This window comes from Taudactylus pleione, unplaced genomic scaffold, assembly GCF_031769625.1.
Source record: "Taudactylus pleione unplaced genomic scaffold, aTauple2 ptg000774l, whole genome shotgun sequence".
Lineage (NCBI taxonomy): Eukaryota > Metazoa > Chordata > Amphibia > Anura > Myobatrachidae > Taudactylus > Taudactylus pleione.
The window spans coordinates 3,012,656-3,301,013 of NW_028285176.1; the positions used below are offsets into that span (position 1 = coordinate 3,012,656).

The 288,358-nt window shown below is 43.8% G+C and overlaps 1 protein-coding gene across 1 annotated transcript; it reads left to right on the top strand.

Annotated features, from left to right (window-relative positions):
* Positions 1 to 101,434: 101,434 nt before the first annotated feature.
* UBTD2 (ubiquitin domain containing 2) lies at positions 101,435 to 233,422 on the top strand. Its single transcript, XM_088457635.1, has 3 exons — positions 101,435 to 101,649; positions 171,330 to 171,566; positions 232,590 to 233,422. Exons 1-3 carry the CDS (start codon positions 101,580 to 101,582, stop codon positions 232,985 to 232,987), a joined length of 705 nt encoding a protein of 234 aa, XP_088313761.1. The 5' UTR covers positions 101,435 to 101,579; the 3' UTR covers positions 232,988 to 233,422.
* Positions 233,423 to 288,358: the final 54,936 nt, after the last annotated feature.

The window sequence follows — 288,358 nt, forward strand, 5'->3', positions numbered from 1 at the left end:
GGAAGGCAGTATGGCTGGCTAACCTGGGGGGGAGGGCCTGGACTGGGGGGGCAGTGCAGGGAAGGCTATCAGACCTCGAGTGGGGGCACAAGACAGGGTCAACAGAAGTACCTGAGAAAGGGGACAGGGTGGCAGCGGCGATTAGTGCACCGGGCCGCAGGCGTAGAAAAAGAGCATCTTCGTTGAGGCATTTGAACTATGGAGCCGGTCCTGAGCCAATCACATCTCACGGAACAGCAGTCAATCAGGACCAGCCGCTCCTGATTGGCTGCTGTTTCGTGACCTATGATTGGCTTGCGGCCAGCTCAATACTACTATTGAGCTGGCCACGAGCCAATCACAGCTCACGGAACAGCAGCCAATCAGGGGTGGCTGTTTCTGATTGGCAGCCATTCCACGAGCTGTTATTGGATCGCAGGCGGCTCCATATAAGTGCCGCAGCACCACCAATTGCTCTTCCTCCCTCGCGAGTCACCGCTGCCACTCGGGCCCCCTTTCTCTCCGGGCCCTGCATAACAATATGTATTTGTTTTACTTATTCAAGTAATGCATTTCTTTAAGCAATTTGTTAAAATATTCTGAACCTATCCAAAATCTAAATTAATAAAAAGAACAAAGTGCAGCCACTGGTGCAATCTTTATTATATATGTAAAATATAATACAGATAATAAATGTTTATAATTTTAGACACAATAATCATAATTCTATATAGCGCTCACCCAATTGCTGAGCAAGAAAGAGAGCATCAGCACTACCTCCTCCCCATATTGACACTATTTTAAAATAAATATTAATGAGAGCCTCCTTTCTTAAACTGCCTCTTGCTAGCGACCATTATAATGGGATGTAGTTATGTGACCGGCGGGCGCAAGGCCGTTCATAATCCCGACTGCTGAATGCCGGCAAAGGAGAGGTGTCGAAATACCGATGCCTATCATAATCCCGATACTGGAATCCTAGAAGACGTTTGCCCAAATGAGGTAAGTATGGGCCGAGATAGCGGGGTTAGTGTTAGGTTTTAGGGGGGAGGTTAGTATTAGGCACCCCTAGAGGGAGGGTTAGGGTTAGGTACCCCCAGGGAAAGGTTAGGGCTAGGCAACCCCTCCGGGAGGGTTAGGTTTGGGGAGCAGTAAGGGTGGGTTAGGGTTAGGCACCTCCGGGGGAGGTTAGGGTTAGGCACTAGGGGGGGAGGTAAAGGTTAGGCACCACTAAGGGAGTGTTAGGGTTGGGGGGGCAGGGGAGGTTAGGGTACTTACCTGCCTCTGTCGGGATCTTCATCCTGTTGGGCAGCCGCTGTCGTGATTTGAACCGGCAGCTAAACAGCCACTGGCATTTCAATCCCATTCCCATAGAACAACAGGCAATGTTCCAATAGAGGAAAAAATAATCATACGATTACAGTAAAAAGAGGTTCACAGCAGTAGTAAGATCAAAAAGCAGTCGCCGGCATTTCAATCCCATTCCATTATAATCATCTGCTGCATTTGCATCTGCCCTCAGGCATTCCCTATTCATATGGCTTTGCCATGTATATATGCATTTCTCTGCGGGTCTACTTCTTTTCACAATTATAGAAACATGTCCTTGCTATACTTGGCCTATATAGACCATTCCTTCCCTCTCCTGTCCTGCTTCTCCAGGCGTTGGCGCAAGCATCAGATTTGGCAAATCTGCATATGTATGCAACATGTTTATGTGCATATGCAGAACCATTTTGCATGTTTTACACAAACTGTTATAAGTTCAATTATGCATGAGCGCTAATATATATAGTTTAGGTACCAAATATACATTGAACCTCAGCAACCAATTGTCAATCAGTTTTTATGTATACAGTACTTCAAGTAAAAAAATGAAAGCAAATGAAATTAACATATAAGAATAAAACAACAGAAAAATATTACAATCAGTATCAGATAAACAACAAGTAGGATACATACTGTAGGTATATATTTATGTAGAGCTAGCTAGGTATACACACTAAAAAAATTTCGGGATGACCTGTCAGATATTGGGTCGCTGGCCTGAGAATTGTTTAGTGTGTACACAGCACCAGGTCAGTTCATATCCCATACGTTCAGCTCCCAATATAGTGTATGCTGCACACGCTATGTCAGTCCCGTTGTAAACCCGTTATGGTATTGTTCAGAAAGAGCTGTGTGTACGAACCTCACCTGATGTCTACTGTATAGTATATGGAGACACCATATCGCCAAGACATTTTGGAATAGAAAGGATTGTTTGGAGCAAAACGATTATTGGCCGATTTCCGGACCGTTTTCAATCATTCATCGGTCTAGTGGTAGCAAATTCTTATAGTGTTTACCCAGCTTAACACTGAAAGGCAAATCATTATTATAAGGATAGGAACACTTTAAGAAGTGTTAATTCTGTATAACAAAAGTATTAGAGGCTAATGTTAATTCCCCCTTTATATAGAACATTTGGTAATATGGTGTCCTATCCCTAGGACCTATTGGGTCCATACAGTTGATTCAGACCCGCCCCCACTCCCCCTCCTCCATCCCTTTTTCAGCAAGACAGCCCCGATTTGATGGGACTTTCCCACTGCACAGTGACTGTGAATGATGATTTTTGTTGGCAACAAAACCACCAACAACACAATGATTCCCATTCACTAGTGTATACTAAAATGACACATGGGACATAGGAGATGGAGGAATCAGTAAAATCTGAGACTGCTATGAATCTATTCTGATTGATGGTTTTTTGTTTCATTTTTCAAACTCTTCTAGCTTTATATTTGGGAAATATTTAAATGACATCAATTATCTTTGCAGGTCTGTAACAAAGATAACAAATGCACAATAATTGTGTGTGCACTCTTTTCTTTTTGCTGGGACTTCTGCAATCCCATTTACAGGTGAATATCCTTGCAGCTTTTCAGTATCATTCTTGGTGAGTGGAAAGCAGCTTTGTTTGTAATGAAAATGGGAACACAATAACTACAGCAGTACTAAGTGGTATATTTATCAAGGGAGAAATCATGCAGAAATGGCAGATCCCTCCCCGACAGGCTCTATACTGCTCCCCAACCAGTTATTGCAAAGTAATATTGCTCATGCACGGCTTTATGGCCACACATGCACTGTGCTAAAAAGGCAGTAAAGTGATAGCAATACCTATAAGTTTAATGCCATCTAGAGACAGGCTCCTATGACAGCCTCGTCTCTGTAATGGTTTTCTGTTAAATGGCCTTGGAAAAAATTGTTCCATTTGAGGTGATATGGAAAAATACTTTTTGGGACAACACTGCCATCAATGTTAAATCGGCCACTCGTAGTATCTGAAACGTGATCAGGGTGGAGCTGCGCCCTGTGCCAGTAATGGTTGGTGCCCCTTTCCCCCCCTGCGCATGGCAAAGCCGTGTGCTCCCGAAAAGGGTGTGTGACCTAATTTGCATAGACCACACCCCCTATATGATGTCATGTGGGGATGTGCTCGTATGCACGGCCTCCCGTTTTACGTCATGCTGGGGGCGACTCCAGCACTCCGTCAGCACCTGAGCTGCCCCATCCGTCTCCCTGCACTGAATTGACGCTGTGCGGCATCAATTCAGCTTTATCGACACCGCCGCTCTCTGCTTAACAAAGCAGTGTTGCGGAGGTGCATGTCCCCAACCTCCCGACCGCCCGTGGGACACTTCGACCCGTGCCCTGAAAAACGGGACTGTCCCGCTGAAATCGGGTTGGTAGTGAGGAATGAGCCCTCTATGCGGTGGCGCCTCTGTTCGACCACACTGGTCGAATGCCCCGAGAACCAGCCCTGCATGTGATCCTAGTCCCAGGCTACAGGATGTCTGCTTGAGCAGCTACAGTTTGTTTGAAACCTGATAGTTGCAGAGAAGGAACAGAGGCCAGTGAAGTGTGAAGTGAAAGGGAATAGGCCATACAATTCCATCCTTGCATAGCAGGTGTCTGTCACAGAGGGCAACCAAACAAAACAGGATTACTCGACAGGCAGCTAGGCAATGCTATAAGCATAATAAAAAGCACATTTATCATGCTGCATTGGTATAAAGCTTGTGCTTTACGGTCAGTTTGTGGATATTATTACAATGTAAAGCTAAAGGATCCAGCTATTAGACATTTTTACTGATTTAATTACACTCTTCACAGGTCATTGTATAAGCCCACAAGCACACACCTTTGTTTTGTCTGTTTTCTGCAGTTCTCTTTTTAAGATGTCTCATTAACAAGTTACTAGTTTCTGTTAAGGAGACAAGCCAGACAGGCAGATAGAGACCTCGCCTGGGAACATAAATAAATTAACTTTGTAGAAATAATTACTTAATACATGTATTGCTTTCTATCTGGCATAGACTCATGACAAAACACAATTATTGTTATTTTTAACATTGTTCTGTGTTATGCCAACTGTTTTCACAGAGGAGACTTGTCTTGATGGAGATGCCCCCAAATAGTACACTGTAGAAACAAATCTTTTGACTTCTGCTTTTATGGAAACCAAGCACCTACTTAACAGCAAGGGCGTAATTACCCATTGGCCTGGATGGCACTCGCCAGGGGCGTCAGCCAAAGGGGGCGCCATCCAGCAGTGCCACCAGCAGCCAAGGGGTGGACTACACCAGGGGCCAAACTAGCGGCGTTGCGCCCACCGCTAGTCCCCCGAGCCCCACCAGTATAGGGCAGACCACAATGAGAGTGGTCTACCCTACACAGTTTACAAACAGACAGCTGCCAGCGGCGGCTGGGTGTTTGTTATAGCAGCCAGCTAATGAGAGTCAGACAGACTCTCATTGGCTGCTGCATCAAAGGAGGGAGCCAGCTGGAGCTCACTCATGAGCTCCATCTTCCGGCTCCCCCCACAGCGAGTGATATGAGAGACATCATGACGTCTCTCCCATAGTGCACTGCAGAGCGGGCAGGGAGGAGCAGACAGCGGCGGTCGCGTCAGGAACGGGGATCAGGTAAGTTGTGTATTTTTTTTATCTTCTGTGTGTGTGTGAGCCTGGCATGGGGGTGCTACTAGGGGGCACTGTATAGCTGGCAGCCGCTACTGGGGGCACTTTATGGGGGGTTGCCACTACTGGGGGTACCAAATAGGGGCCACCGCTACTGGGGGAACTGTATAGCTGGTGGCCACTACTGGGGGCACTTTATGGGGGGGTGTGGCCACTACTGGGGGCACCAAATAGGGGGGGCTGCTACTGGGGGCACTGTATAGCTGATGGCCGCTACTGGGGGCACTTTATGGGGGGTGGCCACTACTTGGGGTACTTTATGGGGGGGTGGCCACTACGAGGGGCACCAAATAGGGGGGACTACTACTGGGGGCAATGCAGCATAGGGGGACTACTACTGGGGGCAATGCATAGGGGGGACTACTACTGGGGGTACTGTATAGGGGGACTACTACTGGGGACAATGCAGCAAAGGGGGGCTACTGCTGGAGTACTGTATAGGGGACTACTACTGGGGGCATTGCAGCATAGGGGGACTACTACTGGGGGCACTGTATAGGGAGGACTACTACTGGGGGTACTGCATGGGGGGGGCGCTACTAGGGGCACTGCATAGTGGGGACTACTACTGGGGGCACTGCATAGGGGGGTAGCTGGGGAATCATTTTAAGTACTTATTTAATGTATAGTATAATTATTCAGAAATTATGGGGGGAGGGGGCACAATCCATTAGTTTTCCAGGGGCACTCGGATCCCTAGATACACCCCTGCTTAACAGTGCTGCAAACATAAAATATGCTAATATATTATAACAACTAAATCTGCATTTTGCCTAAACACTCACATGTGAAGAAGGGCGGTACTATACCACGTAGAGTCCAGAGCAAAAAGTCCCTTTGGCGCCAACCTAAATTTAAAAAAAAAAACTGTATGTATAAAATAGTAGTAGGCCCGTACTTGCTGCAGCAGGTTCTCAGTACTGGGGTACTCCTCAGATTAGCAGTGAAGTCTTCAGTGCTTACTCAAATATTATTTGTAGATAGGTGAAACTTTCCCTTTTTTCATCAGATGCAAAGACGAGTTTTATTTACATACTGTACCACCAGTGTCATTACAAAGTCGATGTAGTGACAATACTGTTTGTTCCACTGATGTGACATTTGTGGTGCTGCTGTACCTTGATAAAGGTCCAGAATGGGACCGAAATGTCGGCTTTGTAATTACACTGGTGGTATGTAAATAAAATGCTTCTTTGCATCCGATTAAAATAGACAGTTCCCTCTTCCTTATACTATCTATATAAAAATATATATATGTAAGATAAATATATATAGACACGCACACACACACACATATCTATATATATATATAAATATATATATATATATATAGCATTGTAGAGAACAGCACTCCATGGATTTGCACATAAAGTAATACGTCACCAGACCTCTGTCTTTACTTTGTATGCAGATCATGGAGTGCTATTCACTGCAATGCTTTAATTGCGCAATGCCTGCTGGTTACCTTTGACGTGCACCCTGGTGTCTGAAAAAAAAATTGCGGAGTGCCGGGCGATTTCTGCATTATATATATATATATATATATATATATATATTATATTATATATATATATATATTATATTATATATATATATATATATTATATATATATATATATATATAGATATATATATATATATATATACAAACAATATATGGTGCGGCGCCAGTCCAGAGGAGACCCCTGCTTAATTAAAAAAATGCACTCTCTCATGCTTGAGAGTGTCAGCTGAACCAATATAATTATAGCATAGGGATGTATGCCACAATAATGAAACAATAAAATGGAACTAGTTCAAGCGACTGGAGTGTTTACTATATTATGCTCTGTGTTCATCCTATAGGTGTGGTATAAAGTGCAATAGTGAATAGGTTTAAAAAATATAGAATAACTTCAATCCTACGTTAACTACAAGTTTATGTACATAAATCATATATAAAAGTGCAATGTATTCAAAAAGTACTTCAAAAAGTGCTAACATAAATAAGCAATCAAGAATGCTGATGCCACCATCAATTAGGATAAAGATAGTAACAATTTATTTCTATATATAACATACAATGATCTGGAAAACAACCTGAAACAATCACAGTGTCTGGTTAACCCCTAACAGGTAACCACCTAATCTATAAATAAATATATAGAAAGTGCAAGGTGCTGCGCAATAAACACATATTGTAATTTATCAACTATATGGTAACCATTACACTTAATGGAGCATTAATAAATAGCATTCAATTTATAATACAGACCAAATAAATACACTAAGATTTTTTTAAAGTTTTAAACAATTCAAACAGGATTCTTAAAAAGGTCAATGCTAATCTGAGCAAAGTGCAAGATAGTTCATGAGGCAAGAGGTGCAGCTCCCAATGTGTTTCATCCATCTAGGACTCCATCAAGAGGAACTGCTGCTGTGGGGTATCACTATATTTATACCCCAATGGATAGGGACTATATATATATATATTTATATATATATATATAAAGTTCAAAGAAGGTGCGGCACTCGCAGATAGAATATGTAGGCAATAATAGTCTTTAACGTTTCAGTTTTTTATAACTGTCTTCAGAATAAAAATCAGTACAAAACACATACCTTTTTATATCCCATCACCAACACCATGTGACTGTCCTGGACGCAACAAGACCGGCGTTCACACGCTCCATCCTCGGCTGTTAGCGATGACATCATCAGGATCCCACAAGCGGCGCACACCACGTGACATACCTAATTACCCATCACCAAGACAACAAGTCAACAAAACATCTTAAAGTATCAATTACACAGAATGATATGAAGAACTAGCTCCAATGCATAACCTACTTATAATGCAAGGTATCACACATTTTAAAAGTTAGCAGGCAAAGCGATCACTCCATTCGGTATACAAAATATTCAAATAGCGAGTGTTAAACAAAATAATCTCCCACTTCAAAAATTATATATCAAAATAAATATCAAAATATCAATCACCCCATGCGGGCACTATTTTAGATGCATAAATACATAATAATATAGCCTAAGTAATATATTAAGAGCCCAGAACAGTATTGATACATCATCCACAAACATCAACAGTGATGATTAACCGTATCACAAAAGGATAGATGCTAGCGATAGAGATACTAATAGATGCTACTATGTACTATGCAATTGTCATGAGTGTATTTGTGAGTTTTTTAGTGAACGTCTTATATGAGTATAATTTTTTCTCTTGAATGTAGTGGTGAATAAAGTGCAAATTAATAGGCCATTCTGGTTGATTGATAGTAGAATTACTGTCTGTAGCATCTATGCTCACAGCATAAAGTTTCTCGCAAAAAAAGTGCAGGTCTTCTACGCCCGTTACCCGTTCCTACTATTCCTTGGACCCATATATCCATGGATTTTATCTCTGAGCTTCCACGCTCCAAAGGACATAACACCATATGGGTAGTGGTGGATCGTTTTTCAAAAATGGCGCATTTTATACCATTAGTAGGTCTGCCATCTGCTCCCCATTTGGCAAAAATTTTTGTTAAAGAGATTTTTAGATTACATGGTCTTCCAAGAGAGATTGTTTCCGACCGTGGAGTCCAATTCATAGCCAAGTTTTGGAGAGCCTTATGCAGCACTTGTGGAACCAAATTAAAATTTTCATCAGCTTACCACCCACAAACTAACGGGCAAACCGAGAGGATTAATCAAGAACTGGAGACCTTTATAAGACTTTTTGTGTCCTCTTCACAGGATGATTGGGTGGACTTACTACCTTGGGCCGAGTTTTCACAGAACTTCAAGTACCACACTTCCTCCAATTCCACACCTTTTTATACTGTTTTTGGTAAACATCCCCGGATTCCAGATTTCCAACATTTACCTTTGGTGGAGGTCCCTGCAGTTACTGACGTTTTAGAATCTTTTTCAACCATTTGGGAGAAGATCCATGCCTCGTTGAAACAATCATCCAAGCATTATAAAAGATTCGCTGACAGACGACGGGTCGTGCTTCCTCTGCTGAGAGTTGGAGATAAAGTCTGGGTATCTACTAGGAACATCCGACTGAAAGTTCCCAGTATGAAGCTGGCCCAACGCTTCATTGGTCCGTACCGCATTCACAAAGTGATCAACCCTGTTGCGTATAAATTGGAACTCAAACCTCAATTGAAGATATCTAATACCTTTCATATTTCTCTATTGCGACCTTTGGTGTTAAATCGGTTCCAAACCACCTCTCCTAATTTACCTCAAGTACAAACTTCTCACGGTACAGAATTCGAAGTTGGGAAGATTCTGGATTCTCGGTTTAGATCCAACATTCTCCAATACTTCATTGATTGGAAGGGTTATGGTCCTGAGGAGAGGCCCTGGATCAGAGCCACAGATGTTCATGCAACTCAATTAATTCTAGCCTTCCACATCAAATTTCCTGGCAAGCCTGGTGGGTGTCCGGTGTCCACCCTGAAAGGGGGGGGTACTGTCAGAGTTCAGCCGGGGATCGGCCGTCCCTTACCATCCCGCCAGCTTCCTCTGACTTCCCGGGCAGTCAGGCGGCTGGCGCGGCAACATGGAAGGAGCTGCGTATTCATCCTGTAGCTGTGGTGTCAGGTGACCCGGTGAGCGGGGAACGCAGTTTCCATCATGGGCGCCGCCGTGACACTTTCCGTATGTCAGTACTTCCTTCCCTGAGTGGCCCGGCTGGTCATCTGATGCTGTGGGTGTATCAGGAGGCTTCCAGGGGTATATATCCGGCTCCTGTGCTCCAGGTAGTTGCCTGAACAATCATTGTCGCTGCTAGTGTACTAGAGGAGTCTCGTTCCAGGTCCCTGTGCTTCCAGTGTGTTTTTTCCAGAGCTTGTAAGCTATCTCACCACAGTGCCTTTACTATCAACAGCCTGTGTGCAAGTTTAACCTCCATCTCTCCACAGTGCCTTTACTATCAACAGCCTGTGTGAAAGCTAACCTCCATCTCTCCACAGTGCCTTTACTAAGCAACAGCCTGTGTGCAAGTTAACCCTTCATCTCACCACAGTGCTTTACCACCATAGCCTGTGTGCAAGTTAACCCTTCATCTCATCACAGTGCTTTTACCATCACAGTCTGTGTGCAAGTTAACCCTTCATCTCTCCACAGTGCTTTTACCATCACAGCCTGTTTTCAAGTTAACCCTTCATCTCACCTCAGTGCTATTACCATCACAGCCTGTTTGCAAGTTAACCCTCCATCTCACCTCAGTGCTTTTACCATCACAGCCTGTGTGCAAGTTAACCCTTCATCTCATCACAGTGCTTTTACCATCACAGTCTGTTTTCAAGTTAACCCTTCATCTCACCTCAGTGCTATTACCATCACAGCCTGTTTGCAAGTTAACCCTCCTTCTCACCTCAGTGCTATTACCATCACAGCCTGTGTGCAAGTTAACCCTTCATCTCATCGCAGAGCTTTTACCATCACAGCCTGTTTGCAAGTTAGCCCTTCATCTCATCGCAGTGCTTTCACCATCACAGCCTGTGTGCCGGTTAACCCTTCATCTCATTGCACCCTAGTGCATGATCTCCGGCCGGCAATCCGGTATATACTTCGTGGGATATCCAGCTGTTACCTCAGCCTACCAATAAATCTCCACACCTCTCTAGCCAGCACCTCAAGTGCCTTTCTCCAGCCAGGAGTTCTATCCCACTCCACACGTGCCTATTCCAGGCATTACCCTTGGGCCACGGGTGTTTTGATTCTCTTTTTCCCTGCAGGCCCTGGTCACCAAGTCAAAGGACCGCGACCTGCTTACGGGGAGCCGCACAAGCCCATATCCCGCTTGGAGGGGTCACTGGTGAACACCTCCTTGTGAGTTAGACTCTGCACCATTGACTAGGTCTAGCCAACGACCAAGACTTGTGGATGCGGAGATCATACGTCCAGGCCCCTCACCTTCGCCTCCTCCCACAGCCTCAGACCTCGGCTTTCCAAAACCCACCGCCCAGCATGACAATTCTCTTGCTGCCACTCCCCATTACCTCCCCTGACTGTCAATCACAATGCAAGTAAAACGTTGCTGCAAGCGACTACTGTAATGTACCATGCGCAGTTTACCGATAATCGGCATTGTGTACCTCTCTTATTAATTCCCTAAGGTCACTGTTCCTGATTGGGTATAGCTTTCTCTCTCTATTGACCCACAGACAGGTCTTTCCATAAACGTTAGAAAATTGGTCACTGCTCTAAGAAAACAGCTGTAGATCCGGGACCTTCAAGACGAGCTTTTAAGAGACAAACTGTAATGTGAATCTGATGTTTATGGTTTATGTACTTTAAGTTGTTAATGGGTACATTACATTAAGACAATATTTTCTCTATAGAGTCTTTCATGTAAAGTTTTTGTTTCTTTGAGTTGATACATTTTTTTCTATCGAAACAATTTAAGAAAGCCTGATTATAAATTTCAAAATCAATATTATTTTGATCCATTTGTGAAACCCAGTACCCACTATACCAGGTAGCTTAACAGGTTCATTATTTTTATAAAGGTGTGGATGTACAGAGATTTCCTCCAACAACCTTCCTCATTTACCCAAGCCCTTCAGAGAGGCAAGTACCCCTACTGTTCTTAGATCCTAGGAATATAACAACACGGATAATACTTACAAGCATTACATACAGTTTTGCTTTATTTCACTGGAACAGGATGAAGGAGGCCTTCTTGCAACAATACATTCTGGCAAAGAATAGTAAATTCATGCACTATACTGTACATTTACGAATTTAACATACACCAATCATCAAATAGCATATAACATTGCATACATAACAGTACTCTTTAAGAAAATTCTACATTGAACAATATTAGGTATGTTTACAGGAACTAAATGATAAATACTTTTATCCTGCAGTATAAATTACTCAGTTAACGTCTCTGGAGCTAATGCTCCAAATGTGAGCTCGATTGTGCACAAGGACTCTTTGGTTATCTACATATGGTTTCCAGAATGGATATTGACTGACGTCAGCGTTTTTAGTTAGTTTCAGTTTTTGTTCTAGTTAAGAGAGTTTCCTGTTCACACTAAGGTATTGCTGTGGCTTCTCCCAATAGGAGAGAGAAACATTTCCTTTTTGTCTAGCTGTAACTGTTGCTAATGGGGTAAAGTTTGTTGCGAAGCAATGGTTACAAGGTGGCTGCAAGTTATCAGGTCTGGGCAAAGAAGCAAGCAATAGTTACTGTATGCTATTTACTTAATCTCTTTCTAGGCACAGAAACAGACAAATCTCAGGTGCACAACTCCAAATTATTAATTATATATAAATGCAATAAAATTTTGCAATCAATAGGTTTTTAGCATAATCATGGCCAAGGTTTTGGGCCTACCCACCATATCCAGGTAACCTCTTTCAGGTAGGTCCCTAATATACTAGGGTTCAAATCCAGAGCACAGGACCCCCCGAAACCGATGTAATTGCTCTCTCTGAATGAGGGCAGTCGCTTCTATTTTTTAGTGCGGCATCCTGGTTGCTAGCTAAGCTGTGGGTTCCACTGACAGCAGTGGATTCAAAGCAGTATGACCTGTGCAGGCTTTGGTGTGTTAAAGAGTAACAAAAGGGTTAATATTAAAAAAAAAAAAAAAATTTGCATGTGGTCTCCCCCCTCCCCAAAAGCATAACCAGTCCGGGCCTCTGAGCCTGGTCTGGTACTGGAATATTGGGGGGAAAACCAGCCTGGGGTCCCCCTGTTTTTCCAGTAACCAACAACTGGGATGAACCAGCTGGGGTCTTACCAGTGGCGTAACTAGGGTCTTCGGAGCCATGGGCAAATTTAAGATTGGAGCCCCCCACCAAGTTTAGCGCACCTTCGGCGTGCGGCAAAAATGGGCGTGGTCAAATGCCAAAAGGGGCGTGGCTATTGAAAATGGGGCGGGCCAACATGACATGCCACCAATTTCTTGTCAGTCTGGCAACATTCCAGACTCCTTCCCCCTGTGTAACTTACTTCCCTCTGCGTCTCTCAGCCACACCATCATCTCATTGCATCATCTCAGCCAAACCATCATCTCCCTCTGTCTCATCTTTTCTTAGCCACACCATCGCCTCCCCCCCCCCTGTGTCATCTCTCAGCAGACCATCATCTCCCCTCCTGCATCAACTCTCAGCACACCATCACATCCCCCTCGCGTTGTCTCTCAACACACAGACACACAGACATATACACACACACTGACACATATACACACACTGCCATAGATACACACTGACACAGATCCACACAGACATACACACACACTACCACAGAAGGGTCCCAAAACACAATGGCACAACCCTGGCACTGCACAGAAGGGTCCCACCACACACTGGTACTACACTGGCTGCACCCTGTTTCCAAACAGTAGGGTCCCAACACATAGTGGCATCGCAAAGAAGGCTCACAGGGGAAGCACCCTGGCACCACACAGAAAGTTCCCACCACACACACTTGCAACTCGCGGAAGACTTCAAGCTCATAAGCACCTGGCAGCCTGTTCTTGGGGCCCATGAACTCGGCAGACAATATTGGACACAGCTGGGGTCTGAGGATCGGCCCAGGAGGAGAAGGGGGGATCCGGAGTCACCTAGCCAGTAGCCGCACAGTGTCACAAGCCAGCCAGTGTTGCATGTCAGTGCTGCCCGCCGTATGCGCGCAGGGTGTCCGATAACAGGAGGCAGGATTCGGTGCTGCAGAGATCTTGAGTAGAGAAAGCCTGGCAGCGTCACGTGACCGGGAGGCGGAGACTCAGATGCCGATTGGAGGAGAAGACGCTGCCGCCCATGGTGATTGGTGGGGTAGCTGCTGAGGATGCAATTGGCCCGGCTGCTGCGGCGGCAGGCACACAGCGCGTTCCTACAGGACCCGTTCATTTAAAAAACGGAGTCCTTCATCATCTGTAACGCGTATTTTGCGAACACTGCATACACACAAACACTGACACACATATATACACACACACTGACAAATATACACATACACCATGACACATATACACATACACAAAGCCTATACAGATACACACACAAAGCCTATACAGAGACACTTACACACACACACACACAGCCTATACAGAGACACTTATACACACAGCCTATACAGAGACACTTACACACACAGCCTATACAGAGACACTTACACACACAGCCTATACAGAGACACTTATACACACAGCCTATACAGAGACACTTACACACACAGCCTATATAGAGCCACTTACACACACACAAAGCTTATACAGACACACACAGCCTATACAGAGACACTTACACACATAAAGCTTATACAGACACACACACACAGCCTATACAGAGACACTTATACACACACACACACAGCCTATACAGAGCCACTTACACACACAGCCTATACAGAGCCACTTACACACACAGCCTATACAGAGACACTTACACACACACACAGCCTATATAGAGCCACTTACACACACACAAAGCTTATACAGACACACACACACAGCCTATACAGAGACACTTACACACACACACACACACACAAACACAGCCTATACAGAGCCACTTACACACACACACACACACACACACACACAGCCTATACAGAGCCACTTACACACACACACACAGCCTATACAGAGCCACTTACACACACAGCCTATACAGAGCCACTTACACACACAGCCTATACAGAGACACTTACACACACAGCCTATACAGAGACACTTACACACACAGCCTATACAGAGACACTTACACACACAGCCTATACAGAGACACTTACACACACACACACAGCCTATATAGAGCCACTTACACACACACAGCCAATACAGAGACACTTACACACACAGCCTATACAGAGACACTTACATACAGACACACACATAAAGCTTATACAGAGACACTTACAGACAAATGCAGCCAGCAGCCCCCCACATAAAAAATGAACACCCCCCTCCCCTCCAGCGGCAGTTTAGACATCCAATACAGCCTCCCCCTTCACCCCAGAAGCAGTTTATCCATTAGCCACCCTCCCCACTTCTCCCAAGACCTTACCTGTAGTTAGTGAGAGCGGGCAGCGGAGATGGAGAGCGCCGGGGAGCGAAGAATCACTCCTCACCCAGCGCAGACGGCAGCTCTAGTCCAGGACTCCAGCAGATCAGGAGGAGGGGAGGATAGAGCTGTAGGAAGGCTGCCTAGGAGAGGCTGCGAGCCTCCACTGCAGCTCCCCCTACAGGCAGCCAAGCCAACAGCAGGCTAGCAGGCACGCTTGCCTGCTCGTTAAAAACCAAACTGAGGACACAATGGTGGTGCGGGGGAGGGCGTGCGGGTACGATGCCCTGGCCGGCGGCGCCCCCCTCTGCAGGGCTTGCCATGGCGCCCAGGGCACATACCCCGCTCGCCCTGCCCTAGTTACGCCATTGGGTCTTACACTATAGCAGGGACAGGGCTGGATTAAGGCTTATGGGGGCCTCAGGACAACTAAATTGTGGGGGCCGCATCAATAAAATTGCCACGGCCTCACGTAGCGACTACTACAGATATGTCCACTTGCATCTTTGCCGCTTGTGCGGCAGTCGCTCCACATATGGTGCGAGTCGTGGACCCGCTAACGGATACGCATTTGTACCCACGATCCATAGGATTGCATGGTGCGAACACAGCCATGGCATGATGTACCATGGCGCATGCAGCCAGGGAAAATTGCATGACGCGATGCTTGCGCATGTTTGCCATGCAAGTGGCAAGAATGTAAAAGGACACATCTGTATGTCTCTGGACTCTCCATTGACCAGCAAGGTCGCAGCATACTACTTCATGTTCGCAACACTGCTGGGAATCAACTCCTGGCAGCAGAGAGGACATGGGCCTGATTCAGCACAGGACGGAATTGCAAAGCTGCACGCAAAAAGCTTTGCAAGTCCGTCCTTGCAATTATGGTAATGCAGTATGAGGCATCTTGCCTCCAAGGACACAGCATCAGATAATCTGCAACAACATTGGCTGGCTGAGTGACCCATGGGGTCAATCAGGCTGGCCACCACAGATACAAAAAAGAGGCCAGGAAATCTTCCTCAGCCGATGGAGATCTTTACCTCCTCCCTTCCCCCCAACAGCAGCAACACGGAGGGACAGGGAGGGAGACAGAGAGGGAGAGAGGTGGAAGGGAAAGAGAGACAGAGAGGGAGGAGGGGACAGAGGGAAAGAAAAAAGGAGAGAGGGGAGTGAGAAAGGGAGAGAAAAAGAGGAAGAGGAAGGAAGGAACAGGGAGACGGAGAGAGGGAGAAAGAGAGGGGGAAAGGGAGAGAGACAGAAAGGGTGATAGAGGGATGGGGAAGAGAGGGAGAGCAGGAGGAGGGGACAAAGAGACGGGGAGGAAGAGAGAGAGATAATGGGAGGAAGACACTAAGAAAGCCTGCACACACTACCTGACAATTATAGCAGCAGCAGCAGCAGCTTTCTATTGGGAGCAGGCACTTCACAACATTAGGCTCCACCCCCTGCCCCGCGCACCCTAGAATCACGGCATTATTTTGGCAAAGGGGGTGGGGTTTCCAATTCATTGTCAGCCACGGTCAGGCAGGAGTCAGAACCTTGAGTGAGTGAGTGTGCACTGCTATGTGATGCTGCCGGGAGGTGGGAGAGTCTAGGGATGGGCGGCCAGGTTCCGGCCAATGTTTGCAGCAGTGTCGGAGGCCCCTGGATGACCACCCGCCCCACCTATAATCCGGTACTGAGCAGGGAGACACACCATGTGGGGTCCCCCTGCCATAATGTAAAAGCAGCCCAAAACTGGCCAGCCCAGGGCCGGAAATTTCATTTTATTTTATTTTATAAAATAGGTCCACCCCCTCCTGAGGATCAACCTGATTTATTTTACTATATCAACCTTTTATTTACTCTTTAACACACCAAAGCCTGCACAGACCATATTGATCTGTGCAGTGCTTTGGTCAAACCAGCAGCTCACAGGCAGCTCTATTTAATACTTCTATTCAGATCGGATTTAGATTTTTTAACAACATGATTTTTAGTAAATCTGTGATTTCTATTGTGGTCTATGGTAAGCATACAATGTATTGACGGATGATCTAATGCTGTCTATTGCTGTCTAAAGTCGTGTTTGACATGCAATTTCTCTACGGTTTTGCCTTTAGTACATTTCCGATTTGAAAGACCAATGGGAAATCACAGAAAAATATAAAATCTTTTTTAAATTTACTTCTTTGAGTCTTATCAGTCACACCTCCCTTGGTCCTATCCTTATAGAGCTGATTCAAATTTAGAAAAGTTTTGCCCTAAATAATTTATATTTTATATCTATATTATGATTTTTGTTTTATCCCAAATATTGTTTTTTGCATGTGATAGTTAAACTTCAGCAGGCTGAATAACACAACATTGCTGAATGTTAATGTTAAAGCACCATCTTGTGGCCAAGGTTGATATACACAAATTAAGTTCAGAAATAATTAAGTTAATCAATTAATTTTTTATTGCATATGCAAATTCTTTGCGGAAAATAAAATAAACAGACAGTTATTGTTAAAGTCTGGAAAGTAGACGGTCATTACTTTATGTTCTCTGATATATGATTATTTTCATTGCAAAGTTGGTCTATTGTTTCATCCAGATATGTTAATCTTTAAAATGTTAAAACCGTTAGAGGTGCAACCTCTAAACTCATCAATAAATTGTAGGGGGAGAGGGAGGGGAGAAGGGGAGGGAGAAAGAAGGTGTGTTTCTTCAATGGTGTACTTGAAGCCAAATATTGTAAACAATGTAACCTATTAAATCACTGATCCTCTCCTGACAGGGGCATATCTATAATGGATGCAGGGTGTGCGGGGCACACGGGCCCCTGAGTCCAGGGGGGCCCCGCACCGCACACCCTGCACCGGATTTCGGAGTGGGGGTCCGGCGCTGTAAAAACAACTGGAAAATTTTACCATCGTTTGCGCATGTGCAGTACAGGGAAAATGGCCACCGTGGCCATTTTCCTGGTGACCAGCGCATACTCTATAGACTCTGGCTGCACTCTAGTGCCCAGAGTCTCTAACTCTCACTCTCAGCTCAGTGCGCTGCCAGCCGCCAAACAGAGAGGAGGGGGCCCATGTCGGAGACTGCACATGGGCCCCCTCCTCTCTAGAAAAGCCCCTGTCTCCTAATAGCTAGTTTATAACCCTCTCTCCCCGCAGCCTAAACCTAACCTCCCCGGCCCGCAGCCTAAACCTAACCCTTTCCCTCGTGCACAGAAACAGACATATCTCAGGTGCACAGCTCCAAATTATTGATAAAATATAAATGCAATTACATTTTGCAATCAATAGAGGTTTTTAGCATAATCATGGCCAAAGTTATGGGCCTACCCACCATATCCAGGTAACCTCTTTAGGGTAGGTCCCTAACATACTAGGGTTCAAATCCAGAGCACAGGACCCCCCGAAACCGGCCCAGCTAAGTTGCCCCAGGGCACCACCATAGTAAGAAAAGTACAGTGTAAAAAAGATAGTTAAGAGCAGACACAGCTGCATATAAAGAATGAAAATAAAAAAGTGAAATACATGCATAATAAACAAACAGTGAAGGGTTAAAATGTGTTATAAAAGAATAATGTGTTATAATGTGGTTCCCTGAAACAGATCAACCAAAGCAATCCAGGGGGACCCACGCCCCAAAAATGAACTAAGTTGCACTACAGTATATAACTTGTAGGAATTACCTAGAATTGTGCCTAATACCAGTGTGCATATACTATACCAGTCTCCATGCTTTTAAACCAATAAGGAAGGTTGCTAATCCAGACTGAGGGTGTCTCCTTTCCCTCAAGTGTTCAATAAAGCACATTAAATGGAGTATATGGGAAAGATTCCTGGACTGCACAACCTGAATATATATAATGGGAGGTGCTACCTGATGAGACTAATTGCAGGCACAGAAACAGACAAATCTCAGGTGCACAACTCCAAATTATTGATAATATATAAATGCAATAAAATTTTGCAATCCATAGAGGTTTTTAGCATAATCATTGCCAAGGTTATGGGCCTACCCACCATATCCAGGGTTCATTTATGGGGAGTGGGTCCCCCTGGATTGCTTTGGTTGATCTACTTCAAGGCACCGCATTATAACACATTATTCTTTTATAACACATTTTAACCCTTCACTGTTTGTTTATTATACATGTATTTCTCTTTTTTATTTTTACTCTTTATATGCAGCTGTGGCTGCTCTTAACTATCTCTTTTACACTGCACTTTTCTTACTATGGCGGTGCCCTGGGGCAACTTAGCTGGGCCGGTTAGGGGGGTCCTGCACTCTGGAATTGAACCCTAGTATATTAGGAACCTACCCTAAAGAAGTTACCTGGATATGGTGGGTAGGCCCATAACCTTGGCCATGATTATGCCAAACACCTCTATTGATTGCAAAATTTTATTGCATTTATATATTTTCAATAATTTGGAGTTGTGCACCTGAGATTTGTCTGTTTCTGTGCCTAGGAATGATTAATAACAGATTTTTGTCCCAGATCATTTCTATTCATTTTCGCAATATACGATACATACTTTCTGGAAAGAATGAAGCAGACTTATGCAAATAGTAGTAATACTTTGGTTAAGAATATCTGATTTATTTTATTTATTTATTCATATTTTCTTATATAGCACAACATATTCAGTTGCGCTTCACAGTTGTACACACTAATAGAACAAAACTAGGTAATAACAGATAGACATAGAGGTAGGAAGGCACTGCTCGCAAGCTTACAATCTATAGGGAAATAGACATTGATACATAAGGATAGGTGCTATATTGCATTTTGGTCCAGCCAGATAGCAGATGTTGGCCAAAGGTCAGAGGATGTGAAAGAAAGAATATGGGGTCAATCCTATTCCGTGCGAAGGGTGCGATGTGCCATAGTTGGCAACGGACCGACACATCACACCCTTCACAGACTGACTCGGCCCCAAATTCACCAAACTTTGCTCGCTGCCCAATGGAGCTGCAAGCAAAATTTGGCGAATCCGAGCGGCCGCAAAGTGCGACCACTGCCGCAATGACTTGCACTGGTGAGATCATCACACAGAATAGGATTGACCCCTAAGTGTGAGGTTATGTGTGGACTGTGAGAGGGGATGTAATTAGATATGGAAGCTATGAAGGTTATATGGGTGGTTCTGGAATCTGATAAGCTTGTCTGAAGAGGTGTGCTTTCAGGGAACTCTTAAAGGTTTGGAGACTAGAGGAAAGTCTTATTGTGCATGGGAGGGCATTCCACAGAGTGGGTGCAGCCCAAAAAAAGGGACAAAGAGGTGCACCACAATGACAGAAGATTAGCGGGACGCAGCTCCAGAGGAGAAGCCAAGATACCCATAGAGACTACAACAAAATAAGGATGACTGTATTGACAGTGGTCCGCCAAAAGGAAGACATTTACACATGGTATATCCTATTGTACAAGGTAGAGGCATGACTGCATGAGAACATAGTGTCCAATTTTCTATACTGAGAATCAATATTAAAATTGGTAATTATAATTGCATGAATAAATTCACGTTAACCTAGACACATTTTCCAATCATCTTTACCCATTCACACAACATACATTTGCTGGTGAAGGGTAGAGCGCAGTTAGAAACTACTGGTATCCTATAATTCTGGGTCAGGGCGACCTACTCCAACAGCAGCACACCCCAGACATAGTCATAGATCCAGTGTGCAGGACTCCACAATATAGCTATATGGTTTGGTTAATAGCCTTATGTGTAAGTAAAAGTATTTTGTATTGAATAAAGTAGAAAACCGGTAACCAATGGAGGGACTGACAGAGTGGAGCAGCAGACGATGAACATTTGGTGAGCAAGGTCAGCCTCGTAGCTACATTCATAATGGATTGTAGTGGTGAGAGCCTGTTTTGGGGAAGACCAGTAAGGAGACTATTGCAATAGTCAATGTGGGAAATTATGATTGCATGTATTAGAGTTTTTGCAGTGTCTTGTGTAAGATATGGTCAAGTTTGGGATATGTTTTTAGCTTTATGTACTGTAACATGAGTTTGAGACAGATTGAATGTGGGGAACAAAGGACAGTTCAGGGTCCAGGATGACACCTAGGCAATGAGCTTGTGGGGAAGGATGGATTGTCAAGTTATCAATAGTGAACGAGAGATCAGGTTGGTAACTACTATTGGCCGGTGAAAATATAATCAATTATATTTTGGAAATATTAAGTTTGAGGTGGTGAGATGACAAAATGAAATAGCAGATAGACATTCAGTGACGTGGACTAATACAGATGGTGACAAATCTGGGGAGGATAGGTAGATTTGAGTATCATCCACGTACAGATGGCAAGCTAATCAGCGCTTTTGAATTTCCGTACCAAGAGAGGTGGTATAGATTATGTCACAATTGGTGTCTGCGAGTTACCTGTCTCAGGTGGTGATCGGGTTTCAATGGAGGCCGGCATGACTGTCACCACAGATGATGTAGATAGCTCTATTTACAAGACTTGTGTAGCAGTGAAAACTGCCTTTGATGATAAATGACAGAAACTGGAGGGACCGGACTGGGACCGGCAGGAAGACTTGTTGAATTGAACTGATGAACTAAGAACTTGACTCTGGACTGGAACAACGTGGACTGAACTGATGAGCTTGGAACTTGACTCTGGACTGGAACAACGTGGACTGAACTGATGAGCTTGGAACTTGAATCTGGACTGGAACAATGTGGACTGAACTGATGAGCTTGAAACTTGACTCTGGACTGGAACAACGTGAACTGAACTGATGAGCTTGGAACTTGACTCTGGACTGGAGCAACGTGACAATGGCTGAAGGGAAATCAGGTAATGCTGAGATGAGGGTTAAACAGGGTGATCCGGAAATGCTGTGACAAGGTTGGAACTCAGGTGCAGGCTGGATAGGATAATTGGGAATAACAGGTTTCAAGAAGGAATGGGTAGGTTTGGGAATTTTAGGTTCAGGGAGGGAGTAGGTAGGTAAAAGGATCAGGAGTTGATCCACAGCAGGAAGCAAGGCAGGGTGACACGATGCAGGTTTACAGAGTGCCAGGGACCAACCAGGAGTAGGACTAGCAGCAGAGCACTGGCCAGGTATTGCCGTAACAGGACAACTGGATGCCAGGTATTACTGTAGCAGGTTTTCGGGATGCACCAGGGGTTGCTGTCAGCAGGTTTACTGGATTGCCAGGTTTAGCTGTAGCAGGTTTTCTGGAAGCACCGGGGGTTGCTGCCAGCAGGTTTACTGGGTTGCCAGGTATAGCTGTAACAGGTTTTCTGGATTGCACCAGGGGTTGCTGTAGCAGGTTTCAGGGATACACTTGAATGCAGAAATAGCATGAACCATACACCACAGGAAGACGAGATGTTCAGAATGCTATCAGGGGAGGAAAAGCAAGACACCTTAGACTGAGCCTTGCGATACTCCAACTGATAGAGGTAGCGAAGAGGAGGCAGAATCAATAAAATGAACAGTGAAAGAGCGATTAGATAGGAAGGATGAGAACCAAGAAAGGGCTGTGTCCTTAAGACCTAGTTATTGTAGTGTTTGTATGAGGAGAGAGTGGACAGCAGTGTCAAAAGCAGCAGAGAGATCTAGAATAATTAGAAGCAAGTAATCGCCTGTAGCCTTGGCAGTAACCAGATCATTCACTACCTTAGTCAGTGCTGTCTTTGTGGAGTGTTGGGAATGAAAGCCTGACTGAAGTGGGTCCATTAAGTTCTGTGAGTTGAGGAAGTGTGTGAGGTGGGGATAGACAAGTCTCTCAAGTAGCTTGGAGGGGTATGGGAGATGGGATGGTAATTTGAAATTGTTAGGGTCAGAATTTTGTTTTTTCAGAATGGGAGTAATCACTGCATGCTTGAACAGTGATGGAAAGATACCAGTAGATAGAGAAAGACTACAGATTTTAGTTAAGGTTGGGATGAGCACAGGAGACAGAGCTTTACTGATTTGTAAGGGTATAGAATCAAGAGGAGAGGTAGTAGAGTAGGAGGATGAGAAGAATGTAGATACTTCATCTTCATTTGTGGAGTCAAATGAAGTGAATGTGCCAGTGGGTTCAGGTAGGGAATTAAGCAGGTCACTGGCTGGAGTAGAGCAAACCATTTAATTTTGGATCTTATCAATCTTGTCCTTAAAATAGGAAGCAAGATTTTGTGCATGGATAGTAGCAGGTAGGTTGGGTGAGGGAGGGGTAAGAAGTGATTTAAATGTATTAAAAAGTTGCTTGGGGTTAGAGGCTTGAGAAGAGATGAGATATTGGAAATATGTTTGTTTGGCAGTGTCCAGAGCATTATGGTAAGAGTGGTAGATAGTCTTATATGTGAGGAAGTCACATAGAGTACGAGATTTACGCCACTGATGTTGAGAGTTTTTGTAAGTGCCTTGTTAATTTAGAATGCCATGGTTGACGTCCAAGTCTACGTGTAGTGTGATGGGTAGCTGGAGCCACTTCATCAAGGGCTATTTCTAGGGTCTGGCTCAGGTGTGATACCGCAGTCTAAGGAGAAGTGAATGTAGAAATTGGTGAGAGTAGTTGTCGTAGAGAGGTGGATAGATGTTGAAGATTATTAGCATTAATATTTCTGAGGAGGCTTGGTTGATTTCAGTTACACTGAAGTTGACATAATGGAAGAGAGTGTGCAGGTGATAAGGTTGTGATCTGAGAGAATGGAGCATTAGTGAAATCAGAATCTGAGCATGGTCTGGTGAAAGCAGTGGCCCTCCTGATGAGTAGAGGAGTGATTCCATTGGGAGAGGCCTAGAGAGGAGGTTAGAGAGAGCAGCTTGGAGGTATGAGGAAATTGTGGACTGTCAATAGGGATATTGAAATCACCCATGATGATGGTGGAGATGTCAGAGGATAGAAAGGGAGTCAGGCTGAAAAATGTTACAAAAATTGTTGGGGTGGCCCAGGTGGGTGATAGACAGCAGCAATGTGCAGAGAGAAAGGGGTGACAGTCCTGATAGAATGTACTTCAAATGATGTAAATGTGAGTGATGGTACCTGTGGGAGAACTGTGTATGTGAAAGAATCGGACAGTATTATTCCAACCCCACCTCCTTTACAATTACCAGACCTGGAGATATGTGTGAAGTGTAGGCCACCATTTGACAGTGTTGCAGGGGAGGCATGTCAGGTGTCTGATTATGTGAGCCATGTTTCTGTTATCACCAGAAGGTTGAGGTTAGTTGAAATAAAGAGGTCATGGATAGATGTTATTTGTTGCAGACAGAGCGTGCATTCCATAAGGCATATTTTAGTGATTTGGAGGGTGATAGGAAGCACGTAATGTGTCTGAGGTTTGCTGGATTTATATTTCGTTGTGAGTGGGGTATTTGGATGGGGCCTGGATTTTGTGATGTTACCAGCTAAATGCGTATAGATAAGTAAAAAGCTCATGTGTGTTGATAAGAGGGAAGTAGTTTATTGAGGCGGCAATGTGTACAGAGGGATGAGCTACAGGCAGAGTAGAGATGATACCATGGAGTGAAATTATAAAAATAAGTTTTTGGTACATTGTGATTTTTAAGTTATTTTGTATTTTTGGTGAATACATAAACAATTTTAAAGAATAATGTTGTAATTACCCGGTCTTAGATGTTGTTCAATATTTTTCCAATTGTTTTTTTAGCTGTTCAGAAAGCACACTTAGGGCCTGATTCAGACCCGCTTGCGAGCGCATAGCAATCTCAATCTGGTCGATGGTTGGCCAGTGCGAATGCGTGGTGTGCTCAATGCGTGTGCAATGCGCGTACGCGAGCCTCGCTCTAGGGCGTGCTACAGGACGGGGCGGCTGTCGATGTTGAACGATAGCTTGCCCCATTTTGTAGGCGGGGAGGGGGGGTGGCTGGACAAATGGAGGCGTTCCCAAAGGAACGCCTGCCATTTGTGGGCGGCCCTACTGACATCATTCGTGATGTCAGTAGTGAACTTCCTGCTCTATTAGCTTGAGGGAACCGAGACCCTACCACAAGGGTCTCGTCAAAAGCACGATGGTCGTGATAACCGTGACCATCGCCAGGCCACTTGAAAAAGCTGTGGGTGGTTACCCACAGCTATGCGAGCTGCCTGGAGGCAGATTTTTTGCAAATAGCGAGCGCATCTGAATCAGGCCCTTAGTTAATCCACACTTAATGCATATCCACATCAAGCTGCACCATTCATCAAGCTGCCCCTAAGACTTAATGTTAATAGTATGCCTGATTAAGACACTGGCCTACATCTAAGCCAAATGGTCAGCTGATTGAAATGCAGATTGATCAAAGGACATACATTGCACTGTGAGTTTGAGTAAACAGGCAGTATGCCACTATAAACTATGCTTCAGTGAACCCCATCACAAACACAGGTAATGACTATTAGCAAGTCATAAAAAGATGCTTAGACATTTAAAACAGATGAGCAGCATAAGTTGGAAATGTATAGGTTGGAAGATGCACATACTGTATGTTTAAAATAGATGAATAGCATAGGTTGGAAATTCTGGTTGGAAGATGCACATATGTTTAAAACAGATGAATCGCATAGGTTGGAAATGCATAGGTTGGAAATGCTGGTTGGAAGATGCACATACGTTTAAAATGGGTTGGGTATTATATGCCGGTGGCTGAAAAGCCGCCGGTTAGAATCCTGATGCTAGAAGCCCGCTGTTCTTATGGCTGGTAAGTACACTAGCCCTCCTCCTCTCTCCACCCTAACCATAACCCTACTTTGGGGTGCCTAACCCTGACCTACCCAGGGAGTGCCTAACCCTATCCTCCCCCCCAATGGTGCCTAACCCTAATCCCCCCTGTCTGTAGACTAACCCTAACCTCCCCCATCCCGCAGCCTAAACCTAAGTCCTCCACGGGGCACCGAAACCTAACACTCCCCGCATGTCCAAAAACAGCTATCCAGCCCCACTGTACTTACGTTCGGGATGCCAGCTGTCAGTATTCCGGCGTCGGCATCTCCAGCTGATCGGGATTCCGGTGCTGAGATCCCGGCAGTCGGCATCCCGGCCATCAGATAAATTGACTGCATCCCATTTAAAATAGCTGAATAGCATAGGTTGGAAATGCATAGGTTGGAAATGTTGGCTGGAAGATGCACATATCTGAGAGATGAAAAGAGAAGAGATATGATTAGTACAGTTTCATGCTGGATAAAACTTTTTTCTTTAACTGTTCAGAAGGCATACTTAGTTAATCCACACTTCAAGGATATCCACATCCAGCTATACCCCTCATCAGGCTGCCCCTAAGACTGATTTGATCGATATCTAACAAGAGTCCTATTGTACATCTATTGTGAATTGAACATAATTCTCAGCCTTCTCAGTGCTTGATAGTGATTGTATTTGGACAGCAAGCTTTTTATTTTTAAATATGTATTACCTTGTATTTTAGCATAGGAGCTGCAGTAGTACACCAGATCTATAGAGAGTCATCTTGCTACACACATTAGATCAGTAATCTAAATGACATAAAGATAACTTTATGTATTTGTGATTGCCTTTCATGTATTGTTTGTTATGATTTGATTAGCGCTGTGGGCATAATCAATATGCCTCTTAAGTGGTCCGATATACTAGTATCTGACTCGCTGTGAGTTGCAGAGGAAGATACAATATCACAGGAGCAATTCAAGATTACTCCGGGGTGGAGACAGCTGCTCTAAAAAAATATGTTAGGCAACACAATGTGTATGCAGTGCCGTACAAGTGGTAGACATCAGTGGCATCATTCGGGGGCTGCGTACCACAACGGATGTCACTCATTGGCCAGGAGACAGTGCTGCACTGTGATTTATTATGTAGTGCCCGGCTCCCGGCCACTGAGGAGGAGCCAGCAGTGCGGGGAGAGTCTCTGAGGCAGCTCTGCATCTCTGGGAGTTTATGAAGCTGTCATCTGTATCTGATTTACCAAGCTCTGGAAGTGTTTTGTCCTGATAGGTAACGCTATCTTCAGATGGCATTATTCATGAGTAGCCTATGGGCTACTTTTTCACATAAATTACTGGAAGAGCAAAAATTACCAGGAGATGGCTGCTGCACTTTCGTGGTCTGCTGACATTCTGCCCTCACACACCTGAGCTGAAGGGAATAATTATTAAAAAAAATATTGTATAATATCTCTTTTACACCTAAGTCCCGGGCCTGACACAGGATTTGGAATATGTTTCCAACCTGGATCAGACCTGGGATAGACTTCTTTCACACTGCAGTGCCAAACCAGATTGTGCCCGGGTCAGCACCGTTCACACCATACCCAAGTTTGCAGTCACCCTGGTCTTCCAGTGTTGCAGTGAATGCTTGGAGATGATGTAATCTCCAAGAGCCACTGAAGCTGGCCAATCAGGTAGGCACGACTCGGGTCATCGTAACCCGGGTCGCGGCATTTACACTGCAGGGTGACACAGGTATGACCCGTGCCCAGCCCTGCAAGCTACCCGTGGTGGATGCCCCGGGTCACTGGACCCGGGTTGATCCTTTTCCACTGATGAAAATCCCAGGATGATGCGTGATCATGTGCAAAAACCTGGGATTTTCATGTCGGTGTAAAAGGGGCATAAATGACTAGAAGCCACTACAGTATTTAAGCAACTAAAGACTATAGTTCCCTCAGGAAAGCCCTTGCAAGTAATAACCATTGTAAACCTCAGATAGGCAGAGACTATCAGGCAAGGCTCTCATTACTGCAGTCAGCAAGGCACAGTCACTCAGTGTGAAAAACTGCACAAATTTCCACAGTACGTAAGGCGCATCTGTAGATAAATATTTGCAAGGGAGAGAGAAAAGAAGGCATAGCTATGTCTAACAATTGAACTCTTAAGTTTCAAAAGCCATCTTGTTGCCAACTTTATTACACTTCTAAAGGCCAGTACACACTAGATGATGTCTAGTGTGTACCGTCACACTGTCACAGACAAAGGGATTTGAGGCTGTGTTACCGGGCTGGGTCTGATTCTTTAGAGACAGCTGTATGCTGGAAACAACTAGGTTTAATGTAGTTCCTGCGCATAGAGTAGAATAACAGGTGATGATGCGGTGAGGAGACGTAGCACCAGCAGGTAGTTTGTGAAACTATATTCATACACTAGAAGACGGCTGGACTCCGGGTTGGTATCGGAGGATAACTGGATTCCAAGGTATATTTGGAGAACAGCTGGACTCTGGGTTGGAACCGGAGGGAAACTGGACTCCAAGGTATTATTTGGAAGACAGCTGGACTCCAGTTTGTAACCGGAGGGTAACTGGACTCCAAGGTATTATTTGGAGGATGGCTGGACTCCGGGCTGTTACTGGAGGATGGGCTGAATCTCGCAGAGACAACACACAGAAGTCACAGAATGCACTCTAAGGAGCACAGTAAGGAAGCTCACTGACAAGGCTATGAGTCTTGTTGCACTGGCAACTTAATATTGTTGCAGGAAGTATCAGCCTTCTGCGGGAAGCTGCAGAAGGCTAATTGGCTGAGCACTGAGGAGAACCTACTCCATTGGTAGAAATAGCGTCACGTGGACCTGTCCAAGACGGCTACACCCATCTCTCATGGAGATCGGGCCCAACACAGCAGAGAGACCGCAGGTGCCCGTGAGGAGAGAATACACTAGCAGGACCTACCAGAGAGGATGGAGCCACTGCAGCAAAGCACGGGAGCCAGAAGATGTCATGGGTCAGCACCCACAAAGGTAAGTGGCGGGGTCTGCTTCTGGGATCTCTATGGAGGGCTGTGACAATACCTCCTTTTCCATGAGTGGCCACTGGACACTTTTTTTGTTTATGAGGAAACTTAACATGAAATGCCTCGATCAGAAGAGGTGCATGAACATCAGAAGAGTTTATCCAGATCCTCTCCTCCAGACCATAACCTTTCCAGTCAATGAGATATGAAAGACGGTTATATCGACAATGGGAGTCTAGGATTCTTTCAACTTCGAATTCTTCACCTTGTTGGGTTTGGAATTTATTCAAAATCAGTGGTTTTAAGAGGGAGATATGAAACAAGTTTGGGATGTGAGGAAATGGAGGTAATTTCAACCTGTAAGCTACTGGATTCAAGACTCTAATTATCGGGAATGGGGAGGATACTTGAAGTCTGAGATTTCAAGTGGAGAGCCAAACCATATCTCCTGGTTGAAAACTTGGAACCGCCCATCATTTACGATCAGCAAACTTCTTGTATCGGGCTAAGAATTTGGTTAGAGCGGCATGAACCCTTTTCCAGATGTCGGTGAACTGCTGAAGAGATATTTTGGCAGTGTGCGCATCTAGTACAGGAAGTAAAGGAAATTCTGGAATCCGAGGTTGTTGGCCAAATACAGTGAGAAAAGGGGTAGAACTCGTGGAAGTATGGTAATGATTGTTATAAGCGAATTTGGCCCAGGGCAGAAGCTCAACCCAGTCATCTTGAGAAGAGGAGATGAAGGAACAGAGAAGTTCTAAATCTTGGTTGACTCTCAGTTTGCCCATTGATCTGGGGATGGTAGGCAATAGCATATTGCAACTTCACTGGAAGGGCTGAACACAGAGATTTCCAGAATTTTGCCACAAACTGCAACCCTCTGTTAGAAATGATTTCTTGGAGTAATCCATGTAATCTGAAAACTTCTTGAATGAAGTTCTGAGTAAGAAGTGGAGCAGAAGGTAGTCCAGAAAGAGGTACAAAATGGGCCATTTTGGAAAATCTGTCCATGATAACCCAAATCGTATTATGACCTCGGGATGGTGGAAGGTCTGTGATGAAATCCATTAACAGGTGAGTCCATGGTTGCAAGGGAATGGCTAATGGTTGGAGTTAACCAGGAAAAGCTTGTCAAGGCACTTTGTGTTTAACACAAGAAGAAACATAAGACCTAATGTCCACTTTCATTGAGGGCCACCAATAGGATCACTGGACAAACTTAAGGGTCTTGTCCATACCGAAGTGTCCCGAGAAGTAGGAAGCATGAGCCCACTGTAGTGATTTCTTACGGAGATTAGGAGCAATGAAAGTTTTCCCAACAGGAGGCACAGTAGACAGATTAGTGGTAGCGAAAGATGTTGGATCTAAGATTGGATGAGACTGCTCCATGGTTATATCAGAGTCACACACTATTGAACGAGAAAGGGTGTCAGCTTTTCCATTTTGTGATCCAGGACAATAGGAGAGTTTAAAGTTGAATCTAGAAAAGGACATCGCCCATCTGTCTTTCCGGAGATTCAAACAATTTGCTGACTTTAAATATAATAAATTTTTGTGGTCTGTGTAAATGGTTATTGGATATTGAGCCCCTTCTAAGAGATACCTCCATTCTTCAAGTGCAAGTTTAATGGCAAGCAGTTCCTAGTCACCAATAGAATAGTTCCTCTCTGCAGGCAGAAATGTCCAAAAATAAAACTCACAAGAATGAAGTCTCTCATCTTCAAAACGTTGGGAGAGAACAGCTCCAACACCCTCTGAAGAGGCGTTCACTTCCAGGATGAATGGTCAATTAAATCAGGCTGTTTTAAGACAGGTGCAGAGATGAATGCCTGTTTAAGAAGTTGGAAGACAGAAGTGGCTTCTACGGTCCATTTGGTTGGGTCTGCTCATTTGCAAATAAGAGCTGTAATAGGTGCTACCAGCATGGAAAATCCTTTGACGAACTTGCGGTAACAGTTGGCGAATCCTAAGAACTGCTGTATCAATTTCAAAGACATGGGAGGAGACCAGTCAAGAATGGCTTGTAACTTTAGCAGATCCATTTGAAGACCTGTTCCAGAGATTATGTACCCTAGAAACGGAACACTTGGAACCTCAAAAATAAATGTTTCCAGTTTACAAAAAAGCTGATTGGAGAGTAATCTCAGAAGGACTTCTTTTACTTGAATTCGATGACTTTCCAGATCCTGAGAAAAAAATCAAGAAGTCGTCCAATTAGACCACCACACTGCTGTAAAGAAGATCTCAAAAATGTTGTTTACAAAGAATTGGAATACAGCTGTGGCATTGCAAAGCCCGAAGAGCATAACAAAATACTTGTAATGCCCATCCCTGGTGTTGAAGGCCATCTTCCATTCGTCTCCAGTATGTATACAGATCAAATTATAGGCTCCCCTTAAGTCGAGTTTGGTGAAAATGGAAGCTCCTTTGACTCTATCAACAATTTGGTTATGAGAGGAAGGGGATAACGATTCTTAATTGTTATATCATTAAGTCCTCTATAATTGACACATGGTCGTAGGCCACCATCTTTTTTTTCACAAAGAAAAATCCAGCTCCAGCTGGGGATGTAGAAGGTTGAATGAAGCCTTTGCTCAAGTTTTCTCTAATGTATTCTGACATGGCTTGGGTCTCAGGTAAGGATAATGTGTATGTAAGTCCCCTAGGTGGAGTTTTCCCAGGGATCAGGTCTATGGGACAGTCCCAATCTCAATGAGGATGCAAGGTATCGGCCTTCTGTTTACTGAATACATCTTGAAAATCCAAATAGGATTTGGGCAGATCCCCTGGAGGCTGGACGGCAGAGGAAAGCGCAGAATCTACACGATGAAGGCAACTCTTAAAGCAAAAGGAACTCCAGAAAGTTATCTGCACGGTTGACCAATCGATTTGTGGAGAATGTTTTTGTAGCCAGGGTAGACCAAGGATCAGAGCATGAGAGGCTTTAGGAATCACCAGGAAGGAAAATTTCTCAAAGTGAAGCACCCCAATAGTAAGTTTAAGTGGTGCAGTATGGTGAGTGATTGTTCCACCTGAAATGCGACTTCCATTGATGGTGGTTAAGGTGATGGTTCGAGGCAGTGCTTTGGCGGGAATTTGATGTTTTAGGACAAAGTCTGCAGTCACAAAATTTTCCACAGCACCAGAACCAACATCATTGGGGCCTCAAGGACGCTCTAACTGAGTATGAATGGTAGAATCAGACTTCCTAGGTGAATCAATGGCAACTCTTAACTTAACCTCTCTGTCAAAAGTTAGGAGGAGGCATTTCCCGGACGAATGGGACAGGATCTGACTAACTGTTGGACCGACCCACAATACATGCACAGATTTTCTTTATGTCTTTTTTGCCATTCTTCAGCAAACAAGCGAGAGCGATTGACTTGTATGGGCTCTTCGCCCATAGAAGGAGAGGGTATACGCCGTGGGTCAGTGCCCGCAAAGGTAAGTGACGGGGTCTAATTTTGGGGTTTCTATGGAGGGCTGTGACACACACTTGCTGATGCCAGCAGCGATGGTGGAGGCCATGCTGCATTCGGCATCAATGCCCTCGCTAACAATGTTGCCCATCAGACCTGCATGCAGGTCCAATGGGCAATGTCACTGACGATGCGTGGGAGTGCGCATCGTCAGTGACATTGAAGGTACACACTAGACGATGTGCCCGATATGTCGTCCGATCATCTAGTGCACAGGTTCTCAAAGTCGATCCTCAGGACCACACAGTGCATGTTTTCCATGTCTCTTCACAGAATCAAAAGTTAAATAATTATAACCACCTGTGGATCTTTTAAAATGTGTCAGTGAGTAATGAATACACTTGTACACCTGCTGGGTGACCTGGAAAACATGACCTACGTGGGGTCCTGAGGACCGAGTTTGAGAACTACTGATCTAGTGTGTACCCAGCATTACAATGCTCATTTTTGTAACCAAATGAAAAGTGTTATACAACCTGTAAAGAGCGCAACTGGCCAGTGTAAAAACTGTCATTGACATGTATGCAGCTAAAACCTTGGGGAATTCATCAAAAGTGAATTGAGTTTAATCTCAATTTGGTAAATAGTTTAATGTATTTATTTGTAAAATATTGCTGTTGTACTTACGTTGCTGAATTCTAATGCCTGTTAGGTGAAATGACTGTAGTTTAATTGTAAACTGTCTAATTCATCTAACCTAGTGGTTCTCAAACTGGGTCTTCAGGATCCCACACAGTTATTGTTTTGTAGGTCACCCAGCAGGTGCACAGGTTTAATCATTACTTACTGATACATTTTAAAAGATCCACAGGAGAAGCTAATTATTTCCCTTGTGATTGTGTGAGGAGACCTGGAAAATATGCACTGTTTGGGGTCCTGAGGACCGAGTTTGAGAAGCTGTGATCTAACCAATTTATCCATAGCTTATCGAGGATCTACAACTGTTCCAGTGATCCTGGATAATAAAATATTTTGTCCAGTTAAAGTGTGTTTCATTAGCTTTAAATCGGAAAATGTATTGTATTCTCATGTATTGATAGAAGATTGAAGCAGAAACAGTTTCATTGACGGAAAGTTACTTCCAATAAATTCATAATTATTATTTGAAGCAATTCTGTCGACAATCTTTTTCCTGCATCTACTTCCTTACCTCTCCGAAACATACAGAAGGACCAAGGTAAGACAGAAATTCACTACACCACATCCGATCTTATTAGATTGTCTGGGTGCCATATCAGCTCCGATATAGAAGAGAAATGATTGCTTTTGCAATCATTTTACATTTGTACCTATTGCAGGGTTGGGCCCTCTCCCTGTATGTGATGTTTAGCAAATCCAGCAATAAGAAATTATAATTATCCGGTCTGAAACCCGATAATTAGTAAATATGCCCCTAGGTGTGATAGGTGATAAATCATTTTTTTTTTAATGGTAAATTAAAGTATATAGCTAGAATGTGACTTGGTTTTTCACTGTTTCATTCAAGTTCTACTACAGGTAGCTGCATTAGTTTAACAAGATAGTGCCACAAATATTTTTGATCAATAAATATGTGATCAATGTATCCGTAGTTGTGTCACAACGTAGCAAACATTACGGATTACTGGAGTGGAGAAATTTGCACATTAAAATTATCCTATTAATAAAGTTTTCAAAGTAAAAAGATAAAAAAAAACAAAGATTATATTTTAATAAAGCAATAAGACTAGGGGCTAAATGTAATAGGGTGAGAGTTTAGAAAATGTGAGAGAAAACTCTTACATTTTTAAACTCAACCAATGTAATAAAGTAACAGAACATGCAAACTTGCATGTTTTTCAGACTCAAAAAACTCTCAAGATTTAAACTCTCATCCAGGTGTTTCCTGCATTGAAAATACAACTCGATCAATGTATTAGTGTGAGGGTTTTACTGCTAAACTCCTACATTTTCTAAATTCTCACCCTATTACATTTGGCCCCATGTCTATAAGATGTGAGATGTAACAGAGGTAGTGGTTACCGAAGCAGGACACTCTAGACAAGATTGCATCTAAAAGATCTTCAAATGCTGTCTTTCAAAAAACATGGGTCCCAAATATGTGAGCACTATCAGAGATTGATAAAGAAGGGTAGATGATGAGTACAAGTAAAGGCATTATCCCTGCATAACCCCCATCTCTTACTTGCCCTCCTTATCATACTATGGGCCTGATTCTGTAAGGATTGTAATTGCAAAGCTGCATGCAGCCTATAGATATAAGATGTATGCACGCAGGCAGCTTTGCAATTGCGATCCTTGCAGATATGGTAATGCAGCAGGAGGCATCACGCCTCCTGTGCATTACTTATACAAGCTGCGTTATCCAACAAAGCATCGGTTAATCTGCATACCATTGGCCGGCTGCAGTGACCCATGGGGTCCCGCAGCCGGCCGTTGCAGTTTAGGGAAAGAGGCCAGGAAATCTCCGTCAGCCGGCGGAGATCCTGGCTTCCTCCCTCCCCTGCAAAGGCAGCGACATACCCAAAAATGGCAACAGACTGTCAATCACTGACAGTCAGCTTATTTGCGGCCTCGCAGACCCGTTCTGCACATGCGCAGAATGGGTCTGGCACCTGCGCAGATTCCCAAACATTGAGAATCTGCGTTCAGCAGTGCACGCTGAATCAGGCCCTATATCCATTCATTATGACTTTAAAATATTTTAGGTGTAGAATAAGGTTCGGCTACATCATGGGTATATCAATTTATTGGAAATTATGGTCATAAAGATGGTTACCAAATGAACATATTTACAATAAAAAGTATTCCTACATAAATTATTAGTATAATATATATCAAATGTATTCTTATTGTTATTTCACAAACCTTTCACTAGAGGTCAGTGTTTCCCTATTGTGTTATACATATGATATGACAATGAAACTTAATTTCATTTGTGAATGGTTATTGGGGTTGGTTTTACATATGTATTGTATTAGTGTGTATCCAAGGGTGTCACCACACATGACACTGAACTTCAATTTGCAAACTGTCTCTTATGAAAGAATTATGGTGACTGAAGGTTTTACTGTACGTTTAAAGGCATACCAATGGTTTGAGCTACCATGAATTTTCACAGCAAAAACTACTTTAAAATAACGAATAATGTTAGGCAATATAATACACCATTAATGCCAAGACCCAAAAATACCAGATATCACTTGAGAAGATTACAGACATCCTCTAAGAAAGTAAAGCTGCCAAAAGCGGCATGTGACTGGAAACATACTCACCTGCTCCCCCGAAAGATCACAATTTTTCCAGTAGTCCGCCGCACCCCCAAAAGAGTGTCCGATGTCTCGCCTCCCAGCCACTTCCTAGGGAAGTGGACAGAACTGGGGAGATAAAGTGAGAATCGTGGTCCACAGGGCCGAATTAAGGCTTGTGGGGGCCCTGGGGCACTTAAGTTGTGGAGGCCCCCACCAAGCCACATGGAGCCTCGGTAAGGTCACACCAACCCTATGTGGGCAGGGGTAAATACAGGATTTTCTGGAAGGTTGTATATATATATATATATATTTACAGTTCCTCTGGCAGCGGCACTCCACATGAAGGATAACAGTAGACAGGAATTATTGCATCAACATTTTGATGCCCTTTAATGCATCGTTCTCAATATACAAACAGTAAAAAAACATGGTACTTACATACCCTTCACCACACCACGTGAAACCGCCGCGGCATCCGGGTCCAGCACAGAGACGCCCACTGATGACCTCACAGGCGCGACCCATTGCCATGGCAACAGTAGTGAAACTAAAAACAAGTTAAAAGAACCTTCTTCATAAAGGCACGATGCTGTAAACGCACATACAATAATCCTATATGATAATGTACTGGCATCAATTCACTAATAACACCATAACATGAACCCCATGTCTTTACCAACGAACCAGCTAATCGATATCGAGCACATAGATGGTAATTAAATTGCACCAATCATTGATCACCAAAACACATTAATCAGATATAGAGTCAAAAACCCATCATAGATAATTACACCTGTCAGTTATATTAAAAATGTACTCAAACCATGGAATTAGTAATATGTGTAACCCATCTTATTCAGCTATCCCACATTCTTATACAAATTAATCCAAGGCACTCATAAGATACATATCTAGGTGAGGCCAATAAACCTGGACCGATGTCCGTAGTTATGACATCCCACCCATGATATAAATAACCCACTGCAGTATGCATGTCAGCACATCAGACCCATGAACATGCACTTCATGAAATAAAAAGCATCTCATCTATAAATATGATCACTACAGCCCTATAGGAAGCAATGTAATCCTAAATTTTCATTAAGTCATTTTGGATAAATAGTCCCCAGTCTGTGAATTCAACGGGATTCACACTGGAGTAGTTTCAATGATCTATTGTCACCCCGTGCCCAAGCTGGTACATGATCTATGATGATATATCTTAATGTGGCTAAATTATGTTGTGCTTCATAGAAATGCTTGGCCACTGGTTGATCACTTGTACCAGATTTACTAGCGGCCCTAATGGCCGATCGGTGTAAAGCCATCCTTTCACTTAAAGTACGATCCGTCTTACCAATATAACTAAGACCACAGTGATCATGTATATTATGAATTTGGTCGTACATGTCACCCTGTGTCTGATGCTATATTTCTTCCCACTATGTGGGTGATAAAAAGAATCCCCAGTGGTCATATACCTGCAAGTGTGGCAATTAAGGCATTTGATACATCCCGTTTTCAATTTCAGGAAGCCCTCACCTTCCTTCTTATCAAAACCAGTGATATCTGCTTTCACTACCAAATCCCGGATATTTTTCCCGCGTGTGTAGCACGGCATTAGTGTAGTGTCCCTCAGATTCAAATCAACATCCTTTTGTAAGAGAGACCAGCGTTTCTTGGACACAGAGTTAATTCTGTCACTTAAGGTATTAAAGTGTTAAACCCAAGGGAAATGATTTTTAGTCTGTTTATGTTCATATGTACATAATAACTCATCACAGGATTTAGATAAAGCACGTTCTTTAGCCACAAGCAACATCTGTATGTCATATCCTCTAGAGACAAAACCCTGTATCATCTCATCAATCTTAAGGACTGCAGTCATCCGATCACTGCAAATCCTTAAAACACGTATAAATTGAGAGAAAGGTAACCCAAACTTAGAGGATTTAGGATGAAAACTTCTTGCATGTAATAGGGAATTACGATCTGTGGGTTTTTTATACAATGAGGTACTAATTATACCATTCCAATTACAAATTTCTATGTCCAAAAATGTTACACAGACCTTATCAACAGTGTAAGTCAGTTTGATGGGACTAGCTAAAGAATTATGACCCTCAATCAACTCCACAAATTTCTCACGTGTACCAGACCAAATGATAAAAATATCGTCAATATATCGGGTGTAAAATAAAATACACTCAGATATCTCTGGTGCACAAAAGAAAATATCTCTCTCAACCGAAAACATAAATGCATTGGCATACGATGGGGCCACATTCGACCCCATCGCACACCCGCTGCATTGAAGACATATCCTCCCATCAAATAGGAAAAAGTTGTGGGTCAAAATCATCTCTAATAGCTTAATAACCAGTCTATGATCTGGTCCTTTGTACAGTGGATTCCCATTTATGAGACGCAAAACAGCCTCTAATCCGGCAGTATTAGGGATCACAGTGTATAAATTCGATACATCGATACTGCATAATAAACTATCACTCGGTATATCGCCCAACTGTATCAGCTTGTTCGAAAAGGATGTTGTGTCCTACAGATAATCCGGATGACCCATTACACATGGTTGCAAGAGGGAGTCAAGATACACAGAAAGAGGCTGAAACAACGACCCCCGTGCCGAAATAATCGGCGTCCAGGGGGGTTGTTCAGCCCCTTGTGGATCTTGGGGAGCGTATATAGTACAGGGATAATCGGATGCTCAGGTAGTAATACTTTACATAAATCATCTGTAATTATACCCTCCATAACAGCTCCCTCCAACAGTCCTGCAACTCAGCTATAAACCGTGTAGTTGGGTCATGTTGCAATGGAATGTATACATTGAAGTCACCAAGTTGTCTCATTATTTCAGCTTTATAACTGTTGAGATCTTGGATCACAATCAACCCGCCCTTATCCGCGGGTCTTATTACAACCTCACTGTATGACGATAGTGACTTCAATGCTTTAAATTCCACCAGTGACAAATTATTTCTATGCATCATCCTGGATTTTAAAATATCATGAACATCGCTATCAACCACATTGATAAAGGTCTTAATAGAATGGTTGTTGGAAACAGGATCATAGACAGATTTAGCAGTTAATTTAGCTACTGCCGAAGGGATATCAGACCTTTGTTTAGGTAAATTAGATTTAGCCTTAGTACCATTCAATTTTTCATGCAGTTTGAGTTTCCTATTAAGGTTATACTTCTTGATTTCCCAGTTCATCTCATCAAAAGCAACTGTAGGGACAAACGACAATCCCTTCGAAAATACCTGTACTTCCGGCTCAGTCAATGTTCTTTTAGACAAATTGAATATTAGCGTCTCCTCTGCAACGGTGGTCTCCCTGGTTGTCTTTTTCCGCATCCATTGGCCTCCATGCCTTGTATATCGTCTCCTGGTCCTGGGACTTGACTTCGGGTGCGTGTTCCTAAAGGGACCTGAGATGAAACAACCCGAGGATTATCAACATTATCAGAGCACACTTATAGTAACAATATCGGAGTCGCCATAGGGTCTGCGATAACCCCTATGTTGCACTTTCTGATGATCAGATTGGCCACCACTTATCCATCTGTATACATTATTATGATCATAATCATTGATAACTTTAGTAAGTTTCGCTTTCTTGAATTGAATCAGATCTCATTTGTAATTTGCCAATTGCAGGCCCAGTTTCTCAAGCCAATCGGTCTGAGTGTCCGCAGTGAGAGTCTCCTTGTGTGCCACTTCAAATGCACCAATTTTCTCCTTAATAATTTTTAACTCTCGGGATGCTTGCTCTATAACGAGGAGCATAAGATCATAACTGCATTTATTTAAGATACAGATCCATCTTTTACAGAATGAAACATTATGGCGGCCAATAGTAGGGCAATTACGCACACGAAAACCACGAGGTATGCGTTTCTCCATGTAATAATCACTCAAAGTCACACAATGGTAATAAAAATCCAATTCCCTCTGTCGTAATTTCAATAGGTCACGATATAATTGTTCAGTAGGTTTAATGTTGGTGTCACTGAATGGCTCCTTAAATAAGATATCATGAGCCTCTGATTCAGAGAAAGATAAGGTCATGCCTTTAGTCTGTAAAGAAATGTTAATGGCATCAAACATGTCAGCGCCAGCCTCCACACATCCTTCAGCCATAATATCAAAAAACACAAAAATGTGGCAAAAAGATATCAAACAATCAGCTGGGTGCCTATTTCAAGCAAACACTGGGTCCTGCAACCAGTGTTCCTAGTATATATACATCCAGAAAAGATGGCATTCCCAGTCAGCAATAAATAAGGGTGCCCTCCGCATGTAACCAACAATGGTCCCAAATACAGTTCTCTGGCAGCGGCACTCCACATGAAGGATAACAGTAGGCAGGAATTATTGCATCAACGTTTCGATACCCTTTAATGCATTGTTCTCAAGATACAAACAGTACAAAAACATGGTACTTACATACAATTCACCACACCACGTGAAACCACCGTGGCATCCGGGTCCAGCATAGAGACGCCCACTGATGACCTCACAGGCGCGACCCGTTGCCATGGCAACAGTAATGAAACTAAAAACAAGTTAAAGGAACCTTATTCATAGAGGCACGGTGCTGTAAACGTACATACAATAATCCTATATGATAATGTACTGGCATCAATTCACTAATAACACCATAACATGAACCCCATCTCTTTGCCAACAAACCAGCTAATCTATATCGAGCACATAGATGGTAATTAAATTGCACCAATCATTGATCACCAAAACACATTAATCAGACATAGAGTCAAAAACCCATCATAGATAATTACACCTGTCAGTTATATTACAAATCTACTGAAACCATGGAATTAGTAATATGTGTAACCCATCTAATTCAGCTATCCCACATTCTTATACAAATTAATCCAAGGCGCTCGTAAGCTACATATCTAGGTGAGGCCAATAAACCCGGACCGACGTCCGTAGTTATGACATCCAACCCATGATATAAATAACCCACTGCAGTATGTGTGTCAGCACATCAGACCCATGATCATGCACTTCATGAAATTAAGACCTTTATCAATGTGGTTGATAGCGATGTTCATGATATTTTAAAATCCAGGATGATGGTTAGAAATAATTTGTCACTGGTGGAATTTAAAGCATTGAAGTCACTATCGTCATACAGTGACGTTGTAATAAGAACCGTGGATAAGGGCGGGTCGATTGTGATCCAAGATCTCAACAGTTATAAAGCTGAAATAATGAGACAACTTGGTGACTTCAATGTATACATTCCATTGCAACATGACCCAACTACACGGTTTATAGCTGAGTTGCAGGACTGTTTGGAGGGAGCTGTTATGGAGGGTATGATTACAGATGATTTATGTAAAGCATTACTACCTGAGCATCCGATTATCACTGTACTATATACGCTCCCCAAGATCCACAAGGGGCTGAACAACCCCCCTGGACGCCTGATTATTTCGGCACGGGGGTCGTTGTTTCAGCCTCTTTCTGTGTATCTTGACTCCCTCTTGCAACAATGTGTAATGGGTCATCCGGATTATCTGTTGGACACATCATCTTTTTTGAACAAGCTGATACAGTTGGGCGATATACCGAGTGATAGTTTATTATGCAGTATCGATGTATCAAATGTATACACTGTGGGCCTGATTCAGAGCCGCTCGTAAGCGGCTGCTCGTTCGCTCCGAGCGCTGTTTGCACAACTGCGCATGCATATGGGTTGTAATACGCATGTGCGAACCAGTCATTGCGGTCGGAAATTGTGTGCTCGCAAAATAGCGAATGCCTGCTAATTTGAGTGACAGGATGAGGCGTTAGTGGGTGGTAACAGGGGAAGGTGCTTGAAAACGGGGAGTGGATATCCGAACGCAGGCGTGCCAAACGGTCAAAACGGGCGTTTTAAGGGTGTGCATAATTAACAAAGCAGCGTGAAAATCCAACCACAAGCACTGCGAGCAGTTCATATGCCTTTCGATGTACTCGATTAATCTAATAAACAGCGGAGATGACGTAGGATGCGAGCGGCCAGGGGGCGTTTTTTTCGTTCGCTCGTTCAGACATAGAGGCGTCAACAGACCACAAAGAGCGAGTGCTCAATTTAAATATCCGGCCCCTTTTTCTGAACGAGCGAGCGCAAATAGCTTCCGGCTCTGAATCGGGCCCTGTGATCCCTAATACTGCCGGATTAGAGGCTGTTTTGCGTCTCATAAATGGGAATCCACTGTACAAAGGACCAGATCATAGACTGGTTATTAAGCTATTAGAGATGATTTTGACCCACAACTTTTTCCTATATATATGTATATATATATATATATATATATATATATATACTAGGGGTGTGCACCGGCCACTTTTCGTGTTTTGTGTTTTGGTTTTGGATCTGGATCTTTCTTCGTGTTTTGGATCTGGATTGGTTTTGCCAAAACCACCCTTCCGTGTTTTGGGTTCTGGGTTTTGTGTTTTGGATCTGTATTTTTTTTTTAAAAAGCATAAAAACAGCTAAAATCACAGAATTTGTTGGTTTCTCTGCTCCTATGCTATTATTAACCTCAATAACCTTAATTTCCACTCATTTCCAGTCTATTCTGAACACCTCACACCTCACAATAGTGTTTTCATGTCCAAAAGGTTGCACCGAGGTAGCTGGATGACTATGCTAAGCGACACGAGTGGGCGGCACAAACACGTGACCCATCTAGGAGTGACACTGCAGTGGCAGACAGGATGGCAGTTAGAAAAACTAGGCCCCAAACTGTACATAATGCAAAGAAAAAAAAGAAGTGCAAGATGGAATTGTCCTTGGGCCCTCCCACCCACCCTTATGTTGTATAAACAGGACATGCACACTTTAACAAATCAATCATTTCAGCGCCAGGGTCTGCCACACAACTGTGGCTGAAATGATTGGTTCGTTTGGGCCCCCACAAAACAAGCTGGCAATTAATGTGTCCCTGCACAAACTGGCTCTACGGAGGAAAGATGTCATCCTCATCCTCCTCATCCACCGATTCCTCACCCTCTTCAGTGTGTACATCCTCATCCTCACAAAGTATTAACTCGTCCCCACTTGAATCCACCACCACAGGTCCCTCTGTACCTTCTGGAGGCTGGTCTGTCTGGAAGAGCTGATAATTCATTTTGATGAACATCATCTTCTCCACATTCTGTGGAAGCAACCTCCTACGCCTTTCGCTGACAAGGTTCCCGGCTGCACTAAACACTCTTTCGGAGTACACACTGGAGGGGGGGCAACTCAGGTAAAATAGAGCCAGCTTGTACAGGGGCCTCCAAATTGCCTCTTTTTCCTGCCAGTACAGGTACGGACTGTCTGACATGCCTACTTGGATGCTGTCACCGATGTAATCCTCCACCATTCTGTCAATGGTGACAGTATCATATGCAGTGACAGTAGACATGTCAGAAATTGTTGCCAGGTCCTTCAGTCCGGACCAGATGTCCAAACTTGGTCCTGCCTGCCCTGCATCACCGCCAGCGGGTTGCTTAGGATACCTAAGTTTTTTCCTGGCAGCCCCAGTTGCGGGAGAAAATGAAGAAGGAGCCGTTGACGTGTCACGTTCCGCTTCAGCTGACAGTGTGTTCACCAGCAGGTCTTTGCACCTCTGCAGGCTTGTGTCGGCCGGAAAGAGAGACACCACATAGGCTTTAAACCTAGGATCAAGCACGGTGGCCAAAATGTAGTGGTCTGATTTCAACAGATTGACCACCCTGGAATCCTGGCAAAGCGAATGAAGGGCTTCATCCACAAGTCCCACATGCCGAGCGGAATCGCTCCGTCTTAGCTCCTCCTTCACTTTCTCCAGCTGCTTCTGCAAAAGCCTGATGAGGGGAATGACCTGACTCAAGCTGGCTGTGTCTGAACTGACTTCACGTGTGGCAAGTTCGAAGGGCTGGAGAACCTTGCACAACACGGAAATCATTCTCCACTGCGCTTGAGTCAGGTGCATACCCCCTCCTTTGCCTATGTCATAGGTGGATGTATAGGCTTGTATGGCCTTTTGCTGCTCCTCCATCCTCTGAAGCATATAGAGGGTTGAGTTCCACCGCGTCACAACCTCTTGCTTCAGGTGATGGCGGGGCAGGTTCAAGAGTGTTTGCTGGCGCTCCAGTCTTCGGCACGCAGTCGCTGAATGGCGAAAGTGGCCAGAAATTTTTCGGGCCACCCAAAGCGTCTCCTGCACGCCCCTGTCGCTTTTCAGAAAATTCTGCACCACCAAGTTTATTGTGTGAGCAAAACATGGGACGTGCTGGAATTTGCCCAGATGTAATGCCCGCACAATATTGGTGGCGTTGTCAGATATCACAAATCCCCAGGAGAGTCTAAGTGGGGTAAGCCACTGGGCGATGATTTCCCTCAGTTTCTCTAAGAGGTTGTCGGCGGTGTGCCTCTTACTGAAACCGGTGATACACAGCGTAGCCTGCCTTGTAACGAGCTGGCGTTTCTGAGATGCTGCTACTGGTGACGCTGCTGCTGTTGCTGCGTAAGGTGATACATCTACCCAGTGGGCTGTCACAGTCATATAGTCCTTAGTCTGCCCTGTTCCACTTGTCCACATGTCCGTGGTTAAGTGGACATTGTGTACAACGGCATTTTTCAGGACACTGAGGACACTTTTTCTGACGTTTCTGTACAGTCTCGGTATCGCCTGCCTAGTGAAGTGGAATCTAGATGGGATTTGGAACCGGGGACACACTACCTCCATCAATTGTCTAAATCCCACTGCACTAATGGCGGATACCGGACGCACGTCTAACACCAACATAGCAGTCAAGGCCTCAGTTATACGTTTTGCTTCAGGATGACTGCTGTCGTACTTCATCCTCCTCGCTAAGGACTGTTGGAGGGTCAATTGTTTAGTAAAAGTAGTGGTGTTCCTACTTCCTCTCTGGGATGATGAACGACTCCCAGCAGCAGCAACAGCAGCAGCGGCAGCAGTAGGCGTAGCAATGCAGGATCCTCCAGAGGAATCCCGGATAGGAGAGTCAGTCATGCCAGTGACATGGCCTGCAGGACTACTTCCGATCCTGACTAAGGAGGAAATTGACGAGGAGGGAGTTGACGGTGTGGTTTGCAGGCGCTTGGATACAACAGGACAACGGGATTTAGGTGTCCCTGGACTGCTTACGGTCTTAGCCAAAGTTTCTGAACTTGACAGTAACTTTTTATGAACGCGCTGCAGGTGCCGTATAAGGGAGGATGTTCCTAGGTGGTTGACGTCCCTACCCCTACTTATTTCACCTTTACATATGGTACATATGGCAAGACAGTTGTTGTCCGGATTTGGATAGAAATATTGCCAGACCAAAGAGGTGGAATGTTTGGTCTTCTGCCCAGGCATGACCGTGATGGGCTTTTTCATCCCACGGACAACAACTGTCTCCCCCGGAGCCTGATTTAAACAAACCACATCACCATCAGAATCCTCCTCGCCAACTTCCTCCTCAGCGCCAGCTACACCAGTATCCTCATCCTGTTGTACTTCAACAGTGACATCTTCAATTTGCATATCAGCAAGTGGACTGTGGGTGCTCCTTTCAGCACTTGCAGGGGGCGTGCAAATGGTGGAAAGAGCCACCTCTTCACGTCCAGTGCTGGGAAGGTCAGGCATCGCAACCACCACCACACTTGGACTCTCCTTGGGGATTTGTGATATCTTCTTAGAAAGCACAGTTCTTCGCTGTGCTTTTGCCAGCTTAACTCTTTTGATTTTTTTAGTGGGAGGAGGGCTTCCATCGTCATGTGAAGCTGAACCACTAGTCATGAACATACTAGGGATCGACCTTAGCCGTTCCTTGCCACTCCGTGTCGTAAATGGCATATTGGCAAGTTTACGTTTCTCTTCAGCTGATTTAAATGTCTTTTTCAAGGTCATTTTCCTGAACTTTGCCATTTGGGATTGTATGTGCCCTCTACTATGACATTGGGCATCGGCCTTGGCAGACGACGTTGATGGCATGTTATCGTCTATGTCATGACTAGTGGCAGCAGCTTCAGCACTAGGAAGAAGTGGTTCTTGATCTTTCTCTATTTTATTTTTATCGGAGAAAGTTTGGTCCTCCATTTATGTTATATCGATTTGATATATACGTGCGGCTAAACACAGAAAATAATTTTTTTTTTGGTTTGGACTGGAGTGTACTTTGTGGGTTACAGCACCCTTTAACGGTCAAGCCAGCCGGCCCTTTACTTATGACACAGGCGCACTCTTGGCACTACTTTGTTGATGCACGTGCGGCTACTGCGCACACAATTCACAAACACAGAAAATAATTTTTTTTTGGTTTGGACTGGAGTGTACTTTCGGGGGTTACAGCACCCTTAACGGTCAAGCCAGCCGGCCCTTTACTTATGACACAGGCGCACGCTTGGCACTACTTTGTTGATGCACGTGCGGCTACTGCGCACACAATTCACAAACACAGAAAATAATTTTTTTTTGGTTTGGACTGGAGTGTACTTTCGGGGGTTACAGCACCCTTTAACGGTCAAGCCATCCGGCCCTTTACTTATGACACAGGCGCACGCTTGGCACTACTTTGTTGATGCACGTGCGGCTACTGCGCACACAATTCACAAACACAGAAAATAATTTTTTTTTGGTTTGGACTGGAGTGTACTTTCGGGGGTTACAGCACCCTTTAACGGTCAAGCCAGCCGGCCCTTTACTTATGACACAGGCGCACGCTTGGCACTTCTTTGTTGATGCACGTGCGGCTACTGCGCACACAATTCACAAACACAGAAAATAATTTTTTTTTTGGTTTGGACTGGAGTGTACTTTCGGGGGTTACAGCACCCTTAACGGTCAAGCCAGCCGGCCCTTTACTTATGACACAGGCGCACACTTGGCACTACTTTGTTGATGCACGTGCGGCTACTGCGCACACAATTCACAAACACAGAAAATAATTTTTTTTTGGTTTGGACTGGAGTGTACTTTCGGGGGTTACAGCACCCTTTAACGGTCAAGCCAGCCGGCCCTTTACTTATGACACAGGCGCACGCTTGGCACTACTTTGTTGATGCACGTGCGGCTACTGCGCACACAATTCACAAACACAGAAAATAAATTTTTTTTGGTTTGGACTGGAGTGTACTTTCGGGGGTTACAGCACCCTTTAACGGTCAAGCCAGCCGGCCCTTTACTTATGACACAGGCGCACGCTTGGCACTACTTTGTTGATGCACGTGCGGCTACTGCGCACACAATTCACAAACACAGAAAATAATTTTTTTTTTGGTTTGGACTGGAGTGTACTTTGGGGGTTACAGCACCCTTTAACGGTCAAGCCAGCCGGCCCTTTACTTATGACACAGGCGCACGCTTGGCACTACTTTGTTGATGCACGTGCGGCTACTGCGCACACAATTCACAAACACAGAAAATAATTTTTTTTTTGGTTTGGACTGGAGTGTACTTTGGGGGTTACAGCACCCTTTAACGGTCAAGCCAGCCGGCCCTTTACTTATGACACAGGCGCACACTTGGCACTACTTTGTTGATGCACGTGCGGCTACTGCGCACACAATTCACAAACACAGAAAATAATATTTTTTTTGGTTTGGACTGGAGTGTACTTTGGGGGTTACAGCACCCTTTAACGGTCAAGCCAGCCGGCCCTTTACTTATGACACAGGCGCACGCTTGGCACTACTTTGTTGATGCACGTGCGGCTACTGCGCACACAATTCACAAACACAGAAAATAATATTTTTTTTGGTTTGGACTGGAGTGTACTTTGGGGGTTACAGCACCCTTTAACGGTAAAGCCAGCCGGCCCTTTACTTATGACACAGGCGCACGCTTGGCACTACTTTGTTGATGCACGTGCGGCTACTGCGCACACAATTCACAAACACAGAAAATAATTTTTTTTTTGGTTTGGACTGGAGTGTACTTTGTGGGTTACAGCACCCTTTAACGGTCAAGCCAGCCGGCCCTTTACTTATGACACAGGCGCACTCTTGGCACTACTTTGTTGATGCACGTGCGGCTACTGCGCACACAATTCACAAACACAGAAAATAATTTTTTTTTGGTTTGGACTGGAGTGTACTTTCGGGGGTTACAGCACCCTTAACGGTCAAGCCAGCCGGCCCTTTACTTATGACACAGGCGCACGCTTGGCACTACTTTGTTGATGCACGTGCGGCTACTGCGCACACAATTCACAAACACAGAAAATAATTTTTTTTGGGTTTGGACTGGAGTGTACTTTCGGGGGTTACAGCACCCTTTAACGGTCAAGCCATCCGGCCCTTTACTTATGACACAGGCGCACGCTTGGCTCTACTTTGTTGATGCACGTGCGGCTACTGCGCACACAATTCACAAACACAGAAAATAATTTTTTTTTTGGTTTGGACTGGAGTGTACTTTCGGGGGTTACAGCACCCTTAACGGTCAAGCCAGCCGGCCCTTTACTTATGACACAGGTGCATGCTTGGCACTACTTTGTTGATGCACGTGCGGCTACTGCGCACACAATTCACAAACACAGAAAATAATTTTTTTTTTGGTTTGGACTGGAGTGTACTTTCGGGGGTTACAGCACCCTTAACGGTCAAGCCAGCCGGCCCTTTACTTATGACACAGGCGCACGCTTGGCACTACTTTGTTGATGCACGTGCGGCTACTGCGCACACAATTCACAAACACAGAAAATAATTTTTTTTTTGGTTTGGACTGGAGTGTACTTTCGGGGGTTACAGCACCCTTAACGGTCAAGCCAGCCGGCCCTTTACTTATGACACAGGCGCACGCTTGGCACTACTTTGTTGATGCACGTGCGGCTACTGCGCACACAATTCACAAACACAGAAAATAATTTTTTTTTTGGTTTGGACTGGAGTGTACTTTCGGGGGTTACAGCACCCTTAACGGTCAAGCCAGCCGGCCCTTTACTTATGACACAGGCGCACGCTTGGCACTACTTTGTTGATGCACGTGCGGCTACTGCGCACACAATTCACAAACACAGAAAATAATTTTTTTTTTGGTTTGGACTGGAGTGTACTTTCGGGGGTTACAGCACCCTTAACGGTCAAGCCAGCCGGCCCTTTACTTATGACACAGGCGCACGCTTGGCACTACTTTGTTGATGCACGTGCGGCTACTGCGCACACAATTCACAAACACAGAAAATAATTTTTTTTTGGTTTGGACTGGAGTGTACTTTCGGGGGTTACAGCACCCTTAACGGTCAAGCCAGCCGGCCCTTTACTTATGACACAGGCGCACGCTTGGCACTACTTTGTTGATGCACGTGCGGCTACTGCGCACACAATTCACAAACACAGAAAATAATTTTTTTTTTGGTTTGGACTGGAGTGTACTTTCGGGGGTTACAGCACCCTTTAACGGTCAAGCCAGCCGGCCCTTTACTTATGACACAGGCGCACGCTTGGCACTACTTTGTTGATGCACGTGCGGCTACTGCGCACACAATTCACAAACACAGAAAATATATTATTTTTTTAGCACTTGGGGGGAGCGCCCCTGATGGACAGAGCACCCCCTGGACAACACTACAGCTCTCCTTTAGGACTGGGACACTGCACAGGACTTTGGAGTGGACACAGCCCCTATGGAGAACTGACTGCACAACACAGTCCAGCCAGCCCCTATGGACTTTGAAGTAGTGGACACAGCCCCTATTAACAACAGCAGCACAGCACAACACAGCCAGCCCCTATGGACTTTGAAGTAGTGGACAACAGCAGCACTACACTACACTACACTACACAGCCCTAACTCCCACCCTCCCTCTTCACTGTCCACAGCCGAGTGAGAAAATGGCGCCGACGCGGGTACCTTATATAGGATCCAAAACCCGCGAGACTCGGAAGGCGGGATGATGACGTTTTGCCTCTATTTCAGATCCGAGTCAGGCGGGAAAAGTCGAGCCTGACTCGGATCGGACTCGGATCGGGGGGGCTCGGGGGGGTTCGGATTTTAGAAATCCGAACCCGCTCACCCCTAATATATACACATATATATATATGTGTGTATATATATATGTATATATATATATATATATATAAATATACACACATACGTGTGTGTTAAACATGCATACACACATATATATGTAGCAAACGTATACATTACATACACACACGTATACAGTATACAAACATAAACACATACATACATACTAACACTTATACATACACAGTCAGAGCCGGATTTAGACCTCATGAGACCCTAGGCAAGATACCAGTTTTGGGGTCCCCTCCCTCAAACAATCCATCACACTATATTTACATTTCTGATTCATGTCCCTGTACAACACCCTGAAGGAAAGGTCTGCTGCGACCTTGAAATGTCGGCTATGTATGTATGGGTTGGGTACAGGATGCCTGCGCTCAGAATCCCGACACTGGCATTCCGACAAGGTTCCAATACCGATACTTACCGGTAAGTATCCTAACCCTCCCCCCTAACCCGTAGCCTAAAAATAACCCTCCCCCTCACAGCCTTACCCTAACCTTCCACCCCCAGTAGCCTAACCCTAACCACTCTCACCACATAACCTCCCCTCCCCTCACAGCCCCCCTCTTTCCTCACATCACTGACCCCTCTCAGCACAGACCCGCTCTTTCACTGATCCCTCTCAGCACAGACCCCCAATTTCCACACATCACTGACCCCTTAGCACAGTACCCCCTCCCCTCACAACACAGACCCCCTCTTTCCTCACATCACTGACCTCTCTCCCCTCTCAGCACAGACTACCCTCCCCTCACAGCACCAAGCCCCTCTTTCCCTACATTACTGACCCCACTAAGCACAGACCCCCCTCCTCTCATAGCACAGACCCCCTCTCATCTCACATCACTGACCCCTCAGCACAGATACTCTCTTTACTCACATCACTGACCTATTTCCCCTCAGCACAGACCCCTCACAGTGCAGACCCCCTCTTTCCTTGCATCACTGACCCCTCTCAGCACAGACCCCCTATTTCCTTGCATCAATGACCCCACAGCACAGTACCTCCTCCCCTCACAACACAGACCTCCTCTTTCCCTACACCACTGACCCCTCTAAGCACAGACCCCCCTCTCCTCTCACATCACTGACGCCTCAGCACAGATACCCTCTTTACTCACAACACTGACCTTTCTCCCCTCAGCACAGACCCCTCCCATCCCTCACAGCGTAGACCCCCTATTTCCTCACATTACTGAACCCCCTCCACTCACATCACTGATCCCTCTTTCCACACATCAATGATCCCCTCCTCCCTTTCAGCACAGACCCCTCACAGCCCAGACCACTCTCCCCTCCCCTTCCCTCACCTCTCACAGCACAGCACATTTCTCCCTTCCCCGCTCGCTCCATCAAACTTACCTGCTGGCCGGGGTCCGGGAACATTATTTGCGCCGCAGACCTGTCCTGCATGGGTCCTTGTGCTCCGGCTCCCAGTAAGTATAACTGCAACGTCACGTCACCCTCACAGAGCAGTGCTCCTGAATAGGGATGGGGATGTTCTCAGCCAGCCGAATACCCTGTGGGCCGTCCCTGTCCTGAAACTCCGCCTCCTCCCCCCACCTGGTAGGGGCAGGCTCTCGATGTGCATCCTCTCGCTGGCCAGTGCCAGCAACAGCAGCTGAAAATGCAGGTTCTTTCCAGGGCTGGATTCCGGGGGGCCCAGTGGCCAGGCCCCATAGGACCTGCCGGGCCCTAGGCATCCGCCTAGTTTCCCTAGCGGTAAATCCGGCCCTGTACACGGTATACACACACTAGCACATATATACAAATTAACACACATATATATACTAACACATCCACAGTATACACACAATAACACGTACTGTATATACAATAACACATACAGTATATACACACAAACACATACATGCACATATATACACATTAAAACACTACACATACACTAACACATTTTTATGCAGCAGCTGCAGGTTGCTGGTGGGCACCTCACATCATTAGGCCCCTCCATAATGCCGCGATTCGTGGGTACTATGAGGCGGGGCTTGCCATGTTGGCTTCGCCCACACTTTGGTCGCTGTAGAGGGGTATTTGTCTGTCGGAGGAGTACTAAGTGCTCAGATACCCCCCTGCATGAGCAAGTGGTGGGGGCCCCTCTGTGTGTGGGGGCCTTGGGATGACCTGTCCCTGTCGCCGCCCCCCCCCTCCCTTAATCTGGCTCTGGTGGTCCATATGGATGGGTAATAAAAATGCAAATGCCTAATGATGTGAGGGCCTGGCCCCACACCAGAAGTAACCAGCTACATCTCCTCCCTGGTACGAAAAAAGTACAGCAAGTATTGACTGGAACCCAGACAACCTCCAGAAATCTCTTAGCAGACCTAAGAGCATAATGTAGATGAAATTTCTCTAGAAAAAGTATTGCATGCACATCAGGATATTTAACACAGGAAATCTTTCTGAGCAATACTCTTTTCAGTTCATGAGGTAAGATATGTATCCTCAGGAAATTCAGAAATATTCAGAAATTAAGGATTGGGTTTCCTCAAAATACTTTTCATGGTTTTCAACCAGAAGTGGAATATGAAGATAACAGGCATGTGGGCCACTCTTAGCCAGCCAAAAGTTTGGGTCCACTTTAAAGTACTCATCAATCTGGAGTTTTGCTAGTCTGCTGAATGTCATTATTTCATTATATGTGTGTTTTCTGAAGGTTTTTTTGTGTTTAGGATCAAGTGTATTGAAGCAAGTTATAGCCAAAGAGGTGCTGCGGCAGTTAAGTTAAAGAAATCCATTTTTTTATTAGAGAGATTTATTAACATTGCCCGGGGAGGAAGCGGGTGGGGGGCACACACTGTGGTACAGATGTGGCATAATCAAAACACTGCAAAGGCATTAGAAAAAGAAATAGAAATTACAGGAGAAAGAGAGAGGGGGCTGATATAGGAAAAATATGGGAAAAGAAAAAGAGATCAGAAAGAGAAATAGACAGAAGCAAAAATGGGGAGAGAGAACAGACAGGAGGAGTAAGAAGAGAGGCAAAGAAAATAATATTGAATATTTGTAAGCAATATATATCCACCTTCCTGGAAAAATGTATTCCGGAAAAAGGCCCAAAGCCTGCAATCAAGGGCATAAATAAACTTCCTAAATACCACACCGCTGATGCCTAATAGGTAAAAACAGTGTATATGATCACCACTCAAGCCAGCCTACCAGCCTCCTGGTTTTAGTCAGTCGAGGCTCATCCGAGCCTTATGTTATTCAACTCACCAGTGCACAGGGGCGTATTTATAATGGGTGCAGGGTGTGCGGTGCACACAGGCCTGCTGGGTCCATGGGAGCCCACACTGCACACCCTGCACCCATCCTTATTTTTTTTCATACTTACCTTTCTAAAGTCCCACAGAGTAGCAGAGTTAATACTCCCCTGCTTGTGCATATTTAAAGAAATCCATAAAACATGACCTGTTGGTGGTACTTTAGGAGTGCAGTTGAGAACCCCTGTTTTAGTAGAGCTTGCTGTTAAAGATAACTGCAAAATATATTTTGATCTATTGATATCAATATTGATTGTTGAATGTCACGTTTGGGGTTTTTAGATCAGAGTCTGGACCCATGGACTGGTCTTACAGGTCATAGCAGAATAATAGTGGTGAATAAGAGGTCTGCTTATGGGTGAGACCCATGTGGTAAATGGCTGGTCCCTTCAGAGAGGTCAGTGACATCTGGAAAGCTCCCAGCCTGTCCCTGGAGCCTTTTGAGTAGAACTTAACCCCTTACCCTGAATAAAGGGATAAGGGGCTGGAACCAGAGTTTGAGAAATCAGGGAACAGAGCAGTAAGTAATACAGAAAATCGGTAGCCCACTTGGAATCTGCTAACAGATGCTGCAAACCAATTACAAGAGCTGGTTCACTAGAGCCTAGTCCCCCAAGGAGGAATCTAGACCCAGTACCCAGCAACCAAAGTGAATGTTGGAGCAGAGGGCCTGATTCAGAGCCGGACGCTATTTGCGCTCGCTCGTTCTGGAAAAGGGGCCGGCTATTTAAATTGAGCGCTCACTCTTTGCGGTCTTTTGATGCCTCTATGTCTGAGCAAGCGAACGAAACAGGCGCTCGCTATTTTGAAAAGACGCCCCCTGGCCGCTCGCATCATACGTCATCTCCGCTATTTATTAGATTAATCGAGTACATCGAAAGGCGTCTGAACTGCTCGCAGTGCTTGTGGTTGGATTTTCCTACCGCAATCATGCGAACAGTTCAGGCTAAGAGACAACCAAGTGACGTGGTCGATGACGCTGCTCTGTTAATTATGCACACCCTTAAAATGCCCGTTTTGACCGTTTGGCATGCCTGTGTTCGGATCTCCACTCCCCGTTTTCAAGCACCTTCCCCTGTTACCACCCACAAATGCCTCATCCTGTCACTCAAATTAGCAGGCACTCGCAATTTTGTGAACACACGTTTTCCGACTGCACTGACTGGTTGGCGCATGCGCATTACGACCCATACGCATGCGCAGATTGCGAACATCGCTCGGAGTGAACGAGCGGCCACTTACGAGCGGCTCTGAATCAGGCCCAGAGACCCAACACTCTGAGAGAACCCTCAGGGCAACAACCACCATTGATAATGGTACCAATGGTATTCTGAGTAGGTAGTCTAAAAGTAGGTCAGGAGCTGTGATGCTGAGTATAAACAATATAATCACAGAGCAGAAAGTTAATCTGTAGTACAGTGAAAGTATAGTCCACTTGAACCTGCTATGAGCAGGAGAGTTGTACTTATGGGACTTGCTTGTAGAAATTAACCAGATTGAGACCTAAGGTAATAGCCACTGAGCCGGGGTGGAACTGGGAGCTTGAACTGGTTTGGGACTGGAGACTTGAACCAGAATGGAATCGGAGAGAACAGCAGCTGAGCTTGAGTGGAACCATAGGCTTAACCTGAATGGGACCAGAGAGAACAACAGCTGAGCCAGAGTGGAACCGAACTGAGACTGGTGCTTGAACACAGTCTGATTAGGTGCAGATTGGAAACTGGACACAGCACAAAGCTGCAGAGTGGATGGAGTAGATTCAGAGGCAACAGCTTGTAGGAATTCAGTAGTCAGCAGCGCAGGTCAAGGCAGTGGATTGGACGTAGTACTTACTAGTGTGTGAGATCACAGGGTATGTAAAAAACCTCACTGTTCCATCACTGTGCTAGTGTCATGTACGGGCTTAAATAGGGAACTCTTATCAAGGATAGGAGGTGATCATGTGACTGCAGGAGACAGGTAGAGACTGGATACTAGTGCTCACTTGATCAGAGTCAACATGGCTTCGGCCATGAACCTCACGAATAAAGTGACAGTGCTCTGGCACCCACCTTAATAAAGTACCTCCTCCTATGGGTGCCCACCGGACACATTGATCAGGTCTTAGTTGGGAACTTAGCATGAAATTTCTTGGCTAATGCTGTTATATGTGAATATCAGCTGCATTGATCCAGGATCTTTCTTCAGGACCATATACAAGTACCAGGCAAAAGTTTGGACACACCTTCTCATTCAATGGTTTTTGTTTATTTAAATTATTTTCAACATAGTAGATTAATACTGAAGACATCAAAACTATGAAAGAACACATATGGAATTAAGTTGTAAACAAAAAAGTGTTAAACAAATCAAAATAGGTTATATATTTTAGATTCCTCAAAGTAGCCCCCTTTTGCTTGGATGACAGCTTTGCACACTCTTGGCATTCTCTCAATCAGCTTCATGAGGTAGTCTCCTGGAATGGTTTTCCAACAGTCTTGAATGAGTTCCCAGAGGTGCTGAGCACTTGTTGACTGCTTTTCCTTCACTCTGCAGTTCAACTCATCCCAAACCAGCTCAATTGGGTTTAGGTTGGGTGATTGTGGAGGCCAGGTCATCTGATGCAGCACTTCATCACTTTACTTATTGGTCAAGTAGCCCTTACATAACCTGGAGATGTGTTTGGGGTCATTGTCTTGTTGAAAAACAAATGATGGTCCCAGTAAGTGCAATCCAGATGAGATAGCATGGTGCTGCAGAATGATGTGGTAGCCATGCTGGTTAAGTGTGCCTTGAATTTTTAATAAATCACCAATAGTGTCACCAGCAAAACACCCACACACCATCACACCTCCTACATTCTTCACAGTGGGAACCACACATGCAGAAACCATCGTCTCACCTCAAATTTGGACTCATCAGACCAAAGTACAGATTTCCACTGGTCTAATGTACATTCCTTGTGTTTCTTGGCCTAAACAATTCTCTTCTTCTTGTTGTTCATCCTCAGTAGTGACTTCTTCGCAGCAATATTACCATGAAGGCCTGATTCACGCAGTCTCCTCTCAACAGTTGATGTTGAGATTTGTCTGCTACTTGAACTCTGTGAAGACTTTATGTGGTCTCTAATCTGAGGTGCTGTTAAGTAGTGATTTCTGAGGCTGGTAACTCTAATGAGCTTATCCTCTGCAGCAGAGGTAACTCTTGGTCTTCCTTTCCTGGGGCGGTCCTCATGAGAGCCAGTTTCATCATAGCGTTTGATGGTTTTTGCAACTGCACTTGAGGATACATGCAAAGTTCTTGAAATTTTCCATATTGACTGACCTTCATGTCTTAAAGTAATGATTGACTGTCGTTTCTCTTTACTGAGTTGAGTGGTTGGTGCCATAATATGGATTACAACAGTAGTCAAATAGTGGTGTCCACTGTGTATTAACCCTACCTCTGCACAACACAACTGATGGTCTCAAACACATTAAGAAGGCAAGTAATTCTGCAGATTGACTCTTGACAAGACACACCTGTTAATTCAAACCATTCCAGGAGACTCCTCATGAAGCTGATTGAGAGAATGCCAAGAGAGTGCAGAGCTGTCATCCAAGCAAAAGGGGGTTACTTTGAGGAATCTAAAATATAAAACATATTTTGATTTGTTTAACACTTTTTTTGTTACAACATAATTCTATGTGTTCTTTCATAGTTTTGATGTGTTCAGTATTAATCTACTATGTTGAAAATAATTTAAATAAACAAAAACCACTGAATGAGAAGGTGTGTCCAAACTTTTGACTGGTACTGTACTTTCCAATCTACAAGGTACTGTAGTTGATTGTACATTATTTGAGAGTCCAAAATTTATTTTACCTCATATGCTTCGCCCTTGTCAGTCAGTACTGGAGGATATCAATGCAAAGAAGTACTATTACAAATGGCGCGCAAAACCTGCTGCCTCCGGTATAACACAAAAAAATGGAAACTCACTATATTCCACTGTACAATAGTAACAAGAAAGGTTATTGTGTTGCCAGATGGTGCTGGATATACAAACAAGTGTAGAGCAAAAGAAAGAAAAGATACTCAATCTGTTTCAAGAGATGAAAGGGTCCTTGCACAAATCACTTTCTGTGGGAAATCCTTAGAATCTCCAGGAATTGGTCCAGTTGGCACATATAGAGAAAAAAATACAAAAACGGAAAAGACCGTCTTAATGGTCTAATATAGTGTCCCAGATGATAATTGTGCATCAAACATAGGGGCAGCATGGTATAACTCTGTCAGTTGATTGAATCTAATCAGTGCGTACCCCAACTCACATCAGGACATATAGTGGGACTCCCAAAAAGGTTTCTTTATATTTCCTGCCCACTCAGTGATTCCAAACAAGTCTCCTATAATCACACGTCATAGATGAAGGTAGTAGAATAGTGCATACCCTACTTACGTATTACAGACGTAATGTTCTGCATATAAGGGTTTCTTTCAATGGTCCCCCGAGAAATTCTTGGGATTTAGGGCCTCATTCAGAGGCGGTTGGAGGATGCAAGTGGTCGCTCAGAAACTGGGCGGCCGCTTGCATCATGACCGCCCGCCTCTGTTTCAGTCGTTAGTCTGTGGGTTTACACCCACAGCTCTAATGACCGCTAGGGTGATGGTCGCGATGGTCAGAGACTTATTGGATTCGGGAAAGAAATGTGAAAAGGATTTGGAATCTTTAAGTAGGATGGCAACTGCAGTTTATAAGATACTGGATTGATGGCCTGAGACACTGGGAAAAGTCCAATTAAATAAGGGATAGGCAATCATAGGTTTTTAAGTGGATAGCCATACTTAGTTTCCAGGTTTCAATGCTGGGATTACTCAATGTTTTCTATCAGCATTGCGGAATGTCAATGGCACATGTCAACCATATACCATGAAGAATGGTGTAGAGGAGGAAGATTCGTGGAAATATGATATGTACAGATGGATGAATGACTCCAAATTCTGGTTAACCCTTTTCGTTATGGTCATTGAAATGGGGATGAGAAGAGAAATTCAACTTAATCTGGAGAGCCTGGCTGAGAGATCTCCAAAATCTTCCCACAAACTGTATTCCTGATACAATATAAACGATTTTGGAAAAAAGACACCCAATCTGTTTTACGATCTCACATTCTATCGGATAGTATGCATCGTGAGATTGTCCATAACAAATCGTGAGTTAAAAAAAAACAGGCTCTTGACTATTGGTGGGAAATTTAAATAGCCATAACAATGGGAGGGGCTATCTAGGGAGTATAAAAAGCAGGCACCCTTTAAAATCTGTGTACATTCTGCTCTGCTACTAGATGAGGCTAGGTGTATTCCTGCCGAATCCTGTACATTGCTACTGTGCTCTTTGTATTTGACTTGCCTTTTACAAAGGTTATTCTACCTGCAAGTGTGTGCTGCCTACCTGCATTCTATCCTGTTCCTGAATTCTGTACTGATGCATCCCTATCGGTATAGAGTATTGGTCGCTGAAGCTGGGGTCCGGGAGATTAGAAAGAGGGCCCAGCGAAGAAGGACGAGAGCATGCTGGACCAAGGAGTGGCTTCTACAAAGGGATACCAGCTCTCACATGTCCCTGCTGATGGAGATCAAGGAGAACAACCCGGATGACTATCGGAACTACCTGCGCATGGATGATGCCACCTTCCAGGAATTGCTGCATCTGGTGACCCCCCACATCCAGAGACAGGACACAAGGTGGCGGTGGGCAATCCCTGCTGAAGAGAGACTGGTGGCTTCCCTGAGATACCTGGCTACAGGAAGGTCATTTGAAGACCTGAAGTTTGGGGCACTCATCTCACCTCAGTTCTTGGGCGTCATCATTCTGGAGACCTGCAAAGCCATCATTAAACTGCTACAGTACCACTATTGCAAGGTAAGTAAAAAAACACCACACATTGGTTTCTTGTGTAAAGAAATATATATATTTTTTTAATCAACATAAAGCAAAAAATAGCCTTCTTTTAGTACAATGTGCACTGACCTGCAGGCAACTGAAAGTGTGCATTAAACTGTGTGCAATATACTTTTTTTATAACAATTTTACAAAAGACATTATCACCAAATTTTATGAATCCCCATAGGTAGCCGGCTGTATGTGATAGGTGGGTTAGACGCCAGTTTGAACATGGCACAAGTATACATTGTGGCCCTGGCTTCCAGCAATGTATACTTTTGCCATGTGCATAGTGACCTTGTCCAAATGGCGTCATCACCACCCTATCCCATGCAGCAAGCACCTATTAGAATTCATAAAATTTGGTGATATTAAAAGCAAGACAAAAAAACAACAAAATTAAATATCACCAAATTTTATGAATCCCAATAGGTAGCCAGCTGGTATGTGATAGGGTGGGTCAGACGCAAGTTTGAACAGGCCAATACACACATGGCACAAGTATACATTGTGGCCCGGCTGCCAGCAATGTGTACTTGTGCCATGTGCGTAGGGACCTTGTCCAAACAGCATCATCACCACCCTATCCCATGCAGCGAGCACCTATTAGAATTCATAAAATTTGGTGATATTAAAAGCAAGAAAAAATGTACATCTCTGTATATTGCCGCGACTCATCCGCTGCATCCAGCAGAGCATTATACAAGGTCGTGCTGGTGCTTGGGGTGCTTGGTGGGGGAGTAATATCTAACTGGGCAGGGGGGGACGGACATACCTATTTGGGGCACGGAAAATGGCATTGGGTCTGCTATGTATGTAGAATTGGAGATATTTTTGCTCATACAGCCACTCAATAGGTCGTAGTTTAACCTTAGAAAATTTCTTTGGATATCTGTATCCATATTTCTCAACGTGCTGTTCACATGAGCTGTGAAATCATCTATTGCATGAGGGGGTTTCTATACGGCGGGTGGTGGCTGGGTCATGCATTTATTACCTGGGGGCACACATTGTGGGCAGTGGGGGAGCACATATTGGTGGTCAGTGTGGTTGCATTTAAACTGTACAAATACTCACCAAACTTCCAATAAAACAAGACTTCCAGTGTGCAGGCTCCCAAACTGCATCTATCATCCTCCATACACGATGCTGCACAAGATGGCGATGGGGCATGCACAGGAAGCTGACTCGTCGAGAGGGAAAAAAAACGTCACGATCAGCATCCATTGTGTTCCAGGTTGGCTAATCTGCCCTACAGCACAGCAGATCAGAGGATGCGAGGAACGACGAGCGGGGAAGCGCATCGGCATCGTGATCGTGAGTATTAACTCACGATTTGTACTTTTATTACCTGATTCGTCGTCACGATTCGTCGAAATCGGCCAAATTGGATGAAAAGTTGGTAGGTGTGTGGGCACCTTTAGAATTATGGGTCTATAGTTTGGTAGGAATTGGGAGAGGAATGAGTTGCACAGCAGGGGATTGATGAGGATTTTTGTGCTGTGCACATTTGTCACAGGCTACGATAAACTGTTGGACATCCTGCGACATGGTTGGCTACAAGTAGTCATGGGAGATAGAGTCTTATGAGTACCCGCATGACCTGCAAACTTTGAGCAGTGAGCCCACTGAAGACGCTTCTTCCGAAGATTGCTACTGTTAGGATTTGCGGTTAGCAAGTTGGTGGCAGTCCCAGTCATAGTTGTTACTGGGATACTGCATCATGTCCTGTCCTTGTTCTGGCTTTTTGCAGGAAGCTGGAAATCCTGTCTTGTCTGTGTTTATATCATAGCCTGTCATTCATGTCTGTCTGTGTGTTTTGTATCATGTGCTTCACTAATTACTAGCTGGATGTGTTCAGAGTTCAGGTGTACACATGCCTTTGATTAGGAAGTGCTCTCTCCAGGAATTGGTTCTGATTGGACCCTGCTTCCTTTAAGTTTCAGCCAGCCTTGCACTCTATGCTGGTTACACTGTCTGACAACCAGTGTATGCCTGTCTCTCTGAAGTCTGAACTTTTGCCGGTCTCCCCAAGTTCCACAGTTCCAGTGTCCTGCACCTGTCTGTCTGTTTAGTATTAGCCTGTGATATATACTCTGCTGCTGCCTGTGGCACTGTCATTCCAGAGGCCAGCCAAGCCGTGTCAGTCTGCTTCCTGCCTGTGTTCCTATCGTGCCTGAGTTCACCTGTCTGCCATATTGCTCCAGTCACACCTCAGCCTGCATTTCATCTCGTCACTCAAGCCACATCTCTGCTGTCATAGCTGCACCACAGCCTGCAAGGCCGCATAATAGCCTGCATCTCACTCGGCTGTCATAGCCGCACCATGGCCTGCAAGGCCACATCATAGCCTGCATCTCAACTCGACTGTTATAGCTGCACCACAGCCCGCAAGGTCGCATCATAGCCTGCATTTCATCTCAGCTGTCATAGCCGCACCACGGTCTGCAAGGCTGCATCGTTTAGGTTCCACTTGCACCCCAGCCCTCAAGGCCGCACCTTGAACTTTGTTACTTCAGCCACTAGTCCTTTGCTGCATTTTGTCTGTCTAGTTTTTGTTTGTCTAGTTCTTGTATGTATCTTGCCTGTCCAGTCCTTGTTTGTTTCTCTGTCAGTCTTGTCATAGTCCAGTCTTGTCTAGTCTAGTTCTGTCTTGTAATCCTGCAATACTCACTACAGTCCTGGTCATTCCTGCCCTAGTCCCAACACATTCATCAGACTATAGTATCTGCTGCTGCTGGTGCCATCTCTCTGCAGCGACACTCCACAAGTCCTCATAGCGATCCCATCATCATGTGGGAATCATAACATTTACTAACAAAAGTATTTCACTTAGGAGGAACCTTGTTGGTTTTGGTAATGGAGATATACTCACTGGGTCAATGATAGCCCAGGATTCAGGCAAATCTTGATCCTCTTGTATGGAGCAAGATAAAGCATCAGCATTTTGATTCTAAGGGGTATATTTATTAAAGTGCAAGTTTTTTGAAGTGAAGATGTTGCCCATAGCAACTAATCAGATTCTACTTAACATTTAACTAGCACCTTCTAGAAGATAATAGCTAGAATCTGTTTGGTCACTATGGGCAACATCTCCACTTCTAAAAATTTACCCCTTAGAACCTGGATGAAATGTAACATTTAAATTACAACAAGAGAAAACAATGCCCACTGAGCTTGACAAGGACTCAAGGACAAAGCATGTTAAAGATACAATACATTTTTCTGGTCAGTGTAAATGAAGACAGGAAACTGAGCACCCTCCAGTAGATATCGTCATTCCTCCAAGGCAAGTTTCATGGTGAGTAACTCTTTGTCACCTCTAGTGTAGTTTTTCTTAGAAGGAAGGAATTTCCTTAAAAGGAATCCACATGGATGGCACTGACTCCTACAATGGATACATCCACTTCTAGGAAGAATGGTGCTGCCAAATCAGGCTGATGTAGAATTTAAGTGAAGGCTTTTTTTGAGACTTTGGAAAGCTGAAAAGCCTTGCTCAGATCATTTGCGAGGATTAGCACCTTTCTTTGTGAGGGCATTGAGAGGTGCAACAATAGTTGAATTGTTTTGGATAAACGTTCTGTAATAATTAGTAAACCGTAGGAAGTGTTGTACTGATTTCAAAGTGTTGGGTTGAGACCAATCGACAATTGACTGGACTTTAACAAAATCCATGCACAAGACTGTACCGGAAATTATGTAGCCCGGGAATGGAATAGTGGAGACCTCAAAAGTAAATTTTACAAATTTACAGAAGAGTTTATTTTTTCTTAGACATAGTAGAACCTCTTTTATGTGTTTCTGATGGGAAGTCAGGTCAGCTGAGAAGATGAGGATATCATTCTGGTTACCACCACCAAATGGTACAGTAGGTCCCAAAATATTTAATTCATAAAATTTTGAAACACTTCAGGAGTATTACTGAGATTGAAGGGCATAACCAGATACTCTTTGGGGTAATTCAATTACTGTAGGTGCAAGTTTTTTTCCGCAAGGTGAAAATTCAGCTTGCGAATTACTTTAGCAATTCAATTCCAAACTCGCATGACTTTTTCAGAGTAAATTTGCCTGTTTTTGTTCGTACCCCCCTGTGCAGGAGAAAAGGTAGGGAAACTGTATTTTAATATAAAAATGTTGGGACTTGCTTCAGAACCCAATGGACATCCCCCCTAATGACTATTTAGGCATTTGGAATGTTTCAATTAGCTTAATTGGGCCAATAATTACATGTCATTTGTGCGGTGAAAAAAAAAAAATGGCCTCAAATTACCCCATTTTTTAGCTAAATAATGCACCCTAAATTTAATGAAAGTATTTATTTCAATGAATAATAATTACTTTCTATCATTTTTTTTACATTTCATAAAGTTGCCTCAAATTACCCCAAAAGCATCTTTTTTTTTACTCTTTTTGCATTTTCCATTTAATTCCTTTGTAATTAAACAAAATTGTACAGCTTTTTACATTTATTTAGCTTTTTTTTAAAAATGCACAAATCAGCCATTTGACAACTTTTGAAAGCATACAATACTTTCCTTATGGCCGCTAACAGGTCTTTTAAATAATTCTGCTAACAAAGTTTTCACGTTTTTGTGATCCAGGAAGGTCTCCCCATTTTTTCATGCTATTTTCGCTGTTCACTTTTTGTACAAAATTTGCACACTCTTACTGTGAGTAGTGCGAATTTGCATCTCTTATTGAATTGTGCATATCTCAGGTACACACATGAAGGCGACGTGAGCAAATTATAAGGCGAAGTTTAAGAGTGTTTCGCCTTTTGAAAACTCTCACTTAATTGAATTCCCCCAAATATGTCCATCTCATGTGTTAAAAGCAGTTTTCCACTCATCGCCCTGTCTGATGCGAATTAGGTTGTAAGCTCCCCAGAGATGGTAGCTCCTTTTACGCGATCAAACAGTTTTGTAATCAAAGAGAGTGGATAACATTTCTTGAATGTGATCTCAGTAAGGCTGCAGTAATCAATACACGGGCGTAAGCCTCCATCTTTCTTTTTGACAAAGAAGAAGCCTGCTTTGGCTGTGTCACACCGGAGGGTTGGTTGGGAGGCTGAAGGGGAGGTCAGAGATGAGTGAAGGAACTTGGGTGGCTTGAGCCAGGACTTCCTCATGTAATGATGTGAGAAGATAGAGATATGGCAGTGGATGTTGGGCCCAAAGGCGAGAACAGGAATAGAATGTCTTTATTGAACAGCAGGTTGGAATGGGACTGGACATAAAATACTGATTGGGCAGAATCGAATTGGGACCGATGATGCTGGATTGAGAGCTGGATCAGTTTGAGACTGATGTTGATGAATTGCAGAACTTGATGGATTTGAATCTGATGTTGATGAATTGAAGAACTTGATGGATTTGAATCTGATGTTGATGAATTGATGAACTTGATTGGTTGGGACCGAAGTTGACAAATTCAAGAACTTAATTGATAAGAGTCAAATGTTGGAGGCATCAGATGGACCAGGGGCCTGATTCAGCAGTGCACGCAATCTGTGCATGCGCAGTACCCATTCAGCGAGTGTGCAGAATGGATCCTGTATAGTCATACGCAGACCCTTCTATGCCTCTGCCTGATTGACAGGCAGAGGCATTTAAGGGGCAGTGCGGGAGCGGCCAGTGTTCCCAGAAATGGGGGCGTGTTCGCCCCATTTTCCAGGACTGGCGAGCCTAGGGACTGCGTCGATGCAGTGTCCTGGGCTCGCAAGCTAGCCAACCTGAGTAAGCTGTGGCTTACTCAGCTGGCTGGTGGCCTGGCGCCAGCCACCATCATGACCACCGATGGTCGCGATGGTAATCCCAACCTGCTACCTCCATCGCAGTGCCTGCATGCAGCTTTGCAATTGCGATTCTTGCTAAATCACTTACTAGGACTGTTCAGATACAGAGTACATGGGGGAGCGCAGCACAGAGCTGTAACTACAGCAAGAAGCAATATTGTACTGGCAACAGAGGTCAGTCTGGAAATGGAAGTCATCAGGGAGGATCCCCAGGGATTGGATGTTGCATTCAACTGGTCTGGGAGCAGCGTTCTGAGTGGAGGAAGAGCGTCATGTGACAGATTCCTACATGGCTGTGCCCATACTGTGGGTTAGGACTGAACTCTGGTGTGCAGCCTGTGTGCCACCATGCTAGGAAGACACACTGATAGGACACTGAGCGGATAGGGCGGAGCAGCACAGACAGACCTCAGCACAAGCCCGGAGTGATGTGCAGCATGAGCGGACTCTTGTGCTATCCTGGAGTGATGCAAAGTTCAAGCGGACCTCAGCGCTTGTCTGGACAGACACCAGAGAGGTAAGAAAGTGGTTTTTAAGGGCCGGAGTGTGATAGGCTGGTGATGAGGAGGGACTAATGATGCCATGCTCCAAATTCTCATGGATAGAGACATGGCTTGAGTTTCTGGGATAGAGAGAGAGTACACTCTCCCACAAGGATGTACCTTTCCTTCGAGAAAGTCAATGGGACAGTTCCATTAATGGTGGGGTGGTAAAGTTTTAGTTGATACTTTATTTTGAAACTGCCATTAAGGCAGTGGGAGAAGGAAATCTTCTTTGGAGGCAACAAAATGAGGAACCACAGATTGCACTGGGAACCCCAAGACAGGACTTGGGGCATAGATCAGTCTATATGTGAATTACGATGCTATAGCTATGGAAAGCCTAAAACAATTGGATTGGACACCTCGGGAATTATATAAAAGATAGGTGAGGACTTCTTCTTCATAGGAATGGCCAGTTTATGGGCCAAATTAGTGATGAGAAAGTTGCCAGCAGCTCCAGAGTCAATTAAGGCAGAGACAAATACAAAACCCTGTCCAAATTTCAGCTTCACAGGAAATATACAGTCTTTTATTCATGGAGAGCGCAAAACTACTCCTAATCCAACCTCTCCATTATTGGTTAGAAGGCGGCATTTTTCAGCTTGTGAGAGCAAATTTGAATCAAATGCTCAGGGGCAGCATAATGCAGGTAAAGCTTGGAGCTGATTCTGGGAATCCTTTCTCTTGGGGAAAGACGGGATCTACCCAATTGTATTGATTCATATTTAGGAGATTTTAAACAAGAAGAAGGAACATGATGAACTTTTGAACTTTTAGGTTTACTTTTTTCCAATGCCCTTTTTCTATATCTAAGATCTAAGATGGAAATGAGTTCATCCAAAGTTTTAGGTAATTCGCGAGTGGCTAACTCATCCTTGATATTTTTGGCAAAACCTTGCCAAAACACAGATTTGAGAGCTCCTTCATCCCAGGATTCTCCAGATGCTAAAGTCTGGAAGTTTACAACATACTGTCTCATCTTCTGGTAACCTTAGCATAGACAAAGAATATCTGCAGCATCAGAAGTTGATCTCATTGGTTCATACAAAAAAAAATTGAACATGAAAAGGAACTCTACCATGTCAAATAGAATAGAATTAGAGTCATCCCATAAAGGTGAATCCCAAGCTAAAGCTTGTCCTGCTAATAAGGAAACAATATATGCAGTCTTAGGGCCTGATTCAGAGATCAATGGAATTGGAGAACTGCACACAAGCGGCTGTACAATTGTCCATCTAAAATGCTAATGCAGCAGAAGGCATCTGTAGGAAACAGACACCTCTTTGCTGCATCCCTTTTGGTCGGTCGCCATGGTTGCTCCTTTGGCCAGGCTGGGGAAGCTGAAGCTTACCACAGCCTGACCAGGTCCTGGTCACTTGTGAGGCCAGGAAAACTGGGTCCATCGATGTAGACCCTGGCCTCGTCCCTCCCAGAAAATGTGGGTGTCATGCTCCGTTTCCGGGAACAGTGGCCAGCTACGCCCCCACTCCACCTCCCAAATACCACAGCATGTTAATCATGCTGCTGCTTAGGGGGGTCTGCTAGCAAGATCGTAGGACCCATTCTGCACATGTGCAGAATGGGTCCTGCACATGCACAGACCTCAAAACATCAGAGATGTGCACTAACCATCGGGTTAGCTTACATCTCAGAATCAGGCCTTTAGTGTGTGTAGAAGGGAAATGCTGAGTTGTAACTCGGAATGTATTGTGCATTGGTTCAGAAATCCTCTGCATTATTTTGTACTACCAACAATTTTGTGGGAGTGGGCAATCTGAGCCCAGGAGAAGGTGGTAATAAGTCAGTACACACAGATGCCGTAGAAGGCACATTATGTGTATTTGAAGGTCTTGTAGATATCTGAGCATTTTCTTATGGTCAAATTCCTGCTGTTTGACCTGTTCTGCCAATTTCTGGAGAAAATCCACCCCTTGGGCCTGTTCCCTGCTCAGATCCATATGGTCAGAACAAACTGATTTGAGTCAGGACCCGTGGACTGAGCTTACAGGTCATAGGAGAATACTGGTAGTTGACCCATGTGGTGAATGCCTGTGCCTACAGAGAAATCAGTGACACCTGGAAGGCTTCCAGTCTGTCCCTGGAGCCAATTGAGTGGAACTCAACCCCTTACAATGAATAAAGGGATAAGGGGCTGGATATAGTGTTTTAGAACTCAGGGAACATAGCAGTGATTAATACAGGTAATTGGAAACCTGTCTGTATTTTCTAACAGATGCTGCAAACCAATTACCAGCGCTGGATCAATGGAGTTTAAGCCCTCATGGAGGAATCTAGATTCAGTACCCAGTCCCCAGCACCGAATTGAATGCTGGAGCAGAGACTCAGCACGAACCCCAACACTCTAATACCCCTTTTACACCGGAGCTAAAACCCGGGTTTTTGAAGGGTTAACCCGGGCAGCTCCCATGTGTAAAAGGGGAGAGAGTTGGATCGCCGGGTTGAGTGACCCGGCAATCCAACCCAGGTAACTAGCAGGGTTTAACACGGGCCATTGTTAATGGTACCGATGGTATAGTGAGTAGGGAGTCTAAAGGTAGGTCAAGAACTGTGATGCTGAGTATAAGCAATATAATTGCAGAGCAGAAAGGTAATCTGAAGTACAGTGAAGGTATAGTCCACTTGAACCTGTAATGAGCAGGAGAGTTGTACCACGGGGCTTGCTTGTAGTCAGGATCACTGTAGGCAGAAGATAAGCACTAGGATAGTCTATGTGATGCCCAGGACACTTCAGACTGCTATGCAGGCCTTAAACAGGGAAAAGTCACAGGCTTGGAAAAAATGTAAACTGGATAGGAACTGGGCATTTTAGACATAGAACTAGATTTGAACCAGAATGTCACTGCAGACTTGAATCGGAATGTAACTAGAGACTTGAACCGGACTGGGACTGGAGGTAATAGTGACTGAGCTGGAGTGGAACTGGAGGTTTGAACCAGAATGGGACCAGAGAGAACAGCAGCTGAGCTGGAGTGGAACCACAGGCTTGAACCGGAATGGGACCCAAGAGAACAGCAGCTTAGCCAGAGTGGAACTGCAGGCTTGAACTGGAATGGGACCGGAGAGAACAGCAGCTGAGCCAGAGTGGAACCACAGGCTTGAACTGGAGTGGTACCGAAGATAACAACAGCTGAGCCAGAGTGGAACCATGGTCTCTGGGAAAATGGTGCCCATGCCATTTTCCTGGTAACAGAAGCACTGCACATGCGCACGTCACAGGGAAAATGGCCACTGTCTTTTTCCCAATGATTTTTGCTGCTCTGTAGCGCTGGCTCGGTCTGGAGACTACGGACTATAAGTCTATATGGGTGCAGGGTGTGCGGTGTGGGCTCCCCTGGACCCATGGGCCTGGGTTCCCCACACACCCTGCACCCATTATAGATACGCCCATGGATAGCGCTCTGGGACAGAGTGACCCACTTTAATAAAGTACTGCTGGACAGAGTAAGCATGAGTAGCTCCAAGTTTGTGACATTGAATTGTGGATTTGTACAAGATAACAACTCTCTCATTTCCTATTAATCATAAATATTCTATTCTTACTCCTGAAGAGACTCCAGTTGTTTGGATATTAGATGGTATGGTTCAAAAAGACACCCCATTTGTCATTATTCACTTTGTATTCTTAAAGATTGTTTGTGACAATGCCCTGAGAGTTCATAGCTGTCACACCACAATAAATAATAATCATAAGCATTTCATTGCATCTTAACACTGTACAGTCTAACCCCCACATGTGAGTTGCTGTTTCCGCTTGCAGGGCATCATTACTGTCACTAGACAGTTGAATTTGTTGGTGTGTTACTGTGCCTTAGTGAAGGAGTTCACAATGACCTATCCTCTCCAGGTGGGTGTATATTGATGAATCATCTGAGGAAAGCATTTGCTGCAGCATTAGAACCTAAACCAACAGCTCAGCTGTATCAAGTAGGAGATAAAGACAGATGATGCAGAGAAGGGCAAATTAAAAGCATTTCATACATGAAAAGTAAATTTAGATGACTGAAAGGAGGACAATGCGTTATTTAGACATGAATCATTTTCATGCCAGCTTCCCTAACCTTGATGTAGTAAGCGGAATAAATTCCTTCTTACTTTTTTTGAAGGTGTGAGTTGGTGCCGTCGTAGCAAATGTAATAGCCTGTGAACTTTTGAGTTTGAGGCTAATACACTATGCAAATCAGTGCGAGGAGTTCCGTATGGAAGCTGTGACCTTTAAATGCGAGTAGCACTACTCGCATTAAAAGGTTGGAGTTATAGAGAAGCTTTCGCAGATCAGTGAGATCTGTGAAGGCTTCTGTGTGTATATAATATAAAAAAAAAACAGTTTAAAAAAAATTTCGTGCACCCCCTTCCCACAAGCATAACCAGCCCCTGATTCTGTAGTACCTGAGCTGGTGTTTAAAATACAGGGGACAAAATGTGTAGGGGTCCCCTGTATTTTAAGTACCAGTACAGGGCTTTGCTAAGGCGGTCCTGGTTGCGGAAATACAGGGGACAAAATGATTATACAAAAAGACCTATATTTTTCATAACCAGCACTGGACTCTTTCTAGCGGATGTATAATGCCACAGCCAGGGGAACCCTTTTACCAGGTCCCCTGTCCAAATCATTAAACCTGACTGCTAGTGATCCCAGGCCGAGGATCCCTGGGGAGGTGGGAACCCCCCAATAAAGGGGGCCCCCTCTCCAGGGCACCCCAGGCCTAGGATGATAGCCTGGGGCTATCTCTGGCACCCCTGGCCGGTAGGTGCTGGGTTGATTATGTTTTGGCTGGGGGACCCAATGAAAGGGTTCCCCTGGCTCTGGCATTATATCTCCACTAGAAAGAGTCCAGTGCTGGTTATGGAAATAAAGGGGATCCCTACTCGTTTTGTCCCCTGTATTTCCACAACCTGTGGAAGTCCTGTGCTGGTACTTAAAATACAGGGAACCCTTATGCATTTTGTCCCCTGTATTTAAAAACCAGCACAGGCACTACATAGCCTGGGGTTGGTTATGCTTGAGGGGTTGCACATAATTTTTTTATTTTTAATGTTAATTTTTATATGTGCACACAGAAACATGCACGTAGCAGCAGTCTCCTATGCCTGTGGGGGGGAACTTATCACACTGATCGTGGCCCCCTGGCTTTTCGCTGGGCTGAGGGGCTCACCGAGCCCCCCCTCCTCAGCACACAGCGAGATACGCAGCACTGCAAAAAAAAATTTTATTAAATCCTAAGGGGGCATAGCTACACCTCCCATGATTAGGCCACACCCCCTTCCCCAGGCTCGGCTCTCAGCACTCCTGGATGGTATAATACGTTTCACAAAATGTATTTACAGAACACCACAAAAGATAAAAACATATGAATTCAAGTTATGATTTCTGTCCCAAAGCTAAAAAATAAAGGCTTTGCCAGATGTTTGTGACACAGAAGCATGTAGATTAAAGATGGAGGCTCTGGAAACCTCTTATCCTGGCTTCCACTTCAACAAAGATCTGAATCAGAATACACTGGTAGATACCAGTGCCATCAATTGCCGACATGTTTCGAGTCTACTCTCTTTGTCAAGGCAGTATCAGGTATCAGTCCCTTTTAGGTGTATTGGGGACTGTGGTCTGCAGTATTTGTTAGCCTAATGCAAGAAATAGCTCTGAATTTTCTTCTATAGGATGGATTATACAGTTTGTGGGGTGCTCGCTGAGAGTTGACAGGGGGTCACACTGAGAACACACTGCACAGCTGATCGGGAGAGCTTAACCCGATCAGCAGCTGATAGAAAAGGTGTGTACCCAGAAGAGAGGGCTGATTCTGAGTCATTTACAGTAGCAATTTATTGCATCTGTGCATGCGTCTAAATCTCTAAAAAGTTGCACTCACGGTGTGTATGTACAGAGTCGCAGGACCAATTGAGTCGACTTTACTCTGGAATGTGTTGAGCATTCCTGGGCAGTGACTGAGAGGTGGCTAAACAGATGCACAATGATATTCCGTCTGATAGGTTTGTTATGGGAGTGTTGCAGGGGTGTCACAGGAGTTAATCGTATACTTCTGAGGCCATTCTGCACCTAGCATGGGGTAGTGGAAGTCCAATGGTGCTTCCAATGGTTACATGCAAGCACACAAAGGGCGTCCCAGCCTTCGCACATTCAGATGCACACTTGTACACTTGTACACCAGGGGAAGGGCAGCATAAAGTGGCAGACGCGACTGTGGAAAACGATGCAAAAGCAGTCACTGCAGCATACGACTCAGAATCAGCCCCTTAAAGTGTAGTTTCTGGTAGCAATTACATCTGCTTGCCAAATGAGAGACCTACATGCTATATGATGTAAAGATACTTTCCTTAACATATATATGTATAAAGTGATATTGGGAACTAATCTGACTTTTCTACCTTAGGTAGTTCCTTTTCATGTCATCAGAAAATTATACTTTGTCTGATGACTAACTAACAGATTCAGAAAGCCTGCTTATGTACTCTTACAGAGATAGGCAATACAATAGATCAAGTTGACATAATCCCATTGGTTCTTCTTCCTGGTTCTTCTGTTACGATGCAGTTCATAGGTCAGTTTATACTGTAATAGTTCAGCCTCCAACAGCTTCTTTGTGTCCGTTTTCCCGCCGAAGAACAAGTCTAAACTGGCTAATTACATTACATTTACAGAGTACATTGCAATGCCTATCTCTCTACGATCCATAATTTGCAGATGCATGTTGCGATTTCCTCACCGATGGAACCGGAAATCTGCAAATAAACAGTGGTTCAGAATGGCACCAAACACGGTCTGCTTATCATGTACTAAATCTGAGATCTTAAATACAGTCACTTTATTACATAATTAATAATGAATAAAACCTTGGATATTAACCTTAATGCTGGGGAACCTGTCTATGTAAGTGTGCAATGTGTAAGTATAAGGATATTAAGAAAAGATGCTAGTTAGTGTTGTGTGACTACGTATTTGTGGAGTACACCGTGGTACGTGTTTTGCAGGGTTGTTCATATTATATGTTATAGTAAATGTATGTATTTATATAATGAGGACTTTTAACATTGTTTTATTGTGTGGGAATCGCATGACGCTAAATAATAGCATCGCAGTATGTACTGATATTGTAGGATTCGCTAAAAATGGTGTTGTGCGGCCATTCGCAAAAAAATGGCGTCTTGTTGCCATTCGCAAAATGGCATTGTGCAGATTTTAATTCTAACAGATTCTGTCTCAGCCAATTATCCGGCTTCGACAGTCCACCCTTTGATAGCAAACAACATGCTATCACACTCTGATTTTAAAATTAATTTAGGCTTACACTTTGACATATTATTTAATGTTCTATTATGGGATGGCAACTATCAATAATGTGTCTCTGGGAGGAACATAAAACTACCCTTATTCGCACACCCGAGATCTTGGGAGATCATGAGAAAGATGTGAGGATGCATCTAACCTATAAAGGAAGTCTTGAAGGGGATATGGACTTACATTATTTAAGATGTTTAAAATAACATTTCATAATACATTTCATGCATGTCTAAATCTGTACATCATCTGATGGTGCATTCTAGTTCAGGGTTGTAATGCAGTCCTTCATTTACCTCAGTATTCATATTGCTACTACTGACCACCATCATAATTTCATTCCTTCGATCTACCTTATCTTTACATTTTCCACATTTCAACACAGTAGGAACACATTTGACACATAAGCCAATTACTATGATGACAATCACTATGAGGATCAGGAGTTTACCTATACTAGCAACTATTTCCTGGACCCACTCTTCTATACCGGATAACCATCTCACTGGGTTCAACCATGAAACCCATTCTTCTACCTTCTCCTCTACTTCAGCCACTGAAGCATTATGGTTCTTCCTAAAATTCCATTTCAGCTGCAGAATTTCATCCATCTTCCGGTCTATCACCTCCTTGGGGTCAGTAGTATCATTTGTAATATATGTGCAACACTTTAAACCAAATTAGGTGGCCAAAGATACACAATACCCTCCAGTGACAGCTGTTAAATAATTTAACACTAGCGTATGTTGCACAAGTTCTTTCTTATAAGCTTGCAACTCCCTACCTGTATACCTAAACATGCCATCATACATCTCAGTGGTATTATCTATTAATTTAGCAAGATTTTGGATATATCTAAAATTTAGTGTACCCCAAGCGATCCTGGTGGGATCCAATGCGACTAAAACTTGAAAGCCAGTTGTTTCACTAATCAATTGTGTGGCTTTATGTACATCACCAGGTATCATATTTCTTTTGTCTCTATGTTCATACTGTGTGTGAAGATATGGTGATGGTGTGTTTTTATGAATACCAAGCATTTCACCATGTGTAAGGGTCATAACCTCTGGGAGTACTCTTCCCAGATAACAGAAACCTTCAGAACTTGGAGAGAGCCACTTATACCCTTTTCTACCACATATAAAATATACATCACCGGGGAGAACATAAGGAATAGTAAACATCATCATTGTCACACACATTTCCCTTGCCAGTGATCCTATTTCAGGTTCTCCCATTTGAATCATACAAGTTTCTGATTGTAATACCTTGGCACAATACCCTTCTGGTACCCTACCAACCATTTCTTTGGTGGAACTTAGTGTATATTTATACCGGAAGTGTCTTCCACCTAGTCTAATTGTGCGTAAAAGTTCAAGATTTATAGGTTCACTATCAGCTCTTAGTGAGAAGGTCATCGTCTGATTATTCCCCGTCACCTCCCAACTTCCTGGTTTATTAAGGTTGGTGATGTTCAAACATAAAAGTGATTTATCTACTTGGTACTGGTGGAGTTTAAAATGAGGTGGTTTGGACTTAAGAAATTTCCCATCCAGTGCATCCCCTCTTTGCAGTTCTAAGACCTCAGAGACATTTAATGGGAATGGCACTAACCCTACATTATGCTGTCCTTGAGGCACGTGAGAACACACCCAACAGTTGGTTTGGTTTAAAATTTTGCCCACCATAGTATGATAATCCCCTAAAGGATACCCACCCCAATACTGGTTATACAAAGGCTGGCACCGTTGGATGCATCTCTCATCGACTATGGACCCACAAAACTCACACATAAAATAATCCTCAGACGATAGACCTTCACACTGTCTCCGAGTTTCCAGAATAACAGATCTCTTAACAATTACTGTACTGGGTTTGGTCAGATACTCCCCCGATTGGTTTAGCACTCCTTCTCCCAACTCCACTCCATCCATATCACCATCAGCTCCCCTCTCCGTCCTCTGTTCTCCATCAGAGAAACTAGAGATCCCGAAACAACTCAGGATAATGAGAACTCTGGGAGAAAACACAAAGATAACCACAGCAGACCACTCCATTGATGAAAACAATGATCTACAAATTTCTTTAGCTCAGGTATCTCACTGTAACCTTTAACCCTCCCGGAACAGACTCGCAATTGACAGGTCTACGTTATCTTCCTTGAATCCGCCTTGTCTCTCCATCGGTTGGTTGACCTTCTTACAGTGAGTGGAATGAACCCAGGTATCTCTCTATGCCACTTTCAAGGAGGTTGTACTTGTCAGCAAAACCTGATACGGACTTTCCCACCGATCTGTCAAACAACCTGAAAGCAAGAAATTTCTGATCATACCACATTCTCCAGGTTCAACATCATGACAGTTTGTTTCTGGCATATCATGTGACAACAATTTCAGTTTCTGCTGTTGCTGCTTTAACTGTTTACTCATTGTTATAAGATACCTTACAGTAACCTCATTGTTACTTTTCAAATCTTCCTGCGGACTTATAATGAAATGAGGTTGTCTACCAAACAGATTGAGAGGGGGTCTAGGAGTTGTCCTGATACTATGAAGGACAAGTGGTAGTGCTTCTGGCCACCCCAGTCCAGTTTCTGTCATGATCTTACTTAATTTATTTTTAATAGTACCGTTCATCCTCTCCACCTTGGTGCTGGCCTGCGGTCAGTAGGGGTTGTGAAGTCTATTATTAATACCCATCAACTTACACATGTTTTGGAAGACATGTGAAATGAGTACCCATATCACTTTCAATAATTCTAGGGATACAGTATCTGCATACAAACTCCTGAACTATTTTCTTAGCAGTAAACGCAGCAGTATTAGTGGCAGCTGGGTATGCCTACACCCAATTAGAAAACACATCAGTGCACACTAATACATACTTGAGATTCCTGCAGGGTGGTAATTGGATTAAATAAATTTGCATTACCTGAAAAGGTCCATCGGTCGGAGGAATGTGGGATGGCTTGGTGGGGATTGTTTTCCCAATGTTTGTCCTCAAGCAGGTCAAACAGGACATTGCTCTCTTTTCCGCTTGAGAAGAAAAACCCGGTGCACACCAGTATGCTCTCACCAACTTGCACTTACCTTGCTTTCCCAAGTGAGTCACACCCTGCGCTGCCTCAGCCAGGCTTGGGTAGTACATCTTGGGAGCCAGTGGCTTACCTTGTCCATCTCTCCAGAGCCCAAAGGACTCCTGCCCACATCCCTTAGACCTCCAGACTGCCTTTTCCTGAATGGAACACAAAATTTGCATCTCAATTAATTTCTGCATATCGTTTGAAACATCATTTGGTTAATTGGCATGTTCACTTTTAACCCTGCTGCCCATTTGGCAGCTTTATCTACCCTGTTACTGCCCATTGACACCGGGTCATCTTCACATGTATGGGCTTTACACTTAATTACGGCCACTGCCTTAGGCAATTGGATCGCTGTCAGTAGTCCTTTTATATGTCTGGAATGTGCGACTGGTGTGCCTGCTGCTGTCATAAAATTTCTCAGACGCCATAGAGCACCAAAATCATGTACTACCCCGAAGGCGTACCTAGAGTCAGTGTAGATATTAGCAGATTTGCCTTATGCTAATTCACACGCTCTTCTTAGTGCCACCAGCTCTGCCACTTGGGCCGAGTGAAGTGGATCAAGAGGTTCAGCTTCTATGATGTCTTCATCATTTACCACAGCATAACCTGTACATAACTCTCCAGTGTCAGTCTGTCTATGACAACTACCATCCATGTAAAATGTCACATCTACATTTTCTAAAGGTGTATCCCGTATGTCAGTTCTTGCAGTAAAGGTCTGATTCAGATATTCCATACAATCATGTGCATCAATATACCTGCAGAACTCACCTTCCACCAGCGACTCACCTCTCTCCACCCTTTGTGCATCCTGTGGCACATATGGTAAATACATTGCTGGGTTTAACATACTGCACTGCTTAACGGTAATGTTTGCAGATGCTATTAGGGCTAGTTCCCATTTTGTGAACCTAGCTGAGGAGACATGTCTGGTTTGGGCAGAATTTAGCAAAGCAGATACAGCATAGGGAGTATAGACAATCATATCATGGCCTAATACTACATCCTCACTCTTACTGACCAATAGAGCAGTTGCTGCTACACTTCTTAAACACGTTGGGAGTGATCTTGCCACAGTGTCCAATTGTGCACTGTAGTATGCTATGGGACACCTGCTGCACAACCATTAGCTTCCGTACAGTACAATTCAAAAGGTTTTTCATAATAAGGTATTCCCAAGATATCCAGGTGCTCTTGTCAGACTATCCTTAAGGTTAAGGAAAGCCTGCTCTGTTTCCTCTGTGTGTACGACATGATCGGGCTTTGAGGAAGAGACTAAGGACCTCATTCAGAGTCGGTCGTAAGCAGCCGCTCGGTTGTACACCTAACGATTGAGAAACTGAAAAAGGAAGCAATTGCATGGCCGGTCGGTCACAACCAAAGTGACGCCCATACGTGAACAATGCACCTCCTCTAGCTAGCGAGTGATAGCAGCTAGCGATCGAGTCAATCGTTGTCAGTCATTGTCAGTCGCTGTATGTTAATTTTCTTCTGATGGTTGCAGCCGCTTGTGTTGTGTTGATGCCCACATGTCATGTTTCCATGCTCTATCGATCAGCTTGTTACTAGCTTGTTGACAATTATTTACTTACTGTTCTAAAGTGTTGCTGCATTTTTTTTCCTCCCTTTCAATTGGTCTAAAAACTTTATTGTTCCAAAGTCATTTAGTTCATGCTGATGTTTTACTGGTATTGCGTTTGTTAGTCCAAAAGAATTTAAACCTGGATGTTGGAATACTATTGTTTTGTTGTTGTTAAATGCATGTTTAAAATAACATTATGAATGTAAGTTTATGTTTTTTTAATTTTCATTTAATTTTTGGATGTAGTAATGTTTCAAATTAGGCTGCTTATTTTTTATTTTAGAAATCTTTTGTTGGTATGTTTGCACTGTGCACAGTTGTGTTTTTTTTCTGGGTTTTTTTTGGCCTTGTTGCCTGTAGAGTTAATTTTTTCCAGTTTTGTTTTGTGGTGTCTAATCTAGGTAACATTTCTAGTTAAAAAATGTTGACACAGTCGGCTTTAAGGCTACTTAACCGTTAACCCTTTGTTGTCTTTTTTGATAAAAAAATTTAGTCAAAAATTTTAAGCAACACCAACATCACATGTTCAACAATATTCCCTGTGGTATCCTCTAAATAGTAGTCTGTACTTTATGTCGTACAATGTTTAGGGGCCCTAAAATGTCTTAGTAAAAATAATGTTTAGAAATGAATAAGTGACATACCTTGTGTGTTTAGGCAATGTTTGTTTGTTCACACAAACACACTTTTTTTGTTTTTTTGCTAAATTTTTGATAATGATGAGAAATTTAAAAAAAAAATAAACATGCCACAGGACAACACAGGATTTTGAAAACTTATAGTGTTCGAAACATTAGCAAATATTACCAGATTAATAAGTATTATTGTTAAACAACATAGATTGGTGTTGCCTCAGTTATGTGCTCCTTGAAGTAGAGGCCTTCGTTTTTGATTTGTTGTTATTTGTATTTTTAAACTTTTTTGGTGTTTACATCTTTTTTTTGTGGGGGAGGGACAAAAAAACAAACATGAATTCAGTTTAAAATAATACATGGCCTGATTTAGATCATTTGATAGGCCTACAAATGTCCCTGCCTTTTTTACTTTGAAATTTTTGGATGTACCCATCAACTTCATTGTGTCCCACACACTTTGTAGGGCATATAATAAACTTTAACTTATCAATATTTGACACTCATATTATTTGGTTTACTAAACATTTTTTAATTTCTTCTCTACAGATCCCCAGATGCTGTTTAGGTTCCTCAGGGAGGAGCTGGTTGAGCTCCAGGCTAACTTGGCCAATGTCCAAACCAGCATAGCCAACATTATTGGAGCATTGGACCTTGCTGGAGTTTAATTTTTTTTGTTTCTGTGGTATTTCTATTAAATTTTGAAATTCAAATTCTTTTGTCGTCATTTTTTTAAAAAAATATTAACTGTCTAATCCTGGCGTAGAAATAATTTTTTTTAACAAACCAACAACTTCACGTAGTTTTGCAAATTCAGTATTACACATATTTTTATTTTTTCCATTAGTTTGGTCTGTATTTTTGGGACTAAAAAAGTGATGGAGCTATTTAATTTTATCCATATTTTAGACAACATTGCAATCCAACCACAATAATAGTGCATAATAAATATTGAAATATGTGACCACACAAAAACATCAGGGTATTATTTGGAAATTCAGTTACATAATTTTTAAAACTTTGTTTCATGTTGTGGAAGTTTTTAGATTATGGTTAATACATTTGTGTAAAGTAAACTGTAGCAGAAAATACATTAGGGTCCTAAAAAGCAAACATTTCACATGCCACACAAATGTTTCCCTAACATGGTTAATGTGTAGAGCATAATATTGCCTTTTTAAAATAACAATAACTTGAATTTGGTTTATTAAAAAGTGTATTTATTATTTCTCAAAACAGCAAGAAACAACATTAAAAGGTTACAAAAAAACACAAACACTAGGTCTAAAAATGCAAAAGTTTTAGCTCTACATAATCAAGAACTGTTCCAAATGGAGAAACACAATGTGGTACAATCGAGCAAAAGGGTTGTTGTTTATCCAAACACAGACAAGGGAATTCCCAATGTGTTGTGTTTGTTTCTTCGTTGTTTTAATTGAGGTAGGGTGTAGGGAAAAAAAAATTAGAAACATGTATAAAACTACAAACTCCAAAAGTCTAAACAGAAAAACAATGAAGCTTAGGAATGATTTTTTTTAAATTAAAAAAAAAAAAATAGCAAAACATACCTGAAAAAGCGAGCTACAACATCATTGCATCTGGCCCCCCCGGACAGTCTAACACCACCTACCTCCTGGGGGCCATCCTCAGGCAAGGCATCCTCTGGCTGCATGGTTACTTCTCCTTATGGCAATGTTATGAAATATTCCACACAGGACCATGATATGGGAAACCATAACTGGTGAATACATTAGGTTGCCACCAGAGTGGTGGAGACATCTGAAGCGACCCTTCAAAAGACCAATACAGCGTTCCACCACCTGCCTGGTGGCAGTAAAAGCTGCCTTAAATTGGGTTTGTGGCCCTGGTGTGGGGGCCAAAAAAGGAGTCAGCAGCCAGGGCGTGCAAGGATATCCACTGTCACCTGTAGGGAAGGAGATAACTTTAGAAAAGTCTAAATATAACACTTACATTCACTTTTAACTATAAACACATACTGAAGTTTCACTTACCCAGAAGCCACGCATCACCAGCTTGCAGTGTGGCTAATTTATGCCAAATCCCTGAATGTTGAATCACATATGCATCATGTGAGCTGCCTGAAAATTTGGAATTCAGGGAGAGGATCTGGAGGGAGGCATCACATAGAACCATCACATTCATGGAATGGAAATGTTTCCAGTTGTGATATATATGTTCATTTCATGCTGGAGGCTGAAGTGCTATGTGAGTGCCATCCAGTACCCATATGACGTGTGGAAGGCCAGCAATCTCCAAAAACTGCTGCTTTACCACAACAAGGGCTTCCTGATACAAATGCATACTAATAAATTGAGCAATATGCTTAAAAAATGCATCCATCACACGCCTCAGGATCCTGGAATGATGGCTGGGAGATGCCAGCCACCAGACCCACAGTGGTCTGGAAGGACCCTGAGACACAGAAATGTAACACCGCCAGCAACTGTATTAGTGGTGATATTGATATAGGAATGTGAATTTGACTTTCTAGATCACTCTTTATTATTGAAAGAGTGTCTAGGATAATGGCGGGTGGAAGGTGGTAAGTCGTTAACACCTCATCATCTGGCATTCCAAAAAGGGTGAACTGTGTTCAAAATATCTGGGGCCTTGCATGCCTCCTATGCCTATGATGAGGAGGAGGACCAGGTAGGTTAGGGTGTGGTAGCATGGCGAGGATTAGCTCACCAACGCCTCTCTGAAATGTGTGTACATAGAATTTAGTTGGACTGATGAGACAAACAAACACAAAAATCACTTAACTCAGTCAGAATGAAGCTGATTCTTACATGGTTGGGTAGGGCCATCTTTCCAAAAACCTACATGTGTTGTATGTAAGAAACAAAAAAAAATGTCAGTATATTAATGAAATGCATTAAATGATGTAGGAGCAAAACGCATAGGCCAAATAATAATTAACAAAAAAAACACGTGTTAACTGTTTTTTTGGTGTTAAAAGACAAAAAAAATAAACTCAGATACACTTACCTGGGTCCACAATAAAGTGGGCTGGCAAATTCCTGTAAATTCCAAAAACCAAACTCCAAAACTACATTAGGGAAAAAAAGTAAAAAAAACAAAACATGTAATGGCCACAGTGGACTGATGCCAGCAGGACTCTGATACACTTACCTAGGACCACAATAAAGTGGGCTGGAAAAATCCTTAAAAATAAAAAACTAATTTTAAAAAAATTAAGATTTGCCTGTTATAAATCTTAATAAAAAAAAAATATTATAAAAAAAAAGGCAATGGACTGTTGTTTGCATGATTCTGATACACTTACCTGACTCTCAAACCACCGATGTTTTGTGCCAAAAAACCTCCAAACTCCAATAAACAAACAACCACCAACCACCAACACCGCACAAATAATGGTCCATTTAGGTGGAGCTTAAATAGGGATGTTAAACACGCGAAAAATTATTAATGAAGGAAAGGTGTGCATTTTGCGTAGTGAAACATGGATGGATGCAACATGGATGCACGCACAACCAATCCAATGATGCGTTCACATCTCATTAAACCACACAATTAATGTTAGGTGTGCATTTTGTGCAGTGAAACATGGATGGACGCAACATGGATGCACACACAACCAATCCAATGATGCGCTCACATCTCATTAAACCACACAATTAATATTAGGTGTGCATTTTGCGCAGTGAAACATGGATGGACGCAACATGGATGTACGCACAACCAATCTAATGATGCACTCACATGTATAAAAATGAATCCAAAACACACTAGTACTCATGCTTTCTCAAACTTTATTATGGAGCCAGAGGAGCATGGAAGCCAGAGTCCGGCATTAGAAAGTAAGTTTGTTTTCCTATAATGACCAATTCCAAAAAAAAAAAAAGACATGTTGTAGGTGGACAACAGCAAGAAATTAGGACTGAGGAGGAGCCAGGCCCAAGCTGGAAAAGGACATGAAAGCCTCCCTTTTCGAGGGTGGAGATGGAGGCATTGGTGACTATGTGCATGGACAATATTGTCCATGCACCCAGAAATATGGGGGCTGGACAAAAGGACAGGATCTGGGAGGAGATAGCCAGGGCTGTTAATCGTGTTGGGACGACGCACAGATCCAATGATGTAGTGCGCAAAAGGTACTGATTTACTAGTGTGAATGTTGGTTTATAATTAAAGTGTAAAATGAAGCAGGAAATACAAAACTAAATTAACTCTAAACATTGACAGATGGACAGACTTCAAATATCGGCTTAAGAGGAAGCTAGGAAATAGAGCGGACCATGCAAGGGGGACAGGTGGTGGCCCCATCCCTGAGGAGTTCACCTTAACAGCTTTGGAGGAGCAGGCTCAGGGGTGTGTAGAGGAAGAGGAGTTAGTTGGTGTGTCCAACATGGACACTGACATGGTCGACTTTAAAGCTCCACATGGCAGAGAAGGTAATTATTTTGAATTAAAAAAACACGCTCAAAGCAAAAACTTTTAAAAAAAAAATAACTCTGAAAAAAGTTGCTTAATATTTCTGTTTCTATACAGAACCCGAGGAGGAAGTGCCTGCTCTTGAGGTGTTGGCTGGGCCCAGCATATATGGAGGGTCTGCATGGGATGAGCCAATTTCTCCATCTGGGGACCCTGTGGAGCCCACTCCAGGGTCACCACCCGCCCCAGCATTGTCTCTCCTCACTGAGTTGGTCGACCAAACTCAGGGTAATAATTCTGTTCTCCTGAGGATGGAGACCACTCTGGTGAGGATAGATGGCAGATTGCTGAGGGTGGCAGAGTCACTGGAGACATGTGCTGCGGCCCGGATTTGGATGGCCGATGGCCAGGAGCAGGCAAATAGAATTACCATGATGCAGCGAGTCTCCCTTCCTCCAAGGACCACCACCTCTGGTAGCCCAACAGCCACCCCCAAACGTATGGCGAGCCCTATGCCTAGGCCAGAGCCAATACCATCCGGCTCTGGCCAGGTCAGTCAGCGTGTTACACGTCAGTCAACTGTTCCAAAAAAGCCTCTTCAGCCGAGCCGTCCCAAACGCAGAAAATAGCCCTGGCTATCTAAACCTTCCCCTGTTGATGTCCAGTCCCCATATTTTTAGTCATCAATGCCTCCATCTCCATCCTTTTTTTTTTTAAGTTTTTTATTTTTGTAATTTCTTTAGTTTTTGCATGCTGCCAAATGCATAACAATTTATTATATATATTCTTGAAAAAAAAATAAACAACATATTGAACAAACTACTGAAATCGTATCTGAATTAATATTGAAAAATATACATGATTAATCAAGGAATTAAAAAAGCATAGGATATGAAAAGACTGGTGCAGGCTAAATAATGCAAATTACACCAAAAATGAACAAAAAAACGCATAGAATAAGCCATCCCCATGAAATTTATTTATTCTTATTATTCGCTAATGCAAACGCAGCTGAATCAATTACAAGCCATTTAGCAGTGTTATTAGCTTCAACAAATGATTATTAGCTGCTTGCATTGTGTGGCTGAAAATAGAAACATCAATCCTAACATCAATAACATTCGACAGTATTGATTGTACTCGAGGGTTTGCGAGAGCACGTACCCAGCCTCAAGCTGTACGATCAGCCAGGCCGCGAACCTAATCGCAGAGTGATGTTTTACTACTTCCGGCCTTCTATGTCAGTCGTAGCAGGTAATTTATGTACGCCAATAAAACACCCTCAAAACGCTGAGGCATGCATGCATTTTCAGACCACCACCCCGTCAACACCCACAAACGGCCTTTCATGTCAATCAACTCTCGGAAGCCACTTCCTGCTCGTAAGCCGTACAATCTACAGCATTTTGGATCGCAAAATCTCATACGCACATGCGCACAACTAACCGCGTGCATGCGTGGTTTGGAAACATCGGATGCGTACGGCTGAGCGACCACTTACGACTGACTCTGAATGAGGTCCTAAGTCCTGTAATGGCAAGGCCAAAATAGAAAAACCTGGGATCCACATTCTGCAGTATCCACATATTCCCAAGAAGGTATGGATTTGCTGTTGGTTCTGCGGCAGGGTCAGGCTCGCTCTGAATCAGGGCCCTCCTCCCTCAACTTGGAGTGGAACACAACAATAAATTGTCCACATATTGTATTAGAGCAGATCCATTGGCAGGTTGAAATGATTGTAAACAGTCGTGTAAGGCCTGGGAGAAGATACTGGGGCTGTCTATGAAACCCTGGGGAAATCGTGTCCATATGTATTGTACCCCCCTGTATGTAAATGCAAATAGGTACTGACAGTCAGGATGAAGAGGGACAGAGAAGAAAGCAGAACAGAGGTCAATGACAGTAGAATGGGTTGCATTTGGTGGGATCTGCATGAGAATGACAATTGGATTTGGCACTATGGGGAATTGGCTTTCTACTACCTTATTAACCCCTCTAAGGTCCTGTACCAGCCTATAACCCCTCCCACCACTCTTCTTCACAGGAAAGACGGAACTGTTGGCTACACTTGCTGTACGGACTAAAATTCCCTGTTGTAATAACCACTCAATTATGGGATAAACCCCTATCTCTACCTCCTGTTTTAGCGGGTAATGGGGAATTTTTGGAGCTTGCCTACCTCTTTTTAAATTTACCATTACGGGAGCTACGTTTGCCATCAATCCAGTGTCCTGTCCAACTTTGGTCCAGAGGGACCCCGGTATCTGAGATAACATTTGCTCTACTTGAGATGGATTTTTATCAGAAACAGTACAGTGAAACATTAACCTTTGGGGAGTGTCAAATATATCCCTCACCTCATGCGCAACTCTCTCTGGGATATCTAGAAATATACCATCAGGGGTACAATAAATGACACATCCCATTTTACAAAAAAAAATCCCTTCACACTAAGGCCCTCATTCAGAGCCGTACGCTCTGAGCAGAGCGCACGCTCTGAATGAGGGCCGTCCTCCATAACTATGGAGCGTCCTCCTGGACGCTCGTATAGCTGTGGGTCACCACCCACAGCCTATATGAGCGTGCAGTTTGATGGCCGCGATGGTAGTGACCATTGCGACCATCGAAACTGCGAGCCGGAGCCTGCGGTTGAGGTTTTCAACCGCAAGGCCCGGAGTGATTTTGGCTCTATCAGAGCCAAAATCACTCCCACTGACATCACTAGTGATGTCAGTGGGCCGGCTTCTGACGGGAGGCGGTCCCTTAGGAACGCCCCCGTCAGGGAGGCACGCCCACCAAAGGGGGCGTGCTGTCAATCAACATCGACAGCACGCCCCCTTTGATCAGACACAATGAGCAAAGGACTTTCCTTCGCTCGTCGTGTCTGGCGCATGTGCACAACAGAGCTCCCTCCGTCGTGCGCATGCTCAGTGCAGAACATCGACCCACTTGCGAGCGGACAGCCGCTTGCGAGTGGGTCTGAATCAGGCCCTAAGTTAGTAGGGGCCGCTGCTGACAGGAGAAAGGAATGCCTGGTATGCAATGGACCGATAGTAACCTCTGCAGATTTGGTTAAAGGATAATGTTGCACTTTACCTGTTACACCCATTGCTGGTACTGTTTCGCTGGTCAACTGTAAATTAGATGGAGATTATATCACTGATCTGGTCGCCCCTGTGTCTACAAGAAAAGAATGTTTAGTACCAGCTACGTCAATTAACATTACAGGTTCTTCTCTAACATCCCCAGTTAACCTGACTGGCTGTAGACTACAGGTAAGACCTACCCCTAGCATTGACTCTCACTCTCCAATACAGCATTTAAGGCCACAATTGGAGCAGGTGACTGTGGAAAATTCCCTGCATTCTGCATATATCCCATATGTGGATATCTAGGTACTCCCTGGTTAGGGGGTCCTATCCTCTTCACCTTACAGTTCCTAATTACATGTCCCACTTGGTTGCAGTTAAAACACCTTCATGAGAGGGGTGGGGAAAAAGGTTGTTGTGTGGGTTGGGCGGTAGAGAAAGATTGTGTGTGGGTATGAATTTTGAGGGTAATATGGTGGCTGCGGGTAGTATGGGTTTTGTTGCTGTGTGTGATAAGTGGGGTAGGGCTGTGTTTGAGGCTGTGCAGGATTGGTGAGGGTGTGTAGCTGTGACGGTGCATATGTGGCTGGTAGCTGTGATGGTATATTCATTCCTTCTAGAGCTTGAATGCTAACAGCCATTAGCTTCTCGCTCTGGGTTTCTCTCTTCTTGAGGATGTTTTTATCGTGCTCAATAGCGGACTCCTTGAGTGTACTACAGTAACTCCCCTCCAGCCAGGCAGAGAGGTCTGGAATCGGGTCTTTAGATTGTCTTTAAGACCATCCATAAGTACTGTGATGACCATTTCTCTGTGATGAGTGCTATCTTTAATATCTTCTATCCCAGTGTACTGGGTGATAGCCTGCAGAGCTCGGGTACAGTAAACTTCTGCAGATTCACTCTCTTTTTGTTTTATGGTGAAAATTTTACTCCAGTTAACTGCTACCGGAAATATACACCCAACTGAGTTATTATGCCGGTAATGTTACTTTGGTTATCCTCGTCTGTTAAGGGATCATCTCCCTCCAATATGCAATCCGTGATAAACTTTTTCACGTCGGTATTGTGCGGAAGACACGCCCTTAACATCACTTGCCAATCTTTATTGGTTGGCTCGTGAACATTACCCAAGTTTTTCACAAATCTTTGGCACTTTTCTAATTCCTTCTTAGGGTCAGGGAAGTCTGTCATTATGGAATTTAGCTCAGCTCTTGTCCAAGGACAATGCATTACTACATTCCTTGTGGGCACCACACCATTCGCATCCGGATTCCCATTGGGAACAGTTATTGTCCGGATGGGATGGATGCCTGCCATAATGCTACCTTTGACCGAATTACCTAGTTGAGGGTTCAGCCTACTGCTACTACGTATGGTATTAGTAATCTCCGCTACTGTTAAAGCGGGGGTTAATACTTCCTGTACGGGTGGGGCTACCTCCATTTCTGGTACTAGTGGGGCAGCTACCTGTGCTTGCTGTGGTGGTACATTTAACATTTGTGCAACATGGGAGAGAGCGGACATCACAACAGGTTCATCATCTACATCATCAATAAGTTCTTTATAATTACTCAAGAGAGGGTACAGGTTACATGTTACATTATTATGAGTTTTTACATCGACTGTACCTTCATCCCCATCCACATAGGGCGGTGGTGGTGCGCGTGAACTACTGACATTACCTTCCGCAAAGCTACCTTACTGTGCGTGCGCGCTACTTTGCGGCACGCACGCAATGCTGTTTAGCACTGCGCGCACTTTCCCCTGCGTTGTGTGTGTGATGCTGGTTTGTATCACATGCACACCCCTAAGCCACATATCCCCCTTGTGCTGCCACAACTTTAAACAATCGTTATACTTTATCCTTTTCTTTTGAGAGTTCACCATACAGATGCTATCTCGGACATTGTTCAGTACCTCCTTATCAAAGCTGACAACCTTGGGAAAAAATTTCACACTCATTCTCGTCATCTTAACCCATACATCACAGTACATAGTTGCATACTCAGTGTACTAAGTGTGCATTATATGCCGTGCCGAACCAATCAGCGCTTCCAAGAGCAGCACATCATCTAACATCTCTACCGTTTGTTTGGCTCCCATCTTGGGGAAAAAGAAACACTAAACTTTTCAATAGAGATTTAAATTGGTGAAAGAATGTCAAGGCTACTTTCACTTACCTGTGGACGATTTAACAGGCCGCGCCCACACACCTATGGCCCTTTTTCAGTACTTTGCACTGCTAGAATTTAAGCATTCCAATAACACTTACCCTTTTCAGTGATTTCGTCCACCACAACTCAGTTCACAATCACGATATGCCACAACCGTGCATTTCAATTACAATGCCCAATAACCCTAACTGATCACTGGATGCTGCGATCACACTGAGGGCCGATACCTAACACAAACAACAACTACACCTTCTGGGTGTATAGACTCCAGTATCTACTACCGAACCACTAGGCCAACACCAGGCCCTAGCCCCTAAGGGTCCTAGAATACCCCTAGCTAGGGAACATGTTACCCCTACCAACACACGTTCACTGTTTCACACCTTTTTCTGTGCAGAAAAATAAACGTTTTCCCAGATATGGCATCACCGACTAAGATAAAACAATGTTTTCACGCTATCAATATGACAAAGCAATCTCAACGGCTTTGTTTAAACGCGTGGCAATACAGGAAATACGTTTACGCTATTGTGCGACTTCCCCTTTTAACGTGAAATTTTATTATCAACGAAGGAAAACAAACTTTTCCTTCCTTGTCCCTGGATTCTAATCATCGCTCCTTGAACTCATACAACAACGGATAGCGGTCTCTCAGCAACAAAGTGGTAGCAGGTTTTCCAAGGCACAATGCGTTCATTCCTGCATATGGCGCCTCCACCCTTTGCTGAGAGATTGATAACCGTGTGTTACCATTTGAGTGGTAGCGTGATTTCACTCTACGAGCACTCAACTATGAATTCCTACCTATCTATACAACTTAAATGTCGCTATTTAGAGTTATAAGTCGCACAAGAAATAATTGCTTTCCAGACTTTGATTGTGGTTCCAAAGCACAAAAAGATATTATTCACCAAAAAGCAGATAGTTACATGCTGTGATCTAAATACAATTAGCGCAAACAGATTATACAATCACTAGGTACAGTCGAATATATACGAATGCGCTCTGGATCCAGATTTCCGGCATCAAAGGTGAAGCCTCCGTCAATAGCAAGAAAATGACTAACTAACAGATTCAGAGAGCCTGCTTATGTACTCTTACAGAGATAGGCTATACAATAGATCAAGTTGGCATAATCCCATTGGTTCTTCTTCCTGGTTCTTCTGTTACGATGCAGTTCATAGGTCAGTTTATATTGTAATAGTTCAGCCTCCAAAAGCTTCTTTGTGTCCGTTTTCCTGCTGAAGAACAAGTCTAAACTGGCTAATTACATTACATTTACAGAGTACATTTCAATGCCTATCTCTCTACGATCCATAATTTGCAGGTGCATGTTGCGATTTCCTCGCCAATGGAACTGGAAATCTGCAAATAAATAGTGGTTCAGAATGGCACCAAACACGGTCTGCTTATCATGTACTAAATCTGAGATCTTAAATACAGTCGCTTTATTACATAATTAATAATGAATATAACCTTGGATATTAACCTTAATGAGGACTTTTAACATTTTTCTATTGCGTGGGAATCGCATGAAGCTAAATAATAGCATCGCCGTATGTACTGATATAGTGGGATTCGCTAAAAATGGTGTTGTGCGGCCATTCGCAAAATGGCGTCTTGTTGCCAATCGCAAAATGGCGTTGTGCAGATTTTAATTGTTACAGATTCTGTCTCAGCCAATTATCCGGCTTCGACAGTATTGATCGTTGTACAGTAGAAGAGGCATAATAGGACTCAATAATTCCAAGATATTCCAAAGACTTTCAACAACTAAATGTCTATCAAACTTTGAGGAATGTACCCAAAGCAAAACTAGGGAAAATAGTGGGATTCATATAAGTTTTCCTGCCTGGGAGACCAGCAGGATCAGGGCTCTTGTTAGAGCCATTCCCTCATGCCATATTTTGATATTACTGATAGGTTGCCCAATGCAACTGTGGACCTGGGCTTCTAGATGTGGGGCGACTTTCACCATGTAGTCATATGGCACACATCAAGCAATCCCTGCATTCAAAATTAGCACAATTCTCAGACCTTGCAGTTGGTGCACTGGCCCAAGGTCTTTCAATTTGAACTTGTTACTTAGCAAACATTTTATTTCAGCAATCTGACTTTCTTGTCCTGCAAGCAATGGAATCCGGTCAAAATACTGACAGTCGGGATGCAGGTGCTTAGAATGCCGGTGCCAGAATCCCAACACTTGTCATAATCCCGATGCCGGCATCCTGATGTAAGTACTGCAGTTAGGGGGAAGGCTAGGCACTAGGGGGAGGGTTAGAGTTAGACAATAAAGGTGCCCACACACATACCGATGTCCTCACGATACGATTTTATGGCCAATTTCCTCATGAACTTTCACGGGAGCTCTCTTGCCGTCGTGATCACAATTTGGAGTTAAAAATGTCCAATCTGACTAAAGATCTATCTTGCAACCAATGCATTGTATCCCAGATTGGCTAATCTGCCCTACAGCACAGCAGATCAGAAGATGCGATGTACGACGAGCGGGGACGCACATCGGCATTGTGAGTATAAACTCACGATTTGTACTTTTTTACCCGATTCGTCGTCACGATTCTTCGAAATCGGCCAAATCGTGTAAAATGTCACTATGTGTGTGGGCACCTTAAAGGAGGAGGGTTAGGATTAGGGTACGGGGAGGTTAGGTTTAGGGTACAGGGAGGGGAAGGTTAGGTTTAAGCACTAGGGGAAGGTTAGGTTTTGCACCGGGGGGGAGGGTTAGGGTTATGGGTAGGGAGAGGGTTAGGATACGTACATGTCGGGATGCCGGCATCGGGATTCTGACAGCCGGGATCAACCCCAAACAATAGATCATCCATGTGCACAACTATGATGAACAAGCTTTTCTCCTTCCACTTGTATTATATAGAAGTGATCAGTTTTAGAACATACAAAGTCAATTTCTAGAAGTATACTGTCAAGCTTCATGTACCTGTAGCGGCCTCTTTGCTTTAGCCCAATCAATTATTTCTTTAACAGATATACATTTCCCTCTAGAAATGCATAACCATTGTAGTGTTCTCATGACTCCATGTAAATGTCTTCCACTAGCTTACCATTTAAAAAGGCTGAATCAATGTCCAGTTAGTAGAAAAGTAAATTATACACAGTAGATATAGCAATGGCCATACGTAATGTACTGTACTTTGCAACAGATGAGAGGATCTTCCTGTAGTCAATGGCCCTCATTCAGAGGTGGTCGCAAGAAGCGAGCGCTCACTCTGAATGAGGGTGGCCGCTTGACTTTTCAAGTGCAGCCTCCTGGTCGCTAGCTAAGCTGTGGGTTGATGACCATCGCGACCATCGGGACTTGTGATGAGACCCTAAGGTTGGGTCTTGGCAATCGCAAGCCCCAGGGTGTTTCCTGCTCTAATCGAGCAGGAAGCTCCCCACTGACATCACCGCTGATGTCAGTGCGGCCGCCCACAAAATGGCAGGAACGCCTCTGTTTGTGAAACCACCCCCCCACCACGCCTACAAAACAGGTCGAGCTGTTGATCAACATCGACAGCCATCTCTTTTGTAGTGAGCTCCAGAGCGAGAGAATTTCTCTCTTGCTCCGGGGCTTGCGCACGCGCAGAGTGGCCGCTGCGCATGCGCAAGGCCTAAACATCGACCCGGTTGCGAGCGCTCAGCGCTTGTGTCCGGGTCTGAATGAGGTCCAATGTCTGATTTCTGGGGGTCATTCAGACCCGCTCGCGAGCGCAGGATGCTCACAAGCGGGTCGATGGTGCCGAATTGCACATGCGCACGACGGAGGGAGCTCCGTTGTGCGCATGCGCGAGACCAGAATAACGACGGCTAAGCCGTCGTTATGGGTCTCGCACCAAAGGGGGAGTGCTATCGATGGTGAGTGACAGCACGCCCCCTTTGGTGGGCGTGCCGGGGGCGTGGCTGCCAGACGGAGGCGTTCCCATGGGAACGCCTACCGTCTGAGTCCGGCCCCACTGACATAAGTAGTGATGTCAGTGGGAGTGATTTTGGCTCTGATAGAGCCAAAATCACTCCAGGGCTTGCGGTCACCGAGACTCTACTGCAGGGTCTCGTCGCAAGCCCGATGGTCTTGACCATCATCATGGACGCTCGCTATGCAAGCGTCCATGAGGCCGCTCCAAGTTGAGGGAGGAGGGCCCTGATTCAGAGCGAGCGCTCTGGTCAGAACGTCCGGCTCTGAATCAGGCCCTCTGTGTGTAACCCTTGGCAACAAATTAGGTTTTGTAGCAAGCAAGACTTCCATCTGTGTTTAGTTTCTTGCAAAAGACACACTTGCATTTGACTATTTTGCAGTTGATTTGCCCCCACGTGTCAGTGTCATTGTTTAAAGCTGTAAATTCTGTATCTATGGCTGATTTCCATTTGTTCCAGTTGCTGTTTGACTTTGTTTCTTGTATAGATTGAGATTCACAACAGACAGAGGCCCTGATTCAGAGCCGGACGCTCTGAAAGAGCGCTCGCCCTGAATCAGGGCGTTTTTTTTCTTCTTTTGTGTGGCCTCCTGGCCGCTCGCATAGCTGTGGGTGACCACCCACAGCTATTGCGAGCGGCCAGGATGGTCACAACGGTCCAGACCATCGCGACCATTGGGCTTGCGACGAGACCCTTGTGGTAGGGTCTCGTGGCCGCAAGCCCCAGAGAGCTTCACTGGTGATGTCAGTGGGGCCGCCCACAAACAGCAGGCGTTCGCATGGGAACGCCTCCGTTTGTGAAGCCACCCCCACGCCATGCCTTCAAAACGGTGCGAGCTGTCGATCAAAATCGACAGCCAACCCCTTTTGGTGCGAGACCCGGAGCGACGGAGCGCCCGTCACTAGCCGGGTCTCGTGCATGCGCATGTCGAAGCCGGCTCCGACGTGTGCATGCGCAGTGGCCTAACATCGACCCTGAATGTCTGAATGAGGCCCAGAGAGCATGGTTCACTATGGAACGCTATTCCGCTTATACACCCACAACACAGTTAATAAAATCACATTGCCATCGCAGCCTGACATAAGGACGTTCACATCCCTTTACTCACATCCGTACAAATGGCCAACATAACATCGAGTAACATCGGAAAGTTAATGAAGCCCTGACCTTACTCAGGAATTGCTTACTTAAGTGTACGCTATGAGGCCTCAGGCGGGATCTGGTATCGCAATGGCTAAGTTATGCATGCCCCTGCAATGGCGTTGGAACGCACTGGCATGCCTGCATTCTCCTGAAGACCATCGATCACCACCCACAAACGGCACTTCCTGTCAATCACTCTGCCATGGGTCTGTGTATCCTCTGCGATTGCTGTCCCGGTTGCAGTGGCTAGTTCACACAAGCGCACTGCGATGCATACGCATGCGCAGTATGCAACAATTGACCGATTGTGTGCGCAGGGGTGGATTGGGATCGAAAACCAGCCTGGGAAATTTTTGAAAACAGCCCTGATGGGGGCGGGCTCTATTGAGAGGGCGGGTTCCTGCTGAGGGAATAGGATACTCACTCTGTATAGAGCCTGATTCTATGTTGTAGTCGCAGCTACTACTAACCCCTGGCAAGGTGCACACCCCTGTGCGGTGCCCCCAGTACTAGTCCCCCCTGTGCAGTGATCCCAGTAGTAGCCCCCCCAGCATTGCCCCCAGTAGTAGTCATGCCCGAGTAGTAGCCTCCCCCCCAGCAATGCCCCAGTAGTAATAGTGCCCCCAATAATAGCCTCCCCCAGTAGTAGCCCCCCCATCAGTGCCCCCAGTAGTAGCCTCCCCCCCAGCAATGCCCCCATTAGTAATAGTGCCCCCAATAATAGCCTCCCCCCCAGCAGTGCCCCCAGTAGTAGCCTCCCCTCAGCAGTAGTCATGCCTCCAGTAGCAGCCTCCCCCCAGCAATGTTCCCATAGTAATTGTGCCCCTAGTAGTAGCCTCCCCCAGCAATGCCCCCAGTAGTGATCTCCCCCCCAGCAGTAGCCTCACCCTAGCAGTGCCTCCAGTAGTGATCTCCCCCCAGCAGTGCCCCCAGTAGTAGCCTCACCCTAGCAGTGCCCCAGTAGTGATCTCCCCCCAGCAGTGTCCCCAGTAGTAGCCTCCCCCCAGCAGTGATCTCCCCCCAGCAGTAGCCTCACCCTAGCAGTGCCCCCAGTAGTGATCTCCCCCCAGTAGTAGCCTCAACCTAGCAGTGCCCCCAGTAGTGATCACCCCCCCAGCAGTGTCCCCAGCAGTGATCTCCCCCCCAGCAGTGCCCTCCCCCCCAGCAGTGATCTCCCCCCAGCAGTGCCCCCAGTAGTAGCCTCACCCTAGCAGTGCCCCAGTAGTGATCTCCCCCCAGCAGTGTCCCCAGTAGTAGCCTCCCCCCAGCAGTGATCTCCCCCCCAGCAGTGCCCAGTAGTGATCTCCCCCCTCAACAGTGCCCCCAGTAGTGATCTCCCCCCCAGCAGTGCCCCCAGTAGTGATCCCTCCTCAGCATTGCCCCCAGTAGTAGTTGTGTGGTTCTCCCAGTGGTAGCCTCCTCCCAGCAGTTCCCCCAATAGTGATCGCCCCCCTAACAGTAGTCCCAGCCAATCACACACGTAAAAAATAAAAAAAAAATCCACTTACCTTAATCCCCACTCTGGCGTCAGCTCCAGCGTCCCCCAGGCAGGCGTGCTCTGCATGATGGGAGAGCTGTCACGATGTCTCTCCCATCACCCACTGTGGGAGCCGGAAAATGGAGTCCGGCTCCGGCAGTGGGCGCAGCAGCCGATGAGAGTCTGTCTGACTCTCATTGGCTGCTAAAACAAACACACAGCTGCCGGCACCTGTGTGCTTGTTCCTAGTAGGTAGTGCGGACGGCACTTATGTGCCGTCCACACTACCACCCTGCAGCCCCCCCCCCGACAGCGGCCGTGGTCCCGGAGGCACCAAGGTGGGCCGCAGGCAGCCTGTAGGCAGAGCCGTCAGTTATGACTGACAGGCTCCGCAATGGCTCATGGGGGATCTCCCCTGTCCGCCATTTTTATTATGGTCAGAACACTGCCTGATCGGAGCAGAGCTCCGATGACGGCAGAGAGCTGGGTAAGCTGAGGGGTGGTTGCTGGCAATGTCCAGAAGCTGCAGCGCTGCAGCTGGGCCAGCAGTGGGGAGGGTGAGGGAAGTGCAGCCGACGGCCACTAAAGGGCATAGAAAGCTTTCTTGACATATGTCTCTTTTCTTTAGGGATATGGGCATATCCATTACACCCAAAGACACAGAGATGATTGATATTTGGCTTTTTAGCAGACTATGGGGTAAATTTATCAAAGGTCAGTTTGCAGGTCGATTTGAAGGGTGATTTAGCTCTTCTCAAACCGACTCAAATGGAATGTGGCTAAACCAGTGATTTTGCCAGATTTACCTGGGCGGTGGGTTGATTGTGTTAGTGTAGTGTAAAAATAGAATATAAACATTGTATTTACAGTAGAACTGCAGGTCCCAGCAAGCCTCCCCCGCATGCTGGTACTTGGAGAACCACATTTCTTTACAGGTGAACTACAGGTCCCAGTGGGCCCTTAATGCCCCGCATGCTGGTACTTGTGGTTCTCCAATTACCAGCATGCGGGGGAGGCTTGCTGGGACCTGCAGTTCTACTGTAAAGACAATGTTTATATTCTTCTATTTTTACACTACACTAACACAATCAACCCGCCAACCACCACTCAGGTGTTGTGGGGATAGTCCCGGGCTATCAGCCTAGGCTAGGGATGCCCCGGAGAGGGAGACCCCTTTATTGGAGGGGTCTCCAACTCCCCAGGGATCCCTGGCCTGGGCTGACTAGCGGTCAGGGCTGATGCTGCGACTGGGGGGGCCTGGTGATAGGGCTCCCTTGGCTGTGACATCAGTCCCCCGTTAGAAAGGGTCCAGGGCTGGTTCTGTGAATTACAGGGAGATCCTACATAATATTTTCCCTGTACTTAGTCAACCAGACCTGGGTTTGAACAGTCCGGGGCTGGTTCTGTTTTTTTCTACTTTTAACTGTTTAATTACTTTTTACAGTCAGATACATGCAGGCATCTCACTGATGTCTGCATGTATCTGTGTCAATCCGACCTGCTCATGCTGAAATCGAAAACATGAAGCAGGTCTATTCATTTGGTGATTTGAAGTTCCATTTGAAGTCCGATTTTGAGGTAGATTTCAAATCGAATGATAGTAAATAAGGGTTTTGTGTGTTGGGCTATGTAAAAGTACCAATGTTTTTCCGATGGTTGATTTGAGGCTGATTTGACTAAAAATTAGATTTGAAATTCGATTTTACATTCAACTTGGCCTTTAGTAAATACCCAAAATCAAAATCGAATACAAATCGAGTGAAAATCGCACCTCAAATCTCTCAAAATGCCAAATCGACCTTTGATAAATTTACCCCCATGCCTCTGATGGTGTTTTACTTTTAACTGCCACAGGAGTTGCTTGATTCTTGAAGTATAATGTAGTTAGAACTGCTTCTGCCCAGAATTTTTTATCTAACCCCGCATCACTTAACATGGTTAATATGGTTCGTGCTCTCTCCACGATTGTTGTTTTCTTTTTTACTCACGCCGTTCTGCTTAGGTGTGTAGGCAATCATTGGTTGGTGTTGAATGCCATTCCTATTTAGAAAGATAGCAAAATCTCTGTACTCATATCCTCCACTAATGTTTCCACCAAACTCTTGTATTCTGCAATTTTGCTGGTTATTTCACTTTTGGCTTTTAGGAACTATACGTGCATCATCCTTGTAGCATCATCTACTAGTGTCATGAGGTAGCAGCTCCCACTCATTGACTTAACTTCCATTGGTACACACATATCTGTGTATACTAGTTCCAATGGTGTTTTTACTCTGGACTCTGACTCTGGAAAGGGGCAATGTGTTTGCTTACCCTTCATGCAACTTTGCATTCTGGTCTTTCTGGATTGTTCACTGACGTCCCTGTTACCATGCCATCTAGATTTTTTTTTATACATTGTCATATATTAAGTATACTATACCTCCAACCATCATTCCCATCATCGCTTCCAAACCTACCCAGTACTGCAATTAATCATCATCGGTTCCAAACCGACAGAGTACTGCAACTCATCATCATTAGTCCCAGACCGATCCAGTACTGCACAATCCGATTCTGCTAATTCATTAAGTGTTATATATTCAGTTCCATTCCAACCTGCTGTTCAATAAAGACTTTCTATTCCTGTTCTCACCTCGGGTCCATCATTCACACCTCTCAAATCTTCTCTTCAGTTTCCCACGCTTGTTCCAACCCAAAACCAACCCTTATGTATGACAGTTTGCACTGGCCCAATGGATCCAGCCAGGGATCAGGGACAAGCCGCAAGATTTGCACAAGACTTTGTAGCACACTTAGAACATCAAGATGTGGCACAAGCTTACATGATACAGTTCCTGAAAGAGCTGGCCAATCGGTTAGATAATATCCAAAATACACTTGGTGATCCTGGGGCATCTAGTACATCTTTCCAGAATACTTCCTAATCTGTTGCTACATATGCACCACATCTTCAATTGTTTATTCCAAACAAATTCAGTGACACTTCTAAAGCAATTTCTCCTGAGAAGGCAACTCACCCTCTCAATTGCTCTTGGGCTTCTCAGTTCGCTATTGCTCTTAAACCTGAATATCTAGGTACTCTTCATCAACTGTTAGAACAGTTACAACACCTTCTCACCAGAATTCTTCTGATTATTCCTGAGTTTCTTGGTGACACTCTTGACACAAGTAAGTCTTCCCTTTGGGAATAGGTGCTGGGTAGGAACGCTGAGCCTCAGCTATGACTGTATACTTGGATAAGTGATTTATAAGATATAACATGTTGCTGATACATGTGCTGCTTTAAAGATGTTTTGCACTATGGATATTAAATATATATATATATATATATATATATATATATGTTCCATAGACAAAAACCTTACAGTTTTACATGTCCTATTAAGGACTCTTAGACATGAAAACCTACTGAATTTGTGCACTCAAACTAAAAAAAGCAATGATGCCTTAATGAGCACACAATTCTGTGAATTAACAGCTCCACCATTTTGTGAGTGACAGCAATCTCATTCTGTGAGTGCTGAATCTGCAGTTAACCACAGGGTGTCATGACATTCCATATATGTATTACACAAGGAACACGTCCATTAAGGCTTCAGCCTTAATGATCGTAATTTCATTGCTTTTTTTTTTGGTTTGAATGGCACAAATTCAGTAGGTTTTGTGAAAAGAAGCCTTAATGGGACATGAAACACCGTAAGGTTTTTTGGCTATGGAAAATTCATTGCTTTTTTTTAATAATTTATTAACCATCAGGGTTTTGACAAGCAAACCAGGCCACCTGCAGGGCAGAAGGTCAACACATAGGTACACTAACACGGGTGGAGGAGCAGACAACACACAGGAGATGTTTTAAGGGTGCAGACGGAGACGGCTGCGGGGGCAGGCTGCAGGTGTGTGGGGCAGTGGCGGCAGCAGCAGGGGTGCGGAGCAGTGGCAGCAATGGGCGCGCACAGAAGCATCAGCAGGCGACAGAGGGACTCACTGGTACTGGGCATGCACCTGAGAAAATCAAATCAATAAGACACAGATGCATGGACGTATCAGTGAGATCCATTCATGTACTGTTTTAAAAAATGAATGTGTAATATAAACAAAAAAATTCCGTGCCTCCACAGCACAACCAGCATCGGGCTTTGGAGCCCTAGCGCTGGTTGTGCCAAACACAGTGGACAAATGACGAAGGGGTTCGCTGTATTAAGCACAACCAGCACCAGGCTAATCAGAGCCAGTCTTGGTTGCCAAAATACAGGGTAGGAGCGAGGTAGGGGTCCTCTCTAAAAAAACAGAATTTTCCCATAGAGAAATCCTGGGGCATGGTGTTTAAGGGGCTACACCTCAAAAGCTATTGGAGGTACGAAGCTGAAATTTGGCATGGGCTAGTAGAACTGTCGCTCGGTGCTGCATGCCAAATTTCAGGGCAAAAAACAAAACATGAGGACTTGGGAGTAATTTCAATTTCCAACTGTCAGTATTTTCTGACACTCAATTAGGACCACTTTTCAGCTATTGTCTATGGGGGATTTTTGGGAAGGCATAACTCAGGGTAGGGGGCAAATTTACACTTTGGGTTTGTTTTATTAGGTAGATATTGTTCCAGAGTAGGTGCTTTTGGGGTTTAGGTAATTGAGAAAGTTATAGTTTTTAAAATATTACCTCACGAATCTGCCTTTATAGAGATTTGAAGTTTTATCTTGATGCGCAGCCTTAGTAGGAGCCTCCATCAGGTGTACTCACTGTGGCTTTACTTGGGTGCACCAAGATGGCAGGTCAGTGCAGGTGGTAATGGCGGTGGGCTCAGGTGAAGGAAGCAGCCGTAAGCTGCGGCCGGACCCATGGGTGTTAGCAGCAGTGGTGGCGCAGGCGGCAGGACCCGGGGGAGGTAGCAGCAGACTGATGCAGGCTTGTATCTGAACAATCCGTGATAGCTGTATATAAATAAACACAGAAGCATGGATGGGATCAGTGAGACCCATCTGTGCTTCTGTTTAAAAATAAAACCTGCGTAAAAAAAAAATGGCATTGCCCCACCCCCCCAAAAGCAACCAGCTGAAAGGGCTCCCCTGGCTGTGGCATCACCCCCCCTCCCCGCTAGAAAGAGTCCGGTGCTGGATCTGGTAAATACAGGGGGACCCAATGCATTTTTCCCTATATTTCCAGAACCAGCTCAGAGCCCAGTGCTGGTTGCGCTTAATACGGGGGACCCCCTACGTCAATTGTCCCCCGTATTCTGGCAACCAGGACTAATTCTAAAAAGCCTGGTGCTGGTTGTACGTCATATGGGGGACCCCTACGTTGTTTGTCCCCTGTATTTAGCACAAACAGTACTAGGGCTCCAAAGCCCGAAGGTGGTTGGGTTTTTTTTTGGGTGGGGGACCACGCCATTTTTTTTTTACTTGTTTTATTGTTAAACACAGCACAGATGGGTCTCACTGATCACGTCCGTTCTTCTGTGTTTTTTGAAACACAGATGCAGGTATTACGGATATTCCAGGTCCAAGCCTGCATCTGTGTACTGCTACCTCCCCCGGGTCCTAACGCCTGCTACACCGCCGCCCGCAGTGCCACCCCTACCCCCTCCCCCCCGTATCCCGGCCACAGCAAACACCCGCTTCCTTCCCCCCTGTCCCGGCCCCCGCTGCAGAGTTCAGCCATCTTGGTGCAAGTGAAGCCACATTGAGTACACCTGCTGAAGGCTCCTACTTAGGCTGTGCAAGGAATTGAAACTTCCTATCTGTATAATGGCAGATTTGTGAGTTAATAGTTTAAAAACTGTAAAGGTGCATACTAGGGATGTGCAGGCTCGGTTCTACTCGGTTCCGTTCGGTTCTTTTTACCGGATCTTATTGGGTTTCAGCTGTCACGAGTTTTGGATAGCCAATAAGATTCGGTAAAAAGAACCGAACGGAACCGAGTAGAACCGAGCCTGCACATCCCTAGTGCATACACACACAACGATTTTTTGAACGATTATCAATATCATTTATTGTTCAATCGAGTTAAAACGATGAACGATTTTCGTTCATCCGCGTTCACGTTTTGTAGTTCAGTCAGACTGACCAACTCAATGGTTTTCATTAAGGGAATATGCAAAAATTGTTTGTAGTTCAAAAACATCGTTCATTACATTTAGTAAATGAACGATTTTAGTAAACGATTTTCGTTCATTTTTCCCTTGAAAATTGTTTACTAAAATCGTTCATTTACTAAATCGTTGTGGTGTGTATATGCAGCTTAACTTTCTCAATTACCTGAACCCCAAAAGGTATTATTCTGGAACAATAATTCACCCCCTACCGTGAGTTGTCCTGAGAATGTGAGAAAAAAGTGACAGTTGGAGCTTTAGATTACTCCCAAATTTTTGTTTTTGTCCTGAAATTTGGTAGGCAGCACCGAGCGACAGTTCTACCCATCCGTGCCAAATTTCAGTCCAGTACCTCCAATAACTTTCAATCATTCAAAAAATCGTTCAGTACCTGAGTTATAACAATGAACGAAAATCGTTCAAGTGCGCTCCCGTTTGTAGTCAATCGTTGGTTACAAAATCGTTACGTGTGTATGCACCTTTACACATACTGTGTAAATATGCTGGGGTGTGTATCAGGATGTGTTGTGTTTTATTATTGAGGCTGTGTAATATTTGGGTAAAATGCTTAGGCATGTAATATACTGGGGTGTGTGATATGCCCTGTTGTGCAATATGTTGTGGTGTGTAATGTGCTGTGCAATAATATGCAATGGTGTGTACACACTGGGCGATTAAAGTGGACTGAACGATAACGATATAGTTCAGTCGTCGATTTTTAACACCAAAACGATGAACGATAACAACGATGCGTGTTCCCGCGGATCATTCGTCATTACCGTTCATTGGGTAAACATGCAGGCCAACCTGACGATATTGTCAGGTTGCTGCATGTTGGGGAATGGGGGAGAGAGCCCGATGCTGAACGATATCGTTAATGATATCGTTCAGCGGGTGTGCTCAATGTCATGAACGACATTCATGACATTGAGCACACTGCCGAGGACACACTAGACGATATCGCTCAGGGAGCATATCGTCTAGTGTGTACACTCCTCTAAGATGCATGCACACGGTCAGATTTGTCAGATGAACGACTGAACGATTTGCAAACAATTGAACAATTTTTGACTGCATTAAAATGAATGGAAATCGTCTAAAACTGACTGCAAACACATCAGATGTCAGATATCGTTATCTGACAAACGGGAACGCGCATCGTTCATCATTCGGACATCATATATATGAACATATATATGAACAATTTTTAAAATCGTTATCGTTCAGATCTGAAGAAAAATCTGACCGTGTGTATGCACCACTATGCTGTGCAACATGTCATGTTATGGTGTATATAATAATATGCAATGGTATATGAGATGATGTGTAATATGTTGTGGTGTGTGATATGATGCACAATATGCTGTGGTGCGTGGTAGGCTAAGGTGAATAAGCATATTCTGGGTCTCATCCTCCTGACACATCCAATGGCAGCGAAAGAAACAAAGAGTCGAGTGAGGTCCAGTCTCTGCTCAATGACTCCCAGGGAACCAGACCCGCCTATGACGTCACTAGCACGGCGAGAGGAGACCGTTGGCTGCGGGGTGTGGACCTCACTCAGTTACGTCAGAGGCGCGCGCCCGCGCCGGTTTCTTTCCTCCTCCTCGTGCCCATGCCTGGCACCGCGCATCGTGAGCGCGCCCGCCCGTGTGAAGGCAGGAGAGAGAGATAACGGCAGAGGCTGCCCCCGCCGGCACCCATGGGAGGGTGTGTGGGCACCCACCACGACTCCTCGGGCAGCCTGAACGAGAACTCGGACGGGACCGGAGGTGAGAGAGGAAGGATGGTATGGAGGAGGAGGGGAGAGACTGAGAGGGGGAGGAGGGGAGATGAGATGAGAAGAGATTCGCTGCTCTTTTGTCTGATACTGGCCCGGTGCAGATGATACCCACTGTGGGGCAACAAACCATGCCAGGCTGCCCCTAGCCCATTTCCTGATAGCTGGTGTGAAGTGCAGGGTGTGAGGGCATCCCCTGGCCGTCAGGACTGATGTGCCTACCCACTGCTGCCAAGCAACCCATCAGTGTAGGCATCAGGGCACAGGTCAGCCTGGCACACACATGCGGCAGTGCCCTCTGGCTGCAGGGCTCAGTAACCTGTCTTGTACACTCACATCACATTTGGATGGATGTTGGCATTTGCATGCACAATGGAAACCATACACTTACAACTCTTCCTGGCACACTGCCTGCCAATACTATCACACTGGAGGGTAACATAACTCCTAGAGTGCAATGCACTTGTCACCTAGTTTTTTGGGGCTTTATAAAAACACTGAATATGTCTATATTTGTAAGACAAATGGGGAGACTAATATTTCAGTAAGCTATTACTGTCACCAACCAGACCTAAGTTCTACCTACATACATGTATCTATCTCAGACATTAGTGATTATAAATGACTTATGCAAATTTCCAGCTGCCAGTTTTCATTTTTCATTTTACTGAATATATAAAACTTCTCACATTTTTTTTGTATCTGCATATGCACACAAATCATTTTAATCAAACATTTTCCTATTGTAATGTTGCATTTCTTTTATTACACAGATTGAAATAAAAGTGAAATTGTATTAATTGATTGCATTAATCCTAATGACTTGATCATTACGTCTTGTGGAAAGTAAACTGGAAAGATTGGTTGGCGTTTAAATGCTTTTGATAACTTTGATTCAATTTTGACACAAATCTAAAAGGGCAGCAGGCTGCAAGGCAGATTTTCTGTAAACTTGGTAATTAGACATCTTGTTGTGTGACAGCTGTATAGACCTCTTCCTAATCTTTGCTCCAGCACCACCCTGTTGTAATATCTTACATCTGCTTGTTGTCCCCTGTTCACTTTTTAGCTGCAGTTCACACAGATTGCACTGGGCTGCAGGCATGATTTCCCACTGCAATTACTGAAACAGACATACTTACGCCCAACTGCCAAAGATCATTAGGGGCAGATGGGCAAAGAGTTCAGCATTCATACAGTATATTTCTATGTGCTACCTTTATTAAGCTATATATATATATATATATATATATATATAAAAAAGCTGTGCCTAATTGTGTAATATTTCTGGTAAGTGCTGTATATAAAATATAGGGGTGACAAAAATGTAACGGGCTTATCTTTTCTTTGATGATGTGTGGAGGATGCTGGACGACCAAAGGTCCTGTATTCTGTTAGCTGTAGGGTCCCAGTACTCCAATGATATATAAGCTAAGACGATACCAGTAATGTAATACTGTACATACTTTGTACGAGTGTGGTTGAATAAATAAGGTAACAAGACCTTTTCATTGTGTAAATTTATGGTCCACTCGGTACCAGGTCGGGGCTGATGGTCCAGTACCTCCCAATGGTGGCACTGTAACCACTCACGCATGCAGTTGGTTGAGTGTGGCCTAGCGTTATCGTGCAGCAATAAGAACCCAGTTTGCAGCAACCCAGGTAGTTTTCGACAAATTGCCCTCCACAACTTGCTCAATGTGTCAAAATAGCGGTTCCTTAAATTTCCACTAACAGTCAATAAGTGTTCAAATACACATTCAAAATTAAAAGTATCAAATAATATGATTTATTACAATCTAAAATAGGATACAATATTGCATTGGTACCAGCAGATATAATGATATTGCACAAAATAATAATTTCACAATAACAGCAACAATAGATCAAACTAGTTTAATCCAGTATCCAAAGCTCTGAGAGTGAAGAGAGCAGAAAAGCACTGTTCTTATTCCAGCATTGTGTAAGTTGAAAACAGCAAATTGATTGTAATAATGTCCGTGATGTTATTATATAAGATGTACAGTTTCTCACCCTTATTACTGCACGATGATTCCGGTAAGGTCCTTAAATAACCCAATGGTTGTGGGACTCCAGCTGTTTATCCGGATGACAGTGTCCGATATTAAGTCCTCAGTCTGTTAGCCTCCAGAGGCTATACTGCACACACGGTGAGACCGCCATCTCTATCGTGTGCTGAGTGACGGGTGCTACGAGAGCCTGCGGCTGACCGGCAGAGGGGTGATGAAATGCTGTACTGCAGTCACGGCTATGAATAATTCCGTAGCAGCTGGTTCTTAGCGATGCCATAGGCGATTGCTAAATCTCTGCAAGTAGTGGAAATAACAGGTTCCCTTTCCAACCCGTTTCTTTACCTGTAAGTAAGTAAGCATCCTGTCGGGGATGCTTACTTCATCTTCTTTGTCACATAATGTACCCACGTTTCATCTCCTGTAACAATACGCTGCAGGATCTGCACTCCCTCCTCATGGTACTACGTCAAGTGCACAAGAGACAATAGTTTTGTGAACTTATGTGAACTTTTTCCTGTACCCAGTTGCTCAGGAACTATGTTGTGCACAATACCCACTGACGTTCAGTTTTTGTCAGCAATATCAGTAACTCACATACATCTGTCTTCTTGCATCAAACCGTTAATGCAGCACAAATTGTCTATCTGTGGTGGACAAGCATGCCGGCAGGATCGCTGCTCATCTTGAACGTCTGTCCTGCATGCCTTAAAGTCCGTACACCAAACACAAACCTGTTTCCGTGAAATGACGTTATCACAGTACTCCTTGACAAGTTAGTGATGAATTTCAGTTGCCCCGCCATCTTACAACTGATGATGGGCCAGTGACTGATCTGAGATTGCCGTGAGGGGAAGCCGTAATCTACCTGCTCTGGCCTGGCGGAAAATTGGAATGAAATAGAGAACTTGTTAGCTTACTTATTGAACTGCGCTGGTATAATAAAAATCCCATAACGATTGGACTGTGAAAAAGAATTTGTATGTGTATCTATATATCTTTCATCCAAATATCCCAATATTCATCAGTTTAGTGTTCCCGCTGGACCGCGGGCAGGGAGTATCTGGCCTGCGCTCCCAAAAAGGGGGCGTGGCCATCTGGGGAGTGTTCTTGTGACATGCCCTAAGTTCGTCACACTTGGGGGGCACTGCACAGCACTTACAGAGGTGCTTGGCTTCCCCCAAGCTCTCCTCTCACTGAATAGATACCCTGCGCACGGTATCTATTTACAGGGCAGAAATCTGTCACCACAACTTTTCCCACTTGTGGGACACTGCGGCCCGTGGGTGGGGAAGGCACAGGGCAGGCTACTTTAGCGGGCAGGGCACATTTTGCCCCTTTAAAATCTGGCAGGACGCAGCACCCCGCTAAAACAGGCTAGCGGGAACACTTATCAGTCTTTATTTGTCATGTTGTGGTACTCCTATAGTAGGAAGAGATAGTCCGTAGTGTTTTATGAAAGAATACACTATATTAATCAAATACAATACAAAGCAGAGTTTAAGACCTGTATAAAAATGGGTATACCAGGGTATGCAGTAGGTCTCCTGGTTATAGCTGTTCTCAGCAGCCAAGACCAACAAATGGAAAAGTCCAAATACAAAATCTCCTGAAATATGTCCATCAGGTATAGTACGGGCAAAATAGAATATCCAAATATGAGGGAAGCAGGCCCGACGTGTTTTGTCTTGTCAGAAGGCTTTTTTTTTTTTTTCTTTGGAGGGGGGTATCCACCTGGATCCAAAAGAAGTGGCAACTAAGATAACAGAAGTTATCTGTTAGAGGCCATAAGTGAAGTATTATAGGCATAAAATGGGAGGTTTTTTTTAAAACTGTTTAGTAATGGTGTAAAAATGATAGCCTGCAAGTGATTTTTAGCAAATGAAGGACCTCATTCAGAGGCGGTCGGAGGATGCAAGCGGTCGCTCAGAAACTGGGCGGCCGCTTGCATCCTGACCGCCCGCCTCTGTTTCGGTCGTTAGGCTGTGGGTTTACACCCACAGCTCTTAACGACCGCTCGGGTGATGGTTGCGATGGTCAGAGACCATCGCGACCATCGGGGTTTACGACGAGATCCTAGGGTAGGGTCTCACTTGTCGTAAGCCCCGGAGAGCTTCTGGCTCTGTCAGAGCCGGAAGCTCTCCACTGACATCACTTGTGATGTCAGTGGGGCCTCCCCCAAACGGTAGGCGTTCCCATGGGAACGCCTCCGTTTGGGCTGCCACCCTACGGCCCGCCTTCCAAATGGGGCCAGCTGTCAATCAACATCGACAGCTCCCCCCTTTGGAAAGAGACCCGCTACGAACAGCGCTGTCAGTCGTAGCGGGTCTCACTCATGCGCACGAGGGTGCCGGCTCCCTCGTGCGCATGCGCAATGGCCAAACATCGAGGCGGCCGTGCGGTCGTAGACCGTACGGCCGCCTCTGAATAAGATCCTAAGTCTTTACAGTATTTTGGGGGTACAGGAAAAATTTCTGTAAAATTATCTGTTTTTTCTTAATACAAGTTTGTAAAATGTTGGGGCAATACTTCACTCCCTTCTGCAAGTTCAAAAAGCTCTTCCCCATCAGTACAACACTTCAACATACCAGTCCCTCATCATTTGCACTTCCACATTCCTGTCCCTCATAATTGAATCAATTTTTTTAAGCTATTTCGAGAAATTTACCTTAAAAGTTACATATCTTTATTGGCCAAATTATATTATTTAAACCCCTTTATTCTGTGGGAGGGAGGTCCAGACTACCCACAGCTATTGCGTGCGGCCAGGATGATGGTCGCAATGGTCAAGACCATCGGGCTTGCGACGAGACCCTTGTGGTAGGGTCTCGTGGCCGCAAGCCCCAGAGAGCTTCTGGCTCTAATAGAGCCGGAAGCTCTCCCACTGACATCAATGGTGATGTTAGTGGGGCCGCCCACAAACGGCAGGCGTTCGCTTGGGAACGCCTCCATTTGTGAAGCCACCCCCCGGCCACGCCTCCAAAACGGTGCGAGCTGTCGATCACAATCGACAGCCGACCCCTTTTGGTGCGAGACACGGAGCGACGGAGCGCCCGTCGCTAGCCGGGTTTCACGCATGCGCACTTCGGAGCCGGCTCCGGCATGTGCACTGGGGGGCCACCATCGACCCGCTTGCAAGCTTGTCTGAATCAGGCCCAGAGTCCATATGAAATGGAAGTGTAAAAAGAAATCTTTCTATATTCCATAGAACCTTCACCTGGCTTTGCCCAAAGTGGCTGTGTGAATAGTTCTTTAGATACTCATAGGGATTATTGATACTTATTTTTTTTTTTCTAAGGTTCCTTTTGAACTGCATTATGTTCTGTTTAAAAAACAAAAGTTGAATGGAATACCGCTCATGTAAACATGGGCTAAATGCCTGAGTGTGACTAACCTTACTTGGCCCTTTGTAATATGTTCCTTTATTAACTTTCAAGCACATAATCCTTCTAATAATTTAATTAGAATATTGTTAAAAGAGCTGCTATTCAAAGTGCAATATCTGTAGTCCATAATAGCAGTCTTGTAAAGCAATGAAACTTCCAGTACCTAGTACCTGCTTATGTTGCTAACTACTTGATACAGTTACCCTTTTGCATTCAAAAAGTTTCTCATACCATTATGGCATTTGTGTTACTAGATCACGACTATTTAAATTGTTCAAGTTAAGAGCAAAAAATGTAACAGCTTTTTTTATTTCTGTGGAAGGGTGTGGGAGCCATGCGGAATATAAATGCAGAAGTCAATTAGAGAATTATAGAGTAAACCTGGCAATGACTGCCAAAAAAGGAGCTGACACTAAGCTCTTTCATTGGTACTGAACATCAAATATTAATACCAAAGTAGAGATTTGGTACATTTATAACTTTAGGTTGAATAACTGTCCACTCTTGAGACTGCAAATTCAGGACTTCATAAGCTGTGTGCAGTGAAAACTTTCGGTTTTGTCTCTCTGTTGACTTGGAGAAGTGTGGGAAATATAGTATTCTATATTGCTTAATTTTGGGAGTGAATTTGCACAGGTGGAGAATTTGTCTATAGTAACCAATCAGCTTCCAGCTAGCATTTAACAAGTGCATTCCATAAAAGGTAGAGCTGATTGGTTGATTTGATACTTCTACACTTGGAGCTGAGACATTGCATTATATATATTTGTTGCTATATGCAGGGGCGGATTGGGATAGCAAACCAGAGTGGGAAATATATAGAAGCAGCCCTAAAGGGGTGGCGTCTGTTAAGGGGGCGGGGTCACTCATATTGCCGGATTCTTAGTCGGTGGCAGTTACGGCCTTCCTTGCATCTTTTGCTGCGTCTGCAACTTTATGCTAATTCTGCTACAATGACCTTCCGTGTGTACATCTGTGCATCCGAATATGCAAGGACTGAGATTCCCACTGTCTGCAATCATGCTTTGTGCACGTTTAGACCCCACCATCAGTCGTACCAGTGACATATTAACTCTATGCTTGGTGCAGTCCACCTGAGTATGGCCTCCAATGTAAGCAATTCAGCATTTCTGTATGCAACCACTTTCAGCGACACGCCCATACTGCCTTACATCTGTATCTTATTAGCCAACTGCCTGTAGCTGCTTAGGAATGGTGCATCCTAAGTAAAGAGGCCTGGATCTATAGTTAATTAATACAATGAATGACCTAATTGGCCAATGCTGTTAGTTTAGTTATTAACTATTCCAGACAAGGAGCACTTGAATACCATATGGACATATGCGCGGTGCAACTGAGATGCATGTGCATACTTAAAACATTGCACAAAAAAAACACTTTAGCACCCACAAGAAAGAAAAACACACGGTACTTCCGTATCTTTGCGGCCCCCTGGTTACGCTACTTACGTATCTTCACTATTCAGTGAAGATATGCAAGTAGCGTAAACTTGAGGAAATACCATTCGGCCCCTTGCGTGCTCGCTTCGCTCGCCACATGGATTTATTCCCCCTCCATGCCCACTTGGATGGTAGGGAATGACGTTGAATGGTAGGGAATGACGTTGGACATTAGGGTATAGATGAGCCAGTGTCCAACGTCATTCCCTACCATCCAAGTGGGCATGGAGGGGGGAAAAAATCCATGTGGCGAGCGAAGCGAGCCACCGTGCCAGTAGCATGGCAAGCTCAGCGAGCCCGCAAGGGGCCGAATAGTATTTCCTGGTTATGCTACTTACGTAACATAACCAGGGGGCCACAAAGATATGGAAGTACCAAACACACATTGTCCTTAATGAGAAGAAAATAAAACACAATGGCCCCCAATAGGCGGAAAAAAACAACACATTGCCCTCAATTGGAATAGAATAAAACACATTAGCCCCTGACAGGAAAAAATAAACATGCATAACTGCCCCAGACTGACCTGTCTGCAATACTTGTAAACATTTGGAATTCCGGGCAGGGGCATGAAATTGTGGGGCCCAGGGCTGATAGACCAGATCAGCAGCACCCCCCTATCCTGGACTGGGACTCCAGTCCCGGCAGTCTCGCCCCTGGTGGTGCCCCTGACTGTGATGCATGATATTTAATATTGGAGTGGGGGCAATGTGGTATAGAGAGGCTCAGGCCCAATATTAATACTGGGGGCGAGTAGAGAGATCCCAACAGACTGCTGCCTGCAGACTGCAGGGCAGATGGACCGGCCGGCCAGAGGAGAGCTGGAGACAGAAGGAAAGGGTAGGGACTCGGTAAGGGGGCATGGAGAGCACATACCTGAACTCCCACATTAATTGAAGTCAGCCCCGCTGGTTGCCCTGCTTCCGGGTCAGACAGACAGTCCCATGGCTCAGGAAGTAAGGTTGGTAACTCCACTCGCAGACAGAGGCGGAGCCACGCTATCCGCTCCTGCTCTCGACTAGCGGCACCTGGAAGTGCTCGCAATGACAGCTTCCAGACTTGCGTTCCACAGTGGAACATAAGTAGTACTGGAAGCGCGTCTGCGGGCAACAGTGAACCAGCCCTGCCAACAACCAGTGGCAATGTGAGCCGGCCTGGCCGAGGCGATTATGAGGCCGGCCCAGCGGGAACTTACCCGCTGTCCCGGTGGCCCAATCCGCCCCTGGCTATATGAAGTGGGCTGTATTAGGGGAAACCCTGAATGAGTTCATAAGGGGGAATTCAATTGTTTTTTTGGGTGGCGATAAATAATGGGTGCCCGACCGAGCTATTCAATTGTTTTTGGCGCCCATTAATTATCGCGCTTGTAGCGCCCAAAAGACCGGGTTTAGCCATGTAAAGTGTGTGGTTGCCTAAACCATTGACCATATTTCTGCTCGCCACCTCAGTACCTGAGCAATGATAAAATTGCTCGGTCACGCTCCCAGTTAAGGGAATCTGTATCAAATCCCGACAGCGGAAGCCCGGCAGGGGTGAAGCTACAAAAGGTAAGTATCGCTAACCTTTTTTTTACCCCCTAACCCACCTTTAGGGTGCCTAGCCCTAACCCCCCTGTAAGTGCTTAAACCTAACCCCCCCCTTCCCCGCAGCCTAACCCTAAGTCTCCCGAGGGGTGCCTAATCCCAACCTCCCCCCCGGGGGTGCATAACCATAACCTCCTCTTCCCCTAGTTTAACCCTAACCTCCCTGGGGGGTGCCTAACCCTAAATCCCCCCCGAGGGCCCCTAACCTAACCCTCCACCTCCCCGCGGCTGTCCGCGCCCGGCTTACCTTCGATCGGTAAGCCAGGTGTCGGGCTCCCGGCGTAGGTCTAATAACAGACGTCGGGACTTCCATGCCTGTCATTTGTACCTTGCCGGGATTAGACAGTCGGGCAGTCGGCATTGCGACCTTAGGCTTCCTGACTGCATCCCCAGTAAAGACACCCAAAAAACAACTGAATTCACCCATCAAATAAATTACAGCAGAAGTTCAAACCAGAGCAGTTATACTATTCTTATTGGTTAGAAAAAGAGAAGATGGAAAATTATCGTTAGGCATATTATATATTAGTAGACCGGGAAAGATAAACTTGCATACTATTTTATTTGCAATTGCCTGTTAGATTATCATTGATTATTAGATTATTGTATATTTACGGTCTGTACTAATTCCATTGTTTTCCTTAGATTATCATTGATTATTAGATTATTGTATATTTACGGTCTGTACTAATTTCATTGCTTTCCTATTTCATTTTAACTTGCCAGTTCTGCTAAGCTGTGGTTGTCCATCGTTTTGATCGAAGACTTTTAGGGGCATATTTATTAATGATCGGGCTCTAGACCCTATAATTATTATTTCATATCTCCTCCATGTCAGTGTCAGAAGCTATTTTTAAAAGATCACCAGTGCAATTGACTTTATATAAAATGGCTATGAATTTATTTCCCAAGAATATATGCAAAAGGTCAGGGATATAAAATAATTATTTCTGTGTTCATCCGACTTCTTTAAAAGTCCACTAAAAAGTACTGTATTGAAACTCCCATTAAAGCCGATGGAAGTACATCGTACAAGTGATGGTTCAAGTAATCTGTGCTCAAGTTGCCAATACACATAATGCCAGACTCACTAGAGAAAAAACCCATGCAAACAGTGTAAACATACAACCACACCGGGTACAATAAAACCTCTGGTCCCAACTCTGTGGCCTGGACAAATTTTGCAGCAGTCCAGTTCATTTTTGGTGGAATATTTTAATTAAGTGATCAGTTAGGTATGATTGAAGTAAATATATTGTTATAGTGCAGTTACAATCCAATGAACCTACATCTGTCTAGTCTTTCTGCTCTGCCAAGTCAAAATTGTGTGTGAAGGCTCATATGTCTGAGGGCGCTCTACTCTCATCTTTGTTGTACTAATGAGTTTCTCTTATTATTAGATTGACCCTTCAGATATTGACGTTTTCATTTTTTGCTTTGTATCAGATACAATGTAAATGTGTGTATTCTATTTTTTTCCCCTAAAACTTTCTATTGTGCTGGAGTTTATCTTGTTGCCTAGCAATGTGTTGCACATTCTGGCTTCCTTTCCTCCAGTTCCATAGTGCGTTTAGGCATAGTTAACAGGTTACCTAGGTGACAATGATGTCACTTCCAGTTCCTGTTTTTCTATTTTAGTGCAGCTCCAATTACCAGATAGAGATTCTTAACTATGTATTTGTTTAATTATTGTTTTTGTCTAGGTTATGATATTGGTCAGTGCTGTCTTATTTCTATCTTGATATGGCTTACATACAGGGCTGCTAGTGTGTTAAGACTTTGGTATGTTATCGAGGCCATAACCTGTCTTTTTTTTTTTTTTTTTTCTTTAGTATGTTTGCTTTTCTTTTATACATTGGTATGATGCTTACCTGGTTGTTAAACCAGATTGATTGATATGGTGATTAGGTGGTGTTCTGGGGCTAGAACCTGAAATTACACTAATTGATAAATACTCAAGTGGAAGTGTATCCAGTGACACTTCCGTTATCTGTGCGGGATATAGTCAGCATCCCGGCCTGCTGGATGCCGACGGTCTGAATACTGGCTCCGAAATTATGGCACCAGTATCCCGATCGCCGGCATCTTGAAGGTAAGTATTGGGGGGAGGTTAGGGTGTGGGATAGGGTTAGGCATCGGGGAGAGGGTGTTAGGTTTAGGGTGCGGGGAGGGAGAGGTTAGGTTTAGGCATCGGGGAGGGGGTGTTAGGTTTAGGGGAGGTTAGGTTTAGGCATTAGGAGGGAGGTTAGGGTTAGGCATCGGGGAGGGTTAGGGTAGGGGTTAGAATAAAAATCTTTCCTATGGGTGTCGGGATTCTGGCTGTCGTGATGCTGCTGTCTGTATTCTGACCAGCGGCATCCCGACAGGCAGGAATGTGCACCTTCCCTTAAGGCGCACATCCACTAGCAGATATTAATGGATGACTGAACGATAACGACATCCTTATCGTAAAGTCCTCCATTAATATGGCATGAATTGGGCACTAAAATGTTGAAAACTACCAGTGATGCGCGCTCCCGCTGGTCGTTGCCGACATCAATCATCACCTGAAAATGCTGGTCAATCTTCCAATAATGACAGATTGACCATGTTCAGGGATGAGGGAGGGCATAGTTTAATGAACATATCTCCACTGCCATATATGCCACATATCTCCACTTTTATACATCATATTATACATTATCAGTACCTCTACTATTTTAAGGAACTTGCATACATAACTGACCAATGTTTAGCTGATATGTTTTATTTTAGATCAATACACATACTTTGCATACTTGATTAAGGCAAAGGAATACAGTAGAGAACACAGATTTTACACTATTACTATATTTTATATATTTTCATGTATTATATGCTTGTACTTAAATTAAATTCTAATCATACATTTATTATCACCTATACTTATTATTATGCGGATAGCACAGCACAGACAAATTCAATACTGCTTATTACTGCCATCCCTTCCCCGTCATCTACTTTTCCTGTGTGCGCCCTTTAAGATCAATTCAACATTTCTACATAGTTTAGTTAACGATATCATTATCGTTCAGTTTTTCACTAGTCGCCTAGTGGATGTGCCCCTTTAGCGACATCCCATCTTTGTGAAAAACTGTTTTATCTAGGGTAGATCATGTTCTTAGCTGCCACCTTAAATGTAGACATTCTTCTGGTCCGTTAAAACATGTTAGCATTCCATAATTGCTGTATATTGTGGAGACAATAGATTGTGAGCAGGGTTCTCTAACCTACTGTTTGCTAATACACAGTCATATTTTATTAATGTGTTTCCTATTGTAAAACATTGCAAAGTATGTTGGCGCTATGTAAATAAATCTTAATAATAGACGCATCTCATCCATCTGCTGTGTAATACTCGTTTATTAGCCTTTATCAGTATTTATGCATTGATTTCCCAGGGAAAATAATGCAATCCTAAAAAGCATTTGTCTTTAAAACCTATTGCAGGACAGATGTTTTGCATTTTGCTGATTCAACATAGACACAATTTCTAGGCTTCCTTAATCCCCTGCCAAACTAAATTTCTGCCTGAGAAAGTTCCTGAGCCTGTAGTAGTGAGGGTAGATGTATTGACTAAAAATCACAATATGTTGTCCAACTTGACACAATAATTGTTATTCTCAGTACAGTATAGTGAATGTGTCTACATAGCAACATGACATTTTATCTAGGTCATGGGTCTAACAGGGAGACAGACTGCATCCAGACCTGCTGTTCCTCTGATTGCAGAAGACAACGAAATGCCCTGCATGACTTCTAATTCCCAGGAGATTTACCTTCAGTTGAACTCCTTTATTTACTCAGGATTGTTCTTTAACAATAAACATAAGTCGTTAGTTGTGACTGAAAAATGAAATGGGGATAAAAAACACCCTTTTGTGGAATAATCAATATGAGGGGAGCCTTCAGGCCCCCACTGTGTATGTGAAAGAAGCAAATAATTCCAGCTCTTAAATCATGTAATGCTAGCTACACACTGGCAGAGATATTGGCCGATCAGTTGGCCAATGTCGTTCAGACATATCCCGTCGACTGTGCTGCACAGCTGATGGCAGATGTATCTGTCCATCGTGCTGTGTGAACCGGTGGTCAGCTGACTGACCGTACACTTGCTGCAGAGGCCGCGGGCAGGGGGTTTTGACCGACCCCGCCCGGCCTGCAGGACCCACGGCCAGTTTATAGATGATGGTTGTTCAGTGTATATGAACAACCATCATCAGCCGATATATCTGCAGATCTGTTAGAATCGGTATGAAATACCGACAGTCAGAATCCCGACGTCTGGATCCCGATAGGGTTAACATACCGGCACTTGTTGGTTGGTATACTAACCCTCCCACTTTGGTGCCTAAACCTAACCCTCCCCCTAGTGCCTAACCCCTAAAGGGGCACATCCACTAGCAGACTGTGAAAAGAGACTGCATGATTACAACATTGTAATCGTGCAGTCATTTCAGTCTGTGCTGTGGCTACTCTAAATGATCAGCTGTTCAGTGTAGGCACCCTCCCTCTTCCCCAAACATGGCCAAACTGTTATCAGCAGATTGACCAGCATGTTCGGGTGATGATAGATGTCAAAAACGACCAGTGGGAGCGCGCATTGCTGGTTGTTTTTTACATTAAGCTGTCCGGTATGTGCCCGGATAACAAATGATTGAACAATGTCGTTATCATTCAATCGCTCTGTTTAATCGGGTAGTGGATACCCGCCTCTAACCCTTCCCCCCAACCCCGTCACTTACCTTCAGCCTTCCCCAGGTCGGGAAGCCGGCGCAGGGATTCTGACCGGCGTCAGTATTCTGGCGCCGATAATATAAGTGTTGGCAACCTGACCCCTGGGATACCGAACGCATACGGTATGTTAGGCGTGTACCCAGCTTTACTGTTACAGACCAGTATTAAAATCACTTTTTCTTTCCAATTCCATTTGAAAGTGTCAGAAACGTTGAGCAGGACAGCACATCATTCATTCCAAGAGGAAATCTGTGCAGTTGTGCACATAGGAAGAAAGAATATAGACTGCGCACCTGTTTTTCTGTTGAATGAGATCTGAAATATTCTTGTATTGAAAAACATTGATTTTTGATTCCAATAGAGCAAATAAATACACAAATAAGGTTTTTGAATATAAGATAAAAACACATCAGTTGCACAGAAGTGATACTGGACTTAAGGTGGGTACACACTAGACGATGTGCTCACGATGCGATATTGTGAACTATTTCCCTAGAACTCTTCCCAGCACTCCAGGACACGATATGGTGCTTAAGTGTCCAATCCGGCAAAAGAACTATCTCGTGGCCTTACCGATTTCCAGTGCGTCGTGTACGAGATTGGAAGATCTTACCTGCTGTTGCCTACAGACCCGCGGATACGCGCATCGCCATCGTTTTGCACGATTTGTTGTTCCAATGCATCGAAATCGGGCAAACTGTCGTCTAGTGCAGGGGTGGGCAGTAAGAACTGTTGTTGAACTACAAATCCCAGTATGCATTGCAACGTTTTAAGCATGACCAAATAGAAACACCGGCAGGGCATGCTGGGTTGTGTAGTTTTACAACACCTGGGGGGCAGCTTATTGTCCATCCCTAGTCTAGTGTGTAGGCACCTTTAAAAATATAGCATCAAAGAAAGAGAAATAAAATACTTTGGTTAAGAGTAAATTGGGGTTGATTAATGGGTCATTCCATATCAAGTGGACCAATTTGGAAGATCGTTCCCACCTGCTGTTTGTACACTGCGGAGTCGGTGACTGTTGCACCCACCCCCACTTTGAGGGCCACAGTTTTGCTAATATTACATATTGTCAACTAAATTTTTAGTTAGTCTGACATATACCAACTTTCATGTAAATTGTTATCAAAATTGGAGTTGGTCAGGTGGGGGCCCCTGGTCCACGTGACTTGGAATGACCCTAGTAATAAAATCCTCAACTTCATGGATATTAAGGGGGGAATTCAATTAGCCTCGGTACTTTTGCGCCTTCTAATTGATTCCCCAGGCTAATTCAATTAGCCCCGAAGCCCGAACTTATCATAAGGGGGCATGGCCTAAATGCGGCAGTCGTGGTCACGCCCCCTTTAGTAAAAAAAAATATTTTTTTTTAGCAGAGTAGTGCGAGCTAGGGAGGGGGGTGCGATCAGGGTGATCACTCCCCTACACCCCCGCACAGGGAGAGGCAACTGCTGTGTTTGCTAGGCTGCTGACAGGTAAGGGAGGGTGGGGGTGGAGGGCAGCGGTGGCGGCAAACTCGTGTCCCTACAACAAGCCCAGGCCTGGGTAATTCCTCCCCCCTCCCCCCTTCCATCTGGGTACCCCTGTTTATCAGGCATTTCTTCTCAGGAACTCAGCGGGCTCTGAAAACAAATGCCTGATAGAACTATCTGCAGGTGCCAGAGTTCACACATAGGGTCCGTCAACTTATCACCGACCCTATGTGTATTCGCCCGGGATCTAACTGAATTGCCTGAAGGCAATTCAATCGTTAAAATCAGGTTTGGTTTTTTTTTTGTCCCAAAAAGATGTATGACCTAATTGAACTCCCCCCTAAGTATTGTTCAGTATGGATGGAAGAAAAAAATTGTCTGCTAAAGGTAGTCTCCAATGCTTGAGCTCAATAATAGGAGTTGACAATGTATCTTTAGGTGTAAGGTAAAATTAGCCTGTACACATGCTAATTTATAATCGCAATAAGCAATTATCTTATATAGTAGCAGTTCCTGGCTTAGATCTCCTTGAGCTGCTTTAGTTGGAGGGATTGTGGCACCATACCCCCCACCCCACTCTCATAGCTGTGCCATGCCCACTGACCTCCCACCTGGATGGGGCACCTGAAAAGTCGGCAAGCATACTGTACATTGATGAGATGATGATATAAACAGTAGGCAAAGATGGTCTTGACCAAATGAGCTTGCAGTTTGAGGATTATGGGGAATAATTGATACATAAGCTTTTGGAGTGAAAATTATGGCTGATAGCGAGGAAAGTGTGTGTGGCTACTGTAGGAAGAAGCATCGGCCATCATTAAAGCAGCAATTAATGATTGGTATTTTTGTAGCTTTTGAGTCTGGTGTTATATGGTTGGGATTAGGTGAGACTTTGGAATGTGGAGTTGTGAAATGTGAACTAGTCTTACAATCATGCCCACTTACTATGACTTGAATCATGAATTTTGCCTCAAACTCAAGAGCGCTCTTAACAGATCCATGCTGAGCTGGCTCTACCAGCCGAACTAGCCCCCCGAGCCAAGTAGCTAATGCATGTAAAAAACTGCTCACACCAAACTTGTTGGAGTTAAAGCATACTGTCCCTGGCACTGCTGGCACCTGAATTCTACATTGTTTCGTATTCTGCTATATTTATTCCTGAACAATCCAATTTACTTTAAATCTGTTGATGTTAAAATTAGTGGGACCCCTTGGAGTCTCCTATGACTGCTCTGGTAAAATGTTGCTTAAACACAAATGACACAGATTAAATTGTGAAAATGAACCTGGTCATTGAGAAGCTGACCTCACTAAATACTTTATGCAGCAGAATAATGAACAAGAACACAGAATCTTTGTAAGGCATACCCACCTGTCCTACTTTCCCCCGCATTTATGCACAAGATCTAGACATGGCTGAGAATACATATTCCTTTAAAGCCAACAGATTTGGCCTGATTAGAGCTGCATATAAGAGCAATAGCATAATGTGTAGATACCTATTGGTACAATACACATGTTCACAACTTGAGTACGTATTTACAGTTGCACATATTTTGCCTGGCCTCATGGCATGCCCCCGTCAAGTATCCCGCCAAGCAGAGTGTCGGGAGGCGGAGCTGCTCGGCCGGGGCTTAATACAGGACCGCCCGTCAGGCCATCGGTCATTCTGGCATTTGCCAGAAGTGCCAGATGGCAAGTCTGGCTCTGGCGTGTTATGAGTTACATGAATCTTTGTAGAAATAATTTTGCAGTAAACATAAACAAAGTTTTGGAGTTGATCATGACGATCACATCTTGATCTCATGGACAGACATTGAAGTCTAAAGGTCTGATACCGAGTTGGAAGGAGATCAGGTGCGCATTGTTCCAAAGAAGCGGACAGAGTAAAAATGTGTATATTTACCACATGCAGAGTTATACACATTTTACATGTACGTGTGCACCTGATTCAGCCTGATGGTTTACGTGCACCTCAGATGGCGCGAGATCTGCACATGTGCACAGTGCCCCCAAGCCGTAGCATGATTGACATTGGGGAGGGGAAGGAGTGGTGTCACCCTGTTTTCTGGACATGCCGAGGACAGTGGCTGCATGCTTGGACACAGCTTCACTAGCACTGGCAGCGTGAAATACACATCCATCCTAATTTAACCTGGGGGTTACTCAAATGTCCAATGTTCACGTAGTTGATACGATGTCTCCCTGGACACAGCATCAGATCAGAGTAGCTGGCAGTGGGCGTCTTACTACTCAAGATGTCTCCTGCAGCTTTCTACTTCAGGGTCCATAGGGTATCCACAGGATACCTTGGGGTATAGGTGTGACGTCAGTCGCAGGGCACCAAAGAGTTAAGCTTTCAGCCTCCCAGGATGCACTAGGTCCCCCTCCTATACCCCGCCCCCGGGCCAAGGCACCTCAGTTTAGTTTGGTGCCCGGCCGGAGTCGGGTGCACCTGTTGGAGTGGGGGCTAGAAGAGCCCCTGAAGCTTTTTCTTCATGCAGCTGTGGCTGCACATCTGGATGAACAGCATGGACAGTCAGTCCTGACGTCCATGCTGTCTTCCCTACACCCCGCCGGTACCAGAACGCCGGTACTGATCCGGGGATGCTGGTGGGCGTCTGGGGTCACAGCTAGCGGTGACCCCAGATGCTCCGGACCATGGCCGGATTCAAGGGGGACAGAGGTAAGCAGCGGGGTCCCGCGGTGGGTCCCCGCTGATCACATGGTCCTAAGTCCCCAGGCAGGGGGCTCCCTGGGGACTGGCTGCAGCGTGGAGCCAGGCGACCAACCTGCGCTTCCACTACCCCCTGGGACAGCGGACCGCAGCAGAGCGGTAGCGCTGCGGCGTCCCAGGGGTTAAATGCATGCCAGGGGAGCGCGCCTTCCCTGTCTCACAGCCGGCGCCTCCCCCGCTGCACACAGCCCTCTCTGCACTGTGCTGACTGGTCCTGTGTCAGCACTCCTCCCCCAGGCCAGCTTCTCTCTGCTCCTCGGCGGCCATCTTCTCTGCAACGCATGGTGAACGCTGCTGGAAGTCTGGAAGGAAGCATCGTGGTCTGGGTCCCCCCGCATACCTCTCCTCCGCTGTGGCTCAGGTCTGTGTATGCAGCGCTGTGTCCTACCAGGCCCTGTGTCTGTGTAGTTGAGTGATCAGCGCTGTTAGTGCAGGAATTGTTATTTCTCTGCATTGTATGTGACTGTGCTAGCGCTGCCTGTAACTTTTCTTCTCTAAACTGTCAGCTTTATTACTGTCCCTGTTCTTTCTGCTAAAGCCCTTGCGGTGCGGTGCTGCAGGGTGGTCTCTCGCCTATTTAATACTTAATTGGTGAGAGAGGTCACATACGTGGTGCCATCATGTCTGAAAGTGATTTTCCCCTCCGGCTACAGTGTACCACGTGCAAAGTACCGTTAGCGGAGGGGGAGGGTAGCGCGGAGGGCCTTTGCCGGCAGTGTTTGTCCATGGCGCGGCCTATTACGGTTACAGCACCGGTACAGGAGCCGCCCTGGGCTTGTTTCGCTCAGGCGTTAACAGCTTTAGTGGGCCAGTTAGCTCCGCAGCCCGCGTTTACTCCGATGGGTTTGTCCCAGCAGTCTGTGGTGTCGTCACCCATGCAGGGGTTCCCACGACAATTGGTGGTACCCCACAGTCTCCCTATTTCCCCGCTCCCGGGTTCTCAGGAGCCAGCGTGGGTTAACTCCCTGACGAGTTCTGTACAGCACTTGTCGGATGTGTTGCAAGGGGAGTCTGTGATGCGGCCTCATAAAAGGCCGGTGGCGTCTCTGTCCGCTCCTTAGGAGGATGACGAAGGGACGTCTGATGATGGGGAGATTCTGGATCCTTACGATCAGGAACCTTTCCATACTAAGGACGCTGATGCTAAGTCCAAAGTATATATTCCTGGACTTATTCGGGCGGTCCGCACAGCCTTGGTGATTGAGGACGAAGTTCCCCCAGCGGCTAAATCTAAGTATGCCTTTTTCAAAGATGTGAAGGGCGATGCCACAGTCTTTCCTCTTTCGGGTCAGTTGGTGGACCATTTAGAGGAGGCGTGGAAACAACCTGGCAAAAGATACCAGCCGCAGAGACGCCTGGCGGTGGCTTATCCGTTCGCGGATAATTATTTTGCTAAGTGTGAATCCCCTCCACAGGTGGATTCTCACGTGACCCGTTTTGTCCGTAGTGCCACATTGCCGATGCCATCCATGTCCTCCCTTAAGGATGCTACGGACCGCAAGGTAGAAATCTGCCTGAAGTCCGCTTATTCCCTTGCAGGGGGGGCAGCACGGCCGGCTATGGCCATTTGCTGGGTTGCCAGAGCGATGGAGCGCTGGGCGGATTCATTAGAGGCTTCTTTTGAATCCGACTGTCCGGCCGAACAGGCGGAGTTGATTGGCAATCTCCGTGATTCGGCCACCTACATCAACGAGGCGGCTCTAGACATTAGTACTCTGGTGTCTAGAATTTCTTCAGCAGCGGTAGCTGCTCGTCGCACCTTGTGGCTGCGATCCTGGAAGGCGGACGCAGATCCAAGAAAGGTCTGGAAGCGTTGCCGTTTACCGGAGAAGTTCTCTTCGGTCCGGATCTGGATAAGATTGTGGCCACGCTGGCGGCAGCCAAATCTGCTTGTCTCCCGTCGGCCGCTGCTCCTTCTGGTTCTGGACCATCGTCCTTTCGGTCATCTAGGGCCCAGGGCAGGCCCAAACCACAGTCGTTTCCTCGACAGGCTGGCCCTAAGAAATCGGTCAAGCCCCGGAAACAGGCATGGAGTACCAGACGTCCGGCCCCCAAGCCAGATGACAAGCCTGCGGCCTGACGGTCCGGGTCTCCCCTTGGGGGATCCCAGGGTGGGAGGCCGCCTGCTGCAGTTCTCCCGGTGTTGGTCGTTCACTACGACAGACACTTGGGTTCTGGAGGTGGTCTCTCACGGGTACGCCCTCTCCTTCCGGCACAGACCCCCGGCTCGATTCTTCACCACGGGTCTACCATCAGACCGGAACAAGGCTACGGAGCTGCGGAAGGTATTGCACACTATGCTCCAGGCTGGAGTTATAGTGCCTGTTCCATTCTCCCAGAGGGGCCAGGGTTTCTATTCAAATCTATTTTTGGTACAGAAACCCAATGGGTCATATCGTCCGATTCTCAACCTCAAAGCACTCAACAAGTCTTTGCGGGTCCCGAAGTTTCGGATGGAGACCCTACGGTCCATCATTCTGGCGCTGGAACCTGGGGACTACATGGTGTCATTGGACATACAGGACGCTATGGCGGTCATGGCGGCTTCTCTGCGGCTGCAAGGAGTCCGCATGTTGCCGTACTTGGACGACCTGTTATTGGTGGCAGGATCTCCAGAGCTCCTGTTACACCACTTGGACCTGACCATTGCACTGCTGCAACGGCACGGCTGGCTAATCAACTGGCAGAAGTCCACTCTAATCCCGTCTCGGAGGATTCTGCATCTTGGAGCCTTATTGGACTCGGGACAGCAAAGGATCTTCGTGACGGAGGACAAGATCTCTGCTTTACAGTCAAGGGTGCGCAGTTGTCTGCACAGCCGCCGGGTGTCCTTACACTCGGCGATGAGGTTACTGGGCTCCATGGTGTCGGTGTTCGACATGGTGGAATACGCCCAGTTTCACTCCAGACCTCTGCAGCACCTGATCCTGTCCAAGTGGAACGGGCTGCCTCAGTCTCTGAAGTTCCAGACGATTGTGCTCACCCCGGAGGTTCGCCTGTCCCTTGCGTGGTGGTTAAAGACGACCCACCTCAACAAGGGACGTCCGTTCTGGGTTCCAAATTGGGTCCTGTTGACAACGGACGCCAGTCTTCGGGGCTGGGGAGCAGTTTCGGGTCCACACTTGTTCCAGGGCAGGTGGACACCGACAGAAGCGGAGCTTCCAATAAATATCTTGGAACTCCGTGCGGTCTTCAATGCTCTCCTGCAGGCACAGCGGTTTCTCCAGGGTCACCCGGTGCAGGTCCAGTCGGACAATGCTACCACCGTGGCCTACATAAACAGGCAAGGAGGAACTCGCAGTCGGGCGGCTCTCGTAGAGGTCTCTCGGATCCTGGTTTGGGCGGAGCGCAATCTTCCGGCCATATCAGCGGTCTTCATCCCGGGAGTGCTAAATTGGGAGGCGGACTTTCTAAGTCGCCAGGACGTTCATCCAGGGGAATGGTCCCTGCACCCGGACGTTTTTCAACTACTGGTGGACAGGTGGGGTCTTCCAGAAATCGACCTCATGGCGTCCCGGCACAACAACAAGTTGCCGGTGTACGGGTCTCGCACAAGAGACGAAGGGGCGTCTCTGGTGGATGCTCTGTCCGTCCGGTGGACGTTCAGGTTCGCATACCTGTTCCCTCCGGTCTCCCTTCTTCCACGGGTAATCCGGAAATTCAAACAGGAAGGAGGGACGCTCCTGTTGATAGCTCCCGTGTGGCCCAGACGGCACTGGTTCTCAGACCTTCAGGGTCTGTCCGTGGACAGTCCTCTGCGGTTGCCGCTACGACCGGACCTTCTGTCTCAGGGTCCTTGTCTTCACCCGGACCTGACTCGGCTGTCTTTGGCGGCGTGGCTGTTGAGACGGCCATGCTGAGGTCCTGGGGGTTTTCCAGCTCTGTGGTGCGTACCATGTTACGAGCTCGGAAACCGTCTTCCGCGAGGATATACCATCGCGTGTGGCATACGTTCTTCCAGTGGTGTCGACCGAGAGGTTATGCACCGCGGGAGTTTCGTCTGTCTCGGATTCTCGCCTTCCTGCAAGCGGGACTAGATCATGGGCTTCGCCTTGCTTCTTTGAAGGTACAGGTTTCGGCCCTATCTGTCTGGTTTCACCGTAGGATTGCTACAATCCCGGATGTGCGCACCTTTATGCAAGGTGTTCTCCGTATTCAGCCGCCCTTTGTTCCACCTGTGGCGCCTTGGGATTTGGCTGTGGTCCTGAGGGCTCTCCAAGGACCTCCGTTTGAACCACTGGGCTCAGTGGATATTAAATGGCTAACAGCTAAGACTGTTTTCCTTCTGGCCGTTGCTTCAGCCAGACGTGTTTCTGAGTTAGGGGCTCTTTCTTGTAGACCCCCTTTCTTGGTTTTTCATGGGAACAGGGCAGTGCTCCGCACTCGGCCCGAGTTTCTTCCCAAAGTTGTTTCCCAGTTTCATGTTAACGAGGAAATAGTTGTTCCGGCCTTTAACTCACCGGGTCTTTCCGTGGGTGAGGCCTCTTTGGATGTTGTGCGGGCCTTAAGGACTTATGTTGACCGCACTTCTTTGTTTAGGAAGTCGGACGCTTTGTTGTCCTCTATGGCTTCTGTAAAAAGGGTTGGCCTGCTTCAAAGCAAACTTTGGCAGCCTGGATCCGTATGGCTATTTCTGAAGCTTATCTTCATGAAGGCCTACCGGTCCCTCCTTCTCTGAAGGCTCATTCCACTAGGTCTGTGGGTCCTTCGTGGGCAGCTCGACGTGGTGCCTCGGCAGTTCAGATCTGCAAGGCTGCTACGTGGTCTTCTGTCCATACCTTCGTGAGGTATTACAGGTTTGACACCTTCGCCTCTCAGGATGCTTCCTTCGGGCGGCGGATTCTCCTTTCTGCACAGGAGCGTCCCCACCCTTAAAGGATACTGCTTTGGGACATCCCCAAGGTATCCTGTGGATACCCTATGGACCCTGAAGTAGAAAATATGAGATATGGTAAGAACTTACCCTTGTTATCTCTATTTCTACGAAGTCCATAGGGTTCCACAGGACTCCCGCCCTGTCGCACCTGTGCTGCAGATGGGCTTTGCTCTGGTCACCGGTTTTCCGTCTCCCTCTGGTGAGAATGTGATTCTTGTATGTGTCCAGATCTTTGTTCTCTCTCTTCCTTCTCCTCCTCCGGCCTATGGCTTGGTAACTAACTGAGGTGCCTTGGCCCGGGGGCGGGGTATAGGAGGGGGACCTAGTGCATCCTGGGAGGCTGAAAGCTTAACTCTTTGGTGCCCTGCGACTGACGTCACACCTATACCCCAAGGTATCCTGTGGAACCCTATGGACTTCGTAGAAATAGAGATAACAAGGGTAAGTTCTTACCATATCTCATATTTTTGCATATTATAGAACATCTGCTGCGTGTAAAGATGCAGTGGCTGTGCTGCAGCGTCCATCTCCGAATCAGGCCCCTAGTTTGCACTTTATTAGGTGCACAAAATATGCTCTAAAGAGGCATTCGTGCTTACATCCAGCTCTGCATTGACCACATTTGTGTAAAACTCAACATTGAACACTGAACATTGCATATGTAAGATCACCCCTATCACAACCCAATTACGCCTCTTCGGTCAGAAGTGTAGATGCGGTTAAACTGCATATGACTCTGCATCTCCCACACATTTTGGTGCATGTGCGGTTTGCGTAAGATAGAGACTGCAAATGAGCATATGGGTAAAGGTGCGTATCGACTTAGCGTCTGTGAAACAAGTGCACGATTACAACAGTCGTTTCACAGTCTGTGATGTGCCTGCACTGAATGTTCAGACGTTCAGTGTAGGCACATCAATCATCCCCGAACATGGGCAACCTGACGTCAGGTTGACCAGCATGTTCGGGCAATGACAGATGTCAAAAACAACCAGCGAGCGTGCGCATCGCTGGTTGTTTTCGACATCTACATGGCCGATTTGTGAGCGATTAACAAGCCATTGAACGATAACGATGTTGTTATCGTTCAATCGGCCTGTTTAATCGCTAAGTGGATACACACCTTAACTCTGCATAAGCTCTGTTCTTGCGCCTGCAATGCTAAGAGTGCAGTGATCAATTCATATAGTTTATACGTCGAGGTATGCATGTCCACTGTGGACAATTTGTCAGGATGATGACCATCGGTGACATCAGGTTCCTAACAGCAGCTGGTTTTTAAATAATTTTCCGGTATTGAATACTAAGTGAAACAAATAAATAAATACATTTGCTTTAAAAGGGACATTAGATCTAGTTTTCTCAATCTGAGCGTATTGTAAATATATTAAGGATATATATCTTACCTTGTGCGTGGGGAGTGAGACTTGCACATATTCCTGTTGCTGGGGGTTGGGTATGGGATATTCCCTTTCCCTTATACTGTAGACAGTCTTCTCTTTCGTGGTTGTGGCCGGTGTCATCTTCCTTTTATCTTTAAATTGGATGAACTTCACTTACCGGTATATTGTTGTTCATGGCAAACGTATTTGAGGGAATGATGTAAAAAAACAAACATTAAAAACTATAATGAACTCACTGCAAAAGCAAGCATGTAAACTATTCGCATATATCTCATCATACTGATGAGAGATATATATGGCCAATGTGTTATGCCTAGGATTTTTTACATCCATATCATGTGTCCCTGTAGTACAAAAATAAAGTAGCAAGGCTTACTGTAATCCTACTGTCATGAATTATTTATACCTGTGCCACCCAGGCTCACTGCAGAGGACTTTCCCAGACTGCCAGTTATAGGATGTATAGGATAATATGTTTTTATGGACTTCAATTATAAATTTATCTTTACTACTAACTGGTGCCTCATTTTTAAAATACTACATGTTAATCAGCAAATTTACATTTTGTACTTGTTAGTTTTGTTGCACTATTGGAATGTTTAGTTGATTTGCAATTTAGCAAAATGAAACAGTATTGTGGCAGTACCAGAAAATATTAGTCTATGGCCCATACGTAATAGCCTGTGATTTGCAGACACCGGTGCTTTAGAAACTATAGCTATATCACCAGAATCGTGCTGGCTATTACACTTGGACCTTTAGTAACAGTGATATGTTTGAGAAATGAGCTCAGGTGGTTTATTTACGAAGTTCTATTCGTGTTTATGCCCGATATTTAAAAGGGCGGTGCTTTTACTAGCAGCTTCTTGCTAGTAAAAGCACTGCCCTTTTAAATATCAGGCATAAACACGAACAGAAGTATTGGGTTTTACAACTCGCACTTCGTAAAATAAACCCCCAGGAGTTAGCCAGACTGTCATCTGTGACAGAGCAAGCCGAATAGGTCAGACTGCAAGAGGAGAATCAGTGTTTCTCCACCAGTGACCATGATTTAAATAGCCCTTTACAGTAAACGCATCAAAACATGTGACGTTATCATGTGATCAAAAGGTCTTTTAGTTTAGAAATCCACAATGGGATACCTTTGCTATAAAAGGAAAGAATCATGTGCTAGAAGCTTAACTAAAATGAAGTATGAAGTGTGCAGGTCTTGTCTTTAAAAAAAAAAACATATTAGTGCTGATTGGCCAATTGTGATGAGCTTTTGGCATGATTGGTTTGCTTTGTGTACACTACAGTAATAATACATGCTGTGTGGGCTGAACTTCGGCACTCAAGTTCCATATGGATGTAGTGCCTACACTTGTAGATTTTTTTTCTTTCTACTACCTGGACCCTTTTAATCCACATTACAGTTTTTCTTAAAGCTCCTTGATAGTTTTCCAAAACATTTATATAGTGATCTATAAAATTAAAAGCATGTGATTTGGGAACCTTATTACAGATGGGCACGTTGGACGTTTTGCAGTCTTTGTAATGATAGTTGATATGCTGTTGTACTCTGCTTTAGTTGTACTTGGCACATCATTTCTACTAGTGCCGATATATTATTCACTGGCCGATATATTGGCCGATCAATTGATAGATATATCTGCTGGCCGTCTGCCAGTGTGTACAGACGATTTGTCTGTGAACCGCGTCGTTCAGACATATCGCATTGGCTGTTCAGCAGATTGGCAGTGTTGCGGCTCCCTGCACTAACTCTCCACCCCTGCGTCGGTAGTGATGCTGTTCCCTGACTGACACTCTACTCCCCAACCGGCATTGTTTCAGTGCCATGGCGGTCACTGTCTACCACTGCTGCTGGCAGAACTGCAGCTCCCCGTGGTTACTCTTCTCCTCCCCGTTGGCAGTGCTTAAGCTATCCGCAGTCATTTTCCTCCAAAGTGCCAGTAATAACTCCGCTCCTGGCGGTCACGTCACACTCCTCCGCAATGGCAGTGTTGCAGCTTCTCCACCTCCACGCCGGTAGTGTTGCACCTCTCTGTGAGCAGAAGGGAGGAGCCACAGTGATTAATTGTGGCAGGTATCCATTCCTCTGTGTAACAGGCCTGCAGCATCCCGCCCACTCCAGTAACCAATAGGAGTGCTTTGTAACTTTTTTTTTTTTTTTCAGTTAGCTTTATTTTTCACAGTAGCTGGCTCTAAAAATCTGGTTGCCAGGACTAAAATTTTAGTCATCATGGCGACCTGGCCCCCGGTATTTGTCGAGCCCTGTGCTATGGGCAACATCTCCATTTCTAAAAACTCTCATCTTAGTAAATTTACCCCCTAGTGTCCAGGCACCCTCCCTTATCCACTGTATATACTATACATAGTAAACAACAACATTTTTCACTTTTTTTTTTATCCATAGAAGGCCTATATTTATTGACTCTGAAAAACACAGAATGTTTTCAAGGGAAGTAGAGTAGGAATTATGAATACAGAATTCCAGAAAAACACTAAAATCCTAATTATATTCAATTACTAAATTTAATTTTTATTTACTATATACTAAGGGCCATATTCAATTTGGGAGCGAAAAGTCCGTGCTGGACTTCTCGCTCCATATCGCAGGTTTTCCGGGGATAAAGTATCGGGCGCGTGCCCGCTTTATCCTCATATTCAATTAGGAAGCAGCGAAAAAGGGAGCCAACGGAAAGGTAAGTATCGCAAAAAAATCTGGAATTTTTGGGAAATGTCCCTGGCTCCCCCCTAAAGATTTCCAGACATGGGGGATCACTACCATTTTAGCCTGCTGAAGGAAGTTTGGGATTGTAATATACAGGTGCATAAATGCAGCTATTGTAGAATTGGTGAAGAATAGCACTTAGGTTTTCTTTTGGGGAAAAATAACTTGCTCCATCAAATTTGGGGTACATGAAAATGGGTGCAAGCATATTTTAAAGTCCCTAAAATTATTTGTAAAAATTCTTTAAAAAAATGCACCTGCCCCTACTCCGGCAATGAAGAAAACACATGTCGCATATAAGGGAACCCCTCTGGATTTAATTTGGCTTTTTTTTCTAAGTGTGTTTGTTTTTGTTTTTTTTCACCCCACATTTAAAGGCCATTTTTTGGGGCGTCCCAATGTTTTTTTTTTTTTGTTTTTTTTTCCTGACACCTATCTTTTTTAGGGGACATTCCCAGGGGTGCAGGCTAATTTTTTTTAAGCCTGCACCCCTAAACCCCAATTCTGCACTTTTTTTCGCCAGCAATAGGCTGGTGAAAACTTATCCTCGTTTTTTTACATTGACTTTTTGCACCGGCGAAAAGTCAATGTAATTGAATACGGGGAGAATTGAAATAGGTGAAAATGACGTCATCGGCGATAAATTATTGCCGATTCCGACATTTCGCCTCAAATTGAATACTGCTCTTAAGCCCCTAGTTATGAACATTTTGAAATATATTACTAATTTGCATTTTTTTAAATTATACTGTACTCATTAATTCCCCCTTTTTATTGTTTTTGTAAATTACCATTCACTTGAAATTCCCTCATAGGCTTTTTAAAACTGTACACAGGACACACGCAGTAGTTTTAACTAAATATAATCATCTGTTTTTTTTCAACTTTATCTTCACTACTTGTCTAATCTGAAAGGGTGTCAAGAAAGAGGGACAAAGACTAGGATAGCTGGACATCTTTTGTGGGACTGGTGGCCCATGCACAAATACCATTGATAGCTTCCTATTGGTATGCATGGTTGCATCCCCTTTGACTGGGAGTGGAGCATTGACATTGGGAGGTCACCAAAAATTGAGCCCATCCAGGCTAAACTTTCTTTTTTGATAACCCTGAGGGTGAGCATACCCATTTGTGCATGTTGTTTTAGCTAAAGTGTGTCTGGGAGCATCTATGTACTTTCTGCCAACCTTTCGGTTTTTGAAATTGAGATACAACACACTTTTTCAATGTCGCGCCAGTAATTCCATACTTTTTCATTGTGTTTTGTTTTCCAAATGAAAAACTGTTGGTTGTATGTGGTTTTAGATCTACAAACTGTAAGATACTTATTAAAAGTTACATACCCTCTATGAAACCTTTTATCTTGGTTCCTTTTGATTCATAGGGGACTAAATAGAGCATTATGAACTTGCTCAAAGGTGGAAATCTGCACCAAAGTCTTAAGCTGAGTTCACACTTTTTCGATTGCAGACTGATCGGGTAAAACTGTCCTGATCAGCTGTGCAGTCTGTCCCCAGTGTGACCCCCTGTCAGCTGCCTGTGAGCCGTGTACACACTGTGCAGACATAGCACAGTGTGTACGGGCTTCTATGCGATCGGGAGGTCGACCCGATATATATTAAACAGTACATAAGATCCCGACCGTTGGAGGAGCGTTAAAAGCCGTTTATCGGCTAACGCTCCTGCATCGGGACAGCATACACACTTATACAATCCAACGGCCCTTCTCTCGATATTGGATGAGCGGCCCGATGATTGTAAAGGTGTGTACCCAGCTTAAGCAACATAGCTACAATTATCTTTTATTTTTCAAGTTAGACAAATGAGACGATTCAGTTAGCACTGCGGTGTTGTAGCTTCTGGGTTAAGTGCCTGTAGTTATTAAATTACTCCTGCGATAAGCCCACTGCTAGTCATTAATGCAGATTTCTGTTTGCACTCTCCTGCGGGTGTGGGCACCTAACCCTGGACTTACATCCCCACGGTACTAACTGAATGGCCCCCAATGAAAGCTAGTGTCTGGTTGTTATGAGGACATTAGTGTTTGTGTTTTTATGGTGAACAGCTCCTTGTGTGCAATAACAGCAGAACCTTTAGGTTGTATATAAAAGCTGCGTCTTCTCACATAATTAGTGCTTGGTGTTTTTAGAGAGCGATTTCAATGCTAATTGTTACCCAGAATTATGCCAAAGAAGATTTTGTTGGAGGACATGATGAAATTGTGTCCATCTTGTGTTTGTTTTATTCATCTACTCGTGAATTATACAACAATGTGGAAAACATTAAGGGTTGTGGTTGGAAATCCTTTTTATATTAGGAAAATGTTACCCTCTCCACCTTCAGTGATCTTGTTTCCTGAAAATGAACATTAGAGTCTAGATAATTACTGTAATATAGGAATCTGAACATTATCTCTTTCCTATATTGATTTAGTTCAATCCTTTAACATCATTGTCTTTATTTCACAAAGCAGTTATTTGGTAATACTAGGATTGTTCAATTGATTCCCCATAATGTTTGAGGCAATACCTTTAAAGGCTCTGGAGTGACTTGCATTAATTGTGTGCATTGTAAACAGATGAACTGTACATGTTTGTATTGCCTGATAAGACCAGCAGAGCTTTCAGGCTGTCATACTGAGACTTAAGGCTCAGATTTATTACACAGTTGGCAAATGAGTGTGGCCAAGGCCAATGTGCGGGGACTGTTGTGTTTGAACAGTACCATCTGATGATTTAGCAGATTGAGATGCACAGTACAGTGGGGTTGGTATCGCTGTACTGTAACTTCAGAAACCAAGATCAGAAAGAAGAGAGCTCGGAGTTCAAAAAGAAGGGTGGGTTCTCTATTAGAAACTCTTAAAGAGCCACTATCACCCATATTTTGAGATTACACAAAACTTTTGATTAATAAATGCAATCAGTGGTTCATGAGGTGGGAAAGATTAGGTAGAATGGTCTGTGGTTTATGTATTGCTCATTTATAACCCTGCAATTGTTACTGCTTTTATTATCAAAAGTGCAAATAGAATCGCATAGTTGTACAACTGGCTTTTTGTGTGGCTTTGCTGTATTTATCCAGAAGAAAAATAATGATGAACTAGGTATACTATAGAGGAAAATGCCTCCATTTCAGCAGATCCAGTGCAGTTTATAATATGCCAGAGGTTTTATGAATTTACAAGATAACGGAGATGAAGGAGCCACAATAAAACTTTACTTACTTGAAATACATACAATCCCTTTTAAAATGCATACAATTTGTTAGTGGAAAAGGTCTTGCTAAAAGGTTCTAATGAGGTGTGTGCAATGCCGCCAAGCAGGATGTGCTATCACCGGGGGTATTACCATCCCATGTAGTAAAACATTCCCCTTTTCCCTGTAGCAACACATTTCCTCATCTCTGCAACAATACCATCACAACCCCATAGCAACACTATGGGGCATATCCAATTGCGAGCAGGCTTTTTTTTTTTTTTTTTTTTTTTTTAAACCCCGCGGCTGTGGAGTTCTGCTATTCAATTAGGTGACAGAGCAAGTCTGATTTTACCTAAAATTAGCTTAATTAGGCCTTGATTACCCACCTTCCAAAGCGGTTTCTTCTGCATCCAGCGTCGTGAGATGGGTCTTCTGCAGCAGGATAAGTATGTGAATGTGTGTGAGTGTTTGTAAGTATGTATGAGTGTGTGTGTATAGCCAGCGCTGGGGGAACTAAATCTCCCAGCAGCCCCCTCCCCAGTGACAAGATGGAGGGGAGGCCATCGGTAGCACCAGAGACCCCCGAACATGTAAGTATTATTTATTTATTTTTATTTTTTTCGCACTACAGGATTTTCAGCTCTGGAAACTCTGCGACTACGTGTTTTTAATTGGATACCGCGGGTATAGGGAGCACATACCCGTGGTAATCCAAAATCGGGTGCAAGGTTTTTTACCTTGCTAAACCTCACCCCCAATTGAATATGCCTATTCCTGTTGCACTGCCACTGTCCATTTGACTCGCACTACTGTAGGGTCAGTAGTGGTGCTATCAATCAGATGCAATCCTGAAATCCTTAGAGGGGGCACTCAATTGTTTTCACCACCCGCAGCAGTATTGTGCACCTGATGGCACCAATTCAATTCCTGCTTACATGCGCCGTAGCATGATTTGTGCTCACACCTTCTAAGGTGGCGAGCACCCAGGACGTTTAAATGGGTTTAGCCACTTTAAACGGCTAAACCCTGTCTATAGGGCCGCAACATCCGCGGAGAAACATTGAATATCGCACTGTCAGTTTAGACATGGGATAAGGCATGATCGGGCGTGCAAAAACAATTGAATTCCCCCCTTAGAGAATAATTGCATTCTTGGAGACATTAGATTTAGGAGTATTTTTTTATTTTTTTTGCTTCAGACATCTAAATAAATGTGTGCTTGGCATTTATAAATTTGTGTTAAAGACCCAGTATGGCTCAGACTACTGTATGAGAATGAAAAGTATACAAAATTCTCTAAAATAGAACAGAAACCAGACACTTATTGTTGGCAGGTAAATAAAAAATAGTTTTCTGCAATTCCTTTTTTTTCTTACATAAGTTATTGTACCTTGATAGCCAGGGTGGTATTACAGATTTTGAACTGCCATAATATTTCTTCACTGAGATAAAAAAATAAAATAAAAACTGTTGCTAATTATTTGTCTGAACATTTTGACTTATTCCACAATGCAATGTATTATAGCTTTATTAATGATGAAGTGTGGAGATCCATTAAGAAAAAAATATACATGGCCTAGAAGCTGTGGCTCAGGCTGTCTGTCGGAGTAGAACTAGAGCAGTAAAACGCTTAATGGCAATCTCCATATATAAGGATTACATTATCAAGTCTGAGAGCTCCGCGGCCACGTCTGCAAAGACAGGTGCATGGCAGATAACTTGACTGGCCGCCAGGCTGCCTGTCATAGGCATGACTCTGTCCAGTCACACCCTGATGGGTAATTCCTTCCCGTCTCAGCAGTGTTGGACGCAGAAAAATCTTTTAAGACGGCGAAAAGAAAATAAGCACCACCAAAATGGCAGCACAGTCTGAGTCTTTCACCATAGTACACCTATGAGGGAACAGGCTGCATGTGGCCCTCGGGCTGCCAGTTGTGCACGGTTGATCTAGGTGAATTCATTTTACCAGTAAAATAGGTGTCACAACCAAACCAATGGGGAAATTGCCCATTTTATCTGTATTTTCTATCTTTCCTTGTGTCCATAAATTTGAAGCACTATTTGATGTAGTAGTGTAATAATTTTGATGCCAGCATGGTTTAGCAAATAGCTGTCCAGCTATGGTACCCTGTCTACCACACTCACGGTCCCCCTTACACCACCTATCTGATGAAAGCACACTTTGTTCTATTTCCTGGTCATGAAAACATGTCAAATAAAAAGCAAGTGTTATTTATACGCAGCATTCCTGCTCATTATAGAGTAACATCCGTATGAAAATGTTATTTGTTACACTGCGTAAAACGGACAATGAACTACATTTGTCTAATCCAAAATGTTGTGAAAAACATATGGCCATTCCTCTTGGTTCATGTCTGAAATCAAAGAGTTTGGATTTATTATAAACGAACAATTTCTGGAGATGTTATGCAGTGACAATATAGGGTCAATGGCACAGACTCCAACTTGTTTATATAAACGCATGGTTATGCAGATCTCATGGTTACAAAGTCATCACAATGCTATAAAGATAAAAGGAATGGGGAAGCTCAATGAACGAGCTTAGCTGTGGCACTAAACTGGCACTGAATATAACACATTCACCAAATCATGTAAATGGATCCATTCATAGGAGTAGACGGAAAGCTTTGACAATGCTTTTTTTTCGTATTATGTCATAAACAGACCCTGTTAAAAGGGACATATTTATTTATACACTATACTTTATTAATGTTCAGGAAAGTATATGTACATAAGTTATTGTACCTTGACAGCCATGGTGGCATTACAGTGGTTGAACTGCTGTAATGTTTACTTCACTAAGATAAAAGATCATTCATAGACAGCAACTGAGAATCTCCACCAGGTGGCCCAGTTATCATACAATATGGTCATATCCTTTCTTGGCATTTAATAAAGCAGTAACTGTTGAACGGATAATTTAATTACATAGGAGTATTCTCTGGGCACTTCTGAAAAGGAGCTGCATAAAATATGTAGATAAAATGTCAGTATACATGGATTGAATGGGACTATGGTTCAGTTTAGAATGAAATCTTGCAGATTACATTTGTCACCAGGTACTGCATTGCATTCCTTTGTGAGCTATGCATGTATTAATGTGCTCTGCCGTGGCCACATTCCTAGTTTAGTGGGAGGAGAAGTTACACATAGCAACCTATCAGTTAACCATCATTTAGTGCATGCTATAATATAATATTTAGAAGTTGATTGGTTGCTGTAGGTAACTTCTCCACCTGTCCTCTTTAGAAGGTTTGATGCATCTCCCCCAGAGTGCTTATATTATAGCTTAATTTAGGTTAAGTACATGGAGAGTTCTCTAGTTGTCATACACAGTTTAGAGGCTCTAATTGGAACTAATACAAATTAATAATTAATTGGAATTAATACAGCTGATCAGAGAATGGCCTACCAAATTTATTCTTGTCATATTCATGACAAATGAATAAATAATAATACATTCCGCCAGTACAGTACTCTTTCCTATGCTGTTCTTCTTGACCATCACGAATTACGATTTTGAATTTCTCGCAAAAAATTACTTTTAGACAAAAATAACTTTTAGAAAATAACAAAATGTGATATCCTTTCATATTCTGTAATTTAAAGGACCACAATGCCGAAGATAAATGGTGACCTATATTGCTCATAATTCTGTCTGGCTACATGTCAGTGGGGGCTTGAGTATGAAGGACCGGCAGTTGGGATGCCTGCTGTCAAAATGCCGACAGTGGCATCCTGATGCTCGGTATCCCGACAGGGACCGGGTAAGTATACTAACCCCCCCCCCCCCTTATCCCCCTAACCCTCCCGTCTTGCACCCTAACCCTTCCCGTTATTGCCTAAACCTAACCGTCCCCCCTTGGTGCCTAAACCTAACCGTCACCTCTTAGTGCCTAACCTTAACCTTACCCCACTGGTGATAACACAAATAAATCAGTAGGCACTGATAAGAGAGCTTAACTTGGTTAATTAAGATCGGTCCAGCAGCTGTTCCAGAGAAACTATGCAGTTCCACGGTAAACGAATAAACCAAAAAATTATTTTAAGGAACTGCACTATACCAATCATAATAATAATAACTATATATGTATACACACAAATGCAGTATAAAAATGACATTTATTAAAACATATATTATTTTAATAACCTTAGTGCATGGGTCCCAGCATGGTATTTAAACCTAATAAAATGTATACTAGTATCATATACGTACAGAGCAATAACTTGTAACAACCAGTGTTATAAGAGCAAGACCATTTCTGTAAATCCAATGGGAAAAAAAGATAAAACTGAGTGTCCTAATCGATACAGATTAAATAGTCATAATCCTCTACTATGGAAAGTAGTGTCACAAAGTTCCAAATATGTTACGAAAGGGAGAAAAAAATAATGTAGCATCCGTTTTATTGGAAAGATTTGAATGGCTTTCATTCATTCAATTAGCGATATTGTCTCCACTAGTATGTAGCTGTAGTGATCACATACGTTCCATTAGAATAAATGGCAACAGTAGTTGGATAGCATAAAGCTGCTTACCAATGCAGCATGTATAGACAGGTCTCAGAGCCATCCCAATACTGCTGTGACTTTCTCCCGTGTCCGTGCTGATGAAATTACCAGGCTGTAAAGAAACTCGTTAGGACGACTGCTACCTTATCTTCTACATCATTATTGCCACCGATCGCATTGACCCAGTAAGGAAGGCTGCATACCCCGCTGTGTTCACTTCAGGCGGCTACAGTGACTCTGTTTCACCGTACTAACAGCAGGTGGCTATAGAGACTATCATCGGCATTCAGTTGCCTGTCCACCCTCCTGCAGAGCTTGCAAGACACACGGTAGCTCTTGTCAGCACACGTGCATATCTGGTGTGTAACGCTCTCTGCTGGGTAGAGACGGCGGTCTCATCAAGCTACGTGAGCGGAGACGCCGGTAATCAGCACGGACACGGGAGGAAGTCACAGCAGTATTGGGACTCCAACCCCCCACCTGAGCTCTGTGCAAAGGGCAGCAATTAGGCATCTTACCACAATCCTTTTCTTCTCTGTGTGGGCGGATCTCTCCTGCCCCACACAGAATCTGCTGCTCACCAGCGCCATCTCTGGTGATCCTGTCACAATATTTAAAAACATGTAGAATGCGGCAGATGTAGTTCATCCGATATCATACTTTTAAGTGCAAGGAGCCAAATTGCAATTTATATAAGTACATTAGTCTTTAATTATTTGTACTTCATTTAAGCAGAGAGTTAATTAATCTTTTTTTGGAATGAAGTGTTCCAGTGTAAATCTTTTTCTACTAATTACACAGTAATTAAAAAAAAGCTTGATCATATAGAGGACCAGTATTCTAAATGTAGGAACAATAATTGCTGAAAATAACCTTTAAACATTGGGGAATTGCCTGATTCTGAGTTGTACGCTTTGCCTATGTTCACACAGTTGAGCAATTTGTTTTTGCTATTGTGCATATGCCGAGGATAGTCGCTGCGCATGCGCAAGCTGTAGTTTTACAAGTCATTCGCAATGTCTCAGTGATGGCAAGGTTCTGAGCAGACCACTGAAATTCATGGGTGTTCCTGGGTGCAGTCATTGAGGAGATGGCCATCAGTGTTTGCAAAAGAAGACCGGTCCGTGGGTGTGTTTTGGGAGTTCCAAGTGTTTCTACGATCGCAGCAGCATTCCCACACTCAGAACCAGTCTGAGGCCATTTTTAGAGAGAAAGTTGACTCCAGTGGAGCTTACAATCTGCATTCCCTACCACATGTGCATATACACACTAGGGAAACATTTTGTTGGGAGCCAGTTAACCTATCGATATTTTTGGATTGTTGGTTGAAACCAGAGTACCCAGGGGAAACCTGCGCAAGCACCTACTCCACGCAGTTATAACTATGGTGGACATTGAGAGCAAAATAGTAATGCTTTGGAAACCTAGACACACAATCTGGAGACCCAGCACTCAGTGCATTAGGTTAGAAGCATCCAGCAGAAATAATGACGCCAGCACTGAGCGTACAAAAAAAAAAAAAAATCATACAGTAAATTTTAAGTTAAGAAACTGCCTAAGGTTCACTTTTATTTACTTTTATTATTTTTTGTGGCAGACACTGGGTTCTGAAAATAGTAGGATCCTGATCTAATAGAAAAAAAAGTTAGTGCCATTAATTGTCATTGGGTGACATATATTGTGTAGCTGAAGAAGAAAGAGGATGCTATTTTAAGGGCGCAACAAACAGCTGCCAGTAGTCTAATATTTTATTCTTAACAAGAATATCACCACAATTCTAAAAAACAATCGATGTCAAAGGAACAGAATATGACACAAGTGCTGTGGCGCTGTATATGATGTTACACAAATATAACTGTGCGAATGAGATATCTGTATACATAAATATGTCTAAATAACGTCCTGAATGGTAACTTTCATGTTTAAATTTTTCTTTGATGAATTGGCGTACCCCAACTCACTTCTTCTCAAAGGTTGTGTAAACATATAAACGTATCTTTCCTTATGGACAGCCTTTCAATGTAAACCCTTTTTAAAAAGTTGCGTACCAAAACTCACACTGTATGGTATGAGTATGATCATATAACAGTTTCTTTCAAATGCTCATCTGGAAGTTTCTTATGAAATGTGGGGGTACGTACCCCAACTTACGTGGAGTGATGAAATGATAATCCTATAAAGGTTTCTTTATTCTCCCCGACACTTTAGATCCTCCAAAGATATAAACCCATAAATTCGTTGGAATTGTAGGTCACTTTTTGTAAAATGTTTAAAATATTTTTTTTTTTTTAGAGAAAACACAATCTTTATTTCCTTCTTTATGGTTGCTGTATAAGTCCAGCAAGGCATTTTCATAATATTGATAAAACCAAAGTCTTTGCAGTAATGTGAATGTGCATATTTCTATCTTTAGAACACAGGGGAAAAAATGTTTAATCAACAAAGGAATAAAGGGATCCGTGGGCCTGATTCAGATATTATTCTTATCCTCCTTTATTTATATGGTGCCACAAGTGTTCCACAGTGCCTTAGAAAGTACATAATAAGTGAACAAGAAACCAGTGACTTGCTGTACAATACAATGCAGAATAAGGTTTATATACATTGCTGCATTAGTGATCATAACACTCAAGTAAGCAACCAAGGCCCGTATTCAATTAGCCACAAAAAGTCGGAATCCGTGAAAAAGTATCACAGATTGCGACTTTTCACCAGGTGGAAACTTATCTCCGTATTCAATTGCAAACTCTTTTCGCGTACGCGAAAATTCAGTGAAATGTAATAGGCGAAAAAGATTTGCCTATGAATAGGTGTCGAAAAAAAGTGTAAAATCGCTATTTTGGGGTGCAAAGGTGGGAAAACCACTCTGCACCCTTGAGACAGCCCCCAAAGGATACCTGCGTCAAAAAAAAACCATTAAAAAAGTGAGGAGCACCCCAAAAAAGCACTTTGAAAATGTGGGGTGAAAAAGTGCAAAGTGGGGGTACAAACTTTAAAAAGTAACAAAATAGACTTGGGGGGGTCTGCAAGTATGGGGGAGGTGTTTTTTTGATTGCAGGTGTTTGCTGAAGATGTGTTTTTTTTATATTTCTTATCACTTCAGTTTAGCGACTCTTAAATATGCTTGCACCCATTTTCAAGCACCCCAAATTTGACTGGACTACTTATTTTCTCCTAAAAATACTGCTTTATGCTATTCTTCACCACTTGTGCAAAGACGCTAATTAGAGGCATTTGTGCAAACTTAAGTACCCCAAACTCTTTCATTAGGGCTAATCAGGCACTACTACATTGATCCCCAATGTTTCCGCATCTTTTTGGGGGGTTCAGGCTGATTTCCTCGATTTGGACACCACTTTTCGCCTCTTCTGATTTCGCGTGTCTCAGTTTTTGCGTCTTTTGGAATTGAATACTGTGAATCGTGGGGGCGCGTACGATAAGTTTCCGCTGCTAAAATACGCAATATAGGCGAGAAGTCCGGCATGCAAAAAAGTATCGTGTGTGTGTGAAACTAATTGAATACGAGCCTTAATCAAAACTTTAAAAACTTTACCTTCTCTTGTATCAGAAAAGTAACACGTAATGGTGTGGTCAGGCATGTGTTACACAACCCATTTCCTTGCATTTTGTCCCCCTTCTTGTTTCAGAGTTGTAAGCCACTGCATTTGCGCTCGCAATTTAGGAGCGAAACTATGCTGCTGCCTGTTAACAGACTCTCTACCTGAAATAGTGTGCGATGGACTGTGCAAATGTAGCTACAGTACATCCACTTCCCCTGTCTGCATTGTGTGCAGATCCACCATCATCAACACAACAACAGATGCACATTAACTCCTCAAGTTCTGGACTGCGCAGATTCCAGGTCAACTTTCTCTCTGAAACTGGCCTCAGACTATGGTTCTGCAATTGAGAATACAGCCGCCATCGCAGACACACCCTTGGAACTCCCGTAACAAGCCCACGGTCCGGCCTCTTTTTGTGAATACTTTCTGCCACCTTCCAGACTCCACCCAGAATGCTCATTGATCAGAAGTGGTCTGCTCAAAAATCGCTGAACTGCTTGAACATCTTACACTCTAACCAGATGCTGCATGCACCTTCCTCTCCATTTACCCTATCTGTGTCACGCCTGTTTGTCTGTCCCTCCCCATTAGAATGTAAGGTCTCACAAGCAGGGCCCTCTACCCTCTTGTGCTTCTACTTATTTATACTTTAATTTACTCCTTACTCCCCACTAGGGCAACTAACACTTGGGGTATTCAATTAGTTTTGCACCCGCGATACTTTTTGCATGCCGGACTTTTTGCTGACATCGCGTATTCAATTGTGTGTCTCTCTGTCTGTGTCTCTCCCCCCCCTCCCATAATGACAATGTGTAAAACGTTTCTTGGAGATTTTTGCAGATTTAATATAAAAAAAAAAAATTAGAAATCACATCATCCGTAAATGAAAGAAGTTCGGAACCACCAGGTCTCTTCTTAGAGTTGGCCGGCCGTCTAAACTGAGCAATCGGGGGAGAAGGGCCCTAGTCAGGGAGGTGACCAAGAACACGATGGTCACTCGGTCAGAGCTACAGCATTCCTCTGTGGAGAGAGGAGAACCTTCCAGAAGGACAACCATCTCTGCAGCAATCCACCAATCAGGCCTGTATGGTAGAGTGGCCAGACGGAAGGCACTCCTTAGTAAAAAGCACATGGCAGCCTGCCTGGAGTTTGCCAAAATGCAGCTGAAGGGCTATCAGACCATGAGAAACAAAATTCTCTGGTCCGATGAAACAAAGATTTAATTCTTTGGTGTGAATGCCAGGCGTTATGTTTAGAGGAAAGCAGGCACCTCTCATCACCAGGCCAATACCATCCCTACAGTGAAGCATGGTGGTGGCAGCATCATGCTGTGGGGATATTTTTCAGCGGCAGGAACTGGAAGACTAGTCAGGATAGAGGGAAAGATGAATGCAGCAATGTACAGAGACATCCTGGATGAAAACCTGCTCCAGAGCGCTCGTTACCTCAGACTGGGGCGCCAGTTCATCTTTCAGCAGGACAACAGCCCTAAGCACACAGCCAAGATATCAAAGGCGTGGCTTCAGGACGGGAAGCAGACTGCCTATATACCGGCAGCCGGCTTCCCGACTGTCTTATCCCGGCAAGGGTGAAATGCCGGGCGTCTAGATGTAGACGCCCGCATTTCCCCGACGCCAGGAGACCGGCGCCCGGCATCACGATCGTAGTGATGCCGGGCGCCGCGAGCGGACAGCCGCGGGGGGAGGGTTAGGTTTAGGGCTCCCGGGGGGGACTTAGGGTTAGGCACCCCCGGGGGGACTTAGGGTTAGGCTAGGGGGAGGGAGGGTTAGGGTTAGGCACCCCCGGGGGGACTTAGGGTTAGGCACCCCCCCGGGGGTACTTAGGGTTAGGCACCCCCCCCTGGGGACTTAGGGTTAGGCACCCCCCCTGGGGACTTAGGGTTAGGCACCCCCCCTGGGGACTTAGGGTTAGGTAGCGGGGAAGGGGGTGGTTAGGGTTAGGCACTTGGGGGGGAAGTTAGGGTTAGGCACCCCTGAGGAGGGTTAGGGAGGATAGGTTAGTGGATATTTACCTCTCCACGATCGGGATTTCCAGCGCTGTCGGGCTTCCGCTGCGTCGCACTCTGCTCCTGTCGGGCTGCCGCTGACTGGAATCGGCCGGCGGTATTCCATACCCATTCCCTTCAGGACAACTCTCTGAATGTCCTTGAGTGGCCCAGCCAGAGCCCAGACTTGAATCCGATTGAACATCTCCGAAGAGATCTGAAAATGGCTGTGCACCGACGCTTCCAATCCAACCTGATGGAGCTTGAGAGGTACTGCAAAGAGGAATGGGCAAAATTGGCCAAAGATAGGTGTGCCAAGCTTGTGGCATAATATTCAAAAAGTCTTGAGGCTGTAATTTCTGCCAAAGTTGTATCAACAAAGCATTGAGCAAAGGTTGTGAATACTTATGTACATGTGATTTCTTAGTTTTTTTTATATTTTATTAAATTTGCAGAAATCTCAAAAAAAAACTTTTTACAGATTGTCATTGTGTGTAGAATTTTGAGGACAAAAATTAATTTGTTCCATTTTGGAATAAGGCTGTAACATGACAAAATGTGGAAAAGTGAAGCGCTGTGAATACTTTACGGATTCACTGTATATCTCTATCCAATGGCAACTACAAGGGTTTATCGAATTAAGTTTTTGTACCAAGGATGATACACAGGACAAGAATTGGAGAAACGATTGTTTCACGATCAGTGCAACAGTGATTAGGCATTGGCCTTCCTTAGCACGTGAGTTAGTGATGGCAAATCTAATGCATTGTAAAAATTGATTGGATGCCTCAATATTATCTATAGCTATAATTCAGAGGTGACTATATGGATGTGATTGATAAAGGGAATCTATCCCATATTTTTGACATTTAATAGGAATTCCTTCCACCCCTAGTTTGGTCCCTGTCACTGTAGGGGTTTTCTTTACCATATTTGGGGTTGCAATTTATTAAAGACTGAAGTTGATGAAGCGGTTTAATTCTTTTTTCCCGCCTTACCCTGTATAATGGTTCTGCCAGTTCTCATCAGCCTTTCACAGTAACTTATTAATATGATTATTGTCCCATGTTTCATGTTTCCCCATTTAAACCCAGTCTCTGCCTGATCAAATGTTACCCTTCTGTTATGTTGCTAAATCTTGGCTGCAGTCTTGTGAGTTGATGGTCTTCTTTAGCTTTTATCTGGATTTCCCTTTTGCTTATTCCTTGTCCGAACCTCACATTACCAGCATATAGTACCTATGATCTAGGTAACCAACAAGGATCATTGCAGAATATAAGCGTGAAAGCCATTTTCTCCTGCTGTGATGTCCTACAACTGCTTTTTTGTATACTTGGTGCTAGCTTTTTGCGGCTGCACACTGCTAATGGTGTCTTTTGTAGAAGAGCAATGATCCAGATAAAATGAATTGCCATACAGGTGTTTAAACCATCAAAACAATATTTGACTAGGGAAAAAAGATATTAGAATGATATTTTCTCTCATTTGCATAGCATCGCAATACTTTAGAATATTCAATTGATTGCCGTTAAATAGTAAAGTTCCATTAATAAAGGTGCATACACACACAACGATTTTTTGAACGATTATCGTTAACGATATTGTTTAATCATTGTAAAAATCGTTCACTTTCTGAGTTAAAATGATCGGTTATCGTTCATGCACATTCACGTTTGTAGTTCAGCCAGACTGACCAACTGAACGATTTTCATTAAGGGAATATGAAAAAATCGTTTGTAATTCAAAAAAATCGTTCATTACACTTTAAAAAAATCTGACAAAATCATTCATAAAATCGTTGTAACAAAATCGTTTGTGTGTGTATGCAGCTTAACTATTTATTAAACGCTGGGTTTTTTTTTTTTTTATTCTACATTTTTTTTATTCAGTCTCTAATGAACCGGTATATTTGAAAGTTAAAGTAGTACAACATCAGGATAAGGACAGCACTGAAGTTAGCTTACATTCTTGAGCTATATTTAAATTTGTGTCAAATAAGTAGTTCAGATTAATGACCGCTCTACTAATTAGTGGAAAACCTATCACGTTGTTCAAGACACCTATTAGTGTCCATGCAAAGCATAGTCAATATGATAGGAGTACTGTCACATGGATTTCCTGTTAAAATATAAATTTACTATTGATTTACTCCCAAGTCAGCAGGTCTAGGTCCTTGCTTGGAATTACAGGGGAATCACATTCTGTTAAGGTGCCCATACACTGTGCGATATAGCAGCCGATCCGACGGATTGGTACGATATCGCTGCTATATCGTACAGTGTGTGGGCATGATATCGGCCAGTGCGTGCTCCCGTGGGGTCGTACATCGCACCTCCAGATCTTACTGCTTGTTCATTTGATCTGGGGATGCGATGTACGACCCCCATGCAGCGCTATGCGGGTGGGGGAGGGGGGTGCCGATATCGGACGGTCGGCCACCCGATCGCTCCACGTGTGGCGGACCGCCCGATATGTCGCTCATCTGGTCCCAAGTCACATAGCAAGGTGCATATCGCACCGTGTACGGGCAGCATTAGAGTTGTAACCGTTTTCTGTATTCTTGGTGTCGGTGGTTTTATACATTACTGCTTTGATGTATATTTGGTGGCAGTTTTATAAACTTCTTCCTTTTTTTTTTTTTTTTTTAATATGTAAATCTTGAAGCTTGTCTTTCATTTATCAATCAGTAGAAAGCACAGTAATATTTATACTGCAAATGGGATGTTTTAGTATTTTATCCTTGCAAGTGCTCTTGACTCGCATTTACTTATATATTTTTTTAACCAATATTATTTGTACGTGTCCACATAATATGGGAACAGGACCACGCAGTTGCATTTAAATGCTGTGGCTTGCCAATATTTAATGTGCGTGTGTTTTACAGTAACATTGTACATGTATTTTATAATGAGACAGACAACAATTTTTATTTCAGACCTTTAAAAGTATATGGAAGATTGTGATGCTTAAACTAACATTTTCTATAAAGTGAAACCAGTTTTAAAGGATCATTTAAATTGAATAATACTTAGGAAAACATTAGCCTGTACATAGATTAGGAGCTCAGGGTAAGGTGGGACTTGATGCTCACTCCCCCATTCAAAGGCTTTCCAAATAGAAACAGCTGTACATGCAAACACTGAGATACATGTGTATTGGAGCTTTTTATTTGCAAATATGTTGCTTGTTAAAACATTCATTTATTTCCAGGTATTGGTTTGACTGTCTTTTATAGAGAACATAAAGTCACTTTTTAACATTGATGTAAGATGCCATCAAAATCTAAAATCAACTTGAAACTCAAACGTATTTCATACAAGCCGGTTTTTACCAGCCGGCAAAAAAACTGTCCGAAGCCAGACTGTTTTTTTCGGGCAATCAGTGCCTTTCACATGCAATGGCTTTAAGACGTTTTAAATGCTGTGGTTGTTTTTTTTTTTAATGTAGTAGGCATGTGCAGCAGCAGATCGAGTTGTGGGTGGGTACAAGATGGTCTGTGTGAATTGCGGACTGCGCTTTACTGCCCTGCAGGGACGGCATGAACACTGCATGGCAGCTGTCCTGCTCAGTGAATATTCCTAGCTGTAACACGGTGACTGTACCGTGCCCGGGCTGTCTGAAAGAAACTAACAGTTTGCATGCTTGATTAAATTTTACATCCGGCAAAACCGGCGGGTGTAAAATGGCTCTAAAGGTTACTTACCTGGTTTCCAGGCTCTCGACTGATTGCTGTGATAACCTGCTCCTCCTATATTTCCGCATGCTCACACACAGGGATGAAACGGCCACTGTAACGATACCAAATCAAGCGGAGCAAGTTTAGTACAGTATATTACTGAGCTGAATGATAAATATAAAATAACTGATGCATTTATATTTAAGACTACTATCTCCGCTTTCACTCAGTCTGTAGCAATTTCACATGCCAGGATGGGGAGGTGTTTCTCTAACAGAGCAGAGACCTTGGCAGACTTTGCAGCAAGTATTATCTCTTATTTATAAGGTGCAACCAGGTGTCAATAGCATTATAGTTGGGAAAATGACAATAAAATAAACAATACAATATGAAAAGAGCTTCAAACAGACATTACAGGGGTCAAAGTCATTATAGAAATAATTAGAACACAAAGGGGCTGATTCAGAGTTCCAAGTTTCTGCGACTGGTTTGCAGCAGTCGCGCCTGTGACTATAACCTAATGCTGGCCCTTCCCCTGTATACAAGTGTTTTGTGAATGGGTAAGGTCTGAGACACTCATTTTGAGCTTCTTCAGGTGCTGTAATACCGCTGGGTGCATCTTTAGATGACACCATTGTTTGCACCATCAAAACTTGCACTAGCCCTATGGTAAGTGCAGATTTTCCATCTGAGTGTGGCCTCCAATGTGAGCAGTTAAGCGTCTACAGTTGTGTCCTTACACATCTTTGCTGCAGTCGCGCTAAAAACCCCCTCTCAGCAAGTCAGTTTGCGTGAGACTACTAGCGCCGGGAGCGTCTTTTCTGCATTTTCTTGCCAAAAATGTTACCAAGTTGCAATGTGATGCGACTAGGATGGACCAGGATACTGTGCTGATTATTTTATTATGCAACACTTGCATATGTGAGACTCAGTCACACACAGATATACAAGTGTCAATTATCAAATTAATCAGCAGTGTGCTGGTGCGTCCTAGTCACATCACATTGCGACTTAGATGCCTTTTTGGCAAAAAAAAGATACCCAATGGTAGCAGAGTAGCACCGGACCTGGAGGCTCACTCACGCCAGGCAAGTCTCTCTGCGTGGCGTATTGCGGCTAGATGTATGAGGACACATCTGTATGTACACAACCATTTCAGTGACACGTCCATAAGATGGACCAGCTCCATGTGTTTGAATACTCACCTTCCAGGAGCACACAGCACATTTTCACTACATTTCTGATGCCGTTTATCTCAGTCGCAGCTGCGACTCTCTGGACTCTCTGCATACACACTGTACCATATTTTTTTTTTTTTTTAGGGATTTACATGCAAGTTCAGTAGCAAAATATTGTTCAATATTGAACATTGGCAATAGGTGCAACCCAAATTGAGAGAGTTATTACCAGGAGCAATCGGTGACTCTAAGCCTGGGTGACAGAAGGATCAGAATCACTGACTAATTGGAGACGGGTTTAGTGCATATGGGAACCAAGATTGTGGAGGGCCATGCTGGTGAGTCTAAAGTTTTTGGGAGTAAAAATGGAAGGAAGTGAACTTGGAAGATATGTGGAGGGAGCAAACCAAATGTGAGTTAAGAGTGTGAGGAGGGCTGGTAGTATTATATGAGCAGGTGTGTTTTCAGCGCACGCTTGAATGCAGGCTAGCTTACACAGGGGTGCCAAGAGGGGGGAAGCGGGTACTCCTTGCTCGGGCCTGTTTGATCCCCCCCCCCCCCCTCCCCTTAATAGGAAGGGTCACTTTGGGCATGGAGACAGAAGAGACACACTACTGTGTGATGGTCTGGGAAGAGAGGCTGCTGCAGCAGCAGTCAGTCCTCTCTCCCTCTGTGTGGTGTGCGTGGGCCGAGCCCCCACTGGATCTGCCAGTGGAGCTTGATTAGACAATCTAAGATGACATGGGGTGAGTTCCAGAGGTTGAGAGAAGTGAGAAGAGGCTATCCGCGAGGTGGCAAGGTGACCCATCTGGAAGAGCAGTGTGTGTGTGAGAGGGATAGATGTTAAGTAGTGGTTGAGTGCTTTGAAGGTGAGGGTGAGATGCCTAAACCTTAGTCTATAGGGCAGGGCTTCCCAACCACGGTCCTCAAGGCACACTAACATTCCAGGTTTTAAGGCTAGCCATAGCTGGGCACAGGTGACTTAATTAGTATCTCAGTTATTTTGGTTTAACCATCTGTGCTTAAGCGTGAATATCACTAAAACTAGGACTGTTAGTGTGCCTTGAGGACCGTGGTTGGGAATCACTGCTATAGGGGAAAGGGAGTCACTGTAGCACTTGAAGTAGAGGAGAGGTTGAATCAGAAAGAGCAGATAGGAAGATGAAGCGAGTAGCAGCATTGAGGATAGATAGATTTAAGAGAAGAGAAGCAAGAGAGTGGAAGACTAGAACATAGGGGTCTATTTATTAAGCTTTAAGGGGCATACACATTAGACAATATCTTTGAACAATATTAACTATATCGTTCCTATTGTTCAGTGTGTATGCAGTGAACGACCAACGATGCACGCTCCCGCTGGGTGATTACGATATCTTTGGTTGTCCGTACATGCAGGCCGATTTTGGATGATATCGTCAAGAATTGCCTGTTCAGAGAGATGGCCGGATGACTCCACTGAAAGATATCGTTTGTTCTGCACTACAGAAAGTTCAAGGGAAATCTTTCACCAATATCGTTCATCCCATGTGTATGCACATTTAGGGGCAAATTCAGTTAGGTGCGAAAAGCCAGTTTGTGCGGAAAAATATCGCCGGTGACGTAATTTGGCCAGGTGAAAACTTATCCCGTATTCAATTCCACAGTCTTTTCGCCGGTGTGGAAAGTCAATGCAATGGAATAGGCGAAAAAGTTTCGCCTATGAATAAGTGTCGAAAAAAGTGCAGAATTGGGGTTTTGGGGTTGCAAATGTACTCAAACCACCCAAAGGTAAACTGTGTCTAAAAAAGTTTTAAAAATATTTAAGAACACCCCAAAAAAGCACTTTCAGTTTGGGGGGAAAAATACCAAAGTTGAGGGACAAACTTTAAAAACTAGCGAAAAATAGACTCCGTGGGGGTGGGGGGTCCCCTAGTTATGCCCCAGGTGTTTTTAAGTTAGCAGGTGCTTGCGGCAGGTGTTTTTTCTTTTATGTTTGTTTGTTTTTTTCACGTTTTTTTTTTTTTTTTTTAAACTTCACTTTAGCAACTTTCAAATATGCTAGCACCCATTTTCGTGTAGCCCAAATTTGCTGGGACTACTTATATTCTGCAAAAAAACCTGCTAAATGCTATTATTCACCACTTTTGCAAAGACCTTAATTAGTAGCTATTGAGAGCATTTAAGTACCCCAAATACCTTCAGCAGGCATATTCGGGGGTATCTATAGTGATCCCCAATGTCAGTGCATCTTTTGGGGGGTGTCAGGCTGATTTCCCCAAATCTGACAGGACTTTTCGCCGGGTCCCGTTTTCGGTAATTTCTAATTGAAAACGGGGATAAGCTGGGACGAGCGCGATACTTTTTCGCATGGAAAACCAGTGATGTCGGCGAAAAGTCCAGGACTTTTCGCACCTGATTGAATATGCCCCTAAAATGGAGATAAAGTGGATGGAGATAAAGCACCAACCAATCGGTTCCTAACTAATTTTTCAAACAAAGCCTGTGACATGGCAGTTAGGAGCTGATTGGTTGGAACTTTATCTCCGTTCACTGTATCTCCATCCAAGGCTTAGTAAACAGACACCATATGAGGTTACAGTAGTGCAGGCAGGAGTTGACAAGTGTGAATAAGGGTCTGGAAGCTTCTGATCCTGGATATATTGCAGAGGTGTATAAGCAACACACATGAGAGATTTCAAGATTGTTGGGAGGTGAAAGAGAGAGCGTATTCAAAGATGATACCCTGGTAGTGGGACAGGAGAGGATAGTGAGACCATGCGCTCAGTCTTTGACATGTTGAACTTAAGAAAGCCTTGAGACGTCTATTAAGAGAGAAGAACAAGGGCGTGGGTCGAAAGGTCAGGGGAGGATAAAAATGATGCATCATAGGGTGGCATTGTAGACCTAAGGAGTCATTGAGAACACCTGGGGAGAAGGTGCAGAGAATGAGACCTTGGGAATCAGGAAGAGAAAGTAGTGTGGAGAGTTTAAAAGTGGAGCCATACTGTGTGGATTGATTAAAACAGTGAGTGGGACTACAAGTAGTGTCATAATAGCTCAATTACTCTTTTTTTCAGCCATGTGATTAATACAGATGTGTTCTTTTACACTGTGACTTCAGTCGTGCCAAATAGCCCCTCTTGGCGTGCCAGCTCCCGTGTTACTTGGCCATGCCAAGCGTCTTTCTCCCTAAAAATGTTTGTCTTATTCACATAACTAAAACAACTGGGAGCGACAAAACTACATTGCTAGATTACACTGATCACTTTGATATGCGACACCTGTACATCTGTGTGTTACTGACTCTATGTAAAAAGGGCTCAGATGCAAGCAGCCGTGTCTTTTTCTCACGCCGAGTTTCGTTGTGCTTCATTCATGGCTTTACATATCTGTAAACCAATACCTGTGTGGTTAACACTGCAGCCTAGCATCTCTAGTAAGCTGTGAGTGACGCTTTGCGGTGTCTGCGATGCAAATGAGGTGCAAAATGTAATGAAAAATGCAGAGAATATTTGGCCATTCACATCAGTCCCTATCCTAGTGGAGCATATAATCTATATTCCTTACCACATGTACATACACACTAGGGATACACTGTGTTGGGAGCCAGTTAACCTACCAATATATTTTTAGGTTGTGGGATAAAAACTGAGTACATGGGGGAAACCTGCGCAAGCACCTACTCCATGCAGTTAGGGCTGTGAGGGACATGAGAGCAAATTAGTGACGCTCTGGAAACTTAGACATACAATCTGGAGACTCAGGGCCTGATTCAGAGCCGGACGCTATTTGCGCTCGCTCGTTCAGAAAAAGGGGCCGGATATTTTAATAGAGCGCTCGCTCTTTGCGGTCTGTTGACGCCTCTATGTCTGAGCGAGCGAGCGAACGAAATATGCGCTCGCTATTTTGTAAAGACGCCCCCTGGCCGTTCGCATCATACGTCATTTCCACTATTTATTAGATTAATCGAGTACATCGAAAGTTATCTGAACTGCTCACAGTGCTTGTGGTTGGATTTTCCTACCGCAATCATGCGAACAGTTCAGGCTAAGAAACAACCAAGTGACGTGGCCGATGACGCTGCTTTGTTAATTATGCACACCCTTAAAACGCCCGTTTTGACCGTTTGGCACGCCTGCGTTCGGATCACCACTCCCCATTTTCAAGCACCTTCCCCTGTTACCACCCACAAACGCCTCATCCTGTCACTCAAATTAGCAGGCACTCGCTATTTTGCGAACACACGATTTCCGACTGCACTGACTGGTTTGCGCATGCGCTTTACGACCCATACGCATGCGCAGATGTGCGACCATCGCTCGGAGCGAACGAGCGGCCGCTTACGAGCGGCTCTGCATCAGGCCCTCAGTGCATCAGGTTAGGACCATCCAGCAGAGATGATGACACTGGCACTGAGAGTACAGAAAAAGCTTTTCCTGTACAGATAGATAAATGTTTTTTTTATCTCAACTCATACAGTAAATTGTAAGTTAGGAAAATGCCTAAGGATCACTTTTATTTACTTTATTTTTTTGGAAGACACTGGGTTAGGATCAGGGATCTGCCGTAGGATCAGGGCCCTGATCCTATGGCAAAAAATGATGTGTTTAAGTGCCATTAGATGTTATTGGGTGACATGTATAGCTGCTCATTTCATTGGTATTTTAGGTCACTTACTTTGTACATTTTTTAACGTCTCTTTTTTTGTTGCCAAACCCACAATATTTATTTTCCTCTTTATGATTGCTGTATAAGTCCAGGAAGGCATTTTCATTATATTGATAAAACCAAAGGCCTTGCCGCAATGTGAGCGTGCATATATCTATCCTATCTATAGAACACAGGGAAAAAATGTTTAATCCACACAGGAATAAAGGGATCAGTGGGCGTGATTCAGAGTTGTACGCTATGCCGATGTTTACACAATTCAGCAATTTATTTTATTTATTTTTTGCTACTGCACAAAACACCAAGTAAAGTCTCACTACATGCGTGTAGTTTTACACCACATTCTCAATGTCTCCGTTATCTCAAGGTCCGGAGCAGACCACTGCTTACATGGACATCCTGGGTGGAGTCAGGAAGGTGGCCGAACCAGTGTCTCAGAGGCCAATTTCAGAGAGAAAGTTAACCCGAAATCAGTGCAGCCCAGGACTTAATCGAGGAGTTGATGTGCATCCGATGTTGCATCGATGGTGGTGTGTTCTAAACCCCTGGAAGATCTACACACAACACAGATAGGAGAAGTGTGTGTAGCACCATTTGTACAGTCCATCGCACACTTTCAGACTTGGAGTCTGTTTGCAGATATTAGTATATTTTCACACATAAATTGCGGGCAGTATCGCAGCTGCGAATGCAATAGCGTACAACACTGTTCTTTTGTATGGTGGTCGATTTATTGGGTTCTTTTTAAGATTACATGAATGCAAAAGTTCTGAAAATTCTGAATGGTTCACAATGTTTCTGTTCCCGCTAGACTGCCGCCCTACTAAAACAGCATACCCTGAGCCTTCCCCACCTGTGGGTTGCAGTGTGCCGCGGGTGGGAAAAGTTGCGGTGAACGTTCGCTGCTGGGAGAATTGACGCCATGTGCATGCGCACAACATCTATTCACCATGAAAGGAGAGCTTGGGGGAAGCTCAGCACCTTCGTAAGTGCTGGGTATGCCCCCAAGTGTGACAAATTGGAAGCGTGTCCTTTTCCCGGGAGTGCGCGCACACAGAGGCTCCCTGCCGACTCCCCCAGCACCGTGCCAGCCCGCAGTATAGCGGGAACACTATTGCTGCTGTATCTACTGATAAGTAATAGAGTATTGACTGCTCCAAAATGGTGAAATGACTAATTTGTACATGGAGACCTGAGAAAAACCACATGTTTTCCCAAATCTTTTGTTTGGGGCCTTTGTTTCTGACAATCCCACCTCATGCAAAGTGCTTGATTTGCAGATCTTATTAATGACTATTTGTTTTGGCAAGTTCTGAGTTACTGAAACCGTGCCAAAGTAGAAGATGGTAGAGAACAGATTGAAAGGATACATGCAGTCGCTGAGCTATGTAATTATATTTGAGATTCTTCTGCCTAATAGACAAACACTATATATTTTCTTCCAGTCAAAATGATCAATGTTGTCTTTGTTTAAAGGCCAACCAAGTCTAAACGACTTCAACACACCTTTGCTGTCATCGAATGACTACATGTTTAAAAGTGTTGGTCAATCCAAATGTAAAACCATCCATCGTAAAACTAATCTTACGCCCTCATCAGAAGCAGTTTCAGACCCGTGTGGCCAAAAATGACCACTACAGTGGAAGATGAGATGAGCAGTCTAGTATGCTTCTGAAATCCAGTGTGCACAAGTACACTGCTGTCCTGGAAATTTGCCAGTTGGAGATAGTAGTTCCTATAGGTGCCTAATTGATGTACAATTAATTGATGTCTAGCTGTTGCATATTGCCATTAATTGATGATTGAAAAAGAAAGAAGGAAATGTATCTTTATTTAATGAATACATACTGCAATTCCAAATATCTCAGGTATGTGGCCGATCCGGTGAAACGGCCAGAAAATTGTACAAAATACATTGTCTCCATAGTATTTTTCCTCCTTAAATAGCACTGTTTCCATAGTATATTTCTCCCGATCAAGTTGCTTTATTACTTCCTGCACAAGTAAAATGTTTGTAGGTGATAAATGGTATGATATACAGTTGGTTATTGTTTATATAGCGCCAATAATATACTGCACAGAGAATATATAATCATTAACATCCATCTCTATACCATTTGAGCTTAGTTTCTAAATCCCCCCCCCCCCCCCACACACACACACACACACACACACATATATATTTAGTATATACTAGGGTCCAATCAACCTACTGGCATCTGGGAGACAGCTAGAGTACCAAGAAGAAATAATGAAACCACATGGAGAACATACAAACTCCACACATAGGCTCCTAAATTACCTTATAAAACAGTGCACTATACTTGTCTGGCCATTTTATTCCATTTCTTGTGGTAATTTCTGCAATCCTTGTGCAACTCCTATGTGTAATGCTCATGTGTCTCGGTTTTATTTGGATTAAAAAAGAATGTAAAGATCTGCCACAAGTCATAGCTTTACAGCAAGGTTTGCCAGTCTACAGTAAATGTCCCCACTAGGAGTTCCTCGGGCATACACAAAAGGTACTTTGGGTACCCACCTAAATATTTATCTGTCCAATCTCTGGTAATGTATGGGAGAAATACAATAGAAATTTGCTCCCAAACACTGGAAAACACACAACAGTCGTTCGGATAAAATGGTAAAATCAAACTGATTAAGCCAATTTGTCTGAACAATCATTTTTGTCTATTTTTTGGCATTTGTGAGAAATGATTGATTATAAGTTGCTCCCATACATTACCAGATTTTTATTTCCACCAGACAGATTGGACAGAAATCTTTAGGTATGTACCCATTACGCAAAAGCGATCTGTAGCAGCAAAAAAAGAAAATATAAAATAATTTTATCTGTTTAAGAAATATAAAAGGACTATTAGTAAATATTTATAGGGTTCCTGGCAAGGAAACCAGAGCCTGGTTTAGACATTTTAAGAGCACTTCTATTTAATATGTTTATCTAGCTTATCATGAATTTATTAACTTCATAGTATTTAGTATCATGAAAAGTGACATTTTTTTCTTTGGTTCTTGCATTTCATTCTTACCTGATGGAACGCGCTTCCTTCATTCTGTAGTCTGTATTGCACAGCCACTTTCATTTGTCGCAATGATAAATTAGATTGTGCTTTGTTTAGGAGCTAAGTAGTTAACAAGACTTGTGTTTACTGTTGGATCAGCAAGTGTGCTTGATGAAAAATGATAGCTCTGTAAAGAATGGGGTTGGACTAGATAGTGATCTGTTAGTAAATTCAGCAACATGAAAGTAGCTATGTATTTTAGCAGGAGAGTTGCGGCTAATAAAATATTTAAAATACTGTACATGTGACCTTCTCTGCTAGAAGCATGCTGTAGCCCTGGTTCTCTTTTCTAGGTGACGTTCAACACAATGCAAGGTGTAGCTGCATAGTTGCTGATTTCTGGTGGTAATGTAATAGAATATTTATAAAATGTTGCTGTCCTTTTGACAATCTACTGTATGGTTCTCATTGAGGGCCATACTTTATTATGTTAATAACTAACGTTCATACTTGCTGCAAGCGCAAGGCACAGAGACAGCTGATCTGAAAATCGTCTGTCTCCACAAATCTTTACACTGCTACTTTTGCAGCAGTGAAAATTAGCACTGCCGATGGTACTCCTGCATGAACTAGGGTTCCTTAAGCCCTGCCGTTCTATGGAACGAGACGACCAGGGGCAGAACCCGGGACTCCTTCCCACGGCTGCCATCCTTAGATTCAGTTAAGTTGCGGTGGACAGGATTGTCTTTCTATTTGTCCACACATTTTGTGATTAATAACACTGGGACTAGGTAAGGGACCTGCCTACTCTTCCGGGAACGTCTGAGAAACTCCCAAATCTTGGATGGCTCTCCCGAATGCTCAGAAAAGTGGGAAGCTCTCCTGGGGGCCACATGCAACTTCTCACTTTCTGAGTGAAGAGGGCGGTCCGGTTGGCTTGATGACACGATTCACACTAAATCCTGTCACTGTAGACCTGCCCTCTGTTTTACACTGCCAGCAATTGTGACATTATATATCGGGGGTGATGACATGAGCGTGGTGTCGCAACCCCGCACTGCAACTTGGTTATGCCATGCCCCCACCCTGGCTTCGCCATAGTTGCTAAAAACTCTGCAACTATGGCCCTAGGGCAGTGGTTCCCAAACTGTGTGCCACTGCACCCTGGGGTGCCACGGGACAATTGCAGGGGTGCCTCAGGTTGGTTGTCCAGCACCAAATCAAATTCTTTATGGTCAATGTAATGTAAATATGTGGACAAACAGAAGCACAAACCTGTCCCAATCACATAACTGAACCTAAGGATGACAGGTACAATTTACTTCACTTTACTACTTTGCTACATTTTTTTTCTGAATTTCTCAATAACAAACTTTTGGCTTAGGGGTGCCGTGAAAACAATGCTGATATTCTAGGGCGCCGTGATTCAAAAAAGTTTGGGAACCTCTGCCCTAGGGTATCAGAAAGAGCCCAGGTGCTGTTGGTACAGGAACTAGTAATATCCAGGAGGGTGCCTGCATGCATTTTTGCAGGCACAGCTACCCTGGGGTAAACCACTGCAACTGGTCGGGGGCTGGTTGGAATCATGGTGGAGGTACCCCCATACTGCTGATACCCCTCTATGGTTTACCATGCTGGCAAAGTCCAGTGCTGGTTATCCTGAAAGAGAGTTTTGGTTATTCTTTTGCAACATGTACACCTAAAAAGGGGTCTCCAGGACCCAGTGGGGTTGGATGTCTGGGACTTGCATGTTTAATATTTCAGGAGAGAGGCCGCCTTTTGGCTTAGTGTGTCTGACAGTTTGGGTCAACCTTACTGCTCTGTGATTAATCATGTCTCTGTTATGAGATGTGGGAAAGACTACAAGAGAGGACGTTGTAGACCTGACTTGCCAGGCAAACAAACAATGTGATCTTGTCTGTTCGCTCTGAAAGATAATCGTGAGTAACGAGACTGCACTTATCAATTTATCCTATGTGGCCAGTAACAGAGTTTCAAGGAAAAAAGCTAAAGCTTTTGAGAATATGATTTTAGCTTTATCATTAATATTAATGGGCAATTAATACTGTATACTGTATATCAATAAAATCTTTTTTTTTTTTTTTAAAACCCACTAACCAAACATCATAGGCTTGGTACATACTAGATGTTGATAAGCCTACATGCTGCTCAATCTGTCAATTTGATGAACAATCCCATGCTTGTGGAGACATATCGTGCAGTCGTTCACCGATTGTGTGGTGTCAAACAACCACACAATATGTTGTTTATCTCATCGGCTGGGTACCAGTGATTGCGAAATACGCACTATAGTGCGTTTCTAAGCGATACAGGTAGTGAGGGACTCAGTTTTTAAATATGACCTGGTCGCGAGTCCCTCACTTGTGTAGCTTGCCACAGAACAGACAATCACTGCTGTCGGTGATTGGCTGCTGCAGTGCACACACAACGGGCACAGCCAATCACCGCAGGCGGCACCTTGTCCAATCACTACCGGCAGCATTCACCAATCAAATAACGCCGGCTGTGCATTCCATCTGACGTCCATGCTGCTCCTAATGTATAGACGCCAGATCATGCTTCCTCCTACCTTATCCCAGTGGTAATGGATAGATCCCCTTCAGTAGAAGGACGCTGTTGTCATCATTCACCCGTGTGACTGCTGTGCAGGCCGTATCACTTTTACTGGCAGCAGGTAAATGGTACTTACCGTACATTTATTATAGCACAGGAGGAAATACAGCTGCAGCACCCACTAGTGCCCTCTTTAACTTGTCCTATTATAATAATAGTGGAGCAACTACTGTACCCCTTTTGCTCTCCTATGTATTCTCCTCTCCCACCCCTGTGCCCCCTGTTTCCCTTCTGCTCTCCTGTGTACTCTGCCCTCCCACCCCTGTTCCCCTTTCCTCATGTCTTTACTCCTTCTGCTCTCCAGCTCCATTGTGCCCTCTTTCCCTCACCCCATGTCTGTACCTCTTCTGCTCTCCCGTGTACTCTGCCCTCCCACCTGTGCCCCTCTCCCCATGTCTGTACCCCTTCTGCTGTCCTGTGTACTCTCTCCTCCCACCCCTGTTCTCTTCTCCCCATGTCATTCTCAGTGCAAAATATGCGCTGTACCGCATTTTTACGCACTACAGGCAGTGAAGCATAAATTGTGATAGGACACAGACACTGGAGTAGGACCCCAATTTTTTAAAGTGAGGGGTCCCTGGGAACCACTTTTTTTTTTTTCGTTCAGCACGATCACTGGGTACACACATCGTCTAGTGTGTACCCGGCATAAAAGTTCCCAAACATCAAAAAATGACTCTGGCCTAGTCCTCTGGAACAAGGAAGAACTTGCCTGGATAAGAAGAGCAGTTAAGGAAGGGTTGGGTATGAAATCCCGGCTGTTGGGATGCTGCTGGTCAGAATACCGACAGCGGCATCCCAACACCCATGGGAAGTGACGGTGAGTACTTTTCTAAACCCTCCCCACCCTCCCCGGTGCTTAACCCTTACTCCCCCTTCCCCCCCCCCCCTTCCCCCCCAACCTTCCCTAGTGCCTAAACCTAACCTCTCGCACCCTAATCCTAACACTCCCTACCCGGTGCATAACCCCGCTACCTAACTGCATCGTAACACCCCGAGCAACCATTTTTATATATTTTTTTAATTATATAGCATTTTCACACTAAAGGCGCACATCCATTAGGCGATGGGGTAACGACAGTACGATTACAACAATGTAATCGTACCGTCGTTCCCCATCCCCTGCAGTGCCTTCACTGAACGATTAGTCGTTCAGTGTCGGCAGTGTCGGCACCCTCCCTCATCCCAGAACATGGTCAATCTGTCATCGGCAGATTGACCTGCATATTTGGGCAATGATTGATGTCTGACACGGCCAGAGGGAGTGCACATCGCTGGTCGTTTCCGACATTATAGTGGACGATTAATGAGCGATTGCACGATTACGATGTCCTAATCGTTAAATCGCTCATTAATACGCCTACTTGATGTGCACCTTAACAGAGAAATATCATTCAGAACCATCCAACTTAAAGTAGATCGCCAACCAAAACCAGTATTGTATATCCTGGCTGTATTGATGGTAAAATTATATCAGGGCCGAAACTAGGATCTTTGTCACTCGGGGCAAAGCAGTATTTCGCGCCCCCCCCGTCTCTGATGAGCAGCCCCATTTTTGGGGTGGGTCTGCAAGTCATGTCCTTGTTCTTGCCATGCTGTGGGCATGGCCAGAGCTCTGAGAGCTGTGGAGCAGCCCCATTGTCTCCCGTCTCAACACGGATGAAGAGCGCATGTGCGACAGTGCCCAACCAACCTCCCTCCGGACTGCAGGACACTGTGGCCTGCAGGTGGTATAGCGGTACAATCTCCAAAAAGTGGGACTATACCGCTGAAATGGGGACAGTTGGGAGGTATGCAAAATATAATATATATATATATTATATAAAAAATGTATTTATAGAAAAATGTCAGCAATGAAGAAACACTTGCTGACAAATTTAATAAATAATTTGTTTTCTACTCTACAAACTGGTGAGTGCAGCCTATTTTTGAGATTTTTATATATATACACACACACACACACACACACACACATACACACACATATATATACACACACTCACACACATTTATATATATATATACATATATATGTGTATATATATATACAGTACACACATATTAATGTATATACATATATATGTGTATATATACAGTACACACATATATTATATGTGTGTGTATATATATATATATATATATATATATATACATACACACACACACATATACACACACACACACACACACACACACACACATACACACACACACTCAGAGATAAAAAGCTTGTATTTACCATTTGCAGGAGCAGGCAGGGCTGTGGTGTGATGTGCAGGGCTGGGCTGGCAGGCAGGGGCCAGGGAGTGAGGCTCTTTTCCACTGGCTAGTGGCTACCATCGTCTTTATGCCGGGGACTTCAGACTCCCGACGGTGCCGTGGAACAGCAGGAAGTGCGGAGTTGCACCAACTTAGAGAAGAGGTGCCGGGGTGTGATGAGGGAAGGGAAGGGGAGGGACTTCCTCTGCCTCTCCTCCGACCTGACTGCTTCCTAGCTTCTCCCGTGGCAGCCACCAGCATGCCTTGGTTGCCTGCTGTTGACACTGGCCGCGGGTCCCTTTATTGCGGCGGGCTCCAGTGCAATGCACCGCCGCTAGTTCCTCATGACCCTGGAGCGGCCCTGCGGCACCCCCTCAAATCTGTCACACGGTGCACACGCACCCCTAGCCCCCCCCTAGTTGCGGCCCTGATTATATAGTATAAATTGGCTATTAATAAATATACTATGCAAGGAGTAACAGAGCTGCTGTTTGTAACTTATGCCATTTAAAACTGAGTTTTTCCTTAATAAGTGCCTTTCTTGCAAATAGGCAAATCTATTAATTTGGGGATCTGTGCTGGTCTGACAAAACTGAAATTATATTGTTGCATTCAAAACCAACATATAATGGAAATGCTTATGTATGATATGATTATGGATTCTAGATTTTTATTAATAAAAATTCACTGGTATAGTTTGATTTACTATGGTTTTATTTAAATAGGTGACTGCAAGCATTTCTAACACTGTAACTTTTTTCACTTCAGCTTTTTTGGAAAAGACATATCAATTGATAGTTTGATGTTTACCATCAAGGAGCTGGGAGCTCCTCCATTTACCCCTCAAAATATCCATTCACACTTCCAATGTTTCCTCATCACTTCAGACAGCAAGAAATATGATGATCGCACTGGGTATAGGTAACAGCTCTGAGAATTGGAATTAGTACTGGAAGATGGAGACAGCAATGAGTTTTGAAGGCAGTGCTTGGTGTTGGAGACAGCACTCGGAGCTGGAGACGGGGATGAGTTTTGCAGGCAGCGCTGGGAGCTGGAGACAGGGATGAATGTTGCAGGCATTGCTGGGTGTAGGTGACAGCACTGGGAGCTGGAGACAGCTATGAGTTTTGCAGGCTTACTGTTGATGTGTAAGATTTTGGATCTCACCCCCAACACTTTATGCAACAGGGATAACCCTGTTACACCTGTGAAATACATTTAGCACCAGTGTTCTAATCCTTCAGATTATCCCCCGCCACCCAAAGTGCAAAGTCTCTTCCCAGAGTCTCTCATTGATGTTTTTATTCTGCTTCTGCAGTTGTTTCCATTCTGCCTTTTTTCTTTTTGATGTCTTCCTTTATATCTTTTTTACATTATTCTAACTCCTCTAATGTATCTTCATTGGCAGCAGTTTCCTCCAGCTTCTCTTGGGTCTCTGCAACCATGCTGCCATTGTCGCTTTTCCTATTGTTTTCCCCCAGTCCTGATCTTTCACTGTATGTCCATATTGAAGCATACACCATTTGTATTTTCCTCCAGCCTTTATAAGGGTTCCAACGTTTGTAAATTGTCCCACCGCACATTGCTATCTCTACCGAATCATTCAGTTTGGTCAACATCAGCAATTCGTCCTGTCAGCTCTCTTAAGCAATAGAGTTATGGTGCGTACACACGGAACGATTAAAATTAACGATATTGATCATATCGTTATTCATATTGTGCATTTTTTGGTCCATTCCAACCCACCAACGAGCTGCAATGCGCGGACATGTATGGATGATAATGATATCGTCCATTGCCCGTGCATGCAGGCCAGCCTGCTCGATATCGATCAGGTTACTATAGGGACCCGTGATCGTTGATGGCGGGTTGGAGGTGTGCTGTATGATTGACATCAATGATACAGCACTCCGAGAAGGTGCAGGACAGTCAATCAGCGATATAGTTATCGCTGACTGATCGTACCGTGTGTACACATCATTCGTTGTTGTGCCACACATTGGTTTATAAATGCCTCTGATTCTATTAGCAGGTTGTTGTTCCTCCAGATCTACATCCTGTAATTCAATTTGCTGTTCTTCTTCCACACCTTGTGGCGACAACCCCACCATAGTGGTTCCTGGTTGGATGTTTATACTCGCTCAGGTCAGAGTATGGCAGCTGTTACGAACAGACCGGTAGGCGCTAAGGCGCTTAAGCAGACGTTATTTTTTTTAAGAGGTCCTGGTCGGCCAGACGTCCAGCTTCTAAGCCGGATGACAAACCCTCTGCCTGATGGGGCGGGCCTCCTCCTGGGGGGTTCCAGGATGGAAGGCAGACTTCTTCAATTTGCGGACTGCTGGCATCAAATAAGACGCCTGGGTCCGATAAGTGGTTTTTCAGGGGTATGCTGTCACTTTTCGGAGACCTCCTCACCAGAAGTTTTTTGCACTAATTTCTCCATCGGAGTCTATTATGAATTTGGCCCTACCAGGAGGCCATTTACTCCCTGCTGCAGGCAGGGGTGATAATCTTGGTTCCTGTGGTTCAACAGGGGAAAGATAGTTATTCCAATTTATTTTGGTTCAGAAACAGAATGGGTCTCATCGTCCTATTCTAAATCTGAAAACCCTCAACAGGGTTATCCGTGTACTCAAGTTCTGTATGGAAACTCTTCGATCAATGAAACCTAGGGATTTTTTTTTGTCTTCTTTGGACATTCATGGTGCGTACTTCCATGTGCCGATTAAGCTATCTCACCAACCATTTGTATGTGTTGCTGTCCTGAAACAACATTACCAATTTTAGGCACTGCACTTTGGGTTCTCGGCGGCCCCACAGGTCTTCACCAAATTAATGGCAGCGATGACTGCTTATTTCAGGCTTCAGAGAATCAGAATACCTGGGCGGGTCTTCTGATAATGACATAATCTCCAGCGATTCTGCAACACCATCTCCAACTGACATGGGCTGCCTACAGAAGCACAGCTGGATAATCGATTGGAAGAAGACTTCTCTGTCTCCAATACAGCAGATGGTACATCTGGGGGCGCTTCTGGATTCTCGGGCATAAAGGGTGTTTTGCTAGAGGACTAAATTGTGGCCCTGTCATTGCGAGTACGCAAATTGCTCTGCAATGAAAGGGTATAAATTCTATCAGTGAAGCCGGTCTCGGGGTAGATGGTTTCCACCTTTGACATGGTGGAATATGCTCAGTTCCACTCCAGGGCTTTGCAGCAATTGGTTCTCTCCAGCTGGAACGGACAGTATCATCTAATACGGTACCAGAGGATCCTTCTCACTATGGAGATTCATCTCTCTTGGTAGCTACATAAGGATCATCAGGATAAAGGTTGCCCATTCTTGATCCAAGATGGGGTGCTTTTCACGACGGACGCCAGTCTTCGTGGATGGGGAGAGGTGACAGGTCATCACACCTTTCAGGGAAAATGGACAAATCAGGAAAGTCATCAGCCCATAACATTCTGGAGCAGTATACAAAGCACTCATCATGGCACAGAACCTGCTCCAGGGCAGGCCGGTCCTGATTCAGTCCGACAACGCGACCACAGTAGCCTATCCCAATCGTCAGAGAGGTACGCGAAGTAATGCAGCCATGAGGCAATTGACAAACATTCTGCTTTGGACAGAACGTCCTCTAGTGGCTATCTCTGCAATATTCATCCATGGAGTCTTCATTTGGGAAGCAGACTTCCTAAATCGGCAGGACATACACGTCAGAGAGTGGGTTCTTCTGGGGGGTTTTCAACTTCTGGTGGAAAATGGGACCTACCAGACATAGACCTCATGGAATCACGTCACAAATACAAGCTCTCCAGGTATGGGTCATGGACCAAAGACCCCTCAGCCAACAATCAGGGACGCACTGGCAGTAAGATGGGACTTCAAGCTGGTGTATCTCTTTCCTCCTCCCAAGGATTCTCAGGAAATTCAAGCAGGAAGGCAGAACAGTAATGCTATTGTCTCCTGCTTCGCCTAGATGTCATTGGTTCACAAACATACGGAATCTATCCATAGATAGTCAGTTTCCTCTTCCTCTATGGCCGGATCTGTTAGTGCTGGGTTATTGTCTGCATCCTGACTTACCTCATCTATCCTTGACAGGGTGGCTCTTAAGGCTTCCATCTTAAGAACCAAAGGTTTCTCTTGCTCTGTGATTTAAACGATGCTTAGGGCGCCGAAAGCCTTCCTCTGCCCGCATCTATTAGAGTTTGGCATTCTGTTGGGTGTTCTCACAAGAAACTATGACCCTAAGGTTTTAGGTTTTCCCGGGTACTTATTTTTTCTAGGCTGGGTTAGACTTTGGTCTCTGCCTAGCCACCCTGGGAGTGAAGGTTTCTGCGCTGTCAGTCTGGTTCCAGAAGAGAATTGCTTCTTTGCCGGATGTTAGAATTCTTTTTTTTCAGGGGGTTCTCCGAGTTCAGCCCCCTTTTGTACCACCATTGGCACCGTGGGATTTGTCTTTGGTTCTCAAGGGGCTCCAAGCTCCCCCTTTGGAACCTCTGGACTCTGTAGATTGGAAGAGGTTGACAGCGAAAACAAACATATATTTTTTTTTATCCTCGCTATTTATTCTGCATGCAGAGTCTCCTATTTTGCAGCATTTTATTGTTGCTCCCCATTTTTTTTCTTTTTTTCACCTGGTTAGAGCTGTCCTCCGTACAGAGGAGGGTTACTTTTCTAAGGTAGTGTTCCATTTTCATGTGTATGAAGAAATTGTGGTTCCAGCTTTTTCAGTCTTCAGATCTTTCTGTAGGTTAAATATTCCTGGATATGGTTAGTGCTCTCCGTATCTATGTGGAGTGTACAAACTCTGTTAGAAAATCAGACGCTCTTTTTGTGTTTATTTTGTTTTCACAAACAAGGTTGGCCAGCCAGCAAACAAACTCTGGCTCGATGGTAACTTATGACTATCTCCCAGGTTTACACTAAGGCTGATCTCCCTGTCCCATACACAGCGACAGCATATTCTACTCGGTCTGTGGAACCATTGTGTGCATCTCATCGTGGTGCCTATGTTGAACATTTGTACAAGGCAATAATGTGCTCTTATGTCCACACTTTTCTTAGGTTCTATGCCTTTGATTTTTTTGCCTCTCAGGATGCTTCCTTTTGGGCAATGAGTTTTTCTTTCTGCCCAGGATCGTCCCCCACCCTGAGGGGAGCTGCTTTATGATATTCTTATGGTATCCCTGTGTATCACTATGGACCCAGAAGAAAATAAGTTATGGTAGACTTGCCATTGATAACTCTTTTTCTTCGAAGTCCATAGGGTCCACAGGGCACCCACCCTGATGCACCTCGCTTCATTAGGTAATTTCTCTTTCAGGCATGGATTCCTGCATTTTCTGCGAGTTTTTAGTGTACCATTGTTCTTCCTTCTACTCTTTCCTTCTCCTGTCTTGGGCTTGTTTACTGAACTGAATGCCTGTGGCCAGGGGCGGAGTATATATGGAGGAGCACCAAAGGCATCCTGGATCACTCCAACCACATTATCCGTTGGTATCCCTGTGGACCCCATGGACTTCGAAGGAACAGAGTTATCAATGGTTAGTCTACCATAGCTCTTATTTTGTAAACTACTAAAAGTACTACAGAAAAAATACTAATTATTTCTTCATTAAGGCCCTGATTCAGAGCCGGACACTCTGACCAGAGCGCTCGCTCTGAATCAGGGCCCACCTCCATAATTATGGAGCGTCCTCCTGGACACTCGTATAGCTGTGGGTCACCACCCACAGCATATACGAGTGTGCAGGATGATGGTCGCGATGGTCTTGACCATCGCCACTGCGAGCCGAAGCCTGCGGTTGAGTTTTTCAACCGCAAGGCCCGGAGTGATTTTGGCTCTATCAGAGCCAAAATCACTCCCACTGACATCACTAGTGATGTCAGTGGGGCCGGCTTCTGACGGTAGGCGTTCCCTTGGGAACGCCTCCGTCTGGCAGGCACACCCCCACCAAAGGGGGCGTGCTGTCAATCGACAGCACGCCCCCTTTGATCAGACACAGCGAGCGAGGGAAAGTCCTTCGCACGTCACGTCTCGCGCATGCGCACGACGGAGCTCCCTCCGTCGTGCGCATGTGCAGTGCACACCATCGACCCACTTGCGAGCGGTCAGCCGCTCGCGAGTGGGTCTGAATCAGGCCCTAAATGCTCTGTATAGTACAAGTACTTTGTAATTACCTGTTATGTACTTGTTCACCATTACAGGTCTTCTTTAAAATGACTATTTCACCCAAGAAAATGGCTTTTAAAATAAAAAGCATATATATTTTTTTTTAAAACAATTTTTAATTGAGACGACATAGAACAAATATAATATACGATAGTCTGAATAAATGTGGTCACATTAGAAAATCGCATAGACAAAATTAGATAATATTGATAGTGAGAATAAGTCACGTGACATACACATTGTAACATACAGACTGTTAACATATAAATAAAATAAATAAATAAAACAAACGAAAAAGGAAAAGAGCAAAAAATAAACAATCAGGAGCAACTGCAGCCACGATTCCGAAACACTATAATAGGAGCCTTGGGAAGGTACCTGTTGAATTCCTTATCAATTAAGTTAAGGAAATAGGTGGGTCTTGTGTCACTAACCTGGTAAGATACCACGTGGTATTATTAAAGCCATGATGTATTTGTTTCCTAGTTGTGAGTGGGAGACTATATGCGACTCCCATACCAAAAAGAAACTTTCCACGTATTTTTCTTTATTTTCTATCAGGATGGACTGGGTGGAAACACTTCTATATAAAGTTTGTTCAGGAACAGAGGTATTTGAGGAGGTGTACTGTCTATCCAGCCCTGCAAGATTGTTTTCCTACCAGCAGCGTTGATAGCTAATAAAAGTTTCCTACTTGCTATAGTCATTCGTATATTGGAATGAAATATACTTAAGCTTACCCATTCCGGGGTGAAAGGCCCAAAATGTACAAGTTTCGCTTCTACATAGTGGCGAATAAGGTGCCAAAAATATTGGATTTAAAAAGCATAATTTAAACATGAGGGAATTGCATTTCAGCAAAGTACATTCAGCATCTATCTATGTATGTAAATGGTATTTCTTATGAGGCTGTGTTCTACAAATGGAGCATTTTATTTACATAATCAATATTATATCACTGCTATCCATGTACTTCAGTGTAGAGGGCTACATTCCTGTTCTAACTGGGCATTCATGTCAAGTATATGGAGATATAAGGGAAGAAAATGGACATGACAATACTTTAGAGGGCTATATCAGGGCCTTGAGCCACCAGCTAGACAGACCGGTTTATATCTTAAAGGATTTTTTCATTCCAATTTTTGAGAATCCTTCACCCAAGTTATTACTACCCCCCATATACCAGCCAAGTAGGCAAACCATCCATTTTACAAATTAGATTCACTGACCTGAAATAGAAGATAAACTATGGCCTAGCTAAATTAAAATTTACAAGAGGAAAGGGTAACATTTAATACATGTTTTATAAAAAGCTATTAGTATTTGTCCTAAGCTGCCTTAAATATGCTCGATATGCTGCAAAAATATTTAGTAAAATTAAATCTACATTTAGCTGGCTCACCTTTTAACACCTTTTAACCTTTAAAAAAAATGATACAGTATATACAAATACACACGTTTTATTTGTTTACATTTACAATAACTTCTAAATGCTCAAATAAACCTTTCCCATACTGTATATAGTGGATACACTAGAGCTCGCAGATGTGCTATTACATACAGTAGCTGCAGAAGGAATAACGGAGAGGGAAAAATAATACACTGCAGAGAGGAAGAGCTAAAACAACAAGGGGAAAGGGAGGGGTCCTGGAAAGGAGATGAAAAGAAACCTGGTTTATCCGGTGCATACTGTGGTTTTCAAGATGCCAAGTATGGGATGTACCTCATAAAGGACTTTGGGAGAGCTGTGTGAAGGGGCGATATGGGGGTATAGTGGTATCAGCGCACATAACCACTGATACCTCTTCTCCCCCATGTATTAATGTGGGGTTGGGTGTAAAACAATGGGCGCTATGCACCCCCGTCATCAGCGCTGCTATCTACAAGATAGCGTGCCGATGTGCCTTCCAATGTATGAATGGGCAGTGACAGCACTGTCACTGCTGCTGGACTGCACGGAAGATGTCGTGATGCTTGGGAGATATCGCACATGCTCAGTGGTGCCGGCCGGGAGGTGAGACACAGCGCATCAGCACTAAAGTGATGCGCTGTGGCAGGGATCGCCGGAGGGGGGAGTTTTCACTCCCCCACTCTGGCAGACGAGATGGTCTTGCATCTCGTCGGTACTGATTCCTGCTTCGCCTCAGTTAGGAGGCAAAGCAGGAAGAGTTATAGCGACACGATCCGTCTCCCCCTGTGTATATTAAAGCACCTAAGGAATTCTTAAACTTACATTGAATTTTCTCCAAACATAAAATTGTACTGAATTCTGCAAACATTGCTTTCGATTATAAAGCTCTTACATAATGGGAAATTAGGTCCCTACCAACACATCCCTGATCCCTGCCCTCAGTAACAGGTCCCCACCACCACATACCTGCTCCCTGTCCTCAGTAACAGGTACCTACCCGGTGTTCACTCTAGGTTCAGCACCGGACCTATAGATAGGGCAATCTGGCGCACCAGAAAAGGGGACGTGACCACAGGAAAAGGGGATGTACCTCCTTTTCATTACTCTTGGGAGCGTGCCCGTCACTTACGGACATGCTGGGCTGCTCCAAGCACTCATATCTCTATGAATAGATGCCAGACACATGAGTCCTGCATCCATTCACCGGCGCTAAACCGCAATTTTTTCCACCCGCCGGACACTGCGGCCCACTGGTGGGGATGGCACCTGCAGCCTGTTTTGACATGGCACCCCCAAGGGTGGCAGGGAGCATTCTGCCCTTTTGAAAACGGGCAGAGTGTGGCGCCCCGCTAAAACAGCCTAGCAGGAACGCTGCCTACCTTTACATAATCTGTAGCTATGTACTTCTGTACTGCAAATCTTCAGTCTTCTTCAGTCTTCTCGTCACTTTTACCTGTAACCAATTTTACAGTATATAAACTGAGGTGAGCTGACCCTCCACCCTGGGGCAATAGCATAGCAGTTTGCCCAGGGCAAAGAGGGGTGGGATAAAGAAAGTCACAGGAAGGATAGGAGCGGGTTGAGTGCGGCACAGGGTACATTTATTATACAGAAAAAAGGGCACATCTTAAAGAAACGTCCCCTTTTCCTGTGGTCACGTCCCCTTTTCTGGTGCGCCAGATTGCCCTTTCTATAGGTCCGGTGCCGAACCTAGAGTGAACACTGGGTAGGTACTCTGACAATTTCTGACTTTTAATTTTTTTATTTCAATTTAGCCTCATATACTGGTGACGCCCACTTTAGTAAAGGGAAGGGGGGAGCGCCGTAGCATAAGAATGCTATGGGCAACATGGACTGCTTGAATTTACTTATCCGGAAGCCCAGATTTTGACACGAAAGGGCATATTCATTATGATATTTAACTTGGTTACTCATTCATCATTGCTTCAGTGAGGAGACAGCTGATCTGAAAATCAGCTGTCTCCCCAAATCTTTTCAGTGCTAGGCTGACATGGCAGTGCTAGTGCACCTGTGTGAACTAGAGTTCATGCAAGCACACACAGCCCCGGCATACGGCGAAGGGATCCGAAAGGATCTCTCTACGCAACCCGGAACTACTTCCCATGGGAAAGGAGTAGGGGTGCGGGAGCAAACGCCATCTTAAGATGGCAAATGTTCCCGTAGTCAAGCTCAGAAAATATTGTACTTTCTGAGCTTGATGAATTTAGGTCCTCATACTAGTGTCTGGGGACAGATCGGCAGTGAAAGGTAAGCTGAAGATATTACCTTTTTATGATGAATGGCCCAATACTTAATTTATACAAAAGTAGGTTAAAATGTTCATTTTCACTAGAAATTAAGGTGTATATTTACAAAAGTACAGACTTCTAGAAGTGGAGATGTTGTCCAGAGCAACCAATCAGTTTCTAGCTATTATCTTCTGCAAGGGCACTAGATAAATGTTAAGTAGAATCTGATTGGTTGCTATGCGCAACATCTCCACTTTTGAAAACCCACACTTTAGTAATACCTTATACCACTTAGTGATGATGAATATGGCCCTGATAGAAAGAAAAGTGTTTTGTTTTTTTGATGTCTTTTGTATTATGTTCTTCAGCAGTTATTGTTAGTCATCATAATTGGAGAAAAGGGGAAGAATTCTTATGTTTTATTCCAGTACAGAGAGGCAATTGATGTTCATATTTACAAATACAAATAGGCTGAGAAGTGTTTCTCTATGCAGAACTGCTCCTGGCACTTAGATGTTTTTGAACATTTATAGAATCGTATAGTAAAGGTCAATACTAAATTGTTTGTATTGCTCTTTAAACAAAACATTCTCTATTTTTCCTCTTTACTAATCACACCTTTAGTATTATACAGACTCCTCGAATACTATGTCTTGGCATGAAACTTTGGACTAGTTTGAAAGTAAAGCTGAGTACACACCTGACAGATCCGGTGATCCTGCGACTGGCCGCTACGATGTATCGATATATCGTTCCCCTGTACACTTTGCACAATACGCCGTACAATGGCACAATATATCATTGCAGTATTAATGTTGGCGAACCGCATCGTACGTCATATGTCCCATCTGATGTGCAGCATGTCAGATAGGAAGCTGCATTTAGCAACGTTCATTGCATCGTCCCATTTGATGTGCAACACAGCAGATGGGACAGTGCGATAAATGACCCGCGGGCATGCGCAATCCTGCGTACACTTTGAAATCCACGTGATATATCGTTCCGATCCGCGTCGGAACATTATATGGTGCAATGGATCGGATAGTGTTACAAGCTGGGTACACATTAGACGATTTCTCGGACGATATGCCCGATTCCGACGGATCGGGCCAGCATATTGTCAAAATTGTCTAGTGTGTACCCACTATGTCGGCCGTTGCATGCTCCCATTTGGTCGTCAGCCGCATCATCCGGTCATCCCTACATGCAGCTCAACCTGACGATGCGGCTGACGACCCCATGCAGCGGGATGCGGCAGTGGCTTACATATCGGGTGGTCTGGCACCGGATCGTCTGTGTTCCGGCTGCCAGTTATGTTGGCTCGTCGGCAAGGGGAATTCCCGTCGCATCGCTGAGTGCACATCGTCTAATGTGTACCCAGATATATATTTGGTAAGGGGTGTGGCCAAACTCAATACTAAATGACAGTGTAAAAATAAAGCTGTCCAGCATGTGTGGACTACATGGAAAAGCAGCCAATATTTACCCTGCATGCAAAAATAAGAAAAATATTTGCACCCCCTGCAATGCAGCCTGCTTTGTCCAGGTGCATGTGATGTAGTCATTAGGTTGACATAATGTCTACACCACAGTGTCGACATGTGAAATGTCAACATTAGGGTTAGGCTAATATAAGATGTACTAGTAATGACTCATTCAGGAGATGTTTGATGCATGTAAACTAGGCTTATTCAAACTGAGAACACTGGAATGTTTATTTAATGTGTGCGATTGATGTGATGAGATTTTTTTTTGGTTTTAGAGCATGTCAGTGCTGTCTAGTGTGTAGGCTACCTCATGGAAATTATTGGGCAAATGCTTAAAAAAAAAAAGTAGGTTTTTCAGTAAACCATTGCTTTCTACTTGTATAGAACATTTATTTCACATTCTGTAAATACAAGCAATCTTGTGTAATATAATGAGAAGGATTGTATCATACATGCATCTTATACTCTACATATTTATATTATTTGGTTCCTATAAATCTACAGTAGTAGATAAAAATGGCATTTCTTCAATTTCCTTAGTAATTAATACAGTCTGCCTAAGCACACAGAAAATGTTATAAATAAAACTGATGCAGCCTCCAACGTGGCTGGTTCCCAGCTGGATCTTTCATTAGTGCCAGCATGAAGACATTGCACAAGGTTTGGTTTCCAATAGCTCCTTCCTCTGATGATTTTTTGTCCTGCCATCCTTCAGTCTTTAATGTAGCTAGCAATTATGAGAGCTGCTGCTTTCAGCAAATCTAGCTGTGTTTCACATTTAATGGTACTCACATTTGACCCAAGCCATTCTGACATAAAGTAGAAGGCAGGCCCACTATCATTATAACAAGCTGAGGAAAGCCATATACTACACACCGAAAAGTTCTTCTTTCCTCCAAAATTTACTTTTTCACATTTTTAACAAACTTGTTTGTTTTATTACCCGTGAAACATCTAGCAGAATAGAAATGTCTGCAAAGATCTACAGATTAATTGTCTGTGTAATTGTATTGTGAAGTAGGAATGTCAATTGTGAAGCATTTCCGTTCTCTTCTGTTGAGTACATCTGCAGGTTTTTGTTTTTTTTTTTACCAATTTTTCATTTGAATTGGATGACATAGAACATTCTTTTCTCCTTGTCAGTGTATATTTACCATGCAAGCCTATTTACAGGGTGCAATCTTTCTTTTGTTTTCTAGTGGCCTTAGGACGTAATCAGCCCTTGAAGAAGGATAAACCCAAATGGAAAAGTGACTACCCTATGACAGATGGACAGTTGCGCAGCAAACGGGATGAGTTCTGGGACACTGCACCGGCTTTTGAGGGGCGTAAAGAGATTTGGGATGCGCTGAAGGCAGCAGCACATGCATTTGAGAGTAATGATCATGAATTGGCCCAAGCAATCATTGATGGTGCAAGTATAACATTACCGCATGGTAGGTTTGTTTTAATCTGAATACTAGATTTGATCAAATTGGAACTTTGGACATAAAGTGAGATTTTTCACTTGGCCATAACACACAATAATGAGGTTTGAACATATTGTACACATATTTACTTTGATTGTGATGCTGTTAACCAGCAGTTGAGGTGCATCTCATGACACCTTAGTTTTGCACAAGGCCACTCTAGTGCACATCTACCTGTTTGCTTTTAGGAAACTTTTCCACAGGGATACGTTAAATATGCAGGTGAATGGGATCCCAGGCGTCGATATATAGACACCGCTATCCCTAAGACATCAGGATACTGATGTCAGCATCCTGTCCCCCGCCATCCAGAAGGTAAGTATACGGGTAAGTATTACACTTAGCTAGGGATGTGGGGATTAGGTTTAGGCACCCCCTGGGGAGGGTTAGGTTTAGGGTGCGGGAAGGGGGGGGTTAGGGTTAGTCACCACCAGGGGAGGGTTAGGGTACTTACCGCCCCAGATGGGATTCTGGACCTTCGGGCTTCCAAAGTGTGACTTGAAGTTTAGCAAAATCTCCAAAGGATACAGCGAGTATGATTGAACAGAGATATAAATCATACTATTCCTTATAGTTATTTACAGCTAAATAGTCTGGGTACTCATTACATGTGGCCTCCCACGATCATGTGATGTGCACGCAGAGGGATCCCAGTTCCAATCTGCGTGTCTTAAGGCCCCCATACATCCACAATTGATTGCTCCGTCGTGCGCATGTGCGAGACCCGGCTAGCGAAGGACGCTCCGTCGCTAGGGGTCTCGCAGCAGACAGGGTGAGCTGTCGATGGTGAGTGACAGCTCACCCCGTTTAGGAGGCAGGCAGGGGGCGTGCCTGCCCAAAAGGAGGCATTCCCACCGGAACGCTTGCCGTTTGGGGGCGGCCCCACTGACATCATTGCTGATGTCAGTGGGAAGCTTCCTGGTCAATCAGAGCAGGAAGCTCCCTGGGGCTTACGAGTGCCCAGACCCAACCTTGGGGTCTGGTCGTAAGCCCCGATGGTCGTGATGGTCTTGACCATCGCGACCATCCCCCATGTCGGTCGCTAGCTTAGTGATCGACAAGGAGGTGGTCGTTCAGGATGCAAGCGGCCGCCCTGATTCAGCGCGACTTCTTGCAACTAACGACCGCCTCTGAAAGAGGTCCAATGTTTTTCCATTTCTTTCTTTTGCATATGTATCTTTAACTTCATTCAAGAGAAACCACTAATTTGTTTAGGGAAGTATCATTGTTTACATTACCACATCTCTACTTAATGTGACTGCGCCGGGAGGTGGGCATACCATCATTTATTTTCACTATTTTCTTGGGGTCTTAGGGGGACACAGGTTTACCCATCACAGGCAGCAGTCTGCTGCGCTTCTTCTCACCGATCATATATTTCTCTACATGTTATGTATAATGGTTCCTTCCCATATGTTAAATTTAGGGTAAAGTTTTGTTTGCCCCACAACCATATGTTATCTGTGAGCATGGGATGCATAAGCCTTATTAAGGATTTTGGAGTCTAGTGGAGGGAAATCTTTTATAGTGTATTCAAACTAAATTGGTTTAGAAATGGTGGGGAAGTCTGCTGCCATGTGGACCTAAAATGTATACATAAATAAATGTTTGTCATTAGGAACAAGTAAGTACTAGTAACAAAATTTAAATTTGACAGAGCAGGAAAAAGATAACTATCGTCCTACTGTAATGTTCTTAAGTGGCTGGCCGGTATTTTACTGAAGGCATAGTGATGAACCTGAAGGCATATGTAGAAAAGAGAATTAGGTCACGAAATCTTCTCCTGGAGCTGTTGGAAGCTGTAAATAGATCCCCCAGGATCGAAGACATTCTTTATGGTTGCTATGCCTTTAGCTTACCACAAGGAAAACATTGAGTTGGCTAGGGCGAATTCTGGATTGCTGAAGAGGCAAATATTTGGAGTAACACCTGTCCCCGTCACATTATTTTACAAACTCCTACCTACTGTAGTTAGCAATGTTGTGGGACCAGTGATTTTGGCAGATGGAGAAGAGCTGCGCAATAATACTGGGGAACAAAGGCAGTATGAGGCATAGCAGGCAAAATGCCTGTTCTTGTTTTTTGGGTAAGTCTTTGCACTCCGCTCAAAAGTGTGTTTTGTTTTCTGATGGGGTGGAGTTGTCCTTCAATTCAGAGGGACTGCTTATAGCGACTTTGAGTCCTATGGGAGAAAAGCGCTATATAAATAAAATTATTATAAATCACAGGATATTGCAATGAGAAACCCTTCCAGAAGATGTTCCTGAAGGACACAAGTGGCATATGGTGAAATGTGTTATACCTAGCACCTGTCCGGCATAAAAATGTCTCTCTGAATTGTGTTCAAATACAGCATTATTAAAATAGTGGTTTATTTTTTGCTAGTTTGAGAACTGTACTCACACACTTCAATGTATAATTTTCACGCTGTATAAGCGTACTTGCCTACTCTCCCAGATCATCAGGGGGCTCTCCCAAATGTTTAGTGAGTCCCACAGGCTCATGAAATGACACCATAGGCACCCTGCCCTGAGCCCCACAGCTGAATCTTCCATCCAATAGCTGTAAAAGTTGAGAAGCATAAGGCTCCTCAGTGCTTCCTGGGAGGTCTCCCTAAAGTAGAGTGATTGGTATGTCAGAGCTAAGAAATATTTTACCAAGAACCTGCCAGCCTTTGGGTAGCATGAAGGTATGGCCATCCTCATACCCTCAAGCTAAACCACAGCAATGAATGGTGAACCTGCGACCATTGTAATTCTTCATAGGATTAGTAATGCAGCACGGTAACCAATGTGTTAAACACGGATGTGGGCACCTAACCGAATAGTCACAGAATCATTCAACCAGGTGATTCTGCTCTTGTAACGTAAAAATGGGTCCCCTCTTGGTCATAAAACAAGTCAATCCATTTAGGTGTGGGTTGCTGTTTTCTCAACAAATTCGCATTGGAAATTATCTTGCAATCCATTAGAAACTTACATTGAGCCAGTCAGAGTAAACTTGCATTTTTCTGTTTGCGCCTCCCTGGCGGTGAGAGATGGTAGGGTAAATCTTTATTTTAAGGTTAAAATTTCAGGACACAGTGGCGATCCCCTTGGACACCCCCTCCCCGATGACCAATTAGGTAATTGGAAGTTTTCAATTCGCTTAATTAGTCCAATGAATACATGCTTTATGCATCCCAAATTTAATTAGAGTATTTTTATATATTCTCTATTTTTTTGTCACCTCAAAATACCCCAAAAGCATCTTTTTTTCCTACTTTGTTTTTCCTTTTTTCGTATGAAAGTAAACAAGTTTGCTTTTATATAACTTTTTTTTAAAAATGCACATAGCCATTTAACACCATTTAAAAAGCTCCAGTACTTTCCTTATGCCCACTAAAAGCCTTCTGTATGATTCTGCCAACAAAATTGTCACTTTTTTCTGGGTCCAGGAAGGTCACCCCACTTTTTCATGCCTTCTCTTACATCGCATTTGTCAGAAAATTTGCAAACCCTGCTGCGAGTACCACGAATAGGCATTTTATTTTGGATTGGAGAATTCACCAGTGCGAGCAGTCGTGCGAACTCTGCGAGTTTCATGAAAAACCCCGTAACTTTCACTTAATTGGATTGACCCCAATGTCTGACAAAAGCAATGAATGGTGAACAGTAATTTTGATGTGAAAATTCCACAGTGTCTCTTGTTGCTTTTACCACTGGAACAGACCCTTACTCATACTGTACTTGCCTACTTTTGAAAAGCATTTCAGGGAGATTGTGAAAGCAACACCTATGAGCGCGTGGTAAAGTGGGCATATACTGCTACATCTTAGAAGCATGTCATAAAATTGATTTACATCCAAATGTAAATGGACCAAAGCAGATAGTGAGATCTTACGTGTTGATGAAAACACACAGATACTTTTCAGAAAGTGCATGTAGGCATAGGGATCACTGTGCCTTATAACCAGGCTTGCCTACCCTTCCGATTTTTGCCGGGAGCCTCCCGAAAATTGAGTGCAGCTCCTGGCCCCCTGGAATGGCAGGCAAGCCACCCGGCAGCCGCCGATCCCTCCGACCCCAACCCCCCCCCCCCCCTCACGCAATCAATAGTTAAACCCCTGCAGCGGATCAGGCCGGTGACGCGATTCACACTGAATCGTGTCATTTTGGCCCCGCCTGTATTATCGGCATTGTGTAGCAGGGGCGTGGCCCTCGCCCGCCAAGCCCGCAAATGCCCGTTACCTGCCTGGCTACTCCCCCTTGTCCCGGCCATGCCCCCCTTCCAATCTGGCTGCTCCCTCCCGGAAGGAGCAGCCAGAAAGTCGGCAAGTATGCTTATAACCAATGCAAGGAATTTATACTATTGATCCCATTTCAAAGTACATATCTTTTTTTTTTTTCTTTTATATAACATCTTCATAATGGGGATATAAGGTGCAATCAGTGAGATTTCAAGACTTTTTAGGGAGTCTGCTACTATTTCAGGGAGTTTCCCTGACGATCAGGGAGAGTTGGCAGAGTATGGTCTTACTGCATGTGGCCTTTAACTATAATGTCCTCAGTCCCATTTGTTGTGGGGGTTTTTTCATTAGTGAATAACTACAATAATTTTCTTCATACTGTTATAATTATTGTTGCTGGCTATTTTTTTCTTTGCAGTTTATGAGCAATGCTTTTTATTGTTTAATTCCTAAACCAAAACTTCTAATACACAATGGGGCTGATTCTGAGTTGGGAGCATAGCAAATAAAAACAAACAACAAAAACGTTGCACCTGGTACAAACCATGTTGCAATGCAATGGGTAAAATCAACTTATTTTTTTGCAGTCAGGGTAATTAGTGGCTATATTGTACGTGTAGTCCACATATAAAAGCTAGGCAGCTTTATATTTACACTGCAATTTACAATGAAGTTTGGACACAACCCTCTCGCATCTAAATCGCTCTACATATTTACATCGGCCCCACCTGCAGTGCAACATGGTTTTAACCAGGAGCACAGTTACTTGTTTTTTTGTTTTGTTTTGCTCAAACAAGACCCCAATGTCAAATTGAACAGCTGCTAATAGTGATGACAAATATTTATGTAAACGTTATAAGAACTGAGAATATTTGACAGTTTTGATCACAAAACAACTTAATTTCTATAAGAAAACAAAAGGATATATAATAATAAGATATGTGTGTTCCTATTCTTGTATTTTGTATTTAGTGGTCACATAAAATATATGTAAGACGCAGCTGGCTCCAAGTTCATTTAGACAATTAAAATATTTATATGGATTAAATATGTATGTTGGTAGGTCACTTATACTGCTTGCAGGAACCTCCTTGTTACTGCGGCTTGTTCTCCAATTCTGTGAGCGTGCACATTTAATCATTTTACAATGAGACTCTCAGCACACACTGCGTTCATTGAAAATAGATGTGATGGAGTTTATCATAAAACATAGTTTACTATATACAGCAACAAAACATGCTAAATAAAGAACAAAAAGGGTTTATGTGACCTATGGGCCAAACAGACAATTTAGGGGTCAGTTCAGTTAAGGGCGAGTTTGTATCATAAAACTCGTATCTCGTGAATGTATGCAGCTGAGAAATGCGAGATTCAATTACAAATGTCAATTTGCAGTACTCACTATGAGGTTGTATGCCTTTTCTACAAAATGTGACCTGGGAGAAGTGCATGAAAAAGTGGGGAAACTGTCCTGGACCCCCAAGAAGTGTCAATTGAAATAGCAGGCCCATACGTATAAGGCCTGAAAACTGACATGTCTTTATTGGCCAAATTATGCTATTTAAACTCCTCCTAGTGCATGATTATTTATTGGTAGGGGTCTACCAGAGGTTCTGCACTGTATCCTGACATTGTTACATTAGAGCACAGGTTCTCAAACTCTGTCCTCAGGACCCCAAACAGTGCATGTTTTCCAGGTCTCCTCACAGAATCACAAAGCTCCACCTGTGGATATTTTAAAATGTGTCAGTGAGTAATGAATACACCTGTGCACCTGCTGGGTGATCTGGAAAATGTGACCTGTGTGGGGTCCTGAGGACCGAGTTTGAGAAAAACTGCATTAGAGTAAAGATTTTCCTACCTTTTCTCCTCATATGGGTGCACAAAAGAAAAAAAAAAAACACAAATTTCCTCAGAAAAAGCAATGCCAGTTTGGGATTGAACTGCAAATGCAATTTGCGGTGCAAGTTTGCCGTGAGAATGGCTCGCAGGACCCAACTTGCACCTAATTGACTTGACTACTTAGGTTAAGAAGTTTATTCAAGTTGATGTAAACATTGTAAAATGTGTGTGTGTATATTATACATATATACAGTATGTATAATATATATATATATATATATATATATGTATGTATGTGTGTATCTATCTATCTATCTATCTATCTATTCTGAATGACTGACTCATCAACGCCCAGCCCAAACCCTTCCATTACATAGGTGCTGTTGGATTTTTCGAAATTCGACTCCTGAGGGAGTGAAAAAGGCTAAAATGTTTCCTCCCCCTGTGTCCTGCCTGACTGACTCATCGTGGCTACAGCACAGTTCAATATTCAAACACCAGCTGACAACCCAAGTTCCGCCAAACATAACTGGCAGTTGGTGTGGCTCCCCATCTGAATAGTAAAGGAAGGAATGTGGGTGAGATGATAGAGAAAAATGTGTTACCACAGCAGTGAGAGGGGAATGTGTTACTATTGAGGTGAGGGAGGGGAATGTGTTACCACAGGGGTTAGCGGCAGGGGCGTATCTATAATGGGTGCCGGGTGTGCGGTACACACAGGCCCCTGGGTCCAGGGGGGCTCGCACTGCACACCCTGCACCCATATAATCTATATACTTACCTGTTGTTTGACTCCCGAGTGCTGCTCTGCAGAGCCTGCCTGTACTGCAGAGCAGCAAAACCAAATGGAAAAATGGCGTGGCCTTTTTCCTTCTGACTCACGCATGCGCAGTACTGCTGTCCCCCAGAGACCCGCGCATGCGCAGTAGGTTCTGGCACTAAGCCAGTATCTACTGCACCCACCGCGGCACCGCTAGAGAGAGGAGGGAGTCTGCACTCGGGCCCCCTCCTCTCTTAAAATGCCCCTGGATAGCGGGGCTAATGTGTTACTACAGAGGTGTGGGAGGGGAATAAGTTACTACAGGTGTGAGTGAGGATAATGTGTTACTACTAGGGATGTGCAGGCTCGGATAGGTTCTAGTTTGCACGTTGAGTTCGGATTTTTCCCTCCAAAAAAACGGAACTCAGAAAGAGGCTAAACGTCATCTTACATGGACGAACATCATCATTCCTGCACTGTCCCAACTGCTGCCTGCCCTCACCCCCCCCCCCCATAATATGTGATGGGACTCGGAAACAGTGGAGTAGGATCCCAATTTTTTAAAGTGTGAGGTCTCTGAGACGCACTATTTTTTTCGCTCAGCGCGATCACTGATATATATATATTACATGGGAGTGCACTCAGCTTAAGCTGAATGAGGCATGAACCAGAGTGTAGTCATGCCCTGCATTTCATAGTTCGATCACAAATTATATTGGCAAATAGTTTTCTTGTGGCACAAATTGGATTCAGCAGTAAGTTGACAGCTTTGGGAAAATTGTTTTATGTTTGTGAGTGTAACAGGTGTGATTAGTGTGATCTCTAATACATTTTATTTCCCACAAAAATTGTCAGAGGCCACATTTTTCCACTGCAGTAATCTTTCATTAGAGCAAGTTATAACTTGTTCAGTTTATGAGGAATAGGTCCTAGTAACTTACTTCCTACAGGGTGGATTTCTTATTTTGTTTGACCAATTATTTAAGTTAGAAGATTCATGGGCTATACTATTAAACAGGGCAGATGACATTCACAGAAGACAGGCATACCATGACTGCAATAGATACTGTATAGAAGTTGGGAGGAGTAGTTGAGAAGTCCCTACCACCTAAGTTAATGACCCCCCCCACCCCACCCCGGCCATAAAACAAACACACCAAAAGATGATGTTTAAGGTGTGTGGTGTCATGATACAGTAATGTCCCTTATAACACATTATGCCACACCGTAATGCCCTTGAAACAAAGTATGCCACACAGTAATGCCCTTACACATTATGCCACAACATAATGCCACGTATAACACATAATGACAGAGTAATGCCCTTATAACAAATTATGCCACACTGTGCCCCTTATACAGTGCCCCCTGTAGTAGTCCTCCTGTAGCAGTGCCCCCTGTAGCAGTGCCCATTATGCAGGCCCCCTGTAGCAGTGCCCATTATGCAGGCTCCCCTGAAGCGGTGCCCAATATGCAGGCCCCCTGTACCAGAGCCTCTTATGCAGTGCCCCCTGTTATAGTGCCCCTTATGCAATGCCCCCTGTAGTAGTGTCCTTTATGCACATACTGTATTTTATATTGAATAATCTGTTATAAAGATCCATATATTTTTGTGGTCTTTGCTACTAAAAATATTGTAGATGCCTGTATGTATATGTTCAATGTCCGGTAATACGCAGTGCCCCAAACACACTAATGCATACTACAGTGGTTCCCAAACTGTGTGCCATGGCACCCTGGGGTGCCTCGGGACACTTGCAGGGGTGCCTCAGCTTGGTGGTCCAGCACCAAATAAAATTCTTTATGGTCAATGTAATGTAAATATGTGCACAAACAGAAGCGCACACCTGTCCACCACTACATAACTGAACCTAAGTATGACAGGTAAGCACAATTTACTTCACTTTACTAGTTTACAAATTTTTTTCTGACTTTCTCAATAACAAACTTTTTTGCTTAGGCGTGCCGTGAAAACAATGCTGATACTCTAGGGCGCCATTATTTTAAAAAGTTTGGGAACCGCTGGCATACTATGATGTCAATGCCAATGCATATGGCCTACACCAATGGTCTCCAACCTGTAGCTCACGTTCTTAATTTTGGTAGCTCACCTAGCTGCGGTACTGCCGAGTCAACAAGGAGGAAGTGACCTCTGTGCTCCCCCGTGGCGTCGACGCTATGGGTGGAGCCACAGGGAGGCACGTCAGGTGATTGGTGCAGCGTCTACAGCAATCACCTGACACGCTTTCCCGTGGTTCCACCCACGGCGTCTACGCTACGGCGACGTAAGTGACTCCCGTCCAGCCCTGCCGGAAAATCACACAGCAGCCCTGCCTATATCTTTTGCTCCTCTACTGCACGTACCTCCTTGGAACCAGTAATTAACAGTGAAATGTGCCTGTGCTTAAATTTTATTTACAAACTACAGCGATTTCACTGTAATAATTAAATGCATTATTTTCTATGAAACATTTTTTTCATTTTCATTAAATGACCTTCAACTGTATATGCAAAACTGCTAATAAATGATCATTATTCACATTTCTCAGAGTATAACCCCCCAGTTCAGTCCTAAAAGAAAGCTGCCATACCGTCATCTACATAAAAATAATATGTAGCAATATTGCATAGGATAATTATGTTGAAATTCAATCAGGATGAGCTTTAACTTGAAAAGAACAGTTCAACATTGTTATTCTAAATGGGGTCTTTGATACAGTTGTAATTAATTAAGATATGGTAATTGTTGCCATATAGTTCAAAGATAATGTTCGAGCACTAGTATCTTAATAGAAGTTATAAAGCTATACAGCCTGTAACTGTCACGGTTGGACTAAGGAGATCTTGTGGTAGAGGATTGGAAGTCGAGGTCCCAGGTTGGGAAAGGAACCGATAGGCGAGGGGCCTGGATACATGTCCTCCTCATCCACAAGCATCGGATGTTTGCGAGACCTGACCAAAGGCGCGGAGTCTAACCTACTGGGAGGTGTTCACCAGTGACCCCTCCATTCGGGATTTGAGTTTAAGCTGCACCCAGAAGGCAGGCCACGGCCCTTTGGTCAGGTATCCGGTACAGGTGGGAAACAGAGGAACACAATTTCAGGTAAAGCACAGGAGAAAGGCACTAGGAGTTGCTACTTGGATAACGTACTGAGTACACACACTGCAGCTCTAGACACAGAACTGGCACAGGAGGATGATCATTAGGAGATTGTACTCGGATGACGTACTGAGTGTACACACTGTGGATTGACACTAGGAATAAATCACTAGAAGGAGGGAGCAAGGGAACTGGAACGATGCAACAGCAAGTATTCAGTGACGTTGTACAGGCAACTTCCTGTAGCAGTCCATTGGAGGACAGTCTCAGCTGACAGCAACAATTGCTACCATTGGGTAAAGGGCTAATCAGGTGATGTAGACTGTCATGGCTGAGTCCCACCATGGCCCTACCTGTGTGGAGTTTGTATTTTCTCCCTGTGTTTGCGTGGATTTCCTCCGGGTGCTCCGGTTTCCTCCCACACTCCAAAAATATACTGGTAGGTTAATTGGCTCCCAACACAAAATGAATCCTAGTGTGTATGTGTCTGAGCATCTGATAAGGAACATAGATTGTAAGCTCCACTGGGGCAGGTAATGATGTGAATGGCCAAAATATTCTCTGTAAAGTGCTGCGGAATATGTGTGCGCTATATAAATAACTGGTAATAAAATAATAAATATATAAATGACTGTAACCGCAGGAACCAAATCACGGAGCAACACATAGATGTATTAGTGGACTCCAGGTATAATCCTCAGCGCGTCACTCGCTGCCGCACCTGGCGTCTGACCGCACGAGAGGTCAGGGGAAGCTGGCACTGAGGTGTGTAACAGCCGATCCTAGGCCGCAACCTGACTGTAACTTGGCAGTTATGAGCTGATTGGTTGCTACTTTATCTCCAAGCTTTGATACATGTAGCCCTAACTCATTGATATTCATCAAGGACTCTAGAATATATAAATTTTTGATAAACCCACCTTATATATAAATAAAGATGCAGTCTTTAACACTCCCCGATACCACCCTGTTACGCCCCTTCAGCAGCAAGTGGATACTAGGGTGTTAGGAACGACTTTGCATCTAATGTACCGGAGTACACTTTGTTTCGGCGCTGGCACAGTGTAAAAAACATGTAATATACATCCACAAAAACAACTTGCATTCAACTCCGCATCAGCACCTATACTGTATGTGCAATTTGTACTACATTTTATTCTTTCATCTCACACACTTCTTGGTAATAATTTTTTTTTATATTATTTTTGTTTAAATAAAAGAACGCCTGAAATGAAACAAGAGTTTTAACGCAGACCAATAAAGACTTAATTTTAATTTCACACTACAGTGCAACTTTTATAAAAATATTTTTTTCTAATTATAAATAATAGTTACTATAAAGTTATTAGAGATAGCACTCTCTTCCAGTTCACTATTTAATAATCTTACTACGGAACTTATAAAATATGGAGACTTTTTTTTTTTTTTTTTAACCACTTGCCATCAGATGCGACCACACCAGGCTGGGCTTTCCCTGACATCCGTCACATCTTCCTACAGCCACCAGTCTCAGAGGGACCTCCCGGCCCCTCTGCATCTTCAGATCCCCCACCCCCTCTGTGTCTGCTGATCACTGCCTGGCACAGTGATCAGCCAGCTCAGCTCCCCCCCCCATCCAGCGGTTGGTTCTGTGTATACCTGGCGCTGCTCCCTGCAGCCGCTGGGGAAATCTAGTAAGTGGAGCCGCTTCCCCCGTGTACACCAGGCGCTGCTTCTAGCAGCCCCTGGGGAAAGTCTGTGAAAGAAGCCGCTGCCTATGTGTACCAAGTGCTGCTCCTCGCAGCTGCTGGGAAATCATTACAGTGTTGTAACCGCTGTCTCCTCAGTGTGTACCCGGCGGCTGCAGAGAAGAGCAGCTGCTGGGGAAAGCTAGTGAATGCAGCCGCTGCCTATGTGTACCCGTAGCTGCTTCTCGCAGCTGCTGGGGAAATCATTACAGCTATGTGAATGCTGTCTGCTCAGGGCCTGATTCAGAGCCGGATGCTCTGACCAGAGCGCTCGCTCTGAATCAGGGCCCTCCTACCTGAAAATGGAGCAGCCCCTTGGACGCTCGCATAGCTGTGGGTGACCACCCACAGCTATAGCGAGCGTCCATGATGATGGTCGCGATGGTCTTGACCATCGCGACCATCGGGCTTGCGACGGAGACCCTGCGGTAGGGTCTCGCTGCCGCAAGCCCTGGAGTGATTTTGTCTCTATCAGAGCCAAAATCACTCCCACTGACATCACTACTGATGTCAGTGGGGCCGGCTTCAGACGGTAGGCGTTCCCATAGGAACACCTCCGTCTGGCAGCAACGCCCCCGGCACGCCCACCAAAGGGGGCGTGCTGTCAATCAACATCGACAGCACGCCCCCTTTGGTGCGAGACCCGGAGCGACGGCTACCCCGTCGCTAGCCGGGTCTCGCACATGCACACGACGGAGCTTCCTCCGTTATGCGCAGTAGGGCACCATCGACCCGCTTGCGAGCATCCTGCGCTCGCGAGTGTGTGTGAATCAGGCCCTCAGTGTGTACCCGGCGGTTGCAGAGAAGAGCAGCCTTCGGGTTAGTGAAGCCAGCACTGCCCCCTGTTAGCATGAATACGCAGCAGCTGTAGAAAGAAGCAGCCGCCAGGTAAACAGTAGCACCAGCACCCATCATCTTCACCGATAATCGATGTATCTTGATTGCCCGAGACAAATATCGATGTTTCTCGATTTTTCTAATTTTTTTATTTTTTTTTTTATATAAAAATAAGTGTTGGATAAGTCTCTAAATAATTGTTCTGACAATTTGAGTGGTTTTTGGAAAAAATATTAGCCCGTTAAGTAGTTAAAGGGCTGAATAACATGAATCTAATTCATTAGATCAATAAATCAGATGCGGTTGGTTTATTTTTTTATGTCTTGAGATGTATATATACACTATATGGACAAATTTATTCGGACGCCTGACCATTACACCAACAGGGGCGTAATGACATTATATTCAAATACATATACTTTACTATAGAGTTGGTTCCCCTTTTGCAGCTATAACAGCTTCCACTCTTAAGAAGGCTTTCTACAAAATTTTGGAGTGTTTCTGTGGGAATTTGTGCCCATTCACTCTGTATAGCATTTATGAGGTCCGGTACTGATGTTGGATGAGAAGGCCTGGCTCTCAATCTCCATTCCAGTTCATCCTAAAGGTGCTCGATGGGGTTGAGGTCAGGGTTCTGTGCAGGCCAGTCAAGTTCTTCCACACCAAACTTTTCATACCATGTTTTTTTATAGTCCTTGCTTTGTGCACCACTGGGTCATATTGGTATAGAAAAGGGCCTTCCCCCGAACTGTTGCCACAAAGTTGGAAGCATAGCATTGTCCAAAATGTCTTGGTATGCTGAAGCATTAAAATTGCCCTTCACTGAAGATAAGGGGCCTAGCCAAAACCCTGAAAAACAGCCCCATACCATTATCCCTCCTCCACTAAATTTCACAGTTGGCACAATGCAGTCAGGCAGGTAACGTTCTCCTGGCCAAACCCAGACTCACACATCTGGCTGCCAAACAGAGAAGCGTGATTTGTCACTCCACAGAACACATTTCCACTGCTCCACAATCAGTGTCTGTGTGCTTTACACCACTCCATCCGACGCTTGGGATTGGATTTGGTGATGAGGCTTGCATGCAGCTGCTTGCCATGGAAACCCACTCCATTAAGCTCCTACCGCACAGATTTTGTGCTTCCACTAATGCCAGTGGATGTTTCGAACTCTTCAGCTATGGAATCAGCAGAGCGTTGGCGACTTTTACTCACCATGCGCCTTTGCATGTGTTGACTCCACTCTTGATTTTATGTTGTCTTCCGCTTCGAGGCTGAGTTGCTGCTGTTCCTAAATGCTTCCACTTTCTAATAATATCACTTACAGTTGACCGTGGAATATCCAGCAGGGATGAAATTTCACGAACTGTCTTATTGCAAAGGTGGCATCCTATCACAGTAACACGCTTGAAGTCACTGAACTCTTCAGAACGACCCATTTTGTATCACAAATATTTGCAAATGGAGACTGCATGGCTAGGTGCTTGTTTTTATACACCTGTGGCAATGGGTCTGATTGAAACACCTCAATTCAATAATTAACAAGTGTGGCCAAATACTTTTGTTTATATAGAGTATTTCTAGTGTGTACATCTTGGTTCAAAGTCCAGGTATACACACAATAATACCAATATATAACTGGCTACAAATTTGCAACCTCTGTCTCCTAAAAATATGTAAAATGTATGAAGAGTACAACTCAGAGGTATGCAATCTGTGACACTCCAGCTGCAGTGGAACTATACTTCTCAGCATGCCCTGCCTGCGTTTTAGTATGCCCAAATGGCAAAAGTGTGTCCGAGCAAGCTGGGAGGTATAGTTCCACAGCATCTGGCGTTGCACAGGTTGCCTATCCCTGGTTCAACTTTACCTCCAATCTTTCCATTGTGAAGTGTCTCCCTTTTTCTGATGAGAAGCACCCAGACCTTTAGTTGGATATAGAACAGCTCTCTTTGAAAATCATTTGTACTATTGATTTGGCATAATTTGACACTGCACGTAGTGCATCATTTGTGTGTGCAGTATTGTGGTAAATGTACACGTATGAGAAACATGGTCACGCAATGTATTGTTTAGGCTATTTTCAGTTCTAGGTTGTTTTAGTGGCATCTTCCTCCTTGCAGCTTGTTATAGCCTTGGGATGTTTCCTGGCTCTTCACTCTTGGGCTTTAGCATCTAATGTTGTTTGAAATAACGGAATCCAAGTTTTACTGGCTGTGTTCAGGGGAAATACTGTAGTTTGTCCAGAGTATTGCATACCAGTATTCTATACTTTACTGCCAAATTAATACAATGTGTTTATGGCCCTTAGGCCGTTTTGGTGTTTATCGCTGCTTCATTTCGAAAGCCAATGAGAATGTAATTTGTTTTCCTTTCTCCGGAGCTCAGAAAGACAAAGATATTTAATTTGCTCTTTTATCTTAAAAACACTGAATCAGTTTTATTATTTTCAAGACTTTTTATTGCAGAACAAATCAAGGATATTCCCAAACCTTTGACACTTCACTGACAGGATATTTGTAGGTAATGTCAACAAGACTAAAAAGTTCATTGGTTCATTTTGCTATGTAAACCATAACTAATAAAGGATTTTTTTTGGGGGGGTGGGGGATATTGTGTTGGTGTAATTTCTTCCCTTTACCTGTATATGGGTGAGGAGGCTACCATTCTATGGCTTTCCTCTCTCTCCCACCAATTCCTTACACTTCATATTCATACTTTCATCTTGCTACTCTGCCTAACCCATGCTAAGCAATGAGTGTCTAATCTCCTCCCAGCCCTCCAAACCTTGCCATCTCTTTTCCACGTTCAGTTCCCTCCATCTCCTCCTCCTGCCACTCCTTACTTGCTCTCTCTACTCTTTATGCTCTTGACTTTGCTACCTACTTCACTTTCAAAATTTACACCATCCGCAATAACGTATTTTCCCTCCTACCTCCTCTCCAATCTTTTCTTTCCTCCTCCCCACCACTGGGGATGAAGTATGTTTCCACCTTTTATATTCTCACCCCTCTTCCTGCTCCCCCAGATCCCAAAACTTCTCACCTCCTTAGCTCCATCTCTTCTGAGTCCTGCTTTTCACCTTGCCCATCTCTTCAACTTATCCCTTGAATCTGGCACCGTCTTCTATCCCTCAAACACACACTTGTTTCATCCATCCTCAAGAAACTCTTTCGACCCCAACTCATCGAGATGATTTTCTTTGTCTCCTTTCATTCCACTCTTCCCACTCCTTTCTTGTCCCTCATCAATCTAACTTCCATCCCCTATACTCTTCCACTACCAAAGCCAACAGTCACTTATACATTCTCACTCTTCTCTTCCTATCCGCAGACTTTGACATAGACCATCACCCGCTTCGCTTTTAAGCTCTCCATTCCATTGGTCTCTGTAAATTTGCCCTCCCATGATTCAACTCTCATGTCACTGATCATTCCTTTTCTGTCTCTACAACCCTCCCCCCTTTTTTTCAGCATTTCTCAAGAATCTGTACTTGGGCACCACTCTTGTTGTACACCTCACTTTGAAAAGTCATCAGCTCCGTTATGGTCCAATACCACCTATACAGTGATTATACTCAAATCTACCTTTACTCTCATGAACTCTCCCCCTCTCTTTATGCTTGTCTCTTTTTGCCTCTCTGCCATCTCATCCTGGATGTTCCTGCACTTTCTCAAGCTACACATGTCCAACTGAAGTCATTGTCTTTTCTTTATGTCGACAACATCTAGCTCCTGGCTGATCCTATCTGCTGCCTGGGTGTCATACTTGATTCTCCCCAGTCTTTCACCCCGCATATTCAAAATATACTACCTCCCACGCGCTTTCCACCTCTGAAAGGACCTGATCTTCGAGATGTTTCAAACAACTGATGCTACTAAAACCCTTATACACGCACTCACCATCTCCCACCTTAACTATTGTCATCTCCTCTCTATCCTCATCTTTCTTGTCTTTCCCCATTTTAATCTTTCACAAACGCTTCTCTGCATTAGCCTTACCCTTGGCAGCTTGCTTCATTTGATTCCCGTTCTTCTTCTGAATCCAGGCCAAACTCCTGACCCTCGCTCGCAGTACTTAATTACTCTGCACTCTTCAACATAAATCTAATTTTAACCTCAACACCCTGGTTACTTCCTTGTATGCCCCATCTCCAGGACTTCTCTGGCTCTCACCTCTTCTCTGCAACTCACTCCTTCACTAAGTCTGACTCACCAGCTTCAAGTGGTCACTCTAAAGCCACCTTTTCATCATAACCTTCCATCCCTCTTCCTAAATCGCCACTCTTTTCCTCCTACACTTCTTTCCAGTTTACCCACCATTCACCCCACCTCTTATCATGTAAACTCCCCCAGGCAGGGCTATCCTTCCTAATGCTCAACCCTAGCACTATCCTTGCTTCCAGTAATCCTTGTCTCCCAGTCCCCTGGTTACTTCCTTGTTATGTACCATCTCCAAAACTTCTCTGGCTCTCTCCTGTTCTCTACAACTCACTCATTCACCAAGTCAAACTTTCTCCCAATCTTGCCAGCTTGAAATGGTTACTTAAAATCTCCACTATTCTCCCCTTTCCTACACTTCTCCCTGGGGCAGGGAATTCCTGCCTAATGCTAATCCATAGCACTATCCTTGCTTCCAGTACTCCTTGTTTCTAACCTCCCAGTCCCTTTCAGTGACTAGGTACAGACTCTATAAGCACTGAGCTGCCCCGCTTGTCATCAAGATACAGGGAGATACCCAACCCTCTCCTTTGTCTGCGTCATACCAAGTTCATTGTTTTTTACACTGTAGTGTTTGAACTTACAGATACTGTACTATTGATATGTTGGTTCCTCTCTTGTATATTTCCTGTACAGCACTGCTGAAACTGTGGCACATTAACAATAAAAGATAATAACACATCTACTGTTTAAAAAAAAAAAATTATATATATGTGTGTATACAGTCAGGTGCATAAATATTGGGACATTGACAGAAGACATTTGCAGTAGAGGCCTGGCAGAGCATCACCAGGGATGAAACCCAGCATCTGGTGATGTCTATGCGTTCCAGACTTCAGGCTGTAATTGCCTGCAAAGGATTTGCAACAAAGTATTAAAAAGTGAAAGTTAGATTTAGGATTGTTTAGTTTGTCCCATTACTTTTGGCCCCTTAAAAAGTGGAAGGCACATATAGAAACCATTGTAATTCCTACACCGTTCACCTGATTTGGATGTAATTACCCTCAAATTAAATCTGAAAGTCTGCAGGTAAAGCACATCTTGTTTGTTTCATTTCAAAGCCATTGTGGTGGTGAATAGAGGCCAAAATATGAAAATTCTGTCAATGTCCCAAGATATATGCACCTGACTGTGTGTGTATGTATGTATGTATGTATATATATATATATATATATATTTATATATGTGGTGTATATGTGTATATATATATATATATATATATATATATATATACCCACACACACAATGCCTATAGCAAGTCATTGTACCCTGTCAAAATCATTACCTTTTGATTACTTCAGAATAAAACCAGCTGTTCCTTGAGGATCCACTACTAATAGTGCATGGTAATGCGAAGAATTCATCATGGTTGAAAAGGTGCTTTTAAAATGTCTCCAGCATAAAGTTATGCAACGGTACAAGTTAGCAGAATACAAAAAGATTTCAAAGCATTATTAAGAAGTGCACTACCAACAGCCTGCCTAGATCTGGCTGTCCCTCCAAACTGGATGACTGAGCTAGTAGGATATTGAGCAGGGAAGCTGCCAAGAGGCAAATGGCAAGTTTGAATGTCCTCATACACTATTGCTGCAGTTGCATCAAATAGCCCTTCTCGGCGCATCAGGTCCCATGCATCTCGACTTGTGCTGAGCTTATTTTTCGTCTGAAAATGTTTGTTGCTTGGTTGCAAACGAATGGGACCAATTGCTTCATGAGACTGCACTGATTAATTTGATATGCACTTTTACATCTGTATGTGACTGTGTCTGAATCTGTAGACAAAGTGCTATGATGTGCCGGTGGCTTTTTCCATACCAAGTTCCATTGTGCATTGTATACATATTCAGACTCTGTCCCACACAGATGTAGAAGTGTTGCACATCAAATTAATCAGTGCAGTCTCATGAAGTGGTTTGTCGCATTCGATTGCAACAAATGCACATTTTCAGGTGAAAAAGACGCTGCACCGCTTTGTGCGGCTCCAGTCAGGCGTCTCATGCCATATGGCTTATTGAGGCTATGTGTATGAGGACACATCTGTATAAGTCTTTCTTGCTGAGATTGGTCAGTCTACCACCGAAACTCGTCTCGTTTGCACTTTAAAACGAAAACATTTGGACGACTCTGATGCCATGTGGCAAAAAGTTGTCTGGTCAGATGAGAGCAAGATAGAAATCTTTGAACTGGACTTAAAGCGTTATGTTTGGCAAAAACCAAATCCAGTCCAACACCTAAAACACATAACCGCTACTGGGAAGTCATTTGTCAGGGTTACAGGGAAGATGGATGCTGTGAAGTACCCCCAAATTCTTAAAGAAAACCTGCTAGACAACGGAAGATGGGCAGACTGTTCACCTTCCAGCACAACAAAGACTCTAAACATACTGCCAAGAAAACAACACAGTTGTTGCCTTGTTGCCTTAAGAAATGGAAGATAAATGTCCTTGAGTGGCCAAGTCAGAGACCTGACCTAAAGCTGATAGAAAAGCTTTGGCTGACCATGTAATTTGACTGAGCTTGAACAAGTCTGCAGGGAAGAATGGACAAATATTCCAAAATCTAGGTACTCAAAGCTGCAATTGCAGCAAAAGGTGGTTTAACAAATTACACTGTACAACAAATTAATACTTTTTAATTTGTTTCCTTTCTAAAAATAGTCATACATTACTAATTTCAGGTCAAGAAAAACTAAAATGATTTCAGAATGTTTTTACTAGCTATATTTTTTGAGCTACACTACTTGCACTATACTGTATGTACATTAGTAATATAGACATAGTGAAAAGCTATATTAAAATCTGATATTTTCTTGATAGAAAATTTTAATTCAATCAATCACAAATAAGAACACAAAACGAAACAAACATACAGCATACGAAACAAACATACAGCATACAAAAGTACTATCTAATTTAGTGGCCTATTCGTGGGGGTGCTTTCTCTTTGCTTGTCGCTTGTACTCCTCTTCTGGGGCATCTCTTGTCACTGTCCAACAGTAGTTATTCACCTACCCTGGTATCTTTGTTCCATTGCTGAAATGTCTTGGTGGAATCACTCACTACGCTTGTCACTCAGTGCATCACAGTTATCTTGTGCGGGTAATCCTGTGTATCGCATATATATGAATAGGGGAGGGGACAAATAACTGATTCATTTAATTGGGTCATTAGGCCCCACCCCCTCTGCGCGGAATGCAGATTGCTGGTATGATTCTCTCCATTCTGCCCACTTCACTAGGAATACCCCTACATCATCATAAATGGGCTATATCTCGGAACTCAGAGCTAATAGAGTTTTAAATGTCATATTCATTCTTTGCATGCTGAAATCAATTAGAAGTAACTATTTTCACATCGAAAACATTTTCATTGTTGTGCAGTGTTATTAAATCAGGGGATTGATCATTTGTCAGTCCCTGTTTTATAGTTTTTAATTTTTTTATTAAGTTGCAGAACTTTTGCCATTTTTTTCATTAGTTAAATGTTGTAAGGCGGAAATGTGTAAATAAAGCTGGATTTTATTGCATTTATTTTCCAGGGTGTAAAGTGATAAATGGTAATGATTTTGACAAGGTATGATGCTTTTCTATAGGTTCAGCAGATAGCTATAGATATATCCATAGATATATCATGCATCAAACATGCCGGCTTCTATAACTATGCCTAGCCTCTGTATTGAAGTGGAATACAATACATTTCTTTTAGCAATCCGTAGCCTTGCTGGACATGGACACACACCACATACCTTATATTACATTGAATATAGCAAATGTACTCATTATTTTGATTTATATGGTCGTCTAGTTTCAAGGCAGCGCTGCTGTGAGACGGCTGTAGTATATTGGCTCTCTATCGTAGCTGCATGAATAGTCTCATGCAGTTGTCTGTAGAAGGTCTCTCTGCTGTCACAACTTTAATATAGATCTAGAGAAATGGATATATTTAGTATAATATTAAAAATATTTACATATACAAAGCTATTTACTATTAATTACCTGTCTGAACATTTTGTCATGCTGTGTCCACAGTCATAGGGGCATATACAATTGTGAGCGAGGTTTTCTCCACACAAAATCATGCGGACCTCGCGCCCATTTGTGGAAGACTGTGGGTATGCGCACTCCCGATACGAGTGGTATTCAATTTAATAAAATGCACGCTGAGTTTTCTGCACTGAAAATCCCGTAGTGCAAGAAAAAAAAACGACTTAACGGTGCATAGGTATCCACGGCTACCGGTCAGTTCCCCTCCATCTGTGCACTGGAGACGGGGCTGCTGGGAGGTCAGGGGGCTTCTTGGAGGGGGAGGTAGCTGCTGGGAAATGTAGTTCTCCCTGAAACTGCTTCCGGGGGACTCTCACCCTTGGGGGGTGGGTGGGTCACACTGACACACGCAATTACTTACACGCACTCACGAAACATACTTACACCGCTGCTGCAGGAGACCGGGTCCCGACGCTGGAGGGAGAAGACAGCGCTTTGGAAGGTGAGTAATTAATGACTTAGCTAATTGGAAACTTCCAATTGCTTAATTGGTCATTAGAAGGGATGCCGACTGGGTCCCAGATCATTTCCCGACCATTTTTCCTAAAAATATGGATTTTAGGAAAAATTGGTCGTGCTCTGGAGGTGCTCAAAAAATTAAAAACCATGCACCTAATTAAGTGGCAAAAATCCCACACCTGCAGGAAAAACGGATTTGTGCTATTCTCGCACCTAATTGAAGATGCCCCATAGCGTGTTAAAGGAAATGGAAATTTTTTTCTCTCTGCTTCAAACACTATGCCACAATAATGAAGCAGGTTGGATACATTGTGAAAAACACTTCATATCTGCACTGGTGCACCTAGACAGTCTCCCCAGCACATATCAAGATATATACATACTCTCCAAAATGTATAATCGATGCCGGAGCGAGAAAAGAAATCAGAAGTCGGCAGAGAATATGCAAACTGCCCGTCACACGAGATTCGCTAGTGTTGGGCACAGTCATCAGCATCAACCTTTATTTCCACCTACCCCTGACCACCTGCAAATAATATGGCATTCTCTGACATAAATGCATCTTTTTTGTGTTATAGATGTGTTGGCAATTGCTCAAACACGCCTTCACTGTAGTAATCTTACATTAGTACACCTATGTCCATCCCATCTAAGATTAAATATCTGCACAAGTGCATATGCGTGTTTTTCTATTCAAGCAAGATATACAAGCGGGCATAGTACTCGCTCTGCATCACATCTGTGTAATCAGTCATACATTAATATTTTATGCTCAGAAATTCTCAATGTAAGCTTACCCAGGTACTGGAGGCAGCATGGGAATTGTTGAAAGCATATTGGCCTCTCTGGTCAAGTTATAACTTTTCAATTGTTTTAATATATTGGATATAATGACCTTTATTTATGTAGCTGCTTTGATACACACTGGTTTGCAACAATGGGCATCAAAGAAAATTTAATTGCAAAAGAAAAAGTCAGATTATTTCAAGTGTAACCAAACCCTCCAGCCTTTTACTTAAATACACCTAACAAGGTGACTTCATCTTCCTTACCCTAGTGCATGTTTAGATGGTCTGGGACACAACATGAAAGCCTGTGTAGAAAAATTGTCGCTTTAAACCTTGCAGCCAAATGATTGTGTCTCTGCTCTTGCCTCAACTCGCAGGCAATGACATTTGGCCCATCGTCAAAAATCCTCATTTTTTGGTGTTATATTACTGTTTCCTTTCCTTTTTTCAAATAGACCAGAGCAGTGGTTCTCAAACTCAGTTCTCAGGACCCCACACAGGTCACGTTTTCCAGGTCACCCAGCAGGTTCACAGGTGTAGTCATTACTCACTGACACAGTGGAGCTAATTCATTATTTTGTGATTCTGTGAGAAGACCTGGAAAACCTGCGCTGTTTGGGGTCCTGAGGACTGAGTTTGAGAACCTGTGGACTAGAGTCATTGCTGTATTTATTATGAAGTGTAGGGTATCCCCTTTTTCTAAAGCAGCCCTCCTTACCAAATTATCAACTAGTACAACAAACCTTTCTAAGATTTAGTGATCACAAAAATGTTTATAGACCTTGTTTGATGCCGGAACGCAGGTACTGACAGCTGTTACCACAAATGAGAAAGGAAATTGGTTTAGAGTTTGAAAGAACCACAATGGACTTTATGAAGGAAACAGCATCTATACTTTGTGCTAACATGTAAGCAAACCTTGACATTAAATCAAATCAGGATATAATTTTATATTGTCTATATACTAGAGATCTGGACGCTAGCTGGGAACTGGGTGGTAATTGGACTGAGAATAGGTCAAGTTTATTTTTAAGAGTTGGTTTCACAGTTGTCAGATTGAAATTGGAAGGGAACATAGCACAGGAGAGTGTATAGGTCAACATATGGATTAAAAGCTGTGTCCAGCTGAGAGGAATGCATTGATGAAGAGTCTGTATTGTAAAATGGCCATGACTTGTTCTTTTACAGCATTTTTACATTACAAAGAAAATGAGCAGATATTGCATGTTTACCAGTGTTTTGTAGCGCCAAGTTCCACAGAGCTTGTGTGTGTTTGTTTATTTCTTAAGTTAAGAATACCCTAAGTGATATGGTTCTGTATTCAAAAGCAATCCAAAAACAAGTTGTAATATTTCCTATGACAGTAAGAGGTAAATTTACTAAATGTCAATTTTTATCCATGTTGTGTTTCAGGGGCTAAATTGTACATTTACTAACACTTAACAATCAATATCCCAAAAATTGTCTACTAGTAATACCCCTTTCAGGCATAAGCAAAAACCTGGGAACTTGCTGGGGCACGGCGAGTCAACCCAGGTTGAAAGTTCCGGGTCTGTGACCCTGCATTCCATCAGGTTTATTCTTGGGACTTGCAACCTGTCATGTCCCTACTGTTAGACTGAAGACCCTGGTCCAGTGTGAAGGGCAATGACCTGGGTCCATCACCCAAGTGTGAATGGGGGTAAGTACTGATACCCCGACTCAGTACTGAAAGGGGTATAAAGGTGTTATTTAGCTCCTGAAACACAACCTTGATGTTAATTGATTTTAGATCGATTTTTTTAAATTGATTAATATCAAACTTTAGTAAATTTACCCATAAAAGTTAGTTTATAAAGTACTATCAGACCTAGACAAAACACAAACAATGTATGTTTATTTGGAGTTTGGCTGCTGTTGTATTTGTAACTAGATGCTTAAAGAAGAGAGACTGCATCCTGAATATACACGGAGATTGCTTACATGTAAGACATTTACATTATATAAGCAGAGCTGCTAGAGAACTTGTAATGTGCCAGAGAGCCCATAGCACAGTGCTATTTATAAAGCAGTGGTAGCCCCCTTTTTATGCTGTGGGCAATTTGTCAACAGAGTAACTGCAGAGAAATCACTGATTTTGCACAACATTGCTTTGGGAATTGCAATGAATTGAGGTGGGTACTAATGGCCTGGGCTTCTCTGGCCCATGCCAGGCATTAGAGGCTGCCTCATTGCGCACCGCTGATTTCAGGCAGCACGTAGTCTTTGTGGATAATAATTTGCAGAGTGGGATCCTGGTCATGTCCCTGTGCATCGCTGGATTGGTGAGTTTGTGTAGCTCCTCTCTGGTGACTGATAAATTAATAAATATGAGCAGAACTACAATCCATATGGCTGATAAATGACATAGATTGATAAATATACTTCTCTCTTTTCCTCTCTCAATTGTTTCCATGCCCCTTGGAATGGACGCCTTACATTTGGTACTTAGACATTACAGTGTCCCCAATATTACTACAGCCAATGTGAAGCCCAAGTACACCCTAACCTATTATGGTACATTCATATTTTTTTATTTTTTTTTATGCATTTAATATGAGGTTTGACACTTACCAGACGACAGGTTGCAAGTACGTATACAGATAATTCCTGTCATGGGACTCCTATCCTGTAATTGTTTCCTCATGCTCTTGTTGGCTGTAGTACAGTTTAATACACAAAGAAAAAATATTTGAGAACTTGACACAATCATTATTGGCAGTCCACACACAGCCGTTCTCTGCATTCAAATCTTAGTGCCAGATTACAAAGATGCTAAGGGCTCTTTGCAACGACTAGTGCTGTGAGAAGATGAGATGATCATATATACCCTGTACTGACTGCACATGGAGCAGGAGCACAAATGCCAGATGGACTGTACTCTAGCCACCAGGGTGCTTTTTTTTTTTTTTTTTAGCCAAAATGATGACCTGGTATTTATCCAACCCTGAAATATTTGCAAAGAAATGTACCCATAATTAAAACCGGTCACCTTCATCTTGTGGAGCCAAGATAATCCATATGGGAATAAGGTAATCCTCATTGCAGAAATTATAGACCAGTCGGCCAATCAAAGACCACATATGTGATTTTTATTTTAGTTTTTGTTTTTTAGGCCACATCTAATTTATATTAATGAGGCGTTACTAGTTTTATTTATGAGTGTGGGCATTAATATTAAATGAATTGGTAAAAGAGGCATTAATTATTATTTCCTAAGGGCCTTAATTATTTACTGTTGGGCGAAGGCACTTTGTGACAAGTAACAATACTAATTTTCCCTCACTCTCCATAGCGGTGTGCTGATAAATTAGTGCTGAGTGGCTCCCATATAAAGTAGTGGCACATCCCACTGAAGTGAATCCTCTCCTCTCTTATGGTGCATAACTGCATACACACGGTCAGATTTGTAAAAGAAAATATAGTAACCTGCGCTTCACACTGATGCTGCTTAAAGGTGTAATGAGGTAATCCCTATAATACCTTCAAATAGTGAACAAGAAAAGAGAAAGAACACCCAAGCGCAAAAAAGAGACAATGGTAATAATTCAAAAAGTCCAAAACAGTCAAAATGGGAAAAAAAAGTTCGGACCAATATCCAAAAATGCAAAAAATGTATAGAGCAATCTACCAGTTCCACTTCCTATATAGGAGGGGTGGAAAAAAGTTATTGGGGGAACTGGGATGTCTTCTGTGGAATTCCAACAACACTGGATCCAGGTGGGCTTTCAAACTCTCTTGCAGCACATGTTCATATGTAAGAGATAAAGAAAGAGCCACCATAGTGTATTACAGTTTTATTATATAAGAAATTCACACAGTGATAAAATATGACAATAAAATCCACCAGATATAAAGTAAAAAATTCAAGGCGTACCAGATGGTGTTGGTGTACTGATGATATACCTGTATGCACGTATAAGGAAGTCCACACCTCCTGGGAGCAGGAATCTGCAATCCTTCGGAACCCGCACAGAGTCTTAATCAATCCATATACACCTCCTAATGGTACCACCTTGGAGAATAACACCAATGCGTTTCAACTCCAAGAATTGAGTCTTTTTCAAGGTGTAATTATCCTGATGTGCTGTAATCCTTTAAGTACCATCCCCCTGTACTTGATTATTTGATTGTTACAAGCTCTATACCCCCACCTGACAAGTGCACAAGGAAAGACTAGTCCGGTGCCTTGGTCATATGCCCCGCGGGGGCCGGATGCATCTGGATGACATTGAACGCCTCACCTCCGGTGGTTGCTGTGACAACCTGAGACGCTCATGCGGCCCCTGTTAGTCTGGACTTTGTTTATCTATATATCAGTTACTCTGGACTTTGTTGCTATCAGCAATTACCACGTTTGCTTCACATCAGGATCTATTTATGCAGTGCACTGCTACCTTGGACTTCTGTATTTAACTTTGCGTATCCAGTCTGGTTCCATCCGGTCCTATAATACACTATGGTGGCTCTTTCTTTCTCTCTTACATATGAACATGTGCTGCAAGAGAGTTTGAAAGCCCACCTGGATCCAGTGTTGTTGGAATTCCACAGAAGACATCCCAGTTCCCCCAATAACTTTTTTCCTCCCCTCCTATATCGGAAGTGGAACTGGTAGAGATTTCTCTATACATTTTTTGCATTTTTGGATATTGGTCCGAACTTTTTTTCCATTTTGACTGTTTTGGACTTTTTGAATTATTACCATTGTCTCTTACACGGTCAGATTTGTTGACGGATATGAACGATAACTATTTTAAAAATCGCTCATATCTGAAAGAAAATCTGACATGTGGGCCTGCAACGATGAACGATGCGCGTTCCCGTATGTCAGATAACGATAACGATATCTGACATTGTCTGTGTTTACAGTCAGATTTTGACGATTTCATTCATTTTAATACTGTCTGAAATCATTCAAATCGTTGGTAAAATCATTCATCTGACAGATCTGACCGTGTGTATGCACCATTAGGACATATTTCTTTAGAAATAGAGGCATCAGTACTTTTTTTTTTTTTTTTTAATTATTTTTTTTTTGTTAGGATCAGAGATAATGAAATGTATTTTATTAGGATTGAGAGCTACATTTATTGGGCATGTCGGTAGCACTACAAGTAATAGTATAAGCCACCGCATGTCTGCATGCTGGCGATTGTACTTTTACAGAGTGAGCTGTCAGTGTAAGCTGGCTTAACTGCTTACACTGTATTTTTTTAAATAGTTTCCATAGTACCCACTGTTTAGGAGTACCCGGATGGTGCTCAGTTTTGCTTGAATATTGGCTTGGGACTGTCTAAATGCTGGTACCAGATTGTTTGAGCCCATTCCTAGAAAACCAGACAAGTGCATAAGTAGTCTAGCTTTGTAGAAAATGTATCAATGTTTTGCCATGCCGCTTGGCCTGAACCGTATGCTGTTTATACAGTAGGTTTGTAAACCACAACACTATGGAAGCGGATTCAGTTTCCAGCTTCCAAACCGTAGAATTGTATATCCTGCAGTATGGATCTGAACTGCCGCATCAGATGTGTGTCCGTTTGCAAACTGCAAAGAAAACTGAACCTTCCACTTAGTATATCTCCCCTAAAATGTGTGTGCCATGGTGCTCTCATATAGCTGCTGTTCTATTGCTTTTAAGATTTGCCTTGTAGGGGTTCTCCTATTATTTATTTTATTATTTATAAATCTCTATAAACTGCAGCACTTTAATGCTGATAAGGTTACACATGCCTAAAGTCTTGCCACGGGCATAAAATATATTTCTGCTTTAAAAGAAAAGTGTTATCAGTCAATGTGTTCTTCACACTGAGGGGAGATCTGTGATACAAAGCAAAGTCCAATAAGCAGTGCTCTCCTTCTGTATATTCTGTTGCTGCTTTCTGCATCTAATAATTGACAGACAATAACTGATAAAAGCGCTTTATAGCATAAGAAGTCACAAAACAAATAGCTACCCATTGGCTGGTTTATAGAGTAAGTCAATATGTTAAGTATTACTGTCAAGGGATTCTTGTGCTGTAGTTGTTTCCTCATGCACTTGGCTGTAATACAGTTTAATGCTTTAAGGGAAAACACTTGAGAACTCGATTCAATCATTATTGGCAATCCACACACAGCCGTTCTCTGCATCAATAGCTCAGTGCCAGATTACAAAGAAGTTAAGGTTTCCTAACACACTGATTATTGTAGTGCTATCCCAAATATCTGGCAAATATGGTGCCATTATTTTAAGTATAAAAGTTTTTTTTCCATGTTTTCAGCTTGTACTTTAATGAATGTAACGCATAGTCAATAGGTGCTGTATAGTCTCAACTTCACACAGAAGTTACCTGCTGGGGAGTCTATTCAGTAACCGATCTTTCTTTCTCGTTAAATTGGGTTTCACAACAAGCAATGTGCTCTGCCTGATGGGCAGAGATTGGAAAAGCATATATGTAGAGAAACAGTTGCATGGATCTTTGAACTTGGGGGTTACCAGTACTATGATGTGATACATTTCTCTCAAATTAATTTCCCTATTCTTTCTTGGTCTCCAACCCTTATGTATGAAAGGACATTTGCAAAAGTGTATATATATGTGCCAGACCGCATAAAACATTGACATGAAGGATAAACAATATAAATACAATGTGGAAATAAAGGGTAGACACACCCTGCTCCTCTGATGAATATGGACTCTTGCTATATTAGATGTCCTTGCGTATACACTGTTGTGGCCAGAGCCTGCTTATTTTTTCATCTTTCTGGAATGCAATTTTCTGTTTATTTTGCAAATCTTTCATTTGCTGTGGCACTCAGGGCTTTCAGGCTGATTCAGAGTTGCATACAGGTTGTCCACAATTGCACTTGCACTGCGTACACAGAACTAAGTGTGGGTATTCACCCATATGCCGAGTTGAAAACCTCTGTGTGACCCTTATCCATGTGCTTGTTAAAGTAGCTGGTCTCACTATCAGCACACACTTGTCCCTGCCCTATACATGGTGGAAGACATGACAGATCAAATTGATCTCTGCATATGTACAACTCCGCGTATCCCGCAACTCCATGTACATGCCTCCTACATGCCCTCACAACCATTCATATGCAAGTGGAATTGTGACTGATATGTTTATCAATCTACATTGCATTTTTTTGTTATTTTCTCTCACGCAACATATGTCTGTCTTTAGTTGGATCTGACCTACTGCACAACATTTCTCCAAAACGATTAACCAATATCGTGCACATTTCTTAAAGTGTATGAATTTCGGATCATCCATCCGACACTTTTGCTGATAGTTAATATAAAATTGTCACCTTTGGGACGATCTTAGGACAGATAATCGTTTGGATTGGAATGATTTATCACAAGCGTGTACTCTCCATGGGGTAAAGACTTGATATAAATCTGATTGTGATTCTCAGGATGGTTAAAACATCTTGAAACTATCAGATTTATAGGGGTAAATGTACTAAGTTGGGAGTTATATTTAAGAAGTGATGTTGCCCATAGCAACCAATCAGATTCTAATTCTCATTTATCTAGCACCTTCTAGAACAGTGTTGGCTAACCTTGACACTCCAGCTGTTGTGGAACAATATATCCCAGCATGCCCTGCCACAGTTTTAGCATGCCCTAATAGCAAAACTGTAGCAGTGCATGCTGGGTTATGTAGTTCCAGAACGCCTGGAGTGTCAAGGTTAGCCAACACTGTTCTAGAAGAGAATACCTGGAATCTGATTGGTTGCTATGGGCAACATCACTTCTGAAATATAACTCCCATCTTGGTAAAATGTACCCCTATAATCTGATAGTTTCAAGATGTTTTAACCATCCTGAGAATCACAGTCAGTTGGATTGTGAGTGAAATGGATTTGGTCAGGTGTGCATCAGTTACTGTTCCTGGTCACTTCATTGGAACTTACAACATTTACAGCTGGATTCTGATCATAGGGTCGCGCACTGCAGCTATAACCAGCCAGTAATAAACGTCAAGTTGTGTTATGCCCGACCACCATTAACTTAAATGTTGGTGGTTAGGAAGGGGTAAAGTAGGAACTCCCCCCAATTTTGTAATACCTATTTCTTACATTAATTTTTCATAACGGGACCTCTCTGAATCTAGCAATGTGCATCCCTATCTTGATGATGCATATACCGGGCGTCCGTTTGCATGAACCACCACTGGTAACCTGTTGCACATACTCTGTATTGTGTCTTTATAACAATGAGAAGCTCAAGTCTTTAAGAAAAGGAACAACATACACTGCTGTAAAGCATTAGACATTTCTGGCTAGGTTTACTAAGGGGTGTTCCGATTCCCAGCTGTTTTGACCCTGGAATTTAAAATGACAGTAAATGCAAAACAAGGCATGTTTTGCAGTTAATAATATTGTCATTTTAAATTTCGAGGTCAAAACTGCAGAGAACTGGCGGAATGCAAATGCCGTCACTTAGTAAATCTAGATTCGCATCTTTATTTGCAGCACACATTTAGATATTTCACAGTTTTTAAAAAAAAATGGTTTCTAAGATATTAGAAGACAAATGATGCTGTTTTTTGTTTTTTCTATTTAGTTTCTGCAACATATTTTCTTTAACTTGAATGCTCATTTAATTGACAGTAATAGTTTTAGATTTATTTTGGCCTCACAGAAGAGAGCTCAGGGTTCCCTTTATTTACATAGCCAAGGGTGTTTGTGGAGTAGTATGTGGGACTTAGGAATCTTAAAATTTGAACACTGGATTGATAAAATGACCCTTTCTTAAGAGTTAATTAGTTATTTTTTCTGGCAATGTATTGGTTGCATTGGTAATTATTTCTAAAGAGCTTCTTAAAAGTCTAGCTATATATGATTGCTTTTCTGTTTGAAAGTGGCAAATCGACAAACTATAAAACAGTAATTATACGTACATGGTGCTGTTACTTTTACATTAGATGAAAAAGAATAGATACATTTGTCTCCTAACAAGTCCTTTTGTTTGCTGGTCTTCCACAGTGGAATATATTTAAATAAAATAAAATATTATGTTCTGTGTTCAAGAACAGGGTTTCTCCAGTCCTCAAGTACCAACAGATCATGTTTTTTGGATTTCTTTATCATACAAGGAGCCCTTTGTGAGTGCCACTCTGTCACTGCTGCAGCGGTGTAACAGGAAAAGCTAGGGGTAATTCAGCAGCTACCGGAGTGCTGGGCTTGCTCCCACTGACGAGAAACTGGGGCACAATATGCAATCACGCCCCTAAAACAACAGGCCACACCCCTGGTGTATATCAGACATGAAGTCACACACCCTTTTACGCAAGTAGGAATTTTACAGTTGTGGGAGGTATGCAAAAAATAGTACTTGAGAGATCTAGCTTCACTCACTCTCCCAGAGATATCACATTCATGCAGGAGAAAAGCCATATGGTGCAATGGGGATGTAGTAGTTAATAGACCGGCGGACGCAATGCCGACGGTCTAAATCCCGAGTGGACCTGCCCAACAAGGGACTTAAGATAAACGTCGAAATGCCAACTCCCATCTTAATCCCGATGCCAGAGGACCAATCCCCGCCATCCCGGTCGTCCACTGACGGGTAAGTATAACACTTAGCCCGGGGATGGGGGGTTAGGTTTAGGGACCCCCGGGGGGACTTTGGGTTAGGTACCCGCCCATGGAAGGTTAGGCTAGGGGAAGGGGGGTTAGGCAGCCCCCCGGGAGAGTTAGATTTAGGGTGCAGGGAGGGGGGTTAGGTTTAGGCATCCCTAAAGGAGGGTTAGGGGGGAGAGGGGAGGGTTAGGGTACTTACCAACGCCCGTCGTGATCTCTCACTGTCGGGATTTGAACCAGCGGCTGTTCATTGTACCATTCCGGTACAATGATGGCATGTATACAGAGTAAAACTATTTCTGTTGTATTCCCAAGAACAGAGAGGAAATAAAGCCTTTGTCCTCCTGCTGAAACAGTCTTTGCTAATGTCACATACTACCTGGACTTCATAAGGATTCAACACTCTTATATGAATGAGGGGTCTATTCATGCAGCAGTGAAGTGTTCTGTTAATCTGAAAGTAGGGCACTACTCTGCTTGGTGTGATTCATAGAGCAAGGTACCTTTGGAGAAGCTTATTACTACTTCAGCGGGGCACATGCTCCTGTGTGTATGTACATTTGTATGGTGAGTGCGATTCATAAATCAACGTAATACTCAGCTTTCTGTTCCTCTGCTAGTACCGCATTCACCATTTCAGGATGGCCTAAGCAGTGCTGTTAGGGGAGAAGAGCAGCAAAGACTTCCTGCCTTCTCCCTATTCTATCACCCACTTTTTCTGCAAGCAGCCAATCAGATGAGCCCAGGGTATATTCATATCCCAGGTCACCTGCTGGATGCCCAGCTGACCCCGTTCCTACCCCTGCCACTGCTATTGTAAGGTGACCCGGCATCTGGACTGCATACCTTACTCTAATGTAGTTTCATATACGAAAATAATGTAAAAGTGGATAAATCATATCCCCCAAAGGTGGTCTGCTGTAAGTCTCCTACCTGACTTCATCGGTAATAATTACATGTTTATCCCTGGGGATGAAACTGTAGAAATATGTTTGTCACCATATGAAGCTAGGTCGTTCCTTGTACCTTATTCCATTAAGGTACAAACTGAGTCTAAAAAAACATCCTATTTATATTTGTTTGGGCCAATTAAAATTATTGTTAGTATGTCCCATTCACATTTGATTTTCAAAATAAAAGGATCCAAGTATGTTATTAAGATATTTTTATCACAGTACTCAACAACCAGCCCATCGATACAGATTGCGTATAGTCATATGTGCCACTAGTCAAATGTTCAATCATTATATCCGCTTATGAAATGAAAACTAGTATTTATTATACAGCATGTTGGTGCATGTTACCGTTTTGGTGATTTGAAACGTAACTTGAGGGTTTTCCTTGACATGATAGTGCTTCCTCCATAGGTCTGCCTGCAAATGTGCTTTCCATACTGAACATTTCTATGGTAAAAAAAACCATTTGACCTAAACAGAAACTTTATTACATATCCCATGCATGTGTATTTTACTATAATAGTTTATAGTTATACACCATATTCCTTTTTCCTGGATACAACTTTAGGTGTCGGAAGTATCTAGTACCAGTGATGTTTCCATGTGGTGTATTTCCTCCCTACTTTAAGGGGTGATTCCATTGTTTTTTAAAGCGCTTTAATGGGCGCCCAATGTTGCAATTCAATTGCTTTCAGGTACCCATCAATTATTGCGCTTGTCACACCTAGTTAGACTGGGTTTAGACATGTAAAACAGCTAAACCCGTCTAGTCCTGGTCAATTGAATTGCTCCGTTGGGCGCCCGGCACTGACAGCCACAGGAGCTAATATTTGAATAACCCCCTAGGCGTGTAATGTGTATAAGTACTATGCCACCAAAACTGGTAGTTTTCTATTGTGTAAATTATGCCACATGTGGTTGACAGAACATTTTATGAGTTTGTATGATATACAAATGATTTAAACATTACAAAAACAGCACTACCACACTACACACATGTAGTGGCCAAGGGGAATATTATATAATTTATTGATTCAATGTATTGAATTGCTGAATAGGTCAAAAACATAAATGTTAATACTTATTTTTTGTGTGTTTTATATGCATTTAGTTTTTTTTATGCATATTTGAAGGTTGATGGACCATCATTAAAGTAGGCAGCAACCACTTAGACTAGTGGTGAATTGTTGTCCCCAAGGAAACTCCTAACATTTGGAAATGTAATGTCCTTGTTGTATAATTTGAGGTTTCCTATATCATGTTTCACAAAGTAAAGTTAAAGCCTCTAAAACAGAAGACATTCACATGCTGTGCTAGAAAAATGTTATTGTCACGCAAAGTCTGAATAATGAGGGTTTTAAAGGACCACTAGACCCCAAGGGAGACCTTCACTTAGAAAAATAACATTTTCTCTTTGATGCAGTTAACACAGTTATAATGGAATGCAAAGCATACTTTGCCAACTCTCCCTGATTGCTACTATTTAAGGGAGTCTCCCTGACAATCTCCCTGATTGCATATTACCCCCATTATGAAGCTATTATATTAAAAACATATATACATTCAAAATGGGATCATTAGTATCATTTCCCTGCACAATGACCCCTATGGCTACATGCATTTTCTGAAAAGTATCAGTGTGTTTTCATCAACATGTAAATCTTGCTAATTGCTTTGGGGGTCATTTACATTTGGCTGAAAATCAATTTTATGACACGCCTCTCAGATGTAGCAGTACACACCCACTTTACCGTAGCGCTTATAGGTGTTATCACAAGTATGATGCAAAGTCCTTACCTAGCGCTTCCCAACGGAATATATACGATTCCGGCCGCATTGCCGGCGGTTCAATTTCCGACAGCGGCATCTCGGCAGAGGAGGAAATCCTGATCGTCAAAGGTATTTACTAACCTAATTCTACCCCCTATCCCTCCATTAGGGGTGCCTAAACCTAACCCCCCCCTTCCCCGCCGCCTAAACCGAAGACCCACGGGGGGGTACCTAACCCTAATCTCCCCCCGGGGGTGCCTAACCCTAACCCCCCCTTCCCCTAGCCTAAACCTAACCTCCCGGGGTGGTGCCTAACCATAAGTCCCCCCGCACTTCACCAGTGGCACCCAGAATCACGTCCGTGTCCCTCACACCCGCGAGCAGCAGCAGCGGCACACCCCTACGGACACCGGCACCTCTCACACACGGCTGCACCCCCGCCAGCGTGCAACCCGTGCAGCCGTGCCAGCATCAGTGCGTGCAACTCCCCAACCAGCGCTGGGTCGAGTTTGACACACACAGCCGGCACCCATCACGACGCAGCTACCGTCGAGGCACGCGCCACTGTCTCGCACCTACACAGGGCGAATGCATACAGCCAGCGGGTCACCCCTGCCCTGCACCCACGGGCACGTGGACAGCCCACATAAGCCCAACAGAACATCTGGCCCCAACTGGACTTTGAGGAAGCCGCTTCCTGCCACAGAAGTTGAGCACCTACCGGTAGGTACCAACCACCCCTGTTTAACAGTGCGGGATGCCGCCACTGGGGGCACTCCCCAATCAACAACAATAGAGCATCCCAGTTCCCAAGACTGTAGACCATAGGTCCAGCAGGGGTACATGCAGTAGTAAGGACTGCATGGTAAGGAGCCCCCTCAAAGGTTCCACCCACCCCCCTATACTGTGGATTGGACCAGATCAGCACCATCGGGCAGCACACGCCCCCACGAACTATCCAGAGACAACGAATTCCAGAGGAGCACTGTGCCTCCAGACAAAGGAAGGAACTTGTGTCCACACAATTAAACCCAAATTTAATAAATTATCACTTATACCCACTCACCCACCATTCTGTTGTCATTCGCACCCCACCACAATACACACTGACTGCCCAACCCTGAAACCCACCATTCCCTCTCCCCATCCCCTCCCCCCCTACACAATACCCAGGAATGCACGTCAACCTTTCCAATCCTTACATTTTAGTTTTACATTTTGTTTACTTTTACAAAGTGTTTATACTTACATTTTGTAAGTATAAACACTTTACTGTTCAGTCATGGCTGGACTAGTCACAAAGTCTGCTAAATCCCTAGTTGTTTTGTGGGAGAACAGGTTCAAATGTACGATTTGTTTGCTGAGAGCACCCTTATTTTGTTTTCAGGGGCACAGGTTTGTATGCAAGCTTTGATTTTCAGGGGCACAGGTTTGTGTATACTGTTTGTTTTGATTTCTGGGAGCACAATTTTGTGTGTGGTTTTTTTTTGTTTGTTTTTTTTGGAAGCGCGCAATCCCGTTTACTGCTTCTTTGCTTTCTTTTCTGGGAGTACATACTCATGTGTGTTCTATTTTGTTTACAGATGAGCAGGGGCTTGTGTGTACTGTGAGCACAGGTTCGTGTGTGTAGTTTTGTTTTCTGGAAATCTAGTTTTGTGTGTACTGCTTGTTGTTTTCGGGGTCACAGACCTGTGTGTACTGTTTGTTTTCGGGGTCACAGACCTGTGTGTACTGTTTGTTTTCAGGGGCACAGACCTGAATCGGCCTTCCCATGGAAGGAACGGGGAAAGGTCTCCTCCCCCGGGGACTGAGCGCAGATATTGGGGCCAATACACTGTGAGACATCACAGTTTATGCCCGCGTTATATCTGCAGGCTGACGGGCTGCCAGATAAAATGTCTGTCGGTCTGACAGGTATTTTATTTGGCAATGTATGCCCAGCATTACTTTAAGTTTTTTTTTGTTTTGTTTTTCTGTACAGAAGTACAGAATCTTATGTTTTTTTGCATCATTTTTTGGGAGCACAGCATAGAGCATTTGACAGATATGTGGTCTGGGCTCAGAGAGAGAGTTGAGTTATGTGTTGAGTTCAGTGTGAAGGCAGGGGAGGTAGGTAAATATTACAATTTGTCTGTTGGCAGCACCCCCGATTCGAAAATAAATATATGGATATTAAAAATACAGGGTCTATACGTATAATAGATTGATGTGTGCAGATGTAAAATAGCTTCCCTTCGTTTCTTCCTAAGGCAGGGGAAGTGCCAGCTTCAGATATGAATAGCACCAGGTCCCTAAACTAAATGTGAGTCAGATGTTGAGAGCACAAGTGCATGCTAATAGGAGTACTGACTTGAAGACTTGGTTTGCCAATTGGCTGTATCTGGTAGACTTAACACAGCAGGATGTTTGACCTAAGGTTCATAGCAGTTAGGATTTATTCCTACCACAATGCACCCATGCCAGCAGGGGTTGCACACAGAACTCCTAGGCCTGGTTTAGCTACAGTGATTTATGTACAGTAAATCCTTATTAGATGATGGAGCAGAATTATTTCTTCTCTGATTTTATTTAGTGATTTATTATCAGATGGGTGATTCCCTGGATGACGCATGGGACATTTACGTACATTCAGGTACGTGAACGATTTCTATACCACAATTGCTTTTTTGATTTTTTTTTTCTGGTGTTCAAGTCTTAAACACAAAATATACACCAGAAAAAAATGTGGCATAGAAACAGTTCACGTACTTGAATGTATGTAAATGTCCCAGAATCACCCAGAAGATGGAGCAAAATTATTTCTGTGTAATTGAACATCTCTAGATGAAGTGGTTAAGCTGCCTCCTGTATTTTGTTTTAGAGCAGATTTTGGCTAGTAGCTTTCACATTGGTTAGATCTGTAGAGACCAGCCAGTGTTCTTGCATTCTATGTCAGGCATCCCACTGTTTGTGGAATCTTCTCTCTTCCAATAAATCCCATTACTACTTTTTGTCAGAAGCGCACATAAAAGACCAGCTGTTCTTAATTGGGACATTTCCACTCTCACAAATTTCTCATATCCCATATATATGACATACTTAAATGAATTGTACAGTGCTCTTTTCTTACAACTAACCAGAAAACATGGCAGCATGTGTTTTGAATTAATGCAGTTTAGTGCACGTTTATTAAAGTGCCACTTGATTTAAAATACAACTAATAACTGATAAATATGCAGTACTACTAGCTGAAGTACCCGGCGTTGCCCGGGTTTAAATCCTGAAGTTATCAATGAGTTGGATGTAACTGTCAACATTTACTTTCAAGAATATGAATAAGTGGTTGATTATTTTGTAAAAAGTTTTGTTAAGAATGTTTAGTGTATTTGAGAATACAACATAAGTTACAAAAATTTTGGATCAAAGTTCTTGATGCTATAAATCTATAAAATGGGCTGAAAATAACTTAACGTTGAATGGACAGATATAAAATATATTACAGTTAAAGTAAAATCTTAATCATATTATATTTCTTTTAAGATTGTGATGTTGTCCACATCCATCCAGTGGGAGGCCCAGAATAGGCTCCCTGGGTTAAAGTTCTGCCTGACACACTCCTCCTTGATGTCCGACCGGGACCCCAACCACTCCATTAGGCATCCCAGACCAATTGCCAAGCCTCTCTGAATTTTTCATCCAAATCCATCCAGTGGAAGGCTCAGAACATGCTCCCCTGGTCAAAGTTCTGCCCAAGTGGACCTCCTCGCGTTGGTTTCATCCCAGTCGGTGCAGGGGTGTACGAATGCATAACCAAACAGATAAATCAATTTTATATATAAGATGTGCAAGTTACCATTCTACGAGCGGGGCCCTCTTGTGCTTCTCCCTACTTTAGTTTCATCTACTTCTTACTCCCCACTAGGGCACCTAACACTTGGTTGCTTATGCTCTGTTGCTTATCTAGATGTTATGGTTGCTAATGTAGCAATATATATTATCCATGTCCTGGTCCTGTAGTGTATTGTTCTGTAAGTCGCTTGTCTACAACTTGTTTATGTACTTTGTAAGGAGCTGCGGAACATTTGTGGCACCATATAAATAAATGATAATAATAATAATAATATGACAGAGCTGGAAATGTTTGCAATTCTGTTAACATTTGATGTGTAGTTCATAGGCAAACATGGTGGGGGGGTTCGGTTATGGCTGCCTGCAAACCCCCCTCCCCAGTCCACACCATGGCCACAAAAAATAGTTCTACATGTTCTCCTCAGTATCACAAATTAAATAATTGGCACCACATGTGAATCTTTTAACATGTGTCAGCATGTAATGAATACATGTGTGTACCAACTTGGAGATCTGGAAAACATGCACTATTAGGGTTGCACTGCTTTAGACAATCTATTAAAACTGTTGTCCAGTGCATAAGGAGACCGATATGTACATATATGTCCTAAGCAGTGCTAGGCTCTTCTGCTGTTCCCCCAGGCTCCCGTTTTGCTCTCATGCTCTTGAATGGTGCCCACATGCGACATAAAAACAATCCGCTCAGACAGGATGGCCCTACTGCCGCATGTAATGGCTTACTGAGATTGCTGGTATATGTTGAAAATATGACATACACTACACTTTGTATGACGAATATTAAAGCTGGTTAAGTGCTAATTAGGTCTTCATGGATCGGCCACACTCGCTCTAAAATCAGGCATTTGGAAACCCCGCTTTAGAAATCCTGCGTTTGCCCCTGCAGTTGTATACAAGCTCTTTTTCCTTGTTGTAAGCCATTACTGGCTAAAAAGGTACTGACTATAGCTCCAATGGGATTACAAACAGGAAGTATAGGTAATTGGGTACTTGCTAATTATGGTATGGTGTAACGATATTAAAATGAACCTCTATATACCCCTGCCTGTACCTTCTAAAATCCTTCTTATAAACCTCTAAGGATGACTCTAATTTGCATACGCAGTCATACAGTAAATAAAGACTTAGACCTGGAATCTGTGGTTCCAAAGCACAAGTGTTATTCAAGTAAAAGTTCAGACAGTTACACGCAATTGATCCAGACACAATTTAGGCGCAAAAGGAATTATACAGACCCAAGTACAGTATACATACGCAGCGCTTCCGGACCCGAAGATAGGCATCAGCAAGAGACCCCTCGTCATTCAGCATTCAGCACGAAGACTAAGAACCCAGTGTTTGAGCACACATATTTATACCCCCCCCCCCCGAATAGACAGGACAATAGAGAAGTTTGTTGCTGATGTCATTGGTTCCCAGGGGAGAAGCATCTGTTACAGAGCATTTAACAGGCTGGTTCAAATAGACTCTCCCTGCCTCTAACAGCTGGTGTTCTTTCCCTTCCCGCCCCCTGCAACATCCTAACAGTTCATGAAATATACATTTTGTTGCTTGTAGTCTCTGCGATCCATAACTTGAGAATGCATGATGCGATCTCCCCACCGTTAACACCGGAATACAGTGGAAAGAGTACGCATCAGTATGAGACCAAATACGACTTGTTTAGCATGTATAATACCTTAGTTATCATATATCTTTATTTCTCAGCATTTAAACTAACTGAACCAACTTAAATCATATACTTTAGAGCTTATTAAACCTTATGTGTGAATATGTAATGTGTGAGTATTCGGGGTTTGATATAAGGACACTCATTAACTTGGGGCAGATGAGTGCGCATAAAGCTAATAAAACAGCGGTTTCATACAAAGTTCTATGTATTCGCTAATATGCGACTAGTTAACAGCACAATTGTGCGTATTAATGTGTGTATGAGAAATGGTGAAAGATGCAATCGCATGGTGCTAATAGTATTATCGCCAAATGTACTAAAATGTGAGTTTATCTAAAATGGCGCTTAGGCGCCCATTTGCAAAATGGCGTCTTGCGGTCGTCGTGTTTAAATCTTAAACTGAACTTGTCTCAGCCAATTATTCAGCTTCGACAGGTGATCTGCTTGGTAAGCATAGCATCTGTCATCCATTACAGACTGATGTAGAAAAAAGTATGAAGACAAATTTGTTATTTAACATTTGCTGAATGGTAGCTAAATTAATGGGTCCAATAAGTATGCAGGTTTTTTTTCAACTTTTTCCTATATCCCTGTATATCGCAGGGAAATTTATTTATTCCAGTATCTGTTTGTCCTAAAACAAGATATTTGCATGGTTAACCATTCCACCTTAATTTTAAAGAAGCAAACCTAATTGTAATCTACCTAGATAGTAATGCAGCTTTAAGTGTCCCTCAAAGGAAAATAAAGTAAAGATAAGGGAGTGAGCAGTGCATCATTAACTTTCTGTGATTATATTTTTATAAGGAAGGAGCCTTTCTAGAATCTATTTGATGTTTGTCTAGTAATAGGATGCACATTCCAGGGGTAAACACTGGCCTGTTATCTCACTATACAGCACTCAAATTGTTTCCTACTAAAGTACATACCAGACTTTATGGTAAGAGTCTATTTTGTAGTCTTTATGAATTGATACCCATGTCTCCATAACTTTAGTATCTATTAAAGCATTACAAAAATAATATGGTAATGATAATATGGTCATTCCTCAGCTTCTCTATTTTTATACATTTGAGTCTCTCATATCCAAATATTCCGAAAATACAGAATTATTTTGGCATGACTGAGATAATGAAACCTTTGATTTTTGTTGGTTCAATGTACACAAACTTTGTCTAAAGTCACAAATTATTAAAAAAATGGTATAAAATTACCTTCAGGCTGTGTGTATAATGTGTCTATGAAACAAATGAATTTCATTTCTGTACACAAACTTTGCTTGAGCCACAAAATTATTGAAAATATTGTATAAAGTTACTTGCAGGCTGTGTGTATAAGGTGTGTATAACACATAAATGCATTCCATGTGTATATTTGGGTCCCATCCCCAATATATTTCATTATGATATGCAAATATTCCAAAATACGGAATAGTCCGTTATCCACAATACCTGGTCCCAAGCATTTTGGATATGGGAGACTCAACCTGCAGCGTGTGTGTGTGTGTGTGTGTGTGTGTGTGTGTGTGCGCATATATGTTATATATATATATATATATATATATATATATATATATATACACAGTCAGATCCATAAATATTGGGACATTGACAGAATTTTCATATTTTGTCCTCTATTCACCACCACAATGGCTTTGAAATGAAACAAACAAGATGTGCTTTAACTGCAGACTTTCAGATTTAATTTGAGGGTAATTACATCCAAATCAGGTGAACGGTGTAGGAATTACAACAGTTTCTATATGTGCCTCCCACTTTTTAAGGGGCCAAAAGTAATGGGACAAACTAAACAATCCTAAATCTAACTTTCACTTTTTAATACTTTGTTGCAAATCCTTTGCAGGCAATTACAGCCTGAAGTCTGGAAGGCATAGACATCACCAGACACTGGGTTTCATCCCTGGTGATGCTCTGCCAGGCCTCTACTGCAAATGTCTTCAGTTCCTGCTTGTTCTTGGGGCATTTTCCCTTCAGTTTTGTCTTCATCAAGTGAAATGCATGCTCAATCGGATTCAGGTCAGGGGATTGACTTGGCCATTGCATAGCATTCCACTTTTTAGCCTTAAAAAACTCTCTGGTTGCTTTTGCAGTATGCTTCGGGTCATTGTCCATCTGCACTGTGAAGCACTGTCCAATGAGTTCTGAAGCATTTGACTGAATATGAGCATATAATATTGCCCGAAACACTTCAGAATTCATTTTGCTGCTTTTGTCAGCAGTCACATCATCAATAAATACAAGGGAACCAGTTCCATTGGCAGCCATACATGCCCACGCCATGACGCTACCACCACCATGCTTCACTGAAGAGGTGGTATGTTTTGGATCATGAGCAGTTCCTTTCCTTCTCCATACTCTTCTCTTCCCATCACTATGGTACAAGTTGATCTTTGTCTCATCTGTCCATAGGATGTTGTTCCAGAACTGTAATGGCTTTTTTAGATGTTGTTTGGCAAACTCTAATCTGGTATTCCTGTTTTTGTGGCTCACCAATGGTTTGCATCTTGTGGTGCACCCTCTATATTCACTCTTGTGAAGTCTTCTCTTGATTTTTGACTTTGACACATATACATCTACCTCCTGGAGAGTGTTCTTGATTTGGCCAACTGTTGTGAAGGGGTTTTTCTTCACCAGGGAAATAATTCTTTTGTCATCCACCACAGTTGTTTTCCGTGGTCTTCCGGGTCTTTTGGTGTTGCTGAGCTCTCCGGTGCATTCTTTCTTTTTAAGAATGTTCCAAACAGTTGATTTGGCCACACCGAATGTTTTTGCTATCTCTGATGGGTTTGTTGTGATGTTTCAGCTTAATGATGGCTTGCTTCACTGATAGTGACAGCTCTTTGGATCTCATATTGAGAGTCGACAGCAACTGATTCCAAATGCAAATGTCACACCTAGAATCAACTCCAGACCTTTTACCTGCTTAATTGATAATGAAATAATGAGGGAATTGCCCACACCTGTCCATGAAATAGCTTTTTAGTTGATAGTCTCATTACTTTTGGCCCCTTAAAAAGTGGAAGGCACATATAGAAACCGTTGTAATTCCTACATCGTTCACCTGATTTGGATGTAATTACCCTCAAATTAAAATCTGAAAGTCTGCAGTTAAAGCACATCTTGTTTGTTTAATTTCAAAGCCATTGTGGTGGTGAATAGAGGCCAAAATATGAAAATTCTGTCAATGTCCCAATATTTATGCACCTGACTGTGTGTGTGTGTATATATATATATATAATATACACACACACATCTCATTCCTTACTTACAGTTTCAAACTGCAATGCAAATGTGTTACCCCCAGCTGTGAAGCTGGGGCCATTCTGTCTGGGAGTAAGACGAAAACCTGTTTAGGATTCAGACAAATTTGATTGTGTAGACCAATGTCTGGGTTATATTACAATTGCCACAACTATACTTGTCTATATACAGGGATTCCCAATTTGTATGTAAAATACTCACAGTATTTTGGTGTATTGTTTATTCTATTTACTTTTCTCCGGAGGCTGTTTTTCTAGTTGTTTTGGTAGATTATCAAAAACATTGCCATCTGTACTTAGCTCGTGAGTTGTAACTTAAAATGGCGCTGGTCGCAAAATGGTGTCCTGCAGATTCTTATTTTTAAGATGGAGTCTAGCTGCTATTCGCAAGATGGCGTCGCGCACGCTAATTTTTACGCTGATTCCGTCTCAGCCACTAATCAAGCTTCGACAGTCCACCCTTTGATAGCGAACAACATGCTATCACACTCTGATTTAAAATTAATTTAGGCATACATTTATATATTACTTAATGTTATTAGGGGGATGGCACAAGGTGGTTCTTAATCCATCAATAATGTGTCTCTAGGAGGGGACATAAAACTACCATTATACGCACACCGTGGACCTTGGGAGATCATGTAAAAGATGTGGGGATGCACCAGTCCTATAAAGGAAGTTTTGATGGGGAATTAGGGACTTACATTATTTGAGGTGTTTTTAAAATAACATTTTGATAATACTTTTTATGCACATCTAAAAATAATACATTATATGATGGTATTTCTAGTTCAGGGTTGTAATGCAGTTCTATATTTACCTCAGTATTCATATTGCCATTACTGACCACCATCATAATTTCTTTCTTTCGTCTTACTCTATTTTTACATTTTCCACACTTCAACACAATATGAACATACCGGACACATAGGCCAATTACTATGACGACAATCCGTATAAGGATCAAGAATTTGCCTATGCTGGCGATCATTTCCTGGACCCATTCCCCTAGGCCTGAGAACCATTTCACTGGGTTCAACCATGAGACCCATCCTTCTATTTTCTCCCCTACTTCAGCCACTGAAGCATTATGGTTCTTACGAAACTCCCATTTTAGCTGCAGAATTTCATCCATCTTCCGGTCTATCACCTCTTTGGGGTCGCTGGTATCATTGGTGACATAGGTTCAACACTTCACTCCAAATTGGGTGGCCAAAGTTACGCAATACCCTCCAGTAACAGCAGTTAAATAATTTAACACTAGTCTGTGTTGCACCAGTTCTTTCTTGTTTGCTTGCAATTCTCTCCCTGTATACCTGAATGTGTCATCATACATCTGGGTGATATTATCTATTAATTTAGCAAGTTCCTGAATATATCTAAAATTTAATGTACCCCGAGCGATTCTGGTGGGATCCAGTGCGACTAAAACTTGGAAGCCAGTTGTCTCACTAATTAACTGAGTGACTTTATGCAAGTCACCAGGTATCATATTTCGTTTGCCTCTGTGTTCATACTGCATGTGAAGATATGGTGATGGTGTGTTTTTATGGATACCGAGCATTTCAACATGTGTGTGGGTCATAACTTCTGGGACTACTCTTCCCAGGTAACACAAACCTTCGGAACTTGGGGAGAGCCACTTATACGCCTTTCTTCCACATATAAAATACACATTATCGAGGAGAACATAAGGAATAGTATGCATCATTATCATTAAACACATTTCCCTTGCAAACAATCCTATCTCAGGGTCTTCCATCTGGTACATGCAAGTCTCTGGTTGTATTATTTTAGCACAATAACCATCTGGTACCTTACCAATAATTTCTTTGGTGGAACTCAATGTGTACCGGTACCTAAAATGTTTCCCACTAGATTTAATTGAGCGTAACAGATCATGGTTTATGGACTCATTATCAGCTCTCTGTGAGAAGGTCATCGTCTGATTATTCCTCGTCACTTCCCAACTCCCGGGTTTATTGGAGTTGGTTATGTTTAAACACTAAAGTGATCTATCTACTTGGAATTAATAGAGTTTGAAATGAGGTGGTTTGGATGAGAGGAATTTTCCATCCAATGTTTTCCCTTTTTGTAATTCTAAAATTTCCGTGATATTCAGCGGAAATGGCACCAACCCTACGTTATGCTGTCCCTGTGGCACATGTGAACACACCCAGCAATCGGTTTGATTTAACACTTTGCCTACCATGCTATGATAATCCTCTAAAGGATACCTACCCCAGTATGGGTTATATTTAGGCTGGCACCGTTGAATACAGTTCTCATCAACTAGGGACCCAAAAAGCTCACAAATACAGGAATCTTCAAACGATAAACCTCCACACCGTCCCCGAGTATCCGGAATTATAGCTCTCTTAACAATAACAGTACTAAGATTGGTCAAACACTCTCCTGATTGGCATTGCCCTCCTGCCACAATTTTAAACATTCATAATATTTTACCTTCTTACCTCGAGACCGCATCAGACTGATGTGGTCCCGGTCATTTTCCAATACAGCTTTATCAAAACTACCAATTCTGGGAAACGGTCTAACACTCTTCATCGTTATTTTAAACCATACGTCACAATACCTTATTGCATAAGTACCGTACTTAGTATGCATAATACAACGGGCCGATCCAAGCGGCGCCTCCATTAGCAGTACATCATTGTCTAACATCTTGAGACAACTCCTACGTTCTTCAATAAAGATGTCTGGTGAAAGACAGTCAAGATACTTTCACTTACCTGTGGACGCCTTGAAAAAGGGTGTATCCACCAAACCCTATGAAGGACCCCTAGATGCCTTCACTCACCTATGGAAGGAAGATGCTCCCATACAATAAAATCCCTTTTTGACTACGTTTCAACTGCTAGGGGGCAGCTAAGTACCCTTTTTGTTCCAGTTGATTTTGTCCACCCTCTCACCAGCTCACAATCAAAATCTAGCCAAGATTATGCGGTTCAATTATAATGTTCAAATAAGCCTAACAGATCACACACATTGATTACTGAACACTATAATCATGCTGGGAGCCGAACCCTAACAAAAATAACAAACCATACACCTGCTCTGTGTACAAGTAAACGGTATGCTGCTACCGAGTCACTAGGCCACCTTCCGGCGCCTAGCACTTAAGGGTCCTACGATACCCTTAACATTTAGGTCCCGTGTTATACCCTAAACAAACACACAGTTACACTTTTTTCCTGCACAGAAAAATACACGTTAACTCAGTTATTGGCAACAATTGAAAAATGTAAACCTCAACGGCTGTGTTTAAACACGTGGCAGCACAACCGGAAATACGTATACACAATAATGCGACTATTACACAACCGTATGACTTAACCTTAGCTGCGTACGCAAAAGTGCGCCTTTATTGCACGCAAAAATGCGACTTAGCCGCGTGCGCAATACTGCGACACCCCTTTTTTTCATCAATAAATTTTTATTGAATATAGTACAAAATTTTTATGGGGTACAGAAAGAAAAAAAAGGGGGGGAACATACATAAAATAAAAGGATGTGACAGTACACTTGAAGACATCAAAAAAAAAAAAAAAAAAAAGAACCAATAAAGAAACCATAGCTGCCTGAACATGTACTTAGATGTGCTAGTCCCGCTCTGGAGTCTCATTTAGATCAAAAGGAAAGGCACCCTGAAGAACCGGAGAGGGTAGGGATAGGGGTGGCGCTCCCCCATTTGTGACATACAGATACCAAGGATACCATTTTACAGTAGGGGATGAAATAGTCATAAAGTGAGGAACCTCCCCCGTCTCCATTTCAAAATGGGATTGTGTTTTAGTTATGACTTTGGCAAATGGGGGAGGGGAAGGGGATTTCCAACTCTGAGCGATAGTAGCTTTAGCAGAAATCAGAATATGGCCAAGAACATATCGGTCAGATTTGGGTACAGAGATTGGGTACCAGTGGAGAAGGGCGAGGGAAGGATCTGGGATTAAGGTGAGACCGAGGACATCTTTAATAAGGTTGAACACTTCCTCCCAAAAGGGGCGTATTACAGGGCAATCCCAGAAGACATGAAAATAGATCCTTCAGAATGACAGAGACGCCAACAGAACTTTGAGACTGTAGGCCAAATTTTATGCAATCTAGAGGGTGTCAAATATAATCTATTTAAAAGTTTTACATACATTTCAATATGGTTAGTGCATTTAGATATAGAGAAGGTAGAGAGATAGATAGTCTCCCATTGTGAGATGGTAAAGGTATGTTGAAGATCTGCCTCCCACCGGAGCTGAGCAGGGGACTTAACCGTCGAGGCTATTGGGGAGAGTACGGAATACCAAAAAGATATTGCACCCCTAGAGGAGGGGTTATTAAGTTTACTTAGAATTAGATGTGGTGGAGTCTGGAATACGGTAGGGCCGGTGTTCATCAGAGCATACCAATGTGTGAGTTGGAGATAGTAAAACCAGGCTGATGATCCCAATGGGTACTTAATGCACAAATCTGTGTATGGTATTAAAGAGGACGGGGAGAGAAAGTATGCGAAAGACACCATGCCCAAGGACATCCAGTAGGACAAATTGAGATTAGGCAAGATCCTGCTCAGCGCCCGAAGGGAAACATTTCTGGTAGGTAAGGCAAATTCGAAATGGGCCAAGAGACTGTTATCCCAAACTTTTAAAGTGTCCAATATTGTTTTAGGGAATAAAGGGAGTTGTGGTCGCAATCTATGAGGTATCCATAAAAGGTCAGGGAGGGGAAAGTGCCGCAGGAGTGCATGCTCCAGATCAACCCAGGGTTTGACTGCAGGAGGGAGAGACCAGTCACATATTTGAGAAAGAAGGGCCGCTTCATGACATCTAGTCAGGTCAGGGAGATTAAGGCCTCATTGAGGTTTAGGACGAACCATGCGACTATAAGCCATTTTATGAGCTTTGCCTTTCCAGACATATGAAACCATCAAGCGGCGCATCTGTTGCAGTAGCCTCCCTGGGACAACATATGGAATAGCACGGAATAGGTACATCAGTTTTGGTAAGAGCATCATTTTGAACGCCGCTATACGGCCCAACCAGGAGATCTCGTGGCTCATCCAGGCAGTGGCTAGAGAGGACAATTGCAGCAAAAGGGGAGCATAATTTTCAGTAAAGACACCATCAATAGAGGAAGGTATATTAATTCCCAAATAGGATAGGGAAGACTGCTTCCAAGTAAAAGGATAACGACTCTTTAATGATCGTAAATAAGAAGGTGAGATATTAATAGGTAAAGCTTCAGTTTTTGTAACATTCAATTTATAATAGGATGCTGCGACACCCCTTTTAAACGCAAAATACTATCAACAAAGGAAAACTTTTTCCTTTCTTGTCCCTGGATTCTAGTCAGCATACCTTGACTCACACGATAACAGATAGCGCTCTCTCAGCATAGAGTGGTTGCAGGGAAAACTGTGTGTGGCCACTATCCACCCTTTGGTGAGATGTCGATAACCGTATTTTATCGTGTGAACAGGTAAGTGACTTCACTATGAGCCCCCAACTAAGGATTCTGGATTTGAACCTCTATACACTCCTGCCTATACCTTCTAATATCCTTCCTATAAACCTCTAAGGATGACTCTATTTTGCGTATGCAGTCATACAGTAAATAAAGACTCCAGACCTTGAACCTGTGGTTCCAAAGCACAAAGTATTATTCAAGTAAAAGTACAGTCAGTTACACGCTATGATCTAAGTACAATTTAGCGCAAAGAAATTATACAGACCCAAGTACAGTTATACATACGCAAGCGCTCTGGACCAGATCCCGGCATCAGCAAGATAAGCTCCGTCAGTCAGCAAGAAGACTAGAAACCCAGGGTCAGAGCACACATATTTATACTCCCCCAGAAATAGACAACACAATAGAGGAGTTTGTTGCTGATCCCATTGGTTCCCAGTGCGGGTGCATTTGTTACAGGGCATTTAACAGGTTGGTTCAAATGGACACAGAACAGCCTCTAACAGCTTGTTGTCTCCTCTATTCCCCCTGCATGCAAATCTAGGCTGTTGGTTTCACAAAAATACATTTTGGTTCTTTATGTCTTTACGGTCCATAAGTTGTGAACGCATGTTCCGATCTTCACACCGTTGATACCGGAAAGCTGTGGATAAAGTGCGGATCAGTATAATTTCAAACACGGCTTACTTATCATGTATTAAACCTTAGATACCAAAATAGTCTTTATTTCACAGCATGTGTAATAAATTAATAAAGCTTGGATCTTTTACTTTATAGCTATGGAACCTTTTGTGTAAGTGTGCATTATGTAAGTATTAGGGATATGGGAAAAGATGCTAGTTAGGTTTATCTGATTTGGGTCAGATGTGCACGCATGCAGCTAATAAACAGCGTTCGCATTCAGGATATTGTGCATTCGCTACTGAGCGTCATGTTAGCAGCTCAAAATATATATATATATATATATATACACACACACATATCTCATTCCTTACTTACAGTTTCAAACTGCAATGCAAATGTGTTACCCCCAGCTGTGAAGCTGTGGCCATTTTGTCTGGGAGTAAGACTATAACCTGTTTAGGATTCAGACAAATTCAATTGTGTAGATCAATGTCTGGGTTATATTACAATTGCCACAAATATACTTGTCTATATACAGGGATTCCCAATGTGTATGTAAAATACTCACAGTATTCTGGTGTATTGTCTATTGTATTTACTTTTCTCAGGAGGCTGTTTTTCTAGTTGGTTTTGGTAGATTATCAAAAACATTGCCATCTGTACTTAGCTCGTGAGTTGTAACTTAAAATGGCACTGGTCGCAAAATGGCGTCTTGCAGATTCTTATTTTTAAGATGGAGTCTAGCTGCTATTCGCAAGATGGCGTCGCGCACGCTAATTTTTATGCTGATCCAGCTTCGACAACCTCTAAGAGGATCCTCTATTAGCAGAACCCCACAAAACAATATAGAACCAATGCTGTCATCAGCACCATCTGAGATCATTGTTTTTTATATACATATATATATATATATATATATATATATATGTATGTATATATAACAATGATCTCAGAGGGTGCTATATGTATGTATATATACATACATACATAGCTGAGCAGACAGATGTGTCCTTATACATTTTTGCTGTAGCTGCGCTAAAAATCCCTCGGTGTGCCAGGTCCCATGAGACTCTGCTAGCCCCGGTCGTCTTTTTGCTTTTTTTTTTGCCGATAATGCATCTAATTTGTGATGCAACTAGGATGCACCACACTCTTCTGATTAATTTGATACGCAACACTTGTATATCTGTGTACGATTGACTCCCTGAATCTGTATACGTAGTGCTACAATGTAGCGGCCGCAGCTTTTTTCATTCCACGTTCCGTTGTGGTTGATATGTAGACTCTGGTGCACACAGATTTACAAGCGTTGCATATCAAATTAACCAGCACAGTCTGCTGGTGCGTCCTGGTTGCATCGCTTTGTAAATTAGATGCATTTTTGGTGAAAAAAAGACGCCCACCGCTAATAGTCTCACGGTATCTGGCAGCTCACTCACGCCAGGCAAGCCGTGCTGTGTGGTGTATTGAGACTAGATGTATGAGGACACCTTTATTTCCTTTGTTAGCATACACGCGGTAATCGAGTTAAGTTAAGCTGCTGTAAACAAAGATTTTAATGCGGCTAATTGAATATGTCCCACCCTGCTAGACCCAGATATGTATGGTTTCCTAGCTCTGGATCTGGCAATTTAAAATAGGCTGATTATGATGTATTTATTTAAATTCCCAACCTCCAGTTGATTTGCAAACTTTTATTTCTTTACTATTCTTTAGGACTCACACATCCTCCTTAATGTTAACGAACATGGGAGCTCTCTTTATAAAGTTAGCACTTGGCGCAATAGAGAAACTGACCGAAACAGATGGTGAAAAACGATGCTAGTTAAAATCTTAAAAACAGCTTAATATATATATTTTATAAAGGCTAATAATAATAATGTGAGGTAATGCTTATTATTAATATAATATAATGTATGCAAATGGGCCTGTGTATACATTAGGGGTGTGCACCGGCCACTGGATCTTTCTTCGTGTTTTGGATCTGGATTGGTTTTGCCAAAACCACCCTTCCGTGTTTTGGGTTCTGGGTTTGGGATCTGTATATTTTTTTTTTTAAAAAGCATAAAAACAGCTAAAATCACAGAATTTGTGGGTTTTTCTGCTCCTATGCCATTATTAACCTCAATAACTTTAATTTCCACTCATTTCCAGTCTATTCTGAACACCTCACAATAGTGTTTTTATGTCCAAAAGGTTGCACCGAGGTAGCTGGATGACTATGCTAAGCGACACGAGTGGGCGGCACAAACATGTGGCCCATCTAGGAGTGACACTGCAGTGGCAGACAGGATGGCAGTTTGAAAAACTAGGCCCCAAACAATACATAATGCAAAGAAAAAAAAGATGTGCAAGATGGAATTGTCCTTGGGCCCTCCCACCCACTCTTATGTTGTATAAACATGACATGCACACTTTAACAAACCAATAATTTCAGCGCCAGGGTCTGCCACACGACTGTGGCTGAAAAGATTGGTTCGTTTGGGCCCTCACAAAACAAGCTGGCAATTAATCTGTCCCTGCACAAACTGGCTCTACGGAGGGAAGATGTTGTCCTCATCCACCGATTCCTCACCCTCTTCAGTGTTGTGTACATCCTCATCCTCACAGAGTATTAATTCGTCCCCGCTGGAATCCACCACCACAGGTCCCTCTGTACGTTCTGGAGGCTGGTCTCCCTGGAAGAGTTGATAATTCATTTTTATGAACATCATCTTCTTCACATTTTGTGGAAGCAACCTCTTACGCCAGTACACACTGGAGGAGGGGGCAACTCAGGTAAAATAGAGCCAGTTTGCACGGGCCTCCAAATTGCCTCTTTTTCCTGCCAGTACAGGTACGGACTGTCTGACATGCCTACTTGGATGCTGTCACCGATGTAATCCTCCACCATTCTGTCAATGGTGACAGTATCATATGCAGTGACAGTAGACATGTCAGAACTTGTTGCCAGGTCCTTCAGTCCAAACCAGATGTCCAAACTTGGTCCTGCCTGCCCTGCATCACCGCCTGCGGGTTGCTTAGGATACCTAAGTTTTTTCCTGGCAGCCCCAGTTGCGGAAGAAAATGAAGGAGGAGCTGTTGATGTGTCACGTTCCGCTTCAGCTGACAGTGTTTTCACCAGCAGGTCTTTGCACCTCTGCAGGCTTGTGTTGGCCGGAGACAGAGACACCACATGGGCTTTAAACCTAGGATCGAGCACGGTGGCCAAAATGTAGTGGTCTGATTTCAACAGATTGACCACCCTGGAATCCTGGCAAAGCGAATGAAGGGCTTTATCCACAAGTCCCACATGCCGAGCGGAATCGCTCCGTCTTAGCTCCTCCTTCACTTTCTCCAGCTGCTGCAAAAGCCTGATGAGGGGAATGACCTGACTCAAACTGGCAGTGCCTGAACTGACTTCACGTGTGGCAAGTTCGAAGGGCTGGAGAACCATGCACAACACGGAAATCATTCTCCACTGCGCTTGAGTCAGGTGCATACCCCCTCCTTTGCCTATGTCATAAGTGGATGTATAGGCTTGAATGGCCTTTTGCTGCTCCTCCATCCTCTGAAGCATATAGAGGGTTGAGTTCCACCGCGTCACAACCTCTTGCTTCAGGTGATGGCGGGGCAGGTTCAAGAGTGTTTGCTGGCGCTCCAGTCTTCGGCACGCAGTCGCTGAATGGCAAAAGTGGCCAGAAATTTTTCGGGCCACCCAAAGAGTCTCCTACACGCCCCTGTCGCTTTTCAGAGAATTCTGCACCAAGTTTATTGTGTGAGTAAAACATGGGACGTGCTGGAATTTGCCCAAATGTAATGCCCGCACAATATTGGTGGCGTTGCCAGATATCACAAATCCCCAGGAGAGTCTAAGTGGGGTAAGCCACTGGGCGATGATTTCCCTCAGTTTCTCAAAGAGGTTGTCGGCAGTGTGCCTCTTACTGAAACCGGTGATACACAGCGTAGCCTGCCTTGGAACGAGCTAGCGTTTCTGAGATGCTGCTACTGGTGACGCTGCTGTTGTTGCTGCGTAAGGTGATACATCTACCCAGTGGGCTGTCACAGTCATATAGTCCTTAGTTTGCCCTGTTCCACTTGTCCACATGTCATGGACATTGGATACAACCGCATTTTTCAGGACACTGAGGACACTTTTTCTGACGTTTCTGTACAGTGTCTGTATCGCCTGCCTAGTGAAGTGGAATCTAGATGGGATTTGGAACCGGGGACACACTACCTCCAGCAATTGTCTAAATCCCACTGCACTAATGGCGGATACCGGATGCACGTCTAACACCAACATAGCAGTCAAGGCCTCAGTTATACGTTTTGCTTCAGGATGACTGCTGTCGTACTTCATCCTCCTCGCTAAGGACTGTTGGAGGGTCAATTGTTTAGTAAAAGTAGTGGTGTTCCTACTTCCTCTCTGGGATGATGAACAAATCACAGTAGCAGCGGCAGCAGTAGGCGTAGCAATGCAGGATCCGCCGGAGGAATCCCGGATAGGAGAGTCAGTCATGCCAGTGACATGGCCTGCAGGACTACTTACGATCCTGACTAAGGAGGAAATTGACGAGGAGGGAGTTGACGGTGTGGTTTGCAGGTGCTTGGATACAACGGGATTTAGGTGTCCCTGGACTGCTTACGGTCTTAGCCAAAGTTTCTGAACTTGACAGTAACTTTTTATGAACGCGCTGCAGGTGCCGTATAAGGGAGGATGTTCCTAGGTGGTTAACGTCCCTACCCTTCCTTATTTTACCTTTACATATGGTACATATGGCAAGACAGTTGTTGTCCGGATTTGGATAGAAATATTGCCAGACCAAAGAGGTGGAATGTTTGGTCTTCTGCCCAGGCATGACCGTGATGGGCTTTTTCATCCCACGGACAACAACTGTCTCCCCGGGAGCCTGATTTAAACAAACCACATCACCATCAGAATCCTCCTCGCCAACTTCATCCTCAGCGCCAGCTACACCAGTATCCTCATCCTATTGTACTTCAACAGTGACATCTTCAATTTGCATATCAGCAAGTGGACTGTGGGTGCTCCTTTCAGCACTTGCAGGGGGCGTGCAAATGGTGGAAAGAGCCACCTCTTCCCGTCCAGTGCTGGGAAGGTCAGGCATCGCAACCGCCACTACACTTGGACTCTCCTTGGGGATTTGTGATATCTTCTTAGAACGCACAGTTCTTGGTTGTGCTTTTGACAGCTTAACTAGTTTGATTTTTTTAGCGGGAGGAGGGCTTCCATCGTCATGTGAAGCTGAACCACTAGTCATGAACATAGGGAAAGACCTTAGCCGTTCCTTGACACTCCGTGTCGTAAATGGCATATTGGCAAGTTTAGGTTTCTCCTCAGATGATTTAAATGTTTTTTTTAAGGTCATTTTCCTGAACTTTGTCATTTGGGATTGTATGTGTCCTCTACTATGACATTGGGCATCGGCCTTGGCAGACGACATTGATGGCATGTTATCGTCTATGTCATGACTAGTGGCAGCAGCTTAAGCACTAGGAGGAAGTGGTTCTTGATCTTTCCCTATTTTATTTTTATCGGAGAAAGTTTGGTCCTCCATTTATGTTATCTTAATATATACGTGCGGCTAAGGCGCACACAAACACAGAAAATTATTTTTTATTTTTGTTGGAGACTAGTGCACTTTGTGGGTTACACCACCCTTTAAGAAATGAGCCAGCCGGTTCTTTACTTATGGGACACAGGCGCACGCTTGGCGCTGCTCCTTTGTTGATGCACGTGCAGCTACAGCCCACACAATTCACAAACACAGAAAATATATATATTTTTGTTTGGAGTGTACTTTGGGCGTTACAGCACCCTTTAACGGACAAGCCAGCCGGCCCTTTACTTATGGGACACAGGCGCACGCTTGGCGCTGCTCCTTTGTTGATGTACGTGCAGCCACAGTGCACGCAATTCACAAACAGAAAATATTTTTTTATTTGGTTTGGAGTGCACTTTGGGGGTTACACCACCCTTTAAGAAATGAGCCAGCCGGTTCTTTACTTATGGGACACAGGCGCACGCTTGGCGCTGCTCCTTTGTTGATGCACGTGCAGCTACAGTGCACGCAATTCACAAACAGAAAATATTTTTTTATTTGGTTTGGAGTGCACTTTGGGGGTTACACCACCCTTTAAGAAATGAGCCAGCCGGTTCTTTACTTATGGGACACAGGCGCACGCTTGGCGCTGCTCCTTTGTTGATGTACGTGCAGCCACAGTGCACGCAATTCACAAACAGAAAATATTTTTTTATTTGGTTTGGAGTGCACTTTGGGGGTTACAGCACCCTTCAACGGTCAAGCCAGCCGGCCCTTTACGTATAACACAGGCGCACGCTTGGCGCTACTTTATTGATGCACATGCGGCTACTGCGCACACAATTCACAAACACAGAAAAAATATTTATTTTTTTTGCACTTGGGGAGAGCACCCCTGATGGACAGAGCACCTCCTGGACAACACTACAGCACCCCTTTAGGACTGGGACACTGCACAGGACTTTGGAGTGGACACAGCCCCTATGGACAACTGACTGCACAACACAGTCCAGCCAGCCCCTATGGACTTTGGAGGAGTGGACACAGCCCCTATGGACAACAGCAGCACAACACAGCCAGCCCCTATGGACTTTGGAGGAGGGGACACAGCCCCTATGGACAACAGCAGCACAACACTACACTGCACTACACAGCCCAGCCAGCCCTAACTCCCACCATCCCTCTTCACTGGCCACAGCCGAGTGAGAAAATGGCGCTGACACGGGTACCTTATATAGAATCCAAAACCCGCGAGACCCGGAAGGCAGGATGATGACGTTTTGCCTCGATTTCAGATCCGAGTCAGGCGGGAAAAGTCGAGCCTGACTCGGATCTGCCTCGGATCGGGGGGGTTCGGATTTCAGAAATCCGAACCCGCTCACCCCTAGTATACATACACCAGCTTTCTGACAGTGTTTTGTTTTGTGTCAATTTTGACATTGCCTAGAATGCCCTGTAAAGTATAATGGGATTCCATAAGAGCGTTCTTTAAGTATATAGTACACTATGCTGGTACAGGTTGAGTCTCCCATATCCAAATATTCCGATATACGGAACTATTTTGGCATGACTGAGATAATGAAACCTTTGATTTTTGATGGTTCAATGTACACAAATTTGTCTAAGGCACAAATTATTAAAAATATTGTATAAAATTACCTTCAGGCTGTGTATATAAGGTGTATATGAAACATACATGAATTTCCTTTCTGTACACAGACTTTGCTTGAGCCACAAAATTATTGAAAATATTGTATAAAATGACCTGGAGGCTGTGTGTATACGGTGTATATAACACATACATGCATTCTGTGTGTATATTTGGGTCCTGTTCCCAAGATATTTTATTACAATATGCAAATATTCAAAAATACGAAATATTCCGTTATCCAAAATTCCTCTGGTCCCAAGCATTTTGGACATGGGAGACTCAACCTGTATAAGAGTGCTCTTTTAAATGAAATTTATTAGGTTTTGTCTTTGTTTTTTTTCTTCACCATCTCTGTGTATGAGCCCTAATGGTTAAAAACAATATTTAATATCTGTTTATTTCCTGTACTAAGGGTTAAACTTTATGCAGAGAGCTGTGGAGCAATATTGCATCAATAGTAACAGTAGCCCTGACCGCCTGCTGAGTTCTAGTTTAGTGAATAGGGAAGTTGGCAGGAAAATGAACTGTAATAGTTTGCAAATCACCCATCTTACTATCATGATTAAATCACCCATCTTACTATCATGATTAAATCACCCATCTTACTATCATGATTAAATCACCCATCTTACTAATATGATTAATGAAATATATGGCGTTTTTACTGTTTGACTACCATTGTTTAAGAAGCACCTATCAGTCCTATTAGCCTTTAAAAATGCTGCTGCTCAGTTACCCTGCATCAGTGTTTCTCGAACGCCTCCTTTGATAAGTAACCGTGCCTGCATTTCAGATCTCCTGATGCTGCATATTACTATTTCACCTATGAGCCTAGTAAGAGATCTGAGGAGCGTGCACTCTTTGGGGGAACACATGAAGAGGTCTGAGAAGCACTAAGCCATTGTGCTACTTCCCCTTTAAATGAGTCTAATACAAGAGCATATGACCTAGATCAGGCATTGTATTGCCGTCTGTACCATTGAATACATGAAATGGGTTATAGAGTATTTTCTGGAAATGTAATTGTGCTCTCTTGGTATTCAAACTTTCTGATAATAGATTTTTTTCTGTGCATGGTAGGTGTTTTTCAACATATGTTGTATTGTATTGTCTGAGAGCTGTGATTACCAGAATCATTATGGCTAATTGCTTCTGTGTACGATGAGGTCATACGACATGCACAGAGTTTGGAGAATAATCGCAAACCCATTGCTTACATATATTGTGTCATGCATGAAGCAGAGCCAGCTGACACCAATAAAATGAGAAATACTTTTACATTTTTAATGAGGACCAGCTGAGAAACATGTGCGAAGTAACAATGAAACAGCTATTGAAAGTGCTTACGTTTTAAGTACTTGGGCCGACCAGAATTGGACATCTGCTAAGGCCTTGTGCGCCATCTGCAGGCCAAAATGGGTGCTGGAAGGAAACCTACATAGGCTTTGTATAGGCAAAAATTTTGAAAAGAATGCTTGCTCTTTGGATTATTTTTTTTATGTGTGTGTGTGTGTGTGTGTGTGTGTGTGTGTATATATATATATATATATTTAAAAAAAATACAACTGTAAAAAAAATCCACCACTCACTGCAATAAAGTATTTTACCCCGTTGCCCTCAGTAACGATGCTGCAAACACCTGACACAATATACCCATGACGGCGGAACTCAGGGATTTAAATGAAGAGACGACACAACTGTCAGTTTGGTCAATCTGACAGTTGTGTTGTCTCTTCATTTAAATCCCTGAGTTCCGCCATCACTGGTATACTGTATATATAAAACTATAATTGGAAATATGCAGTGCACTTCCCGTAATGTTGGTCCGTTATCCCTTATCAATTATGTTTTATCTCTTATGTCAAACCTTCACTTACTATGTAATTCTACTACACAAATCCAAAACACTTAAAAGGAAATTCAGTTGTGTTTTGGGCGGCAATAATTAATGGGTGCCCAACGGAACAGTTCAGTTGTTTTGGGCACCCATTAATTATCATGTTTATCACACCCAAAATCCACCGGGTTTAGTCTGGCAAAGCGGATAAACCCATCTAAAGTACTGGTTAGGGTCCCAATCCACAGACTCTTCGCACATTTCTGCTAACCATAGTCAGAAGGCTGCGAGCAGAGATGTGTACGCCCATGGCACTCACGCCCGATCCCAGCAACAATATAATTTCTCGTGTGCCCTTTTGTTACAGCCGCAATAAACACAATTGAATTCCCCCCTAAAAGCCTAATTCTGAGTCGCACACAGCTTCGTATTAGGAATGTGGATATTTTGCTAATGGGAAACTAATGTGACTACACTCTCGTCTCATGCATCACGCTGCCCCACTGTTTTCAGTACGCAGATTGTCATCACCACTAGTATCATGAATTACACCTACCCTATGCAATGTGCAAGCAATCTCTCTGAACGAGGCGCCTCCTCTGCTTATACAAGACTCAGAAGAGGATGATCACAAAGATGTGTATGTGCACTACGGCGCTTGCAGTGTTCGCTAAAATGTGTTGGATGCAGCCGCTCACAGAGCTGCGTGTGATCCCTTAATATTAGGTTGCACTTACAAACTTTTTATGACTGGTTTTATGATAGTATTATTGTCATGATTGGAGTTGTTGGCACTGAATATGCAAAGACATACTTTGAGCTTGCCCATAGACTTAGAAAATGTAGATGTACAGAGACCTGCCTATGACTTAGGGGTCTATGTACTAATAATCGCGGCACTGCTGCGATTATGTATCCTTCTCGCTGGGAATATTTAAATTTTTAATTAAAATATTCCCACTGTGTACCAAGGGGAACTCTCAGGGACAGCGATTGCGGCAACCACTGTCCCTGCGAGTTATATTTCCGACATTTAGAAGGTCTTTCACAGAAGTGAAAGACTTCTCCGGGGGAAGTCGCCACTGCACATGCGCACAGTGTCAGCTTCTGGGGCTGCCGGGGAGAGATCGGAAGATCTGTCTCCTGCACCTGAAGCCCCCACAGGCTTACAGTAGTTTACACCATCTGAAGATGGTGTTAACTGCCGGGACTGATCTCACAAAAGCTTCTCTTTTTGGACATAGGGGTCAGATTGTAATCCCCATTGACAATACTGGGGACTGCGAGCTGAAGTGCTAATTAGCACTTTGCCAGAGATTTCTGTGAAAATCTCCTGCATTGTGCTATTAGTACATAGCAACGATACATAAAATGATGCAGAATCTGCCGTTTCTGCATAATTTAATGTAAAAAAAACCCAACTTAATATATAGGCCCCTAAATCTGGTTATTGGTATGTAATGTATAGTGAAATGTGAAGACAATTGACAAATGGCTGTGACTAATATATTGAACCATTAGAACTCCAAAAGCCAACATCTGATTGGCCGCTGTAAGTTATTGTACATTTGTGCTTTGCTAGTGAGTAATTCCCATTTTTGGGAGTTGCCATGTGTGACCATAAAAGTGTTGAAAAGTAAAAGAGAAAAAAAAAAAAAGGAATACATTCCCTTTATATGATCCGGCCCGTTAAGTAACTTTAAATTAGGTAGAATTACAGTGTGGCTTGTAAAAATGTGTGATTGTATATATTTTTTTGTAATTGAATGATGTATATTCTTCTAGCTTGCAAGTGTCACTGTTTGTTTGTTTGTTTGTTTTCCCCAAATGCTCTAAAGCAATGTAGACCTATTCAACAGTTATTGCCCCCATGAAATGTGTATATTACTGAAATATATAATAGGATATGAAGGAAAAATGTTTAGGCCTCTGTATAAATAATGTAGTGTAGTGTCGGCACCCAAAATTTTACTGTATTCTGAAACAAATGTTGCTCCATGCAGAAGTAGTTGTTATAATATATCCAAGTCACAATTTTGTATGTAGTTTTTCTAGGCAAAATCAATACATGCATTTGTACAGCCATGAATCTCACATCATAGAACAGACTGAGAGACATTTCACCACCTGCTGGCCGACGTTTCTGGACGACCGCGTGTACTTTTATCTAGGCTAAAAGTAATAAAAGTATATTCTGTTCTATATGAGATTCGTAGCTGAACTAATGCATGTATTGAGTTTTCTTTGAAAAGCTGCATTGCATGGTGATGCTGTGGTGCGTACTGCGGATGGAACTGTATTTATTAGATGCATTTTGAAACTGCAAAATTGCTACTTGAATTCATTGTAACAACTAATGCATGGAGCAATATTTGTTTTAAAACATGGTAAAGTTGTTGATATATAACAAAGACACAGAGTTGGTTGAATTTTATTTTAAATTTGTGTCGGACTTTGTGCGTGTTATGTATATATAATATATGCTGTAGTTCTTAACTCCATTCCTTAGGTACTTATGTTTTATAGATGTCTATCTGTGGAAATGGGGAAGAAATACTGACACAGCAAAATGTATTGGCTCACCTGTGCATGATTAAAGAAACCCAGAAAACATGACCTGCTGAGGATATTGGAGTTGAGAACCTCTGACATAGTATACTGTTAAATATGAACTTTGATTTATTGGCAGCTTTTCCTAGATGTGTCTAATTATCCCTTCTTTTCAAGGTGCCCTTACTGAGTGCTACGACGAACTGGGAAACCGTTACCAGCTACCTGTTTACTGCCTTGCCCCTCCAATTAACATGATTGAGGAGAAGAGTGACACAGAAACTTTGGACATCCCTGAGCCACCTCCAAATTCTGGACATGAATGCCAGCTACGACTTCGCCTCTCTACAGGCAAAGACCTTAGGCTGTTGGTGCGCAGCACAGACACTGTATATCATATGAAGCGGCGACTCCATACTGCAGAAGGAGTTGAACCTGCCAGCCAGCGCTGGTTCTTTTCAGGCCGACCACTAACAGACAAAATGAGACTGGAAGAACTGAAGATTCCCAAGGACTATGTAGTACAAGTTATAGTGAGCCTACCTGTTCCAAATCCCACACCAGTAGAGAATTGACCATCTCAAAAAAACACGCACACCGTCCTCCTCTTACTCAACTCACTCCTTGCTATGTTTGTACGCAGCCTGTACCTTTTTTTTCTCTTTTACTTCCACTAGATATGGAGTCCTGAGCTGGCAGAGCAATGCAGGCCTCTTTGGCAGCACAGGATTTTGTAGCTGGCTCCATGACATGTGACTGCAGAAGGAAGAGCCGGGCTTTCCTCTGATGTCAAAGGGGAGAAAATGAATTGTATTTCTTAATATTGCAACAAAAGACTTTTTATAACATCAGAATACTATCTTTTTTTTATCTGTTCTATAAAGGTTTGGACTGTACGTGGAGTATTTAGCATTGCACTTTTAAAAAAAAAAAAAAAATGAAAATTTGAAACAACCAAATATGTTTGTCACATTTTATGGGAACACTACATTAGATCATTTTATGCCATTTGGTGTCAAATCAAAACATTCAAAGGAGCTATCATCAAATATAACTTTTTTATTTTATAAAAACAATTACTGACTTGCAATATAAGTAGAAAGAGACATATTTTTAATTTATTTGGTGTTTCCAAACTCACACTCTTCTACATTGTGTTTAGTCCTGTGCCTTTAGGTGTCATTGCTGCTTTCGCTGTATATGAAAATGTTTGCCAACAAGTAAACCACAATGGGAACAATGACACTTGTAGGTTAAAAATTAGTTCTAAGTGCCACCATTTAAAATTTCAAAGAAGTTCATCATTTCTGAAAGAATACATAATCTCTCTTTAATCAGCAATGCAGTGCTAAATCTTGAATCATTTTAAAATTATTTGGCATTAGTTCTGTAACACTTGCACTGAATACATGAATCCTACCTCCAAAATGTTTCTGTAACGGTGATAAAACAAAGACTGTCTATGTCAGTGATTCCCAACCTCGGTCCTCAAGGCACACTAACAGTCCTGGTTTTAGTGATATCCATGATTGTGCACAGATGGTTTAATCAAAATAACTGAGGCACTAATTAAGTCACCTGTGCTCAAGTATGGTTATCCCTAAAACCTGGACTGTTAGTGTGCCTTGAGGACCGTGGTTGGGAACCCCTGGTCTATGTGGTTCACTGATAATAACTTTAAGAATAGCTATTGAAGAGTAACGTATCAGAACAGCTAGAAAAGCCTGCAACAGATTACATAACGCGTTAAATTAAGTTCACTATTAAAAAGTAGATGGGGAAAATGAAGTCACACATTTATTTTAACATACCCAGTGGTACACCTTACACAGGCACTGATGCACTTCCTGTTGGGTCACCGGAAATGACATCAGCATGATACTACCTGTTTGACATGAGGTATAAAATGGGGGCCTGGGAGGCAGGTTTTCTCCTGCATGATCTTGCCAGCGTTGTGAGAATACCTGTGTTTGCTAAATGTGCTCTCTATAGTTACATATAATGTATTCTTGAGAAAAACAGAATTAGTGTCCTGAATAAAAAATCCCATCCACCTCCCATATAGTAGTCCCCCAAATAGAAAATGTAAAGTACCTCTCTGAGTTAGTCATGCTTACTGAACTGTTCCTAGTCACTACAAACCATTGATCTATACCAACCAAGTAATCTGTGTGCCAATGCAGTAATAGCATAGATGATTTGGACTAACTTCAGTTTTGCTTTTTAGTTTTACTGCTAACTAATATTGAATGTAAAGTTGCACTATTACTTAATTAGTATATGCAGACAGTTTGTTAAGGGTGCCCCTGGTTGTCCTCACATTAATAGTTGCTTTGAGGGGAAAAAAAACTTGTACAATTACCATGGGAACCACAGTCGCATGACATGATTTAGTGAGCAGAGAGCTTTGGAACACCTCTTTTCAGCATACAACACAGTAATCTCCCCTCCTCCCTCTGCCGCCATGTGACCACTGAGTAGAATGTAGACTGACTGGCTTTGACTCTCTTCAGGTTACCCTCTCCTTATGAATTAGTTGAAGAGTAGAAGCCAAATGCATTCATCTTAGACCTAGGGGAGAATTCAATAGCATATTCTCCGCATATCAAACAAGGGTTTAACGCGCTAACCAATGTAAACTGCAGAATCAATGGGCTTCTCTGCGCATTAACCCCCAGAGGGAGACTTTTCTCACTTTTACCTCACAGCTCCTGAAGCTTCGAGGAAAACCCTGCTGATTGAATCTCCCAGCACAAGTAATTGGCTGCGGGGTAAACACTGTGGCTAATTGGCTTCTCCCCTTAGTGGGAGATGTATCAAACCTTCTAAAGAGGACTAGTTTCCATAGCAACCAATCAGATCCTATCTCTCATTTTGTAGAGTGTACTAACTAGGTGAGTGACAACTTCATCACTGATATCTCCCCATAATCTTGCAGTGACAGTCTGAAACTTCACCACACAGCAATTTTGCAAAGAGAAGACGGATTTACAAGATTACTGACACATTGTACAGACATGGGGCTTTTCTGGTACTGATATTCATGCATAACCACACAAATCTATAGGGCAGCAATGAACTCAGATGTCTGTTATATCTAGCTGCATAGTAAATTGAGTGAATTAATTGGAAGATACTAATTGAATACAAATGGGTCTTTTGAGTAATGTTTAGGATATTGAAAATAGGTGATTTTACAGGTTGGGTACACGATCCCGGTGCTGATTATGCCGGCGGTCAGAATCCCGATGGTGGAAATTCATACACATTCAGGTAAGTATTCTAACCCTAACCTTCCCCTTCGGCAGACTAACCCTAACCGCTACTTTCCCCCGCAGCCTAACTCTAAGCCTCCCCCTAACCCCAATACTCACCATTTGATTGCAGCCGTAGGAATTCTGGCTGCTGACGGGATTCCGACGCCGGTATTCTGACCGCTGGCATTGTGTGTGCCAGGATGCCGACTACATCCCAATTGTACTATTTGGGGTAGAGAATATTTTACACAAATTGTAAAGTAATATGCTGTACTTTATTACTTTATCTGCCATTGTGTCTACATGTGTACCAAGCAAGTCTTATGGTGAGACTTGCTTAGTACGTGCTCCTTAGCATTGACTCAATGAAAGGTAAACATAGCATCATTTTAAAAAAAAGCTGCACAATATTATGTAATTTTAAATGGTTGCAGAGGTTTAGTCTATGCAAGGTCAATTTTGTGTTCAGATCTATTGTCCGTGAGAAGAATTATGTAGTGGGCAATGAAATAAACCAGCCTGTATGGAGTAATGCATGAGATGACTGCGATTAGTGTATTCAGTATGCCTCGGTTTAGAGTTAACGTGTTTAAAAAAGACCATAGGTGGAGATTTGCGCTCAAATTGTCCTTGTATACCACCGTGGTATCAATTCTGCATTCGTAAAATACTTTTATGAATGCAGACTTGCTTTGCAATATACTGATCAGTATAGAGTGCTTGGACTGCATACCCTAATTTTAATACATTTCAAAATTACATTTTATTTGCTTTTACACAATATATGCCAAACATTCCGATTTCAGCAGGACAGTCCTGTTTTGAAAGTCGTCACAGGATGGTCCTCCCGGTAGTTGGGAGAAGCAGTAAATTGGTATTGCACACACATTCCACTAATGTGGTGCAGGAATCAGAAGGGGATAAGGAGCAGCCTCGCTCTTCTCAGTACTGGCATACGCCCCCTCTGTGATGCAGACATGGTCCCTCCATGTGCCGATCCAGGCTCAGACAATGTTGGGAGGCATAATATTTGGGTGACTGGTATAGACAACTTTTTTGACTGAGACCAGCGCAGTTGCTTGCTCTTATAGTGGTTAGTATTGTATATGTTTAGTTAGAAAACAAAATCCATGGAAATTGGAGTGCTATTTTTCCCATTGTTATGTGAGATGCTAAAATATGAGATAAAAAACAAAGAATCTCGCTTCAGCACTACTTCCAACAAGATTTTTAGCCATGGAATTCTGATGTTTGACAGATATTTGCATCTATGATCTCTGCATGTGAGCAAGTTAACAATATATTTTTTTTCTTTCCGGTGCAGCGATTCACAGTACAGTGCATTGTCCACCAATATATGGGGCTAATTCTGAGTTAGGAGCAAAGTAAAAAAACAGCAAGTAACTGCACCTAGGTAAAACCATGCTGCACTGCAGGTAGGGCAGGTGTAAAATGTGCAGAGAGATACAGATTTAGGAGGGAGGTGTCCAAACTAGGATCTAAGTTATAGTGTAATATAAAGTTGTCTGGCATTTGTGGGCTACATGCCAAAGCTGCCAGTATTTAACCCTGCATGCAAAGATAATACATGTATGTGCACCCCAAAGTTATGGGGCCCATACATCTAGCTTGTATAGGGTCAATTCTCTATTCTGCCAACACCAGGGGATCTGAGAAATCCAACATGGACAATCTTGATTGCCCAATTCCAACCCAAAAGTGGTCGCAATTGGTGAGTCAAGGATTTTTAACATGTTGACTTTGCCTGATTCCCAGATGGATTGCCGATAATCGATGTCCGCTGCTCAGCTTTGTTGATCTCCGTTCGGTGTCTGTAGAACAGGGAATCAGGATGTAGATGTATGGGCTTGCTCTATTTGCTTAGCTATCTACTCAGAATCAGGCCCTATATTGGTAAGGTAATTGTTTTTGCACTGTGCATGCTTCATCCACTGGTGACCTAAGTAGGCGTATCAGGATGTTCTCGTATATGCAGAGTTCAGAGAGAACTTGCCCTTAGAACTTAGTGCAAATGATACGTCTGAAAACAGATATTTGTTTCTATCTAAATATAGTCTGATGCAGATGAGCCCGGAAGATGAGTATAACACCAAGCGTGGATAGAGGGTGCGTGCCCCACAAAGATACACATTACTGCACACCGGTAAATATATGTAGTATTCTGTGCACACAATGCAGGAGCATCTACAGCAGGCATGTCAAATTTGCAGCTCGGTTGGTATTTTGAGTTTGACCTGCCTGATCTACAGACTATTTTGAGTTCAGCGCTGCATCAGTATCTGTGTGTAAAAAGTTTTTAATTTCCGTTTAACACTTTTTCCATTTTAAAATGTGTGTGGTCTTTGCAACATAGCACTTGATACTTTGGCACACAATGCTTCATTATCAGATAATCATTTTTATTTTCAATATAAAAACCAAAAAACCGACTGATTTCTTAAATGGAAGACTAGCTTTTTAAAATTGTCCCATTGAGAGGGATAGCTGCATCATTTGGCATCTGTTTTGTTCTGAATCTTACATTTATGTTGGTATAAAAAGTAACTTCTCATTGTGCAGGGCAGAGAAATCTTATGTGAATGTTTCTCCAACTAATGACAGCATTTAAGACCTGTGTTATACAATCTGTATTGATAGGCTATTATCCTCTATCGCACACATCCATAATATTGAGCTAATAGATACAGAACATAAGTTATGGGAACTGAGATCATATATGTGTGTTGGTATTACTGAATTTTGGGGGGGCCTGATTTAGAGTTCTATGGTAATGCTCTCGCAGCTGCAGCAACGCGGATATTTGCTAATGTAACAGCAGCAGGAACTCGTATTGAGAGCCCACCTGAGCCATCACAGCTGTCCGCAACTATGTTCACATACGCAGCATCGGACGCAGATCAGGCAAACAATGACTCCTTGAGTGAGTCAATAGTCAATCAGAATGGATGTCGTAACTGAGATGTTGGAGCCATGTTTACTGCATGCGGCATCGCAGATGCAAGATGTGACGCCCTCCAAATGGTCGAGACTCACCTGCGTTTTTATCCGACAATCCAGAATTTCCTCCCCCAAACGTTCCCTGCCTGTCAATCACTCTGCGAATAAAGACTCGCAGTGTGAATACGGTAATGTTCTTTTTCTGCATGCGCAGTAGCAAAATATGGCTCCATTTGCAAAAACATCAGCATAGTGTACAACTCTAAATCAGGCCCAATAACAGTACCTCACATCTCTACACTTGCAAAAGGGAAGAAAGGGGGAAAGATTCCACACTGGATTAATTTAGAATATTGAAAAACGAGTGTTAGAGTGTATATATAGGGGACAGATAAATCCCTTGACAGTATAACTAGGCTGGTGGTGCTACCTAGCAGGGGCGGATTGGGCCACCGGGACAGCGGGAAGGTTCCCGCTGGGCCGGTCCCATCATCCCCCCTGCAGGGCCAATTCTCATTACCTTCCGGGCCAGCTCACACACTGTCACTGCCAGCCGGCCCAAGCTCGCGGCCGTGCTTCCGGAATTTGCGTTCAAGTCTAGAGCGCAAACCGGAAGCTGCACCCTTCCTGCCCGCCTCTCAGGAGTCAGACCATTGGCCGGCCAGTGCAGCGGCTCCCCTGCACCTGCGGCGGCATTAGCAGAAGCGCCTGGAGCCGGGTAACTGAAAGTCAGAGAGAGAGAGATGAGGTGGCAGCCACAGTGCAGAATCGCAACCATAAACGGTACTGTGCCCTCATTCCCTCATGCTGCACTGAGCATCACTCTCCCCTCACTGCATATATGCACTCTGTCTCCATGCTGGGGTCTATTGTCAGGGAGAATGTATATATATATATATATGTGTGTGTGTGTATATATATATATATATATATATATATATATATATATATATATAGTGTATGTGTGTATATTTTGTTTTATACTATATATATATATAATATATATATATTGTTTATACTGTGTGTATGTATATATATATATAGTAAAGGTATGCATGCAGCCCGGCACTGTCCAGTGTAATACAATGGGGGAGATGTATGAAGCCCAGAAGCGGTATCAGTGCACGTTATGTGCGCTGATACCGCTTCTCCCCGATGTATGATCGGGGGTCTGGGCGGTAAATGACAGGGGCGCTATGCGCCCCTGTCATTATCTGCGCTGCTATCTACAAGATAGCGCAGACGGCAGGGCCATGTACGAACGGTCATAACGCATGACCGTTCAGCCGGATGTAGCTGTCGTTATCGACAGCTACAGCCTGGCGCTAGCCTATCCCCCTGCTGCCGGCTCCAGGGCTGCACGCGGGGATCTCGCGATACTTGCGAGATCCCGCGCATGCTCAGTGGAGCCGGCCGGGACAGAGACACAGCGCATCAGCACTAGGCTGATGCGCTGCTGTCTCTAGCGGGTAGCGCCGGAGGGGGGGGTTAACGCTCCCCCTCTCCGGCCGATGAGATGTTTATACATCTCATCGGTAGTGCTTCCTGCTTCGCCTCGGTAAAGAGGCGAAGCGGGAAGCGTTATAGCAGCACATTAAGTGCCGCTATAATACATCTACCCCAATGTATCTTACTCGGTGACGGTTAAATTCACCCAATATGCATTCCATAAAGAGAGGCAGCACTCAGGCGATATTCCCCAAAACGTTGGAATGACTTAAAGAACAGTTTTTTCTTCATTGAAAATCTCCTGAGTGCCACATCTCTTTATAGACTGTATGTATTGTAGTATACTGTATGTGTGTGTGTGTGTGTGTATGTATATGTGTGTATATATATATATATATATCCCTTTCTGTTAAAAAAGATGAGAAAAAAAGCGCATCCTCGTGCAATACCATCAATAATTATTGATCCCGTCATCAGAAATGTCACCCAAACACAAGAGGTGTACCGGTATAATTTAACCACTAATTCAACCACTTTAGGTGAAATTCTGTCTCTAGCACTTTTCCATTCACAAATGACAGCCGGAGATGTTTTTACGGGGTTATTTCATCAAATTTCCCGCAGTATACAGGAAAAAATAGAGAGAACATATACCATAGCGTAATAAAGTCAAAACAACATTTATTTCAAACTAAACAAGTAAATGCTTGTACCATATATAAAAACAAATAGAGCTTATCTGTAGGAGAACTTGACCAAGTTCTCTATAGTCCCAGTATCAGAGGGATTACGGCATTAACCTCAACGCGTTTCGTCCTTCTGCAATATGCTGGACTTCTTCAGGAGGATATTGCATAGTATGGGTGTGTTATAGTATTGACACAGACGTGTTGCTGAAAGTGATTGAGTATAGAGACGCTGACTTGCTCACACTGGAGGTCATACTCAGATTAGATGATCTGCACCTAGAGTAGGGCTGGTGAACGTTTCAATGGTGCGATTGATGGTAGCGTCTAAAGATGCACAAAGCATGATTGCAGTGTCTTTAGACACTGACAATGGGAGTCTCAGTCGTTGCACAATGGCTTTACACCAGGGAAGGGCATTGTAGTATTAGCATAAAGTCCCTCACACAACTGCAGGGAAGACCGTGACTGCCTCAGACTCAGAATCAGGCTCTATGAGGATCAATCCCGCCCCCTTAAACCACACCCCCTCAAAAGACCCCACCTCCATTTGGGCTGCTTCCAGATATTTCCCGGGCTGGTTTTCCATCCCAATCCGCCCCTGCTACCTAGAGTCAAAATAATATCACCTGATGGAACATGTGTATAAACACTTCTCTAACACTGTCTCTGTGTTTTATGGTATGATATGAACATACCAAAATACTTAATGAAATAACCTTTTACTGAGTAAACGTTGAATAGGTGTATAAACAAATATCACCCTAATCTTTATTTTAAATGGTATAAATAAAATTATAACGTTTTTAATTTTAATCACCGTCCCATTTACAAAGCGTGCCCCGCAGCAGCATAGTCTTCTATTGCTGTTAGTACACAATTTGCATACTATTATACCTCATATATGTCCTGATTTGATGGCTCGGGGCCTGATTCAGCAAGGATCGCAACTGCAATAGCGGTTACACAGAGTCTTACTGTGATATGCTAATCCACTGAGATTGCTATGCTGTCGCAGCACAACATAAGGACGCTCATCTTACCTTACACATACCCATAATACTTGGCAAGACTGCGAAACCATCAGTACCATCGCATCCTCACACACACTTGCACAAGGTCTGGCACACTCAGGAATTGCTAACCTTATCGCACACAGTGAGTACACAAGCTGCTTATGGCATCGCAGTGGATAATTCATGCACGGCCATGTAACCATGTTCAAATGCACTGGCAGCCTGTGTTTCGCTGACCCCCCCTCCGTCACCACCCCCAAACAGCACTTCTTGTCAATCACTCTGCAATGGGACTGCGTAGTCACTGCAATCGCAGTCCCGATCGCACTGTGATGCATGCGCAGAATGCAATGATCGGCCGATTGTGTGCGTAATCGCAGTCGCGATTCTTGCTTAATCAGGCCCTGTCCAGATTGGGACAGCTTTGTACCAATTAGATGTTAATGTTGTGAGGTATGTTCTGTTCTCTGCAGTGTGCAGCTGCCATGGTGTGAACAGCTTTGAAAATGGTCCTATTAGAGGAAGACAATAGGGTAGACTGTGATCCAGTGCTTCAGACGTGCTGGTCATGTCCCCTGATGCATGACCATGCCCCAGTAACAAGTGCCCAAATCCCCTATATGTGGAAGCAGTGGTGTGAGCACTTGTCTCAATTCCAACACAACAAAAGCTAGGCGGTAAGGTAAGTGAATATAAAGTACATCTGCTACCAGATGTGTCACTGCTATATTGTCAATTCTGTCACTTTCTGGCGTTAGCAGTGTGTAGCCTATGGTTCTAACCTCAACTATAAACTATAAATATCAGCATCTCTGGATGTTGCAATGGTTTCAGGATTCATCATATGCTACTGGTGAGTAAATTTGTGATGATGGTTATAATTGGCAGTGACCACTGCATCAGCAACACTAAACCTAAGCTGCAAGTTGCATTGTATAAAAGTGTTACAAATAACCTTTACACATACAGTACTGTGCAAACATTTTAGGCAGTTGTGGAAAAATAGAAGTGTTAGTTTATTTTTATCAATTAAAATACAATTAAGTGAATGAACATAAGAGAAATATAAATCAAATTCAATATTTGGTGTGACCACTCTTTGCCTTCAAAACAGCATCAGTTCTTCTAGGTACACTTGCACACAGTTTTTGAAGGAACTCTGCAGGGAGGTTGTTTCAAACATCTTGGAAAACTAACCACAGATCTTCTGTGGATGTAGGCTTGCTCAAATACATCTCTCTTGTAATCCCAGACAGACTCGATAATGTTGAGATCAGGGCACTGTGGGAGCCATATCATCACTTTCCTGACTCCTTGTTATTCTTTACGCTGAAGATAGTTCTTAATGACATTGGCTGTGTATTTGGGGTCGTTGTCCTGCCACAGAATAAATTTGGAGCCAGACGCCTCCCTGATGGTATTGCATGATGGATAAGTACCTGCCAGTATTTCTCAGCATTGAGGACACCATTAATCCTGACCAAATCCTTAACTCTATTGGCTGAAATGCAGCCCCAAAGTTGCAAGGAACCCTCACCTTGTTTCATTGTTACCTGCAGACACTCATCATTTTACCGCTCTCCAGTCCTTTGACGAACATACTGCTTTTTGTTACAGTAACATATTTAAAATTTTAATTCATCAATCCAGGGCACCTGCTGCCATTTTTCTGCACCCTAGTTCCTATGTTTTCATGCATAGTTGAGTTACTTGGCCTTGTTTCCACGTCAAAGGTATGGCTTTTTGGCCGCAATTGTTCCACGAAGACCACTTCTGGACAGACGTCTCCGAACAGTAGATGGGTGTACCTGGGTCCCACTGGTTTCTGCCAGTTCTGAGCTGATAGTACTGCTGGACATCTTCCGATTTCAAAGGGAAGTAAGCATGATGTGTCTTTCATCTGATGAATTAAGTTTCCTTAGCCGACCACTGCGTCTACGGTCCTCAATGTTGCCCGTTTCTTTGTGCTTCTTAAAAAGAGCTTGAAGAGCACATCTTGAAACCCCAGTCTGCTTTGAAATCTTTGCCTGGGAGAGACCATGCTGATGCAGTATAACTACTTTGTGTCTTGTTACTGTGCTCAGTCTTGCCATGGTATATGACCTGTGACATGAAACGGTCTCCCACAACCTCACATTTGTAGCAGAGTTTGTCTGTTCCTCACCCAGTTTTCAGCCTCCTACACAGCTGTTTGTTTCAGTTAATGACTGTGTTTCAACCTACATATGAAAATGATGATCATTATCACCTGTTTGGTATGATTGGTTAATAAAACACCTGACTATAATCCTACAAAATCCCTGACTTTGTACGAGTGTACCTAGAAGAATGCTGTTTTGAAGACAAAAGGTGGTTACACCAAATATTGATTTGATTTATATTTCTCTTCTGTTCATTCACGTAATAGTTTATCAATTAACAAGATGCAAACACTTCTATTTTTGAAAGCATTCTTACTTTGCAGTATTTTTCCCACAGCTGCCTAAAACTTTTGCACAGTATTGTATATTTGTCAGATTTGCTCATTGCCACAGTTATTGTTGCTAAATATGTCCCATTATAGTGGTCAGATCTAACAATTCAGATCAATTGGTGACACTAGATGTGCCAATGTGCATAATCAGCGAGCTGGATTTCCTATTGTGTGAATCCAAAGTGGATCAAATTCAATTTTGACAGGTTGGTTGCCTAATAAGCCATAACCATTACATTGGCATATTAATTCGGTAATGATTGGCAGACCGCATTTCATATATTGCCATCTTTAAATGATTCGGTAGCTTTTCACTCCTACAGATATTTCAGGTGAGTTTTAGAGAGCAGGACATATGATTCCTGACTCTATAATACCCCTTTTACACCGGAGCTAAAACCCGGGTTTTTTAAGGGTTAACCCGGGCAGCTCCCTGGTGTAAAAGGGCAGGGGGTTGGATCGCCGGGTCGAGTGACCCGGCAATCCAACCCAGGTAACTAGCAGGGTTTAACACGGGCGTAGCCCGTGAAACCCTGCTATGGGAACAGCGCACTCCGGGTCACGAAGACCTGGAGTGCGCTGCTAGCCGGCCGATTGGTCCGGCTTCAGTGGCGCTTGGAGATGACGTCATCTCCAAGCGTCCACTTTCACTCCGCAAAAGCCGGGTCTATGCAGACCCGACTGCGGTGTGAGCGGCGCTGACTCGGGAATATCCCGAGTCAGCGCCGGCAAAATTCCGGGTCTGATCCGGATAGGAACTTTGTTCCAACTCCGGGTCAGACCCGGAATTTAGGTGGAAAAGGGGTATAACTTGCTATGTTGCCAAATGTCTGATGATAAAACACACACAAAGAGCATCTGTATCTGATCAAATCAGCATATAAATGCAGGTAGTAGATGTGTGATCAGCCTCCGGTGAGACCCTCCTCGAGCCACACTTAACACACTTGTGTGGACAGCAAACAACCCTTCAAAACCTAAATTACTTAACCAAGTATAAGGGTAAGGCAATACTTGCAATATCACACAGAATGGTGGTTACTCTAATCATTCATTGAGCCATCATAGGCAATCGAAAAAGTGCTATAGGCCTGCAGGCAGCAGTCCATTGGATTCCTCAACCTGCTATTTGAACCTCAAAGGGAGTCTATTTTTTTCTATCACTTGGTTGAATTCTTTTTAAACTATTTTCTACTGAAAATGAAAAAGAAAGGCACATAGTGTGTATCGGACAAAATATTTTAGGAAACTTGCCTAGTATAGTTAATATATGTCAATCTTAAACCACTGTCTATCAGTGATTGCAACGGCAACGAAGGGTTTTGTAATGTATGGTCGTCTAGTGCAGTGGTCCTCAAACAGTGCATGCTTTCCAGGTCTCCTCACAGAATCAAAATTGAAATAATTAGCTCCACCTGTGGAACTTTTAAAATGTGTCAGTGAGTAATGAATACACCTGTGCACCATCACCAGGAAAACATGACCTCTGTGGGGTCCGGAGGACCGAGTTTGAGAACCTGTGGTTTAGTGGATAAATCTTAATCCCAGATATATACGGGTGAGAAAGAACAAGCAGATGGTGTAATCCTGATTCTGGGAGAAAGCATAATATTGCACCCACCAGTTATCAATTAATTTAGATTTGGACTTTCATTTGTGCTCGCAATGTCCTTTAGTAGAGAATATTTGCAATGAGGATCTGTGTTGACCATGATTAGAAAAGGGTATTTTTCTCAATATGTATACATTTTGATCTACTGTATATACATATGAGAATAGCTCCCAGATTTCTGTATTGTGATATTGATGCAAAAGGGTATATGGATGGACTTTGCAGCTATCTGCATATTCTGCAAGTGATCAGTGTGCAACCACCAGACCATAAATTTACATACAGATGGAGACTACTTGTTTGGACAGACCATTTTTTACGTGAAATGGGCAGTAATGGGATGGCAAACATACAATCGAACAGAACTTGATCCATCTCAGTGGAGTGGATGGTGTGTGTTAAGGTGCCCATCCACTAGCAGACATGAAAACGACTGCACGATTACGACAGATGTCTAATCGAACAGCAGGCACGTGCATCGCTGGTCGTTTTAGACATTTTTGCAAACGATTTATGAACGATTGTTATAGTTCAATCGCTCAACTTAATCGTCTAGTGCAGAGGTTCCCAAACGCGGTCCTCAAGGCACCCTAACAGTCCAGGTTTTAAGGATATCCATGCTTTACCACAGGTGACTTAATTAGTACCTCAGTCAATTTGATTTAGCCACCTGTGGGCAACCATGGATATTTCCAAAACCTGAACTGTGGGGGAGCCTTGAGGACCGCATTTGGGAACCTCTGGTCTAGTGGATGAGCACCTTAAGTTGTGCTCATTCTAAAGGCACACATCCATTTAAAGCAGTGATTCCCAACCTCGGTCCTCAAGGCACACTAACAGTCCTGGTTTTAGTGATATCCATGCTTAAGCACAGATGATTAAATCAAAATACTACTAATAGTACTAATTGTCACCTGTCCTCAACTATGGCTATCCTTAAAACCTGGACTGTTAGTGTGCCTTGAGGACCGTGGTTGGGAACCCCTGACTTAAAGACATGAAAATGAGTGCACGATTATGACTTTGTAATTGTGCAGTCATTTGTCAGTCTGTGATGTGCCAAGTAGCGGCTCCAGGCACTGGTAAGCCGGTCTGTCGCCCGGAGCACCACTGTATCCAGAGGGCGCAGGAAACGCCCACCCACCCTCCCGGCGGTAGAGGAAATATGTAAGGTCAGGGGGAGGGATGGAGGGAAGGGACGGCAACTCAATATGGCGCTGGGCGCAGCACAGCCTAGCGCCGGCCCTGGATGTGCCTACACTGAATGAGCAGTCATTCAGTTTAGGCACAATCATCTGCAAACATGCTGAACCTGACGTTACCGTCAGGTTGTACAACATATTTGCCTGATGATGTCGAAACGACCAGTGGGAGCGCGCATCGCTGGTCATTTTAGACATCTATTTAAATGATGTGCAAATTATTTTCAAACAATTTTTGAACGATAACTATATTGTTATCGTTCAATCGTTCAATTTAATCGTCTAGTGGATGTGTGTCTTTAGCATCAGACCGGAAATGGGACGTCTGGGTCAGATAGATCTTTTGCACCCCGCATAGAGTGGATGCAAGTTCCCATAAAGTGTTTCATAAAGATCCATCCAGCCAACTGGAGAGACTATTTAAAAAACATATATATATATATATATATATATATATATATATATATATATATATTGTCTGCTATTATTTGGGCTACAATCCTTTTGATAGAACTGTCATATTTAGTTTTAGGCATTTGAAGTCAAGTATTTGTGTGTGTCTGTCACTTTTATAGTTCTCATTACCATACGCTGGACACCTAATTGTTTGCAGAAACATGATTAAATGGAGATTATACAACTACCACATATACAAAATCTAACCAAATGGACTAAAACATTGCCTATGCTCTTAGCTGGGTATAGAGGAGCGATGTGCACTGACCACCGTGTTTTGGATCTGGATTCATCTTTGTGTGTTTGTTTTGCAAAACCACCTCCAAGTGTTTTTGTTTTGGAAAAAAAAAAATAATAATAATAAAATGTTTTTAAAAAACAGCTAAAATAATGTTATTTTAGCAATCCAAAACCCCAAATTCTGATTTAAAAACCAAATTCCAAACCGCAGAGAGATCAGAATCGTGACTCAGATCTGTCTGTATTCAGGAAATTCAGGTGGATTCAAATTTCTGGAGAACAGAACCGCACATCACCTACAAGTAAATTTACTGAATAAGATAAGTCAAATATTGACAATGATATGTAAAAAAAAATATACATCCATCTGAGAATGCTAACCTACATATAAGATTATCATACAAGAGCATTGAGGTTTTATGCAAATGTTAATGTCTACTTTCCCTATAGCAATAAAAAAAAACCCTATAACATGTCTAAGCCGATGTCGGGCGGATTGGGCCGCCGGCAACCGGGGTACTTCCTGCTGGACCGGACATCTCTCTCTTTAGCAGCCCCTTCAGGGCCTTCACTGCTCTCAGAGCTGTACCTGTGCGGCTGTACGAGTGAGCAGCAGCGGCGGAGAGAGTAGGAGATGTCAGGTGCCTGGGGCGGGCTGGGTTGTGCAGAGGCAGCACAGTCTCTCATGTCTTCAAGTAACACTACTTTGCAGTTACCGCTCCCCACCACAAGGTATCTCACCCCAGTGCGGCCTCCAGTCCTCATTAGACAGCACGGCCTAAGCAGCATCACTGGACTACTCCTGCTTTGCATGGCGCTTCTGCTCTTCGATCTGAACGTGGTGGCGGAGACACGGAGGAGTATCTCACTGGTGGCTCCTGAAAGTGCAGTAGGGAGCAGGACCCACTACTCTTTCACAAAGGCCATGCTGAGACTGTGGGAGCAGTGAGATCAGCATTGGAAAAAGGCTGGTAAGTGACCCTCTGGGGAGCTTGAAGTCTAGCAGGGTTGGTATAGGGAGGGAGTGTTAATTATCAACTCCCAACACATACTGAAATGGAGGTTATTTTTATCAATTGCAGTAGAGTGGACATAACAGCTCCCAGCACATTGATATGTGTTATTGTTATTATATAGAGGAGAGGGGACAGTACAGTGATATATGAGGAGGATTGGCACAGCTCCCAGCACCCACTATGGGGTATTATCATTATTCTATCAAGGTGAAGGCACTATACAGTGATATGAGTGGGAATAACACCGCTCCCAGCACACTGTTATGTGGCATTATTATTACATATGGGAGAGGGGACCGTACATTGATAAATGATGAGGAAAAAACATCTTTCATCTTTCTTTTGTCTCACCCTTCCCCATCTCTCTCTGCCGTTTCTTGCTCTCTCTGTCTCTCCTCCACATGCCCTTTATAAGGCCGGTACAAACTAGACTATGTCCAGTGTGTACTGACCTCGTAAGCGTCAGGACCCGGAGTGTTGCTGCCATCGGCATGTGTGTACACACTTGCCGGTGTCTGCAGCAATGGCAATGATAGCTGCATTCGGCAGCATGGCCCTCATTAACTATGTCACCCATCGGAACTGCATGCAGGTCCAACAGGTGATGTCTGTGATGACGCACAGGAGCGCGCATAGTCAGCGACATAGTGGGTACACACTAGGCGATGTGCCTGATGTGTCATCTGACCGGATCGGACAACATAACATCTAGTGCAGGGGTGGCCAACCAGTCGGAGGCAAAGAGCCAAAAAATATATGTAGTCAAGCGAAAGAGCCAATGGCATGCGCATGGGCAAAAATGGGGCATGGCCTAGCTGTCACATGGCCACGGCCCATTTTTGTGTGCACGCCTTTGGTATGACATTTGCAGGGGCATGACCTAGTGTCACACCCCTGTTTTAGTCATGCTGGGAGAGAGCCCAGGACATTGAAAATACATATTTTACATAATCTTCCCAATGTACATTTTTCACTGTTGAAGTGAAAGAAAGTGCCAGAGCAATATAGAAAGCATTGAAATAGCCACGTTAACATAAAATACACAGAAACGAGCCAGATCCACATAAAATATGTAATGAAATCCAGAACCACATAAAATACATTGAGAATGCCAGTGCCCCTTATGCTATGCCCCCTTGGAGCTGTGCCTATTATGTAATGCCCCCCAGTAGTTGTGCCCCTTCTGCAATGCCCCTGTAGCTGTGCCCATTAAGCAATGCCCCATTAGTTGTGGCCCTTATGCAATGCCCCCTGTAGTTGTGCCCCTTCTGCAATGCCCCCTGCAGTTGTGCCCATTAAGCAATGCCCCCATTAGTTGTGTCCCTTATGCAATGCCCCCTTGTAGCTGTGCCCATTAAGCAATGCCCCCTCTAGCTGTGCCCCTCCTGCAATATCCCTGTAGTTGTGCCCCCTAAGGAAGTGCCCCCAGCACTAGATCCCCCTCACTGCCCACACCCCTATGAAGAAACTTACCTTCATGCTGGCATCGCTCCACGCCGTCAGGCCTCTTGAGTCCCGCAGTCACTGCTTCAGCAGCCTGCAGGCTCCTCACATCGCGGGTGATGTCATGACATCACCCACGCACTGCATTACTGGGAATGCTGGTCTCTGAAGCGATCAGAGGCTTCTTTAGTCTCTGATTGCTTCACAGACCAGTATTCTCAGTAATAATGGGGGTCTGCCGAACCACATTAGAAGCTCAAAAGAGCCTCATGCGGCTCGAGAGCCACGGGTTGGCCACCCCTGGTCTAGTAGGTACCCGGCAATATATAATTAGATCCTGCACCCTTCACAGAAATTTTCCGGGTTTTCCATCCCAATCCGCCCCTGGCTGCTATTACAGAACCACAGAGCTACGACAGCCTTATTTTAAATAGGTTCAGAAAAAAATTACTAGTAATCAAATGGTATGCTGATGACAGATATTCATTGGCTTTACCTTAGAACCCGCTCACACAGATGTTCTGCCTAAATGAAAGCATGTCATTTAGTCATTGTTCAAGTAGATGTTTTCTACATGAATAACACCTTTTATCTGGTACAGACAGGATTACTATAGATGTAGGAACGTTCACATTTATTGTAAAATAATTTCTTTCAAAGCAAAAAAAAATAATCAAATTTTAGATAAGCATATTAATATAAAATAAAAAGCTGTATATTCGTAATGCTGGATAAATAAACAACTATTGAATTAAATCTATACAGAACACTAGGGTGTGTATTCAATTGGCTGCAAGATTTCTGCTGCACATTTTAACGTGGCTATTGCGACCAATTAAAACATTTTCAGCAAAAACCCACTTGAAAAATAAAAACAATGAGAATAGTCTAAAAAAAAAATCAAATACATATTGGATAACATTATAGATGTCTATTACTATCCCTCCAAAATATTTAGCACTTTTAAAATGGTTCATATGGCAGATATGTGAAGTTTTTAATAGCACTGAAAAAATGATAGACAGCAATAATTTTTTGTTAAAATAAATCCTGTAGTTAATTCTGGAGTGCATAAAAATGTTTCAGAACTTAATTAATCTATCGCAACCAATTTTGATTACCGAAGCTATGCACACTACCATTCTCATGCTATCCAATTGAAACAAGTTGGGCACAATATTTTTTTCTGGAAAAACACGCAGGATATTTTTTTCAAAATGGGGAAATCAACCTGTACCCTAAAAAAACTTCAAATAAATATTCGATAACCGTATAGGGGAGAAATCTGATAAGAATCGCGTTGGTGTGCGATCCCTACTTGTAAAGACAAAAGAAATTTAACTCCCACACCAACCAATCACTATGTATTTTTTGTTTATTTTAGTTGGTGATATGTAGTGGTATTTGGAGATATTATTTTGTATATGATTTTTTTTATAGTTGTGTACTGTTATGACTCCAATACTCTCAATATGCCAGGAGTGCTACTGATACCCTATCTTTAAGTCAGTTAGAAATTTTAAAAGGAAGGGTGTTACTTTACTCAGTGCACATGCCCCTTTGTTACTTACCTACAGCGATTCTGAATCATCATGAGTATTCAATGAATTGATTAAAATATAACCACCTTTATTTGTTTTTTTTTCTTAAAATCTTAGCCTTATTAGCAAAATATAGAAGTGATAGCAGTAAAGAAAAAAGGGATTTGAATAATATTTTAAAATCAAAGTGTCCACTTGTGATTAAATCCTATGATATCTCCAACAAAAAATGATTTCTGTGTGGTGTACAGCAGTTTTCTATATAGCCTGTAGCAAAAAGAATCACTTATGGAGCATACACACGATTTGAACGATTTTACCAAAGTTTTGAACGATTTGAACGATTGAACGATTTTTGACTGCATTAAAATTAATGGAATCGTCCAAGTCTGACTGCAAACACATCAGATGTCAGATATTGTTATCTGACCATTGGGAACGCGCATCGTTCATTGTCCATCGTTCAGGCATGTCAGATTTGTCAGATTTTCCTTCAGATATGAACGACTGAACGATTTTTAAATCGTTATCGTTCATATCTGAAGGAAAAATCTGACCATGTGTATGCACCATTAGTGCCCTTTAGTATTAACAGTGTATTTCTCATTTGCTACATTTGCGGTGTGGAATAATATGTATCTGATGTTGACTGTTAGTAAGGATCTAATGTGATTCTCTCATCTCCTAAGGGATGTTCTTGAATTAGCTGGGTGATAAATACAGTACAACAGAGGCTTATAATGTTCTCAGTATAAATAGTTATTTCTGATTGGTGAAAGCAGTCACTCAATGGATTTGTATTCAACATATAACATCCTTATCTGCCTGTATATATTTTCATGCTGTGTTCATTATAAAGATCCTTATGTTGGATATTTAATAAATATACACAGCATAACTTAGATAAATTATTTGTATATTAGCTTCTTCATTTCAATATCAATCCACTGTTTTTGTATATTTCAGTGTTACCTGATGATGTTTTTTTAGTATACTGTACAATACTTCCCAGAATCTATGTTTTTGTTATTATCTCCTTGACATGTATGCCAATGTAACGATGTTGGTAGTTGCAGCACATCTAAAAATAACCCGTTCTAAATATCTTTTCAGCAGTATTAGTATGCGTATTCCTGTAGTGTAGTTCTGATACAGAACGGTGCTGGTATTTATTTAGTTTATATACTCTCTATAGTCTGTAGTATGTGAAGTATAGAATTATCATGTATATCCCTAATTGCAGCTCTTTGCTAGAACATTTTCAAATGGACATCACACATTTACTAAGAAGCATCTTTGGCTGACTATTGGCATTCGATGGTGAAACACACCGTATTGTGGTGTGTGTGCAAGTTTACTCGTATTGGCCCAAAATCACACATGAATTTGCAAATCCCGGTTGTACCAAAAGTCGCACGTCAATTTTCAAAATGCACTTGGACATGCAACACAAATTTCAGTCTAATCGAAGACAAATTGCAAAACTCTTCCAATTGGTCCAAATTCACACATGCTCCTGTGGCATCACCATGATCTAAAAAATATGCCCCCAAACCGCCAAAACACGTGCTTTGGTGGAGTGTGTATTGAGAGTTTGCACTGTGGTTGGAGAGGAGAGTTTATATATTTGCAATTGCTGATTGATTTTGTAAGTTGTCTTGTCTTATTCTGTTTTGATTTGTTTTGTTCAAAAGTCTGTCTTGATCTGTGTCATTTTAATTTTTGTCTTGGCATTATGTGTGTGTGGGTGTGTGTATGTGTGTAGTGTTGGAGGTGGTTTGTTATTTTTTTTATTTCTCTGTGTTTACAGTTTTTTTGTGGCCATGAAGGAGGACCCATTGTAGGAAGAGGCAGGTGGATTTGGAGGTCTCAGAGTCTGAAGTGGAGGCGGATGAGGTGTCTGTGCAGAAGCCTTTGGAGGAGTCAAAAGCTGAAGATGATGGTTCTTCAGTCAGGGCCAAGACAATGAGTGGCCGCAATGTGCAGTTCTTTTTTTGAGATGAATGTGGCCCTCATGAGGGGGGTTATAGAAAGCTATGAGGTTTCGTTTGGGCAGTATGCCTCCAGAACGAGTGGAAGCAAAAAGTCCCTCATTTGGCACAAGATTCTGGACCAGGTGAACTGTTCTGGTGCGCTGAAGCACAGTGTCACGGTCTGCAAAAAAGCATTTCAGTGACATCAAACATTTCGCCAAACAGAAAATGGCCTTTGAGGCGTGACTCTAAAAGCAGACCAAGGCGTATCCCCATTTCCACAGGAATGGCTGGAATATGAGCCACTGTGTAGCATTATTCCACCAGAAGTGGTGCAATCCATGTGCATGACTGATGCCCCGCCCAAAAAGTAATGTCTTCACGATGACCTTTGTATTGTTAGATAAATGTTTTGTACAATTACATAATGTGATTTTAAATAGATTTTATACATCTTTACTCCAAATCTGCGTAGTACTGTACAAACTATGGCCCTCATTCAGAGCCGTACGCTCTGAGCAGAGCGCACGCTCTGCATGAGGGCCGGGCTCCTTTTTCATGGAGCGTCCTCCTGGACGCTCGTATAGCTGTGGGTCACCACCCACAGGCTATACGAGCGTGCATTTTGATGGCCGCGATGGTCGTGACCATCGCGACCATCGAAATTGCGAGCCGGAGCCTGCGGTTGAGGTTTTCAACCGCAAGCTCCGGAGTGATTTTGGCTCTATCAGAGCCAAAATCACTCCCACTGACATCACTAGTGATGTCAGTGGGCCGGCTTCTGACGGGAGGCGTTCCCGTGGGAACGCCCCCGTCAGGGAGGCACGCCCCCGGCACGCCCACCAAAGGGGGCGTGCTGTCAATCAACATTGACAGCACGCCCCCTTTGATCGGACACAACGAGCGAAGGAAAGTCCTTCGCTCGTCGTGTCTGGCGCATGCGCACGACGGAGCTCCCTCCGTCGTGCGCATGCTCAGTGCAGACCATCGACCCACTTGCGAGCGTACAGCCGCTCGCGAGTGGGTCTGAATCAGGCCCTATGTTCTATGTTTTTGCAAACATGGAAATGTGACTTAGGAATCATAAAATAGATGTGTCCACAAACCCATAATATTTGTTTGTGCCATTAGTATTGCTTGTTTGGCAAACTCGCCCAAGTACAGGTTTTGTTTCTGATAAAAATTTGTGAAAAATACAGGCGTATTTCTTTCAGCCAGGTGTGTTTCCATGTTGTAAATGGTATACATTATGGGTGTATTAAGTAGTTTGTCACAGGCTGCACTGGAGCACCGCGGGGGGTTCGGGACTTACTTTACTGGGCACTCTGGTGGGGTCCATCTGGTGGGGTGCAGGCTGCTGGTGGCTAGCAGGGTGTGCGGGCAGGTCCTGAGTGGCAACTCTGGGTCTCTGGCATGGCAGAGATGCGGTGTCTGGGAGTCTGTGCTGATGCTGCTGAGTGCTGGGCGCCGCCATCTTGGATCTGGTCACATGACAGGAATGAGCCAATCCAGTCAGCATGATTCACAGTGGGCTCTGGCAGCCAATTCAGCCCAAGCACTGGGTACTTAAGGGCTTCCTGGGAATTCTAAAGTTGCTAGTGCAACATCTTAAACAGATAGTCTGTGTGCTAGTTCTCTGTTCTCCATGGTCTTGTTTGGTTCCAGTTTGTAGTAACCTATTGCAGATTTCTTTTGCTTCCTGCTCCACCTCGAATTGTCACTGCCAGTTGGTCTTTTCATCTCCGTTCTGGTGACCTACACCAGCATTCTCAGCCAGCTCCGGTACCTGGTTCCTGCACCTCAGCTGCTCCACAAGTGGTGCTCTGCATTCCCCCAGAGTGCTTAGCTTTTTTTTTCCTTTATCCATACAACCGTCCTCAGCTTCTTCTGCTATGGCAAAGACATTCATGAATAGGAATTCCCTTCATCCAGCCTCATTACGATTTCAGGAAACTGCTCATAAGGACTTTCCTGCACCCAGTTCTGGTCCACATTTCACTTTGGACGTGACAGTTTACACTGGCCACACAGATTCGGCTTGTGATCAGGATTCCAGAGCACACCTGTTGCAAAGTATTGCCAGTCATTTGGAGTGCCTTGAAGTTTCTCACCGTCAGCTAGGCCAATTCATGCAAGAGATGTCTCACTGCCAAGAAACTTTACAGGCTTCTCTTGTCATGGTTAGCATGTCTGCTACAACCAATCCTCTGCCTATTCCTTTTACTAGTCCTACCAAAACTACTACACCGGCACATCTCTATCTACCAGCTCCAAACAAGTTTAACGGGAATCCTAAAATGTGCTGCGGCTTCCTAAATCAGTGTGATGTCCATTTCACACAATAGATTTGTCCGCTACAAATTCATCCTGGTGCTCTTCATGTGGAGCTAGAACTTTTAGTTATTCCAAAGGCCTGCCACAGACATGTGCTATATTCTGTGGGGGAGCAATGTGTTTTTTCCCTTGGGGGAGGGGGGGGCGACGATGACTGATGGTGTACCTTGGAAATTTTAACAGGTTTTGCTATCCCTAATCCTATGGTTATGTTAATGTTATTTATTCATAAGGTAGTCTTTTCATTTGAGACCATGCCCCTTATCATGAGACCACATTTACTATCTTAACGTTTTTTTGTGGGAGGGGGCGTATTTTGGAGGTTTGCACTGGGAGCTCCAGCCTGTTGAAACAGCCCTGCCATTGTTCTTACAAGCAAGGGTAGACTCTCCGGGCCAGTCCAATGTCTGGTCTGGACTGGTACTATTGTGCTAAGTGGCTATGCTGTCATCATAATTAGTGCCCGCTGTATCTCGCCAATGCAGAGCTACAGGTCCCGTGAGATGATGTCATCATCTCACGAGTCCCTCTCTCTCTCTGCTCATGTGTGAGTACTGGACTGCGTGACTGGTAAGGGGGGACAGAGCATGGAGCTGTGCACCTTGGTCCTTATTTTTTATTTATTTTTTGTCACCATGAGTTTTAGCACCGGGTGACACTAACCCTAGTGACGCCTCTGCCTATAGAGTTGATGCTCGGGAAGATTCCCTCACTAGGATGTACTTACCCACTTTCAGTTCCAGAAACGAAGGCTAAGGGGTACATTTACTAAAGTGAGAGTTTTTAGAAATGGAGATGTTGCTCATAGAAACCAATCAGATTCTACTTAACTAGCACCTTATAGAACATAATAGCTTGAATCTGATTGGTTTATATGGGCAATATCTCCACTTCTAAAAACTCTCACTTTAGTGAATTTACCTCTGTCAGAGTATATCCAGGAAAATTTAGCCAAGAGGTTTATCCGTCCGTCTACTTCTCCAGCCGGTGCCAGGTTTTTCTTCGTGATGAAAAAAGATGGAGGACTTCGTCCCTGCATAGATTATTGTGGGTTGAATGATATCACGATCAAAATCCAGTACCCGTTACCCCTGATCACCGAGGTATTTGACTGGGTTAAGGGAGGTACAGTATTTACCAAATTGGACTTGAGAGGGGCCTATAATTGCATCCGAATTTGTCCGAGAGATGAGTGGAAGATAGCGTTCAATACCCAAGATGGGCATTTTGAAAATCTAGTAATGCCCTTTAGCCTCAGTAATGCCCCCACTGTTTTTCTGAATTTTGTAAATGAAATATTCCGGGATTTACTCTATACGTGTTTAGTCATTGACATCTTGATTTTTTCCTCCAATCTAGAGGACCATTGGCAACATGTGAGAGAAGTTCTGAACAGATTACGGCAGAATAGTTTATACTGTATATTATAAAAAATGTGTATTTCAAGTTTCATCCATACCCATCCTGGGATATATAGTGTCTGGCTCTGGACTAGAGATGGATCCAGAGAAAACACAAGCCATCTTAAATTGGTCGCAGCCGATGTCTTTGAAAGCAGTAGAGAGATTTTCCAAACTACTACAGCAAGTTCATCAAAGGATTCTTATCACTTGTAGCACCAATTACTGCCATGACGCGCAAAGAGCGAACCCAACTCAGTGGACCTCTGAAGCCGAGACCGTTTTACCGCTACTTAAACAAGCATTTATTACTGCTCTGGTATTACATCAGCCAGATGTGAATAGTCGATGCCTCTTCTGAAGCGGTAGGAGCGGTCATTTCTCAAAAATGTGAGGATAATAAATTTCATCCCTTTGGCTATTTCTCAAAAACATTTTTGCCTGCAGAGAGGAATTACATCATGGAGAGCAAGAATTACTAGCAGTCAGACTTGCATTGGAGGAGTGGCGTTATCTCCTTGAAGGAGCAAAATTCCCAGTCACTATTTTTACAGATCATCGGATTTTATTGTTTCTAAAAAAATATTCAATGTCTGAATACCAGATTGGCACGATGGGCCATGTTTTTTACACGATTCAATTTCACGCTGACTTTTCGTCCAGGATCTCAGAATGAGGAGGCTGACACCCTGTCTCGTTCAATCATCTCAGAAAGTTCCACTGAAACTCAACGAGAACTTCCAGTCCTAGAACCCAGAGTTTTTGCAGCCACAAAAATTAAACCACCTCTTGGAAAAACGTTGGTGTCTCCAGAACTACATAAACAATTACTTGTATGGGCCCATGCATCCCACTTTTCCGGACATGCATTCACAAAACTACAGAATTCATGCAACACTCCCATTGGTGGCCTTCTATGAAATTTGATATAGCAGAGTACTGTATATATCATCTTGCACTAAATGTGCAAAGCTTAAAACCTCCAAGCAAACTCCTGCTGGAAACCTCGTACATTTGTCCGTTCCTACCCATCCATATGGACACACTGAGCAATAGACTTTGTGACAGACCTTCCAGCTTCCAAAGGGTACACCACGATTTGGGTGGTCATAGACTGTTTTTTCCAAAATGGTTAATTTCATCCCCCTTAAGAAATTGACCTCTGCTCCTGAATTATCCCAGCATTTCATTTCTGAAGTTTTTAGTTTGCATGGTCTACCTACTGAAGTCATCTCTGGAAAGCTTTACAAGTCATAAACTAAAGTAACTGAACGTGTTAATCAAGACCTGGAAAACTTTTCTTCAAATTAATCTGTCCTCTTAACAAGACAACTGGCTGGTGTTTTATCCTTGGGCAGAATTTGCACATAATAGTTCTTACCACTCCTGCACCAGACACACTCCATTCTTTACCATTTATGGTACACCTATACGGGAACCTAACAGTCTGCAATCTACCAGCAGTTACATCTTCCTTACAAAAGTTTTCTAGGATTTGGAAATCACCTCTGAGCAGGAATTATAGCTAAACCAATACTTTATGATCAACAATATAGTGTACCCCACTCACTATAAAGCAGGTGGTATGTATGCTCACAAAGGTTTCGTTATCTGCCACAGTATTAATCCAATAATGATGCAAAACAAGCAGTGGAAGGGCGAACCCGAACTCACATGTAAGCCAACTTCAGTATACACACACAGGTTTATTTTGATGGTTAAAGTCTCTGGACACGATTCCTCTATCCTCACTCCCTATGTAGATAGTTAATACCATAAACAAAATGGAATAGAAGACATATCAAAATTATGTTTTATTATAAATATAAAGTGCAAACAGATATAGGTGGCACTACTTCAATGTATATGCAGTAGATGGTAAACAAAAATGTACCTGAAAATTTACCATTTTTTTCCGGACCTCCTCAGACCACACTCAATAAGCCCCCAAAGTAGTAGGTCAGACCATACAGTTCAGATAGGTGTCCCATCTCCTAGGTGCCCTAGGTTTGAACATCTTATTGTGTGGATAAAGAAACCCTTCTTCCATCTATATCCAGATGTTGTATTAAGTCTACATTTGTATTTTCTGTACCAGCAAAATCTCATGTTCAGCATTTTCCTTTGTTTTCACTGCCATTAATGTCGGCATAATGCAGCTAACCAACACTGTTGGAAATATAATATTAATGCTAATTTTTAAAATGTTGTCCAAATAATGGATTCCAAACACTGTGTGTTTGAGGCACAAACCAATTCATTATAATTTCAAGTGAGCTTTTTGAGAATGTACCAAAATCAAACAATGGCAATTAGGGATATAAATGTTAACATTACCTCCTTAGGTAGAAGAATAATTAACCGGGTACCAGAGCCACAAACTAGCGGCAGCACTAATTTAAATTCCTCACCTGCACCAATGCCACCCAGGCATTGGGCCCGCACCAGAGGTGGTGTTGCAGGTCCAAGCTACTCTACACCCACCTCTACACAGCCTCCTAAAAGAAAACGTTAAATGTTAGAGTGATGATTGTAAAAAAAAATTGTTTGTACTTTTTACTCACATATTAATACTTGTATCATTGTTCATGGCATATTGAAGGCATTTGTGGATGATTAAATTAGCACTATTTAAATTATTCCTCCCCAAACATTCTAAAATGTTGTGGAAACAATAAAAAAAATGAAAACCATTTTTAAACTTTTAGGTAGGTTTACAGGTAAAACTTTATCATGCATGTACTTAATTGATTACATAATGAACATTAAATTAAGGCTTAATTAAGATTAATTCATTAATATGCAGAAAGTTAGTTACAACACTAACATATTGGACAAATAGGGTGTGTACGAAACACAGTTATACTGCTTGTACACCAAAATTCCGGGTCTGACCCAGAGGTTGAAACAGGATTACTATCCGGATCAGATTCAGAATTTATGCGGCATCGATCCAGGATTCTCCCGAGCCGGCGCAGTTCACACAAGAGCCAGGTCTGCATAGATCCAGCTTTTCCAGCGTGGAAGTGGACGCTTGGAGATGACATAATCTCCAAGTGCCACTGAGGCCGGCCAATCGGCAGCCATGTGGCACGATCCAGGTAACTGTGACCCGGATCGCGCTGTTTACACTGCAGGGTTTCATGGGTTATTCCAGTGTTAAACTCTGCTAGTTACCTGGGTTGGATTGCCGGGTCACTCAACCCGGAAGTGCAACCTTGTGACCTTTTACACCAAGGAGCTACCCGGGTTAACCTTGCAATAACCCAGGTTTTAGCTCTGGTGTAAAAGGTGTATAACATAGTATACAACACTTGACCACACATGTCGAAGGTCTGCTGAAATGGAAAAATACATAATATGTTGCACAATGAGAAGCAGCCTAAAAGTCAGGTAGTATACCATGTTTAAAAACACAAACATTCTAGGTTGGTGGGTTTAGATGAGAAAAAGTAAAATTGATGTTACTTGAGAAATGTATGGTGTAGAGATGAGCGGTTCGGATTCTGTGGAATCCGAACCGCTCCGAACATTGGGGATCCGAGTCCACCCGAACCCTGTTCGGGTGTTCACCGCCTGACTCGGATCCCCGTTCGGGGCCGAACGGCGGCCGCCTGATGTCGGATTCTCACTAGAGAATCCGACATCAGGTCTCCTCGCGTGTAGGGCAGAGCGCAGTGATAGCGCTCTGCCCTACACAGACACAGACACACAGCCGCCAGCGGCAGCTGTGTGTTTGTTACAGCAGCCAATGAGAGTCACACAGACTCTCATTGGCTGCTGCACGGAGGGAGCCGGCTGGAGCTCACACATGAGCTCCGTCTTCCGGCTCCCTCCTCAGCGTGTGACAGAGCGGACGGCGCGGGAGCGGGGATACAGGTAAGTTTTATTTTTTTTATTTTTTTACTTGTCAAAGGTCCGGGGGCGCTACTGGGGGGGGGGGGTCTGCACTACTGGGGGGGTCTGCTACTGGGGGGGGGCTATACTACTGGGGGGGCCATACTACAGAGGGGCCTGCTACTGGGGGGGCTATACTACTGGGGGGGGGGTCTGCACTACTGGGGGGGGGGTCTGCTACTGGGGGAGGCAATACTACTGGGGGGGCCATACTACAGAGGGGCCTGCTACTGGGGGGGGCTATACTACTGGGGGGGGGGTCTGCTACTGGGGGGGCCATACTACTGGGGGGGCCTACTACAGGGGGGGCCATACTACAGGGGGGGCCCATACTACAGGGGGGGCTACTACTGGAGCAGCCTACTACTGGGGGGGCCTGCTACTGGGGCAGCCTACTACTGGGGGAGCCATACTACTGGGGGGGCATACTACTGGGTGGCATACTACTGGGGGGGCCTGCTAATGGGGGACATACTACTGGGGGGGCCTGCTAATGGGGGGCATACTACTGGGGAGCATTCAACTGGGGGCACTGCATAGTGGACCGTACTACTAAGGGGACTGCATAGGGGGCACCACTGCTGGGGGACATTGTGTAAGGGACACCGCTACTGTGGGCATTGTGTAAAAGGGTCACTACTGTGGGCATTGTGTAAAAGGGGCACTACTGTGTGTCGTAACATAAATAAGAGACACTACTTTATGGTGTAATGTGAATCAGGCCCTATGTGCGGTGTAATGCTAATAAGATTGTGCACTGTGACTCCTAGGGCCGTAGCCCACTTTGTAAACAAGTACTGTGACTCTGCTGGCCGTACCCCACTGGGTGGGTGCACTACTTTTCATTTCTGCCACTGCTGTGTGGCAATGTGTCATAGATGTGCTTTATACTGTGGTGTCTGTGTCGTTGTGCCGCTGCTTTGTCGCTTAGTAACCAGTCAGCTCACTGCAACCTTTGGCCAATAATGTTGAAAACAATATTATAAGCTGTGATATGGTCTAAATTGACTGGAAATTAATGTTATTGAGGTTAATAATACTCTAGGAAGAAAAAAAAGACCAATTTATGTGATTTTAGCTTTTTTTGTCAATTTTTGTAAAAAAATCCAAATCCAAATCCAAATCCAAAGCCAGTCACCGCAGTTTGGCAAATCCAAATCCAAATCCAAAGCCGGACGACGAATTAGAACCAAATCCAAATCCAAATCCGGCAAAAATGGTCCGGCGCACATCCCTAGTATGGTGTTTAGTAGTATAAATGAATCTGTTTTGAAACACTTCTTCGCACCTCCGCACAGTAGCCATTCCAGGAATGTCAAATGCTCTGCACCTTGACGTTCACTTTAATTTTTGATGAACATCACCTGTGGTGAAACACCTTGGTTAAATAGTTGACACTAGGTGAAGTGACACATTATTCTACAGTTACAGTAATGCTGCCCATCCACTAGATGATTAAGTTGAGCAATTGAATGATAACGATCGTTCAATCATTTGCAAATCGTTTGCACAAATGTCTAAAACAACCAGCAATGCGCGTGCCCGCTGGTCGTTTAGACATCTATCATCGTGCAAACATGCTGGTCAACCAGACGATAACGTCAGGTTCAGCATGTTGCCATATGATTGATGGGCCTGCACTGAACAACTGCTCATTCAGTGTAGGCTTATCACAGACATAGAAACGACATGTCACAGACATAGAAACGACAATGTCATAATCGTGCTGTCATTTCTATGGTCTGCTAGTGCAGTGGTTCTCAAACTTGGTCCTCAGGAACCCACACAGGTCACATTTTCCAGGTCACCCAGCAGGTGCACAGGTGTAGTCATTACTCACTGACACATTTTAAAAGATCCACAGCTGGAGATAATTATTTCACTTGTAATTCTGTGAGGAGACCTGGAAAACATTCACTGTTTGTGGTCCTGAGGACCGAGTTTGAGAACCCATGTGCTAGTGGATGGGCAGCATTAGTGAAGAAACAGATTATTTGGTCCATACTGGAATGGGTTAGGTTTGGAGGTGTTTTGTTTTGCAGATGTTGAATAACTTTTAAAACATTACAAACCACATTTTTAGTCAAGGTTCAAAAGCTATTTTTTTTTTTGTTAAAATTTGGAGTGCATAAAATGGCAACAAGTTAATTTTTGAGTCATTTGAAGCTACTTTAAAAAATTCTTTAATAAACACCTATAACTCCCACCTGCAATGTTAAAAAACACCTGTCCCTTCAATACAGCACTCCTTTATACGTGTCCCACATCTTTTAACCCATTATTATGCACTTTGTAGAATACCTACATAATGATATGTAAATAACTATGTTGTGCAAATTATAAAATCAAACGATTGCCTAATTAGTCATTAAGGTGGGGGGTATCCCAGCGGTTCTGACATTTTTACCTTTATTTGATGATCTTCTCTGACATTGCACCTCCTGTTGGGCTTCAAGAAAAAAACAGCAATAATTCCTATTGAAATTGCGGCTAAAATTCTGGAGGACAATTGAATATAAGAAACCTTGCATTTGGCTGCAATTTCTTGTACTGAGATTAAAACAGAAATAACACAATATGCCCCTTGAAGCTACTTTAATTTGTTTAAACAAAACACCTGTAACTCCAACTTGCAATGTTTAAAACACCTGTCCCATCCATACAGCACCCCCGTATACCTGTCCCACATCTTTTAACCAATTATTCTCCACTTTGCAGAATTTCAACCCAATAATGAGATGTATTTATTGGCCCAATTAAGCTAACTGAAAACTTTTAATTGACTAATTGATCATTGGGGGGGCAGCGGTTCTGAACCAGTCCATTGACCATATATAGAAATCTAATGGTCAGCTCTCAAACTTGGGTGTACATACATGCACTCGCACAGATACACACTTATATATATTCCATATACAAAAAACCTTAAGGTTTCACATGTCCCATTAAGGCTTCTTAAGGTGGCCACACACATGGCGATCTGCACACGATCAGCCGATGTGTACGATTTGTGTACGATTTCCCTTGAAACTCTCCCCGGCAGCTCTGCACACAATCTCCACATGATCTGCACACAATTTGGTGTCCAATCTTCAAATGATCTCTCCTGCATCCAGACGTTCAGTGCATCGTCTCCTAGATTGTCAGATCTGCCCGGGCGAGATCCGAAGATGCGATGTGTGACCAACGGGGACATGCATCGCATCGTGATCATGAGTGGGGACTCACGATCAGGATTTGGCCATATTTTATACGATCTGTCACTCCAATGTCTCGGAATCGGCCAGATCGGCTAAAATATCGCTATGTGTGTGGCCAGCATTAGACATGATCTGAAATTTCACAAAACCTACTGAATTTGTGACACTCAAACTTAAAAAAGCAATGAAGTTCCGATCAATAAGGCTGACGCCTTACAGAGTGTGATTGCTGTCACTCACAAAATGGTGGAGCTGCTAATTCACAGAATTGTGCGTCACCTAGGTGTCATCATACGGAGGCGCCAATACACTATGCGGCACAGTGAGAGCCGGGGCTTGCTAGTGAAGCCTTCCACTCCACTGCACCGCTATATGATGTGTAGAGTGGAAGGCTTCACTAGCAAGCCCCGGCTCATTGCGGGTGGACTGGCGGTCGGAAGGGCGGTACCGCCAGTGTTTCTGTGGGCAGGGCCTTGTACGGCCGCTGGTGAGGCAGCCGGCTGCGGCTGCAACAGCCTGTCTCCAGTCACCAGGCATTCATGCTGTGCTCGGCTACAGGCAGCTGGCGGCCCCCCAGGACTAAAATAGTACTGACCCGGGGGGCAGATGGCACCCTTCCCCCTGGCCCAGCCCGCCACTGGCAGAAGATATAGCTGCATAGATGGGATAAGAGTGGAGTGGATGGGGATAGATAGGCATGGAGAGGGGGGAAGATTAAGCAGCACTGATGGGAAGGAGACAAAGTGATGCAGATGCAGGGGGTACGGAGCAGTGGCAACAACAGGGCTGTGCACAGGAGCATCAGCGGGTGGCAGAAAGACTCACTGGCACTGGGCATGCACCTGAGAAAATAAAATCAATAAGACACAGATGCATGGATGTATCAGTGAGATCCATCCATGCATCTGTTAAAAACTGAATGTGTAATATATATAAAAAAAAATAACGTGCACAACCAGCACCGGGCTTTGGAGCCCCAGTGCTGGTTGTGCTAAATATAAGGGACAAATGGCATAGGGGTCCCCTGTATTAAGCACAACCAGCAACAGGCTAATCAGAGCCAGTCCTGGTTACCAAAATACATGGGACAAACGACGTAGGGGTCCCCTTGAAAAAATTATCCTAAAATACTCCTGAGGGGGGCATGGTGTTTAAGGGGCTACACCTCTAAAGCAATTGGAGGTACCAAGTTGAAATTTAGCATGGGCAGGTAGAACTGTTGCTTGGTGCTGCATGCCAAATTTCATGGCAAAAACACAAAATATGAGGATTTGGGAGTAATCTAAATTTCCAAGTGTCAGTTTTTTCTGACATTCAATTAGGACCTTTTTCTGCTGTTCTCTATGGGGGATATTTGGGAAGGCGTAAGGCAAATTTAGACTTGGGATTTGTTTTATTAGGTAGTTATTGTTACAGGGTAGGTGCTTTTGGGGTTCAGGTAATTGAGAAAGTTACAGTTTTTAAACTGTTACCTCACGAATCCGACATTATAGAGATAGGACAATTCAACTTTCAGCAGGTGTACTCACTGTGGCTTCACTTGGGTGCACAAAGATGGCTGGCCAGTGTGGGCAGTAGCGGCAGTGGGCTCAAGGGAAGGAAGTGGCCATTAGCTGTGGCCAGGACCCAGGAGAGGAGGGTAGCAGGCATTAGCTGCGTTCAAGACTCAGGGATGTTAGCGGTGGCGGAGTGGGCTGCAGGGCCCAGGGGAGGTAGCAGCAGATGCATGCAGGCTCGGATCCGTGATATCTGCATCTATGTATAAATAAAACACAGCAGCAGGGATGGAATCAGTGACACCCGTCTGTGCTTCTGTGTTTGAAAAACAAAAGAAAACCTGTGTAAAAAAATGGCGTGCCCCCCCCCAAACAACGTAGGGGTCCCCGTATGAAGCACAACCAGCACCAGGCTTTTCAGAACCAGTCCTGGTTGTTAAAATATGAGAGACATATTTACCAGAACCAGCACCGGACTTTTTCTAGTGGGAGGCTAATGCCACAGCCAGGGGAGCCCTTTCACTGGGCCCCCCGGCCAAAGCATCAACCCTGACCACTAGTCAGCCCAGCCTGGGGTTCCCTGGGCCACTGGGGACCACTCAACAAAGTGGTCCCCCTCTCCAGGGCATCCCAGGCTGATAGCCTGGGGCTCTCCCCAGCATCCCTGGCCGGTGGGTGCCGGGTTGATAGGGTAGTGGTGCATATGAAAGTATAAATATTGTCTTTTGCAGTAGGACTACAGTTCCCAGCAGGCCTCCCCTGCATACTGGTACTTGGAGAACCACAAGTACCAGCAAGAGGGTGGTTAAAGGCCTGCTGGTACCTATAGTACCCCTGTAAAAGAAATATTAAAATAAAACAAAGACACTGTTTTGTTTTAATTTATTTTTCTGCACCTTCACCTGGGGGGTGGCAGCCTTTGAGCTCTTTTTCATGGCTGCCGCTTCCCCCCAGGACTTCCGTGGTGTCTTCACCTGGTGGGCAGTGGCGTTTAAGCTCTTTTGCATGGCCGCCGCCAATCCAGGACTTCCTTGGTGTCTTCTGTCTATGGCAGCTCTTCACCACTGCTTCCCCGTCGATGGACTGCCTGATGGCACCTCGTGCTGGCTTTATATAAGCCAGCCGAGGGGGCAGGGCACTAACATTACGAGCAGTGATTGGTTCGCGCTGGCCTTCTTTAAATTTCGGAGGCCCTATTTTTGAAATGGGCATGCTCAGTTCTTACTATTGAAGTCAATGTTGAGAACCATTCATTGGCTGAGAGGCAGAAGGTATGCCTCTCTCAGCCAAAGAGCGCTCAGCGGCGGGGTTTCCATGGTGAAATCCCGCCACTAAGCTTTCATTTGTGGGTCCACGCTCTTCATTTTTTTGCTTCGTTAAGCCTGGGAATGCCTACTTTGGACCGAAGAGGACCTGATCCACGCATAGGTGAGTGTGTTTTTTTTTTCAGGTGCCCTATGGATAATCTACTGGAGAAGGGGAACAATGTCTACAGGGATACATAGTTGAATATGAGTGCATGTATGTTTAATAAACTTTTACTTTGTACGGTGTGTGTGTGTCCTGTGTTTATTTTAATATTTCTGTGCTGTGGAACTGCAAGTACCAGCGGGCTCGTAATACTCCGCATGCTGGTACTTGTGGTTCCCTAAGTACCAGCATGTGGAGGAGGCTTGCTGGGACCTGCAGTTCCACAGCAAAAGACAATATTAAACTTCTATTTTTTATACCACATTACACTATCAAGCCAGCACTCACTGCCCCAAAGGTGCCAGGGATGGCCCCGGGCTATCAGTCTAAGCCTGAGGTACCCTGAAGAGGAGGACCCCTGTATTGGGGGGGTCCCCAGCTCCCGAGGGATCCCTGGCCTGGGCTGACTAGTGGTCAGGGTTGATGCTTTGGCTGGGGGTCCCGGTGAAAAGGCTCCCCTGGCTGTGGCATTAGCCCCCTCTAGAAAAAGTCCAGTGCTGGTTCTAGAAAATACAGGGGAACCCTGCTCATTTTTTTCCCTGTATTTCCAGAACCAGGACTGGCTCAGAGCCCAGTGCTGGTTGTGCTGAATACAGGGGACCCCTACATTGTCTGTCCCCCGTATTTTGCACAACCAGCACTGGGTCACTAAAAGCCTGGTACTGGTTGCTCTTTTGGGGGAAGGGGAATATGCCATTTTTTTTACACATTACATTTTTTTACACACAGATGCAGGCTTCACAAGCCTGCATCTTCCGCCGGCTACCTCCCCCAGGTCCTACTGCCTGCCGCCCATCCCGCCTAGACTACTAACAGCAGCACTGCCACCTGCTGTCTCCCCCAGGTCTCAGATGCAGCTAACACACACTACTTCCCCTGGGTCCCAGCCACAGCAAACGCTGGCTTCCTTTCCCCTGGACCAAGCCACCGCTACCGCCCACAGAGGACAGCCATCTTGGTGCACCCAAGTGAAGTCACATTGAGTACACCTGCTGGAGGCACCTATGGAGTGTTACAGACTAAGGCCCTGATTCAGACCCACTCGCGAGCGGCTGTCCGCTCGCAAGTGGGTCGATGTTCTGCACTGAGCATGCGCACGACGGAGGGATCTCCGTCGTGCGCATGCGCCAGACGCGACGAGCGAAGGACTTTCCTTCGCTCGTTGTGTCTGATCAAAGGGGGCGTGCTGTCGATGTTGATTGACAGCACGCCCCCTTTGGTGGGCGTGCCGGGGGCGTGCCTCCCTGACGGGGGCTTTCCTAAGGGAACGCCTCCCGTCAGAAGCCGGCCCACTGACATCACTAGTGATGTCAGTGGGAGTGATTTTGGCTCTGATAGAGCCAAAATCACTCCGGGCCTTGCGGTTGAAAACCTCAACCGCAGGCTCCGGCTCGCAGTTTCGATGGTCGCGATGGTCAAGACCATCGCGGCCATCAAACTGCACGCTCGTATAGGCTGTGGGTGGTGACCCACAGCTATATGAGCGTCCAGGAGGACGCTCCATAGTTATGGAGGCCGGCCCTCATTCAGAGCGTGCGCTCTGCTCAGAGCGTACGGCTCTGAATGAGGGCCTAAGATTTTTGTGGACCCGGGGTGGAAACAAGAGTGGAAGCAAGGACAGATTTAAATTGGAAAGTCAGTTGTTTAATATGGATATTAGTAGATATGAAAATATACAGATAGTAGCTAGAGTCCCAATGTAAATAAACTTAGAACTGGGGTATGTGGAAGATAGGTAACTGCAGTGGGAGAGAATGAAGTCAATGTCCAGAAAAGTGGCAGAGATGTTTGAAGTGAAATCCAGAAATGATGTAAATATGGCTGAATGAGATAACCTGATATCCTGTAAAATGGATGAATGAAAAATCCTGATATACTGTAGAATGGCTGAACGGAATATCCAGATATCCTGTAGAATGGCTGGATGAGGGGGTTAATAACAGGTTCAGAACACAGAAGTGGGTAACCTGTGGGAGACCAAGCAGTCACCACCAGACAGGAAGCTGTGGGACTGGTTAGAGTGGTGCTGGGATGTCTGCGGTAGCCGATTTAGCTGACAGAAGGCAGAGGTAGCACCGGAGCAGGAACAAGGCTTAGGAGCACAGTGAACTCTCACAGCAAGCTGTGCGACACATTGCACTGGCAACTACAGGGAGCTCCAAACCCCCCTAAGTACCCAGCAGAAGAGCGTGAGTGGCTGGGAGAGATCACCTGATGCATCAGGATAGGCTCACTACATCACATGCCCTGAGGCAAGATGGCCGTGCCCAGACACCCTCGGCGCGGTAATGCCGATAACCTTACCCCTGCCAGCATGACCTACTGACATCAGACCCTCGCAAGCACCCAGTGCCAGTCTCCAAGTACCAGCTCCCCCACCTGAAGGACCACCTGAAGAAAAAAAATTTAGAATATGGAGCATCCACACTGGTAAGCACCGCAGGCACCTGGGAAGATACCCTGGTCATGACACAGAGGCTGTGCAAGGAATTACATTTTCCTATATCCATTATGGTGGATTTGTGAGGTAATAGTTGGCCTGCACTCAGAAAGCATTGGACAAACCAATGGCTTCCCACTTCTTGGAACAGGGTCACCAAATATCAACTTTAAAATATATGATTATCGATTTGGAACAACCGAACCCAAGGGGTGGTGATAGAGGTCTTGCCCTCTTGAAGAGAGAGGCAAGATGGATACACAGGTTGAAGATCGTAGCCCCAAAGGATCTAAATGAATATAATTATTTGAATATGTTCCTCCAATAGACTGTCCTGTACATTGGAAACCTACAAACTTTGTTTTTTTCTCTATTTTTTCATTTTTTTTCGTTTTCTGTGTCTCCATGAGTTTTTGAACTTTTGGACCTGTTTGTATTATACTTTAAGTTTATATGTATTGGTTATGTTCATCTGCGCTTTCACTTCCTTTATTCTAGTCACTGGGTGTTGTTTTATTGTAATATTCTGTTTTTAATAATATGAAGATCCGCATATGATATGCTTACCTTGAATGCCGTACTGGTACGGTAGGTGTAGCTTGATCAATTGATTTTTGACCACTACTATCCACATTGTCTGGGTTTGACCAACTTAGGTCTGTATATACCTTTTAGCTGTAATTATGTTATCTGGTGATCCTGCAGTGATTACTGTTTTGTTAAATATGAAGATTGCCATATATTTTGATGTTCTGCTCTGTCAGCAGCAGGCCATGTTTTCTGCATGTCCTGCTTTGGATTGTGTTACCAATATGCGCTGAAGCTATTCTAGTAATGAGCATTGGAACCACTGTTGTACTGCTCTGTCTTATATGAAGATTGCCATGTGTTTGATACTTTGCTATGATTACAGCAGGCCATGTTTTCTGGAATGTGTTGCCAATATGCGCTAAAGCCGGACTTTCTGCATGTCATGCTCAGGATTGTGTTGCCAATATGCGCTGAAGCCATTGCGCTTAGGAGAGCCACTGTTGGTGCCACTGTTGATATGGTATGTTGTGCTGATTATTGCTTTGTTACTAATGAAAATTGCCATACTTTTGGATGCTTTGCTATGGTGACTGCAAAACATGATTTTTACATGCTATGTTAACACTATCTGCTAACGGAACATTTGAACCACTGCTGGTAAATGCCTATATGTTGTGGTATATAGAGCTAATGCATATACAGGTGTCAGTGCTATCCTTCTTTGCTGGCTGTGGCTGCTGTCTCTGTCGGAGTGTAGCTGAGTGACTACACAAGCCCCCTAGCAACAGACTGCTGTGGGGGAACTTGTAGCCAGGTAACATGTTTCCCGTAATGCAGTCTAACTGTTGCACACAAGACTTCCGAATGAGGTAAATGTCCGGAAATGGGCTGCCGATTAAGCAATTTGGGGATATTATCTTGGTGCCATCTCGTGAGAGGTATGATCCATTAAGGTAAATATATATGTGGCTTCAGGTCAGACTGGCTGAGTCCAGCAAGCCCCATTTGTATGTTTATGCATGATATGATGTCACTTCCGGGTACCTGTTGGGGGAGTGTCTCTAACAGATTGCCTATGGTATAAAAGGAGTTCACGAGCACTGTGGTCTCTCTTGGTGATGCTCCTGTCCTGATGAAGGTCATGTGTTCTGACCGAAACATTGACTGAAGAAGTATATATTAATTCTATCTATTTGGATTATACATATGCTCTCCTCCAACTAGGACTCATGTGAGGTGACACCCCAGGCATTTAAGCTTACCTGACAGTGTGTGCCACCCACCCCTTGGAGATATATATATATATATATATATGTGTGTGTGTGTGTATGAAAAAAATGCAGGAGCTGGGTACACATGGGATAATCTGTTCAGCGAACAATATTATCGCTCGACGATCTCCCTTGAAATAACTGGTGTGCTGGATGAATGATATTGTTCATCCACACACCAAAGATATCACCAACGATGAACGACTAACGATCGCAAACCCCTGTGGAAAATGCATGATATTGGCCTGCATGCATGCACAATGGATGATATCGCTATTGTCCAATGGGAGTGCGCATCGTTGGCCGTTCATTGCATACACACGGAACAATATGAACGATATATCATTGAACAATATCGTTATCATTCATATCATAACGATATATTGCTCCGTGTGTATGCACCTTAAGCACCAAGAATACTGATAATTTTGAGAAACTCTACAATTAATATGTATAAATGAGGTTCTTAGCACGTTTGGCCAAAAATATGTGCCAATCTACCATGTCGAGGTGAATCCCAACCCTAATACTAAACACATTATATTAATATATCCAGGACTTACCATAATAGTACCCATTCTTATATGTAGACAGTAGTGTAGGAACCTGTGTTGATTAAATAAACACAATAGCTGAAGTCGAATTATATTTCTGGAGTGCCAGAATCTTGATGACTGTGTATGTGTGTATATATATATATCTGTATGTATGTATGATATATAAATATATATATATATATATATATGTATTTATATTGGGCAGTCAAATCAAAAAGTCCACCAGATACATCAACAGTGCAAGTCCAATTAAGAAGTCCACTGGATCCAGCCTGGTCTCCTGTGTCAACGGTTCCAGTCCAGCTAAGAAATCCACCAGATCCAGATTGGTCTCCAGCGGAAGAAGTCCACTGTATCCAGCCAGGTCTCTGGCATTAATGGTTCAAGTCCAGTCAAAAAGTCCACCAGATCCAGCCTGGTCTCCAGCATTAGTGGTTTCAGTCCAGTTAAGAAGTCCACTGGATCCAGTCGGGTGTCTGGAATTAATGGTTCAATCTTAGTCAAGAAGTCCACCAGATCCAGCCTGGTATCCAGCATCAACAGTTCCAGTTTAGTTAAGAAGTCCACCGGATAAGGCCTGGTCTCCAGCATCAATGGTTCCAGTCCAGTCTCCAGCATCAGTGGTTCCAGTCTAGTTAAGAAGTCCATGGGATCCAGCCTAGTCTTTAGCATCAACTGTTCTAATGCTGTTAAGAAGTCCGCTGGATCCAGGCTATTCTCCAATGTCAATGGTTCCAGTCTAGTTAAGAAGTCCACCGGATCCGGCCTGGTCTCCAGCATCAACGGTTCCAGTCTAGTTAATAAGTTCACTGGATCCAGCCAGGTCTCTTGCTTCAACAGTACAAGTCCAGTTAAGAACTCCACTGGATCCAGCCTGGTCTCCAGCATCAGCGGTACAAGTACAGTTAAGAAGTCCACTGGATTCAGCCTGGTCACCAGCATCAGCGGTTCCAGTCCAGTTAAAAAGTCTACCGGATCCTGCCTGGGCTTAAACATCAACAGTTCCAGTCTAGTTAAGAAGTCCACTGATCCAGCCGGGTCTCTTGCATTAACGATTCAATCCCAGTCTAGAAGTCCACTGGACCCAGCCTGTTCTCCAGCATCAATGATTTCAGTCCAGAAAAGAAGTCTGCTGGATCCAGCCAGGTCTCTGGCATCAACAGTTTGAATCCAGACAAGAAGTCCACCGGATCCAGCCTGGTCTCAGTCGCCAATGGTTCCAGTCCAGTTAAGAAGTCCACAGTATCCAGCCTGGTCTCCATGATCAATGGTTCCAGTCCAGACAAGAAGTCCACCAGTTCCAGCCTGGTCTCTGGCATTAATGGTTCAAGTCCAATTAAGAAGTTCACCAGATCCAGTCTGGTCTCCAGCATTAACAGTTTAAGTCCAGTTAAAAAGTCTACCAGTTCCATCCGGGTCTCCAGCATCAAAGTGAGTGCAAACTATCCTAGAACTGACAAATATCTCCTTGCAAATGTCCCTGTTGGCAAGGTGATTTTGCTTAAAGGAGACAAGCGGCATTATTAAAAAAAACATTGCAACAACACATTATGCAACACTTTACAAAGTGAGAATGACTGTCATTCATATTAGTTCCTGCCCCGTTGGAGCTTACAGTCTAAAATTCATAACACGTAATCATTCATACACCGTCCATAGCAATCATACATATTTTATAAATATCCATGTATACCTGGAATACATTATCACACCTCTAAAGTCTAGAACTTGTGTCTAGCCTGAGAGTTATCAGTAATTAATAATAATATGAATTACCTGTCTTGGGTCTACTGCTCCTGCAGTTTTATCTTCATTATATGCTTTGTAGTAAAGTTGATCTTACAAAAGTCCAGAGATGTAGTTTGCATGGCTGGTGTCCTCACATATTCAATCATGAAGAAGGTCCTCCTAAAATTCAAAAAAAAAAATTTAGAGGTGTGATAATATGTTCCTGATACACATGCATATTTATTATTATTATTACTATTCTTTTTCTTTATATTGTATAACTAATAAATGCAATCAAGTACAGAGAAAATAAATCATCCATAACAGTCCCTGCACCATAGGAACTTACAGTCTAAAGTCACTAACACCAAACAACTCTAACAAAGACACAAATTCAGTGTTGCATAAATACTGTCAAAGGACAGTGCATTCCCAAACCCAGATATCACTAGTTCAAGTCCAATTAACAAGTCCACCAGTTCCAGGCAGTCAACAGCTTTAACAGTTCCAGTCCAGTTAAGAAGTCCACTGGATAAGGCCTTGTCTCCAGCGTCAACAGTACCAGTCCAGTCTCCAGTGAAAATGGTTCCAGTCCAGTTAAAAAGTCCACCAGATCCAGCCTGGTTTTTAGCATCAACAGTTCCAGTCCTGTTAAGAGGTCAGCGGGATCCAGCCTATTCTCCAATGTCAATGGTTCCAGTCCAGTTAAGAAGTTCACCGGATCCAGCCGGGTCTCTGGCATCAACGGTTCAAGTCCAGTTAAAAAGTCCACTGAATCCAGCCAGGTTTCTGGCATTAACGGTTTAAGTAAAGACAAGAAGTCCACTGGATCCAGCCAGGTCTCCAGCATAAATGGTTCCAGTCCATTTAAGAAGTCTACCGGATCCAGCCAGGTCTCCAGCATTAACGGTTCCAGTCCAGTTAAGAATTCCACCGGATCCATCTAGGGCTCTGGCAACAATGGTTCCAGTCCAGTCAAGAAGTCCACCGGACCCAGCCGAGTCTCCAGTGCCAACGGTTCCAGTCTAGTTATGAAGTCCACCAGATCCAGCCGGGTCTCCAGCTTCAACCGTTGAAGTCCAGTTAAGAAGTCCACCAGACCCAGCCTGCTCTCCAGCATCAATGATTTCAGTCCAGATAAGAAGTTCACTGGATCCAGCTGGGTCCCTGGCTTCAATGGTTCCAGTCCCGTTAAGAAGACCACCCGATCCAGCCTAGTCTCCAGCATCAACGGTTCCAGTCCAGTTAAAAAGTCCACAGAATCCAGCCTGGTATCCAGTGTCAACGGTTCCAGTCCTGTTAAAAAGTCCAACGGATCTGGCCTGGTCTACAGCATCAACAGTTCCAGTTTAGTTAAGAAGTCCATTGGTTCTACCTGGGCCTATGGCATCCATGGTTCAAGTCCAGTCAAGAAGTCCACCGGATCCAGCCTACCCTCCAGCGTCAATGGTTCCAGTCCAGTTAAAAAGTCTACCGGATCCAGCCTGGTCTCCAGCAACAACAGGGATCACAAACTAACCTAGAGCTGACAAATATCTCCTTGCAAATGTCTCTGTTGGCAGGGTGATGTCGCTTAAAGGAGACAAGCGGCATTATCGCTTGTAAGCCCATTGCAACAACAATTATGCAACACTTTACCGAATGAAAATGACTGTCATTCATATTAGTTCCTCACCCATTGGATCTTACAGACTAAATTCATAACACACACACACTCACACACACACATACTGTGTTGCATAAATATGGCAGGATGCATTTGCACTATAACAAAGGGGACGAACAAGAGCCCATTCCAACAACAATATATACAATGCTGTACTGAGAATATATATCATTCATATTATTCCCTGCCCCATTGGAGCTTACAATCTAAAATTCATAACACATGAGCATTCACACACCATCCATAGCCATCATACATATTTTATAAATATCCATGTATACCAGGAAGATATTATCATGCCTCTACAGGTCTAGAACTTGTGTCTAGCCTGAGAGTTATCAGTAATTAATAATAATATTAATTACCTGTCTTGGGTCTACTACTCCTGCAGTTCTATCTTCATTATATGCTTTGTAGTAAAGATGACCTTACAAAAGTCCAGAGATGTAGTTTGCATGGCTATTATCCTCACATTTCCAGTCGTGGAGAAGGTCCTTCAGAAAATTTTTTAGAAGTGTAACAATATGTTCCTGACATACATGCATATTTAGTATTATTATTATTATTATTATTATTATTATTTCTTCTTTATATTGTAAAACTAATAAACGCAATGATGTACAGAGAAAATAAATCATTCATTACAGTCCCTGCCCCATAGAAGCTTACAGTCTAAAGTCACTGACACAAATAAACTTTGACAAACACACAAATTAAGTGTTGCATAAATTTTGTTACAGGCCAGTGCAGTCCCAGATGTCACTAGTTCCAGTCCAGTTAACAAATCCACCAGTTCCAGGAAGACTCTAGCTTCAGCAGTTCCAATCTGGTTAAGATGTCCACCGGATCCAGCCTGGTCTCCAGCATCACTGATCAACATCCACCGGTTGCACCCTGGTCTCCAGTTCCATTCCAGTTAGCAAGTCAAGTTTTAGCCAATTTACCAATACCATGAATCCTTTGGGATATTGCTCCTAAACAGTTGCAGTACAACATTTTACCAGTCCCAGCCCAGTTTCAGAGATACACATTACCGTTCCCAACCCAGTTACAGAGATACCCATTACCGTTCCCAGCCTGGTTCCATTGATATGCATTACCAGTCCCAGCCTGGTTATAGAGATATGCCTTACCAATCCTAGCCCTTTTTCAGAGATACCCATTACCAATCCCAGCACGTTAACAGAGATATGAATTACCAGTCCCAGCCCTGTTCCATAGATATGCATTACCAGCCCGGTTAGAGAGGTATGCATTACCGGTGCCAGAGATACTCCTTACCAGTCCCAGCCCAGTTACAGAGATATGCATTACCAGTCCCAGACCAATTCCATAGATATGCATTATTAGTACCAGCCCGGTTACAGAGATATGCATTAATGATCCCAGCCCAGATCCAGAGATAACCATTACTGGTCCCAACCCGGTTAGAGATATGCTTTGCTGGTCCCAGACTGGTTCTTCATCTCTTAGATCTAGTCACTAAGAGTCTGTTGTATCCTGTTCCTTCATCTTCCTCCAGTGCTTACCTTTAGCAATGCCCTCACAATTCACACACAGCTTCCATGTGCATGATCTTCATTAGACTGTCCAGCTTCCTGCCTACAGCCTCTACCCCAACTCCTACTCTACACCTCATTTGGGAAACACAAACTAACACAGAACTCACACATATCTCCTTGCACATGTCTCAGTTGGCAGGGTGATTTTGCATTATAACAAAGGAGAAAAGCGGCATTATCACAAAAGCCCATTCTAACAACAGTTTATACAATGCTTTACAGAGTGAGAATATTGGTCATTCATATTAGTCCCTGCCCCATTGGAGCTTACAGACTAAATTTCCTAACACACAAGCACTCACACACACACACACACACACACACACACACTGTGTTGAATGAATATGGCAGAGTGATTTCACACTATAACAAAATGTAGAAACTGAGTAATCTCAAGAGCCCATTACAACAACAATTTATGTAATGCTGTATCAAGAATATAGGTCATTCATATTATCCCCTGCCCCATTAGAGCTTAGTCTAAAATTCATAACACATAAGTATTCGCACACTCTCCATAGCAAACACTTATTTTATAAAAATTCCATGTATACCAGGAAGATATGATCACACCTCTATAGGTCTAGAACTTATGTCTAGCCTATGAGTTATCAGTAATTAATAATAATATTAATTACCATTCTTTAATCTACAACTCCTGCAGTTTTATCTTATTTATATGCTATTTAGTAAAGATGATCTTACAAAAGTCCAGAGATTTAGTTTGCTTGGCTGGTTGGCCTCACATTTTCAATCATGGGGAAGGCCTACCTGAAAAAAGTTAGAGGTATTATATGTTCCTAATATACATGCATACTACTACTATTATTGATTATTGTTTCTTAATATTGAATAAGTAATGTACATAGAATACAAATCCATAACAGTCCCTGCCATAGAGGAGCTTACAGTCTAACTTCTTAGCCAAAAAATGCTAACAAATACAAAAATTTACAGTGTTGCATAAATATTGTCACAGGACAGCGCAGTCCTAGACCCCATTACTTACTACTCTGGGCTCTTATGTGGCTGCTGCATGGCTATCCAGGGATCCACCATGATCTGCTGTTGATCTTTCCAGCACTGATTCCTGTGGCCGCCTGCATAGTAAAGTAGAAGGCAGCTCCAGTGTCTCCCACGATGCAGCTTCTGCCAGCTCCTGTCTCTGGGTGCCATCATGTTCAGTCTAGTCAGATAACTACTGCACCACCAATGTTCTCAGGACATTTGGCTCCTACGGCCAATCAGCAACCTGCATCCCTATAAGACTTCCTGGAGGGCTGGCTGGTTGCCAGTGCGACACTGCTTCTTGTCAGTAGCATGTGGCTTAGGATTGTGCTTCACAGTGTCCTAACACTGTTTGTTCACCACAGTTCACTGCTTCTAGCTTGTCTCCAGCATCACAGTTTCCAGTCTGGTCAACAATTCCAGCCCAGTCTCCAGCGGTTCCAGTCTGGTTAAAAAGTTCACCAGTTTCAGCCTGGTCTCCAGCATCACTGGTTAACAAGTCAACTTATTCCAGTACGGTCTCCAGCATAATCAGTTCCAATCCAGTTAGCAAATCCAGTTTCAGCCAAATTACCAGTATCACGGATCCTTTGGGCCATTGCTTCCAATAAAGTTCTAGAATTACATTTTACCAGTCCCAGCCCGGTCCCAAATATATGCATTATTGATCCCAGCCTGGTTACAGAGATACACATTACTGGTCCTATCCCAGTTCCAGAGATACGCATTACCAATCCCAGCCTGGTTCTGTATCTCTTAGACCTAATCCCTAGTTCCATAGGCTGTATTGTCTCCTGTTCCTTCATCTTCCTTTAGTGCCTACCTTCAGCATGACCCTCACAATTCACACTCAACTTTAATGTGCAGGAACTTCATTATACCGACCGGCTTCCTGCTTACAGCTTCTACCCAAACTCCTACCCTAGACCTCAGTCCGGAAACACATAATAACCCAGTGCTAACAAATATCTCCTTGCACATGTCCCGGTTGGAAGGGTGATTTCGCATTATAACAAAGGAGACAAACGGGATAATCACACAAGCCTATTCCAACACCAATTTAAGTAGAGATGTACATAGAATATATGTCATTCATATTAGACACTGACCCATTGGAGCTTACAGTCTAACACAGAGGTGTCCACACACACACTTGAGTAGATTTAATTAGCCACAGTTTATCAAAGCCGCTATCATTGGCAGTTTTGACAACCCATGCCTTACAATGTTCCATAAATATCGTCTTGTATGTGGGTGATTTTTAACTAAAACAGTTACATTTCTTGGAAGAGTAATCTTGGACGATAACAAAGGAGACAAGCGGCTTTATCACAAAAGAACATTCTAATAACAATTTATGCAATGTTGTACAGAGTGAGAATATATGTCAGTCATATTAGTCACTGCCCCATTGGAGCTTATAGACTAAATTTCCTAACACACAAACACATGCATACATATGTGTTGCATAAATATGGCAGGTTGATAACAAAGGAGACAAACATGGTAATCACAAGAGCCATTTTAACGAATATATATATAACACTGTACTGAAAATGTCATTCATATTAGACCCTGCCCCTTTGGAGCTTACAGTCAAAAATTCATAGCACAAGCACTCACACACCATCCATAGCAAATATACATATTTCAAAAAATTTCCATGTATACCAATATTTTAACCTTGCAATTGATCCTGTTTATTAGTAATACTGTGTAGTACATAGCAGACTACTATTATATCTGGTGACTCCAGTGAGAATGTTGGATATTACTGTGTTTATTTGTGAATCTGAAGATGCAATTATAATTCTATTATTATACATACATGAACTAGGACCATAATATTTATAAGATATCCGGAGAAAATTGCTTATATATGTGATTAATGTATGATCTATGACAGTGGCGTAACTTCATCCCAGGTGCCCGGAGGCAAGATAAATGTTGGTGCCCCCCCCCCAAACTAAAATGTACCACCCCCCAGCACCTATGTCAGCCCCAGCTGCCGCCGCCCCCCTTATGCAGTTCCTTTTATATAATGCCCCCAGTAGTAGTCCGCCTATGTAGTGCTCCCCAGTAATGGTCCCCCTATATAGTACATCCAGTAGTGAGCCCCCGGTAGTTACCGCCAGTAGTGAGGCCCCTTGTAGTTGCCCCCAGTAGTGAGCCCCGGGTAGTTGCCCCCAGTAGTGAGGCCCCTGTAGTTGCCCCCAGTAGTGAGCCCCTGTAGTTGCCCCAGTAGTGAGGCCCCTGTAGTTGCCCCCAGTAGTGAGGCCCCTGTAGTTGCCCCCAGTAGTGAGGCCCCTGTAGTTGCCCCCAGTAGTGAGGCCCCTGTAGTTACCCCCAGTAGTGAGGCCCCTGTAGTTGCCCCCAGTAGTGAGGCCCCTGTAGTTGCCCCCAGTAGTGAGCCCCTGTAGTTGCCCCCAGTAGTGAGCCCCTGTAGTTGCCCCAGTGGTGAGGCCCCTGTAGTTGCCCCCAGTGGTGAGGCCCCTGTAGTTGCCCCCAGTAGTGAGGCCCCTGTAGTTGCCCCCAGTAGTGAGCCCCTGTAGTTGCCCCAGTAGTGAGGCCCCTGTAGTTGCCCCCAGTAGTGAGGCCCCTGTAGTTGCCCCCAGTAGTGAGGCCCCTGTAGTTGCCCCCAGTAGTGAGGCCCCTGTAGTTACCCCCAGTAGTGAGGCCCCTGTAGTTGCCCCCAGTAGTGAGGCCCCTGTAGTTGCCCCCAGTAGTGAGCCCCTGTAGTTGCCCCCAGTAGTGAGCCCCTGTAGTTGCCCCAGTGGTGAGGCCCCTGTAGTTGCCCCCAGTGGTGAGGCCCCTGTAGTTGCCCCCAGTAGTGAGGCCCCTGTAGTTGCCCCCAGTAGTAGGCCCCTGTAGTGAGCCCCTGTAGTTGCCCCCAGTAGTGAGCCCCTGTAGTTGCCCCCGGTAGTAGGCCCCTGTAGTTGCCCCCAGTAGTGATGGCCCCCACAGCGCGCGCACACACACACAAAAAACAAACAAACAAACACTTACCTTTATCCCCGCTCCAGTGCTGCTGCCGTCCATCCCCGGCGTCCGCTCCTCGGCACTATGGGAGTGACATCATTACATCACTCCCATAGTGCACTGCGGGACCTGGAAGACGGAGCTCACTCCTGAGCTCCGTCCCCGGTGTCCGCTCCTCGGCACTATGGGAGTGATGTCATGACGTCACTCCCATAGAACACTGCAGGAGCCCGGAAGACGGAGGGAGCTCCGTCCTCCGGCTACTGCCAGGAGGATAGAAGCCGGGCGCCCGCTGGTAACACACTCAGCGGGCGCCCGGCAAATGGAGGGTGCAGGGGTGCGACCGCACCCCTTGCACCCTCCGTAGTTACGCCAATGGAGGTGGAGCGCCGATCAGCGGTGCTCCTTCTCCATGCAGCTCCCGGGGACAATGGAGCCAGGTGCCCCCTTCAGGGCTGACGCCCGGTGGCAAATGACTCCATTGTCTCCGGGAGTTCCGCCACTGATCTATGAGATTTGTGTACAACTAAGTTCCCCAAATAGAGTCTATTACTTTGCATCTGTCCATAAATTATAAAGACACAGTTGGTCAGTGGTGCCACAATTTTAACATCTTTGTTTATCACTATTCTTATTGAAATTTATAGAAACACAATGACTACGAAGGCTGAGTGTTTAACCTTCTTTTGGTAATTGCGATTTCTCATAAAAGCTGTCCATAGTTGCAAAACCTGCAAGATAGGATCTAGGGCAAGATTAAATAAAAGGGGCGAGAGTGGGCATTCCATGTTACATGGAAATTTTATCTCCTTCAAGTCCATTGAGTGAAAGAGAGGTAGTAGGGGAATTATAAGAGCAACAAATTAATTGAACAAAATCCGACTTGAATGCTCTTGTCTCAAGAACTGCAAAGATGTGGGGCCACAGAATCATATCAAATGCCTTATGGGCTTCCAGACTTAAAAGCATATTGATAGAGGCAGTCTGTTGAGTAGAGGCAATAACTGCAGAAAGAGCAGTTGGAATTCCTTTTATAGAATGCCTACCATTAACAACACCCAGTTGATGGCTTGTGAGTAATTGCGGCAAGATGGATTGCAATCGTATTGCCATAATTTGAGCAAGTCATCATTTAAGGGGGTTATGGGGCGGTAATTATGTGTATAAAATGTATTGCACATCTGCTTCGAAGGCAGAAATCTAATTGACTTACTCCACAAGAGTTGGAGGTGTATCTTTAAATAAACCATCATGGCAGTTTCTAGGGTCTGAGGCTCCCAGTGCGAGCAGTCAAAATACGCCCCCCCCCCTCGAAGCAGTAATATTGTGGAGTGGGCGTGGCCTCATCATGAGGGGGTGTGGTATCACAGTAAGGGAGCATGATCTTGAAAGACCACAGAATGTCAGCCACTGTGACTACTGAGTACAGGGGTGGCTAACCTGTCAGAGGCAAAGCGCTGAAAAATATATGTAGCAACATAAAAGACAGACAGCATGCGCGCGCCAGAGGCGCACGCTCAAAAAATGGGGTGTGGCCTAGCTGTCACAAGCCCACGCTGCATTTCTGTGTGCATGCCTTTGATGTGACATTTGCAGAAGTATGACCTTGCATCATACTCGTATTTAGTCGCGTTGGGAGCGAGCCCAGCACATTGAAAATAAAAGCCAGATCCACATAAAATATACTGCAACAAACCACTTCCACATAATAGATTGGAAAAGCCAGAGGCACATAAACTACATTTTAAAACCACATCCACCTCAAATACATTATTAAATCCAGAACCACATAAAACACATTGAAAAAACAAGATTCACATAATACACACTTCATTCCAGCCCCCTCCCTTGCCATTCCATCCTGACAGGTCTTAGGCTTCCCCCCCGCTGGCTCTCAGGCAAAAGTGCCCATTATGCAGTGCCCCCTTTAGTTGTCCCCATATGCAGTGTCCCCTGTATTTGTGCCCCTTATGCAGTGCCCACAGCGGTAGTGCAACTTATGCAGAGCCCACAGTAGTGGTGCCCTTTATGCAGTGCACCCAGTAGTAGTGCCCCCAGGAGTGGTGCCCCCTATGCCATGCCCCCATTAGTAGCGCCCCCTGTAGTCATGTCCCCTGTAGTCATGCCCCCATCAGTAATGCCCCCAATAGTAATGGTCCCTGCTGTAGTGCCCCAGTAGTAGTGTCCCCAGTTGTATTGCCCCACTAGTAATGCCCCCTGTTGTAGCGTCCCCTGTATAAATTCCCCAGTATTAATGGCCCTGTATTAGTGCCTCCAATTGTAATGCTCCCTTTGTAGTAGTGCCCCCAGTAGTAGTGCCCCTGGGCCCTGAGTAATGCCCCCAGTAATGGTGCCTCCTAAGCAATGCCCCCAGTAGAAGTGCCCCCCGAGTAATGTCCCCAGTAGTAGTGCCCGGGTGCCCCCAGTGGTAATGCCTCCCCCAGTAGAAGTGCCCACCTTGTAGTGTCCCTAGTAGTAGTGCCCGGGTGCCCCCAGTAGTGGTGTCTCCCACAGTAGAAGTGCCCCCCTTGTAATGTCCCTAGTAGCTGTGCCCAGGTGCCCCCAGTAGTGGTGGCTCCTCCAGAGTAATGTCCCCAGTAGTAGTGCCCGGGTGTCCCCTTTGGTAGTGCCTCTGCCAGCAGACGTGCCCCTCCCCCCAAGTATTGTCCAGGCTGCCTGCACAAAAAAAAACAGTAATACTTACCTTCAGCCCCGCTCTGGCGTCTGCTCGGCTGCTCCTCTGCACCATGGGAAAGATGTCATGACGTCCTCCCATAGTGCACACTGGGGGAGCCGGAAGCCTCCGGCTCCGGCTGTTCTGCTCTGCCGGGCGCCCGCTGGTAACTGAAACTCAGCGGGCGCCCGGCAGTTAACAGGCTGTTTCTGCAGCAGGGGTCGGAGGCGGTAAGCCCCGTGCGATTGCACAGGTCGCCTGCCCCTAGAAACGGCCCTGTAAACCATTATTTGCTTACCACAGACTGGGAAAAGAATATTAACCTTATCAGAGAATAATCGTTGTGGGTCTTTGTCAGGATTAGAGAGTAAGGTGAGGCTGTCAGTGAATATGGGATAGTAGGGGTGTTTCTGTATATCGTTTGGAAGCCTGCAACTAGGGTGCGAGAAATTTGATGCTGTAGCAGTTTGTAATAGTTGCTGGACAAATCATCTGGGCTAGGGGCTTTATGAGTGGAATGAATCATTTAGTGGTTACGCACCATATCTGTAGAGAGAACATCACGCTGTGTCTGCAACAGTTTCGAAAGTTTGGCCCCAGCAAACAGATGAGAATGAAGTGCCATGCGAACAGGGGGCAGATGTGTCCTTGCCTCAATACACCATGCAGCACAATACATGAGTGAGCCATCGAGTCCAGGGCACCTCTGCTAGTGTTGGGTGTCTTTTTTTGCCGAAAATGCATCTAGGTCACAATGTGATGTGACTAAGATGCACCAAGAAAATGTGCTGATTCATTTTTATATGTGACACTTGTATATTTGTGTGCAACTGAGGCTGTAAACAGAGTGAGAATATATGTCAGTCATATTAGTCACTGTCCTTTGGAGCGAATAGACTAAGGCCCTCATTCAGAGCCGTACGCTCTGAGCAGAGCGCACGCTCTGAATGAGGGCCGGCCTCCATGAAAATGGAGCGTCCTCCTGGACGCTCGTATCGCTGTGGGTCACCACCCACAGGCTATACGAGCGTGCATTTTGATGGCCGCGATGGTCGTGACCATCGCGACCATCGAAACTGCGAGCCGGAGCCTGCGGTTGAGGTTTTCAACCGCAAGCTCCGGAGTGATTTTGGCTCTATCAGAGCCAAAATCACTCCCACTAACATCACTAGTGATGTCAGTGGGCCGGCTTCTGACGGGAGGCGTTCCCGTGGGAACGCCCCCGTCAGGGAGGCACGCCCCCGGCACGCCTACCAAAGGGGGCGTGCTGTCAATCAACATCGACAGCACGCCCCCTTTGATCAGACACAATGAGCGAAGGACTTTCCTTCGCTCGTCGCGTCTGGCGCATGCGCACGACGGAGCTCCCTCCGTCATGCGCATGCTCAGTCCAGAACATCGACCCACTTGCGAGCGGACAGCCGCTCGCGAGTGGGTCTGAATCAGGCCCTAAATTTCCTAACACACAAACACACACATACTGTGTTGCATAAATATGGCAGGGTGATAACAAAGGAGACAAACAGGGTAATCACAAGAGACATTTTAACAAATATATATATATATATATATATATATATATTAGGGGTGTGCACCGGCCACTTTTCGTGTTTTGGTTTTGGATCTGGATCTTTCTTCGTGTTTTGGATCTGGATTGGTTTTGCCAAAACCACCCTTCCGTGTTTTGGGTTCTGGGTTTTGGATCTGGATTTTTTCTTAAAAAATTTAAAAAAACGCTAAAATCACATAAAATGGGCCTTTTTTTGTTCCTACGCAATTAATAACCCCAATAACATTAATTTCCACTCATTTCCACTCTATTCTGAACACCTCACACCTCACAATATTGTTTTTAGGCTAAAAGGTTGCACCGAGGTAGCTGGATGACTATGCTAAGCGACACAAGTGGGCGGCACAAACACGTGGCCCATCTAGGAGTGGCACTGCAGTGGCAGACAGGAAGCCAATCAGCGTTATGGTGCCCATTTGCATGTAGCACGAACCCGGGAGATCCGTGCTACATGCATCTGTGTGATTGGCACAGAGCAATGATAGGTCCGTGAGACCCGTCTGTGCTGCTGTGGTAAAAAAAAACAAAAAAAAAACCTGTGTAAAAAAAGAAAAAAATGGCGTGCACCCCCCCAAAAAAGAGCAACCAGACCCGGGCATTAGTAACCCAGTGCTGGGTGTGCTTAAATACAGGGGACAAACGACGTAGGGGTCCCCTGTACTTAAGCACAACCAGCACCGGGCTAGTCAGAACCAGCGCTGGTTGCCAAAATACGGGGGACAAATGACGTAGGGGTCCCCGTATTCTGCGCAACCAGCTCTGGGCTCTGATCCGGTCCTGGTTCTGGAAATACAGGGGAAAAAAATTAGTAGGGTTCCCCTGTATGTTCCAGAACCAGCACTGGACTTTTTCTAGCGGGGGGCTGATGCCACAGCCAGGGGAGCCCTTTCACCGGGCCCCCCAGCCGCAGCATCAGCCCTGACCGCTAGTCAGCCCAGGCCGGGGATCCCTGGAGAGCTGGGGACTCCCCCAATAAAGGGGTCACCCTCTCCAGGGCACCCCAGGCCCAGGCTGATAGCCCGGGGCTATCCCCGCCACCCCTGGTGGCGGTGGGTGGCGGGTTGATTGTGTGGTGTGGTGTAAATAAAGAATATCAAACATTGTCTTTACAAGTAGAACTGCAAGTCCCAGCTAGCCTGCCCCGCATGCTGGTACTTGGAGAACCACAAGTACCAGCATGCAGGGCATTAAGGGCCCACTAGTACCTGTAGTTCACCTGTAAAAAAAATGTTTAAAAAAACACAGGACACACACACCGTGACAGTATAAGTTTATTAAACATACATACACACACACACACATGTACACATACTCACCTATGTAACCCTGTAGCATCGGTCCACTTGTCCGGTAAAGTATCCATAGGGGACCTGTGAAAAAAAACATACTCACCATCTCCTATGCGAGGTTCTGTCCTCTTCGTTTCAAAGTAGGCATCCCCGGACTTGGCAAAAAAACAAAACGAAAACGCGATCCACGAACTTAGTACCTTTCTATAGAACGGTACTTCCCGAATGAGAGCTTAGCGGCGGGGTATCACCATGGAAACCCCGCTGCTAAGCGTTCATTGGCTGAGAGAGGTCATCTCCCGTCTCTCAGCCATTGAACGGCTCCCTCCATTGTAGTCAATGGTGGGAACCGCAGGGTAAACTTTAATAACCTTGCGGCTCCCACCATTGACTACAATGGAGGGAGCCGTTCATTGGCTGAGAGACGGGAGATGACCTCTCTCAGCCAATGAACGCTTAGCAGCGGGGTTTCCATGGTGATACCCCGCCGCTAAGCTCTCATTCGGGAAGTACCGTTCTATAGAAAGGTACTAAGTTCGTGGATCGCGTTTTCGTTTTGTTTTTATGCCAAGTCCGGGGATGCCTACTTTGGAACGAAGAGGACAGAACCTCGCATAGGAGATGGTGAGTATGTTTTTTTTCACAGGACCCAAGTGGACCGATGCTACAGGTTACATAGGTGAGTATGTGTACATGTGTGTGTGTGTGTGTGTGTGTGTGTATGTATGTTTAATAAACTTATACTGTCACGGTGTGTGTGTCCTGTGTTTTTTTTAAACATTTTTTTACAGGTGAACTACAGGTACTAGTGGGCCCTTAATGCCCTGCATGCTGGTACTTGTGGTTCTCCAAGTACCAGCATGCGGGGCAGGCTAGCTGGGACTTGCAGTTCTACTTGTAAAGACAATGTTTGATATTCTTTATTTACACCACACCACACAATCAACCCGCCACCCACCGCCACCAGGGGTGGCGGGGATAGCCCCGGGCTATCAGCCTGGGCCTGGGGTGCCCTGGAGAGGGTGACCCCTTTATTGGGGGGGTCCCCAGCTCTCCAGGGATCCCCGGCCTGGGCTCACTAGCGGTCAGGGCTGATGCTGCGGCTGGGGGGCCCGGTGAAAGGGATCCCCTGGCTGTGGCATCAGCCCCCTGCTAGAAAAAGTCCAGTGCTGGTTCTGGAACATACAGGGGAACCCTACTAATTTTTTTCCCCTGTATTTCCAGAACCAGGACCGGATCAGAGCCCAGAGCTGGTTGCGCAGAATACGGGGGACCCCTACGTCGTTTGTCCCCCGTATTTTGGCAACCAGCGCTGGTTCTGACTAGCCCGGTGCTGGTTGTGCTTAAGTACAGGGGACCCCTACGTCGCTTGTCCCCTGTATTTAAGCACACCCAGCACTGGGTCACTAATGCACGGGGCTGGTTGCTCTTTTTGGGGGGGGGGCACGCCATTTTTTCTTTTTTTACACAGGTTTTTTTTTTTTTCTTACCACAGCAGCACAGACGGGTCTCACGGACCTGTCATTGCTCTGCTGTGTCAATGACACAGATG

Bases quoted from the DNA above. Each gene is read 5' to 3' on its own strand.
- UBTD2 (XM_088457635.1), top strand. From the start codon at position 101,580: ATGGGAGGGTGTGTGGGCACCCACCACGACTCCTCGGGCAGCCTGAAC. The intron at 101,650-171,329 runs GTGAGAGAGGAA...TTTGTTTTCTAG, and splicing joins GAACTCGGACGGGACCGGAG to TGGCCTTAGGACGTAATCAG. The intron at 171,567-232,589 runs GTAGGTTTGTTT...CTTCTTTTCAAG, and splicing joins AAGTATAACATTACCGCATG to GTGCCCTTACTGAGTGCTAC.